The following is a 267,132-nucleotide window of genomic DNA, read 5'->3' as shown; positions in this document are numbered from 1 at the left end:
CTGACAGGAGTAGTGATGCTACTGTCACTACTCCTGTCAGCATTGTAACAGAAGGAAGGCGCCCCCATCCCTACAGTAAACCATTGTGCCCTGGGCAGCTCGCCCTCCCGCCCACCACTTGACTAAGTCCTGTCGCCTACATTGTTTCAAGTCCATAAAAATGGACATGACTACAGACTCGCAGGGCCGCTGATAAGGCAGTAAACCTTGACTGAAGCCTCTCCTCAGTGCAAAAAAAAAATTAAAGCCTGCTTGGAGTTTGCAAAAAAGAATGCGAAGGTCTCTCATACTATGTGGAACAAGATTCTCTGGTCTGATGAACCCAAGATTGAACTCACTTTTAAACATTATGTCTGGAGGAAAGCAGGCACGTCTCATCAGCTGCCCAATACCATCCCAACAGTGAAGCATGGTGGTGGCAGCATCATGCTGTGGGGGTGTTTTTCATCAGCAGGGATTGGGACTGGTCAGGGTTGGATGAAAGCTGAATGGAGCACTGTACAGAGATATCCTAAATGAAAACTTGTTTCACAGCACTTAGGACTTAAGAGTAGGCCAAAGGTTCACTTTCCAATGTGACAACAATCCTAAGCACACAGCCAATACAACACAGGGATGGCTTAGGGAAAACTCTTTGAATGTCCTAGAATGGCTCAGCCTGACCTTTGACTTGAATCCTATTGAAAATTGATGGAGTGACCTGCAAATGGTTGTTCACCGACAGTTCCCATCCAACCAAACTGAGCTTGAAAGGATTTGCAAAGAATGGCGCAAAATCCCCCAATTGACAGGCTATGAGCCTCCTGGTCTGTTCAGCCTACCGCAAGCTCCCTTTGAATAATTGAACAATACTCGGGTCAACCAATTTCGTTCTGGACAGGAAGTCCCCGAACTGTTGCACAGCTCTGTATACTGTATATAGCTGATGCTACATACAGTTTGTACAGCTGTGATATATGGAGGTTGTCACTCAAGTGCAGGACCCCTTGAAAGTGACTTCATGCCAACCAGGAAGTAAATTTCAGGGCTTCATGGACAACTTTTTATATAAATTAAGCAAAGTCCAACATGAAAAAAATTAAAAAAAGTTAAAAAAAGGGACTCTTAGACCCCTGGTGTCTCATTAAAGAGAACCTGTTGCCAAAAATCATCACATAGGGGACTTTTTGTTATGAAAAATAAAATTTATTTAAACCATGTAAAAAAAACTGTTGCAGCCAAGCACTTGACTCGCTCCTCCTCCCCAAAAAAAATGTTTGACTCCCCCCATATACCCCAAATACACATATGAACTCAAATACATGTGCCAAGGGCACCTATGCAGAAAATATAGATTGCAATACACATGTTACATATCATGCGCACATGCCAGAGTAAGAGCAATAATTATTGACCAATATTCATGGTTAGCTCTAAACTGATGACTTGGAGAGGCTTCTAAAACGTCCACATTTGAAAATATAGGGTATAGGGTTGTCATTTCACGGGCACCTGCAACCTCATCTTTTTTATTTTAGAAATAAATTGGACAATATATTGTGTTTGTGTGCCCTAACTTTGTGTATTTTTAACTTACATTTTGTGTTTCATAAACTGCTATGCCAGTATCATGTGACATGAAAAATTGGAACTACCACGGTTTTATTCTCTAAGGTATCTTCTTTCAGAAACGTAACTTTAAACAAATCTTCAGGCCTAAAATGAAGATTTTAAATGTGTGCAAAAAACACAAAATCAGTGAAAGGGTTAAGCTGGCTGTGCATCAGTAAAATTTAATTGAAAAAAAAATAGTTTTTGAATATTTGTTTAATTTCTTAATAGTGATCAAATGTGGTCAAATCCAGGATCTTTTGCAATTGTAGCGATGAGGAAAATCAAAGGAGAAAGAAGGACGGAATATTTTCCTCCCACCAATGAAATTCTAACTGTGACATGCTTTTAGTTTAGGGAAAAATTGTACATATTGTAATGTGCATCTGCTTCTGGAAATTCAACGTAAAATTCATAACATTAGCAATTGAATGAAATTCTTGAGGTCTTTCATATGAAATTTTCAAAATGTAAAGTAGCATTAAACCCAAAGCTAAAAATGTGATATATTGCTGCTTACCAGTCATTAGATATGGAGGCTGTAGTTGTTTTCTCTATTTTTCCTCTTTGTTTTTACCTGATGATCTGGCCAGTAACACACTTCCTGTCTTCGGGTGTCTCTATTCTGGATGGAGGAGCACTGGAGACACCTTTGGACAGCAGCATTTTTAGTCTGGGAGGTGGAGGGGGGGTTAGATATACTAGCAGATTTAGATACACTAACAAACTGAAGCCAAACTTTTTCATATAAAATATAATAGCGGACTGGACTTCCAGTTCGTAGGAAGGATTCAGGTGTCTCCCATTCCTATGATCGATTCACTTTAGCAGAATAAAATTTCTTCTTTTTCTTCTTCTTCTTGCATGTCATGGCTCATGCGCAGATTTTTTATCGGTAAAATGATCAGCCGATTTGCTCATCGGTGCCGGGAAAATCGGCTGATCATCAAGATTGTCCGCAAATTTTCCAACATGACCGATAAAAAAAATGTGCAAAAACCCCAAAAAACGGCCGACCAATTAACCCATTAACGGTGTGAAAATCGGCTGATTTTTGTTTTCGGCTGAAAAATCGGCCGATTTTCAACCTGTCTATGGCCAGCATAACAGTTCTTGCGTTATATAATGCCAATGCTGGTACTCCTACAATAGATACAGCTAATGTAATATCTGATATACAATCTTCTGATAGAATCTCAGTGTTCCTTCTTGATCTTAGATCCTTCTCCATAGGATGCTTAGGTAATATCATACTCAAACGGCTTAAAGTACAAGTCCCTCCAGTTATATTGCCTGGAATATATGAATATGTGGTATTTCCACAAGAAAATAACCATCCTAAAGGTAGTTTGACATGCTTAATGTGGCTGGGCTGTGATAAAACATGTTTACAGGTCATTGGGTTATGTACTGAAGTACATGTTCAATTAGACTTACATAAAATCCTATCATAAGGAGATATGGTTGTTTGATATGGGCCATATGTAAATCTTAGATACCATCATCGGGGAATCTCTTCAGAATCGCATGTCATATTGTAACACACATCTGCTTGGGCAACATTCAACATTTTATACTAGTCATATTTTCCCAGTGTTTAAATGAATCTTGACAGTTCCGACAGTACTCATACAATGAAATAGATGGTACATCATCCATTCTTACATCAGTATCCTTAGTCATTGCTCTGAAAAAAAAGAAAACGGAGGTTGGAGTGGGAATGGCTATCAAGCATGTAGTTAAAAGATCAGTAGGATTAAACATATCTGACAGATAGAAATTGGAAACATTCATCACTCTCCTTGCCATATAAACCCAGATAGTTTCCAGTTGCTTTAACAGTTCACATAGATGTCTTTGTTGGGACAGGGGTCAGTCTTTTGGGGCTGCGGGCAAATGTACATCAAGTCCTTCAGGTGATAATAACATGTGCTAATCACCCAAATTGGGAGAAACACTATCACTGTGAGACAACCTATTAAAAGGAAGATTTTCCAAGAGGTTTGTGGATGCAAAAGTGTCAACATCTTGATTAGTCTTGGCTTGTCTGTCTTCAGTAGAACTATATCACCTCCTTCTCTTTCTAATATGTCTGCTTCAGGGTGTTCGACACCTGCTTCACCCTCTTTGTATTCAACACCTCAGGTGGAGGAGAATCCAGGACTTTCTTTACCCTTGATACATGGAACCAGGACAGAACTGCTGTACGTGTCACGGCTGTTATCACTGTAGGCTCCCCATAAGGTGGGTCCAGGACCTTGTGATTATGTAGGGCTTTAACAACCACATGGTCACCAGGCTCGAAAGGATGTTTTGGTTTCTGTGAGGGAAGCGGAAAAGAAAGAGATACATCACCATAGATGCCATTCAAAAGGTTTGTCACATATGTTTCTTGTATAAGCTCTAAATCTCCAGGCATAATTGTCCTGTTCATCCTCTCTACCGTTCTTGAACACTGTGGGTGATAAGGGATGTGACATTTCCACTGAATAACCATTAATTTGGCTACCTGTTGAGTCACTTTGGATGTGAAAGCTGGGCCCTCATCTGAATCAATCACTAGAGGGCATCCATGTCTCAGAATGATTTCCTTGCAGAACATTTTGGCCACAGTGGAGGCATCCTCTTTGTTAATGATAAAACCCTCCGGCCATTTCGAAAATGCCAACACCATAACCAGCAGATACTTACCTCTCTTGTTGTTAGGCATGTGTGAAAAGTCAATCTGTAATTCCTCAAAAGGACCCTATGGTGGAGGAAGATGGTCACGTTGACCATATTGTTGTCCTGTATCATTGTTCCTTAAACAAATAACACACCTTCCTAACTGATCTTGTAGCTGTTGTTTGTCACAACAAAAATGTATACAAAAATGCTTTTTAATTTCCTGCAAAGTCATCTGCCATCCTCTGTACCCTATGCCATGAAACTGTATAATAAGCACTGGTGCACTGTGTTGAGGTATTCCTATGATCCCCTCTTTGGACATTAGACCATTCTGGTCCAATGTCAAACCTTTATCTTTCCAATATTGTATATCCTCTTTAGTTGCTGTGTACTGTAATTCTTTGAGCAACAGTTGTTCTGGGAGCATGGATGGCTCTAACATAGTTAAAACAAGACTGGCAGACTCCTGTAAAGGCTGCAAGGCAGCTTCCTTGGTCGTATGGTCAGCCAATGCATTACCCAGAGCTATGGGGTCATGTGAAGATGTGTGGGCTTTACATTTGATTACAGCAATAGTACGGGGTTTGTGTACATATACATATAAAATGCAGCGCTGCATTTTATATGTATATGTTTTATTGAGGATTTTTATATGCGTTTATCCTGGATGTTCAGCTGCTGTTTCTTTTGTTGGGAATGCAACAGCATGTACTATAATGTACTATATACAGTATTCTGTGGTAATATCACTTGACCAGTAGATGTTACTATACACTAAAGGTTACTAGTTGTGTATGTGTAAAACTTGCTGATTCCTTCCTCCTCTCTATCATCTCTTCAGGAAGTAATGAGTCTGTAATATGTCTGCTGAAATGTGCTCTGTATGTTTGTAACTTAAGCCACACAAGTAAAGCCTGAATTCTGCTATCACTACCAGTGTCTTCTATAACACATAACCAACAGGTTATGGGCCCAGCTCCAGACACTGAAAAAAAAAGGAAAACTACAAGCAAGTAAGTGCTGCATTTACAATCCAATTCACTGAAAGATGGCAAGTGCTTCAGATATGAAGTTTACAATAGCAAAGCTCAACAATACCAACTACCAGCTATGGAAGTTTAAGCTTGAAATGCTGTTATCCAAAGATGACTTGTGGCAGGTACTAGATACACACAGACCCAATGACAACCCAGAAGAATGGGACAGAAAAAACAGGCAAGCAAAAGCTGTCATAAGCCTGTTAGTGGAGGATGATCAACTCATTCATATAAGGAAAGAAAGCACAGCTAAAGGTATGTGGACTGCATTACAAAAGCTGCATGAACGTGCAAACCTAAACAGTAAACTATATCTGCTACGCAAACTGTACAAGATGAGGCTGGAAAAAGGGCAGGAAATGGGTGAACATGTAAATGCTATGCTAGAAATTGTGGACCAGCTGGGTGCAATAGGTGAAGAAATAAAAGGCAACCATGTTGTGGCGCTACTTCTGTGCAGCCTTCCAGAATCATACAGTGCCCTTATAAATGCTCTAGAAACTAGACCGGAAACTGAACTGACGCTAGAATATGTTAAGGGAAAATTAATTGATGAATACAGCAGAAGAAAGGAAAATTTGCATAGTGAAGAGAACGAGAGACCAGAGGCAGCTCTGAAGGTGCATGAAGGCATAAGACAAAGCAAAGAAACCAGGGTATGTTTTCGCTGCAAAAAGGCCGGTCACCTGAAAAAGAACTGTTCAATCTGGAAAGCTGAGCAGCGAAACGGGAGCTACCCACAAGAGAAAGAGCTAAAGCAGTCATGAAAGAAAATGAAAGTGCATCATGGAGTGGTACTTTTAAAGTGACTCAGAATAGTACCTCACATGGATGGTACATTGACTCAGGGGCAACAAGTCACATGACAAGTGACGAGACATTCTTCACAGAAATTGATTTTAGTGTAAAAGATAAAGTCTTCCTAGCAAATGGGAAAAGTATTACAGTGGAAGGTAAAGGTCAGGGATTTCTGAACTGCAAAACGCCATCAGGGGGCAAGCAGAGCATCCTTGTAAAGAATGTTCTATATGTTCCAAGCCTAGAAGGAAGCCTCCTATCAGTTAAAACCCTTGCAAGCAATGGACTCACTGTCCAGTTCAGAGGTAATGAATGCACAATTAAAAATGGAAAGCAATCTCTAGCAAGAGGAAGATTAAATGAACATCTGTACAAAATCGTCACTGAAAGTGAGAAGGCTAATGCGGCAACTCATAACCCACATGACAAGTGCATCCACCTGTGGCATAGAAGACTGGGGCATCGAAACCCAGAAGCTATAAAGGACTTTGCAAAGAGAGGTCTATCAGAAGACATGAAAATATTGCCTTGCCACACACTCAGCAAGTGCACATGTTGCATCAAAGCAAAGGCCACCCGAACCTCTCTTCCACAGACCAGTCAGAGTAAAACCATTAAACCCATGGAACTGATACAGTGATGTGTGCGGACCAATGAAAACCATCACACCTGGCAGGAACAGGTATTTACTGACTTTCATCGACAATTATTCCAGGTACACAATAACGTATCTAATGAAGCACAAAAGTGAGACATTAGAAAAATTTCAAGAGTTTGTAGCTATGACAAGCAACAAGTTTCAAAGGAAACCTGGAATAATACGCACTGACAATGGAGAGGAATATATGAATAAAGAGATGGAATCATACCTGAAGAAACAAGGTATTATACACCAAACAACCGTACCATACACTCCTGAGCAAAACGGTGTAGCGGAAAGAAAGAATCGCACTCTTGTAGAAATGACAAGATGTATGATTACGGACGCTGGCTTACCTAACAAATACTGGGGAGAGGCAATAATGACTGCAACATACCTACAAAACAGGCTCCCATCAAAATCTATTGAGAGTACACCATATGAAATGTGGAATGGATCAAAACCTAACGTAGGACACATCAGAGTATTTGGCTGTAAAGCATATGCCCACATTCCAAGTCAGAAACGCTCCAAGTTGGAGAACAAAGCCATAGAAGGCATTCTGGTTGGCTACAGTGAGCAGAGTAAGGGATATAGAATCCTTTGTCCAAAGACCAACAAGGTCACAGTAAGCCGCAGTGTTTATTTTGATGAAAGTGAAGCACCAGATAATACAATTCTTGAAAAATGTGGAGAGGATTTACACACTGAATCGGCAAGAGACACTGATTTATGCGAAGCAGGACAAGAGCCAGAACAAGAAGAAGTGGAACTTACAATCAACGATCCAATAGAACCCACTGAACAACAAGAAATCAGAAGATCCTCTCGAATGACAAAAGGGATACCACCCCGCAGGTTATCATACGCTGCTAAAACACATCAAACACAGGAGCCAACATCCTGGGAAGACATAGAAACTTTGCCGAGAAGGGAAGCCGATCAGTGGAGAAAAGCAGCTGAAGAAGAAATAAAATCACTTCAAGAAAATAAAACTTGGTCACTAACAGAACTCCCTCCCGGTCGCAAAACCATCGGAAGCAAATGGGCTTTTAAAGTAAAATATGATGCAGAAGGAAACATCCATAGATACAAAGCAAGATTAGTTGCCAAGGGATACTCCCAGAAATTTGGAGAAGATTATGATGAGACATTTGCTCCAGTTGTGAAACATTCTACTATAAGAACACTCCTTAGTATTGCTGCCGGAAAGGGAATGCAAGTAAAGCATCTAGATGTCAAAACTGCCTTTTTGTATGGAGACATCAAGGAGGATCTGTACATGGAACAGCCACCAGGATTTGAGAAAGAAAAGAACCTTGTATGCAAACTGCAAAAGAGCATCTATGGGCTCAAGCAAGCGGCGAGAGCATGGAATGAAAAAGTGAACGAAATACTCAGAAAAGAAGGGTTCTCAAAAAGTAAAGCAGATCCATGTCTGTATTCAAAGAATCAAGAGAACAAATGGACATACATCCTAATATACGTCGATGACATCTTGACGTGTTTTGAACAAGAAGGGGACTATGACCAAATAGTTCACAAACTGAAACAAAATTTTGAAATTAAAGAGTTGGGGAACATTACTCACTATCTAGGAATTCAAATAGAGCGGGAAGAGGATGGAAGCTATCTTCTTAACCAAAGTCAGAAAATTACAGAAATGTTAGAACAGTTTCACATGCAAGATGCAAAGGAAGTGAAAACACCAATGGAACCAGATTATCTAAAAAACGATGGAACAGAAAACTTGTTACCTAACAATGATTATTACCGCAGGGCAATCGGAAAATTGCTATACATCGCCACCGTGACAAGACCAGACATCGCCCTAGCAGTGGGAATACTTTGCAGGAAAGTCGCAACACCGTGTCAACGCGACTGGAATGCAGTAAAGAGGGTAATGCAATACCTAAAGGGAACAAATCGGATGAAGCTGCGACTTCCAGCATCGTCAAACCCAAAACTGATTGGATATGTGGACGCCGATTGGGCTGGAGACACCACTGACCGCAAATCTACAAGTGGTTACATCTTCCAGTATGGACAAGGAACCATAAGCTGGTCTAGTCGGAAACAAGTGACTGTTGCACTCTCTTCAACTGAAGCGGAATACATAGCAGCAGCACATGCATGTCAAGAAGCCATTTGGATTCGTCAACTTCTACTAGACATGGGACTGAATATTACCATTAAAAATGTTTAATAAAAAATAATAAAGTAGGTGTTGTACTCACAAACGACAATATAGTCAAGGCACATCATAAAAGAACAGCTGGATCAACACCGCGCTGAGTAACAGTCCGAGGAAGCTCTGAGGAAGAGGCAAGTCCTCGAAACGCGTCAGCCTTTTGGATGTCTAAACTCCCTATTGCGGACTGTTACTCAGCGCGGTGTTGATCCAGCTGTTCTTTTATGATGTGCCTTGACTATATTGTCGTTTGTGAGTACAACACCTACTTTATTATTTTTTATTAAACATTTTTTATGGTAATGCACTAGGCCTGTGCGCCCTCTTTTTGTTCTTTCCCCATTCAGTATATTTGGATTCCCCCGGTCCATTTGAGGGCAGCAAGGTGTGCATGTTCCAGGACATTCTTAATGTGGTTGTAGCATCGAGTCCATCCCCAAGCGCAGGAGCATTTGTGTTTGCTGGTTCATGGGACTGAATATGTCACAACCCACACCCATCTTTGAAGACAATCAGGGATGCATAAAGCTTACACACTCTGAGAAGATTAACCCAAGAACCAAGCACATTGATGTAAGATATCATCTGCTCAGAGACATGCAAGAACAAGGGGTTATCGACATCCAGTACTGCCCATCAGAGGAGATGACTGCAGACGCACTCACCAAACCTTTGCCAAGGGAACGTCATTGTTTTCTACAAAAGAGACTAAATGTCATATAATTATGCACATGCCGTTGAGAAGGTGTCAGGAATGGACTGGCCAGCAATAGTGGGACTCACCTGCCTTATGAGCTGCAGTATCAGGGCTGGCCAGCGGGTGCTCCCAGCAATCAGAGACTCAACCTTGCAGCCAGTCAAACACCTGGAACTGATTATACTGGTGTATTTAAGGGATGGCAAGACCTGCAGACTCTGCCTTGGTGTGTGTTTTTCCTGGGCCATGTATCCTGTTCCTGCATCCTGTTCCTGTCTTGTCGCTGACCCTGCCTGATCTGACCTCTGCTGACTTCTCCTGCTCTGACCCTGGCTCGTTCCTGACCATCCCTCTGCCTGACCCTCTGTACCACTCTGCTTGCTACCTGCTGAACCTGACTTGTGACCCCGACCATTCTCCGCTTGCTCCCCCTGTACCTACCTGCCCGATTGATATTGACCCGGCCTGCCTGACGACGCTTGCATTGTATGTACTGTTATCTGTGGGTGGTTTGTTTGGTTTGTTTGCACTGTGTTATGTCTTAGTATTGCACTGCGTTTATGTTTGTATTGTTAGTGTTAATAAATTACATTGTTTATAACATATCTGAAGTCTGCGTTTCCCTGCGTCAGTCACACACCTCTGGTCATACCCGGGAGCCCTGACATTACACCAAGGCCAATCCTGACCAGAAGTGGCTGCACAGGGAAGCCATCTTGGTTTGTTGATGGGAAGGATGGATCTTGATGAGGTTGTGTATTTATATCTGCTAGTGTTTGATGACAGAGAGTATGCTTATCAAACTCTGAAGGAGTATCCCCGGGATGAACTGCTAGAATGTATATGGCTCGCTCATGTTCTAGTAGATCAGGGCACAGAATTCTCTGAGGTGCAGCCATTGATTCAGATTTGTGCGGAGTTGGTTTCATCTGGTACCCCCGAATGCAGGGATGAATTTTTGCCGCCATTTAGTGCCAACCAGGTAGAGTCCATGGTATGGTTATTAGAGGATGATGTGGATTGCTTCTTGGAGCGTTATTCTGCATGTTCACCACAGATACTAAGAGCTTGTATAAACGCAGTGCAGTCTTTGACCAGACAGGCTTTGTGTAAGCTCAGCTTTGTTCAACCCATACTGCAGACAAGTACAGATTTGTTTCACCCAGCCTCAGTCAGCCTACAAAAACCCAGTCCTGCTTCTAATCTATTTCCTCAAAGCTCTATTCCTGCATTCCCAACAGCTCCTCCTGCCCTGCTATCTACCGCATGTCAGTACCCTGTTCCCACTCGCTGCACCTATCCTGCCTTTAACCCTGTAAAAAAGTCCTCTGTAGCAACTGCTCCCTCCCCTGTTCCATCCTCCAGCTCTTCTCTGTCTCCAGCTGCTCCATTCGTTTGCAGACCTGCGTTTACTTGCAGTGCTCCAGTAGTTAAAACCAGAAAAAAGCGAAAATTCTTTCCAACCAATACCATCCTGCCAGTATCCAAACCGGTGAGCCTGCCGTTTGAGAACCTGCCTTCCGTGGTTCAGCCTGAAGCCTCTATTCAGCCTGATGCCTCTACTCAGCCTGAAGCCTCTACTCAGCCTGATGCCTCTACTCAGCCTGATGCCTCTACTCAGCCTGAAGCCTGTACCCAGTGTCAGGGATCCCCTCGATCCCCGCCGCGATGGTCCCGGCGCAGGCGCAGTATGCCGCCCTGTGCAGGGACGCGGGCTCTAGGTCCGGGCCGGCCGCGGCGCGTGAGTTCGCGCATGCGCAATAGGAGCCGCGGCCGCCCGCTGGGCACCAATGGCAGCGCAGGGCGCGATATTTAAACGGCCCTGAGCTGTCATTCAGTGCCTTCTGGTCTTGTCCTTGCCCTGTATCCTGTATCCTGTATCTGAACCTGAACCTGTAAGTTGCTGACCCGGATTGTACCTGACCACTGCTGAATTCTCCTGCCCAGACCCTTGCTTTGCCTGACCTCTCTTCCGTATGTCCCCTATTGGATTTGACCTACTGTTGATGACCTGGCATGTGACCCGACTATTCTCTGCCCGCTGCCTTGTACCGTGCTGTCCTCCCCGTTACCGACCCGGCTTGCCTGACTCTGCACTTGCTCATCCATCCATCCATCCATCCATTCCTCTCAGCGGGGTTCCCAGACCTCCTCATATCAGGCTCTCTCCCGTGGGAGCCCCTGGCGACCACCCCTACCACTGACGGGTGCCCTCAGTAAGCACGGCCTGGTCCCGGGGTACTCCAAGTCCATCCCCACCATCAGGGGCTCTGGTGAACAAGTACTCTGGGACTTAGACTCCGTGCGCTGGGGACGCCTGATTAGTGGAGTGCTAGTGGTGTCGCCAGGCGGTCCCTTACAGTACCAGAAGGCCATGACTGAGCCTAGAGGAGGGCCCTCCCCGCTGGAAGAAATTTGCAGGCATCTATCTAACCTGACGCAGGCCGTAGCAGCCCTGCAGGATAAATGCATGCAGCTGGAGCACCGCTTCCAGACCTGCTCCCTATCTGACCCAGCCCCACAGGCCCCAGTTTCTGCACCCCCGGCTGCTCTTGAGCCAGCATCAGGGGCCTCCGCCCCGCTACCTATGGCGGAACCCCGGGTACCCCTACCGGAGCGTTTTCACGGGGACCGCACACGCTTCAGGTCATTCCGTGAGTCCTGCCTCCTATTTTTTGAACTTCAACCCCGTACCTTTTTGACCGAATCAGTGAAGGTGGGATTTATAATCTCACTGTTGCAGGACGAACCCCAAGATTGGGCCCATCGGTTAAGGGGAAACAATGACCCACACCTAGGAACAGTCAAGGACTTCTTTGAGGCGATGGCCATCCTATATGATGACCCGCAGCGGGCTGCTTCTGCCGAAGCAATCTTATACACACTCCGACAGGGCCGTCGGACGGCCGAGGAATACGCCTCAGATTTTAGGCGCTGGATGGGGGACACTCGCTGGAACGAGTTTGCTTTGTTGCACCAGTTCCGCATGGGGCTATCAGAATCCCTAAAGGATGAGCTGGCCCGGGTAGAGGTTCCTGAGTCATTAGAGGACCTAATTGCCCTGACGATAAAGATTGACCGACGACTGCGGGAACGCAGGTTTGAGAGGTCCGGCCAGGGTCGTGGAAACAACTGGGGTCCATTCCTAGGCCCCAGCCAACCACCTAGACCAAGTATCCAGAATCCACTCCCAGGAGATGTTCCAGAACCCATGCAACTAGGCCTGGCTCGACCCAAATTATCGCCAGAAGAACACCAGCGGAGACGCTCGCAGAACCTCTGCCTCTACTGCGGGGAAGAAGGACATATGGTACCATCCTGCCCTCAGAAAATGAGTAAGTGTACCTCTTTTTCTTCCTTGTCTAATGGCAATGTCAGTCCTTCCCAATACTTAGTTGTACCCCTCTCCTTTCAGCTCCCCGAAAGGACCGTGGAAGTGACAGCCATAATTGATTAGGGGGCATGCAGTTGTTTTCTGGATTTAGACTTTGCTCGTCAGCAGAAAATTCCCCTCCAACCCAGAAAGAGGGGTTTTAACATATTTTTGGCCGATGGTTCCCAGATAAAATCAGGAGTGGTTAATCCGGAAACTCCCCCCATTGCCACTACCATTGCCAACCAACACCGGGAATTCCTCCGCCTGGATGCCATTGCGTCACCTCTGTTCCCAGTCATTTTGGGGCTCCCTTGGTTACGGGCCCATAACCCCCAAATTGACTGGGAAACCGGGTCGATCTTGTTCCCTTCCCCATACTGTCAGGAACACTGCCGCACTTCAGGCCCGGCAGGCCCCCAGGTCCTCCTATGCTCCGAGGGGGATTCTGATCTGAAACAGGTTATTCCCACAGAATATCATGAATTCCTGGACGTGTTCAGTAAACGGGGAGCAGATGTCCTGCCCCCCACCGCCCGTATGACTGTCCCATTGACCTGTTACCCGGCTCTGAGATTCCTTTTGGGCGAATTTTTCCCCTATCGGAACTCGAATTGGGGGCCCTGAAGGAATACATTGAGGACAGTCTCCAGAAGGGGTTCATCCGTCCCTCCACTTCGCCAGCAGGGGCGGGGATCTTCTTCGTGGAAAAAAAAGACAAATCTCTGAGACCATGTATAGACTACCGGGAGCTGAACAGGGTCACGATTAAAAATCGTTACCCATTACCGTTAGTGCCAGAGTTATTTCAGAGCCTGAAGACTGCGGTCATATTTACTAAACTTGATCTAAGGGGGGCGTACAACCTAGTTCGCATAAGGGAGGGGGACGAGTGGAAAACCGCGTTCCGTACACGATTTGGGCACTTTGAATACCTGGTCATGCCATTTGGTCTGTGCAATGCACCAGCCACATTTCAGCATTTCGTAAACGATATTTTTAGGGATTACCTGGACATTTTCGTTATCGTTTACCTGGACGATATACTGATTTTCTCATCCTCCCTGAAGGATCACAGGATACATGTGGCAAGGGTGTTGGGGCGGTTACGTCAGCATGGGTTATACGCCAAGGCAGATAGGTGTTGCTTTGAGCAACCTAGCATTACGTTCCTGGGGTTGATTATCTCCACCGCGGGGGTCGCAATGGACCCTCAGAAAGTCTCGGCGATTTTGGAGTGGCCGGTACCCGCGGACAAGAAGGGCGTCCAGCGGTTTATCGGTTTTGCGAATTTCTACCGGAAGTTCATTAAGAACTTCTCGGGTCTGGTCTCCCCCATAACTCAGTTGACCAAGCTTGGAACCCGGTTCAGATGGACGCCGGAGGCTCAGGAAGCCTTTGAGGCCTTGAAGAAACTCTTTACCTTGGCACCCATTCTGGGCCACCCGGACGCTGCCCTGCCATACATCTTGGAAGTAGACGCTTCAGAGAATGCGGTGGGGTCCATCCTGTCCCAGCGAAAGGGCACCAAAGAGTTGCTCCATCCTGTAGCGTTCTTCTCAAGGAAACTTACCCCAGCAGAAAAGAACTACGATATCGGCGATCGAGAGTTGTTGGCCATCAAAACAGCTCTCGAAGAATGGAGGTACCTGCTGGAAGGTGCCTCGCACCCCATCTTGATCTTCACTGATCACAAGAATCTCGAGTACCTAAGGACCGCCAAACGCTTACGCCCACGGCAGGCAAGATGGGCATTGTTCTTCTCCAGGTTAATTTTTCACATCACGTATAGGCCCGGATCTAAAAATACGAAACCTGATGCACTATCTCGCATGTTTGAAGACTCCAAAGAAGATCCGGTACCTGATACGATTCTGTCTGCAGGAAATTTCTTGGCGCTCCAGACGGACCTTCGGTCCAAACTATTGGAGGCATCCACGGCCGCGTCAGTCCCAGTTGGTGTGTCCCTCCAGAACAAGGGGGGACTCCTATGGAAGGATGGGTTGGTCATGGTCCCTGAAGAGGTCCGGACCCTTGTCCTGGGACATTGCCATGACCACCCGATGGCGGGACACTTTGGCCCAGCCAAGACCCTGGAGCTTCTCCAACGCTCTTTTTGGTGGCCAAGTATGGCCAAGGATTGTAAACTCTATGTAAGATCCTGTACCGTCTGCCAGAAAAACAAGCCATCGAGGAACAAGGCTTGGGGACTGCTGCGTCCCTTGCCGATTCCTGAACGACCGTGGCAAGGGATTGCAATGGACTTTATAGTCGAGCTCCCACCGTCCCAAGAACACACCGCGATCTTCGTGGTCATCGATCGATTATCGAAAATGGCTCACTTTGTACCATTGAGGAGGACTCCGTCTGCGTCCGAGACTGCGCGAATATTCATCCAGGAAATCGTAAGGTTACATGGAATCCCGGAGGACATCGTCTCGGATCGCGGGGTCCAATTTACATCTAGATTTTGGAGGGCCCTGTGCAAGGCCCTGGATATCAAGTTGTCCCTCTCCTCTGCTTTCCACCCTCAGACCAACGGACAGACCGAGAGGACAAACCAGACCCTAGAACAATACTTGCGTTGCTACACATCCTTCCTTCAAGATAATTGGTTACTACTGTTGCCTTTAGCGGAATTTGCATATAACAACGCAAGCCATTCAGCGACAGGGCAATCTCCGTTCTTCTCTAATTACGGATTTCACCCTGTCTTTCTTCCTGATTTGGTCTCTGAGTGCCCAGTTCCGGCAACGCAAGACGCATTAAACTTCTTCTCCTCGAACAACAAAGTACTACAGGAAGCCATCGCTCGGGCCCAGTAGGATAACAAGAATGCATATAACAAGAAACGAAGAGGGAATCTGGTGCTGAAGCCTGGGGATAAGGTCTGGTTGGCAACAACCAACTTGAGAATGCTTTGTCCCTCAAAGAAATTGGGACCTAAATTCGTGGGGCCTTTTTGTGTGAAGCGAATGGTCAACGAGGTGGCATATGAACTTACCCTCCCTGAAACATTCAGAATTCATCCTGTTTTCCACGTGTCCTTACTTAAACCTGTGATCCCGGATGCCTTCCCAGAACGTGAATCCAGGCCTCCGGAGGCCATAACGGTGGAGGGACAAGAAGAATATGAGGTGGAAACGATCCTGAAGTGCCGAAGAAGGGAGGGCCAGACCCAATTTCTTATAAAATGGAAGGGCTATGGCCCCGAGGACAATTCTTGGGAACCAGCCCATAATGTCCATGCACCCAGACTTGTCCGGCGGTTTCTTCGTGACCACCCGTGGTGGAGAGATCGGGTGGGCATCCGGAGGTTGCCCGTAGGGGGGGGGCAATGTCAGGGATCCCCTCGATCCCCGCCGCGATGGTCCCGGCGCAGGCGCAGTATGCCGCCCTGTGCATGGACGCGGGCTCTAGGTCCGGGCCGGCCGCGGCGCGTGAGTTCGCGCATGCGCAATAGGAGCCGCGGCCGCCCGCTGGGCACCAATGGCAGCGCAGGGCGCGATATTTAAACGGCCCTGAGCTGTCATTCAGTGCCTTCTGGTCTTGTCCTTGACCTGTATCCTGTATCCTGTATCTGAACCTGTAAGTTGCTGACCCGGATTGTACCTGACCACTGCTGAATTCTCCTGCCCAGACCCTTGCTTTGCCTGACCTCTCTTCCGTATGTCCCCTATTGGATTTGACCTACTGTTGATGACCTGGCATGTGACCCGACTATTCTCTGCCCGCTGCCTTGTACCGTGCTGTCCTCCCCGTTACCGACCCGGCTTGCCTGACTCTGCACTTGCTCATCCATCCATCCATTCCTCTCAGCGGGGTTCCCAGACCTCCTCATATCAGGCTCTCTCCCGTGGGAGCCCCTGGCGACCACCCCTACCACTGACGGGTGCCCTCAGTAAGCACGACCTGGTCCCGGGGTACTCCAAGTCCATCCCCACCATCAGGGGCTCTGGTGAACAAGTACTCTGGGACTTAGACTCCGTGCGCTGGGGACGCCTGATTAGTGGAGTGCTAGTGGTGTCGCCAGGCGGTCCCTTACACCCAGCCTGATGCCTGTACCCAGCCTGATGCCTGTACCCAGCCTGATGCCTGTACGCAGCCTGATGCCTGTACTCAGCCTGATGCCTGTACTCAGCCTGATGCCTGTACTCAGCCTGATGCCTGTACTCAGCCTGATGCCTCTATTCAGCCTGATGCCTGCATTCAGCCTGATGCCTCTACCCAGCATGATGAACTGATCCAGCCTGACGATCCTATTAGGCCAGTTGACTCGATGCCCGCTGTTGATCCAGATGATCCGGTACCTGATCCGGTGCCCGCTGTCGTGCCAATTGACTCAGAGCCCGCTGTCGTATCTGGTGACTCGGTGCCCACTGCCTTGCCAGATGACGCGGTGCCCGCTGGCGAGCCAAATGACCTGATGCCTGGTGACCCAGTGCCCGCTGTCATACCTGGTGACCCGATGCCCGCTGTCGAGCCAGACAATCCGGTACCTGATGACCCGGTGCCCGCTGTCGTGCCAATTGACTCAGAGCCCACTGTCGTGCCTGGTGACTTGGTGCCCACTGTCTTGCCAGATGACGCGGTGCCCGCTGTTGAGCCAAGTGACCTGATGCCTGGTGACCCGATGCCCGCTGTCCAGCCAGACGATCCAATGTCTGACCCAGTGCCCGCGGTCATACCAGTTGACTCGGAGCCCACTGCCTTGCCAGATGATGCGGTGCCCGCTGTCAAGCCAAATGACCTGATGCCTGGTGACCCGATGCCTGCTGTCCAGCCAGACGATCCAATGTCTGACCCAGTGCCAGCGGTCATGCCAGTTGACTCGGAGCCCACTGTCGTGCCTGGTGACTCGGTGCCCGCCGCTCCGCCTGGGGGCCCGAGACCTGTCGCTCTGCCTGGGGGTCCGGCGCCCGCCGCTCCGCCTGGGGGTCCGGCGCCCGCCGCTCCGCCTGGGGGCCTGAGACCTGTCGCTCCGCCTGGGGGCCTGAGACCTGTCGCTCCGCCTGGGGGCCTGAGACCTGTCGCTCCGCCTGGGGGCCTGAGACCTGTCGCTCCGCCTGGGGGCCTGAGACCTGTCGCTCCGCCTGGGGGCCTGAGACCTGTCGCTCCGCCTGGGGGCCTGAGACCTGTCGCTCCGCCTGGGGGCCTGAGACCAGTCGCTCCGCCTGGGGGCCTGAGACCAGTCGCTCCGCCTGGGGGCCTGAGACCAGTCGCTCCGCCTGGGGGCCTGAGACCAGTCGCTCCGCCTGGGGGCCTGAGACCAGTCGCTCCGCCTGGGGGCCTGAGACCTGTCGCTCCGCCTGGGGGCCTGAGACCTGTCGCTCCGCCTGGGGGCCTGAGACCTGTCGCTCCGCCTGGGGGCCTGAGACCTGTCGCTCCGCCTGGGGGCCTGAGACCTGTCGCTCCGCCTGGGGGCCTGAGACCTGTCGCTCCGCCTGGGGGCCTGAGACCTGTCGCTCCGCCTGGGGGCCTGAGACCTGTCGCTCCGCCTGGGGGCCTGAGACCTGTCGCTCCGCCTGGGGGCCTGAGACCTGTCGCTCCGCCTGGGGGCCTGAGACCTGTCGCTCCGCCTGGGGGCCTGAGACCTGTCGCTCCGCCTGGGGGCCCGAGACCTGTCGCTCCGCCTGGGGGCCCGAGACCTGTCGCTCCGCCTGGGGGTCCGGCGCCCGCCGCTCCGCCTGGGGGCCCGAGACCTGTCGCTCCGCCTGGGGGTCCGGCGCCCGCCGCTCCGCCTGGGGGCCCGAGACCTGTCGCTCCGCCTGGGGGCCCGAGACCTGTCGCTCCGCCTGGGGGTCCGGCGCCCGCCGCTCCGCCTGGGGGCCCGAGACCTGTCGCTCCGCCTGGGGGTCTGGCGCCCGCCGCTCCGCCTGGGGGCCCGAGACCTGTTGCTCCGCCTGGGGGTCTGGCGCCCGCCGCTCCGCCTGGGGGCCCGAGACCTGTTGCTCCGCCTGGGGGTCCGGCGCCCGCCGCTCCGCCTGGGGGCCCGAGACCTGTCGCTCCGCCTGGGGGTCCGGCGCCCGCCGCTCCGCCTGGGGGCCCGGCGCCCGCCGCTCTGCCTGGGGGCCCGAGACCTGTCGCTCCGCCTGGGGGTCCGGCGCCCGCCGCTCCGCCTGGGGGTCTGGCGCCCGCCGCTCCGCCTGGGGGCCCGAGACCTGTCGCTCCGCCTGGGGGCCCGATGCCTGTCGCCCCTCCCAGGGGCCCGATGCCTGTCGCCCCGCCGGGGGGCCCGATGCCTGTCGCCCCTCCCGGGGGCCCGATGCCTGTCGCCCCGCCTGGGGGCCCGATGCCTGTCGCCCCGCCCGGTGCCTGCCGCTCCGCCCGGTGGCCCGGTGCCTGCCGCTCCGCCCGGTGGCCCGCTGCCTGCCGCTTCGCCCGGAGTCCAGCCCGATGTGCCTCTGCCCGGAGTCCAGCCCGATGTGCCTCTGCCCGGAGTCCAGCCCGATGTGCCTCTGCCCGGAGTCCAGCCCGATGTGCCTCTGCCCGGAGTCCAGCCCGATGTGCCTCTGCCCGGAGTCCAGCCCGATGTGCCTCTGCCCGGAGTCCAACCCGATGTGCCTCTGCCCGATGTGCCTCTGCCCGGTGTGCCTCTGCCCGGTGTGCCCCTGCCCGGTGTGCCAGTCTTTGATATCCCGCCAGTTACCAGACCCGGGCGGTGGAACATTTTGCCCAGCTAGGACTGTTTGGAGCGTCCTGAGGCCGCTCCTTGAGGGGGGGGTACTGTCAGGAATGGACTGGCCAGCAATAGTGGGACTCACCTGCCTTATGAGCTGCAGTACCAGGGCTGGCCAGCGGGTGCTCCCAGCAATCAGAGACTCAACCTTGCAGCCAGTCAAACACCTGGAACTGATTATACTGGTGTATTTAAGGGATGGCAAGACCTGAAGACTCTGCCTTGGTGTGTGTTTTTCCTGGGCCCTGTATCCTGTTCCTGCATCCTGTTCCTGTTCCTGTCTTGTCGCTGACCCTGCCTGATCTGACCTCTGCTGACTTCTCCTGCTCTGACCCCGGCTCGTTCCTGACCATCCCTCTGCCTGACCCTCTGTACCACTCTGCCCGCTACCTGCTGAACCTGGCTTGTGACCCCGACCATTCTCCGCTTGCTCCCCCTGTACCTACCTGCTCGATTGATATTGACCCGGCCTGCCTGACGACGCTTGCATTGTATGTAATGTTATCTGTGGGTGGTTTGTTTGGTTTGTTTGCACTGTGTTATGTTTTAGTATTGCACTGCGTTTATGTTTGTATTGTTAGTGTTAATAAATTATATTGTTTATAACATATCTGAAGTCTGCGTTTCCCTGCGTCAGTCACACACCTCTGGTCATACCCGGGAGCCCTGACAGAAGGGGTGTTGGGAATGCAACAGCATGTACTATAATGTACTATATACAGTATTCTGTGGTAATATCACTTGACCAGTAGATGGCACTATACACTAAAGGTTACTAGTTGTGTATGTGTAAAACTTGCTGATTCCTTCCTCCTCTCTATCATCTCTTCAGGAAGTAATAAGTCTGCTGTAATATGTCTGCTGAAATGTGCTCTGTATGTTTGTAACTTAAGCCACACAAGTAAAGCCTGAATTCTGCTATCACTACCAGTGTCTTCTATAACACATAACCAACATCTTTGAGAGCGCTCACTGTGTGTCTTTTACCTATACAGCTGGGGTTTGTGTATAGCTTCCAAAAATATCATTCACTAAAGATGCATGAGAAATACCTTTACCATCTGCTGTAACAAATCCCCTGCACTGCCAGATTTTGCCAAAATCATGCACTACACCAAATGCGTACTTGGAATCTGTGTAAATGTTAACATCTTTTCCTTCAAATAATTCCAGGCACGGGTCAGAGCTATGAGCTCTGCAGCCTGTACAACATAACAGAATTCAAATCTCACGGGAACGTCTTGTATGTAAAATAAACCAGTTAGTAGGCACAAAGCAAAAGTTAGTTAACAACCCTTTCAGCGGTCAGGTGCAACACCCAACTAGTCCTCATCTGGGACTGCTTCACAGTACATTCTGGAAACCCTTGCCCAAGGATAACCTCAGGACAGCCGGGTGGATGAGGAGAGCGCTCCATGTTAAAGACTGTTGCTAATTTTTGATCCACGTTTTTGTACAGTTTTACTGAAAAGTTGTCCTCAAGTTCTGAAGTTCCTTGGGCATCCCATATACCCCTAGACCCCATCCAAGTTGTTAACCTCTAATAAATACAACAACAAAAAAACAAGCTCAAGGACTGTTTTAGTTACTCTGAAAGAAAATGTGGAAAAATATGTATTTTCTCGCTGTGCAGAGCTTAGGGGGACCCAGTAAAATCCAGTGGCCCTCAAGGGGGTAGCATAACACATGTATGACCGGCTTTATCCTTTGCTTTACCTAAATGATAACATGATAAGGGCTCATTTAGAAATGCACAGAAATCTGAGCGGCCATTAACACACCTAATGCATTAAGATGTGTCAACAATTCATTTTTTGCATTGTGTTGAACACTTGCCAGATGCCCTCTGTGTTGATTTTCTATTGCATGGATATTTATATCATCATCTTGGCTTGTGACGTTTTCTAAATGAATCTCAACACCATAGGGGTGTTTGTTGTGTATTTACTTTGACATCAATGGAAGCATTTAGGGAATGGTAAAGCTTGGGTCAATTTTTATGCCATGCAATGCAGACAAGTGAACAACACTGCAGCGCACTCCATTTTGACAGGCGTTCCAACAGCTTAAAGAACACCCAGGAATCACCTACATTTGAGGCTAGTGTAAACTTAAGGTATAACTAAAGGCAAAACTTTTCTCAGCTTTGCATAGAGTGGAGAGGAATTACAACGCCTGCCAGGTTTTCATTGCAGTCTGTGCCCCCATTAGGGAGCTTCCCCCTCTCTATTTGTTGTGTTCACCATTATCATTGAAAGTAAAAGAAAATCCCAAATTTTGGGTTGTCCCCAGAAAAGTATTAGAGAGGAAATCTTCCCATGGGGACATTGGTTGTGGTGATCTGGGATGGGGGGGTTTCAAGGGATTCCCTTAATTTTCACAGATTAACTCTCACTTCCTGTTTTGGCTGTGGGACAGGAAGTGAAGGGAAATCTCTGCAAAATGGCAGATGGCAAAAAAATCCGATAGAGGTTTCAACCCTCCATTATTCTATCCCAAATGAAAAAAAAAGGTTCTGCCAATAATTCTACTTTACCCTCTTGGCGCCGGCTGCACGCAAATGTACTCTCATGCCTAGTGTGGTCAGTTTTCAATAGGAAAGCAGAGGGACTGGCAGGAACACCAGGGATTTTACACAAAGGAAGCAATACAAAGTAACAGGATACTTTAACCGCCTCCTGCCCACCATATAAGGAAATGATGGGCGTAAGGCGGTTCTCTCTAACCACATGTGCGTTGCTCCGGGAGCACACAGCGCGGCGATCGGCGGTGCGCTGTGTCCCTCGGACCGATCAACGGAAAGAGCCGAAGATGTCAGCTTGGTCATGCAATCAGCTGTGTCCAATCACAGCTGATCACATGTAAATAAGGAATGCCGGTTATCAGCATTTCTCTCGTCACGAGCTGTCACGCTGACGGCTCCAGAGGAGAGGAGAGTCGGTAATCGGCATTCCTCGGAGGGGACATGTACACTGATCGTCAGGGCACTGATGATCAGTGTGCCCTGATGATCAGTGTAGCCCCAGCAGTGCCACCTGTCTGTGTCCAATGCCAGCTGTCAGTGCTCATCAATACCACCTGCCAGTGCCCATCAGTGCCATATCAATGCCACATCTCAGTGCCCATCTGAGCTGCCTTTCAGTGCCACCTATCAGTGCCAGTCAGTGCCACCTATCAATGCCAGTCAGTGCTGCCTATCAGTGCCAGTCAGTGCCACCTATCTGTGCCTGTCAGTGCTGCCTATCAGTGCCAGTCGGTGCCACCTATCTGTGCCCGTCAGTGCCGCCTCTCTGTGCCCGTCAGTGCTGCCTATCAGTGCCATATATGAGTGCTGCATTTCAGTACCCATCAGTGACGCCTGTCAATGCCTATCAGTGTCACCTACCAGTGCCTCCTCATCAGTGCCACCTATCAGTGCAGCATATCAGTGCCCATCACTGCAGCCTCATTAGCGCACATCAGTGAAGGAGAAAAATCACTTATTCACAAAATGTTATAACAAAAACTAAGAAAAAAAAATTTTTTTTCAGAATTTTCAGTTGTTTTTGGTTTGTTTAGCAAAAAATAAAAAAAACCCAGAGGTGATTAAATACCATAAAAAAAGCTTTGTCTAAAAAAAAATGATACATATTTCATATGGGTAGTGTTGCATGACCGCGCAATTATCAATGTGTGACAGCGCTGAAAGCTAGAAATTGGCCTGTGCAGGAAGGCAGTATAAGTGCCCTGTAGGTAGTGGTTAAATCCAGATACATGGTAGAGCAGACACAGATCAGGAATATGGAACGTTGGGTTTACAGAAAGTGTTAGTCTTCAAAACCGACTACATTTCCAGAGTGGAACCTCTAACATCTGCCACACCTCATCTCTGACCTTTGTGTTCTCAGTGATTAAATAAAGTTGAATTTAGAGGGATCAGAACGAGGCTTGGTCCGCAGAGCTCCGCTGGGTCACGTGTTCCCCGGTCCCTGCCGGCCTCCGTAGTGCTGCGGCGCCAAAGCCAAGTAATCGGAGTTCGGGCGGCTGTCATCGGGCTCTTCCAGGATGTCCAGCCGGAGATCCACGAGTGGGGAGGACCATGGGGACTCGTTCATGGACGGGGACGGAGCAGGAGAGCGGGACAATGGGAGCCGACGGGAGATCCGACACAAGTACCGGGAGCTAATGCAGAACATGCAGCGTGAGTGTCCTGGGGGGGAGAAGAGGGCGAGCATGCAGAGCAGCCTATAGTGTGATAGGAACCCTGGACAAAACTGTTAATTGGATAACACCCAGTCTTAGTGCTGATTGTCAGCTCTGTGATCCAGGGCCAGGACAAGGGGTGGGCAGGAGGGACAGGTGCCCTGGGCACAGTAGAGCAAGAGGAAGAGAATGGCTGCAGTGTAGTAAACGCATTCTCTGCCATCCTATAATAGAACTACTGCTACAGGGCGGCATGGCTGCGCAGAATCATGTGTGTATATATACATGATTTGCATTTCCGGGTAAGGGGCTCGCGCTGCCCTACCTGCGCCGCCATTGGTGGCTAGGGATATCAATCACCGGGTCCTGAGATTCCCCCACCAGCACCCGGCGATCGCCATGTAAAACTGAGAGGGGAAAGACCTGTGTAAACAACACAGGTCTCTCTCCTGCCAACAAGGACATGCTGCTTTGTATTCACAGCACAGCAAAGAAATACAGAGCAGCATGTCTTCCTAGTAAGACACACAGCACACAGTCAACCCTTTGATCTCCCCAGATGTTAACCCCTTCCTGCCCAGTGTCATTTGTACAGTGTCAGTGCTTTTTATTAGCATTGATCACTGTATTAGTGTCATTGGGATGTCAGTGGCAGTTAGTTCCCCCCAGTGTCAGAATGCCTGCCGCAGTCTCGCTATAAGTCGCTGATCGCTCCCATTACTATATAAACTAAAAATTCCAGTATATATACCGCCGTTTGTAAACACTATAACTTTCACGTAAACCAATTAATTTACATGAAGTTGAAAATAAGTGAGCGCTCAATCAACACAGGGAATAGCGACCATGCACCAAAGGCACCATATAAGACCTTCAGGTAAACAGTAATATACTAAAAAGGTACAGCACTGGTAAAAATCACAAATATAATGTATATATGCTAAATTCATATATAGATAATTACTGTATTTTTCGCTCCATAAGACGCACTTTTTTCCCCCCAAAAAAGGGGGAAAAATGTCAGTGCGTCTTATGGAGCGAATATGGAGCGGCCGGTCCGGTATTTCCACCGCCGCCGTGTCAGAATACCGGGCAGGCCGCTGAGCTCTGCAGCAGGACCTTATGGAGATGACTGCTGACCTTTGGGGAGATGGGGAGCGGGTACCTGAATTTGACAGATTCCCGCTCTTACTTCCGCGGAGTTGTTCTTTGATCTTACTTGTTCCTCTATCCAGCGGCGCGCTGTCTTCCCGGCTTCTGTAGTGTGGGTGCTGGGCTTGACAGCCGGGTGCCCAGTGCGTATGCGCAAGAAGCGGTGCTTTTTGTGAATGGTAAGGCGGTACCTGGGACACATGACAGATCCCAGAAGCCGCCGGACCAATCACAAAGTGCAAGTACTTCTCGCCCATGCGCACTGGGCACCCGGCTGTCATGCCGAGCGCCGACACTACAGAAGCCGGGAAGACAGCGCGCGGCTGGATAGAGGAACAAGTAAGATCAAAGTACAACTCCGTGGAAGTAAGAGCGGGTACCTGTCAAATTCAGGTACCCGCTCCCCCTCCCCAAAGGTCAGCAGTCATCTCCTGTGCTGTCCGCAGTCTCTGGTCATCCCTGTGCTGTCCGCAGTCTCTGGTCATCCCTGTGCTGTCCGCAGTCTCTGGTCATCCCTGTACTGTGTCCGCAGTCTCTGGCCATCCCTGTGCTGTCCGCAGTCTCTAGTCATCTCTGTACTGTCCGCAGTCTCTGGTCTTCTCCTGTAGTATGTCTGCAGCCGATTAGTTCAGAATTAATTTTTTCCTGTTTTCTGCCTCTAAAACCTAGGTGCATCTTATGGTCAGGTGCGTCTTATGGAGCGAAAAATACGGTTATCATCAATAAGGTGACATTGTGCAAATTCATATGCAACTAGAATCTGTGACTAATATTGCAAAAAAAAAAAAAAAAAATTTGGAGCATACCAAAAGGTGACAGTGTGGTTGAAATCACAGACGGACGCATAGACGTCCACAAATTGAGCCTTGTATATAAATAGATAAGTAAGGTGACATTGTGCAAGCATATATGCCACTATATTATGTGGCTAATATCGTGAAAGATCTATAACCAATCTAAATGAGTCCAAAAAATGTGAACAAGATCGCTGATGATCTTCAGGCGTCCAATAACTGGAAACGTGAAAAAGGTGAGAAAATAAGGTAAAGACTGCGCACTCACCAGATACGCAATCTTTATGCGCATTTGTATATCATAAAAACGCATCAGACGCCCTCACATAGGTCTGGTCAGATCTGGTGATGTAGCCTCCACTGCTTCAAAATCCATACTCCAATAGCATACGCTCTGCAATCATGATGAGCTCCCACAGGGGCTCAAAAAAACAGAGGAAGCCAATAGTGTAGTATGTCAAGGATATTTATTCCAAAGTTCAGGCAGATGGGTATAAAAGAGTAATACTGACCAAATCAGGATGGCCGCCGGGACTCCTCGTGGTGTCGGGTGGTTACCAGGTAAGCTGAATCCCTATGACTATGAGTCATAGCTCGAAACGCGTCAGTGTATAGCTACAGCTGATTGACGCTACACCGCTGGCACTACGAGGAGTCCCAGCGGCCATCCTGATTTGGTCAGTATCCTGGGTTTCCTCCAGGTACTCCCAATTTCCTCCCACACCCCAAAGACATGCTGGTAGGTTAATTGGCTCCTGTCTAAATTGGCCCTAGAATGTGTATGAATGAATCTAAGTTAGGGACCTTAGATTGTTATCTCCTTGAGGGCAGGTGCTGATGTGAATGTACAATATACAGTGAGGAACAGAAGTATTTGAACACCCTGCGATTTTGCAAGTTCTCCCACTTAGAAATCATGGAGGGGTCTGAAATTCACATTGTAGGTGCATTCCCACTCTGAGAGACAGAATTGAAAAAAAAAAAATCAGGAAATCACAATGTATGATTTTTAAAGAATTTATTTGTCTTGCACTGCTGAACATAAGTATTTGAACACCTAATAAACAGCAAGAATTCTGGCTCTCAAAGACCTGTTACTGTGCCTTTAAAAAGTCCACCTCTACTCCACTCATTAATCTAACTTAGTAGCACCTGTCTGAGCTCTTTAAAGACACCTGTCCATCCCACAGTCAGTCAGACGCCAACTACTACCATGGGCAAGATGAAAGAGCTGTCAAAAGACACCAGAGACAAAATTGTGGACCTCCACAAGGCTGGAAAGGGCTACGGGGCAATTGCCAAGCAGCTTGGTGAAAATAGATCAACTGTTGGAGCAATTGTTAGAAAATGGAAGAGGCTAAAGACGACTGTCAGTCTCCCTCGGACTGGGGCTCCATGCAAGATCTCACCTCGTGGGGTATCACTGATAAGAAAGGTTAGGAATCAGCCCAGAACTACAAGGGTGGAGCTGGTCAATGACATGAAGAGAGCTGGGACCACAGTTTCAAAGGTCACTGTCGGTAGAACACTACGCCGTCATGGTTTCAAATCGTGTATTGCACGGAAGGTTCCCCTGCTCAAGTCATCACATGTCCAGGCCCGTCTGAAGTTTGACCATCTGGATGATCCAGAGGAGGCATGGGAGAAAGTCATGTGGTCAGATAAGACCAAAGTAGAACATTTTGGTCTAAACTTCACTTGTCGTGTTTGGAGGAAAAAGGGTGTTGCATCCCAAGAACACCATCCCTACTGTGAAGCATGGGGGTGGTAACATCATGCTTTGGGGGTGTTTTTCTGCGAAGGGGACAGGACGACTGCACTGTATTAAGGAGAGGATGAATGGGGCCATTTATTGTGAGATTTTGAGCAACAACCTCCTTCCCTCAGAGCATTGAAGATGGGTCGTGGCTGGGTCTTCTAACATGACGACCCGAAGCACACAGGATAACCAAGGAGTGACTCCGTAAGAAGCATATCAAGGTTCTGGAGTGGCCTAGCCAGTCTCCAGAGCTAAATCCAATAGAACATCTTTGGAGGGAGTTGAAACTCCGTGTTGCTCAGCGACAGCCCCGAAACCTGACAGATCTAGAGGAGATCTGTGTGGAGGAGTGGGCCAGAATCCCTGTTGCAGTGCATGTAAACCTGATCAAGAACTACAGGAAACGTTTGACCTCTGTAATTGCAAACAAAGGCTTCTGTACCAAATATGAACACTGATTTTCTCAGGTGTTCAAATACTTATGTTCAGTAGTGCAAGACAAATTCTTTAAAAATCATACAATGTGATTTTCCTGATATTTTTTTTTTTTTTTTTAATTCTGTCTCTCAGAGTGGGGATGCACCTACAATGTGAATTTCAGACCCCTCCATGATTTCTAAGTGGGAGAGAACTTGCAAAATCACAGGGTGTTCAAATACTTCTGTTCCTCACTATATGTAGCACTTTCCAGGGTACATAAAACTTTCACATCACTCCCGGTCCCCCCAAACATTGGACAATTTTGGGTAGCAGCCAATTAACCTACCATTATGTCTAACCTATGGAAGGAAACTTGCTCAAACATTATAGAGGGTTTCAAGAGATATGGTTGGGATCTAGATGCAGAGCTACAGGGCAAGTGTGCTGCCCCAGCTGTAAAATCCATCATGGCTTGCTATTCTTGTTTAATGTTGGGTCAGAGATTATATTCTGTAATCAGGTTTTTTTTGTTTCTGCAGAGAACAGAGAAGACATTCTCAGCTCCCGGAGTAACAGGCTGACTGAGACCTTGGAGCAAGCCAATAAACTCTTTGAAGGAGGTAAGTGGCCACATCTACATGTTTTATCTAATTTATTGAAGCTGAAGTTTAGGTATGGCGTATTTTACATTAGTTAGGTTGTTCCATCTTGGACCTTTTGTAAGTATATATGTACTACAGTATACATGTGGGATCCCCATGGCAGCTGGAAACCATTTGTAATCGTCACAGTAATCTCCATTTGCTTCCAAGTCTTGTGCCAAGCAGCTGCCTTGCTGCATTGTGAACATAGGGGGTCACTTGCTCAGTACAGGCACCATTCTGGGAATGCAAAGTGTTCTCTGATTCAATGAGGACGTAAGGGAGGGTGGTGACATCATGATCTCCACCTTGTCATGTCAACATGTGAGAGAGTGCAAAGTGTATTCTGAGCAGTGCCCGTGCTGAGTTTGTGGCCCACTCTGTTCTCTAAACAGCAGGGTAGACACTGGACCTGGAATCTGGTTGAGATCACTGCAGTAGCGGTGCCTATTACAGGGATTTTCAGCTTTCACAGGGATCTGACTGGTATGGCACATACTTACATTGGGCTAAGCTAATTAAATGTAACTATGTTAAAATTGCCACACCTACACTTCAGATTTAAAGTTTATCTGTCGTGTATACTGTATGCATCTTTTAGGTGATGACAAAGCTATAAAACTACCCATGATTAACAGACATAGTTCTAAAACCACCCATACATTTGAATGGTACAGGTGTAATGTACTAAAATTGTTCATGCTTTCACTCAGGCAAGTCAAAAATGAGCTGTGCGGTGAAAAGCTGTTTATCATTGTCTGCTTTTTATTGTTACGTGTACTGATTTGGGAAAAAGCATAATCTTCTATGTATTTTCTGGTTCTGTATTTGTATGGAAAGCTTGACTCACTATTTTTGTAGATTCTGTGCAACAAACTAGTCATTATAAATAATACATAATCTAGCCTAATGAGTATGTTACATCTGTACATCATGGTACATGTATTTGCAATTTCAGTGTCCAAAGCCAGAGAAGCTGCACTTGACGCTCAATTATTAGTTTTGGCATCAAATCTAGGGAAGGAGAAAGCCAGCCAACTCCGTACAGACCTGACCGTGTTTGACCCAAGTTCATTTGCAGAGGACTTGGTAAGTTTTACTTGGCCAGGATTCAGTTGTGCAAAATCAGAACTGGCATGAAAGCTGAACACCAAGCAGATAGAAAACACAATTTCTTGTAATTTTATTATTTTGGGTAAAGTTCACCTTTTGGAAAATTTTAAAATGATCCCTTGCAGTGGGGCTGTGCCAGCACTGCAAGGGTTAATAGCTCATTTTTTCAGGGGAGAGGAGAAATAGTTTTACTTACTTGATCCTCTGCTCCCATGACAGATGGTGCTCCCCCATACTTTGACAGTGAACTGTCCCTCATCGTTATCACATGCAGTGTAGGGCTAAGGACCCTGCTTTGGTCTTGATGGTGTGAGGACCCTAGACTGCTGGAGCTTGGGTAATAAGCTGATGGGGATGAGCGTGGGATTAGATAATCAAACCTTTCTTCCCCCCCGACCAAAAGAAGCATTACACCCTTGCAGTGCAGGCACAGCCCACTGCAAGGGAATTTTTTTTTTTTTTTTTTTTTAGTTCCTCGGAGTCATGCTTTAACCACTTGATGACCAACGACTTACCTGTACATCGCTGGATTTAAGGTTGTTATAGCAGGATGATGCCTTCAGTTTCAGGCATCATCCTTGTATTGCGTTTTATAGCCGACGGTCGGCTTTCTTGTAAAAGCGACTAATTAGCTGCTGGATTGATTTTACAAGCAACTAGTTAGCTGCTGGATTGATTTTACAAGCAGCGGGAGTGGACTTTCCCCCGCCACTTTCCGCAGCTCTCTCAGGCTCTCCCATCCAACCAGGAGACCTGAGCAACCAGCTGGCACTTCCGCCGACTGACCATAGAGATAATCAGAGACCAGTATGGCTCTAACCATCTCTGTGATATAGGAAACCGGAAGCAAGGAGCAATTATCGCTTCTGGTTTTGCTGGATGTAAACAGCGCCATTTTTAAGTTGGGAAAGCATCTGATCCCACTGATCTTGGTGTGGTCACACTGTGAAGGACAGAGGAACTATCTGGGGTAATAGACCCCAGATCTTTCAGTAAAGAGTACCTTTCACTGCCTTCTGTTATCACCAGGGATCTTTATACACTTTGTGATAGCAATACACGTATTAAAAAAAATAAAGGCACCCCTGTCCCCCATGCTTATGTGTAAAGATGAATGCAGGCATTGGTCCCGCACACGCGCAAACAGCGATTGTCCCACTCACGTGAGGGGTTTCACCTTGAACATCTGATTGAGGGCAGCACACCACCTGTGTAACTCTAAAGTGGTAACCTGTGTAAAGGCTTTTAAAGCTTCACTGATTCACTGTACTTCTTTGGTGTACCTGTCCCTCTGTTTGGACTACTTTAGAATTTCCCTAGATTGTATAATTATCAAGCTGCGTCCTGTATTATGCCCAGTGTATGAGGCCTAAAAGTAATTTGAGCAGCTGTACAACTGCTGGATTACTTTTACAGGCAGCGGAAGGGGTCCCACCCTCCTGCCACCTTTACTGTGCTGTCCCGTCCCATCACGAAGCCTGGTAAGAATACGACGGGCACTATTGGCTTCCCTGGACACAATGATATTGTTCCTTCCACTGTGTGATGTTAAAAAACCAGAAGCTGCAAGATTTGTGAAAGCATCCGATGAAACCGATCTCAGTTTGATGAGATGCTTTGGAGTCCAGAGGAGAGATATGGGATCTAACAGAACCCAGATCTCTCCAAAAAGAGTACCTGTCATGGTCCATGCCATTACAAGGGATGTTGTGAATCCCTTGTAATAGCAATAAAGTTGACTGTTAAAGTTCCTGTGTTAAAGCAAAAACATTTAAAGTGGTTGTAAAGGCTCAAGGTTTGATGCAATCTATGCATGAAGGTAAAAAAAAACCTTCTGTGTGCAGCTCCCCCTCAGTCTCCTCTTATACTCACCTAAGCCCCCCCTCTATCCAGTGATGTTCACTAGAGTCTCGACAATCCCAGGACTCCCACTTATTGGCTGAGACAGAATCGGGAACCATTGGCTCCCACTGCTGTCAATCACATCCAGTGAGCCAATGAGAAGAGAGGGTGGCAGGGCTGAGCGACCGCTCTGTGTGTGTGAATGGACACACAGAGCAGCGGGTGCCCCCATAGCAAGCTGCTTGCTGTTGGGTTACCCGACAGGAGGGAGAAGCCAGGAGAGCCTGCGGAGAACCAGAGAAGAGAAGGATCCAGGTTGCTTTGTGCAAAACCACTGCACCCAGCAGGTAAATATAGACATGTTTTTGTTTTTTTCTAAAAAAAAAAACCAAACAAACCTTAAGAATCACTTTAAAATAAAAAAAAATAAGCCTTTCCCCTCTAACATCTCTGTCCATCCCGATCGCACATGTGGCTCCCGGATGCATATGTAAATGGTGATTTCAACACAAGTGAGGTATCGCCATGAGTGTCAAAATGAGAGCATTAATTCTAGCACCAGACCTTCTGTTGAACTCTAAACTGGTAACCTGTATAGACTTGTAAAGCGCCACTTATGGATAATTTAATTTATTGTGGTTTGTCACCATTCTATGGGTGTGCACAATTTTAAAGTGTGACATGTTTGGTGTGCAAATACTGTGTGTCATAAGAAGTTGCAACACCAACCATTTTATTCTGTAGGGCCTCTGCTTAAAAATATAAATATACAGTTTGGGAAAAAATACTTTCTAGCAAAAAAAATGCAGGTTTTTACATGTAGGAGAGAAATGTCAGAATTGGCCTGATAGGCAGGTGGTTAATTATTATCAATCCTTGCCCCTCAATGGAAAAGGATTTTACTGCAAATACAAAGATCCTTTATTCCTTATTGCAGCTTACATTCATGGGTATTAATCGGTTGGAAAACCCAGACAGTGAGAGTGAAGATGAAGGATTTGCCAAAGGATATCTTCCCCCAGATGCTTGGCACAAACTTGGATCTGGAGCTGCTAAACATTTCAAAAGAACTCCTACCTTTCATTTCATGTGAGTGATGTATTGAGCCATCGCAATGCACAGTTCATAACAAAATGCAGTCTGCTTAAAGCGATTGTAAAGGCAGAAGGCTTTTTTTGTTTTGTTTGTTTTAATCTTTATCGGCAATACAAAAAAAAAAAATCTGTAAATGAATAAAAGAATGAGACTCCAATCAGGCTACATAAGAAGGGATACAGCTCACAAACAAATTTCCCCCAAAAATTCAAACACCCCATATAACCCAGGGAGGTATCGTGAAAATTATCCTAGCAAAATAATGCAGAGGGCAGACCAAAAATAGAAACAAAAAGGACCCAGGCAAAGGCTCCATACTAGAACAGGTTGTAAACAGCCCAAAAAAAAAAAGAGGGTTCAGTGAAGAGGTCAGGAAAAGGGGTAAGGGGAATAAGAGTAGGGAAGCAGGGAAGAAGGAACCAGAACAAGAGAACCTCCTTCCACCTAGAGGAGGTGGGATAAAAACAGCAAGAAACTCTTTAGGGGACCATCCTAAGTAAAGCTTTGCAACGATTGGTTATGAAATAATACTAGTTTCTCAATTCTGATCCAAAAAATTACACCATCAACTGTTTATATGTGTCAGAGGTAGTACACTCAATTTATAGCACCCAAGTCTCATAAAACGGAGTACTTTCCTGCACGTTGATATCACCACTACTCTGCCGTTTGAATTTCTTGCACCCAAAGGAGCCAGTCCCTCAATGTGGGGACCTTCGAGGGCTTTCAGTATAATGGTATAAGACTTCTACTATTGAGGAGGTGAGATAGCAAGGACCTTTTATATTTACCTTCAGATAAGTGGGTAGCATGGAATAATACCAGGAAAGGGATTGTCTTCCAGCTGATGCTGAGTGGCCATGGCAATAAGGTTCCGAACCTCTGCTCAGAATGATTTAATGTAGAACAATTTCCCCAGATATGCAGAAACATGCCCCTCCAAAAATGTGAGGATATGGACAGAAAAATCTGGGACAATTTGTCCAGAATCTTATACCAACTCGCCAAACATTTAAAACTCCTGTGTTTTAGAACAGACTGAGGATGTATGGATCAGTTTGGTGATCTTGTCAATCATCCTTGCTGAAACGCTACAACTCAGCTCCATCTCCCACTCTGTAATGTAGTATGGAATTGTCTGGGCAGAAAGGTCAAGTATGAGCTTGTAAAGCGTAGATAAGAGTCTGGTAAGTTTATAACTTGCCATACATATGGTCTCAAAGGGGGTGAGGGGGGTCACTAGATCAGTGTGCCACTTGAGCCCCTGAAGAATTCCAAGGTAGAAGGGTTTTTTGTTGTGGTGTGTTTCACCTTACTGCATTCTATGGAGCAAGATAAAAAAAACCCTGCGTGCAGCATCCCCCGCAACCCCTCTAAATACATACCTAAGCCTGATCTTGATCCATCAATGTGCACGAGAGCTGAGGCTGATTTGGCTTTCTCGCTCCTCGTTGAATCCGATATGACAGCTTTCGCTGCTGTCAATCAGAGCCAATGATGGGGGGGGGGGCGAGCCCTGTTTGGTGCTTCATATGGATGAACACCCAGAGCAGGGCTTGGGAGTGAACATGCATGAGTGCCCCCAGAGTAAACTGCTTGCTTTGTGGACACTCGGTTGGGGGGGGGGGGGGGTGAAATGAACCAAGAGCACTGGTGAGGGACCCTGGAAGAGTTGGAGAGGGGCTACTCTGTGCACAACCATTGCACAGAGCAGGTACGTATGACATTCTATTTTAAAAGAACAAAAAATTAACGTTTAATGTCACTTTAAGCTATTCAATCTCTCCTTTTTTTTTTTTTTTTTTTCAGGCTAGGCTCCTTTAGGACAGAAGCTGTAGTTCGGCAAAAAATTGAACGCCAAAGGGCTAGTAAAGTTGAAGAGAGGAGGGTGATGCCAGCACAGGTATGAAGCATTTTATAAATAAACTTGGGGCCCTGTTACATGCAGTTTTTTGATTGCACTCCTGTGTAGCCATGAACTATCTATCTATCTATCTATCTATCTATCTATCTATCTATCTATCTATCTATCTATCTATCTATCTATCTATCTATCTATCTATCTATCTATCTATTATCTATCTAATCTATCTATCTATCCAGTTTGTCTAGCACAGTGGTTCTTAACCTTGTTGGAGGTACTGAACCCCACCAGTTTCATATGCGCATTCACCGAACCCTTCTTAATTGGAAAAATAAAATATGATTTTTAAAATTCCAAACATAGGTATATATTTAGGTATATATTTATACATAGGTGCACAAAATGAACAAAACCAATAAGAACAAAGAAAAAAACCATTAAAACATGATTTTCACACAAAAACATAATAATGAATATTTACTGCACGAATCATATGAGTCGGGTGTGGGTCTTCACCTCCGCCGAACCCGCGAGACTGACTCGCCGAACCCCTGGGGTTCGATCGAACCCAGGTTAAGAACCACTGGTCTAGCAGTAATCTGGTGATCGTAGAATTGCCTACTTCCATACTGGAATACATTGCTGTCTCTTGCATATAGAAAGCCTGATATAAAAAAAAATATACTAAGACTTAGAGGTTTCTCACAGCGACCAATCACATTTACACCTGCTGTAAAAACTGAGATATGTTCATGAGAGAGTAAGATACATAGGGTACACTAGGTTTGGAAAGTCCTCTTCACTGCCCTCCAACTTGCCTTATGAAGAACTACAAAGAGGTCTGGAAGCCAGGGATTCAATAGATTGTTTACTCAGTTTGCCTTAAAGTGGTTACCTACATATACCCAATGAAGTGACTGGCCTCAGGTGATGCACAGAGATGGAACCAATCCTACTACATATCTTGTAACGCTCGATCTGCAGTGTTTTCTTCCTTCATGCGTTCAAAGTGCCAAATTTATACAGCTTGACTGAGAGTTCAGAAAAAAGGGGGGCAGAGAACTGAAGTTTCTCACTGCAGAGCCCAGTGAGGAGAGTTCTGATTGGAGAGAAGAGACACACCCCCTCTACACAGGTACTGAGCTAAGGCCGTCACTCTTCTGGAAGTCCCTCCCCTGTCACCTTTTTTCTCTTGGTGTCAGGAAAAATTGTAAGAAATAATTCTTGCAGATAGGAGAGCAATGAAGTAGCAGTTAGAAATGATACTTAGTGCTATTAATTGAGACATGTACACACTATAGAGGAATATATTTTGTTCATATTTCAGGTCTGAGGTTTACAACCACTATAAACTCAGTTAACACTGTCTGCTTTGTAGCAATGGTGGCTGATTGAATGCTTGCAAATTCTTTTTGGTACTTTTAATGGACTGCAAGACCTCTCACAGGTTATATTCCCTTTTTTATATGTAAGAAATTGTCATCTGTCTACCAGCTCTTTTCCTTGCCGTCATGGAACACCATACCTGCACTGTTAATTATTTGTGCATTTCTGGTTACTTTCCCCTGGTCAAATACTGGTTTGTATAAAGTGATTTTTTTTCATGTTGCACAAATTATTTTAGTAGTGATATTTATCTTGTTCTGCAAAAGCAAGGTGCTGCTTATATTATATGTATATTTCATTATTTTTAGCTGAAAAAGATGGAAGAGTCTCACCAGGAAGCAACTGAAAAGGAAGTGGAGCGTATTCTGGGCTACCTACAGAGCTATTTTAGAGAAGATCGTGAGTTTGAATTATTTGTATTATCGAACCTAAATGTAAAGATATATGGGTGCAGTGCTAAACAAATTTGGGTGGAGTTTAGAGTGCTAATGTCAAGCCGCCACATGGACTCTGTGTGTTGGCCACATTTTGTTTTTTGTTTTTTTTTTTGTTTTTTTACGTTTTGCTTGCTACTGCATGCCGAGATTTTTAAATAAATACTACACTATGGAAGTTCTATCTGGCTCTGTTTGGTGAGCATCCATCCCATATGGACACACTCTATAGTCATGCACCCTGGACTGTGAAGATCTTGTCAGTGGATCCATTTCACCACTTCCCGTCTGCCCATTGCCTATAGACTGCGGACGGGAAGCAGCACTGATGTGGGCTAACATACCTGTATGTCAGCCCACATCGGAGGTTCCTGCGTGGCTCACAGAGCATGCACCCGGGAGCCCTGCACTTCTGTGAACAGGTTATTGCATAGTATTTTACCATGTGATTGCTGCTTCCAATCAATAATACACATACAATACAAAGTAAAAGTAAAGATCGGTTCTCTCTGCTCTCACTGTGAGAGCAGAGAGAACCCGATGCTGCAGCCTGTGAGTGTACAAGCAGCTGGTCAGGCTGCTTGCACACTCACAGGCTGCAGTGCCAGCCAACCCAGCGTCCCTGATCACTGCCCCAGTGGTATGTAAATAAAAAATGCAGCCAGCCCCTGTCATCTGTCCCAGTGCTCACAAAAACACTGCCATACGCCATAGCAGCGCCCTGATCACCGCCATAGCAGCGCCCTGATCACCGCCATAGCAGCGCCCTGATCACCGCCATAGCAGCGCCCTGATCACCGCCATAGCAGCGCCCTGATCACCGCCATAGCAGCGCCCTGATCACCGCCATAGCAGCGCCCTGATCACCGCCATAGCAGCGCCCTGATCACCGCCATAGCAGCGCCCTGATCACCGCCATAGCAGCGCCCTGATCACCGCCATAGCAGCGCCCTGATCACCGCCATAGCAGCGCCCTGATCACCGCCATAGCAGCGCCCTGATCACCGCCATAGCAGCGCCCTGATCACCGCCATAGCAGCGCCCTGATCACCGCCATAGCAGCGCCCTGATCACCGCCATAGCAGCGCCCTGATCACCGCCATAGCAGCGCCCTGATCACCGCCATAGCAGCGCCCTGATCACCGCCATAGCAGCGCCCTGATCACCGCCATAGCAGCGCCCTGATCACCGCCATAGCAGCGCCCTGATCACCGCCATAGCAGCGCCCTGATCACCGCCATAGCAGCGCCCTGATCACCGCCATAGCAGCGCCCTGATCACCGCCATAGCAGCGCCCTGATCACCGCCATAGCAGCGCCCTGATCCTTGCTATACCTGCGTTCTGATCACTGCAATATGTCATACCAGCGTGCAGCATTTTAGGTTCTCAACTGATCAGTTTTCAGATTTATATACCATAGTTTGGAGACTCTGTAACTTTCACGCAGACTAATATACAGTTTTGGGTTATTTTTACCCCCAAATGTAGCAGAATACATTTTAGCCTAAATGTATGAAGAAAGATTATTATTTATTTGCTACATTTTTATAACAAAAACAAAGCCAAATACCACCAAAAGAAAGCTCTATTTTAGTGAAAAAAAATGATACAAATTTCATATGGGTGCAATGATCTGTACAATTGTCATTCAAAATGCAACTGCTGAAAGCTGAAAATTGGCCTGGGCTGGAAGGGGGTGAAAGTGTCCAGACTTGAAGTGGTTAAAGGAACCGCTTCTATGAGACTTTTGGCAGTCCTATGTGTGGAGTGCTGTTGGTGTTTTTTTCACAGTGTAATTCACACATCTTGAATTAAGTAAAGCGGGATTTTATGCACCATATGTTCAGGAATTGGTGGACTACTTATACACACGGATATATGGACTATTGATTAGTCTCATATTTGTTCATTTCTTCACATTTATGCTTTTCTTGTGAATTTTGATCTATTTAATTTTTTTTTTTTTTTTTTTTTTTTTTTTTTTTTTACTTGCATTGAGGTTTTTTCACTGATTAATGGTATACAATTTTTGATGTTTACATTTGTTTAGTGCTGCACCAACATATCTGTTGGGCCATTATTATTCTCTGGCGCTAGCTGCTTCTTTTGTCCACTAAGCGCTGACAGCTTTTTTTTTTTTTCACAACTAAATGCTTGCCTTTATCCAATAAAGCAAAACTGTGCAGAGTGAAATATGGAGGCTGCTATTTTCCTTCATCTGATGATGGTTACCATCTATATATTGAAGTCTAGACTTCTGCCTGGTACACACTATCAGGTTTTTTTTTTGTTCAAAACAACGGGCTGAACAAAAAAGCTTTTGAGGAGCTTGCTTTACTAACTATCCGATGTTAGTACAACACTCTCCCCGCTGAGCTATTGTGTTCTGACAGTGGGACTGATCCCCACCAGAACACACCAGTCAGCGGTCGCAGCCATTGGCTGCCCGCACTAATTTGATGCCGATAAGGTGCTGGTTTTCCAGCATGTCGGAGAGGCTGGTGTACACTCGGCCCGAATGTCTGCTTGTTTCTGTTGAACCGGCCAATATTCGACCAGTGTGTACAGGGCTTTAGAGGGGGCAATATACCACCAAGTAACTGTCATTTTCAGCAGATGTCAGCAACAGCAGATGCACTGCTGAAAAGCATGGTGACTTTGTGTTTTGACTTCACTGGCATTCTTGCTCTAGGTGCAGTTAGAGAATTTACATGATAGGTACTAGCACCTTCTAAAGGAAGCAATGGCAGAGCAATTATTTCTCTTGTAACAGGTTGCATCTCAAAAACTATCTCAACCCAAACTTGCTCTTTGTGGGGATTAATTTAGTAGTATTTAATGTGATGTGTATCTTAGTAAATTAGAGAGATGTTGAACCATGTTCAGGAAATTTTATTTATTGTTGTAAATTTAGGATCTTGTGGTTCCTATCTTAGGTACAGACATTTGTATCCATTAAAATTTTTACTATCGGCTATTGATTATCTACTGAAGGAAAAATAACCTGCATCAATGTAGTCATAGTGCAGCAATGCAGAACTGTAAACATCTTAAAAAATAAAGCATACGTGAACATTGCCCAGCGGCACATACATCAAAGCACGTATGAATGTGGCTCAGCGGTACATATCCCTAAATACACATAAACACTGCCCAACAGGACATAAAGCACACGTGGACAGTGTCCAGTGCAGACCTGGGCAAATTATAGCCCCAAGCCTACATCTAGCCCCCTCTGGCTGTCCCTGTCAGGTCCTTGATACCTCTGCTGTCAGCGTGCTTCTCACTGAGAGTGCTGATTGGCTCAGAGAAGCACATTGACAGATGTCCATGTGGAGATCTGGAAGGAGAGAGCCTGAGAAGCTGATCGATACAGTGGGGAGGTTTGTTTCTGGCAGGAGAGCATTGCCTAGGAGACTTCCTGACTCTCTCCCACCAATGTGCTACCCAGCCAAGTTCTTCTGGTGTTTGTTCCTGGATGCTGCGCCAGGAGCCATGTACCTGTTCTTCATTTCAAGTCAGGATCTGCAGATCCTCACTACCAATCTCATTCTCTCTTCTTTCAGTCACAGTGCTTTTCAGGGGGTTATTTGGCGGGCAGCGAGGATCACCTCCTGATTTAACCTTGTAATACTGCACTACTTAGCTGCAATCACGTGCATTATATGTGGTTGTGGTGAAGCCCCAACGAGCAAGTTTGACAAGTGGTGCCGCTTCTCAAACTCTGTACCCCAAGTTAAAATTTCTGCGGCTTGTGAGCATCACCATCCAGCTGTTAATTTAAAACTGTTCGGGTCGGCGGCTGCGAGGTGGTAAAACCATGGCTCAACCACCAGGTGTTTTTTGTTTTTGTTTTTTTTAATATGGTTACTTAAAATTAATATTGAGCAGAATTTAGTTAGGCCTCAAACAGTTCCAGTTTCTAATGTGGCCCCTTGGGAATATGAATTGCCAGAACCTGCTGCTTGCCCAAAGTAGGGCTACATGGAAACAAAAAACTACCTTCCTGGTGCCCGGAACTGCATATCCCGGGCATTGGGTAATACAAAAATTGCACATCTCTGATCACTCTGCTGACAATCTAGACTACTAAACCTATCAATTTAACAGTTTAAAAAAAAAAAAAACAGGAATGCTGTCAGCAAGTTTCCAGCTCGCCATTTAAATCTTTTTGATGAGTAGATCCGGATAAGTGGTCATGCAATGAAAATGCATGCAGCTGTTAGCAAGATCTGGGAAGATCAAGGGAAGCTCAGACAAAATTGGCAACAGCGGGAAACCTCCATCAGCATTTATACACATTTAATGGAAATAAAAACCTAGCACACTTTCACATGTTAAAACACAGGTGTCCAACCCAAGGAGAAGCACAGAGACATCATCAGCAGATGAAGTGAAGCCAAAGACAAAGTTCTTCTCATGCTAGCAGGGAGAGGATATGTTTGACCTGACAGCTGTCAGGGACTTGCCGGAGTTTGGCGTTCTGGAACACTGTAGTTAGCCTCGTGGTGGTTCCTGTGTGTGCCTGGGAGTGTTGGGGGCAGTAACGCATTTCAAAAGGAAATCCTTCTTTGTCATAACCTGCCCCAGTGTTTGGAATTGGGTTTAAATAGCGATCGGAATGATCAGTAAGTGATTATATTGTAAAGTGCTGAGCGATCAGAATGATCAGGTAGTGATTATATTGTAAAGCGCTGAGCGATCGGAATGATCAGAAAGTGATTATATTGTAAAGCGCTGAGCGATCGGAACGATCAGAAAGTGATTATATTGTAAAGCGCTGAGCGATCGGAACGATCAGAAAGTGATTATATTGTAAAGCGCTGAGCGATCGGAACGATCAGAAAGTGATTATATTGTAAAGCGCTGAGCGATCGGAACGATCAGAAAGTGATTATATTGTAAAGCGCTGAGCGATCGGAACGATCAGTAAGTGATTATATTGTAAAGCGCTGAGCGATCAGTAAGTGATTATATTGTAAAGCGTTGAGCGATTGGAACGATCAGAAAGTGATTATATTGTAAAGCGCTGAGCGATCGGAACGATCAGAAAGTGATTATATTGTAAAGCGCTGAGCGATTGGAACGATCAGAAAGTGATTATATTGTAAAGCGCTGAGCGATCGGAACGATCAGAAAGTGATTATATTGTAAAGCGCTGAGCGATCGGAATGATCAGTAAGTGATTATATTGTAAAGCGCTGAGCGATCAGTAAGTGATTTATATTGTAAAGCGTTGAGCGATTGGAACGATCAGAAAGTGATTATATTGTAAAGCGCTGAGCGATCGGAACGATCAGGTAGTGATTATATTGTAAAGCGCTGAGCGATCGGAATGATCAGGTAGTGATTATATTGTAAAGCGCTGAGCGATCGGAATGATCAGGTAGTGATTATATTGTAAAGCGATGAGCGATCGGAATGATCAGGTAGTGATTATATTGTAAAGCGCTGAGCGATCGGAATGATCAGTAAGTGATTATATTGTAAAGCGCTGAGCGATCAGTAAGTGATTTATATTGTAAAGCGTTGAGCGATTGGAACGATCAGAAAGTGATTATATTGTAAAGCGCTGAGCGATCGGAACGATCAGGTAGTGATTATATTGTAAAGCGCTGAGCGATCGGAATGATCAGGTAGTGATTATATTGTAAAGCGATGAGCGATCGGAATGATCAGGTAGTGATTATATTGTAAAGCGCTGAGCAAACTGTTTGCACTATATAAATTCTGTATAACAATAATTAACACTGTGGGAGACCAGATACTCAAGTAATGTATTCCTATGGCTGCTGTACCAGAAACAATTCTGACACAACATGCTACATTCAGGAAACAAAGTTGCAATTAATGATACACATTATACTGTGCTGGGGAATGATTGTAAATAAAATAAAATTAAAAGCGGCTATATCAGCTCTTAGTGAGTTTCATCTATTGCAGACCTAGGATTGGCATTTTAAGAAGAACCTATATTATAAACAGCATTATAAAAACAGGCATAAATTGTGGAAAATATTAATTAATTTAAGTTGAAGTCAGTGGGAGGCAATTTTTGCATTGAAGTCAATGGCAGGTGATTTTGCATTGAAGCAATGGGAGGCAGTGTGAAAACCCAGGTGCAAGGGCCCTGAAATAAAGAACACATAAAAATTGCCCAGCTGCACATATAACAAAGCACATGTGAACACTGCCCAGTGACACATCTAACAAGACACATATGAACATTGCCAAATAGCTCATATAACAAGACACACTTGAACATTGCCCACACATGAGCATTGCAGAGGGGAACTTATATTAAGGCACACATGAACATTGCCCAGTGAAATGTATAACAATGCATGAGAATGCAAGAAGGCACAAATTAACACTACCCAGTGATGCATTTAAAAAAAACATACATGAACATTCCCCATTGGCACAAAAAACAAGATACATGATCATTGCCCGGCCAGTGGCACATTAGCAAAGCACACAAGAACATTGGTTAGCAATATACAGTGGATATAAAAAGTCTACACACCCCTGTTAAAATGGCAGGGTGTGCACACTTCTGCAACCACATTATTCTATTTTTTTTGTATTTACCCCCCCTTAAAAGATTTGTTTGTTTTTTTTTTTTAATTGAGTTGTACAGTTTATAAGTAACATTAAATGTGGACAATTTTCTGAAATGATTAATCTTTGTCTCTTTTCTTTTTTTTTTTTTTTTACATCACAGAAACCTGACATTTTAACAGGGAGACTTTTTATATCCACTGTACATAACAAAACACACATGAGCATTACTCTGTGAAACATATGACAAAGCACACCTGAAACTCCCCCAGTGGAACATAAGAGAAAAAACACATGAACATTGCCCCATGGCACGAAAAACAACACATGTATGTTGCCCTGCAAGTCCATACCATTTAAAAAGCCAAAGCTCACAAACCTGAATGGTGTTATCAAGCCTGTAGGTTTTGCAACTACAGTTTGTGGCAGACAATGTTCAAGAATTCTAAAATATCTGAAAATATTTTGTTACTATTTCTTATTATAGTTCTGAATTGTTGGCCATAGACTTTATTAATGCAGTTATTTTGCTCTGCTTTTTTATTTTATGCTTCTTTCCCACTAGCAGGTTAGCATTTGGTTATAAGTGATGAATTAGAGATTGGAGATTTATTTAATAGCCCTGAAACCGAGCATTGTTACAGTTTCGCATGAAAATATTTTCAAACAATATGATCTTTTATTTGCTTTGTGGCTCTTTAATTTCCTGTATTTACTGTTCATTTTCTTTTTCTTTTGATAGCTGATACTCCCATATCGTTCTTTGATTTTGTTATCAATCCTCATTCTTTTGCTCGTACAGTTGAGAATATTTTTCATGTTTCTTTCATCATTAGGGTAAGTCTTCCATACATCAGTACATAATTGCTGGTCCTATTTTCTGTTGATGTTCTTTGCAGGCCATACATGGGTCGAATTCTGAATGAATTTTCTTTAGAAAATCATCAATTTTTGTGCGTTTTTGTTATCTGATGGTGCCGCCATTGGTTTTGAAATTTGACCAAACCTTCAATTTCACTTCAGGTTGTTACGGAAAAGAATTTGTTGCATGGGATCTTCTTTTCTTTCCAGGTCACCGCTCATGCTTATTTCTTTTTCGATTCTATTTCTCGCATGATTCTCCCATCATTGATTAGAAATTCCTTAGTTTTTCAAAAATGTTTTAACATTCCCGATCACTCAAATTAGATGGCCACATGAAAATCGACCAATGCTGTGGCCAACTAATGGTGTGAAACGCGAAATAAAACTTCTTTTCTAAAGAAAGTTCGTTTGGAATTCGTCTCATGTATGGCCAGCATTAGGCTACATTCGCACAGGTGACTAGTGCCAGTGTGAAGCACAGCTGCAGAATTTTGTTGATTACTGTGGCTGTTTCAGTCACCTGGGAGTGGCTAGCTGCCGCCACTGAGCCCTATACACTTCATTTACAGGTCGGTGGTGTCCAAAGTGTCAGCCCAGCCAGTGATTGCTTTCGATGATTGCTGCTGGAAGCACACTGAGTGCTTTCAGGCTGGGTGTACAGCCACGGATAGCTTCTGCGGCTGCCGACCTGTCATTGAAGTGTACAGGGCTCAGTGGCCACAGCTAGCTGCTCACACATGGCTTAAACAGCTGCAGAAATCAGCAGATTCCTGTCGCTGTCATTCGTGCCAGAACCAGTCACCCGTGCGATTGTAGCTTTAAAATAAAAACTATGAGCAAAATCAAAAATTGCAAAAATTATGCAGTCTCTAAACTAAACAAAAGCTGCTGTATTAATGCCAGAGTCCCCCCTTATGGTTTTATTACCTCTTGATCCTGCCCGTAAATTTTAAATTCACCCCTTCTTTCAACAGGGTGACAGCAATGTTCTGCAGTAAAATTGCACAGCAGCGTTGTGTCCCTCTGGACAGTATAGTCGTGGATACACATGTAGTTTTAACTGGACTTTAACCACTTGCCCTCCTGAGGATTTACCCCCTTTCCTGACAGTCCATTTTTTGCGTTATGGCGCTGTGTTCCTTTAACTGACAATTACGCTGTCATGCACATAAATTAAATTTACGTTGTCTTTTTTTTTTTTTATTTTCCCCACGAATTGAGCTATCTTTCGGTGGTTTTTGATCGCCTGTGCTATTCAGTTTTTTTTTCTTTTTTGTGCTATACAAAAAAAAAAAATATTTTTGACTTTATTATATTTTTTGCTATTAAACATGTCCAGTGAAAAAATTAAAAAAATCAAATTTCGTCATAAATTTAGTCCAAAATGTATTCTGCTACATGTCTGTTAAAAAAAATCCCAATACTTGTAAGTAAATTGTTTTTTTAATTGTTTTTACTAATAATGGCGGCGATCAGCGACTTATAGCAGGACTGCGGCGGGCATTCTGACACTGGGAGGAACTGACTTGGTGTCATTGACATCCCCAGTGACACCAATACAGTGATCACTGCTAGAAAAAAACTCCACTGACACTGTACTAATGGCACTAGGCAAGAAAAGGTTAACATGTGGAGCGATCAAAGGGTTAACTGTTTGCTGGGAGTGTTTTTACTGGAGGGCGGTGTCTGTGGGCTTCACTGTAAGCACACTGCTCTGGATGGCTGTGCCCGAGCTGACAAAGAGGACGACTGTTATTAAACAAAACAGTCCTCGCCATCAGCGATGCTCGGTAATCACCGGCCGGGACCTGGTAATTGACAGCCGCGAATGGTGGCAAGGGTAGGGCGCGCCCGCGGTTCAAGCTCGCCCCCTACCCGGAAATGCAAAATCGTGTATGTATGTATGTGTGTATGTATATGTATATGTATATGTGTGTGTGTGTGTGTGTGTGTATATATATATATATATATATATATATATATATATATATATAATGTGATTTTGTGCACTCCTGCTGCCCTGTAGCAGTATATCTGCTATAGGGCAGCGGGAATGCGGTTAAAGTGATAATAAATACTTTTTATTTTAATAAAAAAAAGATGTTATACTTCCATGCTCAATGCATTGATATTGCACAAAGATATCTATTTCCTCCTCTTCTGGCAGTTTCCTACCAGCACTATTGGTGCCTGCTGGTTGCTATGAAGGTACCCATGTGTGCATGTTCTCAAGTTGGGCTGTGTGCATCCATAGACATACAGTGCTGGTAATACACCTCTCAGCAACCTCCTTACAGGTGTTTGACTGACAACTGTCCTCAGGGCTGCAGCTGGGAAAGTGCTGATGTAGTGGTTGGAGCCAGGTACGTGTTTAGGGATAGAGGTGGGTAGGACAAAGAGTGGGGAGTTTTTTACCTTAATGCAGAGAATGTATTATGGTTAAAAACATTTAGAATTTAGCGACAAGCTAATGTAGTCTAAAGCCAGGTACATGCTATAATTTATTTTTTTTTTTTTCCTTCAACCCATATATATATATATTTGCCGAGAGATGCCTGGGGTTAAGCAGTTTCAAGTCTGATGAGCTAAAAAGGGATTTCTGGTCTCGCACTCAGTTTCGTTGTTACAGTGAGATTCTCCGTTTTCTCTGTCTGCTAGATGTTAAAACGCAGAAGGTCCTCACTTCTCTGTCTACACAAAACATAACACTCTTTTTCTACTCAAAATCAACGGGGTGTCTCTTACAACAGAACCCAATTGCCTTATTTGGCAAAAGGATTGTATAAAGGCAGGGACTAGCAAGGTACACTGAATGCATTCCTGAGGGAGGGGGAAAATTGGAGGAGGCAGACTGATTTGGAATTTAAGAGAAATACGAAAATGCAGAAGTTTGGAGCAAAATAGAGAACCGCGCTTCTCCCTGTGTGCATGATGTTAAACCCCTCACTTCTCATTGGCTGTAATTTACAACAGAAAGATACAGTGGCTCCCGCTGCTGTCTCAGCCAATGTGGAAAGGGAGTCCCGAGATAGCCGAAACTCCAGTACACATCGCTGGACCAAGAGGGGGCTTAGGTGAGTATTTGAGGGGGCTATGAGGGATGCTACACAGAGAAGGTTTTTTACATAAAATGCATGAAGGTAAAAATCCTTGAGCCTTTACAACCACTTTAAGCATGTCAGTCTCTGTGCTTTTCATTGTGTGCTTCATATTTTCTTACTCTGATGCATGGTTTTCTTTTCTTCTCATGCCATTTCCTATCTTCACATTTTAGGATGGTTTTGCGAGAATAAAGCTTGATAATGACAAGCTGCCAATTATAGGTAAGCTGGAAAACTAAAGAAATAAAATGACTGTGCCATGTTATCTGTCTATGGCAACAATATCGTTATTTTATTACAGGTACTCATATAGCGCTGTTTACATATATATTGTACATTCGCATCAATCCCTGCACTCAAGGAGCTTACAATCTAAGGTCCTTAACTCACATTCATACAGTGGGTAAAATAAGTATTGAACCTTTATTATTATTATACAGTATTTATAAAGCGCCAATAGTTCACTCGGCGCTGTACATTACAAAGGGGGACAGAACATGTGACAGAACAATACCAATACAATGCAAAACATGAGGGGATCGAGGGTCCTGCTCTTTCGAGCTTACAATCTAGAAGGGAGGGGATGGTGGTACAGGAGGAGATAGCTGTGGGGGATGGAGTGGTAGGAAGAGTGGAGGAGGTTGGCAAGTTAGCAGGGTGTGGGGTAGGCTTCCCTGAAGAGATGGGTTTTCAGGGTGCGCCTAAAGGAGAGGAGAGTAGGTGATAATCTGATGGGTTGGGGTAGGGAGTTCCAGAGGATGGGTGACACCCCAGAGAAGTCCTGGAGGCAGGCATGGGAGGAGGAGACCAGGGAACTAGAGAGAAGGAGGTCTTGTGAGAATATATTAAAGTCCACTTTGAGGAATTTACTGTTGAAGTGAAAATATTGATTTTGCTTAGAAATATATCAAATGCGAATCGCACTAAATAGAGAGCATCCGGAGAGCTTTACCGCTTTGACAGTTCTCCGTTCCCAGTCACGGTAAGGTGCAGTGTGGTGCTTGGTTCAGCACATCAGACGGCTCCCCTCTTTTGTTTTGTACAAACTATATTTGAAATGTACATAACATTCACTTCATTCATGTCAGTGTACAGCAGTGCAATGGGTTGTGTTGCTGTAGCGATTTGGCGCGGTGCACTATGATAAAATGCTGCATCAGTTAGAAGTTGATTGGCTACCATGCACAGCTGCGCCAGATTTTGCACTCTCCCATTTTAATAAATCAACCCCATAGTGTGAATTAGCCCTTAAATTGAGCACAGAGAAAACAAAATTGAAGCCGCGTTTTTGGTTTTTAAGATGCTTAATTGAAATGAACCCATTTAATCGTGTGCATTTTACCCTTCAATAGAACCTGTAGACCAAGGAAGTGAGTCTCAAGAAGACAAGGATAATCAGCGCAGGTACCAAGGAGTCATCTCCCTTAGCCACCAAGACTGGAAGGTGACTTTTATTTTTAATTGTTTCCAGTTTTATTATGTTGTGAGAAACACTGAAGCCAGTCATTTAAAACAAACAAAAAAAAGAAGATATATGTATATGTATGCCTTTTAATATTGCACGTTGTTTGCACCCCCTGTTATCCTCCTTTATGCTTTGTAGAGATTCTTGTCTGCCATTGATGCATCTGTTTACCATCATTTTGATGGACTTTGGGTTTTGCACACTTTTATGGAATTTTAAAGAATTGTATGAGAATTTATTATTCTTGATTTTTGTGTGTGTGTATTTTTACTAGTAATGGTGTCGATCAGCGACTTATAGCGGGACTGCGGCGACTATTTTGACACTGAGGGGAACTGACTTGGTGTCGCTGACACAGTGATCAGTGCTAAAAAAAAAAAAAAAAAGCACTCACGCTGTACTAATGGCACAGGGCAGGAAGGATTAACATGTGGGGTGATCAAAGGGATTGCTGTGTGCTGTTTTACTAAGTGCTGTGTCACTGTAAGCACACTGCTTTGCATGGCTGTGCTGTTCACAGCCATGCAAAGCAGTGTGCACGAGCTGTCAAGGAGGAGAACTGTTTTGTTTACAAACAGTTCTCCCAGAGATGCTCGGCAATCACTGGGCGCCGGCAAGTAATCACCAGTCGGGACCCGGTGATTGACAGCCGCGAATGGCAAAGGGGTTGGGCGCGCTTGTGCTTCCTAATTGTAAATGCAAAATTGAGTGTATATATATATATATATGTATGTATGTATGTGATTTTGCGCACCCGTGCTGCCCTGTAGCAGTATATCTGCTATAGGGCAGTTGGGAAGCGGTTAATATAATTATATATTTTGTATACGGAGCAATCCATGATTACTTAGATAAGTTCTTTGCTATAGAGTTGAGTTACTTCTGCTCCCTTGCTCAGTACTTTTCACATACTGATCGTTTCATCTCAATGCATGCAATGTTTAAATGTAGGAAGAACAAGATGTCATTTCAGTGTGGAAAATGCGTTTAGTTTGTGTTTTCCACACTTCAGGGCTGATCTACAGTATAACAACTGGAGCCAACAGACTTTGGAGAAAAGTAAAAACTTCTAGAATCGATTTAGCTAATCAACAAATGTTTTGGACATGGTGTACAGTATCTTCAATTGGTTCTAGTTCTTTGCGCATTTCGTGTGATTACATCTTAAGCTGGCCATGCAACCATAGATTTTTTTTTTTTTTTCACTGAATGAAAGAAATCGAAAAGCTTCCTCTGCTGATGCTATTCAGCACGGATGGACAAAACCCTGCTACAACTGTTGTATTTTGCCATCTGGCACTGGAAGGCAAAATAAGCAAATTAAACTTCAGCTTTAGTGAAAAAATGGGTTTAGAGTGGAAAATGGGTTGAACCTCTGTCTGGTTTTTGCTGTGTTGGTCTCTGTTGAGGAGTTTCACCCCCAACCCACGTCCACTTCCTGTCCTGGTGTCCATTGTCACCTGGAAGGAAAGCAATAGGAATCTGCTGAACCTCCACTTTAATGACCCCTGAAGTGCTCTGATTGGACATAGGCCATGCTCTTACACTGCATTTATCCGTCTAAAACTAGCCTGTCTCAGGACCAGGATCTGAGCCCACGACCTCTGCTCAATCCTGCAGTAGCTCTTATTGCTGAGCCACCTGCGATGCTGTCTTGTGCTGATTTTTTAGTTTAGATAATGTTGAAAATGGCTGACAGTTTTTGTGTGTTAAAAATCGTTTGTAAACATGTATTTTTTGTTTTCTAGGAAATAATCGAAACTTTTGAAATTACAGAATCTATGATTCCTGATCCTCTCTCATAAAATAACAAGTGTTATAAAACTTTGTAAGTATTCATTTTTGTGATCATAAATTATTTTCAGATGTTTTTTTTTCAGATCTGTCACTTGGTCCTCCCATATTTAATGCAGTAAATTTTAATTGGAGAACAAATTGTGTCATTTCTTGATGTTTTGTTTTTCAACCCCTGCAACATCTTTGATATGTTTGCATTAAACACATGAGAATAATGATCTTCATAAAGCCATATTTATAATATCCTTTTAGACAGGCTCCATGATACAAATTATATTTGTGTGTGAAATTCAAAGCCAGGATATGCTATTGGAGCCTGTAATTTGTCTGCTTGTATACATTGCTGGTTGTGAACTGTGTAATCCTCCAGCTGACTCCAGCAAAAACACTTTCTTTCCAGTTTTGGATACAGTTCTTTTTTGAACCTCTGTCAGTCTTTTTATTGCTTTTTGTGTCTCCATTGGTGAGATTTCAGCTCATTATGTGGAATGATGTCTGCATGGCAATTGAGCTGCTTTGGTAAGATGTAATATATTAGTTTTTTCTGGGTTTAGATATACTTTTAAGTTTTTTGGGTTTTGTTTTTTTTTGTTTTTTTTTTTAATCTTTGTTGCGTTGCCTTTTACCCTGGCTGCCCCATTAAATTATTATGGTAGACACCACCCTGGTACTCTTAGTGGGCAGATGTGTATTGCAATTATCGTGTCCTGCAGCATATATTATAGAACAGCAGGAGACTTTACCGGCTTTGGAGGTAAAAGTCTACATTCATGCCAGTGGCTAGGGGCATACAGCGGATTTTTGTAGCTGGGAGCACAGATGCAAACTGCTGCTGCCAGGAAACCTGAACAGAGCAATGACAGACTGACAGAAGCCACAGCTGTTTACATGTATCTGCACATCCAGCAGTTATCTGAAGGTAGAGACAGATGTGCGACCCTTATCGCAGTCTTTCTGCGTCCACAGTTGCTCACCTGTCCCTAACTGCAGGTGACCCCTGGATGTGTGGATACATGTGAACAGTTCACATACACCTGTGATCTGCTGATTTTTGCTGTAGAAATCCGCTGTATGCCCCTAGTCATCCATGTGAATGTAGCCTTAGATGACTGACACCGTGGGTAGCACTATAGACACATAACCGCAATACAGTCAGGTCCATAAATATTGGGACATCGACACAATTCTAACATTTTTGGCTCTATACACACCACAATGGATTTGAAATGAAACGAATAAGAATGTGCTTTAACTGCAGACTGTTAGCTTTAATTTGAAGTTATTTACATCCAAATCAGGTGAATGGTGTAGGAATTACAACAGTTTGCATATGTGCCTCCCACTTGTTAAGGGACCAAAAGTAACGGGACAATTGGCTTCTCCGCTGTTCCATGGCCAGGTGTGTGTTATTCCCTCATTATCCCAATTACAATGAGCAGATAAAAGGTCCAGAGTTAATTTCAAGTGTGCTATTTGCATTTGGAATCTATTGCTGTCAACTCTCAAGATGAGATCCAAAGAGCTGTCACTATCAGTGAAGCAAGCCATCATTAGGCTGAAAAAACAAACCCATCAGAGAGATAGCAAAAACATTAGGCATGGCCAAAACAACTGTTTGGAACATTCTTAAAAAGAAGGAACACACCGGTGAGCTCAGCAACACCAAAAGACCCGGAAGACCACGGTAAACAACTGTGGTGGATGACCGAAGAATTCTTTCCCTGGTGAAGAAAACACCCTTCACAACAGTTGACCAGATCAAGAACACTCTCCAGGAGGTAGGTGTATGTGTGTCAAAGTCAACAATCAAGAGAAGACTTCACCAGAGTGAATACAGAGGGTTCACCACAAGATGTAAACCATTGGTGAGCCTCAAAAACAGGAAGGCCAGATTAGAGTTTACCAAACGACATCTAAAAAAGCCTTCACAGTTCTGGAACAACATCCTATGGACAGATGAGACTGAGACCAAGATCATCTTGTACCAGAGTGATGGGAAGAGAAGAGTATGGAGACGGAAAGGAACTGCTCATGATCCTAAGCATACCACCCCATCAGTGAAGCATGGTGGTGGTAGTGTCATGGCGTGGGCATGTATGGCTGCCAATGGAACTGGTTCTTTTGTATTTATTGATGATATGACTGCTGACAAAAGCAGCAGGATGAATTGTGAAGTGTTTCGGGAATATTATCTGCTCATATTCAGCCAAATGCTTCAGAACTCATTGGATGCCGCTTCACAGTGCAGATGGACAATGACCCGAAGCATACTGCAAAAGCAACCAAAGAGTTTTTTAAGGGAAAGAAGTGGAATGTTATGCAATGGCCAAGTCAATCACCTGACCTGAATCCGATTGAGCATGCATTTCACTTGCTGAACACAAAACTGAAGGGAAAATGCCCCAAGAACAAGCAGGAACTGAAGATAGTTGCAGTAGAGGCCTGGCAGAGCATCACCAGGGTTGAAACCCAGCATCTGGTGATGTCTATGCGTTCCAGACTTCAGGCTGTAATTGACTGCAAAGGATTTGCAACCAAGTATTAAAAAGTGAAAGTTTGATTTATGATTATTATTCTGTCCCATTACTTTTGGTCCCTTAACAAGTGGGAGGCACATATGCAGACTGTTGTAATTCCTACACCATTCACCTGATTTGGATGTAAATACCCTCAAATTAAAGCGGACAGTCTGCAGTTAAAGCACATCTTGTTTGTTTCATTTCAAATCCATTGTGGTGGTGTAAAGAGCCAAAAATGTTAGAATTGTGTCGATGTCCCAATATTTATGGACCTGACTGTATTTCCCATGTAATACTTGTACACACTATAATGGTTAGATATGTACTAGAAATCTACGTTTCTACTCTTCATTGTATGTTCAAGTATATAATGTTAATGTTTGTGTATTTGGGTTCTCTGCTAGGAGAGCTGCTGTCAAAAGTCTTGTGTATGTCGGTGATACCAATGCTGCTGGACCATGGAAGAATTTAATGCAATTTCTTCAAAGATTGTATAGTCAATGGTCTACCACCCTTAACACTTCCTATCGGTAACTATTACTAAATATGATTGATAAAAAATGAGAACTTGGACCCCGGATCTTTTTATAAACATTAAAATCTTTTTATTGTTTGCACTTTACACTTTTATTCATTAAATATTGTAAATCATGTAAGTACATGTTATGCTGACATGCTGTACTTGCTGGCTGTGTTCGAAGTTTTCGCTGTGATCGGTAGTGTGAAAACCGCAGTTAAACTGCTCCTGAATTTGTAAGCCACATTGTTTGGTTTTAGGGCTGGTTCACCCCATGAATCTCGCAGGAACGCTCTGTGTTCCTGTGCGCTTCACGTGTGATCTGGGTGCATTGCAATTTCAGCCTAGTCATTTGAATGAGCTGAAATCGCAGCAGACCTCACCAAAAGTAGTGCATACACTGCTTTATAAAACGCACTGCAACTGGATCAATCACATGGTACTATTGTATCATGCAATGCGGTGCATGCAAACACACTGTGTTTGTGCAATACGTTTGGGGTGTCATTCACACTGCACTGACACCTGATGCAGATTGCACTCTGTATATTTAACGTTGTTGTTTTTTTTTATTTGTATTACTACAAAAATATAAAAATTGAAGAATGTTTTTGTTCTTTTTGAAAAGTTCTTGATTTAAAAATAAATTAAAAAAATAAAAAAGATTGTATTAGTCACAACAAGGTTTATGTCTGTAAATTATGTTTACAAGTACTTTCTGTATATTCTGTACTTAATTTGTAAATATGTTTTGAAAGGTTGTTTTATATCTAAATAAACATTTTTTGATGGGTAACCATATTCATTCTGTGTCTAGGCAAGAACTGCAGTCCATAATTAGGATATGAGGCTTCTCATGTTAATCTGTTCTTAATGGAGGCCTTTCATGAGAAAAATATAAAATTTGTGATACCTTGGTTCTCCTTTTATAAACAAATACTATGCAACAGGCTATAATTCTAGCCAATTTTCTTCCATACATTCATTTCCCCATAGAAGATAAGGACTTCTAACTTTCTCTAATTTTGTTTGACTTAGTGATGCAAAGTATTGAAGCCAGTGAGTGAACATAACAGCCAATAAAATAGCATCTTTGGCATTGGCGACTCCATATATTTTTTTATGAAAGGTTTGCTTTAATTGAAAATTTTAGTGTGCTTCTCTCATACAAAGCTAAAAATCATTACATGAATAAAACCAAAGTATACCCGAGCATTCTGTTTGAAGTTTTAGAGGTTATATGCCTGTAAGCTTTATCCATAGAATTCATAGAACACAAGACAAATATTTTTCTAAATTGTACTTGTGGCATCACTTCATATGTCAAACATGTCAACCATGTCAGCCTGTTACTGGCCTCGACCTTCTCAAAGACCTCAACCCCTTTGACACACCAGAGTACACAACCACACAAATCACTGACATTAATACCAAAATGTAATGCTAAACTTCAAGAACGGAAGCACCAAACCAATTGGTATAAACAAACTTAATGCCATGGAATAAAGTTGGTAAATTCAGGCAGGGATAACAGGTGAAATAATAATGGTAATAAGAAAATTTGTATACAGGATATTTAGCAATTAGGATCAGGTAAAGGGTGACGCTTGCCTTTTCAGATCAGCATAAATAGTAACAATGCCACCAGACATGCAGCAGTGAGCAATAGAAGACTTGAGCTATACTACCAGAGTGCACTAATGGCAGCTATACTAGGTTTAAAACCATCTGGTAAGCAATGCCCAAGTCAAATGTGAGAGAATATAAGCGAGAGGTGTGAGAGTATGATGGGATTCAGGGGCCGTACATATGACAAAGGCAGTCTTTAAGATGTTCCTTCTGTTGGATATCGTTGGGGTCTTTTAGGACACATCGGTGCACTTAACGATAGTCCTGATGAACCTGCATGCAGTTAAGGATGTCTATAAGGGTGGTATAGTCTATTCACGGTGTAACATATATGTAAAGTGACAGTCATTTTACCAGTAGCGGAGAGGTGATATAACCTAGCAAAGCAGTATGATTGTAGATACAGTTTTGATCCAGTCATGTTACAGATAAAATATTCTCTTGATATTCAAAAAGATGGCCCCAAATTACAAGTTGAAAGAAGACCGATGCCTTTTAGACCACGATTGACACCTAGATGCCAATAAAATTCCCCCATCCTTATAGAGACAATAAGCATAAAATAAATTATCACCTCCCTGAGCAGACCCAGCAGAGGACGAAGCCTGAGCACCCTAAAGGCTCCCAGATGTCCACAACCATTGATTTGTGTTAATGATCAGAAGAATCTATTTTACCTCTCATAAAAACTAAAATTAGTTGCAGAGAGATGAAAATAATTCCCTCTTATTGTACACATTTTGGAGCATGTGTTCACATAAAATGGTTTGTGTAGTGTATATAGAATTCAAGAGAAATCTGTAAAATGGTTATATGGAGCCTTATCGTGACAGCCAAGTGGTGATTGGTCCTGTTGCGATCGGACTGATTCTCTGGTGTTGAAAATCCTATCCACAGCCAGCCATCAGAACCATTTATGGCCTATTTAACCCTATTCACCCCCCATGGTTGATTGGCCAAGGGATAAAGTCCAGCCCAAATCAATATCTAAATAAATTGAGCAGAAGATGTGGTTGGGGTGATTTCACATGGGGAAAGTGTGAAGCTGCTGAATTGCTGCTTTCTGGTGTGCTCCTGTCACAGGATAAACCTTGGTAGCCCCCCCACTAAAGTAAGGATGCTAGGTAAATTTAGTCGGGCTGCACTGTAATCAGTGGGGTGGGGTTGATTAGACAGGGCTGCTCAGGTTTTCACAGGCTGCTGCTCTGCTACTCACCCCCCATCCCCATCCTAGACATTTCTATGACATATTCTGCAGCCTGAATATTTATGCAACTTTGAGCAATCACTGTGGAGGTGTGCCCAGTAGGTGGTGAGAGAGACCCCATAAGTAGTCTGAGGCCTGCGTGGCAGGGGAGTCTGCAGCATGCTGGGGTAGAACAGCATCCCAGACTTCCTGGGCATCAGCAACTAAGGAAAGCCAGGCGAAGACATCAAGGTCCCAGCTGGGGGGGCCTAAACGAAGAGCATCCCAAGAATCCAAGGTGTCAGGAGAATGCTCACAGGAGGAGAGCTAGGAAGGAAGCTGTTGGAGAGAGCCCAAGTTGTCTAGAGGCTGAGTGAGTCTTCATCTCCCTTATGGGAAAGAGCCTGGTGGATATCGGCAGGAGGCAACTGAAGATCCTGTGACTGAGAGAGTATGAGACCCCAGTGCTGCAAGGAGTGACTGTGGGGCTTTAGTCTCTGGGAAGAGGACAGGTCACAGGCAGCATAGAGATTTTGTGGGCATTCTTCCTGGAGAAGTACAGCCAGAAGTGTGCCAGTATAGCCATGCAGGGGTGCAATACCATTGGGTATTGTACAGCTCAAGGTGTACAAGCAAGTCTTTTGGTCAAGTGCAGCTAGAAAGTTAGTAGTCCTCAAGTTTGTTCAATTTCTACAGTTATGATGTATCTCATGCTCCATCCCCATCCAAGTTCATTGTTCCCCAATAAAAACCACACAAAGAAACCCCTAGATTGCGTCTTGAGCCAGAGAGAGACTGCTGAAATTGCTGTGCATCTATCAGTGTGTGCTCTAAGTGGAGGAAATGGGCTCTAAATACCAGTGGGGGTGTTCTGCATATATCTTGTTTTGCATTGTGTCTTTGTGTGAAGGCAGCCATCTTTGTAGAGGCAGGGTTTTGGTTCCTTATATTGGAGCCTCCAGCAAGGGAAATAATAAGCACATTAGTGACATCACCAGATCTCATTTAAAATCTCTTGAGACTAGCAGTCACAGGCGGGAACTTTAAATAAGGGTATATTTTTCATGGCTGCTTTGACACTATTAACATCTTGATGTTCTCTATAACACGACAATATTTCACTCTTAGGGTTCGAGTACACTTTAAAAAATCGTCCCACATGTAGTTGGTTTTTTCAAATTGGTTACTACTGTATGTAGTTGCACTCCTATACTGTCTCCTTCCTAACTTGCATATAAATTGACAGTGCTTTATCCATCGTCTGCTCTCTTCTGTGTCCCTGCCTTCTTCTCATTAATGGCAGGAGGAATTAATAAAACTTTTAACTGTAGCATTATTTCTATAGAGCATCATTCCTTATAATAGAAGTGGTGGAGAGAAAGTAATTATATTATGTGACTGTCAACAGAATTTGTGCTCTTTATGACCAAACATTTGAAGACTATCACACCTGTTTAGGCTTGTTGGACATTCCATCATCCCTAGAATTCCAGCAGTCTCTGGTCCTCTGTAGTATTCCAGCAGTCTCTGCCCATGTCGTGTGATATGCCAGAAGTCTTTGCCCTTCTGTAGTATGCCCACAGGCTCTTCCCATCTCCTGTAATGTCCCCACAATCTATACCCTTTTTTAGTGTGCCCATAATTTCTGCACTTTTCCTGTAGCATGCCAACAGTGTGTTCCTGACAGTTGTAACATGCCCTTGGTTGCTTTTATCTCTTGTGGTATACCCATGCCCTCTGTCTCCTGTAGCATGCTTGTAGCATGCTTGCAGCCTGTGCCTATCACTTGTAACTTGCCTGATATCTCTACCCGTCTCCTGTAGCTTACCTGCAGTCTCTACACATTTCTTGTACCATATTAGAATGTGTCTACATTTCTCTGAAGCATTATATAGTGAATACTATATGTGGGCCTTTGTTGATGGGATAGGCTCCATTGGGTCCCTATATCAAGTAAAAGATAAAATTCCGAAAATAACTTTTACTGCATTCAGCTTCAGCCCTGAGATGTGTTTCACAATATATGTTCTCCACATCTTTGCTCTCTTCTGTCACTCCTTTCCTCTGATCCTCCCCTACAAATGTCCTCTTCAATCCTTTCTGTGGCATGCCTTCAGTGTTCTATATGATATGTAATCCATTCCATGGTGCACGTTCAGCTGACTTCTTTGGACCCAGTCCTTGTTCTAATTAACTCCTCTCCCGGTCACATGACTTCCAAGATAAACCGTAATATTCCCCAAAAAGATAAGAACCAGACTCTACTTTTAGGGTATAACACCATGTTTTATAAAAAAAAAAAACATTAAATACATGCTCTGGTTTTAAACTGTATGATAGATCATATCTGTGATATTTTCACATTACTAGAGGCTGACTTCCTTTGTTGACAGGTATATTCCCCCCGTATGTCTCTCCACAGTGGCCCCCTCCAATCCAATGCATTTTAGACCCTTTCATCAGGAGGAGGAGCCAGCTGTAGACTCACTATGCAGCAGCAAGAGTGCTTTTTTAAAATGATTAGTTATTTTTTATGCGAGAATGAAATTAACAAGAAGATTGGCCACAATATTTGGCCAATGATACAAGATGGGACTAACTACAGTTTGGTGACAAACTAACAGTGTTTGGTCCATGGATGAATGTTAGATCGATGGTGGCTGGTATAACAATTAAGAGGTAGAAGAAAAAAAATCAATAAATTAGAAAACATGTCAATTTAAATAGGGGTAAGACCTCAATTGGAGGGTCGTTGGTTAATAATTTAGTTTCGTACCACTGGGTGTATTGTAAATATTGTACTATAGATTGTTGGGTATCTACGGGCAAGGTTTGAATAAAGGATTCCCAAACATCAAAGAAATTTTGGACCTGAGTCCTTGCATAAGGAGGCCTTCACCCATTCCATGCGGAAAACATAAAGATAATTTAGCTATGAATAAAGAAGCCGTGGGGGATTCCGGGTAAATCCACTGATGAAGAATGGCTTTCATTACCACAAGGGATATAACAATAAGAAGCAATTTACAGCTTCTTGACATGTTGATACCTGGGATAGTGTTTAGACCAAAAAGTGCCCAACTCAGGGGTTAGAGTGGGTAGTCTTCCAAGTCTGTGGTGGCATACTGCACTACTTAGGTGTCTGTTTATGACACGGAGAATAGCTGCGATTCAGAGGATCGCAGCTATTCTCTGGTCATTCACAGTTTTTGACACTCAGGAGATCAGTGGAGAACATGTTCAGCCCTTCACTGGAGATCTGTGTTCTCCCTCCAGATTCTCCAGCCCAGAGCTGGAGAATCAGAGGAACTGAAAACTAAGCAGCGATAATTTACCTCTGCTTAGTAAACTGATCTTTTACTGTAATCTCGCGAGATTATAGTAAAATCAGCCGTTCTCCAGCGTTTGTAGACCGTTCTCCCTTCGTTCAGAGAACTGCTTCATAAAAGGCATTCACAGGAGAACTGTGTTCTCCGAGAATGCCGGAGAACTGAGCAGCGATCTATTACCGCTGGTTCATAAACGGACACCTGTGTGACAAAAATGTTTACTCTTGGGACATATCAAGATGGCCACATTTAGAGCAGCAAGAGAAGGAGCTTAGGCCCATAAAATAAGACATATGGCTTGTGTGAGTTTCATCTCCAATAGGACCACCTTGCCACCAGGGTTTATGTACATTGCTGTTTTAGCCGTTGACTACTGTGAGTATGCACTCATTGGTTTTAATTTTTTCATAAAGTGTTGTTAATGTACTAGGTCTGTGTGCCATTTGTTTTGTTCATACTGTTTTTGTGTAGAAGATATTTGAGAGATTAACTTCTGTACAACCAGCCATCCCATAAATCATCTGTTTCCTGCTGAACTTCAATCCACCTATGGCCAGCTTTAGGCAGAGTCGCTGTAGTGGTTACTCCACTCTGGCTAACAAAAAATTCTCCACATCTAACAATTAACATAAATATGGGAGAACAAGAATGCCAATGTGCAAAGTTCACAGTCACACGTTGCAAGGTACATTTTGCAATGACAACTCAAAATATGTGCTCAGTGAAGATATACCTTCCTTTCCCCTCTCCACCATGAGATTGATTGATCTTACCCTGATTTCTATTTCTCTAGCACATGGCTTTGCAGGTGAAACCTTGTATCCCCCCATGTTGCACATGAAAGCCTCAGTCATTTCAAGGGGTTATCTAAAAAGAGGTGCAGTGCCATAGAATATATTTAATATAATTTTTCTTTGTCTGCTGGAGACATGGTCTTCCTACACAAGGACACCTTAAAGCAACATATTAGATGTCCTGAGTGCATGATGCCTAAAGCCCCGTTCACATCTTGTGTAACAAGAACTTGCGATTTTTGTAGAGCGATTCACACATTTCCACATGTTGTGCACAGAACAGTCCATTTCCTTGAAAATGCTGCCCTGTGTGAGATTATCATGCAAAGAAGCTCAAAGGCAGAATGTTGGCCCTGAGGCAGGCATGTTTTTACAAATGCGGCACAATTGCACTGCGTTTGAGGGGCCATTAAGAAGGAATGACACTCAATCACGAGCCATGTTTTTGTGAGATTTGTAATCACGAGCAGAATAACACCAATTCTGTCTGCGATTCCAAATCGCTAAGTGTGAATGGGACCTTATTCTCCAGACTATGAGCAATACTGATGACACACAAATCTATCTCTCTACTCCTCACCTCACCCCTTCAGTCTCCTCTCAAATTACTAACCTACTAAGTGACATATCGGCATGGATGTCACTCCACTTCCTCAAACTCAATCTTTCCAAAACTGAGCTCTTAGTATTCCCCCCAGCCCGTGCCCAATGATGAATACCACAATCATCATTCCCTTCCCTCATGCCAGGTTACTAGATGTAATCCTAGACCCCCATCTGTCCTTTCAGTCCCAAATCCAATCACTGTCCAAATCTTGTAGACTTCACCTCCGCAACATCTCCAAGATACGCCCGTTCCTAACCTTGGAAACCACTAAGCAACTTTTTCACTCCCTTGTTATATCTCGCCTTGACAATTGTAACTCCCTCATTGGTCTACCTCATCGCAGGCTATCCCCTCTTCAGTCTGAATGCTGCTGCCAGACTCATCCACCTTACTAACCATTCTGTATCTGCCACCCCTCTCTGCCAATCCCTCCACTGGCTTCCCATTGCCCAAAGTATAAAATTCAAAACACGAACAATAACATATAAAGCCATTTATAACACTGCCACAAATTACATCACTGATCTTGTCTCCAAATATTACCCAAACCGTACTCTTCGCTCCTCGCAAGATCTCCTACTCTCTAGCTCCCTTGTCTCCTCCTCCCATGCTCATCTCCAGGACTTCTCCAGAACTTCCCCCATCCTCTGGAACTCTCTACCCCAATTTATCAGACTATCGCCTACTCTGCTCACTTTTAGGTGATCTCTGAAAACCTATCTCTTCAGGGAAGCCTATCCTGCCCTCGGCTAATAATGGAATCTTCTACTCTTACCAGTCCATCCCCCACAGTTATCACCTTTTGTACCACTAGACCCTCCCTCCTTGATTGTAAGCTCCAAGGAGCAGGGCCCTCCTATCCCTCTTGTATTGAACTGTATCATTGCTGTATTGTCTCCAGTTATATTGTAAAGCGCTGAGCAAACTGTTGGTGCTATATAAATCCTGTATAATAATAATAATACTTTGTTTCAGTGTAGCCTGGCAGTACTCAGGTCGTTCTAATCCCAACCCTGGCCCCCACCTGCCTGGAGTTTGCATGTTCTCCCTGTGCTTGCGTGGGTTTCCTCCAGGTACTCTGGTTTCCTCCTACACTCCAAAAACATGCTGGTAGGTAAATTGGCTCCTGTCTAAATTGGCCCTAGTATGTGTATATATGAATGTGAGTTAGGGACCTTAGATTTTACACCCCTTGAGGGTTAGGGACTGATGTGAATGTACAATATATATGTAAAGCACTCCATAAATTGGAAAGAATGAAAGAGAGAGAGAGACAGAAAAAGAAAGAAAGAAAGTAAGTTAGTTTGGTGCTTTGGATGGAGTTCCCCTTCACCTTGCAGGTAACGCCAAGAACAAGGTGCAGTACCAGCGGGCGCCGCAGCGCTGCGTGGTGGCAGTAGAGAGCCGTCAAATGAAGAATTCTGTGCCCGATGGGCGGCTTCTTTACGGCCCAGGTTTTATAGAAGCAAGCTGCTGCAAGTATGTATTCTATATTGGAGTACAAGGGCCTGAGAAATCAGGCGAGGTGCGGCTACTGCCGTTCCCTGGACGGCAAAGCATCTCACGGTAAGTCTATGCATTGCTGTTTATAAACAAGCCAGCCATAGGCGTCAGTATGAGGTCGCGTTATCACAGGCCACCGCTCTGCCCTCACTAAACATGGCGCATGCAGAATCGTACGCCTGTGTAGGTGAAGTAAAGATGGCGGCCCAGAATTCCGCGAGGAACGGGAGTGCGCGTGCGTGTAGCCGGCTCCGCTGACGGACAGGGCAGGGAGGAAGATGGCGTCCGCCGGCGGGGGAGCCCTGAGTATCCTGGAGTACTTTGGTGGAGAGGAAGGGAACCGGTGCGGGTATTGTAAGAGTGAAGCCGGGAACGTGTCCCACGGTGAGGAGCTTACGTCACTCCTCTCCCAGCATGCCTTGCCAGCCCTGGAACTAGAGGGCATGCTGGGACTTGTAGTTCATCAGAGCTGAAATGTTGCAGCCAATGGCATACCTCCTTTGGGTTATTTTCCTGACTTGGTGGTGTGACCCCCTCATAATACCTCCATTATAATGGAAGTGGATATGAGGACAGCTCATTTATAACTTCTTTATGTTAAAGTAGAACTATAGGAAAAACTGTTTTGGTCAATTTTTGGGTAGAATAAGCTTGAGGTGATTGTAGCCGTATTGGTAGAATAAGGGAAGGTTATAACCCGTCTGGTTCTTTTTTGCAACCTGTGTCTCTCGTAGGTGCTTTCCCTTCACTTCCTGTCCCATGGCCCTAACAGGAAGTGAAAGGAAACTCCTGCAACGTGCGGAAATCCCAGGGTGACACCAGAACTAGTGTCCCCATTGGAAGATTTACCCTCTCTCCCTATTCTGGTGACAACCCAAAATTTGGGAATTTTTTTACTTTCTCCAGGACAAATAGAGGGGGTGAATCTCCCCAATGGGGGCACAGATGGCAATAAAAACCCAACAGGGGATCCAGTCCCACTGTTATCCAATACTGAAAAACAAAGTTTTGCCTTTTGTTATACTAATCGATCACCTCCTACACACCAGCTGAAATGTTAAGATCTATCTAAAGGTAAAACCTTATTTTGTGGAATATTTAGAGCCTTTGTCAGGTTACTATTGCTGTGTGTGTCCCCTCTGAGGAGATTCAGCCTCTCTATTTGTCCTGGTGACCATAATCACTGGGAGAGGAAGTGAGAGAAAATGTCAAGGTTGGAGTTGTCGTTGCAGCAGGAATTGAGGGGAAATCTTCCAATGGGGACATATGTTGCTGTGAACTAAGGCTGGGTCCACATTTGTGCTGGGGGTGCCTCTGCGGGACCCACACAAATTCCGGCACATAGTGAAATGCAGGACCCTAATGGCACACCGCCTGCACTGGAAATCGCACCCTCACTGGGAATCTGCAATTTTCGGAGGGACTTCTTTTTTGCGTTTCAAATGAATGAGCTGTCACACCCACACAAACCGCGTCCCTCACGGCCATGTGAACCTAGCCTGAATGAGAGGAGATAATACCACACTTTGGAGAGATTTGCTCTCATTTCCTGCGGAGTCTACAGGACAGGAAGTGAGGGTAAAATCTCTCTGAGTCACAGATGGCACAAAGTAAAAAAAACTGACAGAGGTTTTGAAAAAAAAAATATGTAAACCCAACATATCCTATTCCTGATATGTGCCTGCTGTACCATGTACTTGTATGAAAAAGTATCCTGTTCTCTTTGTATTGCTTCCTCGTGTGAAATCGCTGGTGTTCCTGCCAGTCCCTCTGCTTCCCTATTAAAAAGTGGCCACACTAGGCATGAGAGCACAGCATAGTTAGTTTGCTGGCTGTGCTGGGAAATTAGTGTGCTCTCCTCCAGAGATCAAACTTGTCCTGACCCCACCCCCCTTCCTGCACAGCCATTCACTGGGAAGACAACATAACAAACACTTTACTCCTGCGCTAGGAAAGGACTCAGTAGACCCAATAGGAATGTTCTGGAATTTTCTGGAATATGCACTGCTTGCTGCCCTCAACAGACCGGGGTGGTCCGAATACACTGGATACAAATGGAGAAACAGAAAAAGGGCACACCGACCTAGTGCATTATCGTTTAAAATAATTTATTAAAGAAACAAAAATAGGTATCATACTCACAATGGACATAATAACACAGGCATGTCAAACTGAACAAGATGTATGATCCAAACAAAATCTGAGTCCATACGATGGAACCCTGGATGACCAACTGGCTAACGCGTTTCGAGGACACAATCTCTTCCTCAGAGCCAACCTTTTTCTGTTTCTCCATTTGTATCCATTCACTGGGAAGACCATAGCTCTGCTGTTTCTCCTCCCCTAGCTCTCTAAGCTCCTTATGCAGCTGAGAACAGAGGGTATGCGACCACTTCTAAAAAAAGGGGAAAAGGTATTTATAGTGTTTTATTTTAATATCTATAAACAAATGTTTTGCTTTCCATTTCTATTTTAAATTTGCCATCACTTTAACCCTCCCCTACTCTATTGAAAAGAAAAGCAAGTCCTGGTTTTAGCTGTACCTTACCTACATATCAGCCTGATTCTATTCTTTTTTTTTTTTTAATATTGCTTTAAGGAGAAGTGCACAGGTCATGTTCTCCCTGACCTAAACCATCTTCCCTCCCCCCCCACAGATGTAGGCTTTCCAAGATCCAATGCCCAGGGCTACTGGTGATTGTTTACCTTCAGTGCTGTGGCTACACATTACAGCTCCATAGACTTCTTTAGGGCTGGGTCCCCAGACCAGAGTAATGCACAGGCACAGCACTGGATGTAAACAATCACCAGAATCCCCAGGCATTGGATCTTGGGATGTATACATCTGTAGAGGCAGAGGGTGGGATGCTTTAGGTCCAGGAGATAAGGATCAGTGCACTCCTCTTTTATATATAAATGGATCTACAGTGACATTAAAGTAGAACTATAGGCAAACCTTTTTTTTTTTTTCATTTTGAATAGAGTAAGGGAGGATTATAACCCCTGTCAGTTTATTTTTTGCCATCTGTGTCCCAATGGGGAGATTTACCTTCACTTCCTGTCCCATATCCAAAACAGGAAGTGAGTAGAAAGCCCTGCAAATTAAGGGGATCCTCTGGGGACCCCAGGTCACCAGAACTAGTGAACTCATTGGAAGATTTCCCTTCTATTTCTTTTCTGGGGAGAACCTAAAATTTGGGATTTTCTTTTACTTTCACTTTCAATGATAATGGTAAACAGGAGAAATAGAGAAAGTGAATCTCCCTAATGGGGGCTCAGACAGCAATAAAAACTGGTGACATTATTCTTTTCCCTCTCCATTCTATCCAAATCTAAACAAAATTGCCTTTAGTTATACTTTAATCTCTTTTTTTTTTTTTGCTATACAGCACTGTGCTACTTTAACTGACAGTTGTGCGGTTATGCAACACTGTACATAAATGAAATTGATATAATTTTTTTCACGCAAATAGAGCTTTCTTTTGGTGGTATTTTATCATCGCTGGGTTATAAATGAAAAAAGACAAATTTTAATAAAAAACATTTTTTACTTTTTGCTATAAAACATATCCATTAAAAAAATACAATTTCTTTATGAATGTAAGCTAAAATGTATTGTGCTACATGTCTGGTAAAAATCCCAATAAGTGTATATTAATTGGTTTGCGTGAAAGGTATAGCATCTACAAATGGCGGTATATATACTGCAATTTTTATGTATTACTAGTAATGGTGGTGATCACTTATAGTGGGACTGCAGCTGGCATTCTGCCACTGGGTGGGAACTGACTAACTGCCACTGACATATCCAGTGACCCTAATACAGTGATCAGTTCTAATAAAAAGCACTGTACTAATGATATTGGGCAGGAAGGGGTTAACATCTGGAATGATCAAAGGGTTAACTGTGTTATAGGGAGTGTGATTAATGTGTACTGTGTTGTGTTTTACTAGGGGATGTGCTGGTTTTTAGCAGAGAGATAAAAAAGCAGCATGTCCCCACTAACAGGAGAGAGATCTGTGTTGTTTACACTCTCAGATCTCTCCCCTGTCAGCTGCTCTGCCAATCACCAAGTCCCCACCATGAATTGCTGGCCGGGACCCGGTGATTGACATCTTCGGGAGCCAATGACAATGCAGGTAGGGTGGTATGCACGTCCCCCTACCCGGAAATGCGAAATCACATATATTTACATAACTTTGCGCAGAGCGTCCGCCCAGTAGCATTAAAAATACTATAGGGTGGCCAGGAAGTGGTTAAAAACATTCAAGAATGTATTCTTAAAGCAGTAGTAAAACCCAAAATTGCACACTTACTATATTGCAGCTTACCAATTCTTAGAGGTGATGGCTGCATTAATTTAAATTTTTTTAGGCTTTCTTCTTCTATTTTCATCTGGTGATCCAGCCAGTAAGCCTGTTATACTTCAAAAGAACAAGCTCTCTTGCAAATGTATCAGTTACAGAGATGAGACAAACCATTAAACACTGACCAGGGTGCTTACAATGATCAGATTTTAGTTATTTATATAAAACCATTATCCCCAAAGAAGAAAACTATTTGCTGTAACCACTTATAACATATTAGCTGGACTTTGTATTCAGTTGTTAGTGTATTTCAATCTGCTAGTACATCTTACACTACCCTTCCCTCCGTGTGACAATGCTGCTGTCCAAATGTGCCCCCCTGTGCTCCTTCATCCAGAGTGGTGTCTGTTTAATACAGGAGGTGCATTACTGGCCAGATCACCTGGTGAACACAGAGGGCAAAAGACTAAAAAAAGAAAACTAATTCAGCTACTATGTATAAGGCAAATAGATGTGAGTGCACAAAGAGGGGGAAAGCAGCTGTGCACAAGGTAACCAAAAAAAACCTTTTGTAAGACTGTATAAAATAAATGTGCAGCGCTAAAATGAAAATAGTACAATAAATATAAATGCTAATAAATAATTAATAAGCCACAAGTATAATATCAAACTGGCATAAAAACAGTTCATAAAGTGACTTGAAGTGCTCAGATATTCCTATGGCTTCCTGAAGATGAGTGATGTGCATATAGGTGTGTAAGGAATGCACACTCACCAGAACACGCAAGTTAATGAGCGTTTGTATGTTACAGTCAGGTCCATAAATATTGGGACATCGACACAATTCTAACATTTTTGGCTCTATACACCACCACAATGGATTTGAAATGAAACGAACAAGATGTGCTTTAACTGCAGACTGTCAGCTTTAATTTGAGGGTATTTACATCCAAATCAGGTGAACGGTGTAGGAATTACAACAGTTTGCATTTGTGCCTCCCACTTGTTAAGGGACCAAAAGTAATGGGACAGAATAATAATCATAAATCAAACTTTCACTTTTTAATACTTGGTTGCAAATCCTTTGCAGTCAATTACAGCCTGAAGTCTGGAATGCATAGACATCACCAGACGCTGGGTTTCATCCCTGGTGATGCTCTGTCAGGCCTCTACTGCAACTGTCTTCAGTTCCTGCTTGTTCTTGGGGCATTTTCCCTTCAGTTTTGTCTTCAGCAAGTTAAATGCATGCTCAATCGGATTCAGGTCAGGTGATTGACTTGGCCATTGCATAACATTCCACTTCTTTCCCTTCAAAAACTCTTTGGTTGCTTTTGCAGTATGCTTTGGGTCATTGTCCATCTGCACTGTGAAGCGGCGTCCAATGAGTTGTGAAGCATTTGGCTGAATATGAGCAGATAATATTCCCGAAACACTTCAGAATTCATCCGGCTGCTTTTGTCAGCAGTCACATCATCAATAAATACAAGAGAACCAGTTCCATTGGCAGCCATACATGCCCACGCCATGACACTACCACCACAATGCTTCACTGATGAGGTGGTATGCTTAGGATCATGAGCAGTTCCTTTCCTTCTCCATACTCTTCTCTTCCCATCACTCTGGTACAAGTTGATCTCGGTCTCATCTGTCCACAGGATGTTGTTCCAGAACTGTGAAGGCTTTTTTACATGTCGTTTGGCAAACTCTAATCTGGCCTTCCTGTTTTTGAGGCTCACCAATGGTTTACATCTTGTGGTGGATCCTCTGTATTCACTCTGGTGAAGTCTTCTCTTGATTGTTGACTTTGACACACATACACCTACCTCCTGGAGAGTGTTCTTGATCTGGCCAACTGTTGTGAAGGGTGTTTTCTTCACCAGGGAAAGAATTCTTCGGTCATCCACCACAGTTATTTTCCGTGGTCTTCCGGGTCTTTTGGTGTTGCTGAGCTCTCCAGTGCATTCCTTCTTTTTAAGAATGTTCCAAACAGTTGTTTTGGCCACGCCTAATGTTTTTGCTATCTCTCGGATGGGTTTGTTTTGTTTTTTCAGCCTAATGATGGCTTGCTTCACTGATAGTGACAGCTCTTTGGATCTCATCTTGAGAGTTGACAGCAACAGATTCCAAATGCAAATAACACACTAAAATGAACTCTGGATCTTTTATCTGCTCATTGTAATTGGGATAATGAGGGAATAACACACACCTGGCCATGGAACAGTTCAGAAGCCAATTGTCCCATTACTTTTGGTCCCTTAACAAGTGGGAGGCACATATGCAAACTGTTGTAATTCCTACACCGTTCACTTGATTTGGATGTAAATACCCTCAAATTAAAGCTGACAGTGTGAAGTTAAAGCACATCTTGTTCGTTTCATTTCAAATCCATTGTGGTGGTGTATAGAGCCAAAAATGTTAGAATTGTGTCGATGTCCCAATATTTATGGACCTGACTGTATGTTGCACCTGGAATATACTTGGTGAAATAAGGGCTCGCTCACACCTGCAATTTACACTAAATGCATAGCTAATGGTGTGAGCTGGAATGAACAGCGCCACTTCACCAATCACATTGTTTACTTTTAGTTCTCTTTTTTTTGGTTATGGAAATGTCACAAGTGCGCATCATCGAAAGTAAGTGGTTTACACTTCATAGGAAACAAATGACCTTGCCTTTGGACTGGGACAGCCCAATACAAATGATGTGTACAGGCCCTTATAATTTTCTAAGAGCTGTCACGTTCTTACCTTCTATGCAGAGTGATCTCTCCGTGGGTCCACCGGAGCTGCTAATTCTTGGCTATTTTTAGGATTCTGTGTGAGGCCTTGAAGAGAGCTCAACCTTGCCTGGCCCATATCCCAAAATAGAAGGAATCAATGGGCCAGTTTAACCCTGTGGAGGGGCTTATATAACATATACTTGTTAGGAACAGTGGCAGATTTTAAAGTTTAATTCAACTTTTAGGACTTCTGTTAAAGCGGAGTTCCAGTGAAAATAAAAAAAATAAGTATACAGTTTTTGTAGCTGCTGACTTTTAAAAAACAGACACTTGCCTTTCTCTCGATCCTGCGGTGTCCCCCCCGCAGCCCTTTTCACCAGCCGCCCTGTGTTCCCGGCGCCAACATCTTCAGTGTGGGCATCCGGCTGTTACAGCTTGCGGCTTCACAGCCGTGTGCTCACTGCGCATGCGTGAGTAGCGCTCTGCTTTGTTAATGGTCCCGTAGTCTTCTGGGACCTGTCACATGTGCCAAAAGACTATGGGGAGGATAACAACTTCCTCTTCTGATCGCTTAGGCAATCGCAGTGGAAGTGGCAGTGGGTACCTGTCAATTTCGGGTATCCACTCCCCAAAGATGCCAGTCCTTAACCGGGAGCAGGGGACCAGTCCTTAAAGTGAAACTTCCCCTTTTGGGTGGAGATCCGCTTTAAGTTTTGTTTTATTTTATAATTTGGGTGAGCAGTATAAGGCCTTGTACACATGGACCTTTAGCAGCTCCTGTATGCTGAAGTGTAAAATTCCTGTGCTTGGGGAGCCGCATACAGCCACCAGTGCAAGTAAATGGCTTTACACAGCTGTTTTGGGTAAACTCAGTTGCTCCTGCGTCAGCATTTACCTGCGTGAACAGCGTTTCTCCCCAAGCTTGCCACTTGCTCATTTGAGAAGAAATGCCATATGCACGTTCGTGATAAACGCTGATGCAGAAGCAGTTGGTATTTACCTGAGCACAGCTGCATACATCCAGTCACTTGAATTGGCAGCTATACACAGCACGCGTGGCTGCCCAGGGTCAGGAAAGTGCCTGAGGATTTTATTATTCAGGACACAGGAGCTGTTCAAGTGATTGTAAACCTTCACCTTGTAAAACAACCCATTCAGTTTAAAGCAGAGCTTCACCCAAAAGGGGAAGTTCCACTTTAATGCCTTGTCCCCCGGTCCCCATTAAGGATTGGCACCTTTGAGAAGCGGGGGGATCACCTAGGGGATCAGGAGCGGAAGCTGCCCTCCCTCCCCGTAGTCTTCTGGGACACGTGACAGGTCCCAGAAGACTACGGGATGATTCACAAAGTGCAGTGCTACTTGCGCATGCGCAGTGGGCACTCAGCTGTGAAGCCTCAAGCTGTCACAGCTGGGAGCCCACACTGAAGGTGCCAAGAAGACAGGGCGGTCAACCCGGCTGATGTGAGGACATCGAGGGACAGGCACGTATCCATTTTTTAAAAGTCAGCAGGTACAGTTTTTGTAGCTGCTGACTTTTATTTTTTTTAACTATGACTGGACCTCCACTTTAAAATCAAAATGAAAGGCAAAACATTGTGGTCCTGTGCATTTCTTTTATGCTTCATTGTCTATTTTATCAGAGGTTTTGCATTGTTTTCCTCTACTTTGAATGCTGCATCACTGATTGTCTTTGATATAAAAATATTTTTGTCTATCTGGACAAAAAAAAGCCTCTGAAACAAAACCTCCCGCATAGCTCTGCATGTGTATTTTGCCAGAAGGGGGCAAACTCAGCACACTTAGAAATTTGCTCTCTGATATGAAAATCAAGGTTTCTTCTGAAAAAAAATAGAGCAGAGATAAATATGGAAAAAGGTTTCCACATCTTTATACTGGGATTTTGCTTTCCAAGAAAAGATTTTTGGTGTATTGATTGAGATTTGTGGCAATAGATATAAGAGAGTAGTCTAAGTCAGGATCAGGTTCCTGGAAATTTTGTTTTTCTAAATGCATGTTTGGATTGTCTGTGTATACATATGATGAAAACTCCATTACTGGCTATCCAAGGGCTCATTCACACAGTGAAAAAACACTCCATACAGCTGCTTACAGTGTAGACTTTTATACGCGGCCCTATAGAAGGCTATGAGCCTGTTTAGCCAGCTGCACTGGGCAGCGTAATGTTCACTACATTCATCAACAAAATAGGACACAGTTTTGTCCAGGGATGGATTTTGAGTCATATTTTACCCTTTACATACATCATGCGGTTTTTGTGCAAAAACGCTGCTGGCAGGAGGAAAGGCGTCTAGGAGAGATGGCCAAATGTCCAATGTGCATGAAGTCAAATACCTAGAACGGATCTCTAAACTATGGTCCTCCTAGGTGTTGCGGAACTGCAAATCCCATAAGGCCTTGCAAGATTCTGACAGCCACAGGCAAGACTCCCAGAGGCATGATGGGACTTGTAGTACTTCACCAGCTGGAGGGCCATAGTTTGGAGACCCCAGACCTAGAAGTTCTAAAATTATAATACCTTGTTGTGTATCATATGTAGAATGCAGATTGTTTGGGCTGGTTGCATTCATATAGGAACTGTTACAAAGCAAAAAGACGCTTAAAAAAACGCACCCAAAGCCGTGTTTAGACGTGTCCAGCGTTAGTGCTTTCTTGGAGTCCATTGGCTAGAATGTTTATTTATTCTGGCCTTTTGAATGGGCGCTCGAAGCACTAAACGCGTCTAGCATTTAGGCATGTTTTAGATGTGTTTAGGCGTGTTCTGCTCTTCAGTTCCTCTCCTGTATGTGCTGGTGATGCTTTCTTTTTTCTGCCTGTAAACGCTCCTCTTCTAATATGCCTGTAAATGCTTGTGTGTATGGACACATAGGCTACCATAGAGGTGCATTTACAGGTAGAAAAAAGAGCCAAATGCCCATATAAAATCGGTGTTTAAGTCCTGTGTGCATGAGGCCTAACCCTGGGTCCACATTATTGCGGGTGCAGGATTCACCGCGATACCTGCAGTCTAAATGCACTGCTGTGTGAAAACACCCCCATGCATCTAAAATAGCGTGCGGATGCGGGAACCATAGGGAAATTGCATGGTCATAATCATCGAGCGATTTCCCTGCGACTGTGAAAAAGGTTTCTGGTAAAGACAGGCACGGCAGTTTATTCAAATGATGCAAACCCGCAAAAATGTGCACCTAGGGTAAATATTCTTCTTTTCAGGGAACATTTAACTTTTTTTTTAACTATGACGTCCTCCCAGAACGTGCTCTCCTGCTCGCCCCCAGTGATCTCCGTGAGCGTGATCACAGCCGATCACGTGATGTGGTAAAAGGCCAATCACAGCGGCCTTTTACCACGTGATCAGCCATGTCTAATGACACGCTGATCACCGGGAAATGCAATTGCCGGTTCTCGGCTGCACTTTCCTCACGCTGTCAGAGCGCGAGGAAAGTACTGCCGAGAACCGGCAGTTGTCAGAGCAGGGATCGGCACCCTGATGATCGGTGGCCAGCAGTTCCGCCCACCTGTGCCCAGCAGTGCACCCACCTGTGTCCAGCAGTGCCACCCACCTGTGCCCACCCACTTGTGCCCACCAGTGACCCACCTGTGCCCACCAGTGACACCCACCAGTACCCATCAATGCAGTGCTGCCAGTCAGTGCCCAGCGGTTGTGCCAGTCAGTGCCCAGCGGTTGTGCCAGTCAGTGCCACCTATCAGTGCTGTCTCAGTACCCATCATCAGTGCTGCCTATCAGTGCTGCCTATCAGTGCCCATCAGTGCTGCTTCATCAATGCACATCAGTGAAGGAGAAAAATTACCTGTTTGAAAAATTTTATAATAGAAACAAAGAAAATGTTTTTTTTTTTAATTTTTTGCTATTTTTTTGTTTATAGCGCAAAAAGTAAAGCGCCCAGCGGAGATTAAATACCACCAAAAGAAAGCTCTATTTGTGAGAAAAAAATGATAAAAATTTCATATGGGTAAAATCTTGCATGACCGCGCAATTGTCAATCGAAGTGCGACAGCGCTGAAAGCTGAAAATTGGCCTGGTAAAGAAGGGGGTATAAGTGCCCGGTAGGCAAGTGGTTGAAGCAACATGGCTGCTTTTAACAGACTAATAGTATGGCCTGGGAAGCAGGAAGGGGTGGGGCCAAGTGTAGCTTAGAGAAAATGTTGCTATTTGCATTTAAATTCAGCTGCCTACATTGCAGATCTACAGATTTATTTTCACCGTGTTAAGTTTAAAAGACAATTTTAAAACCCATATTTGAGTATTTGGTGAGAACACACCCCATTGACAAAAGCCAATATCTAAAGTAGCACACAGTTTGAATACTTAACTACATAGAAAAGCATCTGGTATGAAGGAGGTCTTAGAACAATGCCACATGCAGGATTTGTTATATGTCTGCCTCCTTCATTGTATGGGGACTATTTAAAAGTATTCATTTGTCACTCTCAGATTCTGAGATCGCTTCTGTGGATGGATTTATGACTCCAGTACAAATCATTAATTCATTTTCTCCTCCTTGTGCTTGCAGGCATGTGGGCTCACTCCCTCACTGTTCAAGATTACCAGGATCTGATAGACCGAGGATGGAGAAGGTACTTTGGGTGATGGCTTCTTCATCAATCTTTGCTCAATTCCTTTAAAGTAGTTGTATTTGTGCAATATTCTTCCTGCATAATTACATCTTCTAGTGTTCTGCTTTTATGTAGGTATCTGTACATCAGGGTCTGCACTTCCTACCCATCCCACTTCCTGTCTGAGCATACTCCCTAATCTTGTGTTTATGACAAGGATATACTTGGCAGCTTCTCTGCGGTGATACATGACCGCCTGATGGCTCCTCATCTCTCAGGGGATAATTAAAGCAGGCCTGCGTTGTTCATTTTCTGGCCATGTGTTGAACATATTACACAAACATTGACAGGTTTCTTTTTCCCATTGAGGTTGAGAATGCGTGCGCTTATTTCTGGAACGTGACCATGAAATATGCAGAAGAGTAAGAACTACTCCAATGTAATTTTCAGAAAGGGCTTTCCACAACAAACCACAATGCAGAGTATCAGTGACAACAGGCCAAAACATTCAGTGTGATGAGTCCTAAATGACCTGTTGGTTAAAGCTTGTAAGCAGAGAATGTTTTAGAAAAAATGGGTATCATATTAGATCTTTAATGAATAATTTAGTTTTGATGAAAAAAATGGAAATAAGACTCCTAATTAGCAATCAGTAAACTCTGACCTATACCAAATAAAAAAGTAACGCTCTAAGCTCCTGTGAACTTGTTGCCTGCTGACTCAAAAACCAAAAGCAAGGTGCCAATGCTCTGAGTGTGCCCGTCAAGCTCAGCAGAGCGATACATTCAACAAGCGAAAATGGAGCCACACACAGAATGTCAGCCTAGTAATGATTTCGATGAAGGATCGGCTTCAGCCAGTCTCCTTCCATAGCCTTGCCCCTCAGACATGTTTCACCCTCCCACAGGCTTAATCGTATAGATCTCCAGCACTTGTACAATTAAGCCAGTGGGAGGGTGAAACACGTCAGAGGGGGCGTGGCTATGGGAGGAGAGGTTGGCTCTGAAGAAGAGGCAAGTCCTTGAAACGCGTCAGCCGATTGGATGTCTACATTCCCCATTACAGACTGTTACTCAGTGCGGTGTTGACCCAGCTGTTCTTTTATGATGTGCCTTGACTTTATTGTCGTTTGTGAGTACAACACCTATTTTATTTCTTATTAAACATTTTTTATGGTAATGCACTAGGCCTGTGCACCCTCTCTTTGTTCTTTCCTTATTTGGAGGGTGAAACACGTCAGAGGGGGCGTGGCTATGGGAGGAGACTGGCTGAAGCCGATCTTTACCTAGATCATCACTATGCTAAAATTCTGGGTGTGGCTCCATTTTCTCTTGTTGAATGTAAGCACTTAATTACAAAACCTAAAATGGTTTCATGAGAATATGCAGAAATCGCTGAGCATTATCAGTTAACATTCTTCCTCATAGTTTTAAATACATCTGTATGCAGCAGTATACAAACCTATGGCCCACTGATAAACCAGCGCAATGTTGTACTCTGGTTAACCGCATAAAAAGATTCTGCTTCCAGACTTTTTTTTGCTCATTTAATGTTGTATGCATGTAAACATGGTAATGTTTACATGCGTCCGTCATACACGGATCCTTTTGGCCACTACCGCCGCTCGGGCCCAACATATGAATATCAACAATGTGTAGTCAGTGGTGCTTGCAATACTGATTTCGCAATATTGATGTTGTCATGCCTTGAATGAGCTGTCCATAAGGCCATCTGTGCAACCACATGAATAACTCATGTCATGTAAACCACCCCCCTCCTGGAGTCTGAGCTTTCCAGTTAGCACAGAGAGCTTTGCTGGTAGCAGAGATCTAGCACATACTCGCTGATTCCACACAGAGCAAGGGTCCTTCTCTACAGCTTGCTAAAAACAGTAGTTAGCCATCAAAAAAAAAGAAAATTGGGTCCCCTGCAGGTTTATCCATACTAGCACATTATGGCAGACTTACCTGCAAACAGACTCCTCTGGCACAGCGCTATCATGGCTCCTCCTGCGCTTCCATTTTCACCCGATCTTCCTTCCAGGTTTCCGTTTGATTTGGCTGGGCCACGACAACATGACTCCCGCGCTTGGGTGCCTGAGCCACGGCATGGTACTCTGCATTCCAGGGCATGCTGTTTGCTCTGAATGCAAAGCATCACTGTGCAAGTGTGGATGACTTCATCGGCTATTGCCAATGTGATCCTGATTGTAAACTTACCTGTAGGTACAATATAAAAAAGAAAGATACTACCACTTTTTCCTGAAGATGTGCTTCAACAGGATGAGAACACTTTTTTTAGTTTTGATAAAGTGGAGAGGGATTAGAACACCTATCATGTTTTTAAAGCTGTCTGTGCCCCCGCTAGAGAGATTCACACTCCCTATTTGTCACATTTACCATTATCATTGAAAGAAAATCCCAAATTTTAGATTCTCCACAGAACAGGAATAGAGGGGAAATCTTCCAATGGGAACACTAGTTCTGGTGACCCTGGTGATAACTCTCCCTTCCTATTGTGTTTATGGGAAGTGAAGGTAAATCTCCCCAATGGGATACAGAGGGCAAAAGAAACACGTTGGGTTATACTGGAGGGTAATTAACCCTTACTCTATCCAAAATGCAAAAAAGATGTTTTACCTATAGTGCTAATTTTAAATTAAAGGCAAACAAATTAAAACCCATCTCCAATTTAACTTTTAAGCAGTTATAGCAACAGGACGTTTAGACAATTTTGGAAAAAAGGTTTAAACTATATGATGTCCATTTACACACGGATGTTCCGAATGGGTCCACTTGCCCATTTTCAGGTGGACCTGATTGTAAGGTCCATGTGAAAGGGGCCTAAGTCCTCATTCACACCAGACATGCATACAAACTGATGGAAAAAATGCACAGATTATACTTGCAGAGACCCGATTTTACATCAGTTTTCATGTGCATTTCAACACTGCTGTCACGTCAGGTTTTCACACCACAATGTTGCTGTCACATCAATTTTTTTTTCTGAGCAGAAAACTGCATACATGTTACAGGCTTCTGCGCAGATAAAATTCGCACATGATACTAGTGTTGTGGCAAGAACAGGGCACATAGTAAACAATTATTTTCTTTGGGCGCTTGCAGAGATATGTAGAAAAGCGCACGTCTCTGCACATGGTGGGAACGAGGCCTCAAAGTTGATCATTGTAAGCACCTCTGGCATTGTTGTTCTTTTTCCCAAAACCCCTGCAATTGTCACACTTCCTGGACAGCTTGGTCTCCATGTAAATTCGTTTATTTGTTAATTCATTCTATCATTACAGATATTAACACCTTTATGGCTACCAGAATTCAAACATTTTCACTATAACGGTCCTTTAAAATGCAGCTCAGACCTGTCACAGTTGGAAAATATTATGCCCGTGTCCATTTCCCCTGCTGCATCATGTTAAATGAAGTGAAACTAATTAGGGTCTATTCACACCAAATGCGCTGGCATGTGTTGATAAATTCATGGCAGTGGATATACATTGTCAAGGCAATGCATTTCAAGAGTAGCAGTTCACACCAGTGTGTTGCAAGGATGTGCACTGTCTTGCACTGAAAAAAAGTAGAACAGGCCTTAACCAGTTTTTCCACCTAGAACTGATAATTTAGGTTTTGTTTTGGATGAAGATGATCTTTAAAGGAAACCAAAAAGAATATGTAAGCTGCCATTCGTGTCCTTTTTATGAAAGTGTTGGTAACTTGGTGTCTTTGACTTTTTTGAGTCACTGGTCTAGAACAAGCATGCAGCAAGTGAAGTCGGTGGAGTCAGAACTCGTTACAGCTATAGGATTAGCGTGATGATCAGGCAACTGACATTTCCAAAGGTGGAGGGTGGCAGTGAAGTGGATTTCCCACAGTACTTTTCCGTTTCTAATGGGCAGTTGGTGATGTTAGAACATCCACGTCATGGTTTCCAAATAAGTATTGTTTTCCCGTCACTAAATATAGTTGTTTGACAATCTTATCTTCTGCCTGCAGTCATTTACGTTCTTGTTTACTTTGGTTGTTTATGGAATGTTTTTGTTAACAAATAAAGGAAATGGATTTGTTTAGCAGCATTCTTTTGTATCTGATCACAGAGCTTTGTATAACTTTATTTTAGGAGTGGAAAGTATGTGTACAAGCCTTTGATGAATGAGACCTGCTGCCCTCAGTATACCATCAGGTATTTTTTTATTTTCCTTGTTTTTTTTTTATCTTATGTCCTTCTATTTGTATGTCATTACAGACATTAATTAAAGAATGTGGGTTTTATGATTCAGGCTGAAAAATTGAGCAACTCTTGAACACAGGCTTTTCTTAGGCCACCTTAAAGTGGTTTTAAAGGTTGAAGGTGTTTTTCCTTCATGCTTTCTATATATGAAGGTAAAAAACCCTTCTGTGTGCTGCTCCGTCACCCACATCCCCCTTATACTAATCTGAGCCCCCTCTTGATTCAGCGATGTGCACGGGAGCCTCAGCTGTCCCAGATCTCTCTCTCTCCTCATTGGCTGACCCATTCGCTCCCACTGCTGTCAATCATAGCCTGTGAGCCAAAGAGGAGAGAGCAGGGGGCGGGGCCGAGCCATTGCTCTTTGTGCCTTATGGATGCAGAGAGCAGGTCTCGGGAGCGAGCACGCCCCAGTGCTCCCATAGCAATCTGCTTGCTATTGGGGCACTAGTCCTTGGGGAGGAGCGAAAGCGGGGACCCAAGAAAAAGAGCACAGAGCAGGAAAGTATGACATGTTTGTTATTAAAAAAAATAAATAAATAAATAAAGCTTTAGGACTTGTTCACACCATACGTGAATGAAAACTGATGGAAACTGACATGCAGATTTCACTTGCAGAGACATCAATTTTCATGCGCACTTCAATGAGTTTTATACACATTGCAGATTCCTGCACAGAAAATCTGTATTTTTGCATCATGGTGTGAACGAGCGCTAAATGTCACTAAATATATGCAAGTAAAGATATATATTCCCGTGTTCTTGCTGCACTCAGTGTATTTGGTATACAAATATCTATAAAACCTTAGTCAGATTTTCTAAAAGCTTTAGAAAACATTGTTTTTTTTATTTTTGTTTGTTTTACACTTTAGGTATATGTAATGGAGTGTATACCATCACTTGCAGGCGGTTGTTTCTGCTCAAAATCCTCTGTTTGGTCTCCTTCACAGCTGCTGGACTGAGCGGTTGTCTTCCAGTGCTGTGAAGGGTAACCGCAGTAGCTCCCAATCAGGAAATTTATATCACTCTTCCACCCCATCCTGCCTCCTCTGCAACCATTCATAGAACTCTTCTTGGTACACTCCCATGGTGCATCGAATTCTGTGAATGGAGGAAGAAGAGTTACATGACAGCATGTTTACATCACTCTGATGTCTTTTTAAATGAATATCTCATATACTATTTAAGAAGCTATACATTCACTTTAACCACATTACAAGAAAAGTGTTACAAATATGAAATCTGTAGAAGATGTAGCAACAACTAAGGTAGAAGTGCATTTTTGTTGTGTTAGGAAAAGATTTCCAATGCCTTAAAATAGGGTGGAGAGATAGAGAGAAAACAGGTGGCGCACACACCTAGTGCATTATCCAAGGTTTATTGTAGGAATGAAATAATAAAAACATACTCACAGACGAAGCATGTATCTAAAAAGCATAGAAAAATGACAATGGCCACAACGGCGGGCAAGGTGTTCTCACTGTCAGTGCGGTCAAATGGCTGACGCGTTTCGGGGACGAATCCCTTTCCTCAGAGCCGATGACCAACCTCTGATGCTGATGTATGATGTATGGACAGAAAGAGCCTCGCTGTTGTCAACACTGGAACGCACTGAAACGCACATGTCCCTATTTAAATTGAAGAAACAGAGAGGGGAAAAGATGAACTGGAACACGTCAAAAACGCATCGGAACGTGTCAAAAACACGCATCCGGAATGCATCTGGACTGCGTTTCTGTAGTGTGAACCGGTCCTCAAAGTTAGCAGAATCAAGCCAGATGGTTCTGGGGGTAGTGAACAGTAGGAGGTCTGTAACGTTCCTTGCATGGAGTTTGCATGTTCTCCTTGTGCTTATGTGGGTGTCCTCTGTGTACTCCGGTTTCCTCCAACACTCCAAAGACATGCTGGTAGGTTACTTGGCTCCTGTCTAAACTGGCCCTAGTCTGTGTATGTATGAATTTGAGTTGGGGACCTTAGATTTTACGCTCCTTGAGAGTTAGGGACGGATGTGAATGTACAATATATAAAAGTGCTGCTTAAACTGGATGGTGCTTTATAAGTACTTGTAATAAATAAATAATGTGCTAATCTTTCAGTACTGTCATTTATTGACCCGGAACAAGTTTGTAGATCAGAAAATTTAGTCCTTATCTGCATACTTCTTCCAGGACAGTAAATCATAATATTGTAATAACAGGGTCAGTGTGATAGCCAGAAAGCTAGAATGTTAAAGTGTTACTTCCTTCTCACTGCATTTAATTGACAGCAGCAAAAGCCAATGGCAGCTGTGCACAGCGCTAGATCTCTTTTCTCCTCTCTTCCCCTTCACACAGGGAAGGGGGGTACAGAAAGATATAAAACTTTTTTTTACCTTAATGCAAAAATGCATTATGGTAAAAAAACATTTTTAGCTTTAGAAGCACTTTAAAGCGGAGCTCCACCCAAAAGGGGAAGTTCCGCTTTAAGCCTTTGTCCCCTGCTCCCCATTAAGAAGTGGCACCTTTGGGGAGCGGGGGGGGGGGGGGTACCCAAATTTGTCAGGTACCCGCTCCCACTTCTGCTGCGATCGGAAGTGGAAGTTGTGCTCCCTCCACGTAGTCTTCTGGGACAGGTGACAGGTCCCAGAAGACTACGTGGCCATTCACAAAGCGCAGCGCTTCTTGCGCATGCGCAATGGGCACCCAGCTGTGAAGCCGCAAGCTATCACAGTCGGGTACCCACACTGAAGATGCCAGCGCCAGGGAGAGAAGGCGGCCAGTGAAACCAGCGGTGGTGAGGACACTGCTGGACCAAGGGACAGTTAAGTGTCTTTATTTTGAAAATCAGCAGCTACAGTTTTTTTTAGCTGCTGACTTTTTTTTTTTTTTTTCCAGGTGGAACTCCACTTTAAGGAGTGGTAAGCAACAGTAGACTCTGTGTTCTTCATGACAGGTTTCCTTCAGAGTTGACTTTCAAGTGTATATAACCCCAAAGTATTTTTCTTTTTGATAAGGATTACAACCTCGTCTTTTTTTTAATGCTCTCTGTGGCCCTGCTGTGGAAATTTACCAACTCTATTTGTCATGGTGACCATTGTCGTCAAGACTGAAAGTGATGGAAAATCCAAAATTTTGTCACTAGAACAGGAATAGGAGAAAGATTTTCTATTAAAGACACTTGTTTCAGTGGTGACTGTGAGCGGATTCACCTTACTTTAAAAATATTTCTTCCCGTTGTGTTTATGGGACAGGAAGTGAAGATAGATCTCGTGAATGGCAAAAAGCACAGTGACAGGTGTTTAACTATTTCCTACACTGCGAAACTAGAAAATCTATTGGCTTTACATACAGTTTAGGTTATAAAAGATCATACAATCTATTAGCAGGCACTTAGAGGCATCTCAGATAATACCTTTTTTGTCTTTGAGAAATAAAAAATTTATGTATAGCGCTTTCCTTCTAGATTATGTGCTCCAGATTTCCATCCCAACAAATCGCACAAGAAAGTTCTCAAAAGAACGCAGAAATATCTTCAGGCTGGGGAAGTCTCTCGCTCTACAAATGATGGTGAGAACATCAGATTGTCACTGCATTTATTGGAAGCTTTAAATTCAGTTGGTGTGAAGTTTAAATATTTCACAATAGAAGTTCGAGACAAAATAATAAGCTAGGTGTACTAAACTATCCATTCACTTTTTGGAGGTACTATTTTGGAACACCTTAATTGAATTGGATTTATCAAACTCTATTCTCCCGAGAAGCTATTAAGGAGTAGCTGCAAACCAAAGCTCTTGAACTTTTTTTTTTTTTTTGTACTGGCATGGTTCTGATCTAGGAATCCATCTTATATCAGTGGGCTACTGGGGGTGTGTTGAACTGAAAAGTCCCAAACATGAACCCCCAGGAGAAAAATTCCCTTTATTTGCAGGGTAACGTTGATTGGTGACTTAACTCCTTCACTCCACAGTAGCATATACCCCCTTTCCCCTCTCCTGCACTGCTTTGTTTGGCTACCAAGGGAGAAAGAGCCCTGTTCAAGTGCATCAGAGCTGGTTGTCATTTCTGAACAACCTAGGTTACTGGCGCTACACAGGAGGGCAAAGCTAACATGCAGGCATCTGGAGATGTCTGCTAGTGACAGTTTAGAGCCAATAATAATAGCAAACTTTTAAATAGTTTGTTCAAACCAATCTGGTCCAAACAAACTATTTCCTTCACTAACATGAAGCGGCTGTCAGCACTGTATGAACTGTGTGTAGCCTCAGCTACACATACACATCGCTGCTGGCAGTGAACCAGGGACTTTCCGTCTCACTCCCAGAGCAAAGTAGAGTCAGGCTGAATGCTGTTCAGCCATTCACAGTAAGCTTTGTATTTTCAGAATGAATACAAAACTTCCACTGATTGGCTGAGGTGGAGATTGTGACATCATCCTTTCCCCTTAGCCAATCATAGGAAACCTTGTATTCAATCAGAAATTGCAAAGCTGATTTTGTTGCTGTGAGCAGGATGGGAAGTCCCAGTCCCCGCTGACAGAATACAGTGTAGTATACTGTATGTACTTGAACGCTGACAGCTGATGTAAGTGCTAGTGTAGGAAATAGTTTGTGTGGCCCTCATTGGATCCGCCCGGTCCTGCTTTCCATTAACATGCCAGTGAAATGATTAAACAAAGCCTTTCTGTTTTTATTACATATCTTATTTTAGGCCTGGTTCACAGCAATGCGTTTTTTAGTGCTTTTTGCAGAAACGCACTAAAGTCCATTTAATGTGGTTTCCTATGGGAATTCAGATGCTGTGCTTTTGGAATGGGTCAGGGACTTTTTTAAAACGCCAACCGTTGCATTTTTGATTCAATAGACTTCAATGAAAACCCTGCAGAAAACACATGTGCATTTATGCGTTTGTGACACGTTTTGATGTTTTTTTGATGCGTGTTGCGTTTTTAATCTGCCCGGCAACAAGTATGCCAAAAAAGCATAAACGCATCATAAACACTGCAGAAACAGATCAAAAACTGCATAGCTGTGAACCAGGCCTTAGACCCAGTGAGCTCTTCCTTGGGTCTCTTTGATTCTTTATGCAATGTGGACAGATGTTGGCTGACAAGAGGGACCAGCAAGGTGCTGTACATTGCTTCCTGAAAGCAGGAAGCTGTGGTAATGCCCACATGTGATGCTGAGCTTACTCGATCACTAAAAAACTGAAATCCACCAAATGATGGACCAAAAAGGGTGGGCCAGGGACAGTAAATCTGGGGAGGAAAGTGCCAGATGATGCTGGATGTCTTTCACCCAGAAAATGAGGCAGGCTCTATCTGACTTGCTGCAGCTTCTAATTCAGACTGTGAGAAGCTTACAGTGTGAAGTGAAATTAGAGTAAGATTTCAATGCAGGAGAGGAGACTCTACAGCTGTTCGAGATGAAAGGTAAGGATTGGAGTATCTAAGGATTTGCCATTCCTCTACCAGTTGATATTTTTTTTTTTTTTTTTTTTTTTACTAGAAATTTCTGGAGAGCCAATGGATTCACAGGCTGGCAGTCCTATTTCCTTCAAAGTCTGTATCCAGGACAAGGCTGATGTTGCTGAAGAAGACTTGAAACCTTTAAGCACAGAACTAGAGGAGACCGAAGAAGAAAATGACAAAGAATTACACTTGAGCACTGATGGGAAAGTTAATGAAAAACCAGTGGAAGCAGAACAGGGTGCTGAACCTAAGACAGCTTTTTATCCAACTCCCAAACCTGGTAAGTTGTTTTTTTTGTTTTTTTTTGTCATAGAATAATAAGAAAATTAATTTAGAAATCTAAAACAACAATATAATAAAAAAAAGTTAAAGCATTTTACGTTTTTTTTTTTATTTACATTTTTATAGTCACAAGTATTTTGAGTGCACTAAAATAGTTTTTTGAATTTATTTTCTATCTCATTTCTTGAGGCCCTAAAACACCAGGACAGAAATACCCCCCAAGTGACCCTTTTTTGGAAAGTAGACAGTTTGAGGATTTTAGTAAGAGGCATGGCGAGTTTTTTGAAGTTGTAATTTTTTGTCACAAATTTTTGGAAAATTAAGAAATTGAATAAAATTTGTGTTTCGCAGTTTTTAAAAAAATATACTGTCACCAGTGCAGTACAGCGTCATTGTTTGACTTATGACAGTATGTAAACTATATTAAGAAAGAAGGAAAAAAACTGGGACTGGGGAGGGGGAAGGGAAGAGATAATGGGTATAAGTAGGGGAAGAAAGGAAAAGAGAGAAAATAAAGGGAGAGAGGGAGACGGTATGGTGCCATGGTTAAGGGAATACCTATAGAAACAGGAAGTGGACCACAGTCCAGAAAGTCCCTGCAGAGCAGTCAAGTAAATTAAAATAAAATAAATAAAATGGACAACTAAGTAAATATAAAGCAAATAATGAATCCAGATAAATAAATAAATGGGCCGGTAAGGCATGGGTGCTAAGACCATAACTGCATTCTGCTAGGATGCATTTACAACAGTAATGAGCACCAATGAGACTGTAGCCAGGAAGCACAGTTACGAAGAAATTTATTTAGTAAAAGGTGAGCCTTGGCAAACATTTATTCATATGAGACGTGTTAGTTTAAAATATGTATACTTACAGAAAGGTCAGGGGCTAAAGGTTGTTTCCAGTCCCGAGCATGTGTCAGCCTAGCAGCCATAAATAAATGCATGAGCACTGTGTGGAATTCAAAGGGCCAGCATCATGTTGTGGGGATGCTTTTCTTCAGCAGGGACAGGGAAGATGGTCAGAGTTGATGGGAAGATGGATGGAGCCAAGCACAGGGCAATCTTAATAAGAAAATCTGTTAGAGTCTGCAAAAGACTTGAGACTGGGGTGGAGGTTCACCTTCCAGTAGGACAACAACCCTAAACATACAGCCAGAGCTACAATGGAATGGTTTAGATCAAAGCATATTCATGTGTTAGAATGGCCCAGTCAAAGTCCAGTTCTAAATTCAATTGAGAATCTGTGGCAAGATTTGAAAATTGCTGTTCATAGAAGCTCTCCATCCAATCTGACAGAGCTTGAACTATTTTGCAAAGAAGAATGTGCACAAAAGGTGGTTCTACAAAGTATTGATTCAGGAAGGCTGAATACAAATGTACGCCAGACTTTTCAGATATTTATTTGTAAAACATTTTGAAAACCATTTATCATTTTCCTTCCACTTCACAATTATGTGGCACTTTGTGTTGGTCTATCACATAAAATCCCAATAAAATAGATTTATGTTTTTGGTTGTAACATGACAAATGTGGAAAATTTCAAGGGGTATGAATACATATATATATATATATATATATATACAGTTGCAAGAAAAAGTATGTGAACCCCTTGGGATTACGTGGAGTTTTGCATGAATTGGGCATAAAATGTGCTCTGAACGTCATCTAAGTCACAACAATAGAAGAACACAGTCTGCTGAACATAATACTACACAAACATTAGATGTTGCCATGGTTTAATTGCACATAACATGTAAACATTCACAGTGCAGGGAGGAAAAAGTATGTGAACCTTTGGACTTAATAACTGGTTGACCCTCCTTTGGCAGCAATAACCTCAACCAAACGTTTCCTGTAGTTGCCGATCAGACCTGCACAACGATCTGGAGTCATTTTGGATCACTCCTCTTCACAAAACTGTTTCAGTGTAGCAATATTCTTGGGATGTCTGGTGTGAATCGCTCTCTTAAGGTCATGCCACAGCATTTCAATCGGGTTGAGGTCAGGACTCTGACTGGGCCACTCCAGAAGGCGTATTCTGTGCTGTTGCAGCCATTGTTTTGTTGAATTACTTGTACGCTTTGGGTCATTGTCCTGTTGCATCACCCATCCTCTGCGGAGCTTCAGTTGGCGGACAGATGGTTGTACGTTTTCCTGCAAAATGTCTTGATAAACTCTGGAATTCATTTTCCCATCAATGACAACAATCCGTCCAGGCCCTGAGGCAGCAAAGCAGCCCGAAACCATAATGCTCCCTCTGCCATGTTTCACAGTGGGGATGAGGTTTTGATGTTGGTGTGCTGTGCCTTTTTTTCTCCACACATAGTGTTGTGTGTTCTTCCCAAACAACTCAATCTTGGTTTCATCTGTCCACAGTATATTTTGCCAGTAGTGCTGTGGAACATCCAGGTGCTCTTTTGCAAACTTCAAACGTGCTGCAATATTCTTTTTGGACAGCAATGGCTTCCTCCGTGGTGTCCTCCCATGTACTCCATTCTTGTTTAATGTTTTCCTTATTGTAGATGTGTCAACAAAAATGTTAGCATGTGCCAGAGATTCATGTAGGTCTTTAGCTGACACTCTGGGATTCTTCTTTACCTCATGCAGCATTCTGCGCTGTGCTCTTGCAGTCATTTTTACAGGACGACCACGCGCAGGGAGAGTAGCAACAGTGCTAAACTTTCTCCATTTGTAGACAGTCTGTCTTACCATGGACACATGAACATCAAGGCTTTTGGAGATACTTTTGTAACCCTTTCCAGCTTCGTGCAAGTCAATTCTTGATCGTAGGTCTTCTGAGAGCTCTTTTCTGCGAGGCATGGTTCACATCAGACAGTGCTTCTTGAAACCAGTAAACCCAAAACAGGTGTGTGTTTAAGGGCAGGACAGCTGTCAGCAACACATCCAATATCATCACACTGATTGGAGTCAAGGTTGGCTCACTCCTGGCTCCAATTAGCTCTGGGAGAAGTCATTAAGCTAGGGCATCACATACTTTTTCCTCCCTGCACTGTGAATGTTTACACGTTATGTGCAATTAAACCATGGCAACATCTAATGTTTGTGTAGTATTATGTTCAGCAGACTGTGTTCTTCTATTGTTGTGACTTAGATGACGTTCAGAGCACATTTTATGCCCAATTCATGCAAAACTCCACGTAATCCCAAGGGGTTCACATACTTTTTCTTGCAACTGTGTATATATATATATATATATATATATATATTATATATTTTGTTACATAGTCTGGCTGAAAAAAGACAAAAGTTCATCCAGTTCCACCATAAACATAAAAAAAAAGTTATAATCCTACACCCACAGTTGATCCAGAGGAAGGCAAAAAAAAACAGGAAAGCATGATCCAATTGCTCCTGCAGGGGAAAAAAGTCCTTCCTGATCCCCCGAGAGGCAATCGGATATTCTCTGGATCAACTTTACCTATAAATGTTAGTATCCAGTTATATTCTGTATATCCATGAAAGAATCAAGGCCTTTTTAAAGCAATCCACTGAGCTTATCAGAACTAATTCTTGAGGAAGTCTATTCCACATTTTCACAGCTCTTACTCTGAAGAAACCTTTCCGTATTTGGAGATTACATTTCTTTTCCTCCAGACGTAAAGAGTGTCCTCTGTGATGACCTCAGGGTGAATAACTCTACACTGAGTTCACTATGTGAACCACTGATGTACTTATACATGTTGATCATATTCCCCCTTATATCTCATTCTTCGCAGGAGAGAATAAATTCAGTTCCTTTAATCTTTCCTCATAGCTGAGTTCCTCCAAACTCTCAAACTTGGGAGCATGAAATTATGCAACATGTCTTGGCATGCTGACACCTTAAGAGTTCCCTTCACTGGAACTAAGGGGCCAAACCCAGGCCCTGATAAACAACCCCACACCATAACCCCCCCCCCTCCCCCCACCAAACTTTACACTTGGCACAATGCAGTCAGGCAAGTACCGTTCTCCTTGCAACTGCCAAACCCAGACATGTCCATCGGATTGCCAGACCACTTCGTGGCTGAGTTGCTGTTGTTCCCGGTTGCTTCCACTTTGTTATAATACCAATAACAGTTGGAATAATTAGTAGCAAGGAAATTTCATGGATGGACTTATTGCACAGGTGGCAACCTATCATGGTACCATGCTTGAGTTCACTGAGCTCCTGAGAGCGATCTATTCTTTCACAAATGTTTGTAGAAGCAGTTTGCATGTCTAGGTGCTTGATTTTATTTACCTGTGGCCATGGAGGTGATTGGAACACCTGAATCCAATGTTTTGGAGGGGTGTCCCAATACTTTTGGTAATATGGTGTATGTTAAACTCCGGTTACTGTCAGAGACTCTTTTTGCTTTTGTCAAGTATCATCAAACCTGCCTGAAGCTGCTGATCAGAGTCGTACGAGGGTTATAAGCAAGCTTAGACTATTCCTCCATACCTTGCTTGCTTGCTTGTTGACCTTTCTGTGACTCCTTTCATGAAGTCTCAAGGTCATTTCAAAGCATCTCGATTGGATTGAGGTCTGGACTTTAACTCGGCCAGCCAAATCGAAAAATGTTAAAGCTGTTCTGCTGTTGCTTGTTACTGTAATTGATGTAACTGTCCTCTTGTGTTTACACATTTGAATTTATTGTTCCTTCTATAATAGCAAGCTATAGGGTCTCAGAGACAGCAGAGTGGCCCCAAATTCTGCTGGTTACTCTGTCATTCTTTAGGTTTGGGATGTATTTTATGGTGCTGTGGTATTTTTATTGTGAAAATAACCCACAGAGCTGAGCTTTTCTCTCATTAGTTCACAAGACATATCAGAAGTATTGTGTAATATCTATTTGCATGTGTAGTGCAGCAGTTTATTTTTTGGAAAGTAATGGTTTCCTCATTGGTGTGCTTGAGTACCATTCTTTTTAAAATGTATCTAAAACCTAGAACTTTTTCAATGTTTTGAATAAAATAGTGAGGGGTTGGGACCCCTGTTGAGTTTTCACAGCTGTGTTCTCCTATTTTCCCCATTTCTTTAACGTCAAGTAGTTTTTGGAAATCTCAGGATTGTTTTTCTGTTTTCTGTAGGAGTGATACTATAGAGAGTATGATTATGTTGTTTTCCTCACACATGCTGTATTTAGCTATAGATTTATTGACTTAAAAGTAAAATGCACAATAAGCAAAGACGCTTTTCCTGTTGTCTCTTGAAAATTCTTCCAGTTTGGTTGAGTCCCACGCACATATGGCTTCTTTTTATTTTATTGTTTGTACTAGCAGTACCGATGAGTGGGAGTGTTGGGTGGTGTGCACATGATTTAGATCAATGTGTGTGGTTCTGGGGTTGATGTAGCTTTTCATACACCTATACTGCTGTGATGGATGTCCTTAACACATGAAATGTCAGTTCTACATAAAGTTGTATAGATGCAGTGTGAATGAATTAGAAAGTGGATATTCCATCCTAAAATTACATTTGATTGCAGTCTAGTTACGCTCTCTGGCAAATGTGATTTTGTAAAAGTAATGATATTGTTTGTAAATGTTGTTTGCTACTTAGAGTGGTATTAAAGGCATTTTTTAAAATGACAAACATGTTATACTTACCTGCTCTGTGTAATGGTTTTGCACAGATCAGCCCCGATCCTCCTCCTCTTGGGTCTCCCGCCAGCGTTCCTGGCACCTCCCTTCTGCTGAGTTCCCTCAGAGCAAACAGTTTGCTATGGGGGCAACCAAGCAGGCTCGTTCGCAAGCTGCTGCTCACTGTTTCCGTTCACACAATCGGCCCTGCCCTCTCTCTCTCCTGTGATTGAGAGCAGCTGGAGCCATTGGTTCCTGCTGCTGTCTCAGCCAATGAAGAGGGAGAGTCTCCAGAGAGATGAGGCTCTTGTGCAAATTGTTGGATCGCTATAGGGTTCAAGTAAGTATTTGGGGGGGTTGCTGCACACAGAAAGTTTTTTACATTTATGCATAGTCTGCATAAAGGTAAAAGGCCTTGAACTTTTGTTTTGTTTTGGAATCACTATTCTCTATTATTGATCTGTCTAGAGGCCCCTATATTCTTTCCTCATAAACATCAAACTGGCTGTGTCATTGTAAACTGAGGTTGTATGCTTAGTCTCTGAAACAGCATTGTCACCCTCAGATGTTTATCAGGAGGGAACAATGTACTCTTTGCTACAAATACAAGTAGAAACATGAACTACCACACAGTTTGGTTTTATATGTTTCTGCAGCTGCCACATGGTTTGGAGACACAATTTAAAGTGTATAGTCAAAATGTAAAATTATGTCTTCATTTCCACATTGTATTTCAATTATTTCTAGCCTACTGCTATTATTCTCAGTTATCTTGAAGTATGTATATGTTAATTGTGAAGAATCCCCACACATTTGCTTTGTTGAATTCTGTGACACATATTCATTATGCTCTGTGCATAGGCCCAGCTGTGTGACACATTTCACAGAGCCTGCCTGCTGTCAGCTGACATCACAGAGCTGCTGCAGGCAACAATATTGTCGGGATCCTCCCAGATGACTGATTGACAGCTCTGGTTCTCAGAGCCAACTGCATTCGCCCCTTCTCCAACCTGGTGCTCCAGTGAGTGATGGGGGAGATGAACAGAGAGTGCTGATTGACAGTTACCGCTCTCAACTCTGAGAAGACTTAAAGCTGAGCAATCAGCTTGCATGTGATCGGTCAGTTCTTGAGCTTTGAGCAAGGCAGGGGACAGCTGCAGAATCACACCCATGCTGCAGCATTGCAGCGAGTAGGTATTCTTTTACATACCCCATACAACCCTTTAAAAACACTATATTTTTTTTTTTTTTTTTTGGTCCATTGAGAGATACAGAAGTCATATACTGTCACCTCTTGGAGAACTGCACACTGCCAAACAAAATGATCTGTAAGCCAGCCTAGGATAATCCCAACATGCCTCAGTTTTTTTATATTGTCATAAGAAAGACCACTTTTCTTCAGCTTTGCTGGGAAACATTTACTTTTGCTAGTTTTTTTGCTTTATTTAATTGTTTCTTCAAGATTCCACGCTACATCGCTGCTAGAGCTGGTCTTTACACTGCCAGCTATCTTGATTTACCTTTCCTCATTCTTTTAAAAAGCTGACCAGACAGAGCACCAGGAGTTAGCTTGTTGTTTACTCTACTGGGCAACTTTTAAGTTTCGCGCTTTATGCCACTTTTACTGCAAAAAAAAAAGGCACTGCTGAGGGACTGAGCGCTGCCATAATTTGTTGGGTAGGGTGGTGCGCCATTCAGCATGGAATGAGACATATTGAACTCTGATCTCTGGTTTGTTCCTACTGCCCATCTGCAATGACTTTGGTCACCTCCAGTAATCTGTTCTAAATTTTGTGTGTACCCAAGGCTGTGCCTCATATCCTGAACTTTGCTGCTTCACCACCAACCGGTTGCAACATGTTTTTATCTAGACACGGGAAACTTTTCTGCTCTGAGCATTGGAAGCGCCTTAACGGGTCCTGGATTAAACATCACAATTCCCCGTCCCCCAATCCCCACTGTGAACCTGTCAGTGACCCACCTCAACAAGAAAACCACTAGGTCAGTAGAGAGTGTTCTTACGTTTAAAGATTCCACTGACCAGCAGCTATAATTCCTCTTTAAAACCTAGTTTTTACTGGCATGCACCCAGTGCTTCGCTACATTCTAGCTTTGATATTAATCTATCAAACTGTGGCAATAAGTTAAATTCCGCAACCTGACCTTTTTCTGATAGAGTGCGTGGCACAGCTTCAGATGACATGGCCTGCTGGTACCATCTAAGCTTGTATCCCATATGGGTCTGTTCTCCATATAAATTTGCAAAGCATTTTAAGGTGCTTGTTCTCTTCAGTCTTACCCTTGACATTGTTATCAAGGATATCGCTAGAGGTCAGAACATTTGCCTGCCCCAGTGTAAGTAGCCTAAGGAAAAGCTGAGTTTCATCTCTCTCCTGGAGCAAACATGACCAGGCCCTTTTTAAACCCAGTTCTTCAGTCATCCGCAAGATTGGTAGCAAGAAACCTGCTAAACCTTCAGAGAAGCCTTCAGCTGAAACATGCACCCCCACTTTGGGAATTTTGTTATCCCTTGTGGGCTCTTGACTAGTTTGCCCATCAGGCATTTGGGTGAAGAAACTACCCCTTTGGATTTGCAAACTAATCTGTCACCTCTGAACTACCACTGCTCCTTTGGGGCTCTTCTGAACCCAGAAATTCCTTCTCTGCCCCATGTACCTGTTTAGCCACAGGACCTTTTCTAATTTTAGCCACTGTTCTGTTCTTCAGTGCAATTGTTTTGTCTCCCCTGGGGCACATGAGGCTATCAGTTGGTCCTGATAGCCTTTGAAACCAACACCACTTCCCTCCCCAGAGGGATCTTTGACCTGTATGGCTATATGGGACAAGCTCTTGCAGATCATTGTCTCATGCACACCTAGTGTTCCTCAGGTTGTTTGCTTCAGTGTCTTTTCATGGCTTCCCTATTCTGGGACACTCAGATGACCTCCTGTGGAGATATCAATCACCATGGAGCTTAGAGGACAACACCTCTCTAATGTGCCTCATACCCCCTAGATTCAGATGAGTCCTGCTTCATCAGGATTTGGTGCTGGAAACTGCTCATCACCTGCAGACAGTTTATCCTAGTCTTTAGTTAAGGAGTCTACAGCATATTCTTCCCTTTTTAAGTCAGGGAGTTAACCTTTTTTCAACCATTGCAGTAGAGGCAGGTGTTGAGGGGCCTCGCTGTTTGAGGTATCCCTTATTTCTTTTTGGTCTACCTCCACCCTCCCATCTTCCCACTTTGGGAAGATCTTGTCATTGGAGAATTCTTATCTACTGGACATCAGGATAGATGGGTTATTTCAGGCAGGAGTTTAGTCCCCTGCTATATCAAATCTGTTCCCTTCAATATTTATTGAGATCTACCTGCTATTCCCTGCCTAATCCTTCTATAGCTGTAATATACCTTCCCATTAACCATGCTGATTCCAGGGGAATAAACTTTGTCTATGTTCACGCCTTGGAGTTACTTCTGAATTAGCCGTTTTTAGCATTCTTCTAGATGGTCCTCTCTCTGGCAAGGTAGATGTCTGTCCTGGTAATTTCTCCAGACATGCACCACCCACCTTCTCTCGTGGACTTTAAGAACAGGTGAACTGAGTCTTAGGCCTTCCCTAGCTTATAGAAACTCTGGTATTCCCTTACCAGGACAACCTTCAGTTCCTTGGTTGGATCCAAATCCTTGGATAGGTATTCCTTCTCCGTGCTACTCAAACTTAGGCTGTGAGTCTTTGCTTTTTGGGAAATTTTTGTTCTGTTCCAACTCTTGGATGGATAAGATTGACCAATACTATGGTATTGTCAATTGTTAGGTTACCTTCAATGGTGTATCTTCCTCACTAGTGAGTACCCTTGTCTTCTGGCATAAGGCTTTATTCCCATGCTATTACCACCTGGTCTTGTCCTCTTTTACCAGGTTGAGCCTCATGCAGTGATGGGTTCATCCTTTGACAGTTCTTGGGATGCATGCATTCCCCAGGTTTGTTCACATTTGCCCAGGTAATGCTGATTGCTGTTACTCATCCCCCAGTTGGACTGCTTTTGGACTTCCCAGAAGTATATGACTCCCTGAATCACTAGATGGATGAGAAAGAAAATAGGGTTGTACACGCCTTAAAATATTTTTCTTGAAGTCCATTGAGGGATACAGTTTCCACCACTCTGTGTATAATTATGCTGTGGTACTGCTTGCTACAAACTTTGGCATGCGTGGGAATAGCGGGGGGTTTATCCTGGGCTCGCCCACTGTTTTCTTTGTTTGCAAGTGTCCAGTCCTCTACTAGGCATAGAATAACTGACACTATGGTGTCCGAATCTGAAACGGAGATGAGCTGTGATCCTGAGGATAGCTGCTGATCTCAGTACATTAGTGGTTTCTGAAGCAGATGATCAGTGGAGAACATATGCTCTGCTGATCTTTTTCAGCACACAGAGAATCTTTCATTGACAGAAACAGTTTATGAAGGTGCGATGTCAGCCCTTTACTGGTGATCTGTGTGAAAATTCTCCCTCCCAGATTCTCCAGCCCAGAGATGGAGAATCGGGGAGAGAAGAGTGAATCCCGGAAGAACTGAGGAGGAAGATTATTAACTTCCTTCTTCCTCAGTCAGAGCCCCCAAGACAGTGGAAAAGCCCCTCTGCCTTTCACAACCCCAGATCGGGTAGAGCAAGTTTTATATTTGTGTGTGTGGTGTTGTTTTGTGTGTGTGTGTGTGTGTGTGTGTGTAGTGTAGTGTAGTGTAGTGTAGTAAGGTACTGAGCAGTCTTCTCTGATAGAGCCACCAACTAAGCAGCAGTTAATTTACCGCTACTTAATAAACTGTGTGCTTCACTGATTTTACTGTAATCTCGCAAGATTACAGTAACAGCAGCCGTTTTCTAGAGTTCAAAGAGTTTGCAGATCGCTTCACTCCTCTTTAGGAGAAATGATCTACACCACTTCGTATACAGGCATTCAGAGGAGAGCTGTTTCCTCTAAGAATGCTAGAGAACTGAGCAGCGGTAATTTACCGCTGCATGATAAATGGACACCTATAGGACTTCCTGTGACCCTCTATGGACTTCAAGAAAAGTATTTTACGGTGAGCACAAAAGTACAAAAATCCTGTTTTTTAAATTTATTAAACCAAACAGAGTGTTTGTTTGAATTTTTCCAGATCCAAAACTAACAAAGAAGGTTATGGCCAGGTTTACACTTTACCCCTTATAGTACCTATGTTCTGATGAGGCGGGTCTTTCCATATCAGTGTATATTATAGAATAGACCTTACTTTCTGTAGATCTCTTCTGTCTATGTCCTTTTGTTCCTTTAACACATCAGACATATTCACTGGTCTTGTAGCATAAATAAGTTCTGCTATGACACAGGTACCATTAGCTTTTAGGGGCAAACTTTTCCTTGCTTTCCGTCCAGACACAAAATAATATGGGTTAGGTAGGACTTTTGCCCCGACATTTTTTAATTCCGACATCAATAATTCCTTTACAGATATATTATATTTATTTACATCACTATCTATATAAGTGTCATTACACTCGTCTGGTAAATCAAAAGCCTTTAATGATTGCTTCAAGGTTTTATTAAAACAATTGGAGCAGTCATCTTTGCACCGACACATAGTCTGATTCAATATATTATAACACCCATTTAATACAACTTGGATCTCACCTGGCTCCTGGTAATAATCTGTGATACCTACCCTAGTTGTACCATTTAAGGTGATACCTATTCCTTTTCCTGATATACCCTGGATTAGCAGATCTTCCTTGACCGCCTTCCCTTGGTGCACATTTAATGTACTACTTGTAGACATATTTACTAACAAAGCATGATATAAATCAGGACTTGTCACCGCCATAGCAATTATGGGCTTGTGACTCAGACTAGGGGGAATCGTAGTACATATCCAACAGTCTGAGAGATTAAATTGGTTAGAGATCACCTCATGCATTTGAATCATCCTATTCAGAAAGGTTTGGCTCTCCACATTCATCAGGCCTAGGATTAATATCATCAGGATACCCTGCCATGCTCTCATCTTCCTCCTCCACAGATGACTTTATTCTGAAACTGAAAGGGACATAATTAATGTTTTTCCCTCAGCACCGCCTGTCAAGTTCAGGGGCCCCCCTCCGAGGCCTCATCCCTTAAGCTAGCCTGGTTGCTCAGGTACCACGACCTTATGCATGTGTTTGCAATGTGATGCATGCACCCAAGCCTCCTTGCCCTCCAGCTTTTACAGCTGTTGGGGTCACCAGTACCACTTGATGGGGTCCTGTGCACCTGGGCTCAAGACCTCTCCTCCTCTGGTGCTTTTTAAGCATCACCCAGTCACCTGGTTGCAACTTATGTGTCCCTTCAAGATCATCTGGATCTGGAAGTGAGGCATAGATTTTATTATGCAACTGATTATGGTTTTTCTGTAAGCCTATTACATACTCAGTGAGTGTACCGTAGGATTTGGTTGATGCCTATGGATAGTACAAACCTGTCTTTGGCACTGATCCAAAAAGTATCTCATAAGGAGATAACCTTTCTTTCTGTTTAGGAGTGGTTCTTAAAGAAAACAATGCAATTGGTAATCCTTTGTAACCAATTCAATCCTCTCTCAGCTTTAATTTTTCCCAGCTTTGCTTTTAACAACCCATTATATGTTTCTACCTTGCCACTTGGAGCTGGGTTGTATGGTGTATGCAAGTGTTGTTCTATGTTAAAAGATGCCAGTATTTCCTTCATTACTTGACCAGTGAAGTGTTTCCCTCTATCACTCTCTATTGTCTCTGGGATTCCATACCTACATACTACTTCCTGTATTAGTTTCTTAGCTGTTGCTGTAGCTTTTTGCCACTGGGAAAGCTTCCAACCAAGGTCTTGGGATATGACCAGATGGTGTTTGTACTTTTTTTTTTTCCCCTGGGTTGAACTGTGCACAAATCAAACATGCCTGACAAAATTGTTTTGCCATTGTCTCAATACTTGGCGCAAACCATATTTACAAAATTGCATCCAGCATCACTCCTTTGGCAACATGAGAGAGGAGATGTGCCATAGAACATAAAGCAGGATACATAGAATAAGGGGCACATGGTCTCCCTTCCTCATGATCCAAATACCTTTTTCATCCTGTGTGCCCCTGGCCTTCTTCCATTTACTTATCTCTTTTTGAGATGCTGCAGTTTGCAGCTTTCCCAATGTTTCTTCATCAGGTATGTTTTTCAAAAACCACACTTTCATTTCTCGCTTCACTTAAAGGAAACAGAGCAGCTTCTTTAGCAGCTTTGTCTGCTCTTTGGTTTCCCATAGTGATGGGGTCACTTCCTTTAGTATGAGCCTTTACCTTTTACTATAGCACAGAGGCTGGTAAGGTAATGGCTTCCAATAAGGCCATTATCTGAGCAGCATTCTTAATCGGTTTACCTTGAGTTAAATAATTCCTGCTTCTCCACAATGCTGCATAATCATGGACTGCTCCAAAAGCAAAACGTGAATCTGTGTATATATTAACCCGATTTACCTCTCGTCTGGGTTCTTTTAATCATGCGTTTAGCAACTGGATCACCTGCCTCTTCTCCACCTGCCTCTTCTCCATTCCCCAAGCGCAGACAAGTTTTTTTTATGTGAGAAATAAGCTCGCTTGTTAGGCCTTGCTTGTCTGTAGTTGAGATGTGTATAGGCTGCAGTGATCCTGGCTTCAGCGATGGTCCGGGTCAAAGGCACCAATAAATGTATAGGGTTTTCACGGCTTTAAACCTGAAATGAACAACCTTGCAGACGAGAGCTCCAAATTATATATTTATTGATAATACAGCTGTATAAGAGCACCCATGCCCTGCCCATCAGATTCTCTCTCTTAGATTGATTGATTGCAGTCCACATTTTTATCGGGTTCTTTATGGCTGGCTGCCTGCCTACCTTTTATGCTTATCAGTTACACGTCAGAATATCTGTCTAACAATTTATCGAGACACTTTATCAAACATTCATCATTACTCAGCAGTCTTTAACAACTTACAAAAACATCATTTAACCACCTTCCGCCCGTCCTATAGTACAATAATGGGCGCAAGGTGGTTCTCTCGTTCTGATAGGACGTCATATGATGTCCTACCATTCTCATTGCGCATGCGCGGCTCAGGGAGCGCGCAGCGCGGCGATCGCCAGTCCGCTGTGTCCCTCGGACACAGCGGATCACGGAAAGAGCCGAAGATGTCGGCTCGGTCATGTGATCAGCTGTGTCCAATCACAGCTGATCACATGTAAACACGGAAATGCCGGTTATCGGCATTCTCTCCTCTCGAGCTGTCACGCTGACAGCTTGAGAGGAGAGCCGGTAATTGGCTTTCCGTGGAGGAGACATGTACACTTATCAGGGCACTGATGATCAGTGTGGCCCCAGAAGTGCTCATCAGTGCCACATATCAGTGCCACATCAATGCCACATATCAGTGCATACCAGTGCACATCAATGCCACATATCACTGCCCATCTGAGCTGCCTTTCAGTGTCACCCATCAGTGCTAGTCAGTGCCACCTATCAGTGCTGCCAATCAGTGCCACCTATCAGTGCCAGTCCGTGCCGCCTATCAGTGTTATGTATCAGTGCTGCCTTTCAGTGCCCATCAGTGATGCCTGTCAATGCCTATCAGTGCAACCTACCAGTGCCTCCTCATCAATGCCCATCAGTGCAACTTCATTAGTGCACATCAGTGAAGGAGAAAACTCACTTATTTACAAAATTGTATAACAAAAACTAAGAAATAATGTTTTTTTTTTTCAAAATTCAGTGGTTTTTGGTTTGTTTAAGAAAAATTTAAAATCCCAGAGGTGATTAAATACCACCAAAATAAAGCTCTATCTGTTTCAAAAAAATTATAAAAATTTCATATGGGTACAATGTTGCATGACCGCGCAATTGTCATTCAAAGTGTGACAGCGCTGAAAGCTGAAAATTGGCCTGGGCAGGAAGGGGGTATAAGTGCCCGTTAGGCTAGTGGTTAAAAAGCCTTTTTAGCAGCAGAAGCCATTTTAGCTGCTGATGGAATATGCTTTTATATATATATATATATCAATCAACTTCTCAAAATATGCAATAATAGCCATGTCTAATACAATAGACCTTAATCTAAGACACAAATATATATCTATATGTATTAACTGATTTAAACACTCTTATTCTTGTTATTTCATTATAATATATTGTTATGATGTAGGATATAGAAAGGATCGCCTCTATCCCTATACATCAGGGTGGCAAGTGGAACATCATCCTGGCTTCATAAATCTTGGGGAATACCTAGTTCACAGAACTACTGCAACAATTACAAAGCTTATTAATGTTTTAATGCTCACCTAATAGAATTTTCAGTGTAAAATGAAATTGCAAGCGAGAACTTTAGTTAGGGCATTGAGAGGGAGATGGTGGGGACACTGGCTATTGATGGAAAATCTCTCTATTGGAGTCTTTAGCCAAAATATACTTACATAGATTGTTCAGCTATGTACTAGACAGTCCCAGAACCCAAGAACTCTATTGTACAAATTCTGGCTAGTTACTGTGGGTGATTACTATCCCATACCTTACTTTTGGCCTGAAACTGTGAATGACAGTAGTTGTTAACTAGTAGTGAGATGCTGGAGGGAATGGGCTGCAGTTTTGAACTTTGGAGGTCCTCAGCAAGGCAGTCCTGCTGATCTAACAGATTCACTGTTGTCTGAGTCACTGATCTGCAACAAATATGCAGCCAATGAGAAAAATCAAATCTAATTGGCTTAGGGGGCAGTAATTGGAAAAGTAATAACTGGAACCGTCATTTTCAGAATTGATGATCAACCATGGCGGCCTTATTTCTGTAGACTTTTTTTTGCATTGTTTGTGTGCCACATCTTAGTGGGCTTTATTCTGACACATAATAGGTATAGGTGCTGATGCCAGTAAGCCACCTTGCCGGAAAGCCAAAGACATCCGTAAAGAACGCCGCTTGAAGAAACTTCAGCTTCAAAATTCTGATCATGCTACATCCTCAGGGGAAACTGTCACCATTCCAAACACATCGAAGCCAAAAGCAAATGGTAGCAAGCCACTGGAGGAATTTCTTATTGTGACAGACCCAGAGACCGCATCACATCGGCTTGAGGTACGGTGCTCTCTCCAATGTTTTTGTAAATAGTTCCTATATTATGTGATCACATTGACCTTTCACGTACTGCTCTAGACCCCATAAAGTTTTTTCCATTAACCAGAGCAGTGTGCAGTAAAAAACAGCAGAAATTAAATTTTATTACATTACAGTCTGGCAGTTTAAAAGGAATTGTGATTTATGTGCTTTACAACACTTTGCACATTGCTGTTCACTTTAATTCTCAGACAAGTAGAAATATTTTTGTTTTTTATAGTTTTTGTGTTTTTAGAGCATTCAAAAAATGTATTAAGTAAACTTTTTATTAAAAATGAATAAGGTTTGACCTGTCATTCTGACTGATTCAAATTATACAAAATAAAAACATACCTGTGTGGCACTCTTTCAAGGACCAATGTCAACAGGCTCTTGTTTATTGAATGGAAATCTGCTTGAGGCAGATAAAAAAAAAACAGGTCAGATGCACCTTCCATTTGAATTCTGACTGATTGTAGAAGCATCTTAAACTAATGCCATCAACATAACAAAGCCCATTAAATCAAGCCCTAAATAAAATTGTTTACAGTGATAACTGAACATGTTAAATTGAAAATCTTAGATTGCCTAATAGACAGTAATTGATTTGTTGTCTATCTCTGTTAAATATTGTTTTTTAGTTACTTTCTCTAGTTATTGAAGAACTGAGTACATGCATCCTTAGTGCTGTATTGATGAAAATCTGTTTGATACAAACTGTCTGTATTGGTCCTCGCCAACTAAGAAGTCTGAAATGTAGCTTAAAAGCCAAAGAATGAAAATTTGAATTCAGTTTTTTTTCCAGCCATTTTTTTTTCTATAGGGTGGTGTAGACAGATGCTGTCTTATGCCCATTCAGGGCAGATTAACAGTGCTTCCTGATGGCCCACCCTGATCCGAACTCTGGTGTTGGAGCTTACCTGGGTGGACCAGGACACCTCGTATGACAGTGCTTAGGCTTGGCAATTTGCTGCTCATGCCTGAGCACTGTCAAATGAGGGAGGCCACATTCTCCTTCGTGCCCAGAAATCTCGATTCGCACCCTTGCATTGCTGTATTCCACATTTCATTTTATTTATTTATTACAGATATAGCCCTGTCAATTTATGCAGCCCTTTACATGTATTGTACATTCATCTCAGTCCCTGCCCTCATGGAGCGTACAATCTAAGGTCCCTAACTCACATTCATACAAACACATACTAAGGCCAATTAAGACATGAGCCAATTAACCTTACTAGAATGTCTTTGGATTGTAGGAGGACCAGAGGAAACCCATGCAGGCACAGGGAGAACATGCAAACTCCAGGCCAGTAGTGTCATGGTTGGAATTTGAATCAACAACTCCAGTGCTGCTAGGCAGAAGTGCTAACTACTTAGCCACTGTGCGGCCCATTTTGACTAGCACTGCAGCAATCGTGGTTCATTGCTTTCTGGAAAAAAACATTGTAGGTGTTTTTCTGTCAGCTTTGCTGCATTGGCTACCCATTAAGAGCAGACCAGTATATTGTGCTGTAGGGGATAAGGGCTGGGAAATTAGGAGGCACTGTCATTCTGCCCGAGAATGGGCACAGTAAAAGTAACTCTTTAGGTCACGCAGCTTTGAAATGTTTGTCTATAGCCATTGATCATGCCTTTATCCAGTGTAAATAAGCAATTTAATGTTTTATAATAAATTAAAATGCTATTAGTAAATTTAAAGAAAACATACTCAGGGAATGGAGGCTGCCATTGATGATTTCCTACTGTAAATGCTAGTTACCAGAAACAAACAAATTTAAAGTCAAAACTCCTAACGTACAGTATTTGTTCTGGGTCATTGAATCAGACATTTTTAAAGGCATTAGGTTAACATGACAGCCAGGGCAAACAAGGTTTGAGTAAAACCATTACTCTTGATCTTCTTGCTCCACATCAGTGATTCTGAAAGCATTAAAGGCATTGGATTAGCATGGTGGCCAGGACTTTTAAAAAAAGGCAATTATTTTTAAAAAAGGGAGGTCAGTAAAGACCGTCCTCAATGCAATGTTCCTTTAGAATGATTTCTATTATTGCTTTGTAATGTATTTTGTTTGCCACCAGGAGGCAATATAAGATCATATTAGAGCATTTGACAATGTTGGCTTTCTCTGCATTTATTTTGATTATTTTCTGGATTCCAGTCCATACTTTAACTGCTTGATTTGATCATTCCTTTCCCCAGTAGAGTTTCATTATTCTTGCATGTATGCTTCTTTATTGTAAGATAATACCCCAATTGTTTTAAAATATACAGTGTTTTATTATAATATTTTATTATTTATTAATCATATAACATAAAATTATTTTTCAGTAAGGAAGAGAGTAAGGTGTAGTTGCCTAAAGCCACCAAACCAGATTCATACTTCAGTACGTCATCATCACTCACAGAAAAAAATCTGATTGCTATTGGTTATTTTGTAGTTTGCATTCGAGCAACCCTAATAACAGTTTTATTAGTAAATTTCAGGTAAAAGCACAAGTATTTTAAATGCTGATTTGCAGTGTTCCTTCCATGAACAATTCTTTATTCACTTGCACAGTACCTCTGACAGCCTATCACAGCCCACCTCCTTTCTTGCACGTCCTAGCCCCCTTCTCTTCTGGGAGTGTCTAATTACTGTCTGTGCTAGCCTAGCTCCTCTGCCCCTTACCTCCCTACATAACCCTGAAAGTGATGCGTAAGGCTTTTGTTAAAATAAAAAGATTCTCTGCTCTGTGCAACGATATCAAATGGAAAGGTCCCTTGCCTCATTACATAGTTACAAAGTTAGTCTGGCTGAAAAAAATCCATCTAGTTCAACCATTAAAAAAAAAAAGTTATAATCTTATACCCACAGTGGATCTAGAGGCAGGCAAAAAAAACCCAGCAAAGCATGTAGCAATTTGCTCCTGCAGAGGAAAAAATTCCTGCCTGATCCCTTGAGAGGCAATCGGATATTCCATGGATCAACTTTACCTATAAATATTAGTATCCAGTTATAGTCTGTGTATCTAGGAAAGAATTCAGGCCTTTTTTAAAGTAATCTACGGAGCTGGCCAGAAACAGCTCTTGAGGGAGTATATTCCACATTCTTGCAGCTCTTACTGTGAAGAAACCTTTCTGTATTTGGAGATTAAAATTTCTTTTCCTCCAGAGTGCCCCCTTGTCCTCTGTGATGACCTCAGGGTGAATAACTCTACACCGAATTCACTCTATAAACCACTGATGTATTTATACATGTTGATCATATCCTTCCTTAATCTCATCTTCCCAAGAGAGAATAAATTCAGTTCCTCTAATCTTTCCTCATAGCTGAGCTCCTCCATGCCTCTTATCAGTTTGGTTGCCCTTCTCTGCACTTTCTCCAATTCCCCAATATTCTTTTTGTGCATTGGTGCCCAAAACTGAACTACATATTCTAGATGAGGCACATGGAATCCCCCACTGTCACTGCCCACTCCTCCAAGTGCCTCCTTAGCAAGCAGGGTGCTAAGAAGGCACCTGTGTGCGTGCTCAGGAGACAGGCTGTGTGCATTCATATAGGCACAGTGCCGGTAAACCATTCCCCTGCTCCCTCTTTACAGGGATTTGACAGCAGTAGTAGCCTATGGCTTTGCTGTCTCCTGTACAAAGCAGGAATTGAGGGGAGTAGGGCTGGAGCTAAGCTAGAGCTGGAGCAGAGATGAGACTTGGGTAAGTGTTTAGGGATGGGTTTGGGGCGGGTAGGACAAGTAGGGGGGAATTGTTTTTCTTAATACAGAGAATGCATTAAGGTGTAAAAAACAAAAAACCTTTTGACTTTAGAACCACTTTAAAGACGCACTCCAGGATCCATCCTTTCTTGCTTCCCACCCTTCCACTGCCTATGTACAATAGTTTGTGCGCTCTAATTCTCCCCAAAACGGAGAATTCCTTAATTTGTATGGTCCGTGACATCATCAGCTTCAGAAAATGCTTTAACGTTTAGGCCATCTGGAGGAGGGTTCTGCAGCACTTTCAGAATGTAGGAAGTGCAATGACCACCAATTAGCACTTCTAGGAGACATTGCCTCTGTGTGCCATGATGTATCTGGCTGTTTGCCTATCTCCAGGTGCTTATGTTGCATAAAAAAACCTCCCCAGCCTTTCTTTATATGTGCATACTCCTTGCTCTGTAAAGATTACAAAATAAGGAAGAGCGTAAGAAAGCAGACTGAAAGGTAAAAAGATTTAAGGTGAAAAACAAAATGGAAAAACAGTGTTTGTCTGGAGTGGGGCTTTAATGCAGCGGGTGAGGGTGGGGCAAGGGAATACTATGGAGTGTCAATTTGAGTCTGCTGGGGCTGCTGACATCACATCCAAGATGGTGATGTCCAGAAGCAATCTTGGGCTTTTTTGGATGTCTTCACAAGGGAAACTTTTACAGGTAAATATGTAATAATGTATCTTTAAAATATGTTAAATGCTCAAATAATCTTTTGAGAAGATATTGGTTGAAATGTTCTATTCTGGTGACAGGGTCTCTTTAAATTTATGTTTTTTGCATTCCCCATTTTTGCTATAATTTGTATATTTATGCTTTGTTCACCTGAAGATGGCAGGCAACATAGATATTAGCAGTAATGTTTGTATCATCCACAGATATGAAGCGAATAATAATTCACAGATCACTGTGAATGTGAAACTGCTAAGTCCTCCCGTTGTGGTTGTCTTTAGTAAATGGATGCTGGCTAGTAATTACATCTCTGTACCATGCTCCACAGTTATATTAACAACCACAAATCTCCCTGTGTAGCTGTGTATTGCAATTTATTTAGCACTTTGCTGCAGCTTATTAATATTTATATACAGTGAATTAATTTTTTTCAACAATAGGAATTTGGCATGCCTCACTGTTCTTTCCAACAGCAGTGACTCCTTTTATCATTGTGTTTTTCTGCCTCCTTTGTGAGCTCCCAAATCTCATATTCCCCCTCAGTTCCATTCGTTTGGAGTGAGCAGTGCATGTTAGTTGTGGTGGTCATGTGCACTGTTCTGTGCACTCTACAAATTCCAATGTCCATCTTGGGAGCAAGCAAGAAACAATGGCTGTGTTACTACACAGAATGAGATAATGAAGAACAAATGTAGCAACCCTGTAACAAGAAGATGGATAACAGCGTCATTAAAAAATGCAAATTTGGACGAGACTAGGAGTAGTAGAAGGTACTTTTTTTGAGTTAGGAATACATACTTAAATAACTTTTAATTTTCCTAAACCAAAATTTAGTATAATTTTATTGTTTGGTAAACATCAGTAAAATATGTTTCTTCTAGCTAAATGTTTCAAGTATTTGTTCCTGCATATAGTAGCTAAACTGTCATTGCACATCGTCTTTCATTGCCCATATTTCATCTAAGATTTAGCAACTGATTCCCAATCATACCTGTCCAGGTCTACATAGCCAAAGAGTCAGTTAACTATATCACTAAAAGGTGTTGCTGCCATTGACTGATGTCTTGCCTTCATATCCAATGAGTTCAGTAGATGGCCAATTTTACATGTGTTTGAAAAGGGTCATCTTTCTACAATATTTATCTAATCATTTTTATTTATCAATACATTTAAGCTAAAATAAGATTATAAGCAGAACTGAACTAAGCACAAGATGAACATTCTAAGATGTGCTAAGCCCATCCGACTGTTTACTCTGTATTTCATATGCTCTAGGGTCCTAAGCAGCTGCCTGTAGGGTTTATTGAACCCCTTTGAACAGGGCACTTGCTGTTTACAGTGTCTTTAGAACTGAGGTTCACATGAGTAAATTGGATTTGTCATATCCATTTCTATCTGCCTTTATTCACAAGAGCCCATTTACACAGTTGCGTGCTACTCCTTGGGTTCTGTAGACTGCTTTGGGAATTTCCTCTGTTTCAAATGAAACATGAAATACTTGTGGTATACTTGGGTGCTGCATGGCCAAATTTTTGAAACTGTAGCCACATTTTTGAGCCTTTTTCTATTGTCCTTAATAAAATAATTTGCATACTAGCATACCTCCAGTACAATTTAGAAGGAACAATCACTTTCCTAGCAAACATTTAAAGGTATATTTATACAGTGCACAGCATAAATGAGTACACCCCAACAGATTTGTCAGAAAACCTTTATTTTCCTTTCAGAATCAACATTTTGTATGGGACACTATACTACAAAATACTCCCACAAATGTGAGCCATTGAATGCAAAGAAGAATTGTTAATTTGCAATCACAAAAAAAGTATTTTTCCTAACAAATTCCTTCAAAACCATGTTGCAACAATTTTTTTGAATTTTAGACAACAAAATCCTAATTAACAAGAATTCAACTACAAGTGAGTCTAATTATTCATTAAACAGGTGTCCAGTAGACAGTTGATTATAGAAGGGTATTACTTAACCAGGGCTTTTTTTTTCTCAGAGAATAGGTGCAGGAACTTTTTCCTCTTGTCTATGCCCCGCACCTTCCCTGTGTTCCACCCCTTGCCTACCTCCCAATATCGCCCTTTTAGAGAATACAGAACAAAGTATCAATTTGGGTGGAATTTGTAATAAAAACAAGAAAAGTAGTAAAAGAAACCCCTGCAGCCAGCAACAATGAACCACCTGCCACAAAATACCCCTCCCCTGGCAGCATCAACAGATCTCCCCACAGCCAGCATCAATAGACCCTCCAGCAGCTTGCAATGATAGACCCCTAGAATTTGTCAGGGCCCATGCTGAAAAAGAAGACTACTGGGACTCTGTACTCTGGAGTGATGAGACTGAGATAAATGTTTTTGGAACTGATAGCTTCAAAACTGTATGGTGTTGCAAAGGTGAGGAGTACAAAGAAAATTGCATGGTGCCTACAGTAAAACATGGTGGTGGCAGTGTCCCACTGGGGCTGCATGAGCGCTGCTGGTGTCTTGGAGCTGCATTTCATTGATGGTATCATGAATTCATAGATGTATTGCTCTATATTGAAAGAGAAGACCCAAAGCACACATCCAAGGCCACTGTTGCATTTCTGAAGAAGAACAGGGTGAAAGTGATTCAGTGGCCAAGTATGTCTCCTGATCTGAACCCAATTGCACACCTATGAGGAATTCAGAAGTGACAAGTTTAGCATCACTCTCCATCCTGCAATTGGGCTCTAAAAAAGGTCATGTTGCAATATGTTGCCAACTTGTTCATTCCCTGCCTAGAAGACTTGGTGCTGTCCTTACAAATCATGGAGGCCATACAAAATACTACATAGTTACATAGTTAGTATGGCTGAAAAAAAAGACAAAAATCCATCCAGTTCAACCATAGAAAAAAAAAAAAGTTATAATCCTATACCCACAGTTGATCCAGAGGAAGGCAAAACAAAAACCCAGCAATGCATGATCCATTTTGCTCCTGCTGGGAAAAAAAATCCTTCCTGATCTCCCAAGAGGCAATTGGATATTCCCTGGATCAACTTTACCTATAAATGTTCGTATCCAGTTATATTCTGTGTATCTAAGAAACAATCCAGGCCTTTTTTGAAGCAATCCACTGAGCTGGCCAGAACCAACTCTTGAGGGAGTCTATTCTACATGATGTAGTAGTTTTTGTTGTAGGGTGTATTCATTTTTGCATCAACTAATTTGAGTAAAACTGAAGATTTTGTAATTAAGTTATATTATTAACCTTCCTTTCATGTAATAAGCTAAACAAACGTTCTATAAAACTCAGTTTTGTCAACATTTTGGAAATTGTTCTTGTGTTCATTGAAATATTGATTAACATCTTTTCATAAGGGGTGTACTCATTTATGCTGAGCACTGTATAAAAACAAATTGAATAGTTGTTTGTCTAGTGGGGCAAAATTAAATGTTTTCAGGCCATTTCCTCAACGGGTCAAATGTTGCTCATTCATAAGTACAGAATAGTTTGGGAAAGTACTGCATTATGGCTAGTACATGGGGCTGAGAATCATAGGAAAACACCTATGATCCTCAGTTCCATCTAGGAGCTAAAATGTGATATTTTCCTGAACTGCTCCATTGGAATAATATTTGACCCGTAGAGGAAATAGAAGGAGAACATTTGATTTTGTCCCTTTCACACAGAAGGAATGTACCAACAGGTTTGCTGGAAAAATTGTTATGCATATTTTTTTTTTTATAAAGATACCTGTTAGTGTTACTGGAATATTCAAGCCTGTTAAAAGTACATGTCCAGAAATTCAACAAATTAGGACATGTGCATGTCTGCTTTTTCTACATGCTACACCACAGCTGGTAGGTGGTCTGACCCAAAGAAAAAGACTTTCATGCAGTGGGGTTTATGCATTTCTGCACAAATGTAATGCAGCTTGTCAGTTTGCATGGTGTAGTGGAGGGACAGTCTCTTTCAGGGTGTCATATTTAATATATTGTTTTAAAACTTCTCCATAACCACAGAGTTCTGCATTAACAGTGCTGTCTGGTTCTTGAATTCAGTTGCCTTAAATTGATTTTGTTTAGACTCTTTTCCCAGATTTACAGAATAATAAGGAAAAGGTCTTTTTGGATTATAAAATATTTGTTCGCACCTTTTGATTGTACTAGTGCTATAATCCCAATGTTTCTCTTTTTTTCACTCCTTTTGAAGGTAAGACTTGTGAGGTCTTCTCCTCCTAGCCCCCAGTTCAAAGCTTCGTTTCAGGAGTCTTACCAGGTGTATAAACGCTATCAGATGACTATTCACAAGGACCCACCTGACAAGCCCTGCATAAGCCAGGTCAGACAGCAAAAAAAGGATTTTCCAGATCTTGCAAAAAGATGCAACTACAACACTAAAAACTGTACCTGGGCTTTTAGCAACCTAACATTTTCGTGTTTTAGATAAAACATAGCAAAAGTACACCATCGTAGAACTTCCTTTTGTACATTTAACTTGTTATCAATAATTGGTTGCCATTTATACAGCACCGCCAAAACTTAAATCAGTTCACAAAACCTTGCTAGAGAAGCCTATGTGTCTTGGCTACATCATGTGATTTGCCTGCAGCCACTCACGCCACTGTATCGTGTATCTCAACTGTACACATTCTTGCTTTTGCTGGATCTTGTACTTAGCCATGTGTCAGCAGGATTCTGCAATGTTCAGGCTGAAAGGCCAAGAAATCTAAACAGGATCTTGGTGTTCAGCTCAAGTAGACCTTGCCATTCTATGTTTCTTTACACTGGGCATTGACCCAGCCGTATTAATAGCTGCTTACCTGCAACAAGAGAATGTGTGCTTGATTCCACTGGCTTTTTCATTGACAATGTGCTGATGCTGTGTTTTTGTGCAAGTCTAGGATGGCACTTCAGGGTTCATGAAACTGAACAATAGATTAGAGAGAGTTCCTGGTGCACTTTTAGTCAAGTTTAGTGTTCTTGGGTTGCAGGTGCAATTTTAATTTTTAGTAGATTAAGATAAAGGTTGAGCAGATGTATTAAAAGCATACATGAAATGTTTGGGACTAATTAGTGAAATCAAGCAAAAACAAGAGCTGTTGCTTCTAATGGGCGATCTTTTGTGTATTATTTTTATGGACAAGTTATAAATTGGAAGGTAAAATTCAGTTACGGTACGTTGGGCACTATTCTTATCTCTTTCAGTTTTAGAAATGTACCCTCTTTGTTGTCTTCATCTCCATATCTGGAGTTTGCTTTCATTTTGTGATCTTCACTAGAACTCAAGCAGCTTTAATCTGGTTGCTGTGGACAATGGTCTAAATTGTGTTGCTACTTTTCAGCTTATAAATCTTTTCTATTGGTGCCAGCCTGTACATTTTTTTTTTCTGATTTCTATTAGATTATCTAGACTTTCAGTTGTTATGTTGGCCATATAAATAGACCTTTTTCTAGCAGTATTTTCCTTCATCACAGAAACAATTGAATGGGTTAAGACAACCTACCAAAATTCCTGCAGAGTAAATACATAAACTGTTGGTTTTGGGTTCCCCATAATTTGTTCAATTATTTTTTTCCCACTGAAAATTGGTTAAGATTTTTAGAAAATAGCCTGGCGTATGGCCAGTGTTAAGCTGTAATGGATTCTATTAATGTTGGTCCACTTGAAAAGATTACTGGAGCTTTAGATAGATTACCTTTTTCTTTGCTGTATGGTAATGTGTTTTTAGCACTTGGGTTTGCAGAAATACTTACCTGCTGCAGCCACGAGAAAGCCTTACTTCTCATTTTACATTTATTTATTTAAAATAATTAAGAAAGGAACAAAAGTCACCAAAACTGTAACGTGGGCAGGAGTAGAACCTGTGGCACTGAGGTCTTGATGCAAAACTCCTAGAGATATAAGAAGCCAGCAAGTAACTTGGAGCGCCATATTCCAAAAATAACAAATATTACTTCTGGGTGATCCCTTAAAGCAACCTCTTCATTATAAGCTGTTCAGTTTAGAACCATCTCACTGGTGCATAATCTGTAAAAAAAAATAGCTTTACTCTACACCAGGGGTCTCCAAAGTTTTTAAACAATGGGCCAGTTTACTGTCCTTATGACTTTAAGGTGACCGGACTGTGGCCAGTGAGAGTGGTAAATGCCCTGGCATCAATGGGAGTAAACCATGCCCCATTAGTGGGAGGACTGTTGCCCCACTGTTTGTATTAGGGAAGGAATAGTGCCCCCCCTCCCCCATTGTTGGTGTCAGTGGGAAGAATAGTGCCCTGCTATTTGTGTCCATGGGAGGAACAGTGCCCCATTGTTGGGGTCATTAGTAGGAACAGTGCCCTATTGTCGGTATCAGTGACAGGAATTATACACTGTTGTTGGTATCAGTGGGAGGAATGGTACCCCAAGCACCAGGTAAAAGCAAGCAAAGCGCCACAGTTTGTAGGCCACTGCTCTACACCATAGACCCAATTATTCTTCCAATGGATGCCACCATTTTGTCTCTTACAAAGCACAGACAGGGTTGAGCTTAGCTGTGTCAATCATAGCCTGTCATGTCAAGGATACTACTGTATGTACTTCCTATGACAGTGACATGTCATAGCACACTGCATACAACAGTAGCTGTGGGAACTGGTTAAGTATGAATATTAGAGATTAGCTGCTGTCTCAGTGCTGTTTAGTTTGCTTAGTCTGTATTCATGGGAAAAAAGACCATGCTTAGAATAACTGATGAAGTAGCTTTTGAGCACATCACTATGTTTACATGCTTAGCAAAAGTAAAAGTTCACTTTAAATAAGGTAGACTACAAAGCGCATATGTCTGTTTTCAACTTGATGATAAACTGTATAACTAATGGACAGGGTGATGTCTAAAGGTTGTGTATGGATTTATTATTCCTACATTTTTGCTTCTACTCCCATATGGTGGTAGTCAACTTTTATATTTAAAACTACTTTTGCAATCTTCTTTATTGAGCTCACCTGGGAAGTAAACTTAGTGTTACTAAACCCAGGACCCTGCATTCCCTCTATCTGGTCTCCCACAGTACACAGAACATGGAAATGCAATTATGTTAGTCAATATAAACTGCTAAATATCTTTTCTCATCAGCAGTTAGATCAGCCTTGTGGCTTCTATCAGTGTTCAGGAGAGCACTGGTTAAACCTTGTAGAAGGAGTTTTTGCTCTAGGAGCTTGCAGAACCCCTTACCTCTGTCAGGACAGTACTGATTGGCCCTGTGCTGATCACATGCACTCCCCCAAGAAAAAAAAAACCCTCTCTAACAATACACACCAAACTGAGCATGTGCAGAGTGTCTTCACACGATATGTCTTATCAGGACATAAGAGGGGGAAACTATAAGAAGGGGAGGATCACAGAATTCAGGATCAAACAGCCTTTTTACACAAAGAGGATTAACCCCTTCGGTTCACCGTGAGTATATCAAGCATGCTTTACTGCATATACAGACTGATTTTACTGTTGTGGGTTTATTAACACTTTAAAGCGGTTCTAAAGCTAAAACCTTTTTTTACTTACTGCATTCATTGCATTAATGTAAAAACGTTTTAGGATTTGCTATGTCCCCCTCCCCTTCTAAACACTTACCTCACTCCTGGTTCGATTCAGTGCTGTGCCTAGCTGTCCTCTTCTCTCCTCCCTCCCTCTTCACACGGGGACTGACAGGTAAGTCCATCAGCCAAATTCAGTGAGGAGGGAGTGGGGTGCAGGGTCAAGCCTCATTGTGTGGGTCAATAAAATAAAAAGACATTGTGGGAATTGGAGAGTTTGCAAAAAATATGTTGTAAAATTGGTGCTACCGGTTAGTGATTGTACTATTTTTTCCAAAGTAATCAGAATGATCCTTTATATTGTACAAGCTGCAGTTCTCAGACATTGCCCATGTCATGGAGATGTACTGATGGGTGGTGATCAGAACACTTAGGCTGCCTACATTGTTCTCATTCACCTACCTTCTCTCTACATAGCTCATACATGAGCGCTTACCTGAACATCTATGCTTATAAACCAGTGGTTGTCAATTTATGTGCTAAAGAGGACCTCAAATGCAGCCCCAACATCACCAAAGGGTTGCACATAATGTTCAATACATTGTAATTCTTGAGAGAATTGTCAGAAGCTTCAGACCTAATACAGGAAATGAGGGTCGGAGAGTGTGGACACACTACATTTTTGGCTGGGGATATGCTGCAGAAGACAATATGAAACTGGGAACATGTTACATAATTCTAGTAGAGATCAATCCCATTACCATAATCGACGTTCCTATTATAGACTGCTGATGTCTTAGGATCACACATCATATACCAAAGGGTAGCAGGCTGGGCACCAGGGTTATAAAAGGTCAGCTAAGATGTATGTTGTGGTGAAGTCGGATTGAACCTGTATGTTTGAACACACGGATTGTGGATGGCCTAAGTTGGTTAAAGCAATATGACAGCGTAACATTGTCTCCACTGTTGTTTCACAGTGTATAGCAATTAAAAAACAAATTACTGTAAAATTCTCAGTTGTGTTATTTCAGACAGGAAATTACACAAACCTGTGCAGCCAAGCCTTTGGTGAACTGAAAAAAAGAGTTAATTAGCAGCAATGAAATACTGCATGAGTGATATTAGTTTGTGCATTTGATTTGTAAAGTCCCAGAAAAACACTGTTTCTGTCTTCTCCTCAGTGTATTGGTGTTCCAAGTTCCGGCCTAGGAAACCTTTCTCCGTTCCATGCTCCATCACTGAAACTGGTAGGCCTCACTTCATGAAACCTTTACTCGGCACACACCAACATGCTGAGTCCCCATCTTATATTGGCTCCTTCTGACACATTTTACCCTCATGTGCTTAGTCATGAAGACTACAACTAAGCCTGTGACGGTTAATTGTGTCAGCAGGGGCAGAACTTCGGCATGTTTGTGTGTGCGGAGTGAAGTTTTTCATGAGAAGTGAAATCATCACAGTACGGCCTGTCTGTTTAACTTGGTGATAATACATAGGAAAGGGTTGCACTCCTTACAGCTTTAAAATTCTAATGTGTCGCTTCATAAAATAACTTTTAAGATTTTAGATTTAACTGTGTAGTGTGGGGCTGGACAATTTCCGTGGTCCAGACATTCAGGGTGCCTAAAGGCTCATTCAGATGGCAGATTAGTACCATCCTCCGTGCAGAGCCGCTGGCAGATGCGTGTCTATCCGCCTGGGACCTGCATTCAGGCAGCCTATGGAAGTGAGCCCTAAATTCATTTGATGACGCCTAACTTTTTCTTTTTATAATCCCTGGATTCTTAAATTTGCCTGCTGGCCTCTAGAATAAACTGACTAGCTCCACCATTCTCCACCCCCGGTAGAATGTTTCAACTTTTTTTTTCTGCTAGGCATGGACCATCTGACAAACCACTAATTTGGAATATGTGACATTCCGATGCTTGTTGGGAATATTGATATGTTTTTTTTCTCCTTCCATAGCAGGTGACAATGTACAACAAACCTGCAGTGCCCATTACTGCAAATCCTCTTCATGTTCATGCATTGTGTTAGTTCTGTAGCTTATCATCCCTTGTCTGCTTGACTTTCCCTTGCCCCTGAAGGTCAAGTTAGTTCCGGTCTCCATGGAGGACCCAGAATTCGTGTCGACCTTCGAATCTTCTGCAGCTCTCTATGCCAAGTACCAGATGAGCGTGCACAAGGATCTCCCTTACGAATGTGGCCCAGCTGAGGTACTGCCTGTCTGCTCCTTTTATGTGTTGTTCTTTGTCCTATTCTATAATATTTCCCTCTTCAATCTCTTCGTGCCTTGTCACAGAACTTTATAGTGACATGATTGAACTTTCCCTCACACATCGCAGCAGTCGTCACTTCAGCACCAGTGTAATATAGCTGATGAGTCACTTTTTTTCCCTGTAAGGTGTGTTTTACAAGACTCTGTGGCCTTGCCTTTCCAGTAGATTTTATAGTCACTTTTTTTTTCTTTTTTCTGCTGAAAATGTCCAGACCAAATTTTACACACTCCTGGTTGTGACTCACATGTGCTTGTTAAAAAAAAAAAAAAAGAAAAAAAAAGCCCCATAATTCCATGGGGCTGAGTATGTAGTCACCCCTTATACCAGCTGCTGTGCAAGGCTATAAAGAATGCTTTAAATGAGGAAAACCTTTAATGTAGGAAATTGGTGACACAGTCTCCTCAAGCTTGGTGTAATAGCTTATGTCTAAGCAAAGAGAACAAATGGTAATCATTGCAGTGTGGTCTGTAAATGCATTACAATGTAGCTGTAAATTTTAAAAAAGTTGGCTTTGTGTCACTTATTGGCAGGTGGCAAAGGGCTTGCCTGTAGACTTGAGCTCAGCAAGGCAACTGCTTTTGTATGCAGAGATCTTCACTCTAGCCGGATGGACATTGAAGGCAGCAGATATCTTCCCTTACATTGCAGTTACATAAGGGCTAGTTTGAAATACAACATACATTAAAAAAAAAAATCTAGCCACATGAGAAGAAGCCAATGAGGTTTTCAAAATTAGAATCACGCAAAGTTTTTTTTGTTTTTCTGCAAGCACTGGATTGTACAGGCAAGCAGGAATCCTTTCCTGGTGATTTGCACCTAGTGTAAATAAATCACCAATTTATGTTGACTTCTCCTTATCCCTGGCCTTGTATATGCTGGTATTAACATGCAATTCTTGGTGTTTGTGGCATCATACAAATGCTCCTTTATAAATGTAGCAGGTTTCCAACCTGACTGTTCTGCACAAATGCATTGGTGTTTGTACCACAAATCTGTTGCGTTTGACTGTTCTGTATATGTGGGTTATAGGTATTAAAGGAGAAGTACAGCCAAAGCTCTTTTGACTTTATTTCTCCTGTGGATCACAGGAGTGCAGTTAGTTCTGCAATCCTGTGGCCTGTGTTTTCAGCTGACAGTGGGCTGAAGCCCACTGTCAGCTGACTCCACTCAGCCAGTCCAGGCTGAGGAAAGATCCCGACTTCAAAGTCGGGATCCACCCCAGAGTCTGGAGCAGCACCTGGCTCAGCCTCTTAGCGAGCCGCTGAGAGCCTGAGACAGCCGCTCCCTCCCCTCCACAGCCCAGCACTCCAGTGAGCGCTGGGGAGTGCTCAGCAGAGAGCAGTGAGCTGAGCAGTCACCACTCTCTGGTCAGAGGGGCTGTGAGAACTCATGTGATCGCTGGGTTCTCACACTTAGAGCTGGCAGGGGACTGATGCTGCATCCACCTAGGGAAATATAAATGGGTTAAGAAAGTCTACACTTTTAATGCTCGGTAAATCATGGAGTTTTAGCCCAGCATATTTGGTGACATTCGTTTTGAGAGGCGCCCCAAGGAGCTTGAGTTTTAGCGCACAACACTATGCAGATATGACAATCTGTGCATTGCAGTACTCGGGAAAATAAATAATAGCGCATGTACATAAAATGTCTATTGTGATGCACTGACATCCTATATAAAATGAACAGGCTGGCTTACTGCAACGTAGATCAACATGTGTGCAGTAAATCACTCCTACAACAGGAATCCATCCTTTAAGACATGAGTGCTCAACCTGTGGCCCTCCAGCTGTTGCGGAACTACAAGTCCCATTATGCTTCTGCCTTTGGGAGTCATGCTTGTAACTGTCAGTCTTTCAATGCTTCATGGGATTTGTAGTTCTACAGCACCTGGAGGGCCACAGGTTGAGCACCCATGCTTCAAGATGTCTTACCCTTTAAACTAAAAGTAGACTCTTGTTTGAAACTTCTCTGCACTCCTTCAGTGTCTTTAAAATCAGAAGCTGCAATATCGGTTTAATTTACAGCTGTCTAGGTAAAAAAAAAAAGAAAAAAGGTGGTTTGAAAAATGGATTTCACTTTTCATGTGAATATGACCAGTGTCAAGACGAGACTTGTAGACTGGATTTACACTGTTTTGTTTGCATGCGGTGAATATAGTAATGCACATGTCTAGGTATGAATGGACCCATAGAGCTTCCTTAAGTCTTTCACCTTAAACTACAGTGCAAAGAGACGAACCAGCCACAAAGGAAAGGATGGGATTTCTACATAGCATGCATTTGCATGCAGCTAATGCACAAGTTTTTCTGTTTTACTACAGACAAATGTGAATAGTCCCCTAATTTTAGGGGTAGAAACCCCTCTGTGATCAAGGGTTTGTTAGATGTATAACTAATAATTTATTTCTGATAATATAATATTACAAGTGATATATGATACACATTTCTTAGATTTTTAGTTGTATGGCATCTTTAAATATTTCACAGGAAGCACTTCAGAATTATCACACTACCTTCCCAGTACAGGAATACAGACATACTTTATCCCTACACCCAGCAATCATCAGACAGTACCTGGAGGCTTCATCCTGTCTGATCTCTGTAACCACATAAGTACAGAGCCTGGCTGTACAGAGCCCCTGCAAGAAAACACTTTGACTGCACTAAAGTACTTGTGGCTAGGGAACTAAGTGCCAACAGCTGCTTACTTGCACAGAGCACTTCTTGTTGGCAACTGAAAATCCTAATCCCAGTGGTGTCTAAAAATGTTCTGCAGGTAACATTTGGTTACACTTTCTATATGTGTATACTAAAACACATCCTACTTTCCTCTCTTTAACTTTCCTGTAACTTCTACATTCAGTGATCGCTATGTTTTTTGCAATTCTTTTCTAATTTGGTGTTTGTATTTTTTAAAGTTAATTTTCTATACATTCATTTTTGTCATGTTTTGATTTTGGTTATAACGAGGTAGAGTTAAAAAAAAAAAAAAAAAATTCTCTGCACTGTCATAAATATGTCTACTTCCAGGTAAATCCTCTTGAAACATAAGCAAGTTTTCCCTCAGCATAATTTTCTTTCTTTCGTGTCTTGAAAAGAATTCTGCATCTTTTCTGTGTTTGATTTATTGCGTATTAGCTGCCTGTCACTAAGTAGTGGGGAGTAGTGGCTGTTGCACAGTGGAAATGTTAAGGGATCACATAGACCAGGAGTAGGCAACCTGCGGCTCTCCAGCTGTTGCAGGACTACAAGTTCCATCATGCCTCTGCAAGTCAGCTCTAACTGTCAGTTTTGTAATGTTGCAATGCCTCGTGGGAAATGTAGTTCCACAACAGCTAGAGCGCAGCAGGTTGCCTACCCCTGACATAGACCTACATTTAATTCAAAAGTATAGCTAGGACCAGTAGAGGGGGGCTTTTAGAAACCAGTCAGAACATCTGTAAGATCTTCATTACTGCCTGTAGCTTCATTGGAAAATCAATTTCTAGGGGGTTCACAGCATAGTGAACATACCACCATATCACCCCAACAAAGAATAATCCATCATCTACACACATCCCTGCCCTCTTTAATTACTAACCTGAACCATGAAGTGAGAGAGGAGATTTGTGTTCAGGTCCTAAATAACTTCCATATATACTGTTCTATATACAGTGAGGAACAGAAGTATTTGAACACCTTGCGATTTTGCAAGTTCTCCCACTTAGAAATCATGGAGGGGTCTGAAATTCACATTGTAGGTGCATTCCCACTCTGAGAGACAGAATTAGAAAAAAAAATTCAGGAAATCACATTGTATGATTTTTAAAGAATCTATTTGTCTTGCACTGCTGAACATAAGTATTTGAACACCTGAGAAAATCAGTGTTAATATTTGGTACAGAAGCCTTTGTTTGCATTTACAGAGGTCAAATGTTTCCTGTAGTTCTTGATCAGGTTTACATGCACTGCAACAGGGATTTTGGCCTACTCCTCCACACAGATCTCCTCTAGATCTGTCAGGTTTCGTGGCTGTCGCTGAGCAACACGGAGTTTCAGCTCCCTCCAAAGATGTTATATTGGATTTAGCTTTGGAGACTGGATAGGCCACTCCAGAACCTTGATATGCTTCTTACGGAGCCACTCCTTGGTTATTCTGGCTGTGTGCTTCCGGTCGTTGTCATGTTGGAAGACCCAGCTACGACCCATCTTCAATGCTCTGACTGAGGGAAGGAGGTTGTTGCTCAAAATCTCACAATAAATGGCCCCATTCATCCTCTCCTTAATACAGTGCAGTCGTCCTGTCCCCTTCGCAGAAAAGCACCCCCAAAGCATGATGTTACCACCCCCATGCTTTACAGTAGGGATGGTGTTCTTGGGATGCAACTCATCCTTCTTTTTCCTCCAAACACGACGAGTGAAGTTTAGACCAAAAAGTTCTACTTTGGTCTCATCTGACCACATGACTTTCTCCCATGCCTCCTCTGGTCATTGGCAAACTTCAGACGGGCCTGGACATGTGATGACTTGAGCAGGGGAACCTTCCGTGCAATGCATGATTTGAAACCATGACGGCATAGTGTTCTACCGACAGTGACCTTTGAAACTGTGGTCCCAGCTCTCTTCATGTCATTGACCAGCTCCTCCCTTGTAGTTCTGGGCTGATTCCTCACCTTTCTTATCAGTGATACCCCACGAGGTGAGATCTTGCATGGAGCCCCAGTCCGAGGGAGACTGACAGTCGTCTTTAGCCTCTTCCATTTTATAACAATTGCTCCAACAGTTGATCTATTTTCATCAAGCTGCTTGGCAATTTCCCCGTAGCCCTTTCCATCCTTGTGGAGGTCCACAATTTTGTCTTTGGTGTCTTTTGACAGCTCTTTGGTCTTGCCCATGGTAGTAGTTGGCGTCTGACTGACTGTGGGGTGGACAGGTGTCTTTAAAGAGCTCAGACAGGTGCTAATAAGTTAGATTAATGAGTGGAGTAGAGGTGGACTTTTTAAAGGCACAGTAACAGGTCTTTGAGAGCCAGAATTCTTGCTGTTTCTGAGGTGTTCAAATACTTATGTTCAGCAGTGCAAGACAAATAAATTCTTTAAAAATCATACAATGTGATTTTCTTAATTTTTTTTTAATTCTGTCTCTCAGAGTGGGAATGCACCTACGATGTGAATTTCAGACCCCTCCATGATTTCTAAGTGGGATAACTTGCAAAATCGCATGGTGTTCAAATACTTCTGTTCCTCACTGTGTGTGTATATATGTATATGTGTATGTATATGTATGTGTGTGTATATATATATATATATATATATATATATATATATATATATATATATATATGTCTTTAAGATCCAGGACTGTAAAAAGCTAGATAAGGGAATCTAGCCTTTCAAGAATTTTCAGGTGTTAAAAATTTTGAGTTGGTCAATAAAGACTAAAGCTGAACTCTAGGCAGTGTAGTGTGAAATAACCAGCATCAAAAGGATCTCATCACTTCCTGTGTTGAACAGAAGGATGCTGATGGGAGGAGCAAGCAGAATGACAAAGAGATGCGCTCATTTGCTGTCCTGCTTCTCCTTTTACCTGTCTAGACTGGGGAGAGTCCAGAGTGACCTGGTCTCAGAGGAAGTGGCTTGGCTAAGGTTGGTCATCAGACTGAGGACATCTAGTGGTGAAAAAGTACTGCAGGGGAATGAGCTGAATGAACGATGAATATTTATTATTTTGTCTTTCAATTGGATATCCATTCCTATATTTATTGGGAATTCTACTTTAAACCCAAGTTTAAGGGAGTTCTACTTTAAACCCAAGTTTAAAGAAAGTAGCAGATATCATGAAATATAAAGGTAGCCTATCTGTTTCTCTGTGGTTTTTTGGGGGTTTTTTTTTCTTCTTGCAGGCACCCTAATCTGAATCACAGCTATCCATTATTTTTTTTTATATGGGATGGAAACACAGAAGAATAAAATGCTTGTGTCTAGGAGCTTTTCTTCTTTTCCTGAACAAAACCGTCTCATAATTTTGTTAAAGAAAATCTTAATTAATGTGTTTGTGTATTTAAAGGCTATCTCTAATGTTATGTCCCATATAGGCCTGCAGCTTTGTATCTTCACTTAGTCCTGACAGCTGTATAATTAGAGCAGTGCTGAAGACAGGACACAATGTTTTTTGTCATGAGAAAAAGCTTATCACTTCACTCCAATCAGTGTCAGGACCAGCTTCCTCTTTGCATTGGGAGAAAGTGATTAGAGGAGAATAGTGAGGTAATCCTTAAAGCAGAACAATAGTGTATTTTCAAGAGGTACACAATTTGAACCTTTATTTTAAAGGTTAACTGAAAGTATTTTTTAAAGTGACTTTCACGCTTGCTAGTTCTTATATTTCTTTATGGGGATATTTTGTTAAAGCCATTCTAAAGGTTAACCACTCGTCCTCCAGAGGATTTACCCCCCTTCCTGACCAGGCCATTTTTTGCGTTACGGCGCTGTGCTATTTCACCTGGTAATTGCACAATCATGCAGTGCTGTACCAAACGAAATTTATGTCCTGTTTTTCCTACAATTAGAGCTTTTTTTTAGCTGTATTTGATCACCTCTGTGTTTTTTATTTTTTGTTCTATAAACAAAAAAAATACATAGTAAACTCAAAGTTAGTCATAAGTTTAGGCCAAAATGTACAGAGGGGCAAAAAAGTATTTAGTCAGCCACCAATTGTGCAAGTTCTCCCACTTAAAAAGATGAGAGAGGCTTGTAATTGGCATCATAGGTAGACCTCAACTATGAGAGACAAAATGAGAAAAAAAATCCAGACAATCACATTGGCTGATTTGGAAAGAATTTATTTGCAAATTATGGTGGAAAATAAGTATTTGGTCACCTACAAACAAGCAAGATTTCTGGCTCCCACAGACCTGTACCTTCTTCTTTAAGAGGCTCCTCTGTCCTGCACTCATTACCTGTATCATTGGCACCTGTTTGAACTTGTTATCAGTATAAAAGACACCTGTCCACAACCTCAAACAGTCACACTCCAAACTCCACTATGGTGAAGACCAAAGAGCTGTCGAAGGACACCAGAAACAAAATTGTAGACCTGCACCAGGCTGGGAAGACTGAATCTGCAATAGGCAAGCAGCTTGGTGTGAACAAATCAACTGTGGGAGCAATAATTAGAAAATGGAAGACATACAAGGCCACTGATAATCTCCCTCGATCTGGGGCTCCACGCAAGATCTCACCCCGTGGGGTCAAAATGATCACAAGAACGGTGAGCAAAAATCCCAGGACCACACGGGGGGGACCTAGTGAATGACCTGCAGAGAGCTGGGACCAACGTAACAAAGGCTACCATCAGTAACACACTACGCCGCCAGAGACTCAGATTCTGCAGTGCCAGACGTATCCCCCTGCTTAAGCCAGTACATGTCCGGGCCCGTCTGAAGTTTGCTAGAGAGCATTTTGATGATCCAGAAGAGGATTGGGAGAATGTCATATGGTCAGATAAAACCAAAATAGAACTGTTTGGTAGAAACACAACTCGTTGTTTTTGGAGGAGAGAGAATGCTGAGTTGCATCCAAAGAACACCATACCTACTGTGAAGCATGGGGGTGGCAACATCATGCTTTGGGGCTGTTTCTCCGCAAAGGGACCAGGACGACTGATCCATGTACAGGACAGAATGAATGGGGCCATGTATCGTGAGATTTTGAGTGCAAACCTCCTTCCATCAGCAAGGGCATTGAAGATGAAACGTGGCTGGGTCTTCCAACATGAAATGATCCCAAACATACCGCCCGGGCAACGAAGGAGTGGCTTCATAAGAAGCATTTCAAGGTCCTGGAGTGGCCTAGCCAGTCTCCAGATCTTAACCCCATAGAAAACCTTTGGAGGCAGTTGAAAGTCCGTGTTGCCCAGCCACAGCCACAGCCCCAAAACATCACTGCTCTAGAGGAGATCTGCATGGAGGAATGGGCCAACATACCAGCAACAGTGTGTGCCAACCTTGTGAAGACTTACAGGAAACGTTTGACCTCTGTCATTGCCAACAAAGGATATATAACAAAGTATTGAGATGAACTTTTGATAATGACCAAATACTTATTTTCCACCATAATTTGCAAATAAATTCTTTCCAGATCAGCCAATGTGAGTGTCTGGATTTGTTTTCTCATTTTGTCTCTCATAGTTGAGGTCTAACTATGATGCCAATTACAGGCCTCTCTCCTCTGTTTAAGTGGGAGAACTTGCACAATTGGTGGCTGACTAAATACTTTTTTGCCCCACTGTATTTTCTACATGTTCTTGGTAAAAAAAAATCCCAATAGGTGTATATTAATTTGTTTGTGTGAAAGTTATAGCGTCTACAAATGGCGGTATAGATATTGGAATTTACACCATTTTTTGCTATACAGCACTGCGCTAGTTTAACTGGTAATTGTGTGGTCATGCAAAACTGTACATAAATTAATTTTATGCCATTTTTTTCACACAAATAGTGCTTTCTTTTGGTGGAATTTGATTACCTCCGGGTTTTTTATTTTTTGCACTGTAAAAAAAAAAGATATTTTCTCATTTCTGTCTACAAACTATGGTATAGATACTGGAATTTCCACAGCTTTTACTTTCTGACTGCCTATCACATTTAAGGTGCTAAAATGCCAGGGCAATACAAACACCCCCAAATGACCCCTTTTTTTGGAAAGTAGTCACCCTAAGCTATCTGCTAAGAAGCATGTTGAGTCCATGGAAGATTTTTTTTTTTTTTTTCCACAAGTTATTGTAAAATTACACAAAGTTGTCACCTAAATGATATATTGCTCACACATGCCATGGGTATATGTGAAATAACACCCCAAAATACATTCTGCTACTTCTAACGAGTATGGGGATACCACATGTGTGAGACTTTTTGGAAGCCTAACCACATACAGGAGCTCAAAATCCAATGACCACTTTGAAGCCTGAAGGTGCGTAACTTTTTCATTTCACTTCCTCACTACTTATCACAGTTTTGGAGGCCCTGAGATTCCAGGATAGCACCAAATCCCCCCAAAAAGAGGCATGGTTGAGTATTTTGCAGACCTCCTTTGGGGAGGGGGGGGTTGTACTGTTCTGGCATTTCAGGGCCTCTAAAACTGCGATAGGTACTCAGGAAGTGTAATGAGGAAATACAGCCCTTTAAAAGCCTGAATGTGCTTATTGGATTTTGGGGTCCTGTATGCAGCTAGACTGCCAAAAGTCTCTCACATGTGGTATCCCCATACTTAGGAGAAGTAGCAGAATATATTTTGGGGAGTAATTCCACATATACCCATATGTGTGATCAATAGCTCATTTAAGTGACAGCATTAGAAGTTTATGCCACACATCACTCGCTCTTCTAACCACCTGAAGACCAAGGATTTTCTGACATTTTTTTGTTCACATGAAAAAAATCTGTATTTTTTTGCTAGGAAATTACTTTGAACCCCCCAAATATATATAAATGGTGAATAGTGAAGTGAATAAAATGGTGGGTGCTGCAATTTTTTTTATGTCACATAGTACTCGAACATAGATTTTTCAAACACAAGTTTTATGAGAAAAATACACTTTTTTTTACTTTACTGCAGAAAAACACAATATATTGGCCAATTGTTTGGTATCTATTTACTCGATATACCATCATCTTTTAAATGTTACCAAACATGACATGCTTTAAAACTGTACACACCCGTGCAATGGCGACAAACTGCATACATTTTTAATATTCATAGGCATCACTTTAAAAGCCTTCACAGGCAAAAATTTTAGATTTACACAGGAGGTCTGCAGCTGCAGGCATCATCCTGGTATAACCACTCAATGTCCAGTGATGTACCGGTACGTTGCTGGTCCTTGTTAGGTATATATGCTATGTTCTTTTTTTTTTTTTTTTTTTTTTTTTTTTTTTTTTTTAATGCAGCCTGTGGGCTAAATGAAGAAAGAGAAGAAATCTCTGCCAGAAAAAGTGTGTGGTATGCCCACCATTAGAATATACCGCCCTGCACCCACACACTTTTAATAGTGGGCTGAAGAAAAAAAAAGGACCTAATAGATTCCTATATTCACATCGATCAATGTGGATAAAGAAATCTCTGCCAAATTTTTTTTTTTTTAAATATGTGCTGTAGCATAGGAGCCATCCACCCATTGGCCACCCCAGGCCCCCATGCTTGGGCATATAAATTCTTTTTTTTAACTGTGGTTGAAAAATCTCATCGTACAGAGCTGCAGACATTTACATATATTCTGAGAGCAAGTCCCTGTTGCTGTCAGCATAAACAGATAGGTGCTTCAGCTGAATGGCATTCTTGCAAAGAAAACAGCAACGGTTAACAATAAAACAGTAACTCAGTAAAACAACTTTTTAATGGAAATATGTGCCAAAAAATATATATGTGCTGAAGCATAGGGGCCATCCACCCACTGGCCACCCCAGGCCCCCATGGTTGGGCATATATGCTCTTTTTTAACTGCGGATGAAAAATCTCATCCAACAGCGCTGCACACACTTATATATATTCTGAGAGCAAGACTCTGTTGCTATCAGAATAAACAGATCAGTGCTGCAGCTGAATGGCATTCCTGCAAAAAAAATTGTTAACAATAATACAGTAATTGTAAAAGTAAAACAGTAACTCGACAACAATAAAACGAGAACAATTTTTGGTTTTTTATTTTTTATTTTTTTTACTTTTTTGAACTTCCAGATGTTGAGGTCTCTCAAAATGCGATAGCCAGTTTCCTGGCTACCTAGACCCGGTGTAAATGTGTACCCTAAACTGCACCGTGCTGTACTCTATACTAATAGTCCACTAGTGTATGGTAGCGACAGAAGCAGTCCTTGAGGCAGAGACCAGGTTGGTGAGGACAGGAGGGACAAAAAATGTGGGTGTCATGCCTAATTCTGTGTCTGCTAGACACATCTTTTTTGGGGTGCCTTTTGGGTTGGGGTACCAGGAATGGCATTGGGAAAATGCCTCTCATGAAGTTGGCTAACTGCATCTGGGTTGGGGGTTTGGGCCACAGCACCTTCTGAATACAAAAGGGCCGTGATGATCTCTTACTGGAATTTTAGGAAGGATCCAGTTGCTTTGTAAAGCACAAAAACGTTATGTAGAGCCAATTGAAATAAATAGACAGTTTTTTTTTACCAGCATCTGGCTTTTCAGGAAACTAGGTACGGCCTCCTCATCTGGTCATTGAAGTGCACCCTTCCCATGTTAAGGTTATAGTCGTGGACACAGAGGGACTTTTCAACAACATCAGCTGCTTTGGCAATTTGGATGGTCGTATCTGCGTGAATGGAAGACAGGACAAAAATATCCCGTTTGTTTTTCCACTTCACTGTGAGCAATTCATCATTTCTCATGCAAGCTTTTTCCCCCTTTCTAAGATGGGTATTTACAAGCCGTCGGGGAAAGCCCCGGCGATTACGTTACATGATGCCACATGCGCCAATTCCAAGATTGCATAAATGTCTAAATAGTGGCACGCTTGAATTAAAATTGTCCACGTATTAGTGGTACCCCATATGGAAAAAGGGTGACAGCAAATCCCAAACTATCTGCCACTGCTCCCTATTTAGTCTGGGCATCAGGGGGGCTCCACGTGACTATCTTTTCCCTTGTAAATCTGGAACCTATATGTATAGCCTGTTCACATAGCCTCTCACAGGTCTTATACATTTTGACCCCTTATCTGGTATGCTTGCTAGGGAGAAATTGTTTGAATGCAGGCGGCCAGAAAAATTAATGCGGGACTCAACACAGATGTTTTGCTGGGGAGTATAGACATCTGCAAATTTCTGGTTAAGGTGATTTATGAGGGGCCAAATTTTGTGGAGCTGGTCATATTCAGCGTCACCCCGAGGACGACAGTGTATTGTCGTTGAAATGCATAAATTGCATTATATTCTCATATCTATGCCTGGCCACAGCAGCTTGAAGCTTCCCCTTCACTCTCATCTGACATGGTCAGAATCCTGTAGGCTTCTTCACTAGACTTCACTTCACTGTGTTGGACATTTTGACCACTAAATTTATAGGTACCTAGTGCGACTCACGGGAAAAAGAGCACCTGGCTGCTAGGGTCTGCTTGAACCACAAAAAAAATTACCTGCTAGTGCTAGCAGAACTCTATGAACACTGCGGTTTTGTGTGCAATGTATCAAGTGACAGTGATTTACTGACACTGCACTTGCTGGGGGGGAGGGGAGGGGTTAAGTGTAGGGGCTACACTCAGGTACTGGCAGGTAGTGGGGCTGATCCTGCTGCCAACACTGCATTTTTGAGGACACTATACTTTTGTGAACACTGGAATAGTGCTGATCTGATCAAAGATATTGATCCGTTCAAACACTATACTAGCAATGGAGGTTTATTGTGTATGTGAGCGTGTTTCTGGCAATCAAAGGGTTAAATGTGATGACTGATGTAGTTGCGGGCAATCTGACGCTATCTGGGAGGGGTGCTAACTGACGTTAACGCTATCTGAAGTTACCGGTGACACTAATACAGTGATCAGTAAAAAAAATCTGTACACTGTACTAATGACATTGGTGACGGGGCAGTGAAGGGGTTAACTATGACCTGTCAGTGCTTTTACTGTAATTGTGTAGTGCTTTTACTCACGTAGATCTGCTTTCTTCTCTCTCTGGAACGGAATGTGCCCAGGGAGAGAAGATTACATCATTTCCTGTACCTGTGCAAATGTAAACACAGGTACAGGAAGATCTGTGATAAGGCAAGGATCAATCAACAGATCCAGGTCGAACATCACTGGCCTGAATTTGAAGGTTGATCAGTCGGGCAACGAATCATGGTGTACCTGGCCTATGATCACAGCGGGAGCATGAATCACGTATATATACGTGATTTTGCGCAGAGAGTCCACCCTGTAGCAGTAGTACAATGGTTAATTTTTTTTTTTGTGGAAAATACCATTTTATGCATGATGGTTAATAACCTTCTGTGTGCAGCAGCTCCCCCAGCCCCCTCAATACTTACCTGAGCCCCATCAAGATCCAGCGATGTGAACGACAGCCTTGGCAGTTCTGGGTCCGTGTGTGAATGGACACATGGAGCAGCAGGTGCCCCCATAGCAAACTGCTTGCTGTGGGGGCACCCGACAGACAGGAGTAGCCAGGAGAGCCTGCAGGGGACCCGAGAAGAGGCTGCTCTGTGCCAAACCTCTACACAGAGCAGGTAAGTATGATATGTTTATTATTTTACAGAAAGAAAATGGACTTTTAGAATTGATTTAATATGCTCATTTACTGTACTGCCCATCCTTCCGTTTTTTATGTCTGAATTTTCTGACAGGATCTGATGTTCATACATCAGTACTGTGTGCAAGTACCCTTAATCAAACTATATTTTAGCAGCTTAGATACAATGCCCAGCATACTGTTCTGTGTTTTCCCAGTTAGGCTCATTTCACACAGGCAAACTGATCGGGTCTGCCTGTCTGTTTTTCAGGGGGACCTGATCAGACATTGCACTGCCATGGAGCAGCAGATGTAAACAGTTGTGTGTATGCTTACACCCTCCTGCATCCAATCCGCTAAAAACAAATGGATGGGGATCCGTTCCCCATCCATCCATGGTACAGATCGGATGACAGTCGAATGTAAATGGACAGGCAGTCCGTTTACAACAGCTGCCCTTAGAGAACAGCAGGCTGTGTCCATGTCCGCTCTGCATTAGTGGACACAGACCTGTCATCCACCTGCTCAGTGGGGATCAGCAGACAGATCCTGGCAAGCAGGCGGAGTCCACCCCTGTGAAAGGGGCCTTAAGGGATGCCAAACATGTATATAGTAACTTCTTTAAAATCTCCTTTTGCTCATCCAACCCTTGTTGTCGTCTTGGTAATAATTTATAATACTGTGTCTATATATATATATATATATATATATATATATATATATATATATATATATATATATACAGTTGTGTTCAAAATAATAGCAGTCAGACATCACTAACCTGATACACAACAATATATATATATATAGTGGCAGGTGGAAATCACAGTGGTGACCCAGGATTCTCAACCATACAGGTTGAGGGGCTCCAGGCAGTTCTCATAATGCAGAGGAAACGGGTTTATTGGTTTCCTCTTTGGTTTGTAAAGCCTGTTTTGGGACCTGTAGCCTAGAAATTTCTAAGAGATTTGGGAGGGATGAAATCTCCAATCCTGGGCCCATATTTTGAGAGCAGCCAGCGTGATGATTGCACAGGTGTGTGCAGGCCTTTTTGTGGAGGCCAGGTCATGATTCTGAGCTCCACCCCGGCAGACGGAGTCAGGAGGGCTCCACCCCGGCAGACAGGAGGTCTCTGCTGTGGAGTCAGGTGGACTTCACCTAGTAGAGGTGGGAGCCAGAATAGCTGTGTGCTAAAGGTTTGCTGTGTGCAAAAACAACCTTGTGGAAGGAGTCTGTAGGAGACAGATATATAAAGTTGTGTAGCTGAAAGAGCCAGAAGGCTGAATTGGTTTGATGGTGGATACCCTGTGTGGGAAGCATTTTGTGTTTCTGGAACTTTTTCCTTTAAATAAAATTGGGCAAAAAAGGCCCTTAAAAAGAAGCGAGTTGCTGTGTGCTTTGAAGAAGCTCTACCACTGGAAGCGAGTTCCCACAATATATAATCTGTGTTGCATGGAGTCAACCAACTTCTGGCACCTAAGAACAGGTATTCCAGCCCAGAATGATTGGACTACATTCCACAGTTCTTCTCTATTTCTTGGTTTTGCCTCAGAAACTGCATTTTTTTTTATGTCACCCCACAAGTTTTCTATTGGATTAAGATCCAGGGATTGGGCTGGCCACTCCATAACATCAATCTTGTTGGTCTGGAACCAAGATGTTGCACGTTTACTGGTGTGTTTGGGGTCGTTGTCTTGTTGGAACACCCATTTCAAGGGCATTTCCTCTTCAGCATAAGGCAGCATGACCTCTTCAAGTATTCTGATGTATTCAAACTGATCCATGATCCCTGGTATGCGATAAATAGGCCCAACACCGTAGTATGAGAAACATCCCCATATCATGATGCTTGCACCACCATGCTTCACTGTCTTCACAGTGTACTGTGGCTTGAATTCAGTGTTTGGGGGTCGTCTGACAAACTGTCTCCGGCCACTAGACCCAAAAAGAACAATCTTACTTTCATCAGTCCACAAAATGTTGCGCCATTTCTCTTTAGGCCAGTCAATGTGCTCTTTGGCAAATTGTAACCTCTTCAGCACATGTCTTTTTTTTCAACAGTGGGACTTTGCGGGGGCTTCTTGCAGATAGCTTGGCTTCACATAGGCGTCTTCTAATTGTAACAGTACTCACAGGTAACTTTAGACATTCTTTGATCTTCCTGGAGCTGATTGTTGGCTGAGTCCTTGCCATTTTGGCTATTCTTCTATCCATTCGAATGTTAGTTTTTCGCTTTCTTCCACGTCTTTCAGGTTTTGGTTGCCATTTTAAAGCAATATGAAAAAAAAATGGAAAATCCTCCTGCGCTCAACTGATACACAAAATATTATATTTAATAAAGTGCCAGCTGCTATCACCTCTTCCCTATACCAAAGAAAAGTATCAAATACAACCAAAAAATGGTGACGCTATGCTAAAATAATGATCAATCCAAATAAATAAATGAGTAAGATTAAATATTAAATTAAATCCCCATATCTCGAAAGATTATTGAAATAAATGGGTAAACTTAATATAAACAAGTAGATATGAAAATACAAATAATAAATTAAATGTTACCACAGTGATACAGTGTTGATATACCACACTGGTGATAATGTGCAAACCCTTATAATATAATCTAATAAGCCAAAGGCTAACCCAACCAATCTAGTGAAATAAATCAATAATGAGCCACTCTATTCCAACCAAAGTGACAAGGGCTCATGATATGCAAATATACATATCACAGAGATGCAATCCACATTAAATTGTAAACAAATGTCTGATATGCCAACCAACGGCTATCCAGACCATTTGGTGAAATAAATCAGTGATGTGCCACTCAATCTAATCAAACAAGGTGACAAGTGCTCAAAAAATACAATATAAATATAATCACAAAATACAATCCACAATAAAGTGCAAAACAAGGTGTGCAAAAGATATTGATGTGCAAAATCTGCAAAAAAAATAAAAAAAGTGCTTCGCTTCTCCACTCCAAGCTTGATGTGTGCTCTGGTGACACTCTAGTGCAGTGATGGCGAACCTTTTTGAGCCCGAGTGCCCAAACTGCAACCCAAAACCAACTTATTTCTTTCAAAGTGCCAACACTGCAATGAAACCTGAATATCGATCTTTTGGTTTAGAAAAAACAACTCGTACAGTAGTGCAAACTAATTAAGAGTACAGGGATGACCAGAGACTGCGGACAGTACAGGGATGACCAGAGACTGCGGACAGTACAGGGATGACCAGAGACTGCGGACAGTACAGGGATGACCAGAGACTGCGGACACGGTACAGGGATGACCAGAGACTGCGGACACGGTACAGGGATGACCAGAGACTGCGGACACGGTACAGGGATGACCAGAGACTGCGGACACGGTACAGGGATGACCAGAGACTGTGGACACGGTACAGGGATGACCAGAGACTGCGGACACGGTACAGGGATGACCAGAGACTGCGGACACGGTACAGGGATGACCAGAGACTGCGGACAGTACAGGGATGACCAGAGACTGCGGACACGGTACAGGGATGACCAGAGACTGCGGACACGGTACAGGGATGACCAGAGACTGCGGACACGGTACAGGGATGACCAGAGACTGCGGACACGGTACAGGGATGACCAGAGACTGCGGACAGTACAGGGATGACCAGAGACTGCGGACACGGTACAGGGATGACCAGAGACTGCGGACACGGTACAGGGATGACCAGAGACTGCGGACACGGTACAGGGATGACCAGAGACTGCGGACACGGTACAGGGATGACCAGAGACTGCGGACACGGTACAGGGATGACCAGAGACTGCGGACACGGTACAGGGATGACCAGAGACTGCGGACACGGTACAGGGATGACCAGAGACTGCGGACACGGTACAGGAGATGACCAGAGACTGCGGACACGGTACAGGAGATGACCAGAGACTGCGGACACGGTACAGGGATGACCAGAGACTGCGGACACGGTACAGGGATGATCAGAGACTGCGGACACGGTACAGGGATGACCAGAGACTGCGGACACGGTACAGGAGATGACCAGAGACTGCGGACACGGTACAGGAGATGACCAGAGACTGCGGGGACAGTACAGGGATGACCAGAGACTGCGGACAGTACAGGGATGACCAGAGACTGCGGACAGTACAGGAGATGACCAGAGACTGCGGACAGTACAGATGATTGCTGACCTTTGGGGAGGGAGGGGGAGCGGGTACCTGAATTTGACAGTTTTTTTTTTTTATCTTACCTGCGGACACGGTACAGGGATGACCAGAGACTGCGGACACGGTACAGGAGATGACCAGAGACTGCGGACACGGTACAGGAGATGACCAGAGACTGCGGACACGGTACAGGAGATGACCAGAGACTGCGGACACGGTACAGGAGATGACCAGAGACTGCGGGGACAGTACAGGGATGACCAGAGACTGCGGACAGTACAGGGATGACCAGAGACTGCGGACAGTACAGGAGATGACCAGAGACTGCGGACAGTACAGATGATTGCTGACCTTTGGGGAGGGAGGGGGAGCGGGTACCTGAATTTGACAGTTTTTTTTTTTATCTTACCTGTTCCTTTATCCAGCCGTGCGCTGTCTTCCCGGCTTCTGTAGTGTGGGCGCTCGTCGGACATCCGGATGCCCAGTGCGCATGCGCGAGAAGCGCTGCGCTTTGTGATTGGTCCGGCGGCTTCTGGGATCTGTCATGTGTCCCAGGTACCGCCTTACCATTCACAAAGAGCACTGCTTCTTGCGCATGCGCACTTGGGACCCGGCTGTCACGCACACTACAGAAGCCGGGAAGACAGCGCGCCGCTGGATAGAGGGACAGGTAAGGTCCCACTGCAGAGCTGAGTGGCCGGCCCGGTATTCTGACACGGCGGCGGTGGAAATACCGGACCGGCCGCTCTATATTCGCTCCATAAGACGCACTGACATTTCCCCCCCTTTTTTGGGGGAAAAAAAGTGCGTCTTATGGAGCAAAAAATACGGTATTCTCCTGGCGTGCCCACAGATAAGGCTCGGCGTGCCGGCTGTGGCACGCGTGCCACGGGTTCGCCATCACTGCTCTAGTGTATATATCCATTTTAAAGCATTTGCGATCATTTTAGCTGAGCAGCCTATCATTTTGTGCACTTCTTTATATGTTTTCCCCTCTCCAATCAACTTTTTAATCAAGGTTCGCTGTTCTTCTGAACAATGTCTGGAACGACCCATTTTCCTCAGAATTTCAGAGAGAAATGCACTGTAACCAGCATGTACAACATTTGCTGCCTTCCTTCCGTAAATTAGGGCAATAATTGCCACCTGTTTTTCAAAAGATGAATGACCTCACTAATAGAACTCCACACTGCTATTATTATGAACATGCCTCTTTCAATTAGTGATTCAATTACACAGAATCAGCAGCATGCATGTCATGACTGTTGGGTCTGTTGGATTTCTATTACTCTACTACACCTGCTAGTAAATTATTTGCCATGTAGAAATATCATTTCTACCAAAAACAGTGATTGATCAGGTTAGTGATGTCTGACTGCTATTATTTTGAACACAACTGTGTATATACAGGTAATACTACTTTAATATCCTTTCAGTCCTGAACTGCACATGTGCAACGCCTTATCCCTTGACTTTCATAAAAGATTTGTGAGCAGGTTGACTGGCCGGAAGTCATTAGAGTTTGGTCAAGGGTGCTTTACAGGACAGGGAATATTTTTAGAGCTGTGCATCTTCAGGCCAGGCATGCAGCAAAGATTTTTTTTTGGGGGGATACTTTAATTTCTTATAATTTTTACTGTGTCCGCTCTGACAGAATTGCCCCTAAATAGTATTTCTGATAGAACTATAGGTAAGGTTTCTTTGTAGCTCCTTACTGTAAGCAGCGTACTCTACATTCAAACTGTCTCCTTTAAACCTCATTTTGTAATAAATCTGTATCTAGTTATTTTTACCTCTGTTGCTGACAGAACAAGCATTATTTTTCATGTGCTTAGCCCAAGCCATTCCAGGACACACTTAAATCCTGCTCTTGTCTTCCATAGTAGATCTGTGGACAGGAGAGGCCAGTAAATATAGACTGGTTCCTCTACTTTGATTTAGAGCAATATGCAGCTTGCTGGGGAGAAGGTGAACAAGTACTCCTCTGTTCTGCACTACATTAGCTCAGCCCTCCCTTCTTCCTCCAGAACAAGTAGAGGAGGGGGTACACTCTGCGTGCCTTCTAAACCGCAGCCACCCGCCAGTGAAACGGAAATGCAGGAGGCAAACACACCGGGCCCAGCTAGTTCCAGCTCCAAGGGACAATCACAGCTTTGACATTGTGCAGTAACAGCATGTGCAAGGAAGCAGGCCAGCATAGTGATGGAATGCCTTCTTTCCATCCTTCCCCCGCCTCCATATACACACACATTTAACCCTTCACTGACCACACTGCACCCCTAAAGCAAACCATTTTCTTACTGTTGTCCTTCTAAGCACATTTAATTAAACACATACCTGTAAATCCTATATAGATGATAGTAATCACAATTATAGGTGTTTCTCCATGGTTTGTTTTCTCTTCAATCTATAATACATTTCCAGTTTACTCCTTTTTGGCTGTAAAAGAAAACATCCTCATTTTCAGTTTGGCTTGAGTTTTTTTTTTTTTTATTCAATATAAAAATGGGTTTACACCAGTGTTCCTGTGGTCATTACATCATGGTCATCCTTCAGTGAAAACCTTTTCTCATATGGCAACATTTTTCTTGGTTTCGGTTTTACCTTTAGGTTTTTCTAAAGTAACCAGGGGGGACAGACTGATGTCATAATTGCTTTCTTGACTATATTCTGGCATCCTTAGAACATTTGGGGAAATGTATTAAAACTAGAGCAGACAGACTCTGGAGCAGCTTGCATAGTAACTAACCAGCCTCTAACTTCCGCTTTTTCAGTTGACGCAACAGAGGAGGCTATGTATGTATTTATAAAAGTACAAGGTTTCTCCTGAACGGCAAAGCAGCACTCTCAATGCCACTTACTGTATGTAACTAATGCCACTAAAATCCATGACAGCACACACAGCGGCTGCAGCTTTCTATAATGGAAATAGTTTGGCCCAAACTAACTATACAAAGTCAAATTAAACCTAGAATTCTACTTTAAGGTTAGAAAATGAAAGCTAGAAGCTGTTTGGTTACCTTGCACAGCTGTTCCAGTTTCTGCCTTCTCCAAGCTTTGTAAATTACTTTCATTGTGTCTTACTGCATTTCATTATGCAGCCTAAGGATTTCCAGTCCCAGGAAGGAGGGTTTTGGGAATTAATCTTCTCATGGCACCCTCCATTGTCTTTCATGTTCTCTATGACCTGCCTCACTACTGTTGGCTTCCATTTGCTTCCCCTGCAATTGTTTCTGAATCACACACACACACACACACACACACACACACACACACACTTACTTCTTCCAGTATTTAGATTCCATCTTCTGCCTCTTTGAAGCCACCTCCACAGTCAATCTGTAGTCTAGTCACTTTCTTTAGTGTCATCCTGAAGCCCTAGCTGAAGCCATGGATTATGGCTGCAATGTAAGCTCAGCATTTTATTCACAGCTGCAGCTTTCTTGGATAGTGTGAAGAGTTGAGGCTCTCTGCTTGTGATATTGAATTACTTTTTAGATTTTAGTCAGATTTGACATTTCTGACAAAACAAAGGCAGCATGGCTTATGACACCATTAGAAAAGGTGGGAAAAAAGCAGAGTTCTTTATCTTTTTTAGAACAATCCAGGAACCTGAGTAATAAGTAGTTGTTGAAGAGCTGATGGGATTCTATTTTCAAAGTGGACATCCACTATAGAATTTGATTGTTGGCAAACTCCTTATTTTGCACGTAAATTCATCTGACCTCTGAAGAGTCTTCATTTTGTGTCTTTAGTACAGTATGAGTGAAAGGAATAATTTGAATCTGTGTCAAGGGGGGGCTAGTTCTTCCTTGGATATTTTCCATCATGATGCCACTTATGATGAGAGGGATGCCAAAAACATGGACAACAGGTTTATGTTTTTTATTATGATTATTAAGATTGTTGTTTTTATTACTTTTTTTATTGCAACCTAATATATGGTTCTTTTCATAATCATAAAAATGTAGTTCCAAACATTCAAAAGAATAGAGCTTGTTATAATTCAAAGGACAACTGACTGCAAGAACTAAATGCATTGGGAAGCAAATGTAGCCACCATATCTAATGACTGATAGGCAGCAATATAATAAATTTGTGTTCACAGGTTTATATATGTGTTAATCATCAGAAAAATAGCTGAAAATTTAACACCAGTCTGAGCTTAATTGTGTTGTAACTACAGAAGATCTTGTCTATTCAAAGTTTTGTCTGGGTGTGGAAATGAGTGGGTTGCTAACATAAAATGTATATTACTTGTCTTTTTTATAGTTCTCTTGCAGCTATTTGATTGAAAGCTCTGATTTCATCAGTATATCAGGGTTGTCCATTTAATTTATATAATAAGTAGATGTCCTGTAACTTAATGGCACACTTTGGCTTATACTCCTAATGTGATACTGCCAGCAGTTAGTGCTACATGAACATAGATTTTAGTGAACAGCCCTGACCTACTTCTGACTGCTCCAGGTAGTAACCCTCTTTCAGAGCTGCGTTTTAACAAGCAAAGGATCCCTTACTCTGTTTTCATTTTGTGAAGGATTACATTCTACAACTGTAAGAGTGTAGTATTAGATTCCAGCAACAGGTGGTGTTAAGGCTCATTTAAACAATCCTTGTGTTCAGTGTGTACTTCTGCATGCGCATATGCATGTATTTGCAGTGTGCTTTTTGAGCGTTATTTAGAATAAGCATTTATGGTCTTTATGTGGAAGTGGTCATGAACATCAAAAGAGGCCTTTTGAGTTGTAATGTGGTAGTATCTTGCCTTAAAGTGGTAGCGAAGTTAAAATTTAAAAAACCCACTGAAAGGTCTCTACTGTCATAAATACCCTTCCTTGCCTGTCAGCGGGTAATGTGATCTGAGTTGCACATGAGCAGCTCAAACCACATTTATAGTGCCTTGAAAAAGTATTCATACCCCTTGAAATTTTCTACATTTTGTTATGTTACAACGAAAAACATAAATGTATTTTATGTGATAGACCACACACAGTGGCACATAATTGTGAAGTGGTGGAAGGAAAACGATAAATGGTTTTAAATTTTTTTAACAAATATCTGAAAAGTGTGGCGTGCATTTGTATTCAGCCCCCTTTACTCTGATACCCCTAACTAAAATCTAGTGGAACCAACTGCCTTCAGAAGTCACCTAATTAGTAAATAGAGTCCACCTGTGTGTCATTTAATCTCAGTATAAATACAGCTGTTCTGTGAAGCCGTCAGAGGTTTGTTAGAGAACATTAGTGAACAAACAGCATCATGAAGGCCAAGGAACACACCAGACAGGTCATGGATAAAGTTGTAGGAAAGTTTAAAGCAGGGTTAGGTTATAACAAAAAAAAAAATCCCAAGCTTTGAACACCTCACGAAGCACTGTTCCATCATCCAAAAATGGAAAGAGTATGACACAACTGCAAACCTACCAAGACATTGCTGTCCACCTAAACTGACAGGCTGGGAAAGGAGAGCATTAATCAGAGAAGCAGCCAAGAGGCCCATGGTAACTCTGGAGGAGCTGCAGAGATCCACATCTCAGGTGGAAGAATCTGTCCACAGGACAACTATTAGTCATGCACTCCACAAATCTGGCCTTGTGACAAGAAGAAAGCCATTGTTGAAAGAAAGCCTTAAGAAGTCCTGTTTCAGTTTGCGAGAAGCCATGTGGGGACACAGAAAACATGTGGAAGAAGGTGCTCTGGTCAGATGAGACCAAAACTTAACTTTTTGGCCTAAAAGCAAAACACAGTGTGTGGCGAAAAACTAACACTGCACATCACCCTTAACGCACCATTCCAACCGCAAAACATAATGGCAGCATCATGTTGTGGGGGTGCTTTTCTTCAGCAGGGACAGGGAAACTGGTCAGAGTTGCTAGGAAGATGGATGGAGCCAAATACAGGGCAATATTAGAAGAAAACCTTTTAGAGTCTTCAAAAGACTTGAGACTGGGCAGATATTCACCTTCTAACAGGACAATGACCCTAAACATACAGCCAGAGCTACAATGGAGTGCATTTGATCAACAATCATCAAAGATTTCTTTTTCAAGGTACTGTATGGCCCACTCGGTGTGCAGCTGCAAAGTGACTCCCCGTGTGCATGCACGTGGGGTGATGTCGCCTCGGCCTAGCCATTTAAGCAGCTAAAGATAGGAAACCCAGGAGGAAGATCACGCATAGTTGGAAGCCACCAGGGAGATCCACGACCGTACAGAACTGGAGGGCTCCGTTTGCAGGGAAGTCTGTCATAATGTACTAGTATGCAGTATGTACTAGTACATTATGTCTTAAACCTGCAAGGGGACCATTTATTTTATTTTAGTATCTGACTTTACTATTGCTTCAAGAGGCATATTCATAAAGGAATTAAGAAAATGCAAAGTGTTCTCTGAATTGCACCTGTGCAGAGCAAGCAACCCCCTGTCCTCACTATGAAGCAGGGCCATGCCCTGAAAGATAGCAGCGATCACTGAGTAGTGTTGCATACTACAGTGATATCCAACTTTCACAGGGATTTGCCAGGTATGGCTCATGTTTGGTTAGTTTTTGTGTAAGCTGGATCAATGTAACGACAGTATGCAAAAATAGCCATACCTCAACTTCAGTTTCAGCTTTACTAAAATGGCATTGCATACTACTTTGCTTTCACAGTATGATTTATATAGCTTTGTAATTACTGTTCATAGGTAAGCATACAGTTTTAGAAGCAATCTTACACCACAAAGAAATTTGAAGTTGGAAAAAATGTTCTGGCTCACTGCCATGGGTACAGGTATGCAGGTGCTCTAACTTTACTGCGTCATGCTTGTTCTCGGTCAGTGACTGAAAGTCTTAAAGCAGTAAAGAGCTAAGCAAATTATATTTCCAGAAATGGGTCAGCAACAACAGCATCTATTGCTCCTATTGCAGGTTGCCTTTAAAGTGATTGTAAAGGATAAAAAAAAAAAACAAACAAAAATGTCTATACTTACCTGTTCTTTGCAATAGAATTGCACAGACCGACCCCGATCCTCCTCATCTCAGGTTCTCCTCCAGCGCTCCTGGCTCCTCCCCTCTTGCTGGTGCCCCTTATAGGAAGCTGATTTCCATGGGGGCACTCCTGCGGGCTTGCTCCCGAGTCCCACTGCTGCATCCATTGACACATACTGTGCCTCGACCCCTGCTCCCTTGTCACTGGAGACGAATGACAGGAGCAGGAGCCAATGGCTCCAGCTGCTATCAATCTGCCCAGTGAAGAGGGACAAAGCCAGGAGCTGCAGCTCTCATGCTCAGCGCTGGATTGCAATGGAGCTCTGGTAAGTATAAGGGAGGGCAGAAGGGGATTCTTTTACAGAGAAGGTTTTTTACCATAATGCATAGAATTGATTAAGGCGAAAAACCTTGAGGCTTTAGAACCACTTTAAGCCTATGGTAATTGAAGGCACAACAAAATATACTATTTGTTAGTGAGAAAATCTCTCCTTGCACTTAAGGAGAGAATTTCTTTAAGAATAGTATTTTGCCTCCAGTAAAGTACCTTTTAAAAACTTCCATCTGCGTGTCTATACATTTGGGCTTCTGAACTTGTAACCTCTGCACAGCAGCTGTCTCTGGTTGGCATCTGCTAGACACCTTTCTCATTAATATCCACTCTTTTTCCTAGCTTGCCACACCTATAACAAGGGCTTACATAGAGTTGGAGAATATTTTCTGGCATCATCAAACACCATTATGTCCATAATACACAAAGTACATTGATAGCAGAGTTGTTTCTATAGTCTATCATTTCTTTAGCAATACAACTAATTGCTAGCTCTTCTCTCTAGGACTTCCTGTAATTCATATATGTGGCCCTTCCTCTCTATTCTTTTTTTTTTTTTTTCTTTTTACCTGTAGTTTGTGTTGTCAATATTTATCGTTCTTCGAATGTGCTTTCCAGTTTTGACTGCAAAGCTATCTGCACATAGCTCACCTTTTCAACAACTTCCCAACATTTCCTTCTGAGCCTCTTTATTGTCTCATTCCTGCAGCGCAAGAACTGCAGGTTCTGTAATAGTCGTTGCGCTCCATTTCGAGCAAAGCCCGCTTTGTTTCATAAGGTAACAAGTTTATTAACTTTTAAAACCGTAAAAATGGCAGAGTAGGTGTGAGTGAGTTTTCTGACTTTATTGCAGTTCCAGCTTATACTGCCAAGTGGCACTGGTCTTTATAAGAAGAAAAAGTATGCATTTGTTAAATGGAAAACACGTCTAGATTTTTGGTGTCTCGATGTTTCATTCCAGCTTTAAGCTTATTGAGCAGTTAGGAAGCTTTAGAAATGGCTACAAAATTTAGGTGCAGTATGACTAGCGCGGTCCTTAGCTATGTACAATTAAGTTGGCAAAAGACAGTAAAAAGTAACAGCAGCTAAATGTTTGTGCAAAACATTTTTTCCATTAACAAGCATTTTTTTTCTTTTTTGGTGGTGGAGATGAGGGATTGAAGTCCTCCCCTCTTTATTTTTGTGTCCTGTTGTGTACTTTATGAGCAGGAGTTTGTAGGCTTCACAGGGATTGATGTGAATAATGCTGTGCTAATTTAAATAAGATATTATTATGTGGGCTAAAGTCTTAGTCAAGATGCTGGTGTTGCTGAAGAGACCGTCGGTGATGATGTTTTGTATTGATGATAGGACTAGAGGTGAGGAAGCTGGTATGACTGAAGGAACTGAGAGTAAATACAGTGGTATTGGTAGAGACTGGCAGTGAAGAAACTTCCATTGGTAATGGAGCCACCAGTGAAGACAATGATATTTGATGAAGGGGTCATCCCTGAAAAAACTGGTATTGGCAATGAGACCAGCAGTAAAGACATTTGTAATGGCGGTGAGCCTGGCCATGAAGATTAGCATTGGAAATGAGGATGGCAGTGAAGACACTTGCATTGGTGATGATAAGCAATGAAGACACTGATATTGGTGGTTGGTGACAATAAAGATGCTGATATTGTTGGTGAGGCCTGTAGTAAAGATTTTGCTATTGGAGAAGAAGCTGGCAGTAAAGACAAAGGTATCAATGGTGAAATCAGCAATGAAGACAGTATTGGTGATGAGACCAGTACTAAAGGCACTGCTATTGGTGGCTAGACAACCATGAAGATACTGGTATAGTTAGAGACCAGCAGTAAAGACACCGCTATTGGTTAAGAGACTGGCAGGGAAGACACTGGTATGAGTGAAAAGACTGGCAGTTAAGACACTGATGTCATTGAAGGGACTGTCTAGTTGGCAATGCCTCCAGGATTGCAGTTTCAAGAAGCATCATATACAATTGTGTTCAAAATAATAGCAGTGTGTTGAAAAAAGTGAATAAAGCTCAAAATCCTTCTCATAGCTTTTATTTCCATACACACAAATGCATTGGGAACACTACACATTCTATTCCAAATCAAAACATGAAGAAAAATATATCAAATTTGGTTGTTCCTCTAAAAAAAATTGAAGAAAAGTGAATATTAGACTGTTCAAAAAAATAGCAGTGATTGTATTCTTCTTTACAAACTCAAACATTCACTATATAAACTGAAAAATGTTTGAAGATTTTGCTTTCCTTTGAATCACTTAATATTTAGTTGTATAAGCACTGTTTCTGAGAACTGCTGTACATCTGTGTTGCATGGAGTCAACCAACTTCTGGCACCTATGAACAGGTATTCCAGCCCAGAATGATTGGACTACATTCCACAGTTCTTCTCTATTTCTTGGTTTTGCCTCAGAAACTGCATTTTTTTTTTATGTCACCCCACAAGTTTTCTATTGGATTAAGATCCAGGGATTGGGCTGGCCACTCCATAACATCAATCTTGTTGGTCTGGAACCAAGATGTTGCACGTTTACTGGTGTGTTTGGGGTCGTTGTCTTGTTGGAACACCCATTTCAAGGGCATTTCCTCTTCAGCATAAGGCAGCATGACCTCTTCAAGTATTCTGATGTATTCAAACTGATCCATGATCCCTGGTATGCGATAAATAGGCCCAACACCGTAGTATGAGAAACATCCCCATATCATGATGCTTGCACCACCATGCTTCACTGTCTTCACAGTGTACTGTGGCTTGAATTCAGTGTTTGGGGGTCGTCTGACAAACTGTCTCCGGCCATTAGACCCAAAAAGAACAATCTTACTTTCATCAGTCCACAAAATGTTGCGCCATTTCTCTTTAGGCCAGTCAATGTGTTCTTTGGCAAATTGTAACTTCTTCAGCACGTCTTTTTTTTCAACAGTGGGACTTTGCGGGGGCTTCTTGCAGATAGCTTGGCTTCACATAGGCATCTTCTAATTGTAACAGTACTCACAGGTAACTTTAGACCTTCTTTGATCTTCCTGGAACTGATTGTTGGCCGAGTTGGCTATTCTTCTATCCATTCGAATGTTAGTTTTTCGCTTTCTTCCACGTCTTTCAGGTTTTGGTTGCCATTTTAAAGCATTTGCAATCATTTTAGCTGAGCAGACTATCATTTTCTGCACTTCTTTATGTGTTTTCCCCTCTCTAATCAACTTTTTAATCAAGGTACGCTGTTCTTCTGAACAATGTCTGGAACGACCCATTTTCCTCAGAATTTCAGAGAGAAATGCACTGTAACCAGCATGTACAACATTTGCTGCCTTCCTTCCTTAAATAAGGGCAATAATTGCCACCTGTTTTTCAAAGAATGAATGACCTCACTAATAGAACTCCACACTGCTATTATTTTGAACATGCCCCTTTCAATTAGTGATTCAATTACACAGAATCAGCAGCATGCATGTCATGACTGTTGGGTCTGTTGGATTTCTATTACTCTACTAAATCTGCTAGAAAATTTTTTGCCATGTAGAAATATAATTTCTACTAAAAACAGTGATTGATCACGTTAGTGATGTCTGACTGCTATTATTTTGAACACAACTGTACCTTTTTATTAGAATAGCCAGACTGAAATGGAAAGGTAGAATTAAAGGAACATTTAAAGAATACCTTGTGTAGCAATTATTATATTTTTTTAATTAAAATTATTTGCTTTAACCACCCATGTTCATAAGCTCAAATTCTGCAAAAACCTGAATGCGTGTTTTGGCTGACTTCAATTTTACCATCCGGACAAAATTGAAGATTGTATAAATTATCACTTTGAATTCCTATTGAATAGTTTAGTATACTACCACCTCTTTAAATGGACTAACCATGAACACAAATTTCTGTAATGTAAGAATTCTCAATTTTTTTTGGCTGCTGTAGATAGGCCACAAAGCACAGGTTAAGGGAGCATTTTCTTTGGCTCTCACACAAGTTGTAAAGTTTTTTTATGGCGTTATTCGGCAAGGTGGACATTGCAGATGAAGGAAGTGAGGGGGTGCAGAATGCACAATTCTTTTTTTTTTTTTTTTTTTTTTTTTTTTTTTTTACACATTTTCTGATAAGTTTTTTTGCCTTATACAGTACTGTGCAAAAGTTTTAGGTAGGTGTGAAAATTAAGAATGCTTTTAGAAATAGTAGTGTTAATAGTTTAATTTTTATCAACTAACCACTTCCTACCGAGCGGCTGTATATATGTGGCTCTAGGTAAACACTTTACTGTGCTGAGAGCACGCTCCCGCAGAAATTTGTTTACAGACTTAAGTAGCTCAGGGTGAAATAAATATAGAAGTGAATGATTGCGTAGCTGTGACTTATCACAGTGGTTCTGTGACTGAACCATTGTGTTATCTGACTTCCCACTCCAAACAGGCAATTTTTATTTTATTTCCTTTTTTTTTCTTCCCCCTTAAAAATAAGAACCAGTGATTCACCAAGACTGTTCCTTTTTCACATAGGAATTGCAGCAATTGTAAATTACATAAATCTTGATCATAGGTGTAGCACTTAAAGTGGTAGATAAAGTGACAGGTTATTATCTGGTTTTCTTTGCTGGCAAATACTTTTTAAAGTGGATCTTCAGGTCATCCTCCTGCTAACAAGATCCCAGGGAAAGTACTTGAGATCTTGAGAGAAGATGTTACAAGACTGTGCTGGGAGTACCTGCTTAGTGTGATTGGGAGTACTCTAGATTCCTCAGATGTTGCTGGTAGGTGACATCACCTAGACACTGTGGGCAGAAGCCTAGGGAAAGGAAAGTATACTATCTAAATTAAAATGTTACTAAACCCAGGATCCTGCATTCACTATATCTGATCTCCCACAGAACACACAACATGGAAATGCAATTATTTTAGTAAATATAAACTGCTAAATACCTTTTCTCAAAATCAGTTAGAGCAGTCTTGTGATTTCAGCAGACCACTGGTTAATTCTTGTAGTAGTAGTTTTCATTCTGCTCTAGGAGGATGCAGAACACCTGACTGTGTCTGGACAGTGCTGATTGGCCCTGTGCTGCACATGCACTCTCCCTAGAAAAAAAAAACCTCTAGCAATACACATTAAACTGAGCATGTGCATCTGACTACAGGCTCAGTCTGTCTTATCAGGTGGACATTTGAACAAGAGGAGGGGCAGAGAAAACAGGATCAAATGGCCTTTTTGCACAGTGCAGATGATTAACCCCTTAGGTTCCACAGTGAGTATAACAAGCATGCTTTACTGCATATACAGACCGATTTTACTGTTATGTGTTTAGTAACACTTTAACCTCTTGCATATTTTTTTTTCTTTTTTAAGATTTTTTTTGTTGCTTTTCTAAAAGTGGGGGTCTACTTAAAAATCAAACCCTACATTTAGCTGCAATATAAGTTGTAATATACCCCAAACCAGTTAGGGTATCCAAACTGCAAATCTCTGAAGTACTAAAATAGCTGGTTAAATCTCTTGGTCATTTCACATCTATGTGAGTAAGCTTTAGGCATTCTCATTCATTTAGCAAAGATAAAGGTTTCTGCTGTTCACCTTGAAGCAAAATCACTGTAAAGCTGGCCATACAATTTTCCTGTTCAACGTCCTTTAAATTTACCTTCAACTATGTAGTGCCTGAACGCATACAAATTTAAAATGTTTAGGTTTGACCTCTTAGTATATGGTTTTGTTAATCTAATGGAAAATTGTAAATGGTATAATATATGGCCAGCCTTAACCTGTTAAAAAAATTAACTGCATCACATGGGAGTTTATAGCCACAAAATTAGGATGATGCTTATCTGAAGCTTTCTTCATCTTGGTTTGTTTTGCCCTTTTCAGCATCCTTATCTGTTTTTGTAGGTCAGGAGTTAGGCGATCATTTCAAGAAAGCTATAGGCAGTCAAAATTGTGACACACTCCTATGCTACTATCACTTAATTGATCCCAGTGCTTAAAGTGGAGTTCCACTCACCTGTCAAAAAATAAAAGTCAGCAGCTACAAAAACTGTAGCAGCTGACTTTTAAAAAACAGCCACTTACCTGTCCCTCGGTCCCATGGTGTGTCCCCCGCAGCCCATTTCACCGACCGTCCTGGATTCTAGGAGGCCAGCATCTTCAGTGTACCGTGTACCCACTGTGCATGTGTGAGTAGCGCTGCGCTTTTTGTGTGGTCCTGTAGTCTTCTGGGACCTGTCACGTGTCCCAAAAGACTACAGGAAGGGAGGGAGAGAGGACACCTTCCGTTTCCGATCGCCAAGGTGATCGGACCGGAAATGGGAGCGGATACCTGTTAAATTTGGTTACCCGCTCCCCCCCGCCCCCCAAAGGTGCAAATCCTTAATGGGGAGCAGTCATTAAAGCGGAACATCCCCTTTTGGGTGGAGCTCCGCTTTAAGGGAAAAGTTTAATATATTTTCAACAAAGAAATAAAAAATCAGTTATTAATGAATTTAACCGCATGCCGCCCAGCCACTGTACATATACAGCGGCAGGGCAGCACTCACAGGCAAAACCACGTTTTAAGACGTGTGTTTTGTAAACAAATAGGGGGCGCGCGCGAGGCGCACCGCCACCCTATTTGTCCCGCGGATCACCACCGCAGATGTCAGTCGCCGGGTCACAGCCGCTCGTTAGCGGCTATGTTCCGGCGATCGACGGCAAACAGTGACAGACAGCACAGCTGCAGTAGCTGTGCTGTCTGTCACTTCCCTGTCAGCTCAAGGATGAGCTGATCGAGAAAGAAGAGTTTCTCTTTCTCGATCAGCCTTGTCCCGTGCAGCACACACCCCCGCCCCCTAGTAAAACACTCCCCTCACTCCTATAACCCTTCCCTGCAAAATAAAGTTAACCCCCTTCCTCCCCATTGCCATTAGTACAGTGTCAGTTTTTTTTTTTATGCACTGATCACTGTATTAGTGTTTTTGGGGATGTCAGTACCCCCCAATGTCAGAATGTCCGCCACAGTCCCGCCATAAGTCGCTGCCATAAGTCCCTGGTCGCCGCCATAATTCGCTGATCGCCGCCATTATTAGTATAAAAAAAAACTAAAAATCCCAGTATCTTTCCCGCCATTTGTAAATGCTATAACTTTCACGTAAACCAATTCATTTACACGTATTGGGTTTTTTTTTATAGCAAAGACGTCACAGAATGCATTTTGGCAGAAATTTATGACTAAATTTGATTTTTGCATTTTTTTTTACTGGACATGTTTTATAGCAAAAAGTCCAAAATATTTTTTTTCCCTCAAAATTGTCAGCCTTTTTTTTTATAGTGCAAAAAATAAAAACCGCACAGGCGATCAAATACCACCAAAAAAAAGCTCAATTTGTGGGGGAAAAAAGGATGTAAATTTCATTTATGTACCGTATTGTATGACCGCGCAATTGTCCGTTAAACTAGCGCAGCGCTGTATAGCAGAAAAATGGCGTAAGTTGCAGTATTTATACCGTAGTTTGTAAACGCTATAACTTCCACACAAAGCAATCAATATACACTCATTGGTATTTTTTACCAAAAACATGTAGCAGAATACATTTTGGCCTAAATTTATAACCAACTTTGAGTTTACTATATATTTTTTATAGCTGAAAGTAAAAAAATATTGTTTTTCTTCAAAATTTTTGGCCTTTTTATGTTTATAGCGTGAAAAATAAAAAGCGCACAGATGATCAAATACCACCGAAAGAAAGCTCTATTTGTGTGAAAAAAAGGACGTAAATTTCGTTTGAGTGCAGCATTGCATGACCGCGCAATTATCAGTTGAATTAGTGCAGAGCCGAGTAGTAAAAAGAGGCCTGGTCATTAAGGGGGGTAAATCCTCTGGAGCTCAATTGGTTAATGGAATCTTTTTTTTTTTTTTTTTTACATGGTTGCTTGTCCATATTTTTGCTGTTTTTGAGGATTGGCCTTTAGAGGGAGCTCTGCAGTTTACTCTATAGGACCTTTCTGTGCTATTAAAAAAAAAGGGGTCCCACCCAGACACAGTTAATTTCCATTTTATTGCAAATACCCCTTTAACACTCATCCGAAATCACTTTACATCCACATTTGCTTTTTTACATGGAGCATTGTAGACTGTTATTATATGGACAGTTTCACCAGACTAGTTTGTTTAATTTACCAGTAGAAGGAAGACAGCTGTAAAAAACAAAGGACAGTACAAGAGCATTCTCTCCATGATGAAAGATGGATTATGGTTTTTAATGTTTCTCTGTGGAGACTGTATAGTAATGTGTGTCCAACTTTACCTTTAGTTGAACTGGTATACTGGTTTTTAAAAAGTTGTCACACATGCAGTTTATAAACCACATCAAAACCTTTTGTGATGAAGTTAGTGATTTGGCAGTGACAGCAGAGGATAGAAGCAAGGAGCTGTGAAATGCTGTGTCAGCCTCACGCTGAGCCCCTTGCTCTGTAATTTGCCAAAAACCTGTTACTGGACTCTCTCTTTCTCTGCTCTATCCCTTTGATGTTTAGTGCTGCAGTGATTATCGACGAGAACCTTGCTTTTATATTGGTTAATGGTTTTTGGGTTATTAGTTTATGTAAGCTAATTTTAGTAAACTGAAGAACTTCACTCTTGCTTTTTACAAAAGCACCTCTCAAGCTCAGTTGGATACATTATGGTGGCATTATTGCTGACGCAGTGTAATTTCACAGTATGTTAGAAAAGGCTTGTAAACCTTTTTTTATTACATTTGTGGAAGTACGTTGAGATAAAGATAACATGATGCTGTGAGGATAAAGAAAACATCTGTACACTCTCCAGACCACTTTAAAGTGGGTCGTACAGGGTAAAGGTTTTTTTACCTTCATGTGCAGCTCCTCTAATACTTTCCTGAGCCGATCTCGATTTAGCGATGTTGCTCTCTCGGGTCTCCCTTTCCTCATTGGCTGAGAAACAGCAGCAGAAGCCATTGGCTCCCTCTGCTGAAAATTACAACCAGTGAGAAAAAAGACCCAAATGTGGCAGTGGAGGAGGGGAGGAGGAAGACTAGTGGAGCTCCGATTTAAAATGCAATGTAAACCCAATCACTAAAATCCTTTACATGTTTTAACATGTTATAGTAATTTCCAAAGTCATTTTAAATCTGCACCTTTTCATTAAAAAAAAACCTGGTGAGCCTTGGATTAACCCCTTTTTCGCTGCTGTCCCCCAGCTCTTTAAGATAATCTAAATGCTGGGAGATGGGCATTCCAATCATGTGACTGCCATGATTGCCTGTCACAGAGGTCACATAATCGGAAGCTTCCAAACGCAAGTATGCATTGGGAGCTTCTCCTGACATTTTGTTTACTGTGCTGGGAGCACGCAGTCAGCTGCACTCCCAGCACAGTAAACCATTCCCGATGGATGTACATAGGTGGCTGCTCAGTGTTAAAGCTCACCCGCACAGAGGACGCATATATGTGGGAATGAGTTATGTTCCCCATTCAAGCACTTCCTGTTATGGGGTGGTAACTGCATTGTCATTCTTTCACATGTGCCCTGGATGGGAGACTACAAGAGGCCAAGCAATGCACATTGCACAGGTATGTTCTGCCATTGTCAGCCATCACTGGAGCAGCTGCATGTAGGGAGAAAGTGGCTGCAAAGAGCCTACAACAGTGTTTTATAAAGTTTTGTCAAACTAAATGCCTTTTGAGTTACAATTCTCATCTACTTTCTTATAAACATAAGGTTAAAAGTGGTCTATATGTACAGTGAAGTTGAATATTGCCTAAGGGGTTAGCATTCTTAGAACACTTTCATTTTTTACTCTTTGTTGGTTTTTCATGTTTTCTCCATGCAGGTTTCTTCTGGTTGATCCACTTTCCTCTCAAAATCCAAAAACTTGTTTTGCAACCGTGCAAGAGTAGGGTCTCAGATTGTTAGATGGCCACTGGAAACTGGTTCTCTTTAAGATTAAACCTTGCAATCCGCTTCTGCCTCCCAGAATCTGCTCTTACTTCAATGGAAGAGAATCTTCATTCCACATTCTACTTAAAGACAAATGTAGGGATGGAGGCATGTGATTGGCACAGGAAGTTGAAAATGTAAATTATAACCTCAACTCTAAACCAACGCTATTTAATATAAATATGTTTTTGTGCTTTTAGTATTGTCTATTTTCATTGACACTTACTGGGAGCCAATTTTTGTTTTCCAGTGATTGATCTAAATAAATAAAACTAGCCTGCTGTAGTTGGAAGTGAACATTGATGTATTTCTACTTATTTAAAACTATAAAGTATTTTTTTTTTTTAGAGAAGATCTCACCCTTCCCTACTCTGTCAAGTTGTAATTGCTGTCTGGTGAGGGGAAATGTCCAACAAGGGGATCAGACAGCACTGAGAAGCAGATGAAGGTTCTAACTCCCCCTGTACCCACACCAAAACAGGAAAAAAAAAATTGGCTGGATGTTTCTATAGACCCTTAACAATCGTATCACATTTATTAGGCCATCTTAACACTTAATGGGTTCAGTATGAGCTCAGAGATGGGTTCCCCATTAGCGTGCTGTATTTATGCATCTAATACTGTGGAGATTATCTGAGCTGGAAAAGGATTAGCAGCCTAGTGGGAATGACTGGGGGCTGTGTTGAACGGCATATATTGGGGTTAACAAGAGTATCCAGTTGCATGTGATTTCCTAATTATAATCACCAGATTTCACAGCCACTTAAAGAGAATGACTACTCAAATAACCTCCAATTCTTTCTGTGTTTAAAATTGTCAGCGCTGTAACTCTGTAGTTACACTGACTATTGTGTAAAGGAAGAAGAGCATTGTTGAGTAACGTACTTGATATAATGGGTGAAATGAGATCAGGGTGTTGTTGGTATGGAGTTCTATTTTCTTAACTGTCTGCTCATTAGAATAAATTGTGATTCTTTCAACTATAAGTTAGATGGGAAATTTGTAACAGGAACTAGAGGGAAATGATCCTTTTCATATCAGTCCATGGAGTTTACAGTGCAATGTCCTACTATTGTCTTATAGTCCTTTAAATGTTTGGGCCATTTTGGGTGAGCATCAATGATTCTACTAGTATGTTTATGGTTTGTGGGAGGAAGCAAAGATCACCCAGAGGACAACATACAGAAACACAGGAAAAAATATATTTTTTTATTTCTGTTAATAAGCGAAGGTCCATGGCACCCTGACATATAAACCGACAGTCTGGAAGTCACTTAACCATGAAGTTTTTTTTGGGATGTGTGAGAACATGACACGCACAAAGCTTATAGATAATGACCTGGTTGGTTTTAAAGTGTATATTAGGTTAAATACACTATACCACATTTCCCCTTGTTTTATACCTTTTAAAAATGATGCAAATACAGAAAAATATGTGTTGATCTACCAGTTATCTAGTGTGCTCCTAAACCCTGTTTGGGGTGACAACACAATACCTTTACTTAAATGAAATCCTAAGCAGTGTTGTCTCCTGGACTACAGAACTCCAACCTGTCCCCCACCTCTCTCTGTCCAACTCCCCTTGTAGGTCAGCAAGCTCAGCCTATTTCACTCCACCTACATACAACCCCAAATTAAAAAAAGTGGGGAAACTGTACAATTTACATAAAAACAGAATGCAATGATTTGCAAGTCTCATAAGCCCATAGTTAATTCACAATAGAAAACATCAAATGTTTACTGAGAAAATGTACAATTTTAGGGTAGAAAAAAAAGGTAATTTTGTAATCGATGGCAGCAAGACGTCTCAAAAAGTTGGGACAAGGCCATGTTTACCATGGTGTAGCATCCCCTCTTTTACCAATACTCTTTAAACATCTGGGAACTGAGGAGATCAGTTGCTGGAGTTTTGGGAGAGGAATGTTGTTCCATTCTTGCCTGATGTAGGATTCTAACTGCTCACCACTCCTGGGTCTTTTTTGTTGTATATTTTGTCTCAAGATGCACCAAATATTTTCAATTGGTGGACTGTAGTTTTCTACTATGAAGCCATGCTGATATCATAGATGGCCTTCCCTGAAAATGATGTCGTCTGGGTGGGAGCATATACTGGTCTTAAACTTGGATATATCTTTCAGCAATGATGGTGCCTTTCCAGATATGCAAGCTGCTTCTTCCATATGCACTAATACATCCCCATACCATCATGGATTCAGGCTTTTGAACTGAGTGCAGATGACAAGTGGGAAGCTCCCTCTCCTCTTTAGTCCGGTGGAGGCAGTGCTCATGGTTGCCTAAAAGAATGTCAAATTTCAATTAATTTGACCATAGAACAGTTTTCCACTCTGCAACAGACCATTTTAAATGAGCTTCGGCCCAGAGAAGATGGTAGCATTATGAAACATGTTCACGTAAGGCTTCATTGCATGATAGTGCTTTAACTTGCATTTTTGGATGGCATACTGTGTTCACAGGCAGTGATTTTTGGAAGTATTCCTGAGCCCGTGTAATGATGTCCATTACAGAATCATGCCTGTTTTTAATTCAGTGCCACCTGAGGGCTGAAGATCATGGGCATCCAATATTGGTTTTTGGCTTTGTCCCATTGCGCACAAAGATTTCTCCAGATTCTCTGAATCTTTTGATATTTTGTTCTGTAGATAATATTTTTAAAGTGGTTCTAAAGGCTCAAGCTTTTTTACCTTTATGTATTCTATGCCTGAAGGTAAAAAACCTTCTGTGTGCAGCGCCTCTCCCCCAATCCTTCCCTGAGCCCCCTCCGATTCATTGGCATTCACAACAGCCTCTGCTGTCTGAGGACTCTTCCTCCTCATTGGCTGAAACAGCAGCAGGAGCCCATTGGCTCTTGCTGTCAATCACAGCCAGTGAGCCAATGAGGAAAGAGTGGGGGACGTATAGAGCAGCGGCTCAGGGACAAGCACCTTTCTCTGGGGGCACTGCTCGAGGGGGAGGAGCCAGGAGCACCGCCGAGGACTCAAAAGAAGAAGATCGGGGCTGCTCTGCAAAACCACTGCACAGAGCATGTAAGTATAGACATGTTTGTTATTTTAAGAAAAAAACAAAGCTTTAATATCACTTTAAAGTCTTTATCATTTTACATTGAGGAATATTATTCTGAAATTGAAATTTTGAGATGCAGCTTTTCACAGATTGGTGAGCCTCTGCCCATCTTTACTTCTGGGTCACTGACTCCGTAAGATGCTCTTTTTATACGCAATAATGTTATTGACCTGTTGCCAATTAACCTAGTCAGTTGCAAAATGTTCTTCAAGCTCTTCCTTGTTAGTACCAATTAGTTTGCCAACTTTTTGTTACCCTGTGCCAACATTTTTGAGACATGTTGCTGCCATCAATTTCAAAATGAACAGACATTTGATATGTTTTCTATTTTCTGTAATGAATAAAATATGGGTTTATGAGATTTGCAAATTATTGCATTCTGTTTATATGCAGCTTTTACACAGCATCGGGGTATCGGGGAATTGGGGTTGTACATCAGGGGTCGACAAATTCCAGGCACCAGGTCGCCATGCTGACTAAAAATTGCGCTTGGGTTCACACAATGCCTCCCAAAGAATTTAATGGGAAGTCGCGCCCCATGGACTTCAATGGGAAGTTGCCTCCCATAGACTTCAATGGGAAGTTGCCTCCCATAGACTTCAATGGGATCACGCCTCCCATAGACTTCAATGGGAAAACACGTCATTAGCAATTCTAAGTGTACACTTATCTCTGCATGCCATTCTGTCACTTGCGAGTCTGGAACACAGGGTTACAAACTCTCACAGGACCCTTTTCATAATGGCACTCAAAATATCTTGCCTGTCATGCGAATCTGTGAGTTTCAAAACAAATCCAGAATCGCATGTGTGAACCAGGGCGGCTCAATTCACACCTCAGTGTTTTTGGATTGCAGTAGAATCACTCTGCTCACAAAACGCAGGTTCGAGTGCTCTTATTTTGCAATGGCGCCTGAAAGGTGGTGCGGTTTTGCCGTAATTGTCATGTGGCAAATCAAATCGTGTTAAGTCCTGGCGCTGACAACCCATGTTATGCTAAAAAAAAAAAAAAAAACCTGGCTCCTAACTTTTTTAGCTGGCTCCTAGATTCAAAGCAAACCTGTCAAACCATGTTGTTTATTGACTTTTCTGATTAAAATGATACTGCTGCCTTGACTCCTAATAGCCTGCCCACACACTATGCATGGAAAAAGGGCTCTTTGGAGAAGTTCTGGGGAAAGGATGTGCCTAAGGTCAATAGGAACTCACCACTTAAAAGCTATTCCTGCAAGAGTTTTATATGTCTTGTGATGTCACAGGGAAGAACAAGGTAAAAGAAACAAAAATGCTTGGATGTGCTCTAGAGGGGAATGTTTTCAAGGCAAGTGTGGGTCAAACTTTAAATCCAGAGGTTCTGTAAGATAGCATTGTAACCACTGTGCTGCTTCTCCTGCCTTAATATTTATTTCAAATCTGTATTGGGCTCTCTCTGTGGCAGTCTACTGCAGCATCTTCTGTCCTGTTAGATTGTTTGCTGAAGCTGTTTTTCTCTGTATAGGAATACATAATCAAGGGTTGCAATGAACAGCAGTGTAGTTCTCCATTTGAGTAAATACAATACAAGCGTTTGGTCTAAGTTTGTGGATTGGGCACTCCTCCTTATACTAAATAGCACTGTTTTATTCCAAACAGAACATGTTTCTTTGTTCAGTTGTACATTTGGTAATGATCATAGTAAGATGTTTGTATTCTGCGGGTAGTGGTAAGGTTATCCAGACCTCTTGGGGATGCATTGCTATGAACAGTTTGCCCTGTGCTGAAAGGTTTACAGACATCAAAGTCCATTCTTCTCTGCACTGGTGTGAAACAGGCTGTGCCCTTTGCTTTTTCGGCAGACCTGGAAAATGTAGGGCAGCAGGATATGCTTGACTTAGGCAGGTCCATCCCTCCTGCTTTGGGGGCTGCTCATGCAGCTGCAGATTTAAAGATGTCTTTCTTGGAACTGTAAAGGAGCAAACTGTATCTGTACAGTGCCAGGATTGGAAGAGCACAAAGTGCCAGGCTTGGAAGAGCCCGTACACTTGTCACAAAACTGTCTGTGTGACTGTTTAGTCAGGAGACGGTTTTCTGCGAGTGAATGGCAAACGTCCAGCAGTATGTGTTTTTCCATGATTCCTGTGAAAGTTCACCTATAGGGCAGGTGATTTATGTTACTCTTAATGTATGTTGGACTCGAGCATTATTTTTTCCATAGGCACAGCTTCTTTTTTGGAAAATATTAACTAGATTTTATCATAATTTCTCTGGCCGAAAAAAAAAAATGTTCAGATGTTTACAAAGCTCTGCTTTGATATATGAATAACTCATTGGCACAGGAGTCTGTATGTTGCTTTATGCCATTGAGGTACTTAATTTGGATCACACCAAATTCTAGGAGGCCCCTCTTTATCTGATGTACATTCTATTCACTTTATGCTTATTTTTAAGGATCCAAGAAACATGCAGATAAGTTTTAAAGTAATACTAAAAGATATATATACTGTGTGTGTATGTATTGTGGGAACTCGCTTCAACGTGGTAGAGCTTCTTCAAAGCACACAGCAACTCGCTTCTGTTAAAGGCCCTTTTTGGCCAATTTTATTTACAAGAAAGTTCAAATAAACAAGAATTCTTCCCACGCAGGGGTATCCATCATCAAGCAAAACAATATTCAGCCTCCTGGCTTGCAAGCAGTTTTAAGTCTGCCTCCTGCAGACTCTTCCCAAAAGGTTTTTTTGGCACCCAGCGAACCTTTAGCACACAGCTATTCTGTAGCAGCCCCTTGCTGCTTTTGGCTGCCACCTCTCCTAGGTGTAGCCCACCTGACTCCACGGCAGAGACTTCCTGTCTGCCGGGGTGGAGTCCGCCTGACTCCTAACTGCTGGGGTGGAGCCCTGCTGACTCCTAGCTGCCGGGGTGGAGCCCAGAACCCTGGTCCTGACTCTCTCTAAAGGCCTGCACACACCTGTGCAATCACTGTGCTGAGGGTTCTCAAAACCCGGACCCCGGATTGGAGATTTCATCCCTCCCAGATCTCTTTGAAATCTCCAGGCTCCAGATCCCAAAACAAACTTAATAAATATATGAGGAAACTGAAAAGCCAGTTTCCTCTACAATACATCAACTCTCTGGAGCCCCTCAACCTGCCTGGTTGAGAATCCAGGGTTTTCAACTTGAGTTTGACCGTGGCAGGACACCGCACTGCCACAGTATGTATGTATGTAAGTATATATATATATATATATATATATATATATATATATATATATATATATATATATATATATATATATATTATACTTTTTTTTATTTTTTTGGTTTTAATACCTGCGCTGCGCAACAATAGTGCACAAATAGGTTCCTTACCTCCTCTTCTGACAGTTCTCCGATGGCACTTTTAGCTTCTCCCTACTCCAGGTGCCTTCTTTGCAAGCCGGATGTTAAGGAGGAGTGTGTGTGTGTGCTCCTGAGCTGGGCTGTGTGTGTCCCTAGACTACATTCTCCCGTTGGTAAGACATGCCCCCCCCCACGCTCCCTCTTCACGGGAGATTGACTGACAGCAACAGGGCCCTATGGCTCCACTGAGAATGCATTAAGCAACCCATTCAGTTTGCAATAGAAATAAAAAGCAAAAGATTTGTGTATAAGTATAAAAAAATTTTTAAACACTTTTCCCCCTTTTTTGTAGGAGTGCTCTCTGCTGCATAAGAGCTGGGGGAGGAGAAACCGCAGTAAACTGGACTTCCCAGTGAAAGGTTGTGCAGGAAGGGGGGAGTAACATGTCAGGTTAAGTCTGATCATTGGAGGAGAGCACACTGAGTTCCCAGCCTATCTAGAGAACTGACCACGCTGTGCTTGTGTGCCTACTGTGGTCAGTTTTTAATAAGAAAGCAGAGGGACTGGCAGGAACAACAGAGACTTCACAAAAAGGAAGCAATACAAAGAGAACAGAATGCTTTTTCATACAAGTACATGGTACAATAGACACATTCGGGAATATGAAATGTGGGGTTTACGTGTTCTTTAAGGTTAAAAAAAAACAAAACCTTTAGAACCACTTTGAGTTTTCCCAAGCTCCATATTGGCACATGAAATCTCTAAAGCACCGTATATGATATAGTAAGGAAAATTAATTATTTGATGCCCTGCAGATTTACCCACTTACAAAGAAATGAAGGGTCTATAGTTTTTATCATAGGTGTATTTTAAATGATGGAGACAGAATATCAACTAAAAATACAGGAAAAACACCTGATTCAAATGTTATAAATTGAGTTGCAGTTAAGTGAGTAAAATAAGTATTTGATCCCCAAGCAAAACATGACTTGGTACTTGGTGGAGAAAACCCTTGTTGGAAGAGCACAGAGGTAAGACGTTTCTTGTAGTTGGTTACCAGGTGTGCACACATCTCAGGAATGATTTTGGTCCACTCTTCTTTACAGATCTTCTCTAAATCCTTGAGGTTTTTTGGCTGTCACTTGGCAACTCGAAGTTTCAGCTCCCTCCATAAATGTTCTGTAGGATTAAGGGCTGGAGACTGGCTGGGCCACTCCATGACCTTAATGTGCTTCTTCTTGAGCCACTCCTTTGTTTCCTTTGTGGTATGTTTTGAGTCATTGTCATGCTGGAAGACCCGTCTTCTGGCTGAGGGAAGAAGGTTTTCATCCAAGCTTTTACAACACTTGGCCCTGTCCATTGGCCCCCAGTGCAGCAAAGTCGGTCTGTACCTTTAGCAGAGAAATAGCCCCAAAGCATAATGTGTCCACCTCCTTGCTTGACTCAAGGGATGGTGTTCTTAGGGTCATAGCATTTTTCTTCTTCCAAACACGGCAAGTCGAGTTAATGCCAAAAGCTTAATTTTGGTCTCATCTGACTACAGCACTTTCTAACAATTCTTTAATGAATCATTTAAATGTTCATTGGCAAATGGTCCTGTACATGTGCCTTCGTGGGGAGGGAGACCTTGTGGGCGCTGCAGGATTTCAATCCATGGTGGCGTGTTGTGTTACCAATGGTTTGTTTGGTGACTGTGGTCCCAACTGTCTTGAGATCATTCACAAGCTCCTCCCGTGTATTTCTGGGCTGATTCCTCACTTTTCTTATGATCATCCTTACCCCTTGAGGCAAAACGTTGCATGGAGCTCCAGACCAAGGGCGATTGATGGTTATTTTGTATTTCTTCCATTAGAGATTAATTGCTCCAACACTTGTCTCCTTCTCACCAAGCTTCTTGGTCTTGTAGCCCATTCTAGCCTTGTTCAGGCCCACAATCTTGTCCCTGATGTCCTTTGACAGCTCTTTGGTCGTGCCCATAGTGGTGAGGTGTGAATGGAAGAAAGAGATTCTGTGGATAGGTATCTTTTATACACATAATGAGTTGTCATTAGGAGCATCTTCTTAAATTGACATGACTAATCTGGGTACCACATAAGAACACCTAGGAAGTCTGTGAGAGCCAGAATTATTGTTGGCTGGTTAGAGATCAAATACTTATTTTACTTACTGAACTGTAACTCCGTTTATAACATTTGTATCATGTGTTTTTTCTGGATTTTTGGTTGATATTCTGTTTTTATCATTTAAAATACACCTATGATAAGAATTATAGACCCTTCATTTCTTTGTAAGTGGGCAAATGTTGCAAAATCTGCAGGGGATCAAATAATTTCCCCCACTGTACACTAGTTCTATATCAATACCAATAAAACAAACCATCCAAAAACCACCCCTCCTCCACCCCAAGAAAAGCAGTTGTGGTGTTCAAACCCCAATCAGATCCCATTTTCGTAGGTAACGGTTATACAACACCACTTCCTAACTTACTGTTGGCAAATGTCCAGGTTAAGGCACTATCAAGAGATTTTTCTACTGCTAGCAATTGTTGGTTAAATTGGTTGATATAACTGCATTGTATTGTAAGATGTTGGTTAGATTTTGGCAATCTAAAATACTGATTTTACTTTCATTATCTGACATTTATAAATTAGCCTCCTATTAAATATGTGTTTTAAATGCGTGAAAAAAACCAATGTGCTTCAAATAAAGGTCTTGTGTATTCGAGAATTTATGGCTGGTGCTGTATAAATCAAAAACCATTCAAGTGATCTTTTGAACTAATCAAAAGGTCGTTGATCAGATGTGATGAAAGTGATGGGGAGACACATGGAGTTAATTATCTTGCTGGTACACAATGGAATGTAACACAGTAACACTCTGAACTGTGCTAAGAAAAAAAGGCTGCAATTTTCACAGAGCTACCAAGCTGAGAACTTTGGATACGTAAATAGCTCATTGATGGAATGGAGGTGTTGTTTGTTGCAGCCAATCATATCATTTTGAAGATGTGTTTGCTACAAATACCTCCACTTCTTTCATTCACATTTATAGAATAACCCTCTTGGAGATCTATTTATAAAACATTTGTTGGACGAATGTGATACACTTTCATGGAGGCTGCTCGAATTTTGACCATAATTTCTGTAATAGAATCATTTCTATGGTTGTTAGCTCCATCTAGTGGCCAAAATATGGTGTAGTTTTTGGAAATCCCACATTTTTTTTGAACACACCACATTTTAGAGCCAGCACAATCATCGGAGTTAGTCTATTACAGAAATTACGGCTAATATTTGTGCAGTGTGGATGAATGGCACACACATTTTACACATCCTAATAATGGGTCATGACTCCGGCTATATGTGTAATATAGTAGGTAAAAATATGGGATTGCCTGTGACAGTGCTCAAAAATGATTATATGCTGTAGAACTGTTGAGTAATATTTGGTGGAAAACATTAGTTTTGATCACTTTCTCTTACCTGACAAATATCTGTGGTAATTGCCACAAATTATTATAAAGATAAATGGTAAAAGGCAAGTACGTTAGTCTTTCAGATTCAATTGTTCTTTATGTGATGGTGATTGGTCAGGGAAAAGTCTTGAGGATTTTCCTATACAAACTGCTTGTTCCATTTGAACCTAGCCCCTGTCTTTATCATACTTTAATCACATTTCCAAAGTCTGATATTTTATAGTGTAGAAGATACACATTCAGCTCCCATAGTGGATAAATTTACATCTGAGCTGTCTGGAAATAAACATACACGGACACAAAACAGAAGCGGATTGTGACACTTGGGATAAACCATACACTTACCATATATAGTCTGTGAGTGTGAACACTCTGTATCAGAACATGACTAATCTTTTTCTTACTGGAGTTCTTGAAACTTTGCACTAGATTCCTGCACATAATCAGCCACCTAGGTCATTCTCAAGTGAGCGAGAAAAGCTTATAGCATTAATTGCTAATTAGATAAACCACAGACAGACGGGGCCATTTGGTGGTTTTTAAAGGGAAAAAGAACAGAAGAATATTGTATGTTGCCTGATTAAACTCGTAAATGCTGAAAGATGAACAATGGAAGAGCGTTGTATGGCAATTCCTGATTTGTCTACCACAGAACATTTGAAAAGTAGATGTTGCTTCATTCACAAGTTATAACACTTTGTCTCTGGTAGTTCTATGTCTCTTTTTGTGGAGTATAGTTGGGCTGAAAGACATCATAGACCTAGACCATGACATTTATGTTGGTTGGCTGGTTGCTCCCTAAACAAACACGGTTCTACTGTGCACTGAGGGATTCTAACTCTCCAGTGTATATGTTCCCCTTCCATGTTAAATTTTAATATACATAGACATAATTATTATTATTATACAGGATTTATATAGCGCCGACAGTTTGCTCAGCGCTTTACATTATGGTGAGAGACAGTACAGTAACAATACAATTCAATACAAGAGGGAATCGAGGGCCCTGCTCCTTGGAGCTTACAATCTAGGATTGAGGGGATAGTGGTACAAAAGTTAATAACTGTGGGGGATGGAGTGGTTGGAAGAGTAGAAGATTCCAGTGTTAGCTGAAGGCGGGGTAGGCTTCCCTGAAGAGAGAGGTTTTCAGAGTGCACCTAAAAGTGAGCAGAGTAGGCGATAGTCTGATAGATTGGGGTAGGGAGTTCCAGAGGATAGGGGAAGCCCTGGAGAAGTCCTGGAGATGAGCATGGGAGGAGGAGACCAGGGAGCTAGAGAGTAGGAGGTCTTGTGAGGAGCGGAGAGTACGGTTTGGGTGATATTTGGAGATGTAGTTTGGGGCAGTGTTATGAACGGCTTTATACGTCAGTGTTAGTGTTTTGAATTTTATCCGTTGGGCAATTGGAAGCCAGTGGAGGGATTGGCAGAGAGGGGTGGCACATACAGAACGGTTAGTAAGGTGGATGAGTCTGGCAGCAGCATTCATGATAGACTGAAGTGGAGATAGCCTGCGATGAGGTAGGCCAATGAGGAGGGAGTTACAGTAGTCGAGGCGTGATATAATAAGGGAGTGAATGAGTTGCTTAGTGGTTTCCGAGGTTAGGAACGGGTGTATCTTGGAGATGTTGCGGAGGTGAAGTCTAGTCAGCGATTGGACCTGGGGCTGAAAGGACAGATTGGAGTCCAGAATGACACCTAGTACCCTGGCTTGAGGGTAATAATCAATCAATAAATAAAATAAATACATACATAAAGTGTACATTTCTGAGCAGAACATAGTTTCAGTCAGATGCAGAACTTCAGTACAGTGAAGTCAGACAAGCACTATTACATACTGATAACTATTATACACATTACTTTGAACTGAAATTTCTAACATTCTTTTCTTTTTGTTTCCCTCGCTTATTATCGTCCTTTGCTGGGTCTTACAGTTCACCAGGTTTCTCTGCGATTCTCCTCTAGAGGTAAGTTTCTCTTCAGCAACATAAAGACCATTTGGATTGCAGCATAAAGTGTGACTCTAGAAGCCATAGTGAATCAAATTTTTGCTTGATGTTAGATGTCTTAAGGCTAGGTTCACAGCTGTGCGGGCCGCGACTTGTGCGGGAACGAGAGCCCATTCCTTGAAATGGGCTGTTGTGCCCAGCGAGACGCAGAAAAGAAGTCCTTGCACTATTTTTGAAATTGCAGCCCGCACAGGAACCAAGGTTCTCATTATGGGTGCCATTTCCAGTGTGGGTAGCATTTCATGAGGATTAATGGCACTTGTCCGCTGGTCTCGCATTTTGTCTGTGTGGGTGGTTGCGGCTGCTGGTATTTGTACGGGTCCCACAGCACCACCTGCACAGATATGAACCTAGCCTAAAAGTGATTTTCTTCTTTAAAGTGGAACTACAGTGCATCTGAGCACCCCAAACCAAAACTGCTATTTAATTCATTTTAAATATTCAAAGCAAACTCCCTCGTCCATCCATGTCTCCATGCCATATTTTGCAGAGAAATCACCTTGAAAAACACCCCCTATCATTTCTGGCCATGACCATCCTGAGTAAGGGCAGGTGATTCATGTAACATTAACTGCCTGAAATCCACCTGCCCTTAGCTCAAGCATGCAGGCAAGAGGGTGTGCTTGGCTGAGAAAACCCCTCCTCCCCTTCTGAGAGCTCTTGGGCTGTATGACATAAGTTGCCCAGGCCTGAAAACCAGGAAGTAACTGAAGAGATATAGAAGCATTTCAAAACAAGTAAATATATACTTTGCTGTCTATTTACTAATCCTAGCAGCATAAGGATTAAAAATAGTCAATGTTGATCAAGAGAGTCAAGTTCCATTTTAATGTTGCCAATATGTTCAGGGATAATTGTATTGGTTGCAGACAGTCATTTTAATATTTTAGTATATATACTGGTAAAAATTACTTTTGAGGTGGCACCTTAGGACTTATGTTAATGCAACATACTGTATATGTTGTGCTGTAACAAATTGCATGGTAGCCAATCAGCTTCTAACTTCAGCTTGGTAAATTAACTGCCTCCCGACTGGCCTATAGCAGAACTACTGCTACAGGGCTGCGCAAAATCACTTGTGTATATATACGTGATTTTGTATCTCCGGGTAGGGGGTGAGTGGGTGCGCACGCCCTACCTGCGCCGCCATTTGCTGCTTCAGCTGTTGATCAACGGGTCCCAGCCGGTGATTCCCCGCTGGCACCCGGTGCTCGCCGAGTGTCATTGATGGGGGAGATGTTTGTATGTAAACAATACAGATCTCTCCCCTGTCAGATCCAGCACACTGCTTTGTATTGCTCTGCATAGCAGATCAATACAAAGCAGCGTGCTTACACCATAAAGCACAACACACTGTAAAACACACACAGCACACAGTTAACCCTTTGATTGCCCCAGATGTTAACCCCTTCCTGCCCAGTTTCATTAGTACAATGTCAGCGCTTTTTATTAGCACTGATCACTGTATTACTGTCACTGGGGATGTCAGTGACAGTTCCCTCCCAGTGTCAGAGTTCCGCAGTCCCGCTATAAGTCGCTGATCGCCGCCATTACTAGTATAAAATTAAAAATCCAGTATATGTACCGCCATTTGTAGTTTTTTACCAAAAAGTCAAAAATATTATTTTGTTTTTTTCAAAATTGGCAGTCTTTTTTGTTTATAGAGCAAAAAATAAAAAACACACAGTCGATCAAATACCACCAAAAGAAAGCTCCACTTGTGGGAAAAGAAGAACATAAATTTCCTTAGGGTGCAGTGTTGCATGACTGCGCAATTGTCAGTTAAAGTAATGCAGCGCCGTATCGCAAAAGATGGCCTGGTCAGGAAGGGGGGTAAATCCTCTGGAGGGCAAGTGGTTAAGCTTTGACAAAAAAAGAAAACTGGAAGCTGATTGGTTTCTATGCAGAGCTGCACCAGATATTGCACTCTCTCCAGTCTTAGTAAATCAACCCTATTGCTCGTTGTTTGTGGAAGCTTTTAGCTCCATGCGGATATAGGACATTATCATGGTTCTTGTGCCAAGCAGAAGGATTAGCTCCTTGTATGACCAGTTTTAATCTAGCTATACACTTTGTAATATGGTTTATATTGGTTGTTCTAGCTAGAGTATTGAAGGGTAATAGCAGCCGTAGTATTTGTCCTAGTGTACATTGTCCTCAGGGCTGAAAGTAAAAGGAAATCAAACATTTTTAAGAGGTACTTGTTACAGTGACAACTGGCTAAGAGGTCATTTCCCACACTTTAGAGAGATTTTTTTTCTTTCTTTGGCTAGGTTCACACTGCTGCGATTTGATTGTGATCTGGCTTTCAGTGTGATTAGGTTGTGCAACTTGGATGCAAATTATTATTATAATTACATACTATTTGATGCTGCTTTGAAGTGGTTTGCACATTCGTTGGGGCCGAACTCATGCTGAAATCGCACCTAAGTAGCACAGGAACCTTTTTCATAATTGCGCCATTCTGAGTTGCATTGAGTGAATGGCACCATTGAAGCAATGTGATTTCCATTGTCTTGCAATTGATCAAGTCACATCTGAAATCTCACTAAGGTGAACAGAGTCATACTGTTGTCTCTATAGAACAGAAAGTTAATTAAACATAGGTTCTAAAAAATAACTTTACAAGTATTTATCTCTTTACTGCGCCTTCCAAAATGGAAAAAAAAAAAAAAGTTTTGGTTATGTATAGATTTTGAATCTACAGGCTTTTCTACAATTTTAAATTGTACAGCTAAATGTCTAAGAGGAGTGGCAGTGCAGGAAACCCAGCATGCTCTGCAAGTAGAATGTAATGGATACAGTATATAATGTTAATTTGTAAAAGAAAAAGTCAGTAATGAAAAAATATATAAAACTCTAGTCCATAAGCTTGGAAACTTAAACAAGCATTTCAGATAAAATTGACCTAAATCATTATAGTCGCCCCTAGAAAACCGTTGATGTTTAATTGACTTCCTTTTGCTAAGGGATCAGCCCATGCTATACAGCCAGCCTGTGTGTTGATGCCATATTGTATTGACTAATTTGTATAGGAGATTTTTGGGGTGATAAAAATGTAATCATGCTTTGGCTAGCTATGTTGCCTGTTAAAGCTGGTTGCATGTACACAAGTCCAGCCATACAAGAGAAATTTCCAATAGAGATGTGCTCTGTGGGCACAGATCATTTCACACAGGGCAATGCAATAAATTGATCTCAAACCAAGCACAAGATTGCAGACAAGAGCATGCCACTGAGGATTTGTGTTTTATTTATACAGCAACTTAGTTAAGCAGAACCCCAGAGGAGTTGGATATGGTTCATGGAAACACTTCTGTGTATAGCAGCCAGGAGTAGTCCATCCCACAGACATTTATTACGGAGAGAGCAACATCCTGAAGGAAAATGGGAAGAATGTGCAACATGCAAGACATTGTGAATGACTACTGGACCCTTAAATAGATCTCTTTAGTCTGGTTTAAAGTGCAGCCATGTGCAATAAGTCATAGCAGGTCAGAAGAAAATATTTGCACGTTTTATCAGGAAGACCATGCTATATAGGAGAAGGGGTGAGATTTGGAAACGGTTTCCCTAAAAATGCTTAAAGGTAAACACTCCATCAGAATTGAAAATGCAGCACTTAGGTGCATACAGGGAGTACAACCTCCACAGCTTGCTGTATTTCTGTTTTTCATATGCTTGTGATACTAGTGAGCCATTTCAAGCCACACCCATTACAATTATATGTTGTGTGTTACTATACCCATTCAGGGCAAGGTGACAGTGTTGGTGTAAAGCCCACCCTCTACCCACGTTGTTGGTATATAAACCAGTGCTTGCTGACAAGGACGTATGTTAGAAAACGTGATGCACAGAGAAGGCAAACACTGCGCCTGTTTAAGGAACAGGCAATTCTTAAGTTTTTCATCATCATTAGTGGAAAAGTGAGCCTGTAACAGTGGCTCTAGCATTGCCACATTATTATTACAATTCTTTCACCTACAGTCCTATTGCATTTAACTTTTAAGAAGGTCTGAACTCTGGAAGCTGTGCCCACAAAATGTAGGCATAGGGCAAAGGACTAGTCATCAGTGTTACCTGCCGTCTCCCTGCTGCTGATTTTTATTTTTCTCTATTACTGAATTGCTGTGCCTTGTTTCACATTGTGTTTCTGTGTGAGAGTGGACATTTTGGTAGAGGAACAGGGCTTTGCCTCTTCATGTCGGAGATGCCCCTTGACAGTGCCAGGACAAGGTCATCCAGCACCCAGGGAAAATATCCCAAACTGTGCCCCCTCATTTGTGATGTGCAAGCTTGGGGGATAATACACTCCGCAGTCACTCACTTGTCAAAATCAGTTCTGCTATCACTACTCCTGTCAGCCTTGTAACAGAAGGAAGGTGCCCTCATCCCTACAGTAAACCATTGTGCCCAGGGCAGCTGCCCCTCTCGCCCACCCCTTGTCTTTGCCCTGCTCCTTGATGCCAAGTGATCTGAAAATTGCAAAGGTTCACAAAGCAGAGATTCACAGAATGAAAGAAGCCAAAGCAGGCAGTCATGGACAGCATTGCTTTAGATTTCATACAGCATGTATATTGCTATGAGACTGAATAATTGAAGTCTAGACATACGTATTCCAGGAAGTGCACTCCTATTTTTTCAGGACGAATGCAAGACAAAAAGTAGATTTTTCAAAGTATTGCTTAGGCACAATTCAAATTTCTTGGTGTTACCTATAACATAGTTAATTATTGCTTTTTGAGTTCAGGTTTGCTTTTAGCTTGTTTACCAACAATCACAGTTCTTTTTAGCATTTTATTTAACATAGTGCTTTTTTGTAGGCCATATACATGACCAGTATTGGTGTTTCTTAGAGCTGAATAGAAAAATGTATTCCCCATGTCCTCTGCTCTCTTACTTTCTTTGCTGTGATGCCAAACTGTGCCAGCTTCTTCAGCTACAGAAAGCCTTTTAATATATGTTTGAAATGGCAAATTCTCTGCTAATCCTCTCCACGTGCGTGTCGCTTTCATTTCTCTGTATAGCACATTTCGTGCTGTTTCACATTCTGTGCTCATAAATCACATCACTATGTGTAGCTGCAAATTTCTGCTAGGCCTTCCCTCCTGCTGTCTTTGCTAGGCTCCTTCCCCCTCAACAGCTTATTATGGTTTCAGTTTTCACCCTCTGCCCTGCCATGTCAATGTGCCATGGAGGTTACACCTTTTTTGACCAGTGTAAAGTTGTCTATAGCTGAGTCGAGCACAAAAAATTTCGATTAGCAGTAAAATGAGGACAGTCCAGAATAAAGCTGGCTATAGACGAGTAGTTTTTTTTGTTCAGTCAGTGGGATGAATGGACAAAAAACGAAGGGATTCCTTCATCCAGGCAAACAAGGTGTGTGGAGGAGTCCCCCTGCCAGGGTATTGTGTTTGGCAAGTGGTTCACCATGCTGCAGAATACACGAATTAGTGGATTCAGCCACTGATCAACAAAAGTTTTCCAGCCTGTCCATTCAACAGAAGTCACTCTAACAGTCTACTTTTACTGAACAGGGACGGCCACACTCAGATCAAAATTTGATCAACTCTTGCTGAACTAGCATCCCTCTATGGCCATCTTAAGGGCTTTGTTCCTCTGACTGTAGAAGACATTCCGTTGTTTTATTGACATCTCTCTGGTCAGTGAGAGATGTGGAAAGAGTTCTGCTGGGTTCACAATGGTGCGGTGCAATGTGGTGCAATTTTTACATGTAATTTGGAGTGGCAGTTCAGTGCGATTTTGTGGTGCAATTTGTGCTTTTCAAATGCCATTTTCATGGGCTATAGAAATTAACCCCTTCCAGCTGACCATCTCTTGGCCCTTTAAGAGTTCTAAGGCCCACCTGCTGAGCGGTTGCATATATGCATGCGGCCAGCATGAAAAGGTTCAAATCTTACCACTCTGCACTAAACTAGCACAGGACCCGTTTTTGAACCTCACCAGAAGCGCTTCACATCTACAGTATGTGAACAGCTTTCATAGGAAGCAATGTTTTTTCACTTGACATGCAAATCTATGCATTCTGGAAGGCATCAGATTCGCATAAGTGTGAAGCAGGACTCATCTGTTATTTTTGCACTTTTTTCACATCCCATTCCTCTGACATGAGTAACATATTAGGGCAATCCCTCCCACCAAGATTTATCCTTAGAGACATTTTCCCCAGAGTGGCTTTTTGAACACAGCTTGTCACAGTGACTTTATGATGGAATGTAAAATTTTCCATCAAGCAAGAAGACCTTTGTGACTGATGAAAATAACTAGCGAATGGTTGTGTGTTATGCCATTTACCACCCAAATTCCATATATGCTAATAGGGAATAAATACAGTGGTTCTGGAAACGTCCTCAGGTGCCAGGAAACACAGTGGTACGTGGCAGGCAGATACAATAAACTGGTGCCTGGGCTCCGTGATTCCCAAAACTATTACTAAAGCTTGGTGTGCCCTTTGTCAGGGCAGGGAGAGATTGTTATCAATGCAAACCCCTCACATGCAGGGCAGTGCTAGTGTGTGGGGGCTTTGGGTACAGAGTGCTCTCCTGAAAGTTTACATTCCTTTGAATGGCATGTGGCATTAAATGGAATGCATTGTAATGGTATGTATCCTGTAATAACAGTCTCAGGAAGCAGTAAACTATTGTATGCTGTACTGTTTTCTGACATTTACATCCAATGCATTAACCAGTGGAAGGGCAAAGAATGGTGGGTGCTGAAGGATCTGCCATCATCCTTTTAAGTGGTACAGTGTGACAAATCTTTAGCATGGCTTACAGAGCCATGTAGCATTGTTGGGAATTCTAGTTTATCTAGTACTCACTTATCTTCTATGTGTCTAGTTGTCACAAGCAAAGTTTTAAGCTGTAAATATGACACGCACATCAGCCTATGTACCGCCAACTTTTACCAATCATATATAATTTTATTGGAGGGATGTTAGTTATGCCAGATATTAAATAGTCAATCATATCATTTGTATCTGTGCCTAGACCAGCCTTTCTCAACCAGGGTGCCTTGAGGTTTCTTCAGGGGTGCCTTGGCAAAATGTCTAAAAATTGCCCAAAACTTATATACAAGCCAGCGGGTGGAACAAGCCTGCCTTTTATTTACACAAAGCCACAGGTTTTCATTTTGCACCACTAAGACCTTCTAGCCGCCAGTGTCCTGACAACCAATGACATCACTTGATAAGGAGGATGTCAGTTGCCTGCACAGCATCCTAGTTTGACCCTCCCCTGCTCCTCTCCGTCAGTGCTGGGGTCACATTAGCTCAGTAATGGAGAAAAACTGAGGGAGAAGAGAAACATTGGAATACTTGTCAGTACCAGTGTGCAGAAGTGTATTTGCTTTGGAAGAATAAATCCTCTCTAATGTTGGGTGTCCTACATGTGTGGATGTTGCTGCATTATATAAAACTATTAGAATAGTTTTTCACATTTTAGAATGGGGTGCCTCAAGACTGTCCATAATTTTAAAGGGTGCCTCGGACTGTCCATAATTTTAAAGGGTACCTTCACTGAAAAAAAGTTGAGAAACACTGGTCTAGACTATGGACATTAAATTATTTACTCTTAGCAAGCAGTTAAAGCGTTTTCAGCCCTGACTTTTCTAGTTGATTGTACTGTGAAGTGATTTATCCTCAAAGATCACAACAAAGACTCTAAAATCAGGTGCATTTTCTAACATATGAAACATCTCCAGTTTACATTAGAAGGCTGACAAGCTTCCAAAATTCAGTTGTAATAGAAAGAGTACCCCTATTGCAGACATTGAGGACAAATTTCTATGCAATCACTATAGCTACAGACCTCCTTGTTTAAGGCCTCATTTCACACAGATGTTTATTAGCTCCAAAGTCCTCCGTGGCTCTGTAGGTGTCGTGTACAGCCCACCATACAAGTAAATGGCTGTACACACCTGCATTCTTTTACACACTGATGCTCCTGTGCATCAGCGTTTACTCACGCATATGCGTACAGTGGTTTTACTCAAATGGGAGGCTGACACATTCAGGAAATACAAAAAAGAAAAAAGTCAGCGTTAAATGGAAAAAGAAATGAGTAGCTTGATGTGAGCATTGAATATTAATATTTGCATTTTGAGGTGCTGCACTATTTATTTTCACATTCAGGAAATAAGCATGCGCTGGTAAACATTGATGCCCAGGAGCCTCAGTGTTCACGGGTACAGGCTTGTACATTATATGGCAGGCTGGACGCGCCACCTCCAGCTCCCCAGGCACAGGAAAGTGATATTACACTTGAGGACTTTGGTGTACACCTGCATTATGAGGAACTCTGTTAATGACACCCCTCCTTCTTCTTCTCTTTTTTTTTTTTTCTTTTTAACATTTTTATTTCTGAACTTGGAGTCTTACTCTTCTTGCTACATTCTCAATTACTATAAAACAAATGTAAAGAGTTGGTAAGCTACGCTCACATATAAATGTGTTAGGTAGACATGTGAACTAGGATCACAACCAGAGTTTTTATTTGTAGTTTGCCATAAAATGCTCAGACTGCCACATCCCACCATAGTTTATAAGGAAACATACCTCCGCATTGCATAATTAAAGGTACTTTACATTTAGTCCATGTATTTTCCCATTTCAAACTACTGCTTGATACAAATGCAAAAACATGCATCTTTGTCACTTTCTGGCACGGTTAAGGCAGACCATGGCAAATTATTTAGAAAGCAAAGGCAACATTTTAATGTAACTGTCAACATCAGACTGCGGCTAGACACAAGTTTATGGTTCAATGATTGATTATTTTTCTAAAAGACAGGATTAGAAGAATACATGGTTGTATTCGCTGCACATGCATTTTTATATGGATACCTGTGTCAATGGTTTGGGGAAAGCAGAAACTGTTAGAAAGGAAGACCAAAACTAACAAATCAGCTGTTCTCTATAGCTCAAACATCTGTGTGCTACAGTCACATTTCATCTTATGTGTATGAGTACCTCTAGGAAACATTCATTTTGTAAGCTAAAATGAAGTGAATTGTACAAGCAAGCATTTTCACAGATGAAGTCCTGTGTTCTGTCATTTACTATACTCATACCCTCAACAGCATGTACATTCTGTCCACAATGTCCTTATTTGGTCTCCTAATGTAACCACGTGGTAAAAAATAATGCCTGACATGGTAAGGACATGGTTTTTTTTTTATGTGCACAAATATCCTTGTGTATCAAGTCAATGAATGATAATGTATATTATAACTTGATAAAGCATCAATCTTGATTATTGTCATCATTTTATATTAAGTGATTTTGCTATAAATAGCATTTCAAAAGTATAACTATTTTTAATACTTCTATATTTATATGTTAATTTTTCTTCTCTTAACAGCCAGAGACTCGGCCCGATGGTCTTGCTTGTGGTTATGGCTCTTTTCACCAGCAGTACTTATTGGATGGGAAGATAATTGCAGTGGGTGTCATTGACATCCTTCCCTATTGTGTATCTTCTGTATACCTCTTCTATGACCCTGATTACTCATTCCTCTCCCTTGGTGTTTACTCTGCTCTCAGGTAAAAAAGAAAGGAATATTTTCCTGTTTAGGATATTCAGTTACTTAGTGTTACTAAACCCATGACCCTGAATTCACTATATCTGGTCTCCCACAGTACACACAACATAGAAATGCAATTATTTTAGTAAATAAAAACTGCTAATTACCTTTTTTCATCAGCAGTATATAGCATTCTTATGATTTCTATTGGTGTCCTTCTGAGCAATGGTTAAAGCTTGTAGGAGGAGTTTTCATTCTGCTCTGACTGTCCTATGAGGCTGCATAATACCTGACCCTCTGTCTGGACAGCACTGATTGGCCCTGTGCTGATCACATGCACCCTCCCAAAGAAGAAAAAAACTCTCTAGCAATGCACACCAAACTAAGCATGTGCAGAGTGACTCCTAGAGCTATGTACTATCAGCAGGTGGGACAGTAGAAGAAGGGGAGGATCAGAGAAGACAGGATCAAACAGCCTTTTAACACAATGCGGAGGGTTAACCCCTTAGGTTCCACAGTGAGTATAACAAGCATGCTTTACTGCAAATAGAGACTGATTTTATTGTTGTGGGTTTAGTAACACTGTGTTCCAGAGGCATTGTAAACAATGTAGAAATTGTTTTTATTTTTTATATTCAAGCTACTATTCTGAACTAGTGGACAATCAGGTTTGACACAACTCTTTTTATTCTCCCTTTTGTAAGCTAAAAGCTGGTCTGGACCCTGCAGATAATCATTTAGTATGACAGGGTCCACTCTAAAGTTTGCATTACATTGTAACATTATTCATGATACAGAATTGTCAGAAACATATGGTTTTATCTGACAAGTGATCTGGGACGACTGTATTTTTTTTTTGTGATAAATTATCACTTTAATTTTAGCATCATCAGAATGTTATCACAACTTTTGAAAGCTGCAGGGGAATGCTTATTTTCAAAGCTACATTGTGTATTTATTTTATGTACATTTCAAGTGTATGTCAAGCCAAAAACTTTGCTCCTAATTTTTAATAGAGTGGGCAAGGATTGGAATTCTTGTTGGACTTTTCATCTATCTTGACTTCCTGCCCTGCTGAAATTGTTTTGATCAAAAGAAGCAAAAGAAAATCTGCAACAGGGACACAAACAAAAAAATCTGTGGTTCAAGGCCTTCCCCCTACTCTACTAAAAAAAAAAAAAAAAGTATATTAACCACCTCCCGCCCGCCATATAGTCCAATGACGGGCGCAAGGTGGTTCTCTCGTTCTGGGAGGACGTCATATCACGTCCTCCCATTCTCACCGCACATGCGCGGCTCATGATCAGTGTGCCCTGATGATCAGTGTGGCCCCAGAAGTGCCACCTGTCAGTGTCCATCAGTGCCAGCTGCCAGTGCTGAACAGTGCCATGTGCCAGTGCCACATCAATGCCACATATCAGTGCCTACTAGTGCACATCAATGCCAAATATCAGTGCCCATCTGAGCTGCCTTTCAGTGTCACCTATCAGTGCCAGTCAGTGCCACCTATCAATACCAATCAGTGCCACCTATCAATACCAATCAGTGCCACCTATCAGTGTGCATCAGTGCCGCCTATCATTGCCCGTCAGTGCCGCCTAACAGTGCCTGTCAGTGCCATATATCAGTGCTGCCTTTCAGTGCCCATCAGTGATGCCTGTCAATGCCCATCAGTGCCACCTATCAGTGTCCATCAGTGCAGCCTATCAGTGCCCATCACTGCAGCCTCATTAGCGCTCATCAGTAAAGGAGTAAAATCACTTATTTACAAAATTTTACAACAAAAACTAAGAAAACATTTTTTTTTATATATTTTCTGCGGTTTTTGGTTTGTTTAAGAAAAAATAAAAAACCCCGAGGTGATTAAATACCACCAAAATAAAGCTCTATCTGTCACAAAAAAATGATAAAAATGTCATATGGGTGCAGTGTTGCATGACCGCGCAATTGTCATTCAAAGTGTGACAGCGCTGAGAGCTGGAAATTGGCCTGGGCAGGAAGGGGGTATAAGTGCCCTGTAGGCAAGCGGTTTATTCTGTCTGTGTTACTTTTGGGGTGTTCCTCCAAGTTCCTGACTATCAAAACATCAGAAGGACAATACAAGTGAAGGTAGATAGCAGTAAAAACCCAATAGAGGTGCTAGCCCTTCCCCCACGTAAAACTGAGGGGAAAAAAAAAGTTTTAACTAGACATACTGTACACTTTAATAACATGTTTTCATTTACATTGTTCTACACACAGAATTTTGTTTTTGTCTTTTTTTTTTTTTAATTTTGCAATGCATATTGCAATATATCAATATGTCAGATAGTGTATTCCATGATAAAAAATGAATTCATGAAATGTGTATGTGTGCAGCACAAGCAATACAAAAGTGTATGTAGTGTTTTAGGGAAATAAGAAAAAAAATTAACCTGTTCCCAGTCTATTCACACTAAAATCAAACTAAAAGCACTCCAAAAGAAGACCATATTCATCTCTGTTGTTATAGGCATTTTGGAGAAATTTAATGTTATCATCCATAGTAATAAATAAAATCAACAGAATTGCACTCTGCTGCAGACTCTGTCTCTCTCCTCCCCCTGGATTGCAGGAGCAGGCTGTCCACGATTGTGAGCCACCCAGTATCCACATGTACATTTTCCAAAGAGAGATGCTCACCATTAAGCAAATATTTATATTTATATACTTTATTGTAAAGCAAGAGGATGCAGTATACAGAATCCATCTAATGCGACAGCTACTCTATTGCATAATGAACGACGTATGTGGCTGTAGACAGGTCTATGCCATTCCCTGCACAAACCCAAACATGTACAACCCTGGACATGGCCTCCAAATAGCAGCGTAAACCCACATACAGTTGCATACAGCCATTCATTACTGTTGTCAGCTGTACATGTCAGCTGTACATGGCAACTGTGTATCCCGGGTGCAAAAATATGCCCACAGTGTACATTATACGACCTTTTGCACCCTGAATACGTGGCCTTAAAAAACAAACAAAGCCTGACTTTTTATAGTCTTTGACTTTAAAGCATCTCAAAGATCATAACAATCAAGAGTGTTCAGTGCATTCTAGAGTGTACTGTGATTGTCAGGAGCGAAGTGGGGATGTTTTGCTGGTAAATGGAATGTTTACATTCTTGTGAATAAAAATAAATAGTAATATGTCCATCATCCAATGGGGGTACTGAGGAATTCAGAAACAGTCTGGACATATGGCCACCTACAGAAGGTTTGAACATTGACAAACAGAAAAGTTTTAGGCCAGCCCCAGTATAATTCCTTAGCTACCTAGCATGTCTGTTATTTGCTAGTAACAACTTTTTGTTAGCTCTGCTGAAAAAAAATAAAGTGTAACTTATTTGTCTAGCGTCCTTGGGGTGAACATGCGGAGCTATTCTGGAATGTGACCTCTAGGAACTTGGCTCTGTATTGTGGTGCTCTCAGGGCCTTAGTGTACTGTGTTAGTCGCGAAGTGCTTTCCAGACTTTCCAGACCCAAAGCCCCATGGGTAACCCTGCCTAGAGAAGGTTCACTTAGATGACCAAGTAGAAGCACCTTTTCAAATCTGCCGCTGCTAGTTTTACCACTGAACAATCAAGCACTGACATCAATATGCTGGCTGAAATGCTGTGTGTGCCGTTCTGTGTTCTTTCCCACCATTTAGCCTGAAAAAAAGCATCCTCCTGCTGCTGCTCTTGAAGCATCAGTCTGTTTCCATTGCCCACCTACAATTACTTGGTCATGTCCAAATGTCCAAAACACTCAGCATCCCCAGCTGCTTGGGTTGACCAGTAGTGAAGCCTTACCTCACATTGGACCTAGTTGTTTACCACTGCACAGTACAACATGTATTCCCAAAGACACACAGCAGACAGCCTCACTGATTGGAGAGTACAGGGGTGAGAGGGCAAAGAAAATGTTTCCTTTTTTCCACAGCATTACACATCTTGCATGATACATGCCAACATATAACATAACTTTGTCTCAAGTTATCCAGGTAGTTATTATACACATCAATTATATCTCAGAGTGTTCAAGTCATTTCTCTCTGCAAGCTGGAAACCCCCTGAAGGGTCCTGGGTCCCACCTGAAAGTGTGCTGACAAACAGTTTGTAAAAAATTGTCTGTACCCATTGTGAATGCTCTTGAGATACATGTTAACAGAAACTCCACTAAAAATTGAAAGGTGTGCTCACCTTTTGGAACTTCACTGAAAGACAATTGAATTCCTTCCTCAGACCCCCATTTGAAGTAACTGGTATGGCTCTCTGTCCTGTGTTAATCCTGATCTGCCAAACCATGTCAGGATAGGTTGAATCCATTAAAGGGGATCCCTCCACTGCAGGAGTAGGCGCTAATGTTACAGTGCAGCTGGAGCAAACGTCTGGAGCAAACTTGTGTCTATCATTGGACTTATATCTTTGCAAATGTGGAGGGGACTCTGTGTGCAAGAGACATTTAAGGAACATCTGATTTGCTTGCCCTTCAGAGGTTGTAGTCTTTTCAGATGTGCTCTTGACATCATCATCGGCAATGCCATAGTATGGTCCAGACTCCGTGCAGGAGGTTTGAGGAGGGTGTGGAGGAATCCGACCATCTTCTTCCCTCATGGATTTTAGCAGGAAGTACTAGTAGGCTTTCAGAGCCTAATTCCCATTCAGGCTGTAGGGTCCAAAACCAGAAGTCTGCTAAGACCTCTAAAGGTGTGCCTCCACTTTTATAAATGGGAGCTGCTTGTATGTAAGTTCTCAGGTACTTTGCCTCCCTGACATTTGGGTGTTTAGGACACTGCGTTTTAACTCTCCCGGGTTTAAGGTGTGCCTGCTTTCCCACATCTCATGAAGACACTATCACTGGAAAAATTTGTGTTTCCCTGGATTGTCAGTAGACCACTACTGCTTAAAGCCTGCTGCAGGTACTAAGCCTTTATGGGACCTGATCGCCTTGGGGGTTGGGTTCTCTTCCTATGACTGATCTGCAGCCTTGTGGGGAACACCCTCCATTTCTTCTCTTTTTTTTTTTTCCTATATCAGCTCAGTGCTCTTGGTTTGGCAAAGGTTCCTATCCCTTTTGCAAAGGCTGTGGATGCTTCTCTCGACTGGAGAGCATAGGATGATGCTTAGAACCATGTCCTGTTTCTACAGGTCACACAGAGTTCCCCTGCTAGGTCCCAGAGACAACTGCTGGAGTTTTTGTGAGTGGCCTTTGCTGTTTCTCCTGCTTGCTGCTGTTCAGGTGTGTTTTTATACACCCTACCTCTCTTTTTCAGTCAAGTTGACTTCAGGGTTGGTACTCCTGAGCAGTGTCGGGGTATTTTTTGGCTATCTAGTGCTGGTGGTGGTGATTTGTTTTTTTTTCCAGGTCTGTGGTCTTCCATGGTCTTTGGTAGACTCTCCTGTCTTGCGGAGATGTGGTAAAGTAAAGTTTCTGGCCCTTTCATGGTGCTGCAAGTGGCTGTTGCCCACCCTTCAGTTGGACAGCTTTTGCATCTCCCGACTGTTTATGAATTTCTATGTGCCTCATTAGACAATGGAGAAAACACAAGTTTTGAACTTGGTTCTTACACGTACGTAAAAAAAATTTCAAGTCCAATGAGAGAACACTGGTCCCATCCCTCACTGTTTTTGGTCTTGTGCATTGCTTTCTTACAAAACTGAGTCATGCTGGTAGGGGTTGTATGGGGACTGACTTGCAGCTCCCTGTTTGTCATTGCCCCAACCTTCTGTAGGTGACATCATAACCTGATTTTGTTATTCTTTGACTGATGGCAGGTGATGCAAACTTGATAGTAAGAGGCAAATCCTACCTAAGCCACATTTTGTATTTTTAACATGTGGAGGTAGGTACTGAGGAAGTGCTACACACATATTAAGTCCATAATCACTATAAATAGAAACCAGATAGATTTAAAAGATATTTGTGGTCATTTTATACAATATTTCTTGGGAGATCAGTCACAGCCAATTTGCAAGAGTATAGAGCTGCTGAAACAACATTGCTCCTTCTTTCCCATAACATCCTGCTATAGCAAACATGGAGTTGGGACTACTATATGAGTTGCACAAGGCTTATTGCCCCTCAGGCCACTAACATCCAGGCCTTGAAGTAGAACTATAGGTAAAACCTTTTTTTCTTTTTGGATTGAGTAAGGTAGGTTATAACCCTTGTCAGTTTTTTATTCTGTGCCCCATTGGACAGGTGTACGTTCACTTCCTGTCCCATAGCCAAAACAAGAAGAGAGAAGACATCCCAGCAGATTAAAGGAATCCCTTGGGGGCCCCCAGGTTACCTGGACTAGTGTTCCCATAGGAGAATCTCCTACCTCTTACCTATCTTTTCTAAACCCAAAATGGGATTTTCTTTTACTTTCACGTTGATAACAGTAAACAGAACAAATAGAGAGGGTGAATCTCCCTAACAGGACCACAAACAGCAATTAAAATTGACAGGTTTTCTAATCCCTTTACACTCTATCCAAAACTGAAAAAGAAAAACTTTTGTCTTTAGTTATACTTTAATACATTTTTATGTAGACAGGTGTTGCAGGAAAACTGTATACTGTAGATGTAACACACCGCATGATTTAGTTATATGCTGTCTGTCCATGAATGATGAATGTTTGTTATACTGCTGGGTTAAAGTGACCAGTTAACTTTATCTGTTGGGAGAGTATCTAGGTTATTTGCAGGAATGTGCTGTGAAATGGGAATTCATGGAAGGCTCTTGGGAACATGGAAGAATTTACAATTTTCATAGGTATTTTAAGCTCTGTTTTACTGTAATATGCAACTGCATTAAAGCACTGTCCTATGTTTTGTATTGTGCCAACAGAGAAATAGCATTCACCCGGGAATTACGGGCGAAGGCTGCTGACCTGTGCTACTACTACATGGGCTTCTATATCCACTCTTGTCCTAAAATGAGATACAAGGTGAGCAGATTGCATGTAACATTGTCTCCTGGTTTTACAGAATTTGTTTCAAACAATGAATGCAATAATGAAAGAGATCTTATCAACCATGTTACAACTAATGCCAATGGTATGTATATGTGAGCGCACTAAAAAATCAGAGTAAAAAATGTCAGCCGCTGTGCACAAAGGTAACCAAATAAAACCTTAAATAGACAAAAAGTATATAGGCGCAGCACTAAAAACTTAGTAATAATGAATAGGTGCAAAGTCCATATAATGCATGAGTAAAATTACAAATGAGCAATCAAATATAAAATATATAAATGAAAGACTTTCGCGACACGGCGGAATTGGCAGTCCCCTCTGAAGACGTGCTGGTGCACGAAAAGCGTAAGGAGGAGCCAATTACGCCGTGACGTCACGCCGTCGGAGCATCGTGGAGATACGGCGGCCATCTTTACTCGTGGACGGTTAGTCCAGTTTCTGTCATATTGTTTACTTTTACTCGGATGCATCTATTTAATTAATAAATAAATATTTTAACATACTACACTATGGGCATCTTTTATCCTGACTCCTTTGGGGAGTACTGATTTCCTAGACGCCCAGTGCCAGCCCCAAGCCTCCAGAGAGGGAGCCTCCTGTTAAGTCTGTGTGAGCTGCACCCATCCATCCCTTTAGGGGAACTCCGGACACCCTTGGATCACCCCTAAAATTCCCCAGTATCTATCCTACCCTGAGAGGGAGCCATTCCTACACTGACCTGGCCCAGATGATCCTTCCTGATGACACCAGGATTTAATATACAATGTGCATAATTACTGCGCGTCCGGTGAGTGCGCATTTCTTCTGTTTTTGAAAGCACAAGCACCGACCACAACTATTAGTACTAGACGGGCACGAATTGTCACCAATACGAGCTATCATTTATATATTTTATATTTGATTGCTCATTTTTAATTTTACTCATGCATTATATGGACTTTGCACCTATTCATTATTACTAAGTTTTTAAGCGCTGCACCTAATTACTTCATGTTACAACTAATGAACGTAATATTTAGCATACACCAGTTCGAGTCGTAACAACAACTAATTAAAAATCCTTATTTTTCTATTTATATGGACTATTTGGTAAGAAGCACCTTTTTGCCCAGAAGTGCCATTGCAAATGTTTTCCATAGTAAATAAAAAAAAGATATTAATAATGGAATATGATGTACTGTTATTTTTAGTGTTCTGGTCTCTACTAACAGCTATCAGTTTTATATTCGGCCCACCAGCTTTGCACCTTACTTGTGGAATTCATGGCAAATTCTCTGTATCCCGGGTCTATTTACCTTTTTTAAAGCCATTACAATGAAGGAGTGTCCTTTACTGTATATGATAAAAAATGCAGCAGAAGGTGTTAGATAAGTCCCCTATTTTGCAGTGCAATTCTTCCTTTCTGAAACTGTTAGTTACCAGGCTGTGTTGTTGAATTACTGACAGCAGTACTTTAATCTGCATATTTGTTGCATACTGGTCAATCAGGATATACACCGTGTTCCAAATTATTATGCAAGTGATATTTTTGTCATTTACCTAAATAATTGATGTAAATAACAGCATAATTCTCATGTCATCAACTATTAAGCGTACAATTCAAATTTTATTGAACAAACTTCCTAATGATAACAGTATTTTTTTAAAACATAAAAAACTTACAATGTACTGTTCCAAATTATTACGCACAGTAAGTTTCAAAACACTTTATAGGTTGTAAAGAACTGAAAATTGTCATTTGTTGTGTTTGCAGCATATTTACTGAAATCAAAAGCTATTTCAATCAAACGTTTAACAACATTTTAACTTTTTAAACATTTTAACAGGTCACATTACATTTTAACATATTATTTTATAGCAGCTTCACAAGTCTTGCATCCATTGAACTTGTGAGTTTTTGGACAGTTTCTGCTTGAATTTGCTTGCAAGATGTCAGAATAGCCTCCCAAAGCTGCTGTTTGGATGTAAACTGCCTCCCACCCTCATAGTTCTTTTGCTTGAGGATGTTCCAAAGGTTGTCAATAGGATTGAGGTCAGGGGAGGATGGAGGACACACCATGACTTTCTCTCCTTTTATCCCCATAACAGCCATTGATGCAGAGGTATTATTTGCAGCATGAGATGGTGCATTGTCATGCATGAAGATGATTTTATTACAGAAAGCATAGTTCTTCCTTCTGTACCAGGGAAGAAAGTGGTCAGTCATAAACTCCACATACTTTGCAGAGGTCATCTTTACACCTTCGGGGCCCCTAAAGGGGCCGACCAGCTCTGTTCCCATGATTCTGGCCCAAAACATGACTCCACCACTGCCTTGCTGACGTCCCAGCCTTGTTGGAACAGGGTGGCCATCCACCAACCATCCACTACTCTATCCATCTGGACCATCCAGGGTTGCACGGCACTCATCAGTGAACAGGACTGTTTGAAAATTAGTCTTCATGTATTTTTCTGCCCAATGCAGCCATTTCTGCTTGTGAGAATTGGTTATTGGTGGCCGAATAGAAGGTTTATGCACAGTTGCAAGATTCTGGAGGATTCTACACCTTGATGTCCGTGGGACTCCAGAGGCACCAGCAGCTTCAAATATCTGTTTGCTGCTATGTAATGGTATTTTAGCAGCTGCTCTCTTGATCCGATGCATGGATCTGGCAGAAATCTTCCTCAATGTGCCTTTTATCTGCACAAACCCGTCTGTGCTCTGAATCAGCCACAAATCTCTTAATAGTGCGATGATCACGCTTACGTTTTTGTGAAATATCTAATATTTTCATACCTCGTCCAAGCATTGAACTATTTCACTCTTTTCGGTAGCAGAGAGATCCTTTTTCTTCCCCATATTGCTTGAAAATGGTGCTCTGCTTAATAATGTGGAACACCCTCCTTTAGTAGTTTTTCCTTAAATTGGGCTCACCGGCCAATCTAATTATCACAGGTGTCCGAGATTGTTTTCAGTGATCAAAAGAGCCCTGACACACAATGCCATCCATGAGTTAAACTGTAAAACAAAATATTTAATCTTTGTGACACTTAAATAGAATTTGCATAATAATTTGGAACACGGTGTAGAGAATGTAAAATGTCCAGACCTAGAAATGGCAGGTAAGGTACAGCATATGAAAAATACCCCCAAGGAAAAAAGAGAAGGGGGGTGATGAGATAATGGTTGCATTTCAAAGACATTCATTGTAGGTAACATCATAGGAGACTGTAGGCTAATAATAAGAATCTGTTTTGATGACATAAAAATATACTGTACATATATCTCTTGCTGCGTTGGGGCCATTAATATAGGTCCAAGTAGGGGGGACGTGAGTGATGCTCAGTACCTACTCTTGGGTAGAGTGTCTAGATGAGAAAAAGGGAAGAGAAGGTAAAGGGAAGAATTGATTAGACGACATTCATTTTTATATTTTAGATGTTGGCAGCATCTGTACTTCTTTCTATAGAATTTTTTTAATTCACCACAATATACCTTTTCAACATCCTATCTATGGCAGAGAGCCTACACGCATGTTCTTGCACACTCTCCAGTCCACAAGTTAGCACTGACTCTCACCTAGACAACAGAAAGTATGATGTATATGTACATTGCATTAAGAACTACACAGCTGACAACTCGTGATGATGTGTTGTGATGAGTTAATACCTAATTGAACTTTTGGAAGTTTCAGCAGCAAGAATTTGCAGTTTCTTGCATCTGGAATGCAGGGTGTCTGCTAAGAGCTGCGGCTGCTCAGCCCAAAACAATGACAGGCTGTTGGCAACCATAGCTATCTTTGAATGTTTTCAGCTGTTTTTATAGCCAGTGATTACCTGCGATTAGGGACAGATGATCCTCACTGAATACGGTCAGTTTTTGCCCAGCCATAATCACTGCAGGTAAGCTCTGGCTGTACAAACAGCTGTGACCAGTAACAGGTAACTGCAGCCACAGCACTCCGCACCCACCTGTCATTCTAGTTGCAGGAATCTGCAGATTCTTGCCACTGGAATTTGCAGGGTGTGCCAATTGTCTTTGTGACTAAAGAACAAATCTGCTAAATACAGTGCTCCGCATAAATGAGTACACCCCAACAGATTTGTCAGGAAACCTTTACTTTCTTTTCAACAATCAACATTTTTCTATGGGACACTATACAACATACTCCCACAAATGCGGGCCATTGATTGCAAACAAGGTCTGTTCATTTGCACACACAAAAAAGTATATTTCCTAACAAATTCATTCAAGACCATGTTGCAAAAATGAATACACCCCAATAAAAATCTTAGGAGCAAAGCTAAATTTTAGACAAAATCCTAATTAGCAAGAATTCAACTACAGGTGAGGCTAATTATTCATTAAACAGGTGTCTAGCAGACAGTTGATTATAAAAGGGAGTTACTTAACAAAGAAAACCCCTTCCCATTTCATGCTGTCAGCAATGGCACCACATGGAAGAGAAATATCACTGAGAAAGATAAAATAATTTCTTTGCACAAGAAAGATGAAGGCTACAAGATCAGCAGAGCTTTACTTATTAGTCAGAATACTGTAGCAAAAGTGATACAAAAATTTAACAAAGTTGGAACTGCTACCATCTCACAGAGACGTCCAGGCCGTCCATGGAAGTTTACACCTCGACAGCAGCAACTTCTGATGAGAAGGGTTAAAGAAAATCACCATGCAAGGTCACTGTAGTTAGTTGAAAATATAGAGAGCCACACTGAGGTGATTGTTTCCTGTGACACAATACAGTGTACACTGCAGAGGAATGGCATGCATGGGTGTCGTCCACGAAGGAAGCCTCTCCTAAAGCCCATGCACAAAAAAGCCCACCTAGAATTTGCCAGGGCCCATGCTGAAAAAGAAGACTACTGGGACTCTGTACTTTGGAGTGATGAGACCAAGAAAAATGTTTTTGAAACTGATGGCTTCAAAACTGTATGGCGTCGCAAAGGTGAGTACAAAGAAAGAAGAATGGTGCCTACAGTGAAACATGGTGGTGGCAATGTCCTTCTGTGGAGCTGCATGGGTACTGATGGTGTCAGGGAGCTGCATTTCATTGACTGTATCATGAATTCACAGATGTACTGCTCTATATTGAAAGAGAATATACTACTATAAAGCCACTGTTGCATTTCTTAAGAACAGGTTGAAAGTGATTCAGTGGCCAAGTATATGTCCTGATCTGAACCCAGTCAAATACCTATGAGGACTTCAGAAGAGACAAGTTGAGCATCACTCTCCTTCCAGCATCCAGGTTCTAAAAGAGGTCGTTCTTGAAGAATGGATAAAGATAGATGTTGCAATATGTCGCCAACTTGTTCATTCCATGCCTTGAAGACTTGGCGCTGTCCTTACAAATCATGAAGGTCATACAAAATACTAAATGTAGTAGTTTTTGTTGTGGGTTGTATTCATTTTTGCATCAACTAATTTGAGTAAAACTGAAGATTTTGCAATTTTAAGTTATATTACTAACTTTACTTTCATATAATGAGCTAAACAAATGTTCTATAAGACTCAGTTTTGTCAAAATTTTGCAAATTGTTCTTGTGTTCATTGAGATATTGATTAAAATCTTAGTTTTCAATAGGGGTATACTCATTTATGCTGAGCACTGTACATCACAGGTGTATAAAACAATAGGTTTGCAAAGTCTAACAGTTTGTTTTTCCTAGAAAGCAGTAACAGCCTGAGATAAAAATCCTGTTCCCAACCAGCATGCTGCTGTGAAAGCATCCTTGCTCTCTCTTAGCAATGGTCTGTCTGCAGATGCCCAACATGCCCCTGCTATGTCAGAGCTCGAACTGTCCAATTAGTAGGAAGCATGTGCTATTCTGAAGACAAAGCCATAGGTTTGTCAGACCTGCAGAAAGACCAATACTAAAATGTATTTGCTTTCATGTTTTAGGGACACTAGAGCAGGGCTCGAAAAATGCCAGATGCCATGGTGACTATAATTTGCATCCTGGCACCTGTGCTTTTGTCAGCCCATTCACTTTTGGCACCAGGCGTGAGCAATTCCCATTTCCTAACCCCCCCAAGACATGCAGTTCTGGTCGCCAGGCAGCTGATTTAGTTTCAAAGGGTATCTCCATCTTCACACCTAAAAAAAAAAAACATTAAGACTCTCCTAAAAGCCTTCTCACCGCTGCTGTCCCCATGTCAGAACCATAATCTTTGCAAGGGCTCCTTGACAGCACTGACCAATGAAGTCTGTTTTTTTTCTTCTGAGACAAAAGAAGAGACTCTCATTGGTCAGCACTGTCACAAGACCACACTAACCAATGGCCAGAAGCCCTTGTAAAGATTATTGTTCTACACAGCTTCCAGGGCTGTGCATGGATGTATCACATGTACGGAGATGCACACCAGTGACGACGGGCGGTGCAGTGGCAGATGACGTTACCCCCGGGGGGGGGGGGGGTGGAATTTGTGAATGAGCGAAATTTGTGAAAATCCCCCTGTAACAGGTTTTAATTGTCATTTTTTCAGGTCAACCTATAACCCTGACATAAGGGCATTATGTTGGAGTTATTGGCTGGCCACTCTGCTGTTAGGGTTAGGGGGTGCAAATTACTTGGCATGCCCCTGGCACTAACAACTCACGTTACGGTAAAAAAAAGCTGGCTCCTAACTTTTTAGCTGGCTCCTAGATTCAAAGCAAATTTGCCTGCACTGGAGTTTAGCACTCTTGTGCAGCTAGTGTTGTGAATGTGTACCCTATGAAGAACTGGATGGTATATGTTATGCTAGTATGTATTGTAACATGCTAAGATGCCCCAACTCTGCTGTGGAGGGGGCCTACAAATTGTATTGCAGAGATTAGTTCATTCAAGGGCAATGATGTCACATAGTGGGCGTTGATTACTTTCATCAGTATTGAAATAATTATCTGAAATGTGCAATCCATATCCTATAAAGTCCGTATTTACAGAAAGAGTAAGAGATATTTTTTAAGCTCCATCGGTAGCCTTGGGAACCTACACATCTCGAATATCTCTACCTAATTGCATATTTCACTGAGCACAGTATCTAGTCCTTACGGGGTCATTTCTTTAATTAAAGAGCGTTTTCACAATGATCCTGCTCATAGACACCTTCCCAAGTCACCTGCATTAATGGTTGGTATGCAGGACTTTCATTTCCCTTTAAAGTTGCCGTGTGGTACTTCTCATTTTCTAGATGCCTGTATGTCTCGTGCTGGTTTTGCAGTCTTGAGCATGCAAGCCTGCTGGGATTTTGAGAATTCAAAGATTTGGTTTGTTTTTACAGAGGGTGAGGTATTGCTGCATACCAAGAATTCTGAACAAGAGCTGGGCTGGCGCACATTGCCCTGCAGGACCTTGGTTAGCCGCCAACAAGAGGTTCCCATTCCATGCCACACCCCATTTGTTATTGCTGCCATTATTCAAATCGGTATTCATGTCCCAGAGGCCACTTTTATTGATTTTCATTGGACCGTTACGAATAAACAATTGTTTTCTGGGCTTTGAACCATGGATTTTTGTGATAATCAAGAGATCTATAGACTTTATGCCCTTATTACCAGAAATTACCTGCTAAGTCTTTGCCCTTTGCAATAAATTAAAGCTGGAGCCACTTTGTTATAACCCATGTCGCATAGAACTTGAGTACAAAACCATACACGAGAATTGGTTTTCCTGACCGCCTGCGTGTGTTGGCCAAGTTTTAAAACCTCACACAGCTTCTGATGGCACCAGTACAGTGTAAGTATGAAACTATTTGATGAAAACACAGCTTATGTGCCAGCCATAAAAATGTTATGTGGTGTTTTGATTTTTCAGATGAGAATTTGTTCAGATGAGAAAATAATCTTTTTTTCCATCTTTTAACATAATAAGATTATTGAGCATGTTCATTGACACAGAGTCATAATGATGACCTGCAAGCTGGTGTAACCCATAGCAACCAGATCCGTGTACTGCAGTTAGCTCAGCGTAAATAACCAAATAACCCCTGATTAGTTGTATGGGTTACTGCATTTTGCTGTGAACACAACTTTCATAAAAAAGGCTAAACAGAAGATGGCTTGTTTGTCTGCAGCTCCTTCAACATGCATCCTTGGTTCAGCCGAATATGTGTATTTATGCTGTTGAGGTGAAAGAAGGCAACTGCTGCCACACACCTTTGTTGCTGGCTTACGAGGGAGGAAATGAGCATTTATTCTAACAGCACTGTAAATTTTGATGTCAAATTTCGATTTAGTTTTAGTCATAGTCTTTTGACTAAAATGCCATTTTAGTTTTATTTGTATTTTAGTCTTCTGAATTGTTTTAGTTTTACTTTCAAATGTGTTTTATTGAAAGAAGGAAAATAAGCTTCTTTTAAACAACCATGGTATACAGACATCATTTGACAGCAACACCAAGGAGCTGCGACAAGCTTATCTTCGTGATAATGTAATTTGACAAAAATCATGGCAAACAGAAGTTTAAATCTGGGTACCAAAAAGGAATAACCTTAGATGCGTTGAGGGATAAAAATATATTAACAAAAAGTAGGAAAAACTCAGTTGATCTATGGAGAATATTCACTTTAAGGACAAGTTTCCGGAACAGCTAACCAATAATTCCAGATTTTATTATACTTGGCTGGACATTGCCTATGCACATAAATTAGTTTCTTAAATGGCAATGATGAGTTAACTTCAAGACACCAAGCTTGGAATGTAGGGAGTGAGCTTGCATCCAATGACGAGCTATAAGTTTCCGAGCAGCAAAAAAGGACTTCATATAAGAAGATTGTCCTATATTTATATTCATGAGGGTTAGAGAAGAAACCTATCAGGCAGGGTGTTAAGGGTGAACCCATTTTACCATGGAGGAATTGCACCACTTGGAACCAGTAATCATGAATATTGGGGTTTGGAGAGTGTGCTGTAATTATAGATATCTGAAGAGCATGTGATTGGGAAGGGAAAACTCCTCATTCAACGCCTGAAACGACTTGAGATCAGCTCTTGTGAACACCTGAGATAGATATGATGCCCCTGGAAACCCAAAGAAATTAGTCCAGGATTGTTAAGAGTTCAGATAGTTGAGCATTAAACCAAGGGGGAGTATGGGCATGGACAGCGGGCGGTACGTCATGCTATGGCGACCACAGGGTTCACATGCACCCCGCACTCTTCGAAGTATAACCTGTAAGAGATGGGTAGCAAAGTGGGCCACAGAGCGAATGACCAATGCCAGGTATTTCTGTTTGTCCTGCTTGACAAAATAGAAAAAATGGGATAGCTTGGAGGCTAAATATTATAAATTAAAGTCAGAGCAATCCCTCCAAGGGAAGCCAGGTTTTTTTTAATGCTTGCCAGGGTAGTTTATTGGAGTGGACCCCCAAAAGAAAGAATTAAGGATGGAGTCAATAAGGCTAATACATTTAAGGGGGGGTGTATACAGGGGCGTGCCAAAGCAAGTGTAGTATTTTTGGGAGCAGAATCCTTTTAATTAAGTTAATATTTCCCATAATTCCTAAGAGAAGACCGCTCCAGACCTGGGTCTTAAGTTTAATAAGGGTAAACGGGTTCAATATTAAGGACTATGTAGTCAGCGGTGTAATGGTTCTGCGCATTAGGCACATGAAAGCTGTAGACGAAATCCATCTTGTTCAGGTCACAAGTCTTCCATGCCATTTAGTCATAAGAGAGAAATGGCCACAGTGACCTTTTCCTCACTCCCCCTCCCTCCTCCTTTCAGCTCATACAATCCACAAAATCGTAGTTGCTGGCAGACACCCCTTAGCAGCCTGGTGATAGAACAAGCAGGTTCTAACCCCCAATATGCATTGCAGGGCCCATAAAATGTCTAACGTACCCGAACCAGAAAGTTACCAGACATTGGGTTATAAATACCTTAGTTGGAAATCAGGAGAATACACATTCCTGATGGACTGGTTATCAGCCAAGACTCTAAAACTTCAGCATATTTCATAGCTCATGAAATAATGCCAGCACCGCCAGAATTTAGACATATTCCCCTTCATCAGTTATTGGGTAGCAGTGTGCACTCTCCAGCGCTCCAGGAATCAACTGCCGAAGTGAAGCCAGGGGAACCAAGGCAAAAAGGTGGCCTATGGATAGATTTCGGGGATGCCGCTCTCCTCAGACAGGGAAATCAACAACTGGAAAAAGAGCAAACAGGTGGCGCAAACATCTAGTGCATTATCCAAGGTTTATTAGAAAGTAGAAAAGACGAAAACCTATTCACAGACATAGCATGTTTGTAAAGCTAAGTATGGAAATCAAAATGACCAGTGGGCAGGATAGTTCGGATGTCAGTGTGGTCCACTTCTGACACGTTTCGGGGATGAGTCCCTTTCCTCAGAGCTAGTAGGAACCCAAACACCCCTATGCAGAAGGTACCAGAGTGGATTATGCCTCCACACCCCTGCTATGAGAAATAGATATCCGAGACCTGTCACATCTGTATCCATTTTAACACTAATTTCATGCTGGACAATAATCTGCATGGTTAGCAGACTGTAAATGATAAGAAATCTGAATACTTATAAGAAACTGTATTTGGGACTTTGTCATGGTATCTGTCAACACCCCTTTGATACCACAGAAAAAGGAAATATCAGGACCTTTTGACAGCTCTCATTTAACATCAACCAAGGTACACCTACCTAGACATGAGAGAGCCACTGTACTGCTTTTGCTTGATCAATTAGACTTTGCTAGAACCAAGGGATTTTCAACTACTTTTTTTTTCTGTTACTTTATTGTCTTAGTTTCCTTGTAACACTTTTTTTCTGTAAATCTTCTATTTTGCACCATGTTTTACCTTTTTCACTATTAGGCCGTATTTGGAAAAGTGTTGAATTGCTTTTAATGCAAACTAAAAAATCCCTGTCTCTTGAAGAGTGCTACTTGATATGATAAATCTCTGCAACATGCACAGTCATCACAGATGGGTATGTTCAGACATTTATTCTAAAATAATAGTTGTTAGTGCTAAGATTGTGAGTTTCCTGCTTCTCGGTAAAAACTTGTGGTGGCATTTAAAGGGTAAATTGCTTAACTTAACCCAGTGACAATCGCTCTCAGGCTCCTGGCTCCCAAACTGTAGTCCTGCAAGCTGGAAAATCTTTGTGCAGGGTGCAACTGAGTGGCATTGTAATGTAAGTGACAGCGTGATGTGAGATTGGCCAGTCCTTTGTCACGAGTTGATGAGAAGGGCAGGGATCGGGCACTGCGTTTGTCACAAGCTGGAGAGCAAGAAAATTGGACCCCCAAGTATAGAATGACGCTAACTCTGGCAAGAGGCAAAGAAGAGCGGGGTCAGCGCATGCTGAAGCGCACAGAGCGCAGAAATCGACAACTGTCTGCAGAGGCAATAGCTAAAAACTTCCAAACTTCATCTGGCCTACCGATTAGTACAACAATAGTGCATAGAGAGCTTCATGGAATGGGTTTCCAGGCCGAGCAGCTCCATCCAAGCCTTACATCACCAAGTGTAATGCAAAGCATTGGATACTATGGTGTAAAGCACGCTGTCACTGGACTCTAGAGCAGTGGAGACATAGCATGCTTTTCTGTCTAGCAATCCAATGGACGTGTTTGGGTTTGGCAGTTTCCAGGAGAACAGTACTTGCCTGTCTGCATTGTGCCAAGTGTAAAATTGGTGGAGGAGGGATTTTGGTGTGGGGCTGTTTTTCAGGGTTTGGGCTTGGCCCCTTAGTTCTAGTGAAGGGAACTCTTAAGGCATCAGCATACCAAGACATTTTGGATAATGTCATGCTCCCAACTCATGGCCATCCCTGTTCCAACATGACTGCGTACCAGTGCACAAAGCAAGGTCCATAAAGACATGGATGAGCGAGTTTGTGCAGGCCAGTCAAGTTTCTTCACCCCAGAGTCCTGACCTCAACCCGATAGAACACCTTTGGGATGAATTAGAGCGGAGACTGCGAGCCAGGCCTTCTTACCTGACATCAGTGCCTGACCTCACAAATGCGTTTCTGGAAGAATGGTCAAACATTCCCATAGACACACTCCTAAACCTTGTGGACAGCCTTCCCAGAAGAGTTGAAGCTGTTATAGCTGCAAAGGGGGGGCCAACACAATATTGAATCCCACGGACAAAGAATGGGATGCCATTAAAGTTCATGTGCCTGTAAAGGCAGGCGTCCCAATACTTTTGGCAATATTGTGTATATTTAACTGTAATGATAGCTAATAAGCTAGACATTCATGATCAGTATTAATGTTATTGATTTTGCTCCTTCCAGATTTCATTACCCTGAAAGTATTTAAGATTTTGTGTGTGAAAAATAAATATTTGTCAAAAAGCAAACTGTCTATGAAGCTGCAGATGGAAATTGCCACTATCAAGCAGCATGTTACTTTTAACGGGTCAGCCTTGTACTGCCTTGTAACTAGCATGTAGCTTTAGAGCCACCGAAAAGTAGTTTCCATCTGAGGCTCCTTGCATGGTTGTTTGTATCATTAGTCCCTTTGAATTATACATTCATGCAGTTGTCAAAATATCTTTTGACAATAATTGTGAAAAGCATTTAGGTGCTTGTGTATTAAAGCGATGACTTGATGCAGATTGTGCACTCTCATAAATAGTGATGCAGGCACCTAGTCATGGTCTATAGTAGTGGAGCACTCTTGTACATGTTCTGATTTTCCAGTGTTGGCTCAGTCTTTCGTTGTTAATGTGAATCTGAGCTCTTCCTATACAATGCAAAGCATAAGGTATACTTTGAAGCCAGCACCAACAGCAGCCTATACTTAATTTCCCTTAACTCCTCTGCTCTGTTTGCCAAGAAAAAATGGAATCCTGTGGAATAGAAGCCTAAAGTCAATCTAGCAGAGCATACATAAAGCATAGTACTCTCTCCCTGCCTCCATGTGCTAGGGCTGGTGCCTGAGCACACAATTGCTGAGCACCATGCTGTCACGAAGGATAAAGGGGAGTGAGTCACATGCTTTGCCCTTTATGGACAAAGCAACAATTGTCTTTAAAGAGGACTTCCAGGTATGGATTTCATACATACAGCAGTTACATTGGTCCAGCTTGGACCAATGTAACTTTGCAAATACCATACCTGACTGATGCCCCTTGTAAGCTGGAAATCACTGAAGTAGACTACTCCAGTGATCTCCACTTGCTTCCAGGTCCCATACCAAGCAGTTGCCATACTGCATTGTGAACACAGAAAGTCGGCCACTTGGTATGGGAGCCATTCAGAGAATGCTTTGCATTTTCTGAATTAATGCAAAGTATTCTCTGATTGGACACATGGAGAATGTGACAGGACCGCCCTGACCCGCCTCTCCACCTCGTCCATTCTAAATGGTGCACATTCCGTGCCAACCCAAAAGCAAGTGGAGATCACTGGAGAAGTGGTGCCTACTATAGTGATTTCCAACTTTCATGGGCATTTCCCAGGTATTTATGCATAGTTACATTGGTTCAGGCTGGACCTGTATAAAATATACATACCTGGAATTCCTCTTTAAGGCCCACACTTTTGTTCAAGTGGGTGCAAAATGATCATTCCCTAGCAGTACGCTGACTTGCCACAAAACTGTAAAATCAATCACGTGTTAGAGTTCTTGATATCTATAGCAATCAAGCAGCTTTCAAGCATTATTTTTGCATTGTAGGTGTGCCAAGTGACGAGAAGGCTCTCTAGGTAACAAGTATGCTTTTCCCTTCATATGCAAGGCCTGTGATGTATGGCCAAGCTTATGATATTCATCTGGGATAATAAAGGAATTTGGTACACATTCCATACTTTGAATGGTTCATCAAATGAGATCAATTTTAAATAGTCTGTCTCTCTCATGACCCCGCAGACCTATTCCCTTCTGAGGTGTTTCTGTCTACTGATGGCATTTAAGGGTAAGGTTTGTTTATGCAGCGTGGCTTCTCTTAAACTGCAAAGCTGCCTTAATACTCTTTTAATAAAATCTCAACAGGGGTTATCTTCAGCAACAGATTGCAGATGTGAATGCAAGAGCAGAGTGTGTGTTTAACCCCTGTACGAGGTTGTGCAGACTCCACTGTGTTAAATCTCCCCATTGTTACCAGCTGATTTCATTGCAGCCCTTTCCTAGATGGGATATGACAGAACAAACAACATTTCAGACCCTACAACAAATCCCATCCAGTGTTCACTTTGAAATGTCTCCAGAAGGCAGGGTGGGGGAAGGGGTGGGGGTCAGCACTGCTGTCTGCTTCTGATGTTGTCGTGCCGGGGCTTGTTGTATATGTGCCAATATTTGGGCTACATGGCAATACTTAAAAAGGCTTTTCAGTTACCAAACTAAATTAGTTGACGGTGGTTTCCTGTGTCAACTTAACCGCCCAGGCCTGGAACTCGAGTCCTTCTTTGTATACGATTATCCCGCAACATCATTTTAGACATCTGTAGCTGCAAATTGGCACCTCACAATACAATATCGGCCTCCTCTCACAGAGTGACTATGCATGGCTTAACTTTTGCAAGTTGTGTATGAAAATCGACTTGTACGGACATCAACTCATCTCCAAGCTTTAGCTTTGCTTGTTAAAGGAAAGAAAGAGAAAACAGCCATTTTTTGGTGCTTCTAAATGATTACATATGTTCTAATAAGAACTGCCCTAGTTAACTTTCTTAGGCAGTCTGTATCCATTAATAATGGCAGCCATATTTATATGAGCACTGAAAAGTAACATAGTGAAGGAGTGAATCCGAGTCAACATAGTACAACATAGTCGTAGACTGACTAATTATATGTAAAGGCAAAGCATTTTTAAATTTTGGATAGAGTGGGGAAGGGTTATACCCTCTGTCAGGATTACATTTCTGTTTGTGTCCCCACTGAGGAGATTTACTTCTGTCACCGCTGAGAGATCCCCTGCTTTTAGGAGTTACCCTCTCATTTCCTGATGCATCTTCAAGATGGGGTGAAGGGAAATCTCTCAGTGAACACAGGCTGAAAAAAATAGCAAGATATGGGTTATGACCTGTGTTTACTCTGTTGAAAAAAAAATTGTGCCTTTACAAACTCTTTAATGTCTGTTGACCTGCATTCCAAACACTATACACTGCATTCTTGGAGGGTCCGATGTTTGATTTAAGTGATTTAAGCACTTTAAAGAACTTTGCCTACCTAGGAAAAATGTATGACAATACATCTGGTGGAAACGAGCCCTAAGATTTTCTTTCAGACTCTGATAAAGGAAGCCCTATATTATTATTATTATACAGTATTTATAAAGCGCCAATAGTTCGCTCAGCGCTGTACATTACAAAGGGGGACAGAACAATACCAATACAATGCAAAACATGAGGGGATCGAGGGTCCTGCTCTTTCGAGCTTACAATCTAGTATAGCTGGTCGTACACTAGTAGATTTTGTAACGTTCGTAGGAACATTTGTAAGAAAATTCTCAGTATATTCGATTACTTGATGAATGTTGTTCGAAAGTACGTTAAAATGTTGTTTGCTTTTAATATTTGATTTTGGAATGAATGGACTTTCTGGAATAAAAAACAGCACTTTTAGAAATTTGATCATTTAAGAAAAAAAATTCCATTGTGTGCCTTTTGAATTTTATCATTGTTGCAGTCTAAAATGACCGCTGTTTTGACCCCACTAATGATTAGAACATTAAGCTAACATTCTTAAAACAAAAACAACAACAAAAAGTTCTACTAGTTTATGGCCAGCTTGTGTCTTTTTTGTTGGCTTATAACATGGCAAATTGACATTTGAAAGTAGAAGTCCGGTAACATTAACCTTCAGTTTTTAAAATTAAAATAACAAACATTTTATACTTACCTGCTGTGTGCAATGAATTTGCACAGAGCAACCCCAATCCTTCTCTTCTGGGGTCCCCCGCCGGTGCTCCAGGCTCCTCTTCTGCAGTGAGTGCCCCCCTGAAAAGCCACTTTTCATGGTGGCACCCATGTGGGCTTGCTCTCAAGCCGCCCTGTCTGCATCTATTGACATAGACCAGGTGGCATGGCACCACCCCCCAGCATATGTTTGACAGTAGCAGGTGCCAATGGCTCTCGCTGCTATCAATCTGTTCATTGAGGAGGGAGATCAAGCTTGGGTAATAATAAGGGGGGTCCTGCAGAATGCATTAAGGTAAAAATCCTTAAGGCTTTAGAACTACATTAAATCTGCTGTTGCCCCTTTTCTACACCCTGCATTAACTACCTGTAAAGATGTGAAGAAGAGGAAAGATCTGTATGCTTACCTATTCTGAGGTTGGGTCGGTCAGATAATGTCAGCTTCAGTGAAAAGGAAAGATGGCCAACAAGGGCTGCAGTGCCTATGCAGTAACACCACCCATAGACCTTCTATGGGGCATCTGTTGATAGGTGTCCTTCTTTTCCCCTAAAGCCTTCCCAGAGGAGTTGAAGCCGTTATAGCTGCAAAGGGTGGGCCAACTCAATATTGAACCCTATGGACTAAAACTGGGATGCCATGAAAGTTCATGTGCGTATAAAGGCAGGCATCCCAATACTTTTGGCAATGTAGTGTATCACCTCCTCACCACCTGATTTAAACCCATAATTGCCGTGTAATGCATGTGATTGCGACACGGTAGTATGGCAATTAGAGGTTTAAATCAGAATAGGTAACTATAGACTTCTTTCCTCTACATGGTAGTTAGTTTGGTGTTTAGAAGTGGGGTGGGGGCAGGTTTAAGTTTAGATAGGATTTGACTGGACTTTTACTTTGAGCCCCAGTAAAATAAACTAAGATGGATCCCCTACAATTCGAGCACATCTAGAATGCAGTAAATACTGTATGTTACAAATTCCTGCTCTGAAATTGGCTCTGTGATCAACGCTCTATTACAGCAGAAATTGCCCAGCATGAACTACAGATGCATTTTTGGTTCTAGGTGACTATAGGCATAGAACATAGCAGACTAATGTTTGTGTTCTGTGATATTAAGGGTGTACACCAAACTAAAGGATTGCATTGACTCGCTAATGTGTCCTTGGTTGTCCTTGCAGTCATTTACTTTCATGACCAGGATGTATCTGTTTTATTTATAGCACATGTAAACATTTTTAAGGAATTTCTCTTATCTATTTCTGTGTACTCAAATCCCTTTTTAATTCCTTTTGATCATCAGCACAGTGTTCTTAAGGATGAGCTATACTTGCAAGTGAGAAAGCAGACATCCAATGTGTGATAAGTCTCTATTGGCACTGTAATTAGTCTTTTCCGGCTGTTAACTAGAATAATCCTTAACTTCCATGCAAAGGGTTAGTAGGTGGCATGCAAATGCTATCTGTGTTTGCTACACAGATAAATATTGATAAGCAAGACAAAAACCAGCTACTTCCTGGCAGGGAAGAATCATAGATAACTTACAGTATAATTAGGAGCTGACACTCAGGTGAGTACACACAACTACATTGGCACTGTGGTTTGGGATTGAAAACTGTCATGTGCCAACTGGAAACTAAGCTGTGTTTTTAGTTTTAGTACAATTTTCCTTGACATATCCTCTCACCACCTTAAACAAACTTTGCTGAAAGTGGGCAGCTACGCTCAAATTGAAGCAAAACAACTCTTTGTCTTTGCCTGTTCAGCATTACTGGTTAAAGGACCAGTAAACCTGGGGAGCATGCTAGGAAAATCATCCACTAATACATAGTTTAATGACTTTGTAATTAAAAAAGTACAAATAAAAGGTATCCCTGCAAAGAAGGTACTGTAAATATTTCTTTCCCTGCCTGTGCTGCTAAACACTGCTCAATGTACCCCTTAAAAAACCAACAAAGATGTGCAAAAGCACTTTAGACCCGGGAATTTTGAGAGTAATCAATGCACAGTACTAACACAAATGTATATAAAATGAATCCTTTGTTACATGCAGTGATTAAAACCTGGATAAAAAACAAAAACAAAGAATGCACCAGCACAGAACACGTACTGTACATATAAAGATATTCCTTCTTTGTACATATTGCAACATACAAACATATAGTTTGTGATTGGAGAACCAGCGACAAAAACTGAAGAAAATCATAGTCTCAGCGCATTTTGTGTTTGGTGTTACCAGCAGGGTGTCTAAAAATCATTAAATAATGTAATAAGTGAATAATTCCAAAAATTTAACCAAAGAGGAGAGAAAAAAGGAGGGGATTACTAGTAATCAAAATATTCCACTAATAGGCCCTACCTATTAGTGGAATATTTGAATTACCGGTAACCCCCCTTTATCTTCTCCTGTTACATTTTTGGATTTATTTACAGATTTTCAGACACCCTGCTGGTTACATCAAACTCCTGATGAAGTGAACTGTCCCTGATGAAACATTCCCAGAAGTGCCGGTTCTGCAGTACGATTTATCTTCATGAGAAAAGTGCTTGCCAGTGTAGGCATAGTGATCAGTAGGTATTTACCTACTTCTTTTCAGCAATAGCTTTTTTGGCCACACTGGTGCGTTGCGGTTTGGCCACAGTACAGATGTATGCAGGGTTTAGGTGCATTTTACACGTTTTTATTCTTGGTCCTATTGACTTCTATTAGGTTACGCAATTTTGACACATTTTATGAATATACTATTCCATATTAATCTGTACATAATCAATCAAAAACAACCCAAGTTGCAAACCTTTTGAGTTTTCTTCTAATGACATTTTTTCCTTTCTAGGGCCAGTATAAGCCATCTCAGCTGCTTTGCCCTGAGAGCTACTTGTGGGTGCCTATAGAGAAATGTATACCTCTGCTTGAATGCACAAAATACTCCCGCTTCAACAGCAACCCTGAAGAAAGTGAGTGCCTTTTTGTACAGTCACTTGGCATTTTATTTTATCCTTTGAGGTAGTTTTCATATAATTTAGGTGTCGTGGGGGGTTTTTTTGGCTGTCAGTGTCGCATGTGATAGAATTGAGAATACTCCATATTGTTTTTTCTTTCATTTAGTGGCTTTCACTGTTGTGCAGAAGGTGGTTTCTGAAAAACAGCTGTGCCCCAGATGTTTTGGTAAAAACATGTCTGATCGAAGCAGATCAAAATCAAAATTTTCTTTGTCTATCAGAGACGTAACAGACTCCTCTATTTATGTCACTGTTCCTTCCACCCAGATGTTCCAAAAAGTCACTTCTTAACAACTTTCTTGAGGCACCCAACCTGTTTCATCTCACAAACCATATTCAGACAATGGTAGGATATGCTAGCAGACTTGTAGAGTTATGGAGTGAAGCAGAGAGCAGTGATTAGGGGTTAGCTGTCCCCTTGGCATAATTTTTCCCAAAATAAACAGTTTCTAATTATTTATTTTTTTTATTTTAAAACATGACATTTCTGCTTATGGTTTATTTCTCAACAATAACAAAATTATGCCCAGTTTTTTTTAATAATAGCAGTGCAAAGGCTGTAGGAGAATTTGGTAGTGTTTCAGCTCTAGGTAAAAATTTGGATCAGTCTTTAGTAGATTTTAGTTTTTCCTTAAGCAAAGATGATGTATAAAAAGCCGTAACTCCTGGTAAGCAGCTTATTCTTCACTGCAACTGGATGCTTGGAGGTGATTTCAAATTGGTTGATATAAATTTCTGCACTAAATTATTTACAATCCCTTTTTAAATAAAGTATTGTTAGCTAGTTAAAAATTGGTGACTTCATGTTTTTCTGTGAAAAGTGAAATGGGACTCCATGCCACAGTTGTGCACATCACAGATGACCTAGAAGTGAGCCGGTTGGTGGGAATCACCACTCTAAAATATTGCCTTTTTTTTTTCCATTTCACAGGGGACAAAGACCACTTGACAGAACTGGGCCGGGTTCGAGTCCTCCACAAACGTACAGTGATGCCTTATAGCATATACAAGAAGAAACGCAAGGGACCAAACGATGAGACTACTGTTAAACAATATGCCAGCTTCGTTGGCCAAACCTGTGCTGAGCGCATGTTACTATACCGCAGCTGAGAGCCCAGAGCATTTATGATCTTTAAAAGGACTGATGTTGTAGGAAGACTGCATGTTATTATTATTGGCAATCTGGGAATTAATTCACCAGTTTGGTATGAGTGAGAGAGAGCTGGATCTGTCAGTTCTCCATAGCTCAATCATGTTCCACCCTAAATTGTAGTGTATAGGAGAACTATGCAATGGGTTTTCAAAATCATTCTACGCTCAGTTATGTTTATCTTTTGTTTTATTTAAGAGCAACTCCAGCAGGACAAAAATGACAATATTGTCCTGTTATGTGCACTGCTTCTTTCTTTTAAATATGAGTTTTATAGGTCCCTATCCCTAAGGTTCTAGGTCAGTTACCACCAGCTGAAACATTTGCAATCATCAGTGTCCAGAGGTGTCTACTGATGAAATACAATGCATGGTCTGTAATGGGAATGTGTGCACAAAAGTGGCTGATGCCAATGAATGGCTTCTGCAGTTGTTATAGGACAAAACTTGATTTGCATAATTTTTGTTTTTGCCAACTCTGCACCCATAAACAATAAGAAGATACAGGTAAAAAAAGGTGATTGTGCAGCTTTAATTTTATTCTCAGTGGAACAGGCAAATACCTTTTTAAGTCCAGTTTTATATTCATCCAAACAAAAATATTTCTGCATTATGTTTCATGACAGAATGAACCATTCTTTTTCGCAAAAAACAGTGCTGCCAGTTCTTTGTGTGTTCAGGCCTTGGGGGCTGAAGGGGGAGTTGTTTAGGCAGCTTATTGGTGAAGGAGAGAGCAAGGAAGGCCCCCCTCAATGTGATGATGTCCATCCAATGTCTTGCATGCCGGGGGATTAGACAGTAAACTGCAGTGAAAATAGCGTCATCCTGCTGGCTATCCACTCTGACCAGCGTAAAATCAGCAGTGTTTGGATGGAATTAGAAATATTTCAGCAGGGAAAATGTATTTCAAATGTGCATTTAGCTGTTTGCCTGGAGGTCCGCTTTAATTCCCCTTTCTGGTGTTTGATAACAGACATTGGTTCTGAGTTCCTTCTTTGCTTGCAGTATTTTAGGCAAGACGTGCTAGTATGTAAATTGTCTTCAGTTTATTTTTGTGTGAACACCATTGATTCAGTTATCCTTAATTTTGTGCATCCCTTGTGTTTGGCAGTAGTCCTGCCCAAAGAAGAAGCGACAATCACCAAAAATGTGTTTTTTTCTGCCCTCAACTGCTTACACAAAGGGACACTTTATCTCCCTGGGTACACAAACCAGTAAATGAGTAGGTTTTTTAAGTAACTTTCTGCTGTCTTCATTAAATGGGGAAACACTATCTTTCCAGGAGTTAAACAGTAGCTGAATGCTTCTTGGCTGGGTTTTAGTGGTTTTGTTGAGCGAAGCTTCAGCACTATGTTAATTTTTTGGGGTTAGACCAAAAAAAACCCACATTTGTTTAGAAGTGCAGATGAATTCTAGAATTGATAATGATTGCCATGCAAAACTCCTGGGATGATATGGATAGGTAAATGTAAAGATGGACAGACCCTCCATGGTTAAAACTATATAGGTCCTCAACTTCAGCCAAGGCTTCACCAAAATATCTTGTGGCTTCCCTTTTTAATATTGGTGAGGTCATCACTGACTGAACCCATATTTTCATTGTTTAAAAAAAATGCTTTTGTCAAGTGTTGTTTTGTACTTCCATTCACCTGTTCAGCTGAAAACCCACCTATGTTGTGGAAAAAGCTTACAGGACCGTCAAAGCTAAAGAGCATGAGTACAGTGATGTGAACTACCTCCATGGAAAAGAATGTGCTTTCCTTTCCCCATGTGCTGCAGTTTCAGTGAGAGAAGAGGTGCATAGTACAATTGAAACTGAAAAGATGAAAGTTGGACCTAAGTGATTAGAATTAGGCATTAGGCCTAGGACTAGTCAACCTGTCACTTTGAAATCTTGCCATAAATTTCCATGAAAATCCCATCATGACTGCTAACTTAAACATGAGGGAGTCCCTTGCCACCCTTCGTGCCTCTATAACGTGTGTGCTATGTCAAACAATGCCAGTCTGTAACCTTATGATGTGTAAATGTTTGAGATTTATGTATTCGCCACAACAATGTTTTTTATTTAGCATCTCTTCATGAAAATGTGTCCTGTCAAGAATCTGAGTTTTGTTTACGGAACAAACTTTGTGGTTTGATGATGTGTATAACCAATGAAAGGGAGGCTAAACAGTCTGTTTTCTCATTCTGTTTACTTTTCTGTCAGTTTAATTTATGTTACTGTATTTTTCTGTATGTGATTAAAGAGACATTGCAAATGTTTTTTCTTTTTATCACAATTAAAAAAAAAAATTCTGTGTTCTATTGTTTTGTGTTTTGCTGGCTAGGCAATTTTTGATTGCTGCCCATCAGCAAAGATAACAAGGTGTAGCACAGATATATAATTACAGATTTTAAAAGTGTTTGCTTTGTCAGTTGCAGAATTTACAAAAAAGTAATCTGTCATGATAAGAGTATGAAAGCTACACTTATGTGTGAAAGTGAATGTCTATGGCCTTTATACTAATTCTTGAATCACTACATAATGTCTTATTTTAACTCCTGAACCCAGATTTACCCCTTCCTCTGAGAACATTTCCATAGCCCTTTTCCAACCAGACCAAATGTAAGGCTGGCCATACATTATACAATTTTCTTGAGAATTTTTGTTTTGATTTACCAAAAGCCATATAATATGAGGTCAAACCTAAACACTTTCAATTATATCCAGTTGGGCAGGCCCTTGCAATACATAGTTGAAGGTAAATCTAAAAGACATTGGACAGAAATTTGTAAGAAAATTGTAAGTGTATGGCCAGCCTAAGAGTGTCCATATGCATCTGTTATTTAGACAATAACCTTCTGAGTAATTTGCTGATGTAATTTGTATATTCATTTATAAGGTTTCCATTTTTCCTCCATTTTAAAATGCATGTAAGCCCAAACAATTAAAATGTAACTAAAGTGAAAACTTTTTTTCTAGTTTTGGATGGAGTGGAGAGGGATTCATTTTTATTGCTGTCTGTGCCCCCAGTAGAGAGATTCATCCTATTTTTCTTGTTTACTGTTATCGAAAGTGAAAGTAAACAAAAATTCCAAATTTTGGGTTGACACCAGAACAGTTATAAAGGAGAAATCACCTGGTGAAGAAAAAGTAAAAAAAGTAAGAAACAAGGTATAGAACAGTAAAAGCATGTGTGTGGGTGGAGGTACTTTTTTTAAAAACTTTGTCATGACTGTACTCATGTGCATATTGTGTTACCTGCAGACTGGAGAAGTTGCTATCTCTGAAAGTGCAAATTCAAAACTAAAAGTACCTACAGTTGCGAGTTCACAGCTGCAACTTAGATTATCATTCTCATAGACCAGGGGTCGCCAAACCTTCCAAACAAAGGGACAGTTTACTGTCCCTCAGACTTTAGGAAGGGGGGGCAGACTATGGCCAATGGGAATAAGGGGGTTAACAGTTCCCCATATTTGGTATTAGGGGAAAAAGAGTGCCTCGTTGTTCATGTTAGTGGCACGAATTATGTCGCATTGTTGGTGTCAGTGGGCAGAAAAGCGTCTCATATAGTAGGATGAATAGGTCCCCCGCCAGATAAAGGTGAGCAAAGGGTTGCAGGTTAGAGACCCACCATAGACCAAAATTCAACTGACTAGAGTAATTTACATACCTCAGATGTGCAGCAATTTAAATTTTAACTGACCAGGACTCCAGGCAATATGTGAAATCTTGCACATGTAACAGGCCTGACCATTATATTCATGCTTGTGCCCAGTCCAGATACTGACTCCATGCTTTGTCTAGATCAGTAACTCGATATATTGATGACAACCCAGAGTCTACATCTTAAAAAGAAATAAAAAAAATAGAAATTGGGGCATCCATATCCCTTTAATAAAAAGAGGGTTTTACATATGTTTCTCCATTTACACAGTTACGTACCCAATAAGGCTGAACACAGTCACATCAAGGTGTTAGAAGGGGCACAAGCTGTGGCATATACGTATACCTCGATATCCTATGTAGTGCTTTCCATCCATAAAGAAAGAAATATTGGCATGCCACAGCTGTTAAAAAAAAAAAAATAATCTGACTCAGGTATTTAGCAGCTATTTTCTTGGATGCTTCTAAACAGGACATAAAGGAGAGTTTTCTAAGAATCAGTGAATGGATGTCTGCTCTCAACAGAACCATAACAAACCCTATCTGAGCTTGTTTAGGGCAAACCTAATTAATCTAACCAAATGGCTTCTGCATCACAGAATGAAGACTTGGCTCCCTGGTGAAATGCTTCATGGATAACTAAAATTATGTATGGGCAATGTTTACAGAACTAACCTCTGAAGTGGTCCATCATATTTCTCATGGCTGGGTCGTACAAAGTTCTGCGTGCCTCCCATTTCATATTAGTGATTGGCTTGGAAGCTCAGCCTTCCTCCTGAACCACAAAGGAAAGGGTGAAATAACAAGAGCAAACGCCAGAGAGGATTAGAGACTGCACGGAACACAAGGAGTAGAAAGGAGCCTAGAGGTTTCAGATGTAGACTAAGCCCTCTAATTCTGGGCATATGGGTTTTATTAAGACTGAGATTAGAAAAATGAACTCATGCAGACTATTCAGAGAGGACACACTTCAGGTTCCTCGATCCTGAGTGCAGCATAAGGCCACACATATATACATAGATATTCAGAATGTATACTGCCTCTGTTTGGAACCACATTAAAGCCTCACAAGTAATTGGGTCCATACATTGTAAGCTGAAATGTACATAGGATTGCTTTTCCCAGTTTAACATGCCTCTCCCAGACTGCAAATCTGTCGGCCCATTGCTAGAGTAGCTGACACAAGACACCTCCCAAACTCACAGTGTACTGAACACCAAAAAAGGCCCTCCACTGTATCAAATATGTTTGACCTCATTCGGAACTTCCTAGTGTCCCTTATTTTGGAGTTGAAAGATGCTGCTCTTGCTGATTATGTAACTGGGAAATATGACTCCATAAGGCGTTATTTGGCTATTTGTGCAAGCAATCCCAGCATCCTACTGAATGCATTTTATTTGACACCTCCACTATCAAGTCTGTCATTTGGCTACCTGATAGCCTGTGAGTAATACCAGAAAGTTTGTGCCCATATGGCAACAGAGAACATGAATGTTTTTTGCAAAATTAGAAATATAGTACTTGATCTTTAGACGTGTGTACAGTTTTTGGGTGACATTGTAGGAAAGTGGTAGTGTGAAGTAATAAGATCAAAAAATGCTGCAGAAGTACTCAAATTGGAGGTTACAAATTGGGGGTTCAGCTATATATTCATGTTAATTATTGGCAGTTTGGCTTGACAATTTCCAGTAAGGGCCTACAAACCAACCAATGTCTACATTTCTGAGATTTTCAATAGAGGACTGTGTTCTCTGGCTTCTGATGTTGGCTGTTGGCTCCTAGGCTAGAAAAACTTGCTTCAGCATTCTACTTACAATGTTTGAACACTAAAGTACTGCTGATGCATGTGTTTATTCATATTTGATCAATATGTTTTCAAACTGTTGTATTATGCAAAGAGCAGTTGTTATATCTCACCAATGTGCTCAGACCCTAGAAGTTCAGTGAGCATTGTTTGGTGTCATTGAGTAAAACTTCTTTAGTTCAGGTTACACACAACCTGCAAGTAAAAAGAAAAACAATTTAAGTGACACTCTTAGGTTACTCCTGCAACTGATTTTTCTTACAGCATGGATTTAGGCGAGATTCACACCGATGCAGTTTCTGTTTGACCCGTTTCTGCATTGTTTTGTGTTGCGTTTTTTATGCGTTTTGTGTTTAAAGAAACAAAAAAAAAAATTTGTTGCTAGGCAGATTTAAAATGCATCAAAAAGGCGGCAAATCCACACTACATTCTTTTCTGCAGCATTTCCATTGAAGTCTATAGAACCAAAAACGCAACTTTTTGAGTTAAAAAAAAAAAGTCCCTGACCCTTTCCAAAAAACGCATCGGGTTAAAACGCGGAGATGTGAACGTGTCCCGCAGGAAATCATGTTAAATGGACTGTAGTGCGTTTCTACAAAATGCTGTGGAAAACACTTAGGTGTGAACCTAGGATAAGCAAAGCTGTTAATATTGGAGATGTTTCAGACAGATATTTAGTTAAAAAAAACTTGCTTTCTTCTTTTTGTTCTCTTAGTGATCATAGATGCTTCAGATATACTGTACATGCTTCAGACTGTTAAAATGCCTTTATTAATGTACCCTGGGAGAACACAGCATTTGCTTCCTCAATGTGTACATTTGAGTGTGTACAGACTGGTTTATGTACTGTACAAGGTTCAGGAAACCAACATAAAGGGTATACAGTAAGTACTCCTCCAGCACATGCAACAGACTCAAGGAGAATAAAAAAATGGCTGTTTCCAGCCTCCCTTTGGCACGTGCACCAGCTAGAAGGCCGTTTCTGTGGCCATTTCTCCTAGTTTTCTTTGGCAAACTGCTACTTGAATGGGGCTCACCATGCAAGTAACAGGCTGTGAAAGAAAAGTTTGCACTGTCATCTATCAAGTCTTATAAGGAAAATTAGCCTTTTGTATAATATTGCTTACACATTTGTATTCTGATTATTTTATGGCGTTAAAGTGCTTGCATCGATATCAGAAAAATGGAATATCTAACCGCTTCACATGCCGATTCTATAATCTCATTTGAAGCTGTGTGGAACCCGTGGGATGTTTACACCTCTGGTCAACCTGCTTGACTTGTGCGGACTTGATCATCCTTCCAATGTTGCCCTATTGTCATTGCATACTGTTATTTTTCTACCCATGTTACTAGCATCGATGATCCCTTTGTTTTTCTTTATCTTTATTTCTTTTTAAAATGTCATGTATGTATATACATGTGGAAAATTTAATAAAATGTTATTCATAAAAAAAGTGCTTGCATCTGCAATCAGAAATAGATTACACCAATGTAACCTGTATGAGAAGCGTGCCAGAAAAATGCCTTTGCGTTCTAAAAAGAACTTCAGTACAACGCTACAATTTGCCATCGAACATATAGGTTGATCAATAAGAGTTGTTTAGCCCCAATAACAGTAGATATGCTTGATGTAAATCAAAGGCAGCATTTCAGGAGAATACCTTCATGTTAACTGTGTAGTACTGCGGTGGAAATGTTACGGTTTGGGGCTGCCTTGCTGTTTAAGGGCCTGGGCAACTTGAAGTTGAGTCGATTATGAATTCTGCAGCATATCAAAGTTTGCTTGATGATGATGTGAGGCCATCTATCCCAAAGTTGAAGTTGACACAAAAATGGATCTGTCAATGTGATAATGATCCAAAGCACACAATAAATTCACCAAGGAATAGGTAAAGAAGAAATTGTGGGTTAGGGACTAGCCTAATCAAAGCCCTAATTTGAATCCCCTTAAAATTTTGGTCGGGGAATTTGAAATGGGCAGTTGATGCAAGGAAACCCTCAAACATCTTGCAGTTGAGAATTTTGTGTAGACTCTTGGTAAAAAAATGTATTAGAATTGATGTCAGAGACTGGTGGGAAGTTATGTAAAACACCTACAAAGGGTCATTTCTACTAAACGGGGCAATGCCTCTTTCTGATGCCAGGGGCATGCCTTTTTCATCAGTACACCTTTACATCTATTGATAGTTTAATGGAAGGCAAGCTTTTCCTTGTCATTTAATTTAAGTGTATCACCCTTATGTGTAGATATCATTGAATGAAAATATATTTGTCTGTTCAAATGTTTTGAAAAAAAACATTTCTATGGGGTGTACTTAAATGTTTATATGACTCTACCTGTGAGTGTTGCACTTACAGACTACTTGACATGTATGCAATTAAAGTGGTTCTAAATTCAGAAGGTTTTTTTTTACATTACTGCATTACCTGCTGTTTGTTTCCCCCTCCCTAGATTCTTACTAGATATCAATCCAATGCTGTGCCCGTCTGCAGCAGTGCTGGTCTTTCTCTGCTCTCACAGGACAGATTTATACAAGCAGCAGCCATTGGTTCCTGCTACTTTCAATCAATTCCAAAAGAGAGGGAGTGAGGGGTGTGGCAAAGCCATGCTATATGTGGTCTATGGACCCACGCAGACCACCTCAGGAGTTTGCCCAGCCATTCTGCCCCCATAGCACACAGATTGCTATGGTGGCACATGCAGGAGAGGAGCAGACTGTGCCAGTTTGGGTCCCAAGAAGAGGAGGTAAAGGGCCTCTCTGTACAATATGCTTGCATAAGCAGGCAAGTATATACCTCTTTTTTTCATTTTAGGTAAAAAAAAAAAAGGTAAGCTTTAGTATCACTTTAACATGAAAAAATTTGCTGCTAGGTCCACTTGAGGTGTTGGGTGGTTCTTTATTGCTGGGTATACCATGTTACTTTGTAACTCATGAGAACAAATGGATAGGCTTTAGTGGCACTAAATGGAAGTCCAAGGCAGTTTCGGTATAATAAACTGACTTTACTGAGAAAAGAAGACAATTCACAAATCACAGAAATTTCTAACTTGTTCCTCCAGAGAAATCCAAGAAATAAGGGGTTTACATCTCATTTCTGGATGCTGGATGGCTTCACAGGAGTCTTTTTTTTTTTCTTTTGCCTACAAATGTACATTTTTCTCTATTTAATGAATGCCAAAATAAAAAAAGGTTCTTACTAAGAAGTAATTCACTTAGTTTTCTAGTCATGCTCTGTGATCACGAACAGCCTAGTTTGCTATTAAATCCAGCAAAATGCACAGTTGGGCCGTGTATGACCTCACTCAATCAAACATGGATGACAAATTGCCTGGAGGGAGTGGTGGGGATGCAAAGTTTTCCTATTTTTATGGTATTTGTATAATCTTCAGCAACTGGACCTGTCCTCCCTCCCCATGGCAATGTCACTGTTAAAACATACAGGCTGATATACAAGACCTAAAAAATAACATTCTCCTGAACAGTTACAAAGAGTTTCCATTAATTCAGATTTCTTTTAGGAGGTTTTGCCAGACATGACACATTCAGTCTTTCTTCTTTTCCTTTTGTTGTAGCTGTTGCTTCCAGAATAAAATAATTGCCTTATTAATATATACCGAAAATTTACAGCGTCTAAATGTGTGGTATGCTACTGATTTGCCATCGGTGCGTGCTGTCTCTGCCAGAGACTAAGCTACAGTCATTGTTTTGGTTTTAACCACTTCTCCCTTCATTTCTCAGCCTGTGATTTTCTTGCATTGTTTCCAACACATACAGTGGGGCAAAAAAGTATTTAGTCAGCCACCAATTGTGCAAGTTCTCCCACTTAAAAAGATGAGAGAGGCCTGTAATTGGCATCATAGGTAGACCTCCACTATGAGAGACAAAATGAGAACAAATATCCAGACAATCAAATTGGCTGATTTGGAAAGAATTAAGTTGCAAATTATGGTGGAAAATAAGTATTTGGTCATTATCAAAAGTTCATCTCAATACTTTGTTATATATCCTTTGTTGGCAATGACAGAGGTCAAACGTTTCCTGTAAGTCTTCACAAGGTTGGCACACACTGTTGCTGGTATGTTGGCCCATTCCTCCATGCAGATCTCCTCTAGAGCAGTGATGTTTTGGGGCTGTCACTGGGCAACACGGACTTTCAACTCCCTCCAAAGGTTTTATATGGGGTTGAGATCTGGTGACTGGCTAGGCCACTCCAGGACCTTGAAATGCTTCTTACGAAGCCACTCCTTCGTTGCCCGGGCGGAATGTTTGGGATCATTGTCATGTTGGAAGACCCAGCCACGTTTCACGTTTCATCTTCAATGCCCTTGCTGATGGAAGGAGGTTTGCACTCAAAATCTCACGATACATGGCCCCATTCATTCTGTCCTGTACATGGATCAGTCGTCCTGGTCCCTTTGTGGAGAAACAACCCCAAAGCATGATGTTGCCACCCCCATGCTTCACAGTAGGTATAGTGTTCTTTGGATGCAACTCAGCATTCTGTCTCCTCCAAACATGACGAGTTGTGTTTCTACCAAATAGTTCTATTTTGGTTTCATCTGACCATATGACATTCTCCCAATCCTCTTCTGGATCATCCAAATGCTCTCTAGCAAACTTTAGACGGGCCATGTACTGGCTTAAGCAGGGGTACACGTCTGGCACTGCAGGATCTGAGTCCCTTGCAGCGTAGTGTGTTACTGATGGTAGCATTTGTTACGTTGGTCCCAGCTCTCTGCAGGTCATTCACTAGGTCCCCTTGTGTGGTCCTGGGATTTTTGCTCACCGTTCTTGTGATCATTTTGACCCCACGGGGTGAGATCTTGCGTGGAGCCCCAGATCGAGGGAGATTATCAGTGGTCTTCCATTTTCTAATGATTGCTCCCACAGTTGATTTGTTCACACCAAGCTGCTTGCCTATTGCAGATTCAGTCTTCCCAGCCTGGTGCAGGTCTACAATTTTGTTTCTGGTGTCCTTCGACAGCTCTTTGGTCTTTACCATAGTGGAGTTTGGAGTGTGACTGTTTGAGGTTGTGGACAGGTGTCTTTTATACTGATAACAAGTTCAAACAGGTGCCATTGATACAGGTAATGAGTGCAGGACAGAGGAGCCTCTTAAAGAAGAAGGTACAGGTCTGTGAGAGCCAGAAATCTTGCTTGTTTGTAGGTGACCAAATACTTATTTTCCACCATAATTTGCAAATAAATTCTTTCCAAATCAGCCAATGTGATTGTCTGGATTTTTTTTCTCATTTTGTCTCTCATAGTTGAGGTCTACCTATGATGCCAATTACAGGCCTCTTTCATCTTTTTAAGTGGGAGAACTTGCACAATTGGTGGCTGACTAAATACTTTTTTGCCCCACTGTATGGCCTGTAGCATAGCTCCCAAGCCTCAAATCTCAGATCCCATGAAGGATGGATTTAGCTGCCCAAATATGATAAAACTATTGGTGGAATTTTGGTGAGTTGGGGAAGGACTTAAAGCTAGCCATACACAGACTGTGTTTTGACCATTTCCCGATGAACCAGGTGAAAATTGCTCCGTGGTGGCCCTGTTGGCACCTTACCTCCAGACATACTTTGAAAAATCAAAGGAGCCGAGTAGAATTGTTGGCTGAACAGCGTCAGCAATGTACACTGGTACGTTGGACCTTTTGTAGACCATTGCTTCCACACAAAATATCCCTTCTCTAGAGCATGCTGGCAGGGGACAGGCTTTTATAGTCAAGAAAGAAAACACGCCTTTAAAAGGATAGGTTCACCTTTCCTTACATTACACCTGTCTTCAGGGTGTAACATGTTACTGTTGCAGCAGCCCCGCACCCCCTCTCTGCGATCATCTGTTGTGACAGTGAGTGAGTAGTTCTCAATGAACTACTAGGGCGCTGATGAACATTCTAGGTAGTTCATTAATGCTTCCTGTCATTCAGTACTGCCTGCCTGTACCAGGTACAGGCAGACAGCTACACTGACAGTCTGCAGGAGCCTGAGACTGCAACCGCTATCTGCTGACAGTGGGTGCAATGCTTTTACAAGTTCCCAATAAAATAAATAAATAAATGCACTTGTTTTTACCTGAAAAAAGATGTGCATTTATTTATTATTATTTAACTACCTAAATTTTCAGGCACTTTCCCCCTCTTCCTGCCCAGGCCAATTTTTAGCTTTCAGTGCTGTCGCATTTTGAATGACAATTGTGCAGTCATGCAAAACTGTATGCAAATTATTATTTATTATTATTATACAGTATTTATAAAGCGCCAACAGTTCGCTGTACATTACAAAATGAAATGTTTAGCATTTTTTTTGAGACAGATAGAGCTTTCTTTTGGTGGTATTTAATCAGAAACAAAAAAAGACCATGATGATGCGATGATGTGCACTGAAAAGGCTGCGCTGATGAGATGGCACTGACGAGGCGGCACTGATATTCAGGGCACTTATGACCAGTGTAAATGTGCCCTGCCAGCCTTGATGGTTATTGGCTTTCCTCACACAGTGACAGCACTTGAGGAAAGGAATGCCGATAATTGGCAAGTTTGTTTACATTTGATCAGCTGTGATTGGACACAACTGATCACATGGTAAAGAGTTGCTGTGATTGGCCCTTTACCACAATCTGTGATCAGCTGTGTCCAAAGGACACAACAATCACAATGCGTGCCCCATGATTGCCCCAGGGGGCACATGGGAGGCATGTTCTGGGAGGAAGTCCAAGGACGCCCTCATAAAACCATGCTGTAACCGTCTTTTGACTATAGTGCAGTAAATTTGCATAACTTTTGTTGTATGCACCTGAAATGTGTTTAGCTGATTTAAACTGATAGCTCACTTGGTCTTAAATGTGCAAGTGCCAATACATGACACAGACTTAAACGTAACAATTTGGATTATGCGTTCTCCAGTTTCGTCCTCCTTTATATGTACGGTTTGATTGTTCTCTATTATTATAATCTTCTAGATCTGTACGTCTTGGAAAACTTTCAAGCTGTTTTTAATAAAGATGTGTTTTTATTAAGCTTTGCCTTGTCTTTTACTATACCTATAATTTTTCACGATTTTAGATGTTTTCACAGTAATGATTTATGCTCTGAGTGTCACAGCATAAAGCCGTTGGTAGCTGTGAAACTAGAACAATGGGGCTCCTCTTTCCCCTTCGTGTATGTGAGTTTTACATGAGCATTTCTTTATTGGACCCTTGGAAAAGTCAACCCCTTGTTTGTTCCACACATGCCCTCCTAGTTAATGTGACATTTCTTTCGTGTTAGGAGACGGTTTATTTTTCCCACCAGGCTGTTTATTTTAGAGAAAATATAAAGTAGCCAGCAGCAGACACTGAGCCTTTGAGTTGGGGCCTCTCTGAACTTTCTTTGCCCTTGAGAAGATTTTTCTGGCTTTATTACAGATCCCAATCACCATCTAAGCAGTATATATAACCTCAATCATGCCGATTTGAATTGTGGGATGTGTAGTTCAAAGCCATGCCTTTTCTGTGCAGTCCTGTTAACCTCTTTGCTGCTATAGATAAGACTGACATATATTGATGCTTTGTGAGCACTGGTAACAGGTATATTGTGGATAGATTTTAGGTAATCTATCTCATCCTTAGAAACACATATAAATAATGACTAGTGACATAGTATACTTGGGCAGAGAATACATAGCCAAGACTTGTTATATCCAGACTTTATACCTATAAAGCAGCCTCTCTCAGCCTTTTTAGCCCAAAGGAACCCTTGCAATAATTTTCAGGTCCTAAGCAACCCCCTGCTAACATTAGTCCATTCGTGGTCATTGGGAAAATGCCCCTTACATTGGTGGCGGTCAGTGGGAAAAATGCCTTCCCCCCCTCAAAATGCCATCCTTACAGTCATGCCTCTGGCTCTACCTAGCTACCTAGTGTTATACCTGGAACTATGTGGCACTATCACATGGGATAGGAGCTAGCCACTGCTCAAAGTTACCCCTAGCTACCTCTGGAGGAACCCTGGCTGAGAATTGCTGACTTAAAATGTATCCAAGGGCCAAACATTTTTCCAGTTTTGGATAGAGTTGGAAAGTGTTAAAATACTTGACAGGTTTTTATTTCTGTGTCCCAGCTGGGTAGGGTCACTAAGGGAAATCTAAACTGTATAGTTTTCAATAGAACAGGAATAGATGAAGACTTTCCTATGGAGACACTTATACCAGTGATAACTGTCTAAGAGGAGATTTCCCTTCACGTTGTAAAGGTTTTCAAATTTCCAAAATGAGAAACAAACAGCAAAAAAAACACCTAACAATGATTCCTTACACCAGGGTTTATCAACTAGGGTTCCTCTAGAGGATGCTAGAGGTTCCTTGAGCAATGAGCAGCTTCTGCCTCTCAGATAAGTCCCCATTGACACTAATCTTTTTTTTAGCTATCCATAAGAGGGTAATTCTTCCCAATGACCCCAAGTGTATGGACCATTCTTCACAAGGACTATCACATCAACGTGTCATAAATTGTAGTTATTGTAATTTTTAGCAGGAGCTCCTTGAGACTGGAAAGTTATTTCAAGGGTTCCCCTGTGTTGAAAAGGTTGAGAGGGGCTGCCCTTCACTATCCAAAGCTAAGACAGTTTTGGCATTATACTTTATGCAAAATACCTTACAAGTTCAAAAGCTTTAGGCCAAATGGCTTAATACAAAATAGGAGGTTTTCAAGTGTGTGCTTTTGGGCACTTAGATGAATAGCATGTGTAGTAAGTGTCCTGTAGCAAATGGCGGGCATGGCCAAATTATAGGCCATTCAGTACCTGAGACTATTAGTATACAAGCCATAGCCATTGCAGTTATGTGCTGTTGTACCACAGAAGTCCACAAATATTAAGAGCTGTGATTACTACACCAGCATTCTTAGCGTACAAGGATTATGGAACTAATTATGCTCCAGCTGTATTAAAGTCTTGAACATTAAAAGAGAAACATCATCTTGCCTTTGCATTCTATTGGTTTTTAGGCAAACCTTGTTTCTATTAGATTATTCTTCTTCCATACAAATATAGTGGCAACCTTTTATGATCTTCTTATTTCACTACTGTTTGAAAGCAAGGAACTTTCCACAGTAAAAATCGGCAGCTAGAGACCCTGTAATCTAGGCTGGGAACTGCAGAGCAGTAGCGTTTTTTTCACTAATGGCAAGCAAGAGACTTTTTCATCAAAACTTTACCTGAAAGAAATGCATTGCCTTGAACACTTTCAAGCTAACCAGCAAGAAACCATTTCAACAAAATAAAAACAGAGGTTTTGGTTGCATACAGTTGTAAATGCATGTAAAGTCACGTCCACATCAAGGCACCCCTGAAAAGTTTGTTCTATCTCAATTTACAACTCCTAGGACATACACTATATTGCGAAAAGAATTGGGACACCCCTCCAAATCATTGAATTCAGATGTTCTATTCACCTCCATGGCCACAAATGTATGAAATCAAGCACCTAGACATTGCAGACTACTTCTACAAACATTTGTGAAAGAGTGGGTCGCTCTCAGGAGTTCAGTGAATTCAAGCATGGTACAATGATGGGTTGCCACCTGTGCAATAAATCCATCCGTGAAATTTCCTTGCTACTAAATATTCCACGGTCAACTGTTAGTGGTACTATAACAAAGTGGAAGCAACTGGGAACAGCGGCAACTCAGCCACGAAGTGGTAGACCACGTAAAATGACTGAGCGGGATCAGCGCATGCTGAAGTGCTCAGAAGTCGCCAACTGTCTGCAGAGTCAATAGCTAAAAACCTCCAAACTTCATGTGGCCTTCAGATTAGCACAACAGTGTGTAGAGAGCTTCATGGAATGGGTTTCCATGGCCGAGCAGCTGCATCCAAGCCTTACATCACCAAGTGTAATGCAAAGTGACAGATGCAGTGGTGTAAAGTATGCCGCCACTGGACTCTAGAGCAGTGGAGATGTGTTTTCTGGAGTGATGAATCACGCTTCTCTGTCTTAAAATCTGATGGACATGTCTGGGTTTAGTGGTTGCTAGGAGAATGGTACTTGCCAGACTGCATTGTGCCAAGTGTAAAGTTTGGTGGAGGGGGGGATTATGGTGTGGGGTTATTTTTCAGGGGTTGGGCTTGGCCCCTTAGTTCTAGTGAAGGGAACTCTTAAGTTGTTGGCACACCAAGACATTTTGGACAATGGCATGCTCCCAACTTTGTGAGAACAGTTTATGGATGGAGACTGTGAGCCAGGCCTTCTCGTCCGACAGCAGTGCCTGAGCTCAGAAATGCGATTCTGGAAGAATTGTCAAACATTTCAATAGACACACTTCTAAACCTTATAGACAGCCTTCCCAGAAGAGCTGAAGCTGTTATAGCTGCAAAGGGTGGGCCAACTCAATATTGAACCCTACTGACTAAGACTGGGATGCCATGAAAGTTCATGAGCGTGTAAAGGCAGGCGTCCCAATACTTTTGGCAATATAATGTACAGTGCTCAGCATAAATGACCCCAACAGATTTGTCAGAAAACCTTTACTTTACTTTCAGAATCAACATTTTCTATGGGACACTGTACTACAAAATAGTCCCACAAATGCAGGGCATTGATTTCAAACAAGATTTGTTAATTTGCACACACAAAAAATTATTTTTCCTAACAAATTAATTCAATACCATGTTGCAAAAATTAATACACCCCAATGAAGGTATTAGGGAAAGCTAAATTTCAGACAACAAAATCCTAATCAACAAGAATTCAACTACAAGTTAGTCTAATTATTGATTAAACAGGTGTCCAGCAGACAGTTGATTATAAAAGGGCGTTACTTAACAAAGAAAACCCCTTCCCATTTCATGCTGTCAGCAATGGCACCACATGGAAGAGAAATGTCACAAGGCCTGAGAAAGAAAATCATTTCTTTACACAAGAAAGGTGAAGGCTACAAGAAGATCAGCAAATATTTATTTATCAGTCAGAATACTGTAGCAAAAGTGATACAAAAATTTAACAAAGATGGAACTGCAACCATCTCACAGAGACAATCAGGCTGTCAACGGAAGTTAACACCTCAACAGGAGCTTCTTTTGATGAGAAGGGTTGAAGAAAATCGCCATGAAAGTTCACTGCAGTTAGCTAAAGAGGTAAAAAACCAAACTGGGGCAATTGTTTCCCGTGACACAGTACGGCATACACTGCAGAGGAATGGCATGCATGGGCGTTATCCACGAAGTAAGCCTCTCCCAAAGCCCATGCACAAAAAAAACCCACCTAGAATTTGCCAGGGCTCTTGCTGAAAAAGAAGACTATTGGGACTCTGTACTCTGGAGTGATGAGACCAAGATAAATGTTTTTGGAACTGATGGCTGCAAAACTGTATGGTGTCGCAAAGGTGAGGAGTACAAAGAAAAATGTGTGGTGCCTACAGTGAAACATGGCGGTGACAGTCTCCTTCTGTGGGGCTGCACAAGTGCTGCTGGTGTCGGGGAGCTGCATTTATTTGATGGTATCATGAATTCACAGATGTACTGCTCTATATTGAAAGAGAAGATACTACCATCACTCTGTGCCCTTGGTCGTCATGTACTTTTCCAACATGACAATGATCCAATACACACATCTAAGGCCACTGTTGCATTATTGATGAACAAGGTGAAAGTGATTCAGTGGCTAAGTGTCCTGATCTGAACCCAATCGAACACCTATGGGGAATTCTGAAGAAACTAGTTAAGCATCACTCTTCATCCAGCATCCAGGCTCTAAAAGAGGTTGAAAGTAAAAAGATCGGTGTTGCAATATGTCACCAACTTGTTCATTCCATGCCTAGAAGATTGGTGCTGTCCTTACAAATCATGGAGGTCATACAAAAATACTAGAGGTTATAGTTTTTGTCATGGGGTGTATTCATTTTTGCATCAACTAATTTGAGTAAAACTGAGGATTTTGTAATCTAAGTTATATTATTAACCTTATTTTCATTTAATAAGCTAAACAAGGGTTCTATAAAATTAAGTTTTATCAAAATTTTGGAAATTGTCCTCGTGTTCATTGAAATATTGATTAAAATCTTACTTTTCAAAAGGGGTGTACTCATTTATACTGTGCACTGTATATCTGTATATATAGCAATGTGCGAGCTGAGAGCAAGCTCACCTGGTTGCAGCCCTTTCTTTCTCAAAGCTGCAGCAGCACACAAGAAGACACCTCTGAAGCCTTCTAAAAGTTGTCTGTGCCAAATTTAAAAGAGAAGATTGGGATATTGAAAAATACAAACATTACACTCACCTAGGTAGATGCATCATTGAAATGCATCTGCCCCCCTGCTGGCTGGCGATCAAAGACCGTGATTGCTCAGCTCTCCCCCTCCACTCTGAGCAGAGATCCGGCTCTCTGCTCTGCCCCCCCCCCCAGCTCTCACTGGAGCACTGGACTGTGAAAGGGTTGAGAGGAGCTGGCTCAGCCTCTTGGCAGATCACTGAGAGACTGGTCCAGGGTTCTGGGTGGATCCCGACCATATGATCGTAATCTTTGTAGAGGCTGGACTGGCTCTGTGACATCAGCCGACAGCAGCCTTCAGCCTGCTGACAGCTGACAGCTGAAAACATCACTCCTACACTCCTGTGATCCATAGGAGAATTATAGCCAAAAAAGCTTTGGGCTATACTTCTCCTTTAAAGAAGCAACCATATCAATTGCTCTGATCAGTTTGAAAAAGCAAAGGGGTAGTTGGCGCAAGGAGGGGGAACAAAGATGAAATAAGTAGTCCAATATGATGGCAAAATATTAGTCCAGTTCCACTTCATAAATGCAGTATGCTAACTTCTGCAGCAGCTTGATCACAAGCGTAAAAAGCAACTCTAAAGCAGAAACACAGGAGGGGGAAGAGACAAGCGCCAGCTAAGAGTAGCAATTAAGTTAACTTTTATTATGTTAAAAGAATTGCACTCACAAAAGGAGTAAAGGTAAAAGCATATACAGTGCCTTGAAAAAGTATTCATACCCCTTGAAATTTTCCACATTTTGTCATGTTACAACCTAAAATGTAAATGTATTTTATTGGGATTTTATATGATAGACCAACACAAAGTGGCACATAATTGTGATGTGGAAGGTAAATGATAAATTGTTTTCATATTTTTTCTACAAATAAATATCTGAAAAGCATTTGTATTCTGCCCCCTTTACTCTGATACCCCTAACTAAAATCTAATGGAACCAATTGCCTTCAGAAGTCACCTAATTAGTAAATAGTAATCTCAGTATAAATACAGCTGTTCTGTGAAGCCCTCAGAGGTTTGTTAGAGAACATTAATGAACAAACAGCATCATGATGGCCAAGGAACACATCAAACCAGTCAGGGATAAAGTTGTGGAGCAGGCACTGTAGCACTACTGTGGATCCTTGCCATCAAAGGTCTCGGTCCAGGTCCGCCTGGTGGTGGAGTACTATGGTTCAGCTAATCAGAGACTCCCAGGGCTTCCTGATTCCTGTATAATGCTGTCTCAGTCAGAAGTGACATCATGACCGGACATGATAGAGGAACATAGTAACGTGTTTGCAGAGCATGTGCTCCTTTTACAGGCCATGTTGGTGTCATATTGACTATGGTCTTTTATGGGCAATACTAAGGATGGCCTACAAAAACTAAAGGCCGCACATAAAAATACAAGATATCAAAGCATAACATGCATTGCATTACAAGATATCAAAACATTACATGCATTGCATTATGATAATAGATAGAGACATAGAAAAAATTACAAATTAAATAAATATGAGGATGGTAAAAACTAGATGAATTAAAATAAAATACCACACATTCTCTAAAAAGCTCAGCCTCCAAACAGTCTCTCATACCTGGAATAAGAACAGAGGCTCCAAACATGCTAATATACAAATATATACAGCTGCAGATAGAGTGCTAAAGGGAAGCCAAATCTTATTGTATAAGTACTTACATGTCAGGAATCTGGCTACAGACCTTAAGGGTCCCTTTGACTTTTAATGGCAAGGATCCACAGTAGTGCTATGTGCTTTTACCTTTACTCCTTTTGTAAGTGCAATTCTTTTAACATATGAAAAGTTAACTTAACTGCTACGTTTAGCTGGCGCTTGTCTCTTCCCCCTCCTGTGTTTCTGATCAGTTTGAGACCAGCAAATTTATGCAGCAAAAAGCTCTGTTTTAACCTCAGTATTTAAAAACATCTCAAGCTCCTCAACTTCTAATGCCCCTGAGTAGGAAGATTCCCACCAGCAGGTAATGAGGAGGAGAGGGTTTTATAATCAGCTTTTGCAGGGTATGTCCTCTTCTCGGGTCCCCTGCCACGCCAGGCCCCTCCCTCCTGCTAAGTGCCTTCACACCAATCAGCGTGCTGCTCTGCTTGTCTGAGTTGTGGGTCGGTCCGTCCCCTCTCTCTCCTCATTGGCCCACTGGCTGTGATAGACATCATCCAATGAGGAGAGAGAGTCCCCAGAGAGCAGAGATTCACATACAGAGCGCAGCTCAGCCCCATCCCCCGCTCTCCCCTCATTGGATCACGGTACTGTACACAACAAAGGCTCCCGCTGCTGTGGAAAGGGAGAGGACACGGAGAGCCAAGGCTCTCGTACACATTGCTGGATTGAAATAGGGCACTGGTAAGTATTAGGGGGGCTGTTGCACACAGAATGTTTTTTACCTTCATGCATAGCAAAACATTGACCCTTTACAACCACTTTGAAGCAGTAAAAACAGCATCACTAAAATGCCATTCTAATTGGCTGCCACCAATTAAGGACAGGAACTGATAAAATGGTGATAGTACATGAGTGGTGTGATAGCCCTGCTGTGCTGGTCATGGAATCAGAGGTCTACTGGTCATGGTAAGGAAGAGGGGTGATCGTAATCATCAAAAACATATACAAGTTTGGACACAGGATGATAAGAGGGTTGACAATGTCTCTAATTAGGATGTCCCCTTTCAGCAACCTTTTCCTCACAAACCTATCATCCTTCCAGCATGCTGTCCTGCCCTCTCTTTACCATCCAATACCACTCTATGCTGCTCCTGCATCTTCCTTGAAGGTGTCTGAGATGCCAAAGATGTTTGGGAATCCTAGTGACACTGGTGTCCCATACAGCCTGCATTGTGTTGTAGCCATAGCACTCTTCTCTGCAGTTTTTATACATAGAACCACCTTCAGACGTGCACATGATTACCTGACTGAGCGCCTTGTATTGCGACTGAGATCATGGTAAGCTTGTATGAAATGTTCTACCAACTAGCCAACTAGTATAGCTTAGCACTGATCTCATGGTGTGTTATACAAGGTGCATTAAAGTGTAACTCCACTTTTGCAGAGAAAAAACAATCCTCTGTGGGTGGTCTATGTGCACATTTCAAAGATTTTAACATAGTTTGTAGGAGATTCTTACCTTTTTTTTCTGTTCTAAAGAAAAAAGCTGTTTGTATCCTGTTCTTGTGAGACTGAATAGGAAGGTCTTTCATTATAACCACCAGGTGCACTTTTTAGCGCTCTACTAAAGAAAGCTGTAGTCTACAGATTTATTTAATGGGATATCATACCAAAATTAAATTCCTATTGCAGAGGATGCTTAAAATATTACTTGTATCTTAGAGCAATCATCTGAGAAAATCAAAGAGCCAATCACACAAGCAGAAAATGGCATTTGTGAAGACATTCTGTACATCAACTGTGTACAGAACACAGCAGCTTCATTCAAGAGGAAAGTAAATTTTTTAAAACATTAAATATTACATTAAATGTGTGTCAATCGCACTGTATATGCTATATAATTTTATTCTTATTTTTCATGAAAATGTAATTATACTTTAAATATGTTGTTGAGGTTAATATATAGCAGACATGTTTGCTGTTCTTCTGGAGTTAGTACATTGAGTAATAATTACCATTGTATGTTACTAAAAATTTACAGGAAAACAGTATTACCAGTTGCTCCCTGCTCTGCAAATCTCTGGAGCAAAAATACACATATTGCGGAACGTTCCATGTATTGCAAATGCATATGAGCTACTTTTAAACTGGGATAGAGATGGGGACCTATAAATTTAAAACAGCCCAGGGCCCAAAGTACATTTAATCCACCACTGGAAATGAGTCTGGCATGAAGGATCCACTTAGGGCCTGTCTGTCTGAAAAACTGAGAAGAGTAAATCTAGGCTTATCTCACTTTACTTTGAGTCACTTGTAAATGGTTTTGAGTAGGTCACAAAGCCATTAACATATTCTGGGGAATTAAATACGTTTCCTGCACCAATATATAACTGTCTGAGGAGTGGCATGCTCCACATTAACTAAGGATTAATCTGCACCAACTGCACCAGTATCTATTTGAGAGTGAGAGAAAAACTAGAGTAGGTCTGCACCTAATTAAGAGAGTGAGTGCGGCAGTTTTCCATATAGAAAACGGCCACAGATTCCCACCAGGTGTGACCTGTTGTATGGGATAAAATCTGTCAGCAAACATGCAGTGATCACGCTATATGAGCAAAGCCTGCAGGGTTAACAAACCTCTTCCTCCCTCTTGCTCTGAGTGGGGTGGAACGGACAGAGAATTTGGAGCATGCAGCTCCAGCTCTCCTGTTCTCTGTGCTGTGTCTGTAAGACACTACAGGAAAGAGACCTGATTGCTCCTAAATGTGAAAGGGGCTTGCACCTTTTGCTTCCGCTCCATTTTTATATTTAGAAGAGTAGTGCAAGCATTATGCTTTGTCAAGAAGTTGCTCAGTCTTCTTTTTCAGTCTCACCTTACAGCTACTCTCACCATGAAGTACAAAAGTTCCACAGCACATTTTCTGGCAGCTAGTCTGGACAAACAACCTTAGGTTGTAACCTAATACAACCCCCCCCCCCCCCTCCAATCCCCTTGTCTTGCCTTTTATTGTAACTCTACTGTCTCCCTTGATTTTATAAAGCATTGCATAAACAATTGGCAGCATATAAATCCTGTATAATAATATTTAAACCGTTTTAACACCTCAGGTTAAAAGCAGATGTTTTGTCGCATATATTTGAAACCACACTGCTTCAACAAGGCACCTCCTCAAAGTGTGACCCTGTGATCCTTAGTTCAAAATTCTAAGTTGCCAACTATAGCTGTGGTACCCTGATGTCCAATAAAGGGAGTCAATCAGATCAATAGTTTGCCTGCTCTGCACAGCCGTCATATGACTCTGATTACTGCGAATTACCGCACCTGTTTTTAAGTGACAGCAGAAAAAAAGACCAAGTGGTCCATTGAGTCTGCCATGTACAATATATATATACACACACACAGCAGGTATAATAAGTGTTGAAAATGTCACCATTTTTCTCAGTAAATATATTTCTAAAAATTAAACGACTACATCAGGTTTTTCTGAACTTTGTATGGCACAGGAAATGACTGATACTGGAGTACAAACTCTTACATACAAACTGGACAGCGGGGGTCGGCCTTCCGGACTTTGCACTATATTGTTTTTATTTTTAAATTTGTGCCATGATGCCTCGACTAAACTCTAGGTGACACTAAAAAAGTCAATGGTGGGTAGAAACGTAATAGTAGCTCCCTGGGTGCCAACTAGCTCCAGAGGACTCTCAGACTGGATATCCCCCCTAACTCAGACCACATTGACGGCCTGGGACATACTGAATGGAATAGGCCAATATGCTGCTGAAACTTCCCCATTAGTGCCCCTAGGGGGATTTCCTTGGTTCCCTCCGGGAGAGGACATTCCTTTTTTTCCTGTTCCTGGGTAGCTGACGGTAAAACGCATTGTGTAAAATTTGCCCCCTAGGGCAACATTCTACCCCTCACTGCGCTGTAATCCTCATTCGGGAATTTCCCACTAACAACATGGAGATACAGCTAACTTCTTAATTTCTTTGTCAAACTAACATCCAAACTGAAACCATTGGATAGTCTCTCCATGTTTGAATCCATGTGTGTTCACCTCCCAGACTCTAAACACCTACTCCCTCACATGTATAAATTGGTTCTTAGTATCCAATCTGTGTCGGTTCCATATTATCTCAGAGAATGGGAGAAGGAGCTTGGATTGGAATTCACCCCACCTCAGATACGGAGAATCATTAAGCTGACCCACACTTCCTCCATTTGCACCCATATACAAAAGTCAACATACAAATTCCTTACCAGGTGGTATAGAACCCCTCTCACTTGGTTGGCTCAGATGTTTTCTAATGCAGATGCACGCTGCTGGAGGGGCTGTGATCAAAGAAATACATTCCTCCACCTCTGGTGGTTTTGTCCCAAGATTAGAGCTTTCTGTGATTCAATTTCACCATGGATTAAGAAAACGACTCTTAGACCTATATAGAATACTCCTTTACATTTTCTATTTCATGGTGCCCTTTCCTCCATAAAATTATATAAAAAGAGTGCCATCCCTCACTTGCTGAATGCGGGAAAATCCTTAATCCCTAGATCAGTGGTTCTTAACCTGGGTTCGATCGAACCCCAGGGGTTCGGTGAGTCAGTCTCGCGGGTTCGGCGGAGGTGAAGACCCACACCCGACTCATATGATTCGTGATGACATGCCCCGCTTGTCCATCATTGGCTGCAGGTGGTCACGCAACATCGCTTAGCCCAGTGGTCGGCAAGCCGCGGCTCGCAAGCCACATGCGGCTCTTTACACGCTTTAATGCGGCTCTTGTGTGCCGGGCGCCCGCTCCCCTCCCTCCTCTCGGGCGGCAGGGACTCTGCAGCGTGATCCAAAAAAAAAAACAGCCAGGGCAGCGCGCTCAAATGCAATGATTGGCCAGTCTCGCTGCCACTCACATCCTGATAGCCAGTGATTGGCTGTCAGGATGTGTGTAGGCGGGGCAGCGTGACGAATGTGAGAGGAGCTAGGCTCCTCTCACAGTCCGCCCTGAAGACCGGAACGGCGCGGGAATACGGCGAGAGGAACGCGCGGAGCAAAGGTAAGTGAATTGACACAGGGGGGACTTGGCTTACTACTTGCTACTTACTTACTACTACTATATAAGGGATGAATTAATATGGAGGATGAATTACTATAGGGGGGATGAATTACTATATGGGGGATGAATTACTATGGGGGATGAATTACTATATGGGGGATGAATTACTATATGGGGGATGAATTACTATATGGGGGATGAATTACTATGGGGGATGAATTACTATATGGGGGATGAATTACTATATGGGGGATGTATTACTATGGGGGATGAATTACTAAATGGGGGATGAATTACTATGGGGGATGAATTACTATATGGGGGATGAATTACTATGGGGGATGAATTACTATATGGGGGATGTATTACTATGGGGGATGAATTACTATATGGGGGATGAATTACTATGGGGGATGAATTACTATGGGGGATGAATTACTATATGGGGGATGAATTACTATGAGGGATGAATTACTATGGGGGATGAATTACTATATGGGGGATGAATTACTATGGGGGATGAATTACTATATGGGGGATGAATTACTATGGGGGATGAATTACTATATGGGGGATGAATTACTATATGGGGGATGAATTACTATGGGGGATGAATTACTATGGGGGATGAATTACTATAGGGGGGATGAATTACTATGGGGGATGAATTACTATATGGGGGATGAATTACTATGGGGGATGAATTACTATATGGGGGATGAATTACTATGGGGGATGAATTACTATATGGGGCATGAATTACTATGGGGGATGAATTACTATATGGGGGATGAATTACTATATGGGGGATGAATTACTATGGGGGATGAATTACTATAAAACAGTGGTTCTTAACCTGGGTTCGATCGAACCCCAGGGGTTCAGTGAGACAGTCTCGCGGGTTCGGCAGAGGTGAAGACCCACACCCGACTCATATGATTCGTGCAGTAAATATTCATTATTATGTTTTTGTTTTTGTGTGAAAATCATGTTTTAATGGTTTTGTTCTTTGTTCTTAACGGTTTTGTTCATTTTGTGCACCTATGTATAAATATATACCTATGTTTTGAATTTTAAAAATCATATTTTATTTTTCCAATTAAGAAGGGTTCGGTGAATGCGCATATGAAACTGGTGGGGTTCAGTACCTCCAACAAGGTTAAAAACCACTGCCCTAGATTTTGGAAACTTGCCCTTCTCTTTGTGACTGGAAAAAAGAAGTAGATGCCATCATGGAAGCAGAATGATGGGTACCAAAAAACTAAAAGGACAAATTTAAAGATGTGTGGGTGGGTTGGATGTTTTACTCCAACAAGATACAAGATGTCTTAGAATCTTTCTACATAACGAGTACCTACCTTAGTCATTGTACTTGCTTGGCCAGATAGCTCTGTTACATTTCTATGCCTGCCTGCCCGAATTTGTAGACTTGCAGATTTGTTTTCCCCTTTGTTTTTCTTTTGCTATTCTACGTTCTTTTTTTCAGTTATGGTCTATACCATTTCTCTCGTAGGGGAGTTCCATGGTTTATTGTTCAATCTGTTCATTATACATCAGTACATTTTTGTACTGCTTTGGTTGCCATACGTAGCCAGGCTGCCAATATAGCAGACCTCTTCTAAGATGTTTATATAGTATGCCTATAGATGCGGTATTGTATCTGTTTAGTGTAAATTATGCCTGTACTTCCCTCTTTTCTTGTCATAATATTTGTAAATTCAATCAAATTTACTGATAAAAAAATATATTTAAAAATGTGCTATTGACATGAAATTTTCGCCACGTCGGTAACAACCCATGCAATCCATACATACAAAGAAACCAAAAGAAATAAGTTGACAAATTAAGTTATATGTAATAAAATGGAATGACACCGAGAAAAAGTATTGAACACGCTAACTGAAATGTATTTATTACTTCATACACAATCTTTTGTTACTAATGACAACTTCAAGATGCCTCCTGTATGGAGAAACTAGTTCTATGCATTGCTCTGTTGTGATTTTGGTCCATTCTTCCACACAAATCTTGAAGGTTCCGTGGGCTTCTTCTATGAACTATGATCTTTCCATAGATTTTTTATTGAATTCAAGTCAGGTGATTGGCTGAGCCATTTTAGCAGCTTTATTTTCATTTTTTAAACCAAGTGAGAGTTTCCTTGGCTTTGTGTTTGGGAAAATTGTCTTGCTGAAATGTCCACCCTCGTTTCATCTTCATCATCCTGGTAGATGGCAGCAGATTTTTATCAAGAATGTCTTGGAAAATTTTTCCATTCATCCTTCCTTCAAAGACATGAAGTTTGCCAGTACCGTATGCTGAAAAACAGCCCCACAAGATGATATTCTCACCTCCAAACTTCACTGTTGGTATGGTGTTTTTGGGGTGGTGTGCAGTGCCATTTGACCGCCAAACATTGTGTATTATGGCATCCAAAGAGTTCAATTTTGGTCCCATCTGACCAGATTATATTCTCCCAGTATTTCACAGGCTTGTCTAAATGTTGTGCAGCAAACTTTAAATGAGCTTCAACATGCTTTTTCTTCAACAGTGGAGTCTTGCATGGTGAACGTGCATATAGGCCATAGCGGTTGAGTGCATTTTATTCAAAACAATTGTACCTGCTAATTCCAAGTCTCTCTGAAGCTCTCCACAAGTGGTCCTTGGCTCTTGGACAACTCTTCTGATAATTATTTTCACTCCTTTGTCAGAAATCTTGCGAGGAACACCTGGTCATGAACGGTTCATGGTAAAATGAGGTTCTGGAATATGGCCCCAACAGTGCTCACTGGCACATTCATAAGTTTAGAAATCATTATGTAACCAATGCTATCAGTAGGTTTTGAAATAATAAGTTTTCAAATGTCTTAAGAGAGCTATTTGCTTTTACCCATCATTGATGTTTCTTGTGGGACACATTGGTAGTGAGACAGGTAGTGAGACACCTTTTTATAAACCATCAGTTGAGACTGAACCAGTTGATATTAATTTGCACTGACAAGGGGCAGGATTGCTTTCTAATTACTGATAGATTTCAGCTGCTGTCTTGGCTTTCCATGCCTTTTTGAACCTCCCTTTCTTCATGTGTTCAATACTTTTTCTCTGTGTCATTTCATTTTATTACACATTATTTAATTTAGTTTAATTTCTGAACTTTTTTCTTTTGGTTTCTTTGTATGTATGGATTGCATGGGTTGTTACCAATAAAAAAATGGTGACATGTTCAATACTTATTTTACCCACTGTGTATGTACAGTTTCTCACAGAAGTGAGTACACCCCTCACATTTTTGTAAATATTTTATTATATCTTTTCATGTGACAACACTGAAGAAATGACACTTTGCTACAATGTAAAGTATTGAGTGTACAGCTTGTAGAACAGTGTAAATTTGCTGTCCCCTCAAAATAACTCAACACACAGCCATTAATGTCTAAACTGCTGGCAACAAAAGTGAGTACACCCCTAAGTGAAAAGTCCAAATTGGGCCCAAAGTGTCAATATTTTGTGTGGCCACCATTATTTTCCAGCACTGCCTAACCCTCTTGGGCATGGAGTTCACCAGAGCTTTACAGGCTGCCACTGGAGTCCTCTTCCACACCTCCATGAAGACATCACGGAGCTGGTGGATGTTAGAGACCTTGTGCTCCTCCACCTTCCATTTGAGGATGCCCCACAGATGCTCAATAGGGTTTAGGTCTGGAGACATGCTTGACCAGTCCATCACCTTTACCCTCTGCTTCTTTAGCAAGGCAGTGGTTGTCTTGGAGGTGTGTTTGGGGTCATTATCATGTTGGAGTACTGCCCTGTGGCCCAGTCTCCGAAGGGAGGGGATCATGCTCTGCTTCAGTATGTCAGAGTGCATGTTGGCATTCATGGTTCCCTCAATGAACTGTAGCTCCCCAGTTCCGGCAGCATTCATGCAGCCCCAGACCATGACACTCCCACCACCATGCTTGACTGTAGGCAAGATACACTTGTCTTTGTACTCCTCACCTGGTTGCTGCCACACACGCTTGACACCATCTGAAGCAAATAAGTTTATCTTGGTCTCATCAGACCACAGGACACGGTTCCAGTAATCCATGCACTTAGTCTGCTTGTCTTCAGCAAACTGTTTGCGGGCTTTCTTGTGCATCATCTTTAGAAGAGGCTTCCTTCTGGGATGACAGCCATGCAGACCAATTTGATGCAGTGTGCGGCGTATAGACTGAGCACTGACAGGCTGACCCCCCACCCCTTCAACCTTTGCAGAAATGCTGGCAGAACTCATACGTCTATTTCCCAAAGACAACCTCTGAATATGACGCTGAGCACGCGCACTCAGCACTCAACTTCTTTGGTCGACCATGGTGAGGCGTGTTCTGAGTGGAACCTGTCCTGTTAAACCGCTGTATGGTCTTGGCCACCGTGCTGCAGCACAGTTTCAGGGTCTTGGCAATAATCTTATAGCCTAGGCCATCTTTATGCAGAGCAACAATTCTTTTTTTCAGATCCTCAAAAAGTTCTTTGCCATGAGGTGCAACAAATGTACACTGTTATACAAGCTGTACACTCACTACTTTACATTGTAGCAAAGTGTCATTTCTTCAGTGTTGTCACTTCTGTGAGATACTATATATGTGTGTATGTATGTATATATATATATATATTTTAGGGATGTACCGATTCCATTTATTTTACAGCAAGTACCGATACTTTTTTTTTCTGCTCGTCAATACCATTTACCGATACCTGCTGGCAACTGTTTTGTTTACACTGCAGCTTTCAGCAGGGGAACCCCGCTGGCAGCTAAATGAGTGATCGGTTGTTAAGAACGCGGTGGCTACGCTCCTTAATCGCTTCAGCACTCACACCTGTTCACTCCTTATGGACCAGAGCACTTTTTACATTTCTGCTATGGACCTGTTTATTTGGCAATAACGTCATTACTTAAGATAACAATGTAATACATATACTGTTTTTTTTTTTTAAGAACAAACGAGGCTTTCTTTTTGTGAATATTGTCTTGCAACACTGATATTTTTTTTGCAATCCTTAGACAATTAAATGTAACAAAACTAAAACAAGCTCTTTTTCTTTTTTTCAGCAGTGTTTAAAAAGAAATAGTGTTACTACACGTAAAAGTGTGCATTTTATTCTGTAATTTGTCTTCTTTAAAATGGCACTGATTATGTTTCTGGTATGAAGCATTACAAAGTTATTTACTAATTAAATAAATGTATTTTTTTAATTTTTGCTGTTTTTTCAACATGAAACGTGTAAATATATGATAAGGTGTAAAAATATTAACGAACAAAATTAAAAAAAGAAAGTTTTAATTAATAGTTTATAAGATAGAAATGAATAAAAATTAGTAAGAAAATAATAATAATTAAATGGAGATTGAAAATAAGGAATTAATTAGAGCTGATTAGAGTAAATGAAGGGTTAATAGGGGAGAAATAAAGGAACATTTAAGTTAAAAAAAAAAAAAATTTAAAAAACATTTTTGACAGATTGCTTATAACTGACTTAATCTGCAGATGGAAGGTCATCCCTTTGATCTGTAGATGAAGAAACAGATAAAACTAAAAAGAAACAATGTTTCATTTTGTATCTATGTTTTAGAAGAATGTTGTTAATAAACATTGTCAGGCTGCTTTTTTTGACAGCTCCAATTCCAGAGACTTGTTTACACTTCAGTTTTCAGTTGTTAAGGATGTGGCAGCCCCAGTTCTTAAAGCAAAGTTCCACTCAAAAGCGGAAGTTCCGCTTATTTGCCTCCTCCCCCACTCCACTGCCATATTTGGCACCTTTTGGAGGGGGGGGAGGGGGGAGCAGATACCTGTTTCTGACAGGTACCCGCTTCCACTTCCGGCTAAGTTCTCCGCGCCAAAGTGAGTCAAAAGTTCGGCCCCCTCCTCCCTACTGCAGTCTCCTGGGAACTTTCACAGGTCCCAGGAGACTGCCGGACCAATTAGGAGGCGCAGTGTGACCCGCGCATGCGCAGTGGGCCCCAAGCTGTGAAGCTGCAAGCTGTCACAGCCTGGTGCCCACAGTTGAGATGCCAGCGTTGTGGCGGCGAGAAGGGGAGAAGGGACTGCACGGACTCTGGGACAGGTAAGTGTGTGTTTATTAAAAGTCAGCAGCTACAGTTTTTGGAGCTGCTGACCTCTAATAAACGATAAAATGGCTGGAACTCTGCTTTAACAATTGCCTGTTTTAATTTTTTACTTTACATTTCAGCTGTCAGAAGGGGAATGTTTAGTACCAGTGCAACCATAATATATATATATATATATATATATATATATATATATATATACATACATACACACACACACATACACAGTCATGGCCAAAAATATTAGCACCCCTGTATTTCTGTCAGATAATGCACCAATTCGCCAAGGAAATTGTTGGAATTACAAATGTTTATTTCTTCTGATTGTATTGGTATGACACAAAAAGAGTGGAGAAACAAAAAGCCAAATCTGACGCACTCCACCCAAAACTCCAAAAGTGGACTTAACAAAGTTATTGGCATCTTCTCAAAATTGTAAGAAATAATTGCATTCCAAGTTTGTGATGCTCCTATAATTTGTAATTAAATTCACCTGTATCAATTAACAGGTGCTGACAATATAGAAATCATAATGGCAACCAGGTAAAATGGTGAAAAATCAACCTGTTGTGTGTTTCTGTGTGCCACATGGAGCATGGAGAAGAGAAAGAGCAGCAAAGAATTGTCTGAGGATTTGAGAGCAAAAATTGGGGAAAGGCATGGACAATCTCAAGGTTACAAGTCCACCTCTATAGATCTTAATGTTCCTGTGTCCACTGTGCACTGTCCTGGGTTGCTTTGCTTCACACTGGATGTCTTGACTGTGTGTATGGCATTAGGAAATCTGAAGACTACCAAAGTATTCCAGTGTGTAATGTAGGGCCCAGTGGCAGAACATTGGGTCTATGTCAGAGGTCATGGGTCTTACAGAAGAACAATGACCCAAAGCACATGTCAAAAAGCACCCAGAAATGGTTTAAGACAAAGCACTGGAGAGTACTGAACTGGAAAGCGTTCAGATCTCAATCTCATAGAGCACCTGTGGAGAGATCTCAGAACAGCAGTTGGCTGAGACCTGGAGCAGTTGACGAAAGAAGAGTGATCAAAAATTCCAGTAGAAAGGTGGAAGTAGCTCAAATGTTTACAGGAAGTGATTGATTTCAGTTATTTTTTCCCAGGAGTGTGCTACCAAATATTAAATTGAGGATGCCAATAATTTTGTCCAGTCGATTTTTGGAGTTTTGGGTGGAATGTGTCACATTTGGATTTTTATTTCTCCATTTTTTGTGTCATACCAATACAAACAAAAGAAATTGCATTTACATTTGTAATTGCAACAATTTTCTGGGTGAAATGGTGCAATTTCTGACACAAATGCATGGGAGACAATATTTTTGGCCATGACTGCATATACACTATACAGCCAAAAGTATTGGAACACCCCTCCAAATCATTGGATTCAGGTGTTCTAAACACCCTAAACACCTCCATGAACACAGATGTATAAAATCAAGCACCTAGGCATACAGACTGCTTCTACAAACATCTGTGAAAGAATGAGTTGCTCTCAGGAACTCAGTGAATTCATGCATGGTACCGTGCAATAAGTCCATCTGTGAAATTTCCTTGCTACTAAATATTCCACGGTCAACTGTTTGTGGTATTATAACAAAGTAGAAGCAACTGGGAACAACAGCAACTCAGCCACGAAGTAGTAGGTCATGTAAAATGACAGAGTGGGGTCAGCGCATGCCGAAGCGAACACTGCGCAGATGTCGCCAACTGGCTGCAAAGTCAATAGCTGAAGACCCCCAAACTTTGTGTGGCCTTCAGCACAACAGCAGTGTATAAAGAGCTTCATGGAATGGGTTTCCATGGCCGAGCAGCTGCATCCAAGCCTTGCATCACCAAGTGCAATGCAAAGCATCGAATGCAGTGGTGCAAGCACGCCGCCACTGGACTCTAGAGCAGTGGAGACGTGTTCTCTGGAGTCATGAATCACAATTCTCTGTCTGGCAATCCAATGGATGTGTCTGGGTTTGGCAGTTGCCAGGAGAACGGTACTTGCCTGACTGCATTGTGCCAAGTGTAAAGTTTGGTGGGGAGGGGGGGGGTTTGTTATGGTGTGGGGTTGTTTTTCCGAGGTTGAGCTTGGCCCTTAGTTCTAGTGAAGGGAACTCTTAAGTTGTCAGCATGCCAAGACATTTTGGACAATTTCATGCCATCAACTTTGTGGGAACAGTTTGGGGATGATCCCTTCCTGTCTCAACATGACCAGTGCACAAAGCATAAAGAGATGGATGAGTGAGTTTGGGGTGGAGGAACTTGACTGGCCTGCACAGAGTCCTGACCTCAACCTGATAGAACACCTTTTGGATGAATTAGAGTGGAGACTGTGAGCCAGGCCTTCTCGTCCGACAACAGTGCCTGACCTCACAAATGCTCTTCTGGAAGAATGGTCAAACATTCCCATAGACACACTCCTAAACCTTGTGGACAGTTTTCCCAAAAGAATTGAAGCTGTTATAGTAGCCAACTCAATAATGAACCCTACAGACTAAGACTGGGATGCCATTAAAGTTCCTGTGCGTGTAAAGGCAGGCATCCCAATACTTTGGCAATATAGTGTATATATACTGTATGTATGTTCTGTCCTTTTTATTATGCACTGTGCTGTGATCAAGGCTGCTTGCCGAAACGTGTCAGTGTGCTTGTATGTCACTCCTACATAATCAATAAAGTCTTCATATGGATTTGGCAATATAGTGTATATATTTGTTTTTTTATTTTTTCTTAATTTTTTTGAGCTTAGATCTATGTTTGTCTTACTATTGTTTGACTCACTACCTCTACTACTGGAATTCTATTTCAAGCATCAATCCTTCAGTAAAATAATACTTTCTATGATTAGTTTTGAACTTCTCTCCTGCTAGTTTAAGGTCCCTGTGTTCTTGATCTTGGCTTCACATTGAAAATATCACCCTCCTAAACCTAATTCACCGTCTTGATGTATTTAAAGGTTTCAATCATGTCCCCAACTTTCTCTATTTCCTCCAGCCTGTACATAAAAAAGTGGTTGTAAAGGCTCAAGGTCCTTCATGCATTCTGTGCATGAAGGTAAAATATCTTCCATGTGCAGCGTTTTGGAAAGGGTCAGGGACTTTTTTAAAAGCAAAAAGCAGAATTTTTGCTACCATAGAGTTCAATGGAGAAGCTGATGAAATAAATGGTAGTGCATTTTTGCCATGTTTTTGCCATGTTTTGCATTTTTAATCTGCCCAGCAACAGAAAAAATGCCACTTTAAGAAAATAAAAAAAAAAGCTGAACATGCAAAACGTGGTAAAAATGTGCCAAAAACACATGTAGCAAAATGCACAACAAACTGCAAAAAGCACTAGAAAAAGCAAACACAAAATGTGTATATGTGACCCAAGCCTCAGGGCTCATTCACAGCAGAATGCAGTGCGGGAAATCTGCATTCTGTGCACGCTTCCTTATGACACCAAAAAATGCAAATTGAAAACAAAGTGCAATATTTGCCAGAATTTGAATATCATTTATAGTGTATTCCAGAAATACAATATTGCCTATTAAGCCCATACTGTACATGACTAATTGTGACAACCCTGCTCATTAATTCTCCTGCAGTTCATTCTATTAGCAGCAGAGGACACTGCAGTCATTCAAGCTGTGTATGTGATTTGTTGCTGTACATTATTTGTACCTTGTGCATTTGAAAGTCAACATTTGAATCCAGGTTGAAGGACATTTCATTCAGGGTCAAATATATTCCTGCTGTGCAGCCCATCATGATGAATGAGGGGTTCTGTGGTCTACACACACAAGATGAAAGCACCGCTACATCCTATCTGATTACTAAAATCTGAACAATGCGTCAATATGGATTGTGTTAGTACATGGTAACAGAATATTACAAAGAATTTATTTGACCTTTTATGATTTTTACTGTAGATATTTTAGTGTGTATACAAGCAGGGGCGGACTGACCATTTGGAACCTCGGGCACTGCCCGAGAGCCCGGGGTCAGTAGGGGGCCCCATGAGATGCCCCTGGTACCTTTTTCATAGGCTTTTTTGAGTTTGGGCAAGGACACAGGGGCCCCATGATCCCCTCTTGCCCGGGGGCCCCATGAGTTGTCAGTCCGCCCCTGTATACAAGCAATCTCATGACTATCTGGACCTATAGGTGCTGGCCTATAAAACTAATTCTTCAACCAAAGCTGGCCATGAGTGGATCAAAATTCATCAGGGAATTCCGATCAGTGTATGGCTGTCCCTGTTCAACAAAAGTCAATCGTTTGATCTACTTCTGTCAAAGGGACATGCTGGAAAATTTTGGTCATTCAGCAGCTGCAGCCACTGATCAATGTATGCTGACAGCTGCAAGACCAACTCTCAGAATATAATGTTCCAGCAGAGATTCCTCCATGAACCTTGGTTGTATGGATGGAGGAATCTGTTAGTTTTTTGTATGTTCAGCCCGGAGAGCATGAAAGCATTTATAAAAAGTTTCAAAAAATTATATCTAAGGCAAACTTTTTTTATTGCATAGAGTAGGGAATGGTTAAAAGCCTCATTGGGTCTTTTTGCCATCTGTATCCTATTTGAGACATTTGCTTTCAGTTCCTGTCCTGTAGAAACACAGGGGATTATTTACTAAAACTGCACGGTGCAAAATCTGGTGCAGCTCTGCATAGAAACCAATCAGCTTCCAGGTTTTATTGCCAAAGCTTAACTGAAAAAGCAGAACTTAGAAGCTGATTGACTTCGATGTACAGCTGCACCAGATTCTGTAGACACCACTTTTAGTAAATCTCCCCTACAGCTAGTGAAAGGAAATCTTTCCAAAGTGAAGGATATTCTCTCTCAGAGGTGTCCCAATCCGAAGATTTCCCCATTATTCCTGTTTTAGTGACAACTCAGATTTGAAATTTGTTACTCACATGACAATGGTCAGTAGGACCATCTTCCTAGCAGGGATAAAGACAACATTAAGATCCTGGAAAGGAGTTCTAATCTAAATAAAAAATAGTTTTGCCTTTAGATAGAACAAAATTGCAATCCTTCTTTTTGTTGTGAAGAGGGAAAGCCGTATGCAGTTCAGACTGTGGTCTTCTTTTCATGGCCAATGTCGAGGCATTGGTCACGTTCTCTTTCCTGAAGGACCTCATAAAGCAAGTCTAAGACTAGGTTCACACCTATGCAGTTTGCGTTTGATCAGTTTCTGCAGTGCATTTCGTTTTGTGTTTTTGCACATTTTTTTGCTGCATTTTGGATGCGTTTTGCTTTTTTTTTTTTCTTCTTGTTGATAGGCAGATTTAAAATGCAAAACGCATCAAAAATGTGGCAAAAACATATCAAAAATGCACTACATGCTTTTCTGCAGCGTTTTTGAAGTCTATAGAAACAAAAATACAACTTTTTGCATTCAAAAAAGTCCCTGACTCTTTCCAAAAACCGCACTGGGTGAAAATGCGGACATGTGAATGTATCCCTTAGGAAATCATGTTAAATGGACTATAGTGTGTTTCTGCAAAACGCTGCAAAAAACGCTTAGGCGGGAACCTAGGGTTAAGCTTAGTTCCCACCAGGTGTGGTGCAGGGAGTGCATTCATAGTATCACGCTTTGCTGCACACTACAAAAACGTGCTGCCCTTTTTCAGACGCGTGCAGGTGCCATTATTTCTCAATGGCACCCCCATGCATCGCGCAAATGTGCATTCAAGCCTGCCAAAATGCATATTACTGCAATACTATACATTTTGGTGTGGTGCAGTTTTAAAAATCATGCCTTTACCTTTTTGCATGTTTCTCGTGCATAGGGCAGCCCATTAATTTCATACGCAGAACGTTGCCTTTGTACAATAGCATCCTGTAATCTACACCGGTCACTGCTGCTCTCCCTGTGCAGGGTGACTGGTCTGGTCTCTGCCCTCTCCTGCAGTTTTCTGTAGTGGGTGGAGCCTGTTGGGTCCCTCCCACAGCTCTGATCTTTGCACAGGCTATGTACAGCACAGGGATGTCACTGCTACTTTTACAATGTATTATCTGGGTTTTCAACAACATTTGGTGACCACAAAGTAGTTTTAAGTAGTGGCTACTGAGAAGCATATTTAAAAGAGTTTTTCTGCTCGGAGTTCAGCTTTAAATCTTACAAGAATGTAATGACAACTAAGTTGAGTGGACATGTCAAGATGAGTAGTGTGGTACAGTGAGATCTGCCAAGACTGTACAGCATATTACTTACTTCTCTATACCTGTTTAGCATCAAACTTTCCCTAAATATGATTCCAACTTGCTGGCAACTATGTTATCGTTAACAATGAAGTGGATGGGGTGACTGTCTGGCCAGCCGTAGAACTCCAGCTGCGAGCTATCATGAGCTAAAACTTTCCACACGTCGTCCTCCCCACTTACAACTGACCAGAAACATCTATTGCCAATATTACTATTACTTTCAACACAAATAAATAAATCAAATAAACAAACCTGGTATAGGCAGCAAGAATATTTACCTTGAGCACAGCTTGTATACATCAGTGTAAACTAAGACTGGCCATACATTATACAATTTTTCTTGTAGAATTTTCCTTTAGATTTACCAAAACCATATAATATTAGGTCAAACCTAAACACTTTCAATTTGTATACAATCAGGCAGGCCATTGCACTACATAGTAGAAGGTAAATCTAAAGGAAATTGTATAATGTATGGCCAGCCTAAGGGTTGCTCAGATGTGCAGCCAGTGGGGGTAAAAGCAGGTGGTTAAGCCTGAGTGTTCAGTGGTCTATGATCGCTCAGTTCTCAGTCTTAGATTCGGCAGGGGAACGATGCTGCATTCACCTAGGTAAGTATGCGTGTTTTATTATGATTCATTCTCAAACGTATTTTTTAATGGGGCAGCAGAACAACTGCCCTGGCAACTGTAGCACAATGGTGTGGCCTTCAGAGGGTTTGATAGGCAGTGAGCCTATCAAATTGGGACAAAAGACTGTGTCCATGCAGCCACTGCATTCGTATACATATACATGAGCTCAGGGGCATACCTAAAGGGTTCCAATTGTGACCTGGCCCCAGGCTGCAGGGATCCTGTGTGACCCCCCCTGTATGCCTAAAAATGAGGAGAGGTGGGGGTGAGGGGGTGCCAGAAGAGAGCAGGGGGGAGGGGAGCAGGAAAGAGCTCAGGGAGGCAGCAGAAAAATGCTGGATAGGAGGAGCGACTGCATATAGAGGAACCCATCTCTCCATGTTCCTCCTGAACCCGCTGAATGCCTATGGGAGGGAGAGGAGGAGAAGCCAGAATTCAGCAGGAGGAACATAAAGAGATTGGTTCCTCTATATGCAGTCACTCCTCCTATCCAGCATTTTTCTGCTGCCCCCATAAGCTCTTTCCTGCCCCCCGTTTTCTCTCCTGGCCCCCCTCACCCCCTGCAGCACTGCCGATTTCCCTCCTTTCCTCTCCCTCAAGTTGCTGCGGGGTATCTGTCAGGATCAAGAGTGGGAAAGGGGCTGGTAAAACTGGCCCCTTCCTTTTCTGAATGAAGAGTCAGTGAACTGTACCGATCACTGACACTGTCCATTCATAACTGAAACATAGTAAACTGTTTTTACTATATTTCAGTTGAAAGAGAGGCTCTGTACAGAACTATTCCTATACATTCATTTTGTGTTGCTGAGGGTGCAAAGATGGAGATTGAGGGCTGTGTACTCAATCTCCTTTCTTTGTCTCAAAAGTGAGATGTCAAGGGTCTGTTTAGACTCCTTATACCTCACCCCAACAGGGCTCCTAAATGTGTTTTCTAAATAATAACAAAAAAATTGTAAAATAAATAAATAAAAAGAAACCAAAACAAAAATAAAAAAACTACTGACACCAGTGGCGGAACTACCAGGGTCACAAAGGTTGCACTTGCAACCAAGGCCTGGCGTTCCATCATCGGGTTTGGAAGGAAGGGCACCAGCCGAGGGTTAGAAGGGCCTTTCATGGTTTCTTGCACCAGGTTCTGAAGGTTCTAGTTACCCCACTGCCAGGGGTGGACTGACCATTTGGAAACTTGGGCACTGCCCGAGGGCCCGGGGTCAATAGGGGACCCATGAGATGCCCCTGGTACCTTTTTCATAGGCTTTTTTGAGTTTGGGCAAGGACACAGGGGCCCCATGATCCCCTATTGCCTGGGGGCCCCATGAGTTGTCAGTCTGCCCCTGGCCACTGCGTAAGCTGCCTGCACTTAGCACCTAATGGCTCAAACCACTTAAACTCCCACACCGTTCATGGACTACGGGCCACAGTGCCCTTGTCAATGAGGCTTTAGCTGAGCAGTCGGGACAGTAAAACCTAAGTTCAACTTCCTGTTTTTACCGCGCTAGGCCTAGAAGTTGTGTAGTCAGCAAAGATAGGTGGTTATTGTTGACACAACCCCTTACATCACTGGACTGTGAAAAATTGCTCCATGAATTGGTGGCCATTTAGGCAGGGGATCAATCTGCCACAGCTCTAGGAACCCCTTAGCACCTTCAGGAGGAACCCTAGAATTCTACAGATCCCTAGTTAAGAAATCTGCTCTAAAACAGGGGTCTCCAAACTTTTCAGTATGAGGGCATCATCATATATTTTACACATATTCGCAGGCTGAAAAAAATTAAATAAAAATAAATGAACAAATCAAATTTAAATGAATATGTTTTCATTAAACTCCTTTCATAAACAGTATGATATGAGTTAGAACAACAGAAAAACAACTTTAGTAAAACAAAGCAAACAAATTCCAAATAAATCAGAGTTCCCCATCAAAGCCCCCTTACATCAGAGTCCCCCTTTAGTCCATCTTGCAGTGGACCAGATTTGGCTTGCAGACCGTAGTTTAGAGAACCCTGCTTTATGAAATAGAAGAGAAAGGAGAAACTCATAAAAAGGTAAAGAATTGAAAGCATAATTGTTATAACAACTGATACACAAGGAGCTTGTTATATGTAGTTAAATTATAAAATGTTAGTTCATAATGACAGAATTGATTTCACTTCTGGGAAAAACGACCTGGATTTTGTTGCAGAGCAGAAATAAATACACACTTGGCTCACGCTGTACACTCTTGCACGCTTTCCAATATACACGCGCACAATGTAACCTGAGGCTTTTCTTAGTGACTGTAGAGTACAGTGCAGGATGCCAGCTGCAGGCACGGACTGGGCTAGTATCAGGAGAATTGTCATAGAATCCCTACTACTAATAACACACAGCCCTGGACACTGACCCCCGCACACGCCATATCTACGTCACTCCAATCCACTGCCTGTACCCGGCGCTCCACCTTAAATGTAAATGTCAGCCTTGGGAGGTGACTGTCACACGTCTGGGGATGCTGGCATCATGACAGTTCCAGAAATGCCTGTATTACTCCCACATGTCAGATTGCACTTTGTTTCTACCACATCTTGTAAGCTAAAAGAGAAAAACAAAAAGCTTCCCTTGAGATCAGAATAAATGGTCACTGTTACCTTGTATCTACTCCTGGCTATGGGGGGCCCAGACATGGGAATATCTCCTACTGAGAAATGAAGTGTAAACTAAAGGCAAAACTTTATTTTAGTGAGGATGGATTACCACCCTTGTCAGGTTATTTGCTATCTCTCTTCACCTTATCTGTTTGTTCAAAAAACTGCATGAAATAGACTGCCCCAGTGGTGTCACCAGGGTTGGTGTCACCTGATGCAGTAAAACCTGGTGTTGCCTCCCCCCTTCCCTAGCAGGACAGGCAGTAGGGCACTGAGCAGGCTAGCACTCCGGCCCGGCTCAGCTCTTCCCCCATTACTGTCCTCAGTCCCCTCAATATTGTCCTTGGTCCCCCAATAATGTCCTTAGTGACCCCATTATTGTCCTCAGCGACCTCATTATTGTCCTCAGTCCCCCCCAATAATGTCCTCAGTGACCTCATTAATGTCCTCAGCCCCCCCATTACTGTCTTCAGGCACCCATTACTGTCCTCAAGCCCCCCATCACTGTCCTCAGCCCCCCAATTGCTGTCTTCAGGCCCCCATTTACTGTCCTCAGGCCTCCATTACTGTCCTCAGGCATCCATTAGTGTCCCCAGTCCCATAATTACTATTAGGGCTGGAGACACAGTGGGTCTGAACAGAGGGCAGGAGCTTCAAGCTGGTGATTGGTTACTAGGACTTCCCTGCATCCTAACAACCAATCACCTGCTATTAACTCAGGCAGCCCCGCCGTCTATCCAGAGCTGTCCTGCCTCCCGCAGACGGCTCTCTAAGAGAATGACAGTGGCGGCTTGTAAATGGCGGTCCCACCGCACCTAGTGTGAATGAACCCTCATTGAATATGCAGTATCTTTTAATCCTTGCCCAAGTTTCAGTTTAGGCTGATGCCATAACCACTGCCCATATTTGCTGCTTCAAGGTGGCTCCTTTCTCTTGCAGCATTTTATGGAGCCACCATTGCATGCATGAATTAGCAATGTGTCTCCCTTCACTGTGTGCATTAACAGAAACACACAGCCATGTAACCTAGGTTGGCAAGGCACTTCCCTGCTCCTTCCCCTCTCTTCTCAAAGCAGACAGACTGACTGGAGACTGCGCTGTCCACTGCTATTCCTGTGAAGACCGGAAGTTCAGGGAAGCAGCCCTGAGAGAGCAAGGGCCAGCAGCATTGACAGTTGAAACCTTTAACAAATAGCTCACTAGGGATTTTTTGACGTCTAAGGCCTAATTCGGACAGGCGCTTGCACCTGTACCGCATGAAGGCTGCCTTTGTTTTACTGTCTGTATCTGCCCAGAGCTGCAGGTAAGCATCTTACAGCAGACAGTGGGTGTTCAGGTGCATGACTATCAAATCTTAACATATGACTGGGTCTGTGCAGCCACTACATCTGGATCCACTTCTACAGGCTGCCAGCATGCAGCTCAGAGAAGATGCACTCTATGTAAGAACCTAGGACAAGGAAAACAGACTACTTACTGTAAGGGCCCTGCAAGGCCAGAAAAAGTGCCAAAGGGCTGTATGTGGCTTCTGGGTCGCACGTTGGGCACCAGGGAGATACACGCGGCCCACTCCTTCAAAATCAGAAAAAAAAACACTTGGCTTTAGTAGACATTAATTAATTCATGTGACATTTTCAGTTTCTAGTTCTCAGGGTTGGATGTTCCATGGGCTAATGATGTTTACTGAAAGATTAATGTAAGCTGCGGAAGACTTGGTATTGTAAAGCCCGCTATGGTCAGTTTGCTTAGTAAGCTAGCAGTTATGTAAAGCATAAAGGTGTACGTTATGACTTGCCTGTATAGTCTTTAGTGACAAGTATGGAATGTTGGAGATCAGGGGTTTGTATTCACCATTTCAATGAGAATATTTCAAAGGATCCCTGTCATAAAGGCTGTCATTTTAGACAACCCCTTCTAAAAAATTCTGTATTCCCTGACTATCGTGTTGACCCTCTGACAACAATACTGTCTGGACAGAGAAGTAACCAGCCAAACAACTAGCCAGGGTACCAGAGGGAGAAGCAGTACACGGAACCAGTAGTGGATAGAAGTCTAAATTGACGTGGTTGGCCTCTCTTGTATCTCCAGCCCAGCCCCACTGAAGGTGGAACAAATGGTGCCGATGGACAGGAGGAACACGAGTGCCTGCAGATGTTGATTGCAGAACTTGCGGCTGGAGGTGTAAACTCAGTAAACCAGGCAGGGCATCCGGTTAGGAACAGAGGAGATGCCGGAACGACCAGCTGAGGTTAAAGGAGCACTCCACCTGAACTGCAAGATTTGGATGCATGGCTTGCCGGAACTTCTAACAAGCGTGAGGCTGGAACACACCGTGACAACCGGAGCTGATATGATAGACAGCCAGGGCAAGCACTCGGCAGGACTGTAGAGCCGGACTGGAGGAGATGAAGATTGTCAACTATTTCCATTTAAGTCCATTCAAGTCTGTGGTAACACACCATATACACGCCTGTGACAAGCATTTATCAAATATCACTGAGTTGGGAAAAAAACACCTCCCCCTCAATAAAAAAAACACTTGGAGGGTGTCTGGAGGGCTTTTTATAATACGCATTATTGCTATTGGTGCGTTGGTTCACGTTAGTGTCAGCATTAGAATTTTTTGCAAGTGTGAACCTAAGAAAACCTAGGTGACCTGCCCTGCTACATAGGCTGTGCTAATTGACAGAGCTGTAATAAGCTTAGAAATGGGTAGAAGGAAATACAAAGCAATTGACAGGTAAAACAAACCCCATATTAGTTTTTAGAACTGTATTAAGCCTCCCGCCTGGACGTGTTATCCTGGGTAGACGTCATGTAACATCCTCACACTCACACGCCTCACGCTTGATCTGTGACCAGCTGAAATAACAGAACAGAAATCACTTTATCAGGCGGCCCTGGTACCATGTGATCGCTGTGACCAATCACTTCGATCACATGTCAGTTATACACAATGACTTTAATTCACAGCTATTCATTGTGTACTATTGTGATCTCTGTGATTGGTCACAGTGATCACATGGTACAGGGCCAATCACAGTGGCCCTGTACCATGTGATGGCTGTGGCCAATCACAGTTATCACAAATGTACACAGTGGCACATGAATGGATGCTATTCAAAACAACTTATGCTTATACAGTGATCAACACCGAGATAAGCAATCATAATGTAAAAAAATCCTGATCACCTTAACAGATCAGTACAGTGTCTCAATGTCAACACTGTACTGCTCTGATCACAGTATTTAAAAAAATTGTATGAAAAAAAATGTTTGAATATGTGAAAAAAAGTAATAATACTTTTTTTCATACTGTCACCAGCCCGTGTCCCTGCTTACTGCCACACCAGTCTTATGATGATGGTGTACTGCTCTGGTGATAGTATGTAAAAAAAATTGTGAAATTATTTTAATTTCTTACATTTCCAAAAAATTGTGACACAAAATGACTTAAAAAAACCCACCATGCCTCTTACTAAATACATTGGACTGTCTACTTTCCAAAAAGGGGTTATTTTGGGGGTTATATCGACTGTCCTGGAATTTTAGGGCCTCAACAATTGAGATAGGCTGTCGGTACATCATTTTTCATATATATATATATTGTAGTTTGTAGACGCAATAACGTTCACACAGACTAAATAATATACACTGATTTGGGTTATTTATTACTCAAGAAAGGTAGCAGACTACACTTTGGTCTAAATTATGAAGAAAGAGTATTTATTTGCAAAATTGTGTAACATAAAATAAGAAATGTTTTTTTCAAAACTTTCAGTATTTTCTTTTGTGATTAAACACCACCAAAAGAAAGTCTTATCTGTCTAAAAAAATGATGAAATTTAATTTGGGAACAGTCCCTCTCTCACATTTTAGCTCCGTTTTCATTCGTTGATGAAAATTGACATTGATTTTCATTGATCCTCATATAAACTGATTTTCTTCTAGTTTTCGTCACTGAAAACATGCCTCTGACAAAAATTATGACGAGACTATTTTCGTCAACTAAATTAGCACTGAATACAAGAATGTCCAAATGAGGCCTTTGGCCCCATTCACATAGGTGTGCCTATCCTTGTACGGATGTCTTCGCCTGTACAGAATGCACAGGTGTTCCCCATGCAAACAGTCTCATTCATGTCTACAGGGATGCAGCAGCTGCACAGACACACACCCAAACCTGCATGGCTGTCAAATTGGGACCACTGGCTGTGTTCATGCAGCCGCTGTGTCCCGATATACATAATTGGGCCTGCCGGCATGGGGATGCATGGAACACCTGTACATCCCATGCGGGTGAATAAAATCCTTAGTAAAGGTGTGTAGACAGATGAATGAGGCCTTAGCACGGGTATCAAACTGGCGGCCCTCCAGCTGTTGCTAAAATACAAGTCCCACGAGGCACTGCAAGATTGACAGTTACAAGCATGACTCCCAAAGGCAGAGGCATGATGGGACTTGTAGTTTCGCAACAGCTGGAGGGCAGCCAGTTTGACACCCCTACCTTAACCGCTTCCCGTCCGCCCTATAGCAGAATACTGCTACAGGGCGGCACAGGTGCACAAAATCATGTGTGTATATATATATATATATATATATATATATATATATATATACACGTGATTTTGCAGTTCTGGGTAGGGGACGCGCCCTACCCGTGCCGCCATTCGCAGCCTCAGCTGTCAATCATCGGGTCCCAGCTGGTCATTACTTGCCGATGCCTGCTGATTGCAGAGCATCTCTGACAGGGGAAGGGGGAGAACTGTTAGTAAACAATACAGTTCTCTCCCCTGTCAGCTCCTGCACACGGCTTTGTGTGGCTCTGCATAGCTCAACCATACAAAGCAGTGTGCACTAACACAGCACATCATGTAAAATGGCACAACACACAGTTAACCCCCACATGATCGCCCCACATGTTAACCCCTTCCTGTCCAGTGCCATTAGTACAATGTCAGAGCTTTTTATTAGCACTGAACACTGTATTAGTGTCACTGGGAATGTCAATGTTATCAAGTCAGTTCCCCCCCCCAGTATCAGAATGCCCGCCACAGTCCCGCTATAAGTTGCTGATCGCCGCCATTACAAGTTTAAAAAAAAAAATCCCAGCATATATACAGAAATTTGTAAATGCTATAACTTTTGCGTAAACCAATTAATTTACACGTATTGGGATTTTTTTTCAGCAAAGACATGTAACAGAATACATTTTGGCCCAAATTTATGACGAAATGTGATCTTTTAAATTGTTTTTTGGGTGGAACATGTAACATGTTCCCATAGCCACAACTGTGCCCGCTGCCCCCTCCCTCCCGGTGAGAAGTTTCCCCATACTATCTGTCAGATTTGAAAACAGCGCGTCCGAGCAGGGCTCCACCCACATGACCGCATCACTCATTCACAGAGTTCTGTGAATGAATGAACTGCAAGTCCCAGCAGCCTTAGCAGCTGTGGGCTTGTAGTTTTCAATGAATTACCACAGTGCTGTGGAGCGCCGTGGTAGTTCATTGAAGATTCCTGTCAGAATATCTGCTTGGCCGTACATCCTGTACTGACAGGTCAGCAGGAGACCTGCATGGCATCAGCGATCTACTGACCCCTGGTGCAATGCTTTCCAGGCTCCTCTGGACAAAAATACTAAATGCACATTTTTTTACCTGCTTTTGTCCAAAAGGTGAACTTATCCTTTAAACGTCAAATATAAAAATATGCATTCCCATATTACCATACTATAATAATTAGTACATGTAACAACCATTAAACAGAAACTGTTATCATTATAATCAGGAAGCTACCCTCATATTTCTATGGATCTCCTTCATAAAAGAAGGTGTGCAGCTAACTGGATCTGTTGCCCACAGCACCTATATTCCAGTTGTTTAATTGTTCTAGTGCAGTTTATAAAATAGTTGAATATCGTGTTTTTTTTTTCTGCAAGTGCTATTTTAATAAACATCGCCAGTTCTCTCAGGATGGAGCTACCGGGCTTGTTTTCAGTGTTTGAAAGCTGTTTTGAGAGGAAAAGTACACAGAACGTTCCTGAATGGCGGGTGTGTTCAGTCAGTGTAAAGGTTTGCAGATAGTGGGTGATAATTGAACTTTCCTACATATTGTGTGTCTCCAGAATGATCCTGTGCTTGTAGGGGCAGCGTTCCCCAGACAGGCTGATAGAAAGTAGGTGTGACTGGGATATGTCTGTACAGGAAGAATCCCCCCTGTCAGCCTCCAGAGTTATGAGGTAATGCGTAGCAGAAGCACCTCTCAGGACACAGAGGAGTTCTCATGTAGAGATGGAGTTATTAGGCCTGAGGACTTGTTCACATCAGTATGTTGTGGTAATGCACGCGCCATTAAAGTGTGTTGAATTAATGCAGCCTATTCACTTGGAATGGGCTGTCAATGCCCTGAAAATAGACATGCATCGATTTTTACAATGCAGCACGTTGTAACACACAGATGGTTCACATCTGTGCGTTACAGTGTGCTACAACGCATGTACTTTATGGCACACTACCTAGGTGCATTGGAGGGCCCTTCAAAGTCAGTAGCATTGCATTGCACTGCAGTTAGCTTTGTATATTACTGAAAATTGCAGCAATATGTAGTAAAATTGTACATTTTAGGGGCCCTTTGACACCACTGAGGAATGGGAACTTGGTCCAGCTTCAAAGTGCAAAAATGTGCAAAAGCACAAGAAAAAAGCCTAACATACATCAAAAATGCAAAAAAACCCATATCATTTTACCAGTGAAAGTGTAAATAAAGCCGTGGTATGTCTCTAGGAACACCCCTCTGAGAGCTGGTACTTTTGTTGCTGGAACCAGGAGCTTGGCATCTACCAGATCCAAACATTGGTGTGAATATTGAAGGTGCTGAGAGATCACTGACCAACGAGGCCTGATGCACACTGGGCGCTTAGCTCTAGTACGTGAGGATCTGGCATTTAGCTGTGTCTGGAGAGGCACAGGCACACCGTCTGGGCCCCACTGCCGGAAGCCTGTCAACCTGTAGGAAAATCTGTTGGTGCTGGACGGTGCACCTAGCATTCTGCTATTTACTGAAGTAAACTAGTCGTGGGTAAAAGTGGTCCATAGACTTCTACGGCCTAATGGTACTTGTGATTGACGCGGTGTCAGACCCCCAGCCCTTCTCACCGACTTGTGACTGAAGGACTAGCCAATCTAAAACTGCGCTGTCACGTACGTAACAATGCCACGCTCAGCTGCACCACACACAAAGGTTTTCCAGCTCACTGGACCACAATCTATGTGCCGCAGCCTGAGAGCGATTGTTGCTGGGTCAGGGTAATTACGCAATTAACCCTTCACACTGCCACCACCCACCACCGCCTTTTTGCACAGAGAAGGAGGAAACTCACCAATCTTAGCAGTAACACTATGATGTTTGAATAAGCATCTGTATACACACTGTCACCACAGGCAGATGTATGCAGAAGTTTAAAACAACACAGTAGCACCCTTCAGAGACAGGGATTCTTAGTTTGCATTAAAGAGCTTTAGAAACAGTTAAACACTTTTCAGATAATAGGATTTATCACTAAAAAGGTCAAAATGGTTCAATAAAAATATTTACAGAAAACGATGTAGCCAATATATATATATAAATACAGAGAGCAATACCACAACAGAGAGATAACAGAAAGAAGTTTAGAGAGATAGAATACTTGCCGTCAGCCTTGGTTTAAGCAGATCAAATGTCCTAAACAAACGGGTATCGTTCTCCCAAGTTGATTCCTGATGTTAAAAAGGGAGAACTCTTCATCTTATCTCTCTCAGGCCTGACAGCCTATTTTCTAGAAACCCAGCAGGGTGTCTCCTTACAGCAAAGAACCAATCGCCTCATTTGGGGAGGGGTGTTTAGGCAGGGAACTCAGGCTAAAACCAAATCCCTCCCAGTTTATATCTTGGTCAATAACCATTCATAGGTAGCATCCTATCCACTGGTAGGATAATATGCAGAACGATATTCTGAACGTCCAGACATCAGATATGGCATATCTGCCTGTGACGGTTAAAGAGATACCGCTTTCTGCTCTTGGGTAGACATAATCTAGGGGTGGAAGGTATCAGGTGACTTGTATTAAAATGACCTCTCTGAATATATGCTTTGTATGTTTGTACGTATTTCTTACAAGAAATTATGAAAGTGTATAAAAAAGTGTTCTCCAAATGAGATATATGTTTTACTGCTATCGCGGAATGCTTTTGAAGTCCAGTGACTGATGGGTTTATAGCTTTACGATCAGCTTCAGAGCAAGAGTAGGACAGACACCCTAGCATCAGCTAACTGGGTTTACAACCATCAAGGGTATCCAGCTGTGCCCTGTACACTCCTGAACTCAGCACACACGGACCACATGTCATGCAACAGAAAGGGAGGGGTGGATGATTTGGAATGAAAAATGACGCAAGATGGAGCATCTTTGGCAAAATGGATGTTCGCATCCATATTTGTACGTACAATTGCTACAGTACTAATTCCATAAAAGAAAATAGAAAGGGAAGACAATGATAGCACACCCTCAAATAACTGGTCACAGGCTTTTGGAACAAGAGTCCTTTACATTATAAAGACACAGTAAACAGACTTCAAATAATAGGTACAAACATATGCATGTGTAGTTATGAAGTTATGAATTTGAGGAACACCTCAAAGAAAAATGAAGTGCTTATAGCGGTACCTAGGCACCTATAGGCAATAAAGTGGGTGTAGCATCATGGTGAATTACTTGTAATGGGAGTACACAAGCCATACACAAAATCTCCAGGATACAGCACATTTGTAGGAGATAAGCTAGCAATGCCCCATTACAGAGTAATGAAAGTAATGCAGAGTTCAGTGATCAGTAGTATGTAACAGAGTTCAGAGATCAGTAGTATGTAACAGAGTTCAGTGATCAGTAGTATGTAACAGAGTTCAGTGATCAGAGTTCAGAGATCAGTAGTATGTAACAGAGTTCAGTGATCAGAGTTCAGAGATCAGTAGTATGTAACAGAGTTCAGAGATCAGTAGTATGTATCAGAGTTCAGAGATCAGTAGTACATAACAGAGTTCAGAGATCAGTAGTATGTATCAGAGTTCAGAGATCAGTAGTATGTAAAAGAGTTCAGCGATCAGAGTTCAGAGATCAGTAGTATGTAACAGAGTTCAGAGATCAGTAGTATGTAACAGAGTTCAGAGATCAGTAGTATGTATCAGAGTTCAGAGATCAGTAGTACGTAACAGAGTTCAGAGATCAGTAGTATGTAACAGAGTTCAGAGATCAGTAGTGTGTAACAGAGTTCAGAGATCAGTAGTACGTAACAGAGTTCAGAGATCAGTAGTATGTATCAGAGTTCAGTGATCAGTAGTATGTAACAGAGTTCAGAGATCAGTAGTATGTAACAGAGTTCAGAGATCAGTAGTATGTAACAGAGTTCAGAGATCAGTAGTACATGACAGAGTTTAGAGATCAGTAGTACATAACAGAGTTCAGAGATCAGTAGTATGTATCAGAGATCAGTAGTATGTAACAGAGTTCAGAGATCAGTAGTATGTAACAGAGTTCAGAGATCAGTAGTATGTATCAGAATTCAGAGATCAGAAGTATGCATCAGAGATCAGTAGTATGTAACAGAGTTCAGTGATCAGAGTTCAGAGATCAGTAGTATGTAACAGAGTTCAGTGATCAGAGTTCAGAGATCAGTAGTATGTAACAGAGTTCAGAGATCAGTAGTATGTATCAGAGTTCAGAGATCAGTAGTACATAACAGAGTTCAGAGATCAGTAGTATGTATCAGAGTTCAGAGATCAGTAGTATGTAAAAGAGTTCAGCGATCAGAGTTCAGAGATCAGTAGTATGTAACAGAGTTCAGAGATCAGTAGTATGTAACAGAGTTCAGAGATCAGTAGTATGTATCAGAGTTCAGAGATCAGTAGTACGTAACAGAGTTCAGAGATCAGTAGTATGTAACAGAGTTCAGAGATCAGTAGTGTGTAACAGAGTTCAGAGATCAGTAGTACGTAACAGAGTTCAGAGATCAGTAGTATGTATCAGAGTTCAGAGATCAGTAGTATGTATCAGAGTTCAGAGATCAGTAGTATGTAACAGAGTTCAGAGATCAGTAGTATGTATCAGAGTTCAGTGATCAGTAGTATGTAACAGAGTTCAGAGATCAGTAGTATGTATCAGAGTTCAGTGATCAGTAGTATGTATCAGAGTTCAGAGATCAGTAGTATGTATCAGAGTTCAGAGATCAGTAGTATGTAACAGAGTTCAGAGATCAGTAGTATGTATCAGAGTTCAGTGATCAGTAGTATGTATCAGAGTTCAGAGATCAGTAGTATGTATCAGAGTTCAGAGATCAGTAGTATGTATCAGAGTTCAGAGATCAGTAGTATGTATCAGAGTTCAGAGATCAGTAGTATGTAACAGAGTTCAGAGATCAGTAGTATGTATCAGAGTTCAGAGATCAGTAGTATGTATCAGAGTTCAGAGATCAGTAGTATGTATCAGAGTTCAGAGATCAGTAGTATGTATCAGAGTTCAGAAATCAATAGTATGTATCAGAGTTCAGAAATCAGTAGTATGTAACAGAGTTCAGAAGTTAGAGTGGTAAGTAATACAGCATGCAGGGGTCAAAATGGTCTATATGGTGTGTCAATGTAGATCACTGTGTAACCTATTGTTAGTTTGACTCCTCCTCACTACTTCTTTGGCCCGGTTGTTGTCATTTGATGGTGGTGATCAGTAATTGGCAGGTCCATATCCAAAGTCACAGCTCTGAGTTTAGGAGCTGCTTCCGCACCACATGACAGGTCACTCCACAATGGCCAAGCCCAGCTCCCTCCACAATGTTTCCAGAGCCCCAAGTGGAGGAGTGGGGCTAGGTGTGCAGCAAGTTCAATTGTAAGGTGGAGCTGCAGAGGAAAAAATGCTATGGAAAAGTGTCTTTACACCATATGATTGACCTGCAATTACTGCCACTGGGAGGACAGTGACCTTTTCTTTACTTGGGCATAAACCTCTCAGAACAGGGACTGTCCTTGGGAAACAGGAACTGACGGAAACATTAATATATACACAGAGTAAAAAAGAGTTAAAGGAAATTTATGGTCACAGCTTTCACTTATTTTCACTTAGCCATCAGCTCCTGCTGCTGTCAATCACAGCCAGTAATGGTGGGAGCAGGGGTGGGGCCGAGCTGCGCCCTGTGTGTCTATGGACACATAGAACTAGCCTGAGAGCGAGCCTACAGGACCATCCCCATAGCAGCTTGCTGTGATGGGTGCTTGGCAGGGGGGATTTGCTAGAAGAGCAGACAGGGACCCAAGAAAAGCAGGATTGGGGCTGCTCTCTGCAAAACCATTGCACAAAACAGGAAAGTATGATGTTTGCTATTTAAAAATATTTGTGTTTAGAATCACTTTAAGCAAAAACAAACACTTCTGCTTATATTCCTCTACATAATTATCAGGATGAGGTGGGTGTAGTCTGTGGTGTAGCAAAATTATTGGAGGTGCCTAAGGTTTGTGTGCCTATAGGCTCCTTTTACATAGATTCAGAGCAGGCCGGATGGGAAGCTCTACAGATTAAATTGCATTACCTACACAGCCAGCTATGTGTGTTATGTTGTTTTTAAGTCTGTGCCTTTGTGTTAATGATTATAATTGCAAATAAAATCTGAAGTAATCAGAGTGTGTGCAGTGCCAGCAAAATGTACAATCTGAACTTCACTGTAGCTAGAAAAACTTTGTACAGCGTTGTAGAAACATTACATTTTGTATTTTTGGTAAGATTTATGAAAACTTAAGCCGCAATGGAAATGTTGGCTGTAGCAGTTTAACTATAATATGTCTTTTTTTTTCTTTTAAAGAGAAAAGTAGAACCTGTCACTGGATTCATCTTTGTTGTTACTGTAAAAGAGAGTTCTACAGAGTGTTACCTAGCAGCTTTTGTGAAGGTAAGTGTATTCTGTAAGTGTCCTTTGCTGAGGGCACTGCTGCAAAATATATGTATACGGGCAATCCACCCACTGCTTGTAAGCTTCTAGTCCCAGTGCTATGTATGAACGGAATAGGTCTTTCCCATAGAAGTCTATGGAACCAACCAATTCAATTCAAATAGCACAGGAGACCTGTGCTCAGTGACTGAGATACCAGCAATGTTCCTGAGAAAGGAACATGGTGGAGAGAAGTGTATATTACAGGTTACAATTACCTCCCAAAATTCTGCTGTATAAAGCATCCCTGTGCTTAAAGTGAATCTGTTTTTCATGGGAATCAGATTTCTTCTTTCATATTGGCTATTTTAAACCATAGCCAAACAGCCTCCTGTTTGGCGGTCCCTTCTATTGTCAGCAATTGAAGGTTTGTCATAGACCAACATGAAGCTGTTCCTTTCCTGCACATAACTACAATTCTAAGCATGCCTACCTACTTACAAATATTTTTTAACCCATGTAATAAAATCTCTTTCATGTTTTAATATGTCAATGTAAGTTGTAATGTAAAAGTAATTTTTTGATTGTTTTTAAAACTGCAGCTTTCATCACCATTAGGAATCTGCCCTAAAAATGCCATGTAGTCCTCTCTGAAATACATGCATGTGGACAGGAAGTGGCTGCAAATAAGCTGCAGGAAATCCAAAGCACTGAGATGTACAAAGGATAAAAGGGTAAGGTAAAAATAGTATTTAAAGTGTCACTAAACCCACATCATTAAAAACTATGAGTGAATGCTGTATTACATGCTGTTCATACTCACTCAGTTACTATGGGATTTGTCTTCTGTATTCTGCAAAAACCTGGTTGATCCTGCTCTCTATCTCCCCTTACTGTCCACATCCCTAATGCATTCGGGGGTTTTGCAGGACAGTGTTGGCAGCTACTGCACGTGCTCAGTTTTCAGTGAGTTTCTATGCTCAGAATTTCCTCCCTAACATATGTGAGCATCCCATGTGACTACAGAGTCACACATGTGGGCATATACACAGTGGTAAATGACAGCCCACTCCCTCCCTCCTCCTCCATGCCCACTAACCAGCTAAATACAATGGAGGTGGGATATTACATCTTGACTGACAGAGGCTTCTCCTCCCTGTTATTCTAAGACACAGGCTGGAGGGGAGTGACACAGCCTGTGACCAGTAGAAATCCACCCACACCATATTGTTACCAAAAAATAATAAATATTTGATTTAAATATATATATTTATATGACAATTTAACATAGTTTATTTATATTGATTATTTATTTTTACTCTGCATCCCCAAGGATTTATTTTTCTTTAATTGTGAACATGTGATCAGTAGCAGAGGGCTAGAAGCTCCTTCTCCCACTGTTTCCCTGCAGAGAGGCTGGGAAAGATCTGGGTCATGTGACAGCTGTATATTGACTAAGAAAAAGGTACTTTATTAAAATTAAAATAGTTACAGTACCATCATATATATACAGTATCTCACAGAAGTGAGTACACCCCTCAAATTTTTGTAAATATTTTTTATCTTTTCATGTGACAACACTGAAGAAATGACACTTTACTGCAATATAAAGTAGTGAGTGTACAACTTGTATAAGTGTAAATTTGCTGTCCCCTCAAAATAACTCAACACACAGCTATTAACCACTTCCAGACCGGACACTTTTACCCCCTTCCTAACCAGGGCAATTTTCAGCTTTCAACGCTATCACACTTTGAATGACAATTGCGCGGTCATGCAACACTGTACCCAAATGAATTTTTTACCATTTTTTTGAGACAGATAAAGCTTTATTTTGGTGGTATTTATTCACCGCTGGGATTTTAATTTTTTTTGCTATGTAAATGAAAAAGTCCAAAAATTTTGAAAAAAAGTGTTTTTTTAATAAAATTTTGCAAATAAATAATATTTCATCATAAATCTTGGCCAAAATTTATTCCGTTATCTTTTTAGTAAAAAAATCCAAATTAGTTTATAACCAAAAAGTATAATTTTTAAACATTTTTTTTTACATTTTTATTTTTTTTTATATAATTTTTTATTTAAATTTTTTTTTTTACATACTGTCACCCTAGCAGTACAGTGTCACCATGGTGACACTGTACTACTTGTGGGGAGTGATGAAGATTTTTTTTTTTTTTTACACTGATTGCTTTTACACCCATATAGGATGTAAAAGCAATCATTTCTCTTTCTCTCTGTGTGCATTCTTGCACTCATTGAGAAGTACTGAGTGAGCTGTGATTGGTCACAGCTTGTCACATGGTACAAGGCTGTTGTGAATAGCCTTGTACCATGTGACCTCTGTGATCATTCACAGATTTCACACGTAGTAAGCAATGATGTCACAAGTGACATCTTGCTTACTACTTTGCATGTGATCACTGATTGGCCAATCAGTGATCACATGATCGGGACCTCGTACAGAGGTCCCGTCCGACGATCCGTGTTTCACTGTGTCCGGAGGACACAGCGGGCACCGGATCGCAGTGCTGCGCGCTCCCAAGGAGCACGCACAAGCAGGGTGCGGGGAGGCCGTTTATAAACGGCCACCCGACCCTGCAGTGCCACCGTCCGGCCGTTTATATGCAACGGCTGGTCGGGAAGTGGTTAATGTCTAAACTGCTGGCAACAAAAGTGAGTACACCCCTAAGTGAAAATGTCCAAATTGGGACTAATTAGCCATTTTCCCTCCCCAGTGTCATGTGACTTATTAGTGTTGCAAGGTCTCAGGTGTGTTAAATTTGGTGTTATTGCTCTCACTCTCTCAAACTGGCGACTGGAAGTTCAACATGGCACCTCATGGCGAAGAACTCTCTGAGGATCTGAAAAAAGGAATTGTTGCTCTACATAAAGATGGCCTAGGCCAGTGGTTGGCAAGCCGCGGCTCGCGAGCCACATGCGACTCTTTACACACTTTAATGCGGCTCTTCTGTGTGCCGGGCGCCCGCTCCCCTCCCTCCTCTCGGGCGGCCGCCCCAAAAGTCAGGACTCTGCAGGTAGCCCAGCAATGGGCAAACTACGGCCCGGCGGACCTTTTAATCCGGCCCGCGGAGCGTGATCCAAAAAAAACCAGCCAGGGCAGTGCGCTCAAATGCAATGATTGGCCAGTCTCGCTGCCACTCACATCCTGATAGCCAGTGATTGGCTGTCAGGATGTGTGTAGGCGGGGCAGCGTGACGAACGTGAGAGGAGCTAGGCTCCTCTCACAGTCCACCCTGAAGACCGGAACGGCGCGGGAGCACGGCGAGAAGAACACGCGGAGCAAAGGTAAGTGAATTGACACAGGGGGGACTTGGCTTACTACTTGCTACTTACTTACTACTACTATATGGGGGATGAATTACTATGGGGGATGAATTACTATATGGGGGATGAATTACTATGGGGGATGAATTACTATGGGGGATGAATTACTATATGGGGGATGAATTACTATGGGGGATGAATTACTATATGGGGGATTAATTACTATAGGGGGGATGAATTACTATGGGGGATGAATTACTATATGGGGGATGAATTACTATGGGGGATGAATTACTATGGGGGATGAATTACTATAAAAACTTATTGAAACTAAAAACAGTGTACCATCCTATGTATTTTCAGTTTTAAAAATGTGGCTCTCAAAATAAATTTCAATCGTGGTTTTAGCGAGATTTGGCTCAGTTGAAAAAAAAGGTTGCCCACCACTGGCCTAGGCTATAAAAAGATTGCCAAGACCCTGAAACTGAGCTGCAGCATGGTGGCCAAGACCGTACATTGTTTTAACAGGACAGGTTCCACTCAGAACAGGCTTCACCATGGTCGACCAAAGAAGTGGAGTGCACGAGCTCAGCGTCATATTCAGAGGTTGTCGTTGGGAAATAGATGTATGAGTGCTGCCAGCATTGCTGCAGAGGTTGAAGGGGTGTGGGGGTCAGCCTGTCAGGCTGCACACTGTATCAAATTGGTCTGGATGGCTGTCGTCCCAGAAGGAAGCCTCTTCTAAAGATGATGCACAAGAAAACCCGCAAACAATTTGCTGAAGACAAGCAGACTAAGTGCATGGATTACTGGAACCATGTCCTGTGGTGTGATGAGACCAAGATAAACTTATTTGGTTCAGATGGTGTCAAGCGTGTGTGGCGGTAACCTGGTGAGGAGTACAAAGACAAGTGTGTCTTGCTTACAGTCAAGCATGGTGGTGGGAATATCATGGTCTGGGGCTGCATGAGTGCTGCCAGCACTGGGGAGCTACAGTTCATTGAGGGAACCATGAATGCCAACATATGTGACATACTGAAGCAGAGCATGATCCCCTCCCTTCGGAGACTGGGCCACAGGGCAGTATTCCAACATGATAATGACCCCAAACACACCTCCAAGACAACTACTGCCTTGCTAAAGAAGCAGAGGGTAAAGGTGATGGACTGGCCAAACATGTCTCCAGACCTAAACCCTATTGAGCATCTGTGGGGCATCCTCAAATGGAAGGTGGAGGATCGCAGGGTCTCTAACATCCACCAGCTTTGTGATGTCATCATGGAGAAGTGGAAGAGGGTTCCAGTGGCAACCCGTGAAGCTCTGGTGAACTCCATGCCCAAGAGGGTTAAGGCAGTGATAGAAAATAATGGTCGCTATACAAAATATTGACACTTTGGGCCAATCTGGACATTTTCACTTAGGGGTTTACTCACTTTTTGGGGGTTTTGTGTAATTTTCAGGCATAAAATAAATTTTTAAACATGTGTGCAAATAATGCAAAAACGTCTGTGGCGGAAGCTCCACTTATTTGCCTCCCCCGTCCACTACCATATTTGGCACATTTTGGGGGGGAGCGGGAACCTGGTTTTGAAAGGTACCCACTCCCACTTCTTTCTCATTTCGCGAGATGGAATTTCGTCCCCCTCCTCCCTCCCGAAGTCTCCTGGCTTAAAGTGATTGTAAACCCTCTTTTAAAACAATCCATTCAGTTTAAAATAGAAATGAAAGGCAAAACATTTGTGTATGGATGAAAAAACATTCTATGCACCTGTTTTTCTCTCTTTTTTTATAATTGGTTACATTCCCACTGTTCTCAGCTGCATACGAGCTAGGGGAAGAGAAACAGCAGCACAATGATCTTCCCAGTGAAAGGCTGGGGGTGGGGGGGTCAGCAGAAGTGTGATCTCTGGAGGAGAGCACACTGAGTTCCCAACACAGCTAGAAAACTGACCAGTTGTAAGCGGCTATGCGTCTGTTTACATTGGTCCATTCGGGTTCATTGGTCCAAAAACAATCAGCTAGTGTCCAGGTCCACTTTTGTAGATAGATGCGTGTCTGTTTACATCTGGCCACCCATAGGGATTACATAGGACCATTTTTCCTCCCTAAAAAAATGAGAAAAGAACAGAAAGAACAATGTTACAAATGTGACAACCATTTCCATTCTGATCTGACACAGCAGAAATCAGGCTAGGGTAACCTTCTGAGATAGAATGGAAGCCAACCATGTGAAAGGGACCTTATACCAAGTACAAATTGCATTTTTGACCCTTTGCCATTTTTTAATTACTAATTACATCTGCACTGGAGAGATTTCCCATCACTTGTCAAAATGACAGAATAGAACAGGAAGCAATGAAAAGTCTTTTTAGTTGGGTCAGAGAGTGACAAAAACAGAATGATACCTTCATTCCTTTCATGGTGCCAATCGGATGGTAAGTGAGGACAACAGGGACACAGCCAGCAATAAAATCTTGACAATAGCTTTAACCCTTTCCTATTCTATCCAAAACAAATGGAAAACGTATGCCTGTAGTTTGGCTTTACTATTCATGTATGGAAAGGAAGGTCATGTACTGTATGTCATGTACATTTATGTAGCATACAGTATGGTACATAAATGGCTTGTGACATCATAGATGGAGAGGGTGAAAGTATAGGTACAGTCCAACCTGTTTTCCCCTGATAATCAGGAATTGCTTCCCCTAATTGTAGCTGCTTACAATAAAATAAAGTCATTGCTTGGTTAAATATTGTAATGAGACAAAGATCTATATTATGACTCATTCCTGGGCACATAAGCATTACCTACAAACTAAACGCCCAAAGAACTACACACATCGCTTAAAGGCATAATCCACCTTTTGCAGAAATTAGATTAATGCACCCACATTATTAAAATAAAAAATTTGAATTTATCAAATGTTTGCATTAAAGCCTGTGCACACTCCTGAATTATTTATATCTCAACCCCACGCAGACCAACTGTGGGAGGTTGTGGAATGTTAACATGTTTCATGTTACACCCTAAATATGGGTGTTACATGTCACATGATCAGGAAAGGTGGAACTTTTTTTGCACAGTACTGGCATCTTGGGGATATGCTACAATGTATTCTAATGTAATCTATCAGGCCCCATTCACACTTCAAGTAGCTGGATTGCATGCTTCCGCTCGCGATTTTTGTGCGTTTCAGCTCGGCTCGCATAGGGCAGTCCATTCATTTGAATGGACTGCCGTATGTAGGTCAAATGCGCCAAAGAAGTTCTAGCACCTTTTCAGGTATGGAGTGTTGTGTGTTTCTTCATTGCATAACAAAAGGTGCATCTCCAAAGACCCCTCCAAAAAGTAAAGAACCAGAGAGGCATTAACCCTTACCCTCCTGTCTGGGGCAGCACCTAATTACCTAGATTGTAGCCCGCTTACATGCTAACCATGTTTGGGGTTCCGTTAACAATTAATGGCGCCACCTGCATGCTTGTAGCTCTTTTGTTGCATGTTCCCCGTGTGTTTTGTTGCGTGTTCAGGAAACTAAATATGAATGGGGCCTCAAGCTTTTAGTTACATAAGTACACATTAGGCTCACCAAGCTGTAGCTGTTATGTTCAGCTATGAAAACCAAGAAGAGATGAAAATAGTCATATGGCTGAAAATAACAATTGTTTTGGCACATACCACATGCATTGCAGATGATTAAATTCTGCCAATTTTTACAAAAATGAGTTTCCAGTTTCAAAGGTTTTATGCACAATAAATTTTAATGCATATGAAAACGCAGTCATTAAAAACTTCATATAGGCTTTAACATGTTAATCCTATATTTATTGTAAAAGAAGAATACACAAAGTATAATGGAGTTTTAGTGCCCTCAGTTTTGGCCTAATATAGAGATTGCATGTTCAAAGTAATAACATAGAAGGTTTAATACTTTTGAAAGTAAAAGAAATAAGGAATGAATTTGGACATTGAACATCTACGTGATGGCTGGCACACTGTAAGGGTATAGTAAGTAATAGAAGCAGCAGGTGGGTTTAAAGTAATATTGCGGTGCTTCACCTCCCTCTTCCTTTGAGCTTGGAAGTGTACACCTCCTTTGACTTCCAATTGGGAACACACAGAATGTGTGCAGCACCCCCAGAGGCTGGAGGACTGATTGCCTGATTGAAGAGCATTGTTGCCAAGTACATATCTGTCAATTCATGGGGAAATTCAGGAGACATCTAGTTTTCAGGGTCCTCTCCCAAGTCTCCTGGTGCTTGAAGGAGGTCTTATGAGCCTTTGGGAGATGATCTGCATCTACAACCTGCACTGGGGAGGAGGTGATGTCTCCATAAAGGAAGTAGGAAGTGGTTGGAGTTAAATATCAGGTTGGCAGAGAGCGCAGAAACTCCTGACTCAGCCTCATCTCTTCTTTGCATATCCCTGCAGAGGTGACATATGGGGAGCAGTGACAGGGAGTATGAAAGAGTATGCAGTGGTAGAGTTTCTAGGTGGCAAGGGGGCACTGGCTGTCAGAAGGTTGGGGTGCAGTGTTAGGGGTACTAGGAGGAAGGACTGCAGTGGTTGGGGTGCTGGGTGACAGGTAGATGCGGTGTCAGGGTGCTGGGTTCTTCATAGGCCTAAATGCAAAAGGTGTCTACTTATAAGCCTGCAGGGAGGCTTCTCCAACTGAGTGCCACTAATATGGACCACATTGCCTGCCTATAAAATGTACAAACACAAGTGGGTTTAGTTGTCATGGGGAGGGGAGTCATTACAGTTATTTCAAAGTACAGTTGGTCTTTGGATCCCCTTTAGACCTATACATTGTGGAAAAGCATGTTTTATCATGCAAAACCTCAATGCACCGTAACTCACAGCACTCTGTCCAGAGGTGTTCTATTTATTTAGTACACAAGTACAGCAGGTGCCAACAGACCTGCACTGCAGCGAACCATAATGCAAGTGCCTTGTGGTGTGCTGCGTTAAGGTGCATGTCTGGTTTTTCTTATTGTGCATTGGCAGTCCATTCTTGGTGAACTTGCCACCTTCATGCAACATGTTAATGTGTAAAATATCGCACAATAACGTGACAGTGCAAATAGGGCCTTGACAGTTCGATATGCATTGCTGATCATGTGATTTGTGGAATATGAGGAGGGGGCTTCCAATATGGCTGGCAGTATGTGCTTTCCATATGTTTTAAGAAACTTCCAGCTCATGAAATCTGAGCTGCTTTATTATGTTTTAGATCTCAGCAGATATGTTTTAAAGCAGTTCTAAGTTTAAGAAGTTGGACACTTTTACTATGAAAAGAATTGCCATGCAACATATGGAAAAACACATCTATAATTACGTTATGATTTATTTTAAAGGGTAAGGAAACTTTTAAACAGCATTTTCTGAACATTTTCTTACATACACCCTTAAATGCACTCTTTATTAATAAAGCTGAACTCCGGCCAGGAGGAATAGAATCTTATTAACAAGATACTAGCCATCCCTTTCTTTTTTGGACTGTTTTCCACTAGTTTTTCTCCCCCAAACCAATCCTATATGCCACTTGTTTATTGTATCTTCCTGTTTGTGTGACTGGGCGCCACTGTTTTCCTGATGGAGAAATGACGTGTTTCCTTTTTTGTGTAGTTTCCAAAGTAGAGCAGTGATGTGTTTACATCTTCACTCCTTTTCTAGGCTGGTACTATCCCCACAGCACAAGGTCACTACCTGCTCACAGCCATTAATTGGCAGCTGTGCTAATGACTGCTCTCTGGATAGTACAGTACTGTCTTTCATAGTCAGTGCATTCCCATGGGCAGGATATGTATATCTTATTTGTCTCCAGAAAGCACATTAGATGTGATGTGTGCCACCCTCCTGAAACCTTCCCCTTTCCCAGAGCCAAGGCACAGTAAACTTTACTGAAGCAGCAGATGACATAACACAAGATAAAAACTATTAAATCAAAAATTAAAGCTGGCCATACATTTGTAGCACTACCCCATTAAGAGTTGATTAATATTTTTGGGTTCCCTGTCTGTTCTGAGCCGGATTTGTAAGCATAGCCCCTGCTAGCACCACCGTAAAACCTTGACTGGTACTATCCCCTGGCCCAGGAGCTCAAAGCAATCACACAGTTTAAAATGAACCAATATTTTGATTGTATTGAGATTAAAGTGAGAGAAATAGTACAAGCACAAAAGTGATAACAGTTAGTGTGTACAGCAGTTAGGCTCTCTGCAAGGCTCAACCAAAATATCCTGCAGGACCAGAATTTAAACACCATTCTCCACACTATCAAGGATTTGGGATAACTCACTTTAGGGTTCTCAAGGTTTGGAAAAAGGGTTTAACTTGAAAGATTATTATTATTATTATTATTACTACGAGTTTATATAGCGCCAAAGGGTTTGCTCAGCGCTGTACAATAGGGGGGGACAAAATGAATATACAGATGAATATACAGATGCCAATGTCCCCTTTAACATTACCCCAGAACATAAAAGAAACCAACTCTTCTGCGCCCTTGTTGGGGCCCTAGTTGGTGCACATTAAGGTTGAGGTCCTTTCTGCTTGAGAGCAGGATTTATTGAAAAAGGAAAAACACAGTAGTAGGATTGATTGATTGTAGCAGAACTAGAAAAAGGGTCTGTTAGTGGATGCAGGTGAAGGCAAGGATCAGTATAGATGAGAAAGGGGCAGGAGAAGACTCCAATAGAATTTGTATTCCAGTAGGTAGAGAACTGGCTTGATGTAGCAAGTTCCTAATATGTTGGAAATGAGGTATTAACAGTGTTACTATCCACAAAATTGCATGTGCTGCAGGAGTAGTCCTGCATTCAGAGCAATGGGGGAGGGACACTGAAGCTGTAGACCGAAGTACTGAGTTGGGCTAAGAAGTCTGTTTCAAGTGATAGTGTCAGGGAATGTGCATACTTATACACAGGTGCAGGATTCCTGTAAGCCCTGCTTGTGGCCACTTAGATGGTGCACGTGCATGTAAACACAGGTGAGTGCATGTGTGCATGCTCGAGAGCGCATTGGCACCAGTTGGGCTATTTAAACTACACTGGTTTTTTGTGTCAATGCCATTTGGCCTATTACATTTCTGAGCATCAGTTCCTGTATTGCTCTTCTGTTGCCGACCTGATCTGCTCCTGATTCTACCTGAGCGCTGCGCAAAACGACCTCTAGCTTGACTCTTGACTGCTCTTCTGCCTGCCATTTATGCCTGATCTTCCTGCTAGTTGCCAACCCGGACTGTCTGACCCTGCCGTTATCCTTCTCCCTGCACCTGAGCCCTGCCTGTCTCCAGCTCCTACTCTTCTGCCAGTGTGCCATCTGCCAACTGCTCCTATGTACCCAGACGCACATCAGTATTGACCAGCAGAAGTCTTAGCAGGCACTCATGCCACTCTGTGTTCTGGTGCTCCCTGTTACTTTACCAGGGCTCCTGAGCCAGAGCCTAGGGCTCTAGATTCCTTTTGATTGGATTTTTCACTCTATCGGAGCGTGAACTTGAAGCTTTGAAAGAATACCTGGATGACAGCCTTAGCAAAAGATTCATTTGGCCATCTACTTCTCCTGCCAGAACAGAGATTTTCTTCGTGGAGAACAAAGTACATTCCCTCTGGCTCTGTGTGGACCATAGAGAGTTAAAAAAATTACAGTAACGAACCGATACCCCCTTCCTTTAATCCCTGGACTGTTCTAGAGGCTCAGATCTGCCACAATCTTCACCAAATGGGATTTGCAGGAGGCCTATAACCTTGTAAGAATTAGGGAAGGGGATGAATGGAAGAAGGCCTTCCGCACACAGTTCAGCCATTTTGGATACCTGTTATGCCCTTTGGGCTTTGCAACATCCACTTTCCAATACTTTGGTAATGACATTTTTGTCATTGTCTACCTAGATGATATACTGATCTTTTACGTTTCTTTGGAACTCCACCATGTTAAAAAGGTCCTGGGCTGGTTCCGACAACACGACTTGTATGCCAAACCAGAAAAATGTGAATTTGAACAACACAGTATTCAGTTTCTGGGTTTAATCATCTCTACAGAAAGGATGAAGGTGGATCCACAAAAGGTGTCTGCCATCTTAGACTCACCTGTCCCATTGGATAAAAAAGGAATTCAGCACTTCATCAGCTTTTCAAACTTCTTCTGGGAGTTCATCGAGGGGTTTTCTGCTATCATTGCTCCAACTACACAGCTAACCAAGCAAGGCACACGTTTCTGCTGGTCTTCAGAGGCGCAAGCAGCTTTAGAAAAGCTGAAGGGACTGTTTACCTCTGCACCCATTCTCAGTCATCCTGACACAGCACTACCATACACCCTTGAGGATGCCTCTGAAGATGCGCTTGGGGCAGTTCTGTCACAGCGTCAGCGATTAAAGACTTTTTTACATCTCATTTCATTTTTCTCAAGTAAACTCTCATCTGCTGAGAAAAATGATGATGTTGGTGACCGTCCGAAGAGAGGAGCCTGGACGACTTCTTCGCTAAAAGGGACAAAAAGAAGAAGAGAGACAAGGCCAGTGCGCCCGCCAGCAGGGGGGCAGCCAGGCCACCGGATGGGTCACAGTCCTCATTAGTGTCCCTGAGCAGTGGAGGGGCCAAGAGCGTCAGGAAGGAAAAGCTTGGCAAAAGTGAGGCTCAGGACCCCCAGCAGGACAAGAAAGACGATGAATGGAAAGAATTTGAGCAAAAAGAAGTCGATTACAGTGGACTTAGAATTCAGTCACTGCAGATAAGAGGAGTATTTATTCACAGAGCCCTTACCAAGAGGAGGAAGACATCCTGTAAGCAGGCAGCTCTATCCATCCCCTAATAGGGACCTCTGGCTACCTGGATCCGATTAATCCCCGGCTTCTGGGCATTTGATGATTACTACCTTGAGGGAGGATTACCAAACCAGACCTATACCTGATGAGGATACTTCTGGATATGATACATAACGCATATTATTATTTTACTTCTGGTGAGTGCGCAATTCTACTATTTCTCACGGAGCACCACCATTGAGTTTACCAGTCACCTGGCACTTTACAACCGTACAGACTGTTCATATTGAACTTTATTTTTAATACAAATTTATTTCTTTGAACATTTATTGTCAATATTTTTTTAGCGCTGCTCTATTTACTCTGGTGACTGTGAATTACTGGCAATTAAGTCTGCTTTGGAGGAGTGGAGGTACCTTCTGGAAGAATCCGCTCACACTATTCTGATCTACACCTATCATAAAAACCTGGAGTACCTGAATATAGTCAAGAGACTAAGATCCCATCAGGCCAGCTGGGCATTGTTTTTCAGATTTATGTTCTACATCACTTACAGACCAGGAACGTTAAACCAGAAGTCCTGTCACGCATGTTTGATGACCCGAAACAGCCAACCCTCTTCATATACTGTCCTGTTGGTTGGGAATTTCTTATTGTTTCATTTGTATTATCTCTTATGAACGGTTATTGCCAAGTTCTTTAAAGGTTCATCCAGTGTTTCACATATCCCTGCTGAAACCCGTGGTCCCTGATCCCTTTCCAGGTCGCAACGCAGGCCCTTCCGGAACCAGTAATTATTGACGGAGAGGAGGAATACAAGGTGGAGAACATTTTGGACTGCAGGAAAAGAAGGAACCAGGTACAATACTTGATCAAGTGGAAAGGGTATGGAGTAGAATAAAGCTCTTGGGAAGCAGAGATTAATGTACATGTCAAAGAACTGATTCAAACGTTGTTCCGTAGCCAACCTGAAAAGCATGCTCAGTTGGGTGTCCAGAAGATGCCCGTAAGGAGGGGGTAATGTCAGGGACCATGCATACTTATGCACAGGAGCAGGATTCCTGTGATGCTGCTAAATTTGGTCCCAGCACCTGGATAATAAGGATCTCTGGTCAAAAACAGATTCGGGTAACTTCTGAAATAATAACTCACAATATGTCCTCATATGACCTCACCTGGAATCGCACTCTACTTTCCCTTTAAGTGTTGTTTCCTTTTTATACAAAAGCGGCCCAAAGGACTTTTTCTTTGCCTGTGTAGTAATTTACCCGTACACATTTGTGAATGAATCAAGGTATTGGGCAAAGGGAAGCCACATTGAAAGCTGTGTTCCAGTACTGGAAGTAAACAAACAGACAATAGGGATTGTGTTAGGCCTCACATGTACTCTAAAGTACATCAATCTGACACTGAAAGGACAATAGAGTGAAAACAATACTGCTATAGTCCCTCAGCACTGGCAGAATGGAGACCCTGCACTGACTGCCACAAGCTGAACTAAAGACCTAGTGTTCAAAGATTCCTGGCGCTTCTTACAATAGCTGCTACTTACCTTGCAGGCCAATTACCAGAACCTATAGGGATCAAACTCCTGCTGCTACTACAGCAGAGTTCAGTCTGCTCCATGCTTCTCAGAGCAGTATCCTCAATCTGAATTCCAGGTATGGATTTTATTGCATTTTTACATTGGTCCAGCTTGGATCAAAGTACGTATGCATGTTTTCTACCCAGAGCCTGTGCTACCACTAGGCAAACTAGACAGCTGCCTAGGGCGCACTGCCACCTAGGGCGCAGCCATGGCCATGACTGACGGACAACTCTGACATGGTTGTGGCGCCTGGTGAATCAAAACAGAGACACACACAGAGAGATCCCTCCCCCTACTTCCTCCGCCTCAAGGAAGTCAGTTGCTGCCTGCTTGTTTACTGGTTGGTCAATGCTGAGTGAGGGGGTGTGGCTACCCAAGGGATGCCAGCCCGCCTTTATCCGATCAGTTGCTCATGTAGAGGAGGGTGCAGCTTTGCTGTTTGAACAGCGGACCTGACACAAGGACCACACAGCCTAGGTGCGGAGAGTGGCTGCTGCGGAACTGACTGGAGCAAGGAGGAGCAGGGATGGACTGTCACTGAGACACAGAGCCGAGTGGAGAGAACCCAGATGAAGGTGAGCGATCCGGAGCGAGTGCAGTGGAGGCCAGAGCCAGCCTGAGTTTAAGTGGTCACCCGTAGCAGTCAATGACGGCCATCAGAGCCAGCCTGAGTGGGCAAACCGACCAAGCCAATTACCAGAGGTAATTAATTTGCTGACCTGGCACAGTCATCTACCATGTCATCTCCATCCTGCATACAGTCATCTCCATGTCATCTCCATCCTGCACACAGTCATCTCAATCCTGCACACAGTCATGTCCATGTCATCTACATCCTGCACACAGTCATCTCAATTCTGCTCACAGTCATCTCCATCCTGCACCCAGTCATCTCCATGTCATTTCCATCCTGCACACAGTCATCTCCATCCTGTACTCTATTTGTTCTAAATACCATAATCACCAAGAGTGAAAGTGAAAGAAAATTCCCAATTTTGGGTTGTCACCAGAACAGGAATAGATGGCAAATCTTAAAATGGGGATGCTAGTTTTGGTGACAACAAGGGACTTCCTCACTTTAGAGGGATTTCCTCTCACTTCCTGTTTTCTCTATGGGACAGAAAGTGAAGGGAAATCTCGCTTGGACACAGATGCCAAAAAAGTGACAGGGGTGTTATAACCTTCCCTTACTCTATCCAAAATGGAAACCATGCATACTTTAAAGTGATTCTAAAGTGTTTTTTTTTAAAATAAAATAACATAGATGTTATACTTACCTGCTGTGTGCAATGGTATTGGATAGAGCGGCCCTTATCCTCTGCTTCTGGGGTCCCCTGTCGGTGCTCTTGGCTCTTTCTCTTATCAGTGTGCCATCCTAGAAAGCCACTTCTTCTGGTGGCACACCTGCGACTAGGTCCCAAGCCCACCCTGTCCCCCGCTCTCTCCTCACAGGATTTGATTGATAGCTGCAGGAGCCAATGACTCTTGCTGCTGTCTCTGTCCTGTGAAAGCAGGAAGAGTGGAGAGAGCAGCTACAGACAGGCACAGTGCTGGATCGAGTGAGGTGAGACGTTGTTTCCCTAAGGTAGTTATAAACCCTTACATATTCCCTTTGAAGCGGCTGGCTTCAGGTAATACACAAAGATTAACGGGTACAATTTATGTTGGAGGATTTGTCTAATCTGTGTGCTGATTCACACAATGTGGATTGAAGCTCAGGTTTCACAGCTAATTGATACAGTAGTTGTTCAGCGGTTCAGGCCAGGTTTACATCAGGTTCAGGTCTGGATTTTATCCTGTTCACAACTGATGACGTGTGGTTTAAAAACGGTTCCCATAGAAATCAATAGCCTGTAATCCGCACCTGAACTGGACCGCACTGCTGAGAAATCGGACATGACTTCTGTTAAACCGCACTGAATCCGACTGCCAATGCATTGGACATATATGAACAGGCTGCAATGTTTTTTCACATGTCATGCGGATTGAATGTGGTTCAAACTGCATCCAATCTGCTTATACAGTATGTGAACCCAGGCTGAATGTCATTTAAGGCAATGCTCTAGTTTTGAACTTTGCTAATGTTGTCCATAAATGTTTTGTAACACATAGCACACAGCACAGACAAGATGTTTTAAGCTGTTAATGAAGAATGTCATTAACCATCTGTCATTGCAGTGGCATAAAATTTGTCACATTTGAACATTTAGGGACCTGGCATGTCAAAGATAGTCTGCTTCATAAACAGCTATGTTCCCTCCGCTTTGTTGTAAAAAAAAAAAGATGCCAAAGTTAGCAACACTCAGAGTGGGGATTGGGGAGAAGGGTGGTGGTTGTCAGTCAGTGGGAGACTGAAGAGAACAATGCTGAGATATATTCCCCACCCCTCACCCAGCGGCACAGTCCCCCACTTTGGAATCTCATACTCCTCTGAAAATCTGACTTTTTATGGAATAAAATCTGATAGACTGACATGTTTGAAATGTTTCTTATGTAAGCTTAGGGAACACTTGCCAGCCTGGTACGAAAAGTATCATTCTGTTCAGACCTTAACTGGGTAAGTATCCCATTACTGAATCTTCCAGCTCTAAATAAGGGGAAATGGTAAATGCAGACTTTGAATATTCAGACAATATGTTAAGTGCATACATAATCAGATTTCATATTTGTAATTGTATATAAAAAGCAGTGGTGACATTGCAAAGAGCAGTTTGCTAATGCTTCATCTGTGAACGATCTGCTTGGTTCCTAATGGCTACAGTTTTTTGTCAAATCTTCGATGTCTGGTAGTTTGTTTTCTTCAGAACTTTTTGCATATTATAACATAAATGTGTAGAACTTGTTTTATCAATGTTCTAGTAATGATATTTCACATTCTTTTTATTATTGACATTTATATCATGCCAACAATTTATGCAGCGCTTTACATATCGTACATTCACATCAATCCCTTTTCCAAGGGAGCTTACAATCTAAGATACCTACTTCACATGCATTCGTATACTAGCACCAGTTTAGTCAATTAACCTACCAGTACTCTTTGGAGTGTGGGAGGAAAACAGTGAACCCATAGAATCATGGGGAGAACATACAAACTCCATGTAGACAGGGTCTTGGTCGGGATTCAAAACTACTGCAAAAACAATTGGCATATAATAGGGTTTAATAAACTGCCACAAAATTGGCTGTTTTTTGGAGAGCAGGAGCCAATATGCAAGAAGTTGATCCCTACAGCAAGCAGCAGGGTTCCCTGTTTCAATTTTATTGGCTGCCATATGCAATGTCATATTTTTCTTTGCTTTGATTGCAGGTTCAACATTTGAGTATACTTAGCATAACCTTTATAGCAGATCTTTTTTGGCAAGAATTGTCATATATAAGTGCTATAAGCAGCATGTGGGCATTAATTCTGACAGTTGACACTAAACTATTGAAGTCATTGGTTTGGCACAGATGGCCTGGCACCTAAGCAGTTGACATAGCTGTCAAGTATGCTAGTTTCTGTATAGAACAGTCTTCCTATTGTGAAAATGGTCCCACAAGGCCATGTCCTGTTGAATGTACTGCCAGTTGGGAGAGCACACACGTTCTTGTTGCAGATGGCATGCAAAACATAGTGCCATGTTTTCTTCTTATAAATAAGCGTCTCATAATTTTTCCAGGAACGCTGGCAACTATAGCAGTGACTCCTGCATATTAGCTATGTTGAGCACAATTATTTTGAAACTTGGACACTGTTGTATAGGTACAGTGTCCTAAGAATTAGATGTCATGGTGCTTTGCCTGTAGGCAGCAGTGGTTGTGGCAATTTGTTTATTGATTGAGCTATAGGCCTCATGCACATAGGCGGCTGGGGCAGTAACGATGCTGCATTAATTACCAAAGTAATCAATGGCTAAATGCAGGTATATGCCGGTCATTGCATCAACACGCAAGAGGTTGTACACCTGTATGCATACACATGTTTAGGAAAGCAACAGCGTATACCAGCATACAGCCAATGATCACTATCGGCTGCTGTGCGCAGCACCTATGACCCCTGGTTGGGAATTTTAAGTCATATGGCCCCAAGTACAATACCTATTATTAAAGTGATTGTAAAGGATCATTTTTTAAAAATAGCAAAAATATTATACTTACTTACTCTGTGTAATGGTTTTCAACAGTGCAGCCCAATCCTCCTCTTCCCAGGTTCCCTGTTAGCAGTCCTGGCTCCCCCTCCCACCAAGCTCTCCAAAGCAAGCTGCTTACTATAGGGGCACTTATGTGGGCTTGCTTCCAAGCTGCACTGTGCATTTCCATTGACACACAGAGTGGGGCTCACCCCCACCCTCACTAGTTTTTCACTGGCTGTTATTGACAGCAGCAGGAGTCAATGGGGGGAGAGAGTTGAAGACACTGCTCTTCTACACATTGCTGGAAGGAGATCAGGCTCTGGTGAGTATAAGGGGAGGTTGGGGAGGAAGCTGCATGCAGAGAGTTTTTTACCTTAATGTAATAGCTGAAAAACCTTCTGCCAATTTATTAGAAAACAGAAAATTGTGGCAACAACCAATGTTTATCAAAATACAAAAAAAAAATAGATACTCCAAAATATTTAAAGCTCCTAACCCATGAAGTCTTTTAGAAACTACTACCCCAAATGCAAAACTATTTGACAAAATACAAAAACCATTAGTTCAAAAATTATATTAAATATTTTGTATATGTAATAGTAGGGGGTTCAGTGAGCGCTAACTAATACAGCAGCTGATACACTAAAAAGGAAAAACCATAAAACCTTAAAACTGACAACATAACATAGATAGTGCAGCACTAACAAATATGACTGCACCGGTGTTTGTAAGGTAGTGCAAAGTTCCTCAGATCTTATCAAATAGTATAGGCCACATGCGATGTGTATGACCTTCCCAAACAAAGATGAAGTAATGGCGTATACCCCA

General features: G+C 42.1%; 2 protein-coding genes across 9 annotated transcripts; both read left to right on the top strand.

The window, feature by feature from the left end:
* The first annotated feature begins 23,609 nt into the window (after positions 1-23,609).
* Positions 23,610-53,975, top strand: NSMCE4A (NSE4A component of SMC5/6 complex). Its single transcript, XM_089683243.1, has 11 exons — positions 23,610-23,852; positions 28,519-28,599; positions 29,579-29,709; positions 32,513-32,664; positions 34,480-34,573; positions 36,229-36,319; positions 43,659-43,753; positions 47,055-47,103; positions 48,234-48,325; positions 50,095-50,174; positions 53,067-53,975. The coding sequence occupies exons 1-10, from the start codon at positions 23,717-23,719 to the stop codon at positions 50,149-50,151; spliced, it is 978 nt and encodes a 325-aa protein (XP_089539369.1). The 5' UTR covers positions 23,610-23,716; the 3' UTR covers positions 50,152-50,174; positions 53,067-53,975.
* Positions 53,976-62,142: 8,167 nt separating this feature from the next.
* ATE1 (arginyltransferase 1) lies at positions 62,143-198,931 on the top strand. Of its 8 annotated transcripts, none has more exons than XM_089683241.1 (13): positions 62,203-62,290; positions 73,809-73,872; positions 77,983-78,045; positions 81,532-81,635; positions 83,573-83,815; positions 99,301-99,521; positions 108,140-108,268; positions 113,532-113,660; positions 160,131-160,163; positions 169,586-169,767; positions 176,589-176,688; positions 195,356-195,476; positions 196,453-198,931. In XM_089683241.1, the coding sequence occupies exons 1-13, from the start codon at positions 62,206-62,208 to the stop codon at positions 196,629-196,631; spliced, it is 1,653 nt and encodes a 550-aa protein (XP_089539367.1). In that variant the 5' UTR covers positions 62,203-62,205; the 3' UTR covers positions 196,632-198,931. The 8 variants fall into 8 exon arrangements, with proteins under 8 accessions (XP_089539362.1, XP_089539367.1, XP_089539365.1 ...); XM_089683240.1 differs by lacking the exon at positions 62,203-62,290 and adding an exon at positions 62,478-62,611; XM_089683236.1 differs by lacking the exon at positions 108,140-108,268 and having other exon boundaries at positions 62,143-62,290.
* Positions 198,932-267,132: the final 68,201 nt, after the last annotated feature.

The sequence above is a fragment of the Staurois parvus genome, unplaced genomic scaffold (genome assembly GCF_062004578.1).
Source record: "Staurois parvus isolate SC_StPar_1 unplaced genomic scaffold, SC_StPar_1.0 ptg000303l, whole genome shotgun sequence".
In the NCBI taxonomy this organism is placed as follows: Eukaryota; Metazoa; Chordata; class Amphibia; order Anura; family Ranidae; genus Staurois; species Staurois parvus.
Note: the sequence above shows the minus strand (reverse complement) of the source record. Positions and strands in the feature narration are given on the sequence as shown.

What these genes read in the sequence shown, in the direction of transcription:
- NSMCE4A (XM_089683243.1), top strand. Translation starts at nt 23,717, where the DNA reads ATGTCCAGCCGGAGATCCACGAGTGGGGAGGACCATGGGGACTCGTTC. An exon ending in GGAGGGTGATGCCAGCACAG is followed by an intron (nt 34,574 to 36,228) that starts GTATGAAGCATT and finishes CATTATTTTTAG; the next exon opens with CTGAAAAAGATGGAAGAGTC. An exon ending in TGACAAGCTGCCAATTATAG is followed by an intron (nt 47,104 to 48,233) that starts GTAAGCTGGAAA and finishes ACCCTTCAATAG; the next exon opens with AACCTGTAGACCAAGGAAGT.
- ATE1 (XM_089683240.1), top strand. Translation starts at nt 62,506, where the DNA reads ATGGCGTCCGCCGGCGGGGGAGCCCTGAGTATCCTGGAGTACTTTGGT. An exon ending in CTCTCGCTCTACAAATGATG is followed by an intron (nt 81,636 to 83,572) that starts GTGAGAACATCA and finishes TTTTTTTACTAG; the next exon opens with AAATTTCTGGAGAGCCAATG. An exon ending in ACGAATGTGGCCCAGCTGAG is followed by an intron (nt 113,661 to 160,130) that starts GTACTGCCTGTC and finishes TGGGTCTTACAG; the next exon opens with TTCACCAGGTTTCTCTGCGA.